This window comes from Henckelia pumila, chromosome 2 (assembly GCF_033568475.1).
Source record: "Henckelia pumila isolate YLH828 chromosome 2, ASM3356847v2, whole genome shotgun sequence".
NCBI classification, from domain to species: Eukaryota; Viridiplantae; Streptophyta; class Magnoliopsida; order Lamiales; family Gesneriaceae; genus Henckelia; species Henckelia pumila.
In genome coordinates, this window is record NC_133121.1 from 3644238 (window position 1) to 3926862 (window position 282625).

Here is a 282625-nt window from a genome sequence, read left to right on the forward strand (position 1 = left end):
TAATGTTAGTGAGCCAACGGCATCCATAATTTATCTGCAATGTAATTAAAGGTCACATCAAAAATATAATTTCCCACAAAATGTTGGTGTATTATATATATGTATATAGACGGAAACTAATTAATTTGATCAGAAGATGCATTTAATTTTGCTCACCTTTTCTTGAACATGGCTCCGATCGATTCACTACTAGCTAGTGTAACATATATATGAAATCAAAGATGATCATGTAAAATGAATACCCAACTATATATATATACAATATTCTCATTTTATCATGCATGAATTACGAAGAAGATATAGCTAGAAAACATATATGGTCACATTAGTTTGTTATAAGGAATTAGTTAGCATCTGCAGAAGTTGGAGAAGTTAAAGGGAACAAGGTAAGCAACTTCGGTTGAGCCGAAACCGTGCTTGCACCATTATCATCCTCAAGATCAAGCCTTGGTTTCGAGCGTGGCGAAGGCTGCAGCAGATAGGATCTCTTCTCCTTTCCATCTTTCTCCTCTACTAATAATTCATGATCTCCAGCAGCTTCCGACACCACTCGTTTGTTCGAGCCGCATGCATGCGAATACGGCGCCGCCGTGTGGCTGCAGCTGCTTATCGGGCTCACCTGCAAAATACTCGGCGGCAGCTGGTGGACTTTGAAGCTTGAGGCCGGTCTCGCGATCTCGATATTGGGTCGAGCATATAGTTTCCTCCTTTCGTGGAGCTCCGTGGTCGGTTTCTTGGGTGCCTTAACTACTGCAGCTACTGGCTGAGCCGTCTCGATTATGGATGGGCCTGTTAGGCGCTGGACGAGGTCTCGGAAACAGGTTGAATCGGCCTGAACGAACGTCGTCGCGCCTTTGTAGCCACCACCTCCAGTAATACCAGATGGGCTTTCAGCACCAGTACTACTCCCGAGTAACAGCTTGGTCATTATATCTGTGACGTCTACATATTAAATAAATTAGCATTCTCAATGGACAAACATTTTGGATATATCGGTTGGATAGAGTTTTTGAAAGTTCGACATTTAATCGGACAATCCTCCGCATTGCACATATATAAAGATATACATAACATTAACGATTCTCATTAAACATTAGAACTTATAATCATCATATATATTGATGCATTTTTTTCATAGCTAATTAAATTGTAACATTCAGATTAGAAATCTGATGATCAATATAATGGCCATATAGAACTATATAAAAAACCTCGGGGTTGAGAAAGAAAGCGGGAGTTTCTGGCGTAAAATTTTTAAAACTCGAGGGAAGATGACTGTGTTTGTTGACCATATCGGAGCTCCGCCATGGACGACGGATCGGACGTCTTGGAATGATGGCGGAGGAAAGAAGGTCGTCGTTCGTCGGAGGTTCAAAATATGAACCAGCCTGGTAAAATGTGTGGATTTTGACGATGGAGGTTTCTATATTTGTGCAATTAATTAGCTTTTGTTTGAGGTAGTATTTGGTCAACCGTGAAATAATATGCATGGAAAGCCATGTAATATTGGATGTAAATCCTCTCGTAATACCCCAATGACCAGGGGTTTAAGGGGTGTCCTAGAATTTTGAGTCAACGGCAAACCAATAACTTTGACTCTTTTGTCTTCCGTCCATTTCCAATTTTTATTTATTTATATATTTGGAAATTAATTAATCCCAAAAATATGAAAGCAATGGAACGACGTAATGATGTCATGGATCACACCACTTATTATAAAATTTAATTTAATTATATGCACGACCGTCGGCGTTTGATAGTGTGACTAGTGTCGGTTTCCCCGGCGTTTGATACTGTATTTAATCTAATCTAATCAAAATAATTATTGACATATTTCTTAAGCTATATGTGGGGGAGGAATTTCCTAATTTCCTATCATACATAACCTTTGCCCATTCGGAGAAAGACGCACATTTAGTTGGCATATTAAGGTAGTGGTTACTTGTGACGCTTAACTTAATTTATGACCCTTTGTTGTTGGTAATTAGTTGTATATTATGATTTATGACGATGAAAGTTTTATTTGGACATTATAAAATATTTTTTTAAAAGTGTTTTTTTAAAAAAAATTATAAAACATTTTAAAAATTGTTTTAAGCATAAATATGTTTGGATAATTATTCTACAAAAATATTTTAACATCTCAAAAGTAATGTTTTTCATATTTGTCTTTTATATTCTATTATAAAAACATTTAAAAACAAGTGTTTTCTAAAGACTATATTTGAAAAACATTTTACAAAATTTTTATCCAAACACCTAATTTAAATTTTTTTCATTTATATAACGCTAAAAACGTTTTAAAGTATATGTCCAAACGAAACCAAAATATTTTAAAATGTTTGTATTATCTACATTCGATTACATACACAATTATACGGAAAGTATGAAGGTATCTCATATATATTAATGGATAGATCTCTTCATGATTAAGAAGTTTTTATAACTTCAAACAACAATTTGTAGCATTTTTTTTCTAAAAAGTATGGTCATTTCAAAATTTTATATAAATAAATATATATATATAGAGTTCTTTTATGGTGCCCAACTCTATATGCCCAACTCTATGCCCACCATGTACAATATGTGATAAGTCAACTCATCAATTGTGTTGGTCAACTCACATATTGTACATGGTGGGCATGGAGTTGGGCATATGAGTTGGGCACCATAAAAGAACTCTATATATATATTTATATATATGTAATTTAAATGTGCGATATTTTATGTAGTAGTCCAAGTCTTCCAAACCCGGCCAACCTTGTGTCCACACTACATATTTATAACGTCAGCGGTGGAAAACAACTCATTCTAGCTAGATCTCTTTCATATTTGATGGCGACGGATGAAGTGGTGTGTTGGTCTACGTTCTTTTCATTTTTCGCATTACAAAAAAATCCAATGATATGGATGCTATTTACATTTTACAAGTTATCTTCTACGCATATAATATCATGATTATCAGTTTATATTTGGATTCATAAATTCGATAATAAAGATTTCAAATCTATTTCAAATAATTCATTTCAATATATTTAAATAGTCAAAAAATATGTATTAAGAAAATTGTTGGAAAAGGTATATTTTATAACACAATTTCTAATTTTACCCTTGTTTACTGAATATTTTCATATGCTGAAAATTTTGTACAAGTTTAGGATATTAATTTAATAGTAAAACTGCTGAAAAGAATAAGGAAAATAATACTAGATATGAAAACTAAACCACATTACCGGGATAGATGAAAAAATTTCTCTCCAAGAGAGTTTTCGAAAATGACTTTTAATTTCTCGAATTTAATATGACAATATATTTACAAGAGACTCTTCGAAAAAATCTTTATCTTATCAGAATGACAGAATTATTATTTTAACAAAATTTAAAATATTTTTTAAAAAATATCGTTAATTTATAAAATTGTTCAATTTATAACCTTAGCAAAAAGTCAAAACTAAAACGACAGGTACGCGCGTACTGTACTAACTACTAGAGGCGGCTCTGCTGGGAACCATAAGGGCCAAGGCCAAGTGTTTTTTATTCAACGCAAGTCAATAAAAATTATAAAACGACAGGTACGCGCGTACTGTACTATCAAAGCAACGCTCATAAGTTTCCCGGCAGTTTCCTCTTATATATACCTGATAAAATGGAAGAGTGAAATTCACACACAACGTACAATTAGCTAGCTTCAACAAGAATAATTAATACCATGGTTCCATTCTGGAGCATGGGGGAGGCGATTTCCCAAGTGGGTTCCGCCGTAGCAGGTCTAATGGTAGCTTATGCCATGTTTCAGAACTATTTCCCCTACGAGTGGCTTGGCCCTATACAGTTCCACGCACAAAAAGTCGTAAACTTTTTCTACCCCTACATCCATGTCACTTTCCCCGAGTACCAGGGGGACGGATTCGAGCGCAGCAAGGCCTTCTCCGCCATCGAGAGATATCTCAACGCCAATTCCACCAAACAAGCCAAGCGGCTCAAGGCCAACGTCACGCGTGACAGCGAATCCATTGTTCTTGCCATGGCGGATCATGAAGAGGTGACGGATGAATATAAAGGCGTCAAACTTTGGTGGGCATCGAGTCTCACGGTGCCGAATCACAAATCCATCTCGTTCTTCCCTAGAGAAGACGAGAAGATGTATTTCAACCTCAAATTCCATAGAAGACACAGAGAACTCATTGCGAAAGAGTATTTGAAGCATGTTCTTGATGAAGGGAAGGCTATATCCGTCAGGGAAAGGCAAAGAAAACTCTACACCAATAGCAGAAGCGAGGGGTGGGATGGGGGCTACGGCCGCAGCGGCTTGTGGAGCCATGTGGCATTTCATCACCCGGCGACATTCGACACGTTAGCCATGGATCCGGAGAAGAAGGAAGAAATTGTTAAGGATCTTACCACGTTTAGCAAAGCTAAAGACTATTACGCGAAGATTGGCAAGGCTTGGAAGCGAGGGTACCTCCTCCACGGGCCTCCCGGAACAGGGAAATCCACCATGATCGCCGCCATGGCGAATTTCTTGAAGTACGATATCTATGATCTTGAATTAACAGCGGTGAAGGACAACACCGAGCTAAGGAAATTGCTGATCGACACTACGAGTAAGTCCATAATCGTGATCGAAGACATCGATTGCTCCCTCGATCTCACGGGACAGAGGGAGAAAAACAGAGATCAGAAAGCAGAGGAGGACACCAAGAAGAAAGAAGACGAAAATAAAGACGACGGCGTAATGGAGAAGATCAAGAAACTGGAGAAGAAGAGCAACAAGACGAGCCAAGTCACGCTGTCGGGGCTACTCAACTTCATCGACGGGCTCTGGTCGGCTTGTGGCGGCGAAAGAATCATCGTTTTCACGACCAACTACGTGGAGAAGCTCGATCCGGCTCTGATTCGACGAGGGAGAATGGACAAGCACATCGAGTTGGCCTATTGTGGATTCGAATCATTCAAGCTTCTGGCCAAGAATTATTTGGACGTGGGCATGGATCATTCGAACGAGCTGTTCGTCAAGATCAGACAGCTGTTGGAGGAAACGAAGATGACTCCGGCGGATGTTGCGGAGAACTTGATGCCGAAATCGAGTGAAGAGGATGCCGAGACTTGTTTGAGCAGATTGATCGAAGCTCTGGAGGTGGCAAAGGAAGAAGCCAGGGTGAAGGCTGAGGAAGAAGAGAAGCTGAAGGCTGAGAAATCAGCCATGAAAGAAGAAGATGAAAAGAAGGAGAAGGAGAAGGAGAAGGAGAAAGAAAACTCGGACAAGGCAGCAAAAGAGAATGGACAATCAAACAAGGAGACGAATGGGACAGTGGAGAATGGGGTTCATATAGAAAATGGAGTCGCCAAAAATTAAATCTCAGTTGAGATTGATTGTTATGCGAGATACATATCTATTACTGATGCGTGTAATTTTTCTATTGATCAAGATAGTGTTTGAGAGCATCTGCTTTGAAATGTTTCTAGTGTTTATGAACGTCAGATTGTGTTTCCACTTATATAAATTTTAACTAAAATCTAGAAATAAGATTGTGATTTTTTTTTTTTTTTACTCTTGATTTTTTATATGATTTTAAAATTACAAGTTGACATTTATATCCTTAAAAACTTTATCATATGACATAATAACTTTTAATTCTTTAAACCTAATATTTTTATAAATATTTGTGGATATTTTTAAAAATATAAAATTTTATTTATATATGTGTTTTTAATAGATTCTAATAAAATATATAAAATTTCAATCATATTTCATCATTATGTTTATTTTAAAATAATATTTTGCATTTTCAGAAATTTTTTTTATACATATATTTTGTACTATACAAATTTTGTCATTTTTTTAATTTTAATTTTATTAATCTTATATATATATATATATATATTCAAATATTCATGTTATAAAATGATAAATTAATTTGATGCAATATTCAAAATATAATAATAATTATATGATGTGAGTATCAAAATTTATATAATTAAAAGAGATCAATTTTATATATTTAAGAATATTGTTGTCATTTAATTAAAATTAAATTTGGAATCACTTATTTTCAAAGCATTCAAACTTAATTTAGTTTATATTAGTTTTAAATTTCTATTTTTAAATATTCTTTATTTTAGCTTGCCACTACGTACCTTCAAAATAATAATAAAAAAAAACTATAAGCTCTCCCAAATATTGCTCAGATCTCGTCGCTAACTCATATACGACTTTGTCTATGTCAGCACATAGGCATTGTCTTTGTCTAATGCACATGTGTTGCATCCAAAAACCCATATTTTTTTATTTTAGATGATCTTATTTAAAATAATATCATATCAAATGATAAAAATAATGGACCTTAGATCTCATTCGCACACTAACAGAACGAAATAGCATCATAGCATAGACAAGACCCTCATACACGCACTCATATGGTGTGTATTGATTTCCGAGTTAATCATGTGGTGGTATACAAAGTTTACAACGAAGTACGTTGAATGCATTTAAAATGTTGGATTCCATGTTGCCACGGCTCGATAAATCTCCTGCAGGCTGCAACCACTCATTTTTTTTATTATTATTATAAAGAATAAACAGAAATAAAGAAGATCATGTTTTTTTTATTCACATTATTATTAATTGATTATTATTAAAATATACTAATACGTGAATAAATTTGAATCATTTGCTCTTCTTCCACACCGACGCTGCTTCCGGAAGCAGCTCACGATGTCAGCATACACGAACACAACAAACGCGCTTGGATTACCAGTACTGCTTGGCCGCGACAACAAATTCTTCACGCTTCAACCAAACGGTTAGTGTGTGTTTGCTCTTCGATTTCGATTTTTTTCGATTCTGATTTTGATTTTTGGTTTCCTGTTTTTGCTTTCAGGAAGCAGGTGTGGGTTGAGTAGGAGAGATTTTGCGTTCAGAGGAATTGTTACGGCTGCTGCTGCTTCCACTATACCTGTCGTGCGACCCCCTTCCTCGATGTCACAAGGTGGAGGTTGCTTAAGTTAATTAGTATGATTGGTTCGTTTTTTAATGTTAACCAACTTTGTTTGTGATACCCGTGCTTGATTTGAGCTAGATTTGGAGAAATTGCTATTTAAACCGGATGGATATAACTATTGGACGTGGCGAGGTCGGAAGATACATTATGTAGTGGAAGGGGAGGGGTTCCCCATTGTTCTTATTCATGGATTTGGGGCTTCTGCATATCACTGGAGGTTACGTTCGATCTCTTTTTCTCCTTTATTTGGTCCTTTTGGGTCGTGAAAACATTAATTTCATGCAATATATCAATTTTTTTTTTCTACTTTATTCAACTGATCGAGCTAGAGAAAAAATGGGAATTTCCTCTGCGTTAGCTAATTTTGTCTTGTGCAACGGTAACTTAGGTACAAAAATTATTCTATAGTTCATGTGTGAGCTAAGATTCTATGTTCTAAAAATGGCAAACTTTTTAGTAATTATAAGGTTCTGATTGCTAACTTTTAATATAGTGCCTTGCCATTTTGATGTTGGTACTCAGTTTTAACAATTGCTTTGATCGAATTTAGAAATTTTGTTTATTTTCTGCTTCATCTTTTACTTTTCTTTAGGTACAACATACCTGAATGGGCAAAAAATTATAAGGTCTATGCACTAGATTTGCTAGGATTCGGGTGGAGCGAGAAGGCAATTGTTGATTACGATGCACTGGTATGGAGAGATCAGGTTGTGGATTTCTTGAAGGAGGTAGTCGGAGAACCTGCTGTATTAGTTGGAAACAGGCAAGTTTTACTCCTTTTCCTTCCTTGCTTTGGGCGTGTGTAGTATGTTGCCACTGCACTTCATGCGGAAGAATCGTTGGGGTGGACCCAATATTATTTAATTCGAGGTCTATGCTGTTTTCTGGCTGATATAGCCCTTGATTTGGTATTTTCTCCTATCCTAGGGATTTGAATATTATTTGTGATGACCTTTTTATCCATTGATTGACTGCATATAAGTAGAGAAGTAGCTGTTCTAACTTTCTCCCAGCATTAAAACTAATGGATTAGGGCATTCTGATTTAGTTTCTGAATTGATTGGTCTATTTTTAAGTCTAATTTTAATTTTTGCACTTCCCTATTTTTAGGGGCAGTTGAACTTGGCCACTGACCTAATTGTTGTCTCAGTCTGGGAGGATTTACAGCCTTGGTATCAGCGGCCTCAATGCAAGATCAAGTTAAGGGGGTTGTGTTGTTAAACACTGCAGGGCAATTTGGCAGTGCCAATGATGCAACCGAAGAATCCGAAGAGACACTCCTGCAAAAGATTGTGTTAAAGCCTATAAAAGAAGCCTTTCAACGTGTCTTCCTTCGATTTTTGTTTTGGCAAGTGAAGAATCCAGCCCGCATTGAGTCTGTTTTGAAAAGCGTATGTCAATTAGGCGCTACTAACCCCAAAAGGATTCAGCATATTTTCTATCATTTCAATTTTACTTCCTTTGCTGCTGAATGCTATAGTGGGCACATCATGCATGTGATTCAGACATTCAGTTTCTATGCATTGAAATCGTGAAAGTATTTTCTAGATATGTTAGGTTGTGATTGGAAAAGTATGAACAATTGGTGGACTAAATTGTTAGGATCCAGGTCTTATATTCCTGGTGAAGCACTGAAGTTGGTGATTGTGCAACTCTTTTCTGTATTGTTAAGCTCGTGGTTTTTTGCTGAGGTAGAATTCTTTCTAAGATCTTTTGCCACTAAAGCATGTCACAATCACAATTGTGCTCCTTTTCTTTTTCTTTTTTCCCCCATATTTTCAGTGTTCAGAAGTCGAAAAGGCTACTTCTATGTTGTCATATCGTCTAGGCTATTTTCTTGTGATCATCCATGTGATTGGAATGTTATTTCTTTATTTCGTTCCAGGTATATGTTAATTCTGCAAACGTGGATGACTACCTCATTAATTCAATTACGAGGCCTGCTGATGACCCAAATGCAGGGGAAGTTTATTACAGGTACGCTATTCGCTGCCGATATCTATTTCACATCTTGTCCTGAAGTCAGGTCATTTAGTAATTTAACGTTCAGTACAAATTCTTTTTCTGCTATTTGTTCCAAAATTCAATAGTACAGTCCCAAAATATCCCCTACAATATTTAATTACATGATTTTCGTGGTATCATGTCACTTTTTATATTAGTTATAATTAAAAAAACCTTATAATAACAACATATTAGTATCTTTAAGCTTCATGGACTTATTTTATATTTTATCTACACATCTTAGCAACAAATTTGTAAATAAAACCTTTATAGCTTATAATTCTTAAAACAGAGTGTATAAGATATTAAAACAATTTATATGGGACTGGGAGGACTCTTCACCCTCAATAATCAAAAGTCAACATTGATAAATAGATGTTTATTTAGTTCTTCTCTACATTTTCAAACTCTATGAATTTAGTAATCTAGCTTATACATTTCCCATTTCCAGATTTCAACTAATAAAGTATATATTTCCAGTAAACGTTCCCATGTTTTCACTCCCAACATTTAACTCTTCTTTGATATGTGTAGACTGATGAGTCGATTCATGTCGAACCAAAGGAAATACACACTTGACAATGTTTTAAGCCAGCTTTCTTGCCCATTGTTACTGGTCTGGGGTGACTTAGATCCTTGGGTAGGCCCTGCTAAAGCTCTACGAATCAAAGAATTCTATCCCAATAGTTCTCTGGTTAATCTTCAGGCTGGACATTGCCCACACGATGAGGTCCCGGAACTAGTCAACAAGGCTTTGTTGGATTGGCTGCCTACCATAAATAGATGACTCCGGCGGATGTTGCGGAGGCCGGAGAATTTGATACCGAAATCAAATTGTTTAAACTATTTTGAGAAGATTGATCAGTGCTTTGGAAGAGTCAAAGGAAGAAGCCAGGGTCAAGGCTGAGGAGGAAGAAAAGCTCGAGGCATCAATATAATAGACCAAGTCACTAGATCTATTTTCTCGACATTTGTCATCATGAGATTTATCCAGAACAAACTTCTTGCCAGTTTAATGTGAATCTATGTATCATAAAATTAATCCCAGATGCCAAAATTTGTGGAGTACAGAGATGTTGGTTTATCAAGTAAACACCATGCACTTATGTTGGTATATAGAGAGTAACGTTACTAATTTATTACAATTTAATGGACTAATATGGATTCACTATTTCATATTACACATCCTAATGTTTTACAAAAAATCTTGCATACTTCAAATATTACTCACCATCAAATGGATTAAAATTGTTATTGTTTGTTGCAACAGCTTATGATTTTTGACCATCTGAAACAAGGCAACTTTTAGCTGAGATATTTGGTATGACATTTCATTGGTCGAAAAGGGGTGAACAACCCGAGGATCCCACACGGCTGCCTCACTTCTATAAAAATAAAACTGCAGGCCTCAAATTTGAAGTAATTTGTCTTTGATCATATCACATGAGATTCCTACATATATACACACATACAACAAATGGTACAGAAGACTGTGTTGAGGGTTGATGTCTCATGTGAAAAATGCAAGAAGAAGATCATTAAGGCTGTTTTAGGCTTACAAGTTATCATTGGTCTTTTTATCGTAATTATGTCCATCACGCTGGCAATAATAACAACAACAACAATAATACAAAATCATCTTGTAGACATTTCAAAATGATAGCTACGATATCGACTCTAGTAATAGAGTGGATTTTATGACTTGCAAGCCGATATTTTTTCAATTCTCGTTTTATCTGTTTACAAATTTGATTGTTTCAGGAGTTGACAAAGTGGAAGTGGATGGAGGAAAGGGAATCTTGAGTGTGATCGGGAATGCGGATCCTTATGACATAATAGTAAGAACAAGAAAAGCCGCTAAGTTTGTTGAAGTGGTCAGTGTTGGGCCTCCTCCGGCCCCGCAGAAGCAAGAGGCCCAGAAGAAGCCTGAAGAGAAAAAGGCCGAAGGAAAGAAAAGGGGTCAGAGCCCGGCCCAATTCCCGTTCCCTCTCCACTACCCCGTTTACGAGGGGATTCGGGTCGTACCCATGACCCGATGGGAAGAACCACCACCTACCTCACAATGCTCCATCTTGTGAAATACAACTATTCAAGTCCCTGTTTTCTCGAAGAACATCATCGAACGATTGATTTTGGTTGAGCGAGGACAAATGGGTTCGGATTAAAGTTGTGTTTTGTCGATGCGATATGTTCAGAAAATCGAAATTGATTGTTAAAATGATATGTTATGATTAAAAAAAAATGTTACGTATGATAAAAATGATTTGAATCGTAGTGATTGATATTATTGAATGATAAATTAATATTATATCATCTAATGTTTGTCTTCCGACGTGTAATTAATCTTCTACCTCTCCCGATTTGGTTTGGGATGTTTTTATAATTAATCATCATCTATATTATATATAAAGTAAGAGCACTTTAGTGGTCTATTGATATGGTCACTTTTATTTTATTTTATTTTTTAAAAAAAAAAACCCCACAAAATTTTTAAATTGGAAAAAAAATAAAATAAATAAATGATCTCTTGGTATGCTCACTTTTATTTTATTTTTTTCACAAAAAAACCTCCACAAAATTATCAAATTGCAAAAAAAAAAAAAAACAAATACTTGAAAAAAATATTATATTATATACACACAGAACATAATATTTGTATATAACATTATACACGTAATGTGTGTGAATTGGAGTTAGTATATAAGAAAGCAACTAACGATGATGATTATTATTGATAATATTTTAGTCGTGACTTCACAATTGTATCACGTACTGATTCGAATTATGATTTGTGGTTGACTTGTTTAGGTTTTTTATTGTGAAATAATCGAATGAAATCTGTATGATTCAAAGGCTAATTAGTTGGGATTCGGATAGTGGATATTTTAAACCAAGGACGTGGTAAAATGAGTGTCACAAAGTCCAACAAATTTTAACTAAATGGGGGTTTTGTTCAACCCATTTTAAATATATTATTTTAACATGTGATCTAATAATCCATACTTTGTCATATTAGTACTATAATAATATTAATTATGCATGTGTTGAGATGTAGACATTCGAATGAATGATTTGAGTAATATCAAATAGTAAGATCTCATTTACCATAAATGAGATATGTTTAAGATTTTTTTTAATACCTATCGTTGTTTAAGTCAACTTTTTGCACCAATCACCCAACTCAGATTGATTTTTAGTCATAGAAACTTGATAAATTATCGTGTGTACTATATACTGATGGTATACACCGAGTGAAATTTGGAATTGTTAAAATCTCATACAAAAAAGAATTATGTGTTTTTAAGTTTTGAGCACATATCATATTGTCTGTGTTCTCAGGGTAAATTTGGCATATTTCATATTATTTGCATGCTATAATTTTTATATTTGATAAAAAGATAAAAGTTTAAATACAAAAAATTTCAGGGGATTGAAACAAATTTCATCACCGGGCATTAGAACTTATAGTGTGTTTGGTAGACAGGATTTGAAAGGGATTTGGTGGGATTTGGATTTGCAAATACTATTTTGTTGTTTGACAAAACGAAATTTTAAAACGGGATTGATATTTGATGGGATTTCATGGGATTTTATTTAACTAAGTGAAATCCTTACAAAATTGATCGGATTTCATGGGATTTCATGTGATTTGAGTTTATAAAAATATTAAAATTATTTCCAATAATAAATTTATAAACTTTAGTTATAAATTTAAGTTTTTCTAACAATTTTTTTTAAAAAAATTTCACTTTTCTAAAATTTATGCTAGTAAATTTCAATATGTATTTTAACTTTTTTTCAAACACCAAAATGGAATAATTCCATGAATTCCAATTTCCAAATCTAAATCTAAATCCAATTCCAAATTCTTTTTTTAGGCATCCAAACATAGAACATAATGTTTTTATGGGACACCAAAATCCCAATTTGTCAATGTCTGTGTTTTCTCGAACTCCTAAGAGGTTGTTCGATACTTCGATGTATTATTTTGCCGGAAGAAGACAGAGGTTCAATAGGTGTGGTGGCTACAAAAATCAGATTGATGCTTGTTTCTCATCACTTTTGTTCGATACAATATATGAGACGATCGACTAACAATGTGGCATATCATTTGGCTCGCAAAACATCGATTTCATCTTCTAGCTTTGATTATACTGATGGTTGTATTCCATAAACGATGATTTAATCTCTTAATATATGTATGTGTTTTATTCTTAAAAAAAAAAAAATCCCAACTTGTTCGAGACCAATGGTAACAACAATCTCATCTTTAACTTATGAATAAAAAAGAAAAAAGAAAAAACCATTGTACACGGTAATTTGCATTTTACTGCCTTTTTCACATACTACCCGTCTATAGATTTATAAATTATTTATTTGCTTGAATTTGTTAGTTGTGCAGGCGAAAGTTCGCGATCTCTATTACCTACTGACCTATAACCACCTTACCCTTTTAGCCATTACATTTACGCAAATTTTTATCAAGATTCATATTGCGACTTGTTGATCAGATTCTCCTGCAGTCGAAGCTTGTCTGTTTGGAATCATAGTGTTGCGATGGAGGTGTTGTGCATTGGAACCGCCGACACGAAGCTAGAAGAACTACAATTCCTCTCTCAGTCCGTTCGATCTCATCTCCAATTATTTACCTCTGATTCTAACTTCAAGGTGTTAGCTTGCTTTTTTTTTTTTTTTTGGGAACTTCATTTTTCATATTTTAGTTATTGGGTTATCATCATCTGGGCAAAGCCAAGTTTTTTTTTTTTTTGTTTCTTGTTAATTTATGTGAAATTACTGGAATTCGAAATGTTTCGTATCGGTGTCATGATTCAATACCTAGCTAATGTAATGTTTAGACCGGCGTATCAATTTCAGTTTGATGAATGCTGATTTGCATCTGGATTCGGATTAACTGTGTTTCTCAGGTGACGGTGACTGTAGTTGATGTGTCCACCAGTTTAAAAGATGTTAAAACCTGTGAGGATTTCAAGTTTGTGTCGAGAAATGATGTCCTCTCCTGCTGTGCGGCAGAAAGGGAAGAGTCCAGTAACCTGCTCCCAGATGATAGAGGTGAAGCTATTGCTATCATGAACAAAGCTCTTGAGGCTTTCCTCAGCAAAGTTCAAAGTGATGGTATTCTTGCTGGAGTTATTGGTCTTGGTGGTAGTGGAGGGACATCTTTAATATCTTCGGGTTTTCGGTCCCTTCCCATTGGAACCCCAAAGGTGATTGTATCAACTGTGGCCAGTGGCCATACCGAACCATATGTCGGAACATCGGATTTGGTGTTATTTCCATCAGTCGTGGATGTTTGTGGCGTTAATAGCGTGAGTAGATTGGTGCTATCTAATGCCACTGCTGCTTTTGCTGGAATGGTGATCGGACGGCTAAAACTTTCCAAAGAATCGACCTCTAATAATGAGAAGCCTACATTGGGTATAACGATGTTTGGGGTTACAACTCCTTGTGTTAATGCTGTCAAAGATAGATTAGCTCAAGAAGGATTCGAAGCCTTAGTTTTTCATGCTACTGGAGTAGGAGGAAGGGCTATGGAAGATCTTGTCAAAGCTGGACTTATACAAGTATCTAGTAATTTGATTTTTTTCCCCATTGGAATTTGGAAGTCTCGCCATATTGACTTGCATTCTTGTGGACTGTGGTGTTAATTTAATTTAAATTTTTAAATAAGGGAACTACATAGAAATTTTGCTGAAAGATCCATCAGATTTTGTGGATCGAGTCACTCCATTATTATTTTTTGGGTTTTTTTTGTCCATTTCAAGCCCGTTAGTGGGAATTTTATGCATCTTCCACAAAAGTAAGGCAAAATGTGTTAAAATATGCGGCATCCACTTTTGTCTGATCTACGAGCTACTTTATTGGCAGCTACTTTGTTTAAATTTATATATGTTTATCTTGTTGATTATGCATCACTGCTATTCGTTCTAATTTTCTCCATGTTTCTAGGGTGTTTTGGATATCACAACTACTGAGGTAGCTGATTACATTGTAGGAGGAAACATGGCATGTGACAGTTCACGTTTCGATGCCATAATAGATAAGAAGATACCCTTGGTTCTAAGTGTTGGTGCGTTAGATATGGTGAACTTTGGACCCAGAGCCACTATACCTTCAGATTTTCAACAGAGAAAGGTTTACGAACACAATGAACAGGTGATAGTTTGCTACAACTTTTATCAGTTTAAGATAATGTAATGCAAAGGATAAAATCTGAACCTTTTATTTGGTACATAAGAGGTATTATTGCTTTCCAAAAGAATTTTGGTTTTTATCAGATCTCTTACCACTAACTTCTGTTTGTGTTGCAACGGTGGCCTCTATGGTCCTTTAGCGATTATGAAAGCTAAATAATGTAAGTGTCACAGTTGGACTATTGTTATTACCTCTAATTTATAGGAGAACTGCAGACTTGTCTTGCTCAGAAGAAACTTCACAAGAATGTTATGTGTTCTGTCACGTTCATTTTTGCTTCTTACTGGTTGTTCCGGCTTCAATAATTCCGACGATGTGTTGTACATGAATTAACTAGCTGTCTTCGTTGCTTCAGGTTACGCTAATGCGAACTACGATTGATGAGAGTATGAAATTTGCAACGTTCATAGCAGAGAAGTTAAACAAGTCATCATCAAAGGTTCGTGTCTGCTTGCCAAAGATGGGAGTTTCTGCCTTAGATGCACCAGGCAAATCATTCTATGATCCAGAGGCTACTGGTGCTCTCATACAGGAAATACAGAGGATAATTGAAACAAATGAAGATCGCCAGGTCTCATCTCTGTCTATCACTTGGACTATTTATGGTTTATCACATTCTCTATTTGATTGACCTCTTATTATCAATATACCATTTTTCATCATCTATATTTATCTTCTGGGGGATTTATTTTCTGTATTTATAGGTTAAAGTTTTTCCCTATCATATTAATGATTTGGAGTTCTCAAATGCGTTAGTGGATTCATTCTTGGAGATCTGTACAAATTTTAAGAGTGTCAGTAGTCAAGCAATTGATGAACCTTTGAAAGGCACTCAAGATAAAACTTCTGCTGCCGAGATAAGTTCCCAGAGCAATGGATCAATATCTCACAGCCTTAGAAGCTTTCCCAATGCCAAACCAGGTCGCCCCACTTCACTTGTCTCACCTCGCATTTTTAACAGTTCTTTATCTTTCTGCTTTTAGCAGTTTTTCCAATTGATAACTATTTTTAATATATACACTTTATGTATTTAGATGTAATATGTGGTATCAGTGTCAAATGATGAAAACTCCTCTGCTGAATGCAAGAGTAAAATCAATGCTCGTGTTTTTATTGCTATGGCTTGTTACCAGTTATACTCCAAATATGCTGATGTTTTTTCCTCCAAACAGAAACGATACAAAAGACACAGATTATACTGCAGAGATTGAAAGCTCAAATAAGTGCGGGAAAACCCATCATTGGTGCTGGTGCAGGGACAGGCATATCTGCTAAATTTGAAGAAGTTGGTGGGGTGGATCTGATTGTGCTCTACAATTCAGGGCGTTTTAGGATGGCTGGAAGGGGGTCCTTAGCCGGTCTTTTGCCATTTGCTGATGCAAATGCGGTAGTACTTGACATGGCAAATGAGGTGTTGCCTGTGAGTGTTTCATTGTCCTGAATACGAATTATTTTCGGAATCATTGATCCTTGTAAAATTGTGATAAATGGGAAGATAAACTTCTTGTTGAAACTGATTAGTCGATGACTGGTTCTTTTTCAATATTTGCATGTCTAGGTGGTGAAAGAAGTACCCGTTCTGGCTGGAGTCTGCGCAACCGACCCATTTCGGAGGATGGATTTCTTCCTGAAGCAATTAGAGTCCATTGGTTTCCCAGGGGTACAGAACTTTCCAACTGTGGGACTATTTGATGGTAATTTTAGACAAAATTTAGAAGAGACTGGAATGGGATATAGGTATCTTATCAAAACTTGGCGACATTTTATCATTATATTATATGTTATTTTTACCTGACTGAATGATATCTTATCATCTCTCATTCTTAGTTTGGAGGTTGAGATGATTGCAAAAGCTCACGAAATGGGACTGTTAACTACCCCATATGCTTTCAACCAAGATGAAGCCATTTCTATGGCAAAAGCTGGTGCTGACATAATAGTGGCTCACATGGGACTCACAACATCTGGTCATATTGGTGCAAAAACGGCTGTCTCAATCGAGGAAAGTGTGATCCTAGTGCAAGCAATTGCTGATGCTGCTCATCGGATCAACCCTTCGGCCATTGTGCTTTGCCATGGAGGTAAAATCTTTTGGCATTCCTTGTGATGAGCAACTGCATATGTGCCACAACAATGAAAACCTGATGATTATACTTCCATGTAATCTAAAAGATCTGTATTGCAACATTATTATGAACCACACCTTTCACTCTTTCAGTACTAGTGCAAATGCTTGGTTTCACAGTTATGAAATCTGGATTTTGATTGGAAATTTTTGAGGCCAAGTTGCTGAAGAATAATCATGTTATTGCAATGATAGGTCCCATATCTGGTCCCAAAGAAGCAGAATATGTATTGAAGCGAACAAATGGAGTACATGGATTCTATGGTGCATCAAGTTTGGAGAGGCTGCCAGTTGAAGAAGCCATCACCGCTACAGTTCAGCAGTACAAATCAATTTCTATTACTTGATTGATACATATGGTGTGTTTTCTTGCGTCTCTTGTTTGTTTTTAAAAATACATAGTTATGCTTAAAGTAACGATGTTCAATGTAAAATAATTATTGTATCGAGTTATGTGAAAGTGAGTTGGTGTATATTTCCACGAGATCGAGAGTTTTAGGCAATATTTTTGGAATAAAAAAATAATAATATTTTCTGGGTCGGTTGAATCAAATATCCTTTTATAAGACATTGAAAGCATCTTATAGGAATTTTTGTGTTATTTTTTTATTTTATTTTTTATTATAGATATGAGAAAAGTGATATGTCTTACATGATATCTTTGATATATATATTTTTGAGTGATGCTACAGCACAACCGAATTGATACACCAAAATCTTACAAGACACAAAAAAATTCAATGTATGAATTTAATTTATAAAAATCTCATGATACATTAGATATAAAATATCAAGATAGAAAAATAAAATCTCACGATATTGTTATTATAAAATCATTATAAATGATATTTGTTATATATTAAGCATTATTATTATTATATATATTTTTAAATCAGCATTATTTTATATATGTATATTTGAAGGGTTGTATAAAATAAAATAATTTGCGAAGCCCACAACCTAAAAGCTCTTTGTCTGATATTCTGTGTCTTCTCGGTCCGACCACATGGACCCACACGTTACGTAATATGCCGCGTCTTGAGTTTGGGTCATAGTCTTTGAATCACCGGGTCCTTCGACCCTACCCCTATGTATTTGGATGGCTCGGATTGGCCAATTTCCATCCGAGCCCCATATTTTTCATGTGGAGCCTGGACGGAAATTGGCTTTTGGCCAATTCGGGCCATCCATTTGCAGAGGGGGTAATACCCCTTCTGCAGGGTCGAATGACCCTGAATCACCAGGTACAGTGTAGGGGTGCAAACGAACTGAATCTGTTCGTGAGCTTTACGAGCCCGTTCGATAAATATTTGAGCTTATCGAATTCGAACATGTTCGAACATTTTTTCGAGCCGAGCTCGAGCCAAAATTATTTTGTTCGATAGTTTGTGAGCCTTAATATTTAATTAATATAATATAATTATATAATAAATATATATACATTTCGAGCTTTTTCGAACATTTCGAGCTTTTTGAACCATAATATCCGAATAGTTCACGAATAAGTTCGAATATTTCGAGCTGAACTCGAACTTCATTTCGAGCCGAGCTCGAGCCAAAATATTTAAAATTATCGAACTTCGAATCGAGCTCGAACTCGAATATGCTCTTATCGAGCCGAATTCAAGCCTTAAAATTTTACCATTATTCGGCTCGATTCGGTTCGTTTGCACCCCTGTGCAGCATAGCAACCTGAATGTATATAAGTTGTCTTATGTATTTTTCGGAGGAGATTGTTATAATCGGATTTTGAATCAAAATTCTCGTATTAATTTAAGATTTTGGTGTCGAACAAATTACAAATTATGTGTTCACGCATATTAAAAAAACATTAGAAAGATAAATATCAAGAAGAAAGTTACAACTTTACGTTGTTTAATAAATGTTTTGAAATATTAAACAAGTCATCACCATTTAATTTTATATTTTCCCTAAAACCTCAATAATCAACACCGTATCACAGAAAAATTAACATTATGAAAATAAAGGTTGTAAACAATTTATGTTGTTAATATTTTTATAATATAATATCTATGACAAAATTTATAGTATATTTTTAAAAGAAATTAACACCATATGATCTGAAATATTCATGATTTATATACTTAATCCAAAAATTAAACTAGTGAAATCAAAATGCGACACTTCTTTCCTAATAAGATTGAATTGTACAAAACATGAATCATCCACTTTATTGACAAAAGTGACCCAAAACACATGGGAGTACGAACACATTATCAAAATCTTCGGCGATAAGAGTTTGAAACAATGAGAATTCTTGAAATAATCGGTTGGATCTTCAAAACTAAATTCTCTAAATTCGGAAACCAAATGATGGAGTGTGATGACATGACAATCAACAAGTGTAATCAATAAACAAATACAAAATCCTAAATTAATTAATCAATAATATTTAATTTCAACTTTTTTAAAATGATAAAAAAAAACATAGACTAAGTATCTTCTAGGACAATCTTAAAACAAAAATTATTGGGCAGAAAAAAAAATAAAAAATTAATCAATATTTTTATAACCAAATCGGTTTACTTTTAAAAAATTAACTAGTCAGTTGATCAGAAAATCGTTTATATAATATAATGAATAATATTTTTTAAATTTAAAAATATAAAAGTTATATATAAGTAGACAAAAAAAAATCTACCATAGTTAGAAAACTAAATAATTATATAAATTTATTCAAAATATCAATCATAGTTATATATTTTTTTCAAAAATAAATAAATTATTTAAAAATATATAGTGTTACTAAAATAATATTTTTAATGAAGTATATATTAGAAATAATCCTTTAATCTATATATATAATATTAAATTTAAGGTTTTAAAAATAAAAAATTATTTTTTTAATAAAAAAATCGGATTCCGGTTCTTGGGGAGATTTTGCTAATTTTAAAACGATTTTTTTAAAAAAACATTTTGAAGTAGGTGAAAAACAAAAGTGAGAAATATTTGAAAATAAAATCGTAAAGCTAATACAAGCAAAAATTTATCTAAATTTTGGAGCTTTCACCATCAATAATATATTTATATAATTGTTATTACATTTTGAATATTTGTGTCAAAATTATTTTACCATATGAATGCTAGCTTGAAATTTATATAAGATTTAATAAAAAAACAAAAAAAAAAACAAACGAATTTTTTTGTATAAATGCACAAAATATTGAAATGCAAATTATCAAAAAACATTCTTTTAATTCCAAAACAGACCTATTCAATATGTACTTTGAAGGGGTGTATAAAAATAAAATAAGGATAATTCGCCAACCCCACAACTTATTAAAAAAAAACCTCTTTGAGAGCTGACACAGTGTGTTTTGCGTGTCATTTTCTCAGCCCGACAACATTGACTCCCCCAAACTTTGGCCAAAAGCGTGGCTTGCAAGCAGAGATAAAATCTCCTACACCCGATTAAATTTACACCCGTAACACCCTAACCATCCAACTTTCTCCAATTCAGCGGACCTATACACCAGCTACACACGATAACTCCTTTTCCCATCCTCTCCAGATTGCTCCCTAAGTTTCCCGTGTATTTAAACACCCCCACCGATTCCCCCAATCGCAAATACCAATTCTTTGATTTACAAATAAATATAAAAATGTTTTCTGCCGCGGAAATGCAATCAATGGCCACCAATATTTTCTCAGCTTACGCATCAATTGCAGCGTCGATGATGCTGTTTCGATCGGTCGCCTTTGATCTGATTCCCGAATCCGTAAAATCAGCTGTCTTTTCGGCGCTCGCCCATTTCTTCAAACATTACCTGGGAAGATTTTTCAATCCACTTCCCACCCAGATAACGATGGTGGTGGACGAACAGAGTGGCATCACTCGCAACCAAATCTACGACGCCGCCGAGTTGTATCTCCGCACAATAGAAAATCCTGACTCCGAAAGATTTAAAGTCAACAAATGTCCCAAACAGAAGAGCATCAGTGTTAGTCTGGAGAAGAATCAGGAAGTCGTCGATCATTTCAAAGGTATTAAACTCAAATGGCAGTTTGTTCTGGTCGAACCCGAGAACCAGAACAACAATTTCCAGTCGGAGAAGAGATTTTTCGAGTTAACATTCGACAAGTCGCATAAAGACGACGTACTCAATGAGTACTTGCCTCAAGTTATGGCCAAAGCAAAAGAAATCAAAGATAACGAGAGGGCGGTGAAGTTGTACAACAGGGACTGTCCCCATGGTTACGACGATGATGATGGTGGCAATGCGTATTGGGGCTGCGTCAATTTGGATCATCCAGTCACCTTCGACAAATTGGCGATGGACCCGTGTTTGAAAAAATGCGTCATCGAAGATTTAGACAGGTTTGTGCGGAGAAGAGATTATTACAAGAAAGTAGGCAAGGCCTGGAAGAGAGGCTATCTCCTCTATGGCCCTCCTGGCACGGGAAAATCGAGCTTGATTGCTGCCATGGCCAACTATCTGAAATTTGATGTGTATGATGTGGAACTTACCAGTCTATATTCCAATTCAGAATTGAGGACAATCTTGTTGTCCACAACAAACAGGTCGATTATAGTAATCGAGGATATTGATTGCAGCGTGAAAATGCATGACAGGGGTGCCGAATCCGAGGGAGATGACAATGAGTCCTCTAACACAAAGGTTAGCAGAGAAAATGTTACACATTATGATGCAAGTTATACATAAATGATGCTTTGATGGACTTGTGATTAATTTTGGTGTTTGATGAAACAGTTGACATTATCTGGACTACTGAACTTCATAGATGGATTGTGGTCAACTTGTGGGGATGAAAGAATTGTTATTTTCACAACGAACCATAAGGAGAAGCTGGATCCTGCCCTGTTGCGCCCTGGTCGAATGGATATGCACATTCATATGGGGTATTGCACACCTGACGGATTCGATGTTTTGGCCTTGAACTACTTGGGAATCACAGATCAGACGAAGGCGCCGTGTCAAGAGATTAGAAGCTTGATTCAGGAAGTAGATATCACCCCTGCTGAAATTGCAGAACACTTGATGAGAAGCGAGGATGTTGATCTTGCACTCCGGGGGGTTCTTGATTTGCTCAAGAGGAAGAAGGACGAAAAAGCTTTGGTACCTGTTGATGAAAAGAAATGTGATGGTGATACTGGAGAAGCCAAAGAGATGATTGAAAGTGATGGTATCGAAGCTCACAAGGATCAGAAGATGAAGTTTGCAAAAATCTTGAAAAGTTTAACAAGAAGGCGATCGAACAGATGTAACAAAATCACGCAAGGGTGACAAACAAAATCTTTGGGATCGTTTTCGGGAATGGCTTGGGATGAATCACCGAATGACAACCATCAAGAAAGCTTACCGGGAAACATCTTGCCTTTGCTAAAGTTGGCACTGCAAAATTCCATTTCTTGCTCCGCAAGATTAAGGAACATGTATTTCGGTGTTTTTATCGTTTGTATCCACTAGATTTTGCGTCTCAAATTATAAGCTCTCGAAGCTATTATATATGTCCAGTGTATTTCTAAATATTTTTGTTTAGAGAATATTTATTTACCCAAAAAAAAAAGATAAATGTGCAGAGCGCGTTTGTGGAGGGGTGGGTCGTTCTGTGGTCTCGATGACTTGCTAGAAATCGACATGTACACAAAAAAATAAAAATAAATAATTAATTAAAATTTTCCATTTCACAAAATTTTTTTTTTAATAAAACTACGTGAATGAAATTCTTAATTATTGATTTGACGACGTGTACATATTATTATATAAAATAATTAATATTAAAAATTTCACAATTTTCTCAAAAAGAATATATATCACCACACACACATCCACAATTCACAATAAAAGATTTTTTTAAAAATTTCCTTCCACATCAACCTATGCCTCCCTGGGCCCGTGGTTGACCCATCTAGGTCCGCTTTTAAAAGAGTTGACAAAATTTCAATCTAACACATTTGAATTGTGTGGTGAGACGGATTGATCCGACTCAAATTAAAGGCTCTAATTTTTTGTCTACAAAAAAAAAAATCCAATTATGTAAATTAATTTATAAGTATTTAATAACTGCACTATTTAATTAAAGTTGAAGCTTTTATTTAAACTGACAAAATTTTGCACATAATTAATTTTTGTTTGAAATATATTGTAATTACTTTGATATCATGGATTACAAATATTAACCATTTTTCCCCTCCTTTTAACCAAAAAAATTATTAGTTAGCGCAAGAGGTCGCTTTAACTCAGTAGTTAGTGCCCATCGCTCGGCTGAATCGAAGAGGTAATAGTTATAATGGAGACGAGAATTTGCTTGGTGTATGTATGAGTGTATCGCCTCCAACATACGTAGGTCTAATACGGTGTCAAGAACTCACTCAAGATATGTGCTTATAGGCTATCTTCAACCCAGAAATGTATTTTAGTGTAAGTACCAAACACAACTTTCATGTCGCCCATTTATTTCAAATCTTATACAAAAATTAATATTATCGGGAAATTTTTTTATTTTACCTATTTTATTTTTATTGTGTTTTTAATATATATTTACAAATTTAATGATTAGTATTAATATGATATAAAAAATATTATATTATGAATAAATATAATTATAATACGAGTAAAAATCATTTTGATACATGAACTATTAAAAATGGGTTCATTGGTACATGATCAAGTTATAAAGTTAATTTTATCATTTGCATATGTTATTTTAAAATCCAATATTTTTCTTAAATTCAAATAGATATACATTTTATTTTTCAAAAAAATTTATTACTATAATTATAAGTATACATTTATATTAATTTAAATTTTATATTATAAAAAGAGATCGTATTTATTGTACGAAAACATTATAAATATCAATCAATACAAATTTACATATACACACATGTATATGACAAACTGATAAGTTATATATTCAAAATAAATTATTTATAAATATATAATAAATGATGTTTTTCTCTCAATCTATCTATATTATATAATAATATTATCATTTATATTAATAAAATTAATTAATATGTTGATATATAGATGTGTGTCTTTTCATTTATGAAATACAAATTTCACGTTTAATATTTTTTTGGAAACATGTTATAAATTTTTTTTTTATAGTACAGTAATTAGTAAATATAAATCTATTTTTGCAATCTAATCAATAAAATAATTTAAAAATAAAATATATATCTAGTTGAATTTAATAACAATTTGAACCTAGAGCAATTTAAATAAAGGAAAAAAAATTGATTTTTGAGTTTGAACATACACCAATGTCAAAATTTGTATAAAATAATTTGCGGACCACACAACAAAAAAGCGATTCCAAACCGTGTCCGTTTTTCACGTCCAACAAAACTCCCGCGAACCTTATATAAAACTGGGAAGACAACACAAACACAAAAGCGTGGCGTCCAAGCAGAGCGCAAATCTCCTACACCCGGTTCAGTTACACCCGCCATTATCTTTACCATCCAACTTTCTCCAATTCAGCGGATCAGAACACCAGCTACACACGATAACAAACCCTTGCCCATCCTTTCCAGCGTGTTGCCTAAGTTTCCCTTTCAATTCCCTGTATGTATTTAAACACAACAAGCGATACCCAATCACAATAACTATTCTTCCGCCTGAAATCAGATATCCAAGTTGTTGATTTTGTGGTGGGAAATAAAAAAAATGTATTCTGCCGCGGAGATGCAATCAATGGCTACCAATATTTTCTCAGCTTATGCATCAATTGCAGCGTCGATGATGCTGTTTCGATCAGTCGTATATGATTTGATTCCCGAGCCTGTAAAATCGGCCGTCTTTTCGGCACTCGCCCATTTCTTCAAACATTACTTGGGAAGATTTTTCAATCCACTTCCCGCCCAGACCATAACAATGGTGGTGGACGAACAATGTGGCATCGCTCGCAACCAAATATACGACGCCGCTGAGGTCTATCTCCGCACGGTAGACAATCCCGACTCCGAAAGATTCAAAGTCAACAAAAGTTCCAAACAGAAGAGCATCAGTATTAGCATGGAGAAGAATCAGGAAGTGGTTGATCACTTCAAAGGTTTTAAACTCAAATGGCAGTTTATTTTGGTTGAACCCGAGAAGCAGAGCAACAATTTCCAGCCGGAGAAGAGATTTTTCGAGTTGACATTCGACAAGTCGCATAAAGACGATGTGCTCAATGAGTACTTGCCTCATGTTATGGCCAAAGCAAAAGAAATCAAAGATAACGAGAGGGCAGTGAAGTTGTACACCAGGGACTGTCCCTATGATTACGAAGATGACGATGGTGGCAATGGAGGCGGGTATTGGGGCTGCATCGATTTGGATCATCCAGCCACCTTCGATAAATTGGCCATGGACCCGTGTTTGAAAAAATCCATCATTGAAGATTTAGACAGGTTTGTGAGGAGAAGAGATTATTACAAGAAAGTAGGCAAGGCCTGGAAGAGAGGCTATCTCCTCTATGGCCCTCCCGGGACAGGAAAATCGAGCTTGATAGCTGCCATGGCCAACTATCTGAAATTTGATGTGTATGATATGGAACTTGCCAGTCTATATTCAAATTCTGATTTGAGGAGGATCTTGCTGTCCACCACAAACAGATCGATTATTGTAATCGAGGATATTGATTGCAGTGTGCAAATGCATGACAGGGGTGCTGAACCCGAGGTCGATGAGTCCTCTAACACAAAGGTCAGCAGAAAAAAATGTTACACATTATGATGTAAGTTATACATGAATGATGCTTTGATTGATTTCTGATTAATTTTGGTGTTTGATGAAACAGTTGACATTATCTGGACTACTGAACTTCATAGATGGGTTGTGGTCAACTTGTGGGGATGAAAGAATTGTTATTTTCACAACGAATCATAAAGAGAAACTGGATCCTGCCCTGTTGCGCCCTGGTCGAATGGATATGCACATTCATATGGGGTATTGCACACCTGAGGGATTTGATGTTTTGGCCTTAAATTACTTGGGAGTGAAAGATCAAACGAAGGAGCCATGTCAAGAGATTAGAAGCTTCATCCAGGAAGTAGAGATCAGCCCTGCTGAAATTGCAGAACACTTAATGAGAAACGAGGATGTTGATCTCGCACTTCAGGGGGTTCTTGATTTGCTCAAGAAAAAGAAGGACGATAAAACTTTGGTACCTGTAGATGAAAAAACATGTGATATTGGAGAAGCAAAAGAAGTCGTTGAAAGTAATGGAGTGATTGACAAGGAACAGAAGATCAAGTTTGCTAAAGTTTTGAAAAAATTAACGAGAAGGCGATCAAATAGAGGCAACAAGATCAAGCAATTGTGATATAGTGAGCAAAGTTTGTAGGAGTGTGTGTAGATGATAAATCTGTGATGATGATGAAAAAAAACAATTACTAGTAGTACTTCTTGGACATGGTTTAGGCCACTGGGGCGTATACATGTCCCCCTTGGATCAAACAATATCTTCACATATATTGTCTTTTATGTCAACAAAAGAAAAACCAATTATAATTATATCTTATTCGCATAAATTTTCACTAGTTAATTGTCCCAACGTCTGCTTGTAAGGAAAATGCAATGTAAAAGAATCCTTTTGGCCATTGGTTAGTTCAAAACAGTAAAATAATACAACAACAATGTACATTCGGAGTGGTAGTGGAAACTTGGAAAGGAAAATAGAAAAATAAATCGATTTATGCCTTAAACCAAACTTGTAAGTAATCCATGCTTGTAAGAAATGCGATGGAAAATAATGTTAGATGAACTCTGATTGCTAGTTTGCACAAAATTTCAATTTTCAAAAGAAGTGGTCCTGCAATACCAATCGTTCCAAATGGAACGTACTCTCACGTTTCTGATTCCACCAAATTAACGCAGATGCCGAACTCTGATCTTCTCAAGGCAAGAATCAATGTGTGCCTTAAGGCTTAAACCAAACACAGAAAAGTTTTCGCAATTATAATTCATTTTCACGCTGAACTAGTATATGAAAAGGCTTTGTAGGTCCCCTTCATTCTACCTGAAGTTTATGAACTTTCGAAATTTTGATGAAAATCAAATTCCTGAGCAGGAGTTGCTGCCAATATTCTGAAACCTGGTTCCAAATTTCTCTTTAAATTCACATGAGAATGTTAGCTCTTGCAATCCAAGGTTTCTTCGACTCCTAATAGAAGCCTGAAAGGGCCACGGGCTTCGGCTTGTCAGGCTGGGAATCTCCACTTCAACTACCAAAAGTTAGAACAGGAACATTTCCCGTCATGGAAGTGATGGAATCTCATGTTATCCCTCACTATAATCTCCCTCCTTGTAATTTGGGACGCTCCACACATGAATGAGTGGCAATCCTCGCATATTCTTAGATTTTTCACGATTCTAATGGCACAGCCATCGTCTATGGTGATTAACCCGTATGCAAAAGCTAGCTTCTCACTGTGATGCATCAAAATCTGCTTTTTCTCATCCTCACCCAGATCATAAAGCACCGAACTACAGTTTGGTACGTATCCAATCAATTTTAGTCTATTAATGATGTCCTGCAGTGTCTCCTTAATCTCTTTAGACCTGGGATGGGTCATTTCACCTGCGCAGAATTCATGGACGACACCCTTTTCCCCTTCAACCTGGCTAAATGCAGGATACTTTTTAAATCCTTTTTTTCTTATTAGTTTCCTCACCTCTAAGACGTCTTTCCACCTTTCCGATTTTGCATAAACCTGGGCAAGTAATATGTAGTTTCCAATATTGTCAGGCTCCATCTTGAAAAGATATCTTGCAGCAACTTCCGCAATGTGAGGATTTGCATACATCCTACAACCCCCAAGAAGAGCACCCCAGATACCAGCACTAGGCTCCATTGTCATGCTTCTAATAAGCTCAAGCGCTTCATCAAGTCGCCCAGTCCTGCTGAAAAGATCCACCATGCAATTATAGTGGTCCACAGATGGTTTTACACCATAAGATTTCTCCATCATTTCAAAGTAACTTTTACCTTGCTCTACCAATCCCGCATGACTACACGCAGCTAGAACCCCGATAAAAGTCACGGTGTTAGGCTTAACATTGGTTTTCACCATCTCCTTGAACAACTCTATTGCAGAATTTGCGCGCCCATGACTTGCAAGACCGACAATCATCGAACTATATGAATAAACATTCAAATTATTCATACTCATGAAAATCACATATGCATCATCAACAGACCCGCACTTTGAGTACATATCAATGAATGCCGAACCCAGTAACACATTGTTGGAGGGGTCAAAGCCAGATCTCTCAGTCACTTCTCTGATCCAATTACCATACTTCAGCATGCCTAACTGTGCACAAGCGTTGATAACACCTACCAATGTCACCTCATCAGTCTCCACGCCTGCATTCTGCATTCTTTCAAAATATTCCATTGCTTCTCTCGGTTTCCCGTTCTGTACAAGACCTGTGACCATGGCAGTCCATGCCACCATATCTTTCACCGGCAACCCAAGAAATAGCTCACTAGCCGAATGGATATCTCCATTCTTTGCATAAGCAACGATGAGGGAAGTCCAAGCGATCAAATCCCGCTCAGGCATTTCATCGAATATCTTCCTCCCATAATCCAACCAGCTACATTTGACGTACATATCGATCAAACCATTTCCAACGAACAAATCTAACTGATCAAAACCACCTAACTTCACGCTCTCCCCGTGAAGCTGCCGACCAAAATGTAAATTAGCTTCACTCCCACATGCCTTCAATAAGGCACTGAATGTGAAAGAGACGGGCTTAATCCCATCCCTCCTCATGGAATTATAAACCAAAACCGATTCTTTAAACAACCCGTCAACCGTAAAACCCCGAATCAAAGCCGTGTAAAGAAAAGCATTGGGGAATTTCACCTGGGAGAACACGGAAACTCCGTAAGATCGCACGGGCTCATTCACTTTCGAGAGCATGCGGATGAGCTTCGCGATAATGTAAGAACTCTGGTTGAGGCCTTTGCGTATTATGTAGGCATGGTTCTGCTTGATTTGCCCGAGGCTCGTCGAATTGTCGAGGGTGGCGATGAGCTGAGATTCTAACAGTCTGATTTCTTGAAGCTTCGAGAAGGGGATGAACGGAAGATGATCTTCCTGAAAAATGGCGGGCTTGGGGATGGCAATGGCGGCTCTGATCGAAGGGGGAAAGAGCTTCAGAGTGGGTGAAACAGAAACCATTACACATCGTTAACTGTAATAACGATCGGCAACGATTCCTTCACGTCTCCTATAAAATGGACTTTGCTAATCCCTAAATTATTAAGTTACAGCAAAATATATAAATTTAACGATTCATTTTCCCTTTTTTTATACTCCATATCTTTTCATGTATTAATATTAATTAATTATAATATGAATAAAACCATATTCTTTATTTTAGATTTTATTTTATAAGAAAAATAGAAAATGAGTGGTTGCAAACAGGACTGAAAACAAATCAAACCGGTTCACAAACGAACTTGATAAATATTTGATTTATATTCGAAGTTATCAAATTCGAGCAGAACTCGAATATATTCGAACTCTTTTCAAGTCAAAATTATTTTGCTCAATAGTTCACGAACCGTGAGCAAACTTTAATATTTTATTATTAGAATAAATTATATCTATACCTATTTATTAAGTGAGAGCCTCTTAGAAAAACCAACTTGATCTCTTGGTATGACCTCAATTTAAATTTCAAATTATTAGAAAAATAATGGTACGAAATAACCAATGTAAATATATAATTCATGCTCTTTTAATTATTTCTCATATACTTACGAATAATATTTAACCAAGAAACATTTATTTTTTCCATAAATTTATTAGATTTTTTTCAAAAATCAACCAAGAAACATTTATTTTTTCCATAAATTTATTAGATTTTTTTCAAAAATTAATTTTAATAAAAAAATCAAATTTTTCGTCAGACACAACAAGTGTGCAAATACACTAATATTTATTATATATGCATTTTGATTTTTCGAAACATATTGTCATAGCACTAGTTCAAATAGTTAACGAATATCTTCGATCATTTCGAGCCGAACTCGAGCAAACAAATCTAAAATTTTCAAAATTTAAATCGAACGTGAACTCAAATATATTTGATTCGATTTGAATCGAACCTTAAAATTTTCACTAATATTCGACTAGATTCAATTGGATTGGTTTATATCCCCATTAACTAGTTGCAGACCTAAAAAATATATATGAAGCGTGGATATTTCTGTTGTGAAAAAGTAAAAATTTACGGTAAAAAGTAAAAACTCAAAAACTCAAAATTTATCAAATTCTACACTTTATAAAATTTTTCTCTCTTCACAATTGTGTTTTTCTACACAAATGGAGAGACCTATTTATAGATCTCAATTGGAGATTAGTCAAAAATTAATACATCATTAATTACATCATCACACACTAATTTTCAATATTTTACAACTCAATTTTCAACTTTCAACCTTCAACATTCAACAATAAATAATAATATATATTTATATATATTTTCAACACTCCCCCTTGTGATGATGATCATGATAGAATGACTATCTCCATTACGTGTTGTATACTGCCTCGTTAAAAACCTTACTAGGAAAAACCCATTGGGACAAAAACCATAGTAAGGAAAAAAGAGTGCAGCCACGTAAACTCCCCCTGATGTCAACATGAATGATTCTTCACATATTTCGTAGATTGCGCATCCCAATATTATAAATGTGTTTTCTGAATATCGCCGTGGGAAGTGCCTTTGTGAAGAGATCGGATGAGTTCTCACTTGATTGAATGTAACAGATATCAATATCTTTATTCTTCTCCAGCTCTTGAGTGTATGCAAAGAATTTAGGAGGAATATGTTTAGTTCTGTCACTTTTGATGTATCCTTCTTTCATTTGGGTAACACATGCGGCATTATCTTCATACAGTGTGATTGGATTCTTGTCCACTGATAATCCGCAAGAAGTTTGGATATGCCGAGTCATTGATTTAAGCCAGACACATTCACGGCTTGCTTCATGTAGTGCAATAATCTCGGCATGATTTGATGAAGTTGTAACAAGTGTTTGTTTCTGTGATCGCCAAGAGATTGCAGTGCCTCCACGAGTAAATACATATCCGGTTTGGGAACGTGCCTTATGTGGATCAGATAAGTATCCAGCATCAACATAACCAATTATTCTCTGATTTGTATCTTTTGGATACAAAAGTCCCAAATCCGTCGTTCCTCGTAAATAACGGAATATATGTTTAATTCCGTTCCAGTGCCTCTTCGTTGGACATGAACTGAATCTTGCCAATAAATTTACTGCAAAAGATATGTCTGATCTAGTGCAATTTGCAAGATACATAAGGGCACCAATGGCACTTAGATATGGTACTTCAGGACCAAGAACAACTTCATCATCTTCACATGGATGAAATGGATCCTTTTCTATATTCAATGATCTGACAACCATTGGAGTACTTAAAGGATTTGATTGATCCATATTGAAACGTTTAAGGACCTTCTCTGTATAATTAGACTGGTGAACAAAAATTCCACATTCTTTTTGTTCAATTTGTAAACCAAGACAATACTTGGTTTTTCCAAGGTCTTTCATTTCAAATTCTTCCTTCAAGTATAACATCACTTCTTGAATTTCTTTATTCGTTCCAATGATGTTTAAATCATCAACATATACAACAATAATCACGCATCCCGATGTTGTTTTCTTGATGAAAACACAAGGGCATATTGGATCATTTACATATCCTTTTTTCATCAAGTGTTCACTTAGCCGATTATACCACATTCGGCCGGATTGCTTTAACCCATACAATGATCTTTGTAATTTCACAGAATAAAATTCTCTGGGTTCTGAACTTTGTGCTTCTAGCATCTTAAATCCTTCAGGGATTTTCATGTATATATCACTATCAAGTGATCCGTATAAATAAGCTGTAACAACATCCATTAGACGCATGTCCAAGTTTTCAGACACTGCTAAACTGATCAAATACCGAAACGTAATTGCATCCATAACAGGAGAATATGTTTCTTCATAATCAATTCCAGGTCTTTGAGAAAAACTTTGTGCAACAAGTCGAGCTTTATATCTCACTATTTCATTTTTCTCATTTCTCTTTCGAATAAAAACCCATTTGTACCCAACAGGTTTAACACCTTTAGGTGTAAGGACTATAGGTCCAAAAACACTACGTTTATTTAGCGAATTTAATTCAACCTGGATGACATCTTTCCATTTTGACCAATCCTTTCGAGTTTTGCATTCACCAAAAGATTTTGGTTCATTATCTTCATTTACGATGTCACATGCCATATTGTACAAAAATATCTCATCAATATCTTTTACATTCTTTCGGTTCCATATTTTTCCAGTATTAATATAATTTATAGAGATTTCATGATTCTCGTCAGTTTGTGGTTCTGACAAAATATTTTCATCATCGTGTGTTTCTTCTGGAACACCATTTTCTATTTTCTGATCATCATTTTTCTCTATGTATTTTCTTTTCCGAGGATTTTTATCCTTTGAACCGATTGGCCTTCCACGCTTCAGGCGTTTTATGACATCATGAATGTCTTCATTTTGTTTCTTTGGAATTTCAACTCGAGCAGGGGCATTTACAGCAGGTATATATGATTTTGTTACCCCTTTTGTGTCTGCAAATGCATCTGGCATTTGATTTGCTATTCTTTGCAAATGCACAATTTGTTGTACATCTTTATCACATTGTTTAGTTCTAGGATCCAAATGTAATAATGATGGTACATACCATGTGATTTTTTTTTTCGATGTGTTTCTTTTCTCCCCCTAACATTGGAAAGTTATTTTCATCAAAATGACAATCAGCAAACCGTGCTGTAAACACATCGCCTGTCTGAGCCTCAAGATATCTAATGATTGATGGACTATCATAGCCGATATAAATACCATTCTTTCTTTGAGGTCCCATTTTTGTTCTTTGAGGTGGTGCAATAGGCACATACACCATACATCCAAAAATTCTCAAATGAGAAATATCTGGTTCTTTGCCAAATACAAGCTGCAATGGGGAGTGTTTATGATATGCACTTGGCCTGATGCGAATCAATGCAGCAGCATGTAAAATTGCATGTCCCCATATAGAAATAGGGAGTTTCGTTCTCATAATCATTGGTCTAGCAATCAACTGCAGACGTTTAATCAATGATTCAGCTAATCCATTTTGTGTATGAACATGAGCTACAGGATGTTCAACAGTAATTCCCATCGACATACAATAGTCGTTAAAAGTCTGGGAAGTAAATTCTCCAGCATTATCAAGTCTTATTTTCTTGATCGTATATTCGGGAAATTGATTCCGCAATTTTATTATTTGAGCCATCAATTTTGCAAATGCCACATTCCGAGTGGACAATAAACATACATGTGACCATCTGCTAGAGGCATCGATCAATACCATAAAGTATCGAAATGGTCCACATGGTGGATGAATTGGCCCACAAATATCACCTTGAATACGTTCAAGAAATATGGGTGATTCCTTTTGGATTTTAGCTGGTGATGGTCTTATAATAAGTTTCCCCAGAGAACATGCTTTACACTGAAACTTATTATTCTGAAAGATCTTCTGGTCTTTCAGTGGATGACCACTTGTATTTTCTATAATCCTTCGCATCATTATTGAATCAGGATGTCCCAATCGATCATGCCAATTTGTTAGTATTGAAGAATTTTCAATAACCATATTTGATTCGATTGGACTTATATGTGTATAATGTAATCCAGTAGGGAGCATTGATAATTTCTCAACTACATATTTCTTTCCTGATTTATATGTAGTAAGACACATATATTTCTCATTTCCTTCGGTTATTGTTTCCGTATCATAACCATGAGAATATATATCATTAAAACTCAACAAATTTCTTTGTGATCGTGGTGAATATAAAGCACTATTTATCAAAAATTTTGTACCATTAGGTAACAAAAATTGTGCTTTGCCACATCCTTCAATCAAGTCTACAGGACCTGATATGGTATTCACCATTGTTTTTGTTGGTTTTATTTTCAAGAAATATCTTTCATCTCGCAGAATAGTGTGCGTTGTACCACTATCTGGTATATAAATTTCCATGGTATTATTTCCATGTTTGCTCATAGCATTTTCCATATCAAACTTCACAAAAATGCAATAAAAAAAATGAAGTACAATGCAAAATATAATATGCTTTATAAGAATGCATGAAAAATATAACATGTTACATACTAGTCCCACCAATATATTAATCATTGTTCTCGAAATCATTTGAAAAATCGGCAGCATTGAAATAAGTTGAACCACATAAATGGTTACTGTTTTCAACAAAATTGGTCTCTTTTCTTTCCCCTTTATTGATACTTTAAAGAGCTTACATAAGTGCTCAGGGGTACATGACCAATGTCTTGGAGTGCCACATTTATAACAAGCACTCTCATATCTGTTTGAGTGATTTTATTTTCACTCATATTTTCATGCTGCCTTTTTGGGTAGTACGTGACGTTCTTTTGAGATTAGTTATTGAAGTAACTATCTCGATTATTTTCATATCCACGGCCGTAACCACGACCACGATCATTTTTACGCCCACGTCCACGCCCACGTCCTCGTCCACGACCTCGACCAAAATCTTGTCTATATCTTTGATTTTGGTTTTCATTTTTACTTACGACATTTGCTTCAGGAAATGCCGTTGAACCAGTAGGTCTGGACTGATGATTTCTCATGAGCAATTCATTATTCTTTTCCGCCACGAGTAAACATGCGATGAGTTCTGAGTATCTTGAAAATCCACGCACTTTATATTGCTGTTGTAGAGTTATATTTGATGCGTGGAATGTGGAAAATGTCTTTTCAGGCATTTCCATCTCAGTAATATTATGCCCACAAAATTTCAGCTGTGAGACAATTCGATACATCGCAGAATTATAATCACTCACCTTTTTAAAATCTTGGAATCTTAAAGTATTCCATTCATCTCGTGCGGTCGGAAGTATAACTTCCCGTATATGCTTAAAACGTTCTTTTAACCCTTTCCACAAAATCATTGGGTCTTTTTCGGTCAAATATTCACATTTCAACCCCTCATCAAGATGTCTGCGTAAAAATATCATCGCTTTTGCTTTATCTTGTGAGGATGATATGTTATTTTCTTTGATAGTTTCGTTAAGACCCAATGACTCGAGATGCATTTCTACATCGAGGGTCCATGGCATATAATTTTTTCCGGTTATATCAAGTGCAATGAATTCGAGTTTCGCCAAGTTCGACATGGTGGTACTAGAAAATAACAATGCATTTTATTAGTTAATTTCCATAAATATGACAATACAAAATAATGGAAGAACGTAAATTACAAGTGCGTATACAAATAGAGAAAAAATATGTGTTGGAAAATCGCTGGTGAGTAAAAGACTCGTGAGCATGATGATCATAGTCGTTATGAAAAATATCCTTATAAATGTCATCATCTCCATCTTCGAAAAAACCGAGGATAAAATATTTTGAGAGAAAGAATGAATTTGGTGTGATTGAAAATGAGTTTGAGTGAACATATTTATAGGGCAAAAACTAGCCGTTTTGTTACCATTTGTGACCGTTGGGGGTAAAGAAAAAATTGAGTATGTGTTGAATAAAAATTCGTGATAATCATGTAATGCATATAATGATAATCATAATTAAATAATTATGTATATCATATCACATTATTATAAGGTCAGTGTCGTAGACAGCCTTTTATATAATGTTGTGAAATCATACCAATATAGTTAGTATAAAGTCAGGTATAGTATATCATATCACATTATTATAAGATCGGTGTCGTAGACAACCTTTTATATAATAACATGAGATTATACAAATATGGTTAGTATATAAATACACAATAATATATATCATATCACGTTATTATAAGGTCAGTGTCATAGACAACCTTTTATATAATAACATGAAATTATATATTAATATAGTTAATATATATACATAATAAATATATATCACGTTATTGTTTAAAAACCTTAGAGGCTTTTATACTTGTCGTATCCCTTACCGGGAGTGTGGGATGTCGTCTTAACATCCTCCCAGGATTTATAACAAGTTTTGAAAAAAACTTATTTTTTCATAACATGATATTATATATTAATATATACACAATAAAAATATATAAACAGTAAAATAAAAATTCTTACTTGTTGAATATTTTTGACTTCTTCTTGTATTTTGGAGCGTCGGAAAATATAGAGAACCTTCGAGCGATCGTGCTGATAACGTGTTGTGAAAAAGTAAAAATTTACGGTAAAAAGTAAAAACTCAAAAACTCAAAATTTATCAAATTCTACACTTTATAAAATTTTTCTCTCTTCACAATTGTGTTTTTCTACACAAATGGAGAGACCTATTTATAGATCTCAATTGGAGATTAGTCAAAAATTAATACATCATTAATTACATCATCACACACTAATTTTCAATATTTTACAACTCAATTTTCAACTTTCAACCTTCAACATTCAACAATAAATAATAATATATATTTATATATATTTTCAACAATTTCTACCCTTCTTTAGTTCTTTAGAGTTTTTTTTTTACCTATTTAAAAAGAAATATTTTCAGTGCGATATAAGTTTTTATATTAAAATCTATTATTGAATACAATGACTTTGTAGGGACTAAACCCAATTTAAATGTGGAATAAAAACTTTAACAATTATCATCTATTTTCGCACAGTTACTATTATTTTTATAGGACTCTTTACGACGTATTATATAATTTGATATTAAGTCATCCATATTTCATTATTGTCACGTGAACTTAATCTTGACACCAAATGCACCCTAGAAAAAAATGATAAAATTACATAAAAACAAAAATAATGGGTTTCAAAATTTAAGATGATCAAAATCATATGACAAGTATATACGAATAAAATTATAAATTTTCACGGTGTTTGAAGAAATGTTCTGAAGAAGCTTCAACAGCACGATGATAGAAGCGTGGAATTCAAGAAGAGCTCAAATCTCTTGCAGGGCGGAGCTACGTTTTGGGCCACCTGGGCTGTAGCCCGGGTGGCCCAATATATTTTAAAAAATTTTATGTATTAAAATTGGGCTAATTTGATTTCAATAAAAAATAAAAAAATTAAAAAGCCCATGTTTTGTGTCGAAGAGTGAGCTGGTCTTATTCTTCCTTCGTCTAGTTGCGGCCTCTGGTGATGAACGCGGAAAGAGGCCATTCTCAGACTCGTTTCTATTACTCTGATTCAAACTCCTTATTCAATCGTATGAGTTTATTTCTCTTTTTCAGTTTTTTTTTTCTATTATATTTTCGTAATACTTGGTATGTTTCGCATAGCAGTTAATTTGTTATAAGAGTAAATGAATTCAGATTTGCATTTGGATTTGTTCTTGGTTAGATATTTTGATCATAATGTGTTTGATCATTGCTTTTTGTGAGAGTTTGCTTGAATTTTTTTATGGCCGTTTCTCGTGATATGTGTGAATCTCAAAGGAGTTGTTGATTTTAATTTGATGGAGTGGGTTGGGGAAGATGAGAGTGGTTATGCTATACATAATTTTTTGGGAGCCAAAGTCATCGGCTTTTATAATCTTTGTAGTTTTTGATCGGAGTTTGGGGTCCTCATTTTGGTTTTTACTCTTCTTTCTTCTTTTTCAACTCAGGTTAACTGAATTTGATCCCGCAGAAGGTTGAATCAACATGTGAAATCTGTAGAATTTTTAAATAAAACTGAAATATAATAAAATCAGATAGTGAAATTGATTTGCTATGAACTATGAAGATGCCTCTTTTATTTATTTTGAGCTCCTCTCGTCGTTTCATAGATATTCATTTTATTTAAACTTCATAGTTTCTTGCATTACGATGAAGATACAAAATATTACATTGCCAAAAGAGTTTTCGAGTTTCTTGAGTTTCATAGAAAAATTATTGACAATCTTGCTAAAGATAAATTTTTTGAGACTACAATGAACATGCATCTTTTAGAGTTATGTATGATTTTGTTTCTCCATAAAAAATTCTAATCCGGGTAGATTTGGAATCCTGACTCCGCCGCCATTCTCAGGCATTTCATCGAATATCTTCCTCCCATAACGAACCAGCCACATCTAACATACGTATCGATCAAACCATTCCCCCGCGAATAAATCCAACTCAAAGCCATTACACATCGTGGTAATGATCCGAGAACAGTTTCACACCTTCTCAACATGTGTTGGTAACATGAATTACCCCTTAATTGTGAATGCTGCAAACATGTTGATGTATTTTGCATACTTGCGAAGATATATATATTTACGCGAAAGTGATGTTATTTATATTAATTGTTGATAATTTTCATTTTATGATAAATATAATTTTGATCCTCATGTAGTTTGTACAACAAACACCAATTTAATAATTCATCCAAATTCAACTAATATTCACATATCCGGCCCATCTCAGAGATTTGAGTTTCCAAAATCAGGATTCATTTCTCTCCTGTCAAAATTTGAAAAAATCTTTTCTTGGTAGCTGGCTGGTTAGTTTGGTTCGAGGGGAAAAGCTTCGCCATTTTGGTCGTCAACCATGTTCGGATTTCTCGAATGACGAGGACGAAGCTTTAACGACTAGTTGCCGGTGATTGATGGCTGCAGACTGGCAGTGGGAGAATGCCGCCGCTGGCGCTGCTGCAGGCCTTGCCACTGTTTCCTTCTCTCACCCACTCGACGTTATACGCACCCGCTTTCAAGGTGTTTGTTGTCATCCATATTAATATACATTTTGTTCGTGATAATCGTTAATTATTGGTTTGATGTTGAGGCAGTGAACGACGGGCGATCATTGAACCTCCCTACCTACAAAAACACTCCTCATGCACTCTTCACTATTGCTCGTACCGAGGTTTGTTCTGCTTGATGAACTCGAGCCTTGCCAACACTTCAATTAATCATTTTTGTCTAGATTCTTTTCCCACATTTATCATTTGCGAGTCTTTTTTATTTAACCCTGTCTGCTGAAAGGATATTGTTATACATATCTTGAAGTGGAATGAAGTTCATTGAACAGATGATCGATCAGTGTTGACTCAAAAAATTGCATCGCACCCACCACCGAAATTGTCCCGGTTAAAATAAATCGCATCTGAGTTGCCTGAGGTTGATCTTTTAAAGTGGAATGATTTTTTTAATCAGTAGTAGAATTTGTTTCTGATATGCTCATTGAATTCATAATCGAAAAGTTACTTGGTCTGAAGGTGGCCAGGTACTTGTTTTAGGTACATTCCAAATGCTAAATAATCAAATCTCTCGAATCTAGGATGCTTATTACCATGATTTTGTTGATGCATTGTTAGAAAAGAACTTGCTGTTTCTGTTTAGTGTGTACTCAGTTATAACATCCTAGATTCGAATTATCATTTTTGCTTCAGGGTTTTAGAGGACTATATGCTGGTTTCTACCCTGCTGTTCTTGGATCTACTGTTTCTTGGGCTTTATATTTCTACTTGTAAGCATCGATATCAGAGTTGTATCCTACTGAATATTGCTTAACCACGCATTCAAAACTTCTGGTTTAAAAACATCTTTTCCTTTGTACTTGGAGTGCCAGAAGTAAATATGGACTGCCTTGTATGCACATATTTATTTTTTTTTGTTGGAGTGGTCATCATCGAATGAGTTCACTGCTCAGCAGCAACTGCTCAAAATTTTACTTATTTTATTTGTTAGTCTTAAATGAAAATTTACCCATGTATCAACGGTGACTAGAATCCAGCACATCAATCACGGGAAACTGTTTCCTTACCACTGGGCTAATTGTTTTAACCACATTTCGGCTCATTACTTCCTTCTTCCTTTGAACTTTATCGTGTAGTCCATCATAAAATATATTCACGCCAGTGACGGATTTGATGAAAATATATTTTGTGTATTTGAGTCTTTTGATTCTCAAATGCATAAAATATATTTTTTGTATTTGAATCCTTTGATTTCTGGCAATGTTAGCGTACTAACCATGCAGAACAGATTGTTTTGATTGTTGGAGTTGTATCACTTATTGTTTTGCTTGTGCTATCAGCTTTGCCTCTAAATTGATTACTAGACATGTAGGATGTATTTATATCCATATGGCTCATCAGCTTTGCCTCTAGACTGATTTACTAAACATGTAGGATGCCTTTATATCCATATGTTTGGAACATAAGTTGATGGCCTTATATTATTTTCAGCTACAGCAAGGCCAAGCAACGATATTTGAGAAGCCGGGATGTGCTCAGCCCAGGTTTTCATCTTGCATCAGCTGCTGAAGCAGGAGGTTTGGTCAGTAAGCTTCCAATGTGTGAAATAGGATGTGTATGCTAATATTTATGTAGTCAGCTTGCCATGTTCCATAACTGCAGGGTTTGCATCGCAACTGCAAGGACATGTAAAAAAAATTAGATTACTTCAATTTGCTTATTGTCACATGGAAAGGGAAATTTTCAAGGACCAGAGTCCACAAAGTTTTGTTTTGAAAGAGAATCAGATGTACTGCCAGTGTTCTATTCTTCACAAACATAATCTTATAAAGTTAAAGTTATTATTCTTATGTATTTTAAATGAAAAGGTTGTAGCATATCAACTCTACTGAACAGTTGGCTAATGTAGGTCAATAAGCCATAATTATTTTTAAAGTGTATCTTTCTCTATAGAGTGATGCGTTTAGGTCTCCATCCTTTGTTTGAAAATTTTAGTTTGGCAACCATCAAACATAAAAAAAAATCTCAGTCCTTTGTTGATTGAAAACTTCTGAGGATAAATATTTATATGGGCTTGTGGAGAAGAATTGGTTTGCAAGTGATTCATTGCAGGTGTCCTTGCTCTTTGGTTTCTGTTAGTTTCATCTACATTCTTCGAAGGAATTTTAGTTTGGACATCTAAAGTCATTTCAGTACTATCTTGCTTATAAAACACATTTGTGGCTTGTTTAGGTCTGTTTCTGCACCAATCCAATTTGGCTGGTGAAAACAAGGTTGCAGCTTCAGACTCCTCTGCAAGCTCGTCCATATTCTGGTTTTCATGGTCCGTTTAATTTCTTATTGGCATTCTGTTAATTTGATTTATTTTATGCCAATGATATACATTACTTACTCGGTTCTATATAGTTGTGATTTGTGATTTTAAGGTAAGGCTATTATTTTCTATTTTCAGGAAATTGATGGTTATGCTTTTCTTTTCCTGAACCATCATAAAAATTAACTTCTTTGTGAATTATATTTGAATTTTGCTTATACTGAAAGTTCGTGATTTTATAAAAACACCTGCCTGTGAATATGGGCAAGATCAACCGGTACTAATGGTTGCCTGGGAATATGGGCAAGATCAACCGGTACTAATGGTTTAATTTTTTACTTAAAGTTTGCGTAACTTCTATTTTTTTTGTTTTTATGATACTAGATTCTAGTGGAGTTTTAGTTTTGCTGTAACAAATGATCTTACGTGACTTTACCCAGTTGAATTTGGTTGGTCCAACAGCGAAAAGCTATAAGTTAAACCAGGTAAACCGGTGAAGAAAAGACTCATGGATTATTTATGGGGAATTGATTTCCATTCTAATGAGCTGTGTGCGGTTCTTTTTAATGCTCGACAACATAGGTTGTCAAAATGAACTGTGTGTAGTTTGTAAAGAAAGGTTAATATCGACACATGTTGGTGTGTTTAGATTTAAATTTATTCAAGCTGTGCAAATATACATTTATGATAGGAATCATCAATGTGCATAGCCGCATAGGGTTCAGTTAGCTGCCTCTCTCTGGCCTGCGGTTCCGGCATACAAGTTTCTGGAATAATTTCGATCGAAAGTCAAGTTGAAGGGTTTGAAGATGATGTTTATGCTCATTTAATCATCAATGTGCCAATGCTATGCCAACTAGATTAAGAAAGTGTGGCATATTATTTTTCTTATGATGTATGTTATTCCTGGTTCGCATGATTATTCTCTTATATTTTTATTTACTCAATGCAATTTTGGGATTTCTTTTGATTCTTTTATCTATGAAATTTTGAAATATATTTGTAAATATAATGCAATTTTGGGATTTCTTTTGATTCTTGTATCTGTGAAATTTTGAAATATATTTGTAAATATAATGCAATTTTGGGATTTCTTTTGATTCTTTTATCTATGGAAATTTGAAATATATTTGTAAATATAATACAATTTTAGGATTTCTTTGATTCTTTTATCTATGATTATAATTTACAAATATATTTCAAAATTTCCTACGTCTTTTGGATTTTAGATGCTTTAAGAACCATACTAAAAGAAGAGGGGTGGAGGGCTCTGTACAGAGGACTCATGCCTGGTCTTTTTCTGGTTTGATCTTCTCATCCATCCTATTTTGTTTCTGTGGTTTCTTCTGACCGCTACATGATAAAAACAAAACCTGTAGGGGCGACAACGTATTTTTTTTCACAGTTATATATTGTTTCTATATCCTGAATAGACCTAAATAAATTGGGTGGAAGATTTTAACACTCCTGTTTAGGATTTTGGAAAAAAGAGAAAAAAGAAAAATCAGCCACATTTGGCCGAATCCCCATTAATTAATCATTTGCCTGGTCTTTTTCTGGTTTGATCTTCTCATCCATCCTATTTTGTTTCTGTGGTTTCTTCTGACCGCTACATGATAAGAACAAAACCTGTAGGGGCGACAACGTATTTTTTTTCACAGTTATATATTGTTTCTATATCCTGAATAGACCTAAATAAATTGGGTGGAAGATTTTAACACTCCTGTTTAGGATTTTGGAAAAAAGAGAAAAAAGAAAAATCAGCCACATTTGGCCGAACCCCCATTAATTAATCATTTGCCTGGTCTTTTTCTGGTTTGATCTTCTCATCCATCCTATTTTGTTTCTGTGGTTTCTTCTGACCGCTACATGATAAAAACAAAACCTGTAGGGGCGACAACGTATTTTTTTTCACAGTTATATATTGTTTCTATATCCTGAATAGACCTAAATAAATTGGGTGGAAGATTTTAACACTCCTGTTAAGGATTTTGGAAAAAAGAGAAAAAAGAAAAATCAGCCACATTTGGCCGAACCCCCATTAATTAATCATCATTAAACTAAAATCAAGGAGGGAAGCACCTTCATTTTTTACACAACTTATTTATAAATGTTCTGGAGATTCAAGTAACTTGGTGGTTTTTTGCCGTTTCAGCAGGTTACACATGGTGCTATTCAATTTACTGCATATGAGGAACTTCGCAAAGTTGTTATCAATATTAGGACTGAAGAAGGTGGAGATAATTTTAATGCTGCTGATGATCATCTATTGGTTAGTCTCTGAACCAGTGTTTTTTCCTTCTCTCTCAAAATAAGTTACATCCATAGAAGTCATGTCTCTGCATTTTATTATTCATATTTTCTGAACAAAGATCAAAAGGAAAATGAGAAATTTTTGGCGTGAAATTGATTTCTAAGCTAGGGATTTTTCTTGCATTTTGGTGTACAGGATTCATTCGACTATGCAGTATTAGGGGCATCATCAAAATTGAGTGCCATTCTTTTGACATATCCATTTCAGGTAAGGCTGAAATGTGAAAACGCTCTTTGTACTTGTAGTAAATTATACCTTTTCATGATACATAAGTGATACATTTGCCTGTCTTCTTTGTTGGATGTGGTTGAATGACATCTTACAGGTTATCCGCTCTAGATTGCAGGTGACAAGCTTTCCCTTCTCATTTTTTTTTCTATGGAAGTGTTTCTTGTCTTAGTGAAAAAAATTGGTTTAAATAAAGCAAACAAACTCGATATGCTAACTAACTTTTTTGGATCTTATTTTCTTTGCATTGGCCAATCATTTTTTTCTGAACTGTAGCAACGCCCAAGCATTGAAGGGATTCCAAGATATATGGATAGCTGGCACGTAGTGAAGGAAACTGCACGGTGAGACTTAACATCATCCTATGTCTCCGTGTATAATCGGAATCTTTGTCCATGTTTTCTGTATACTTTGTTTCAATAATTCGAAACGAAGTTACCTGTGAAGGACTTTAAGTATAATGGTTAATGTATATATATCTACTCAATGTTTGATACAATTTGTGAAAGAAGTCTTTAATGACAAGGAGTCCACGATATTTCGATGTTCATTCATTTTCCTCTTTGGCTCAACCACAGATTCGAGGGTCTACGAGGTTTTTACAAAGGTATCACTGCAAACGTGCTGAAGAATGCTCCTGCTGCTTCGATAACTTTTATCGTGTATGAGAATGTGCTAAATATGCTCAAACTGAGGAAGGAATCATGATTTTTTTGTTTTGACTCTTTTCCCATTCGTTCAATTCTTTCTGTAAAATATCGAGCTCATTTTGATCTTTGTTGTGTTAGTGGATATATTGGAGTCTATATATATGATTAAAATAGACTTTTTTTTTTCCAGCTCTAGACATGACAGACTCGATGTTATGGTAGACGAGTTAAATTCTTTACTAATGAGTTACAAACTTGGTTTGTGTTCGTAAATTTGTATTACTACCGCCGAATTATTTTATATGTTGCATTTATATCCAGCAATTAAAGTTTTATTAAGTTCAAAATATTATTTGATTATAAAAACACTGTTATGTTTTAATTCAAAGGTTTTAATTTTTAAATATTTTTGTAGCAAATAATATGCTAAAACCGAAGAAAAAAAAACAATTCTTATCATTATTTTAAAATTGATGGGCAGAATAAAAGTCATTTTCAACATAGTTACCAAATTATCAATATTCAATCTTAAAACCTGGAGTTACAGCAGATCATCATCAGAAGCAAGAAAGGCCGAATCACACGAACCATTTTGCTTCCCTTGATCGTGAAAATATATCCCAGCTCCATTCAAAAGACGCAGCAACCTCAGAAATTCATCATTACATAGTTTTGAAGGCCTCTTGTCCAAAAACCCGCCTGATTCTAAAATACTGATGATTTTCTCTTTAAACAAGCTCGCGCTAGTGCTCGAACTCAAATTCGAGTCTCCTTCGGTGTGCATCCGGTTATTCTCTCGTTTCAGCCCAACAGCCCTCGACAAGTTCATCAGCTCAATCAACTTCTTCTTTTGCTTAAAAATGGCACCTAAAGTTTTGTTTTTCTTGCCAAAACAAGTTCTTGTAAATGCCCACCATTCGTTGAGGTCCACATTTGGGATATCAGTCTTTGGATAGATTTTAACCACAGAAGAATCAACTTTTGGGCATGGAACAAAGTCCCTTTTGCTCACATCCATTACAAATTCTACATCAGCCAGTAACTTCATGTTCACAGCTAATCTGTTGAACTCCGAGTCGCCATGATTTGCTAGCAGTCTCCTGGCAAACTCTTTCTGAAGTAGCAGCGTAGCACTTCTAAACGGATTTGTGTTTGACCTGAACACTAATTTAGCCAACAGAGGCGAAGATATGCCGTATGGAATATTAGCCACGACGAGATTGAATTCTGGAAACTCAGTCTTCAAAGCATCACCACAGATCAACTGTGCCAGCAAACAACGATTAATTGACAAATGATATACCATAAGACAACCAGTCAAACACTTGATGCGCATATTGAGAACATAAGCAAACTCCCTCAACTCACATTCAGGCGATCATGGAGCCCAGACTGAGCGGCGCGTTGGCCAAGAATGTCGACCATACGCTTGTCGATTTCGATGGCGACAACTTTTTTGGCCACCTGAAGGAGCTTGAGGGTGAGATTTCCAGTACCGGGACCGATTTCCAAAACAGTATCTTCGGGGTTTATGTTGGATGTCGCTACAATGGCATCAAGAACTCGGGAGTTGGTGAGAAGATGCTGGCCCCTGCTCTTGAGCAATTGCACTACATGCCCATTATCCCTTTCTCCTCCATCTTTCTTGAGTTTGATCTTTGGATAACTGGGTTTGGCCCTAAGCCATCGCCGGAATAAATGAAATCTTGAGTTGCTGATAAAGATTTTGGAGATCAACAACATTCGATATTTGTTCAATCAAAACTAACGAGTCAATTTAAGACGGAAGAATGTGTATCGTATGGTATTGTATTGAGTGATATTTGGAATAAGAATGAGCTGATGTTTAATGAAAGTTTTATTAAATATGACATTCTTGTTCGTGGGGTATAAACATCTGAGGTATGCATAAATATTGAATTTGAGATGCTTCTCTTCTCCTTCTTGATTGCGAAGGAAATACTCATTATGATTACAACAAATTTCTTTAAAATTATTTAGATTTGGAATCAAATTCGAGCAGTCATGTGATACAATATGAATCGTCGCCCGATAATCTCACGGGATATGAATATTGCACTGCCCAGTCAATGGAAAGTAACATGTATTGAGCATAAATTTCTTCCCATCAACTCGACGTCCACTCTTCACTCCAGTTCGCGAACATAATCATGCACTCAAAGTAACCTTTTACATGAGAGAGAGCTGAAAGGCCACACTACGTAAGCTGTGAGTTTAACCACCTTCAACTACCAATTTCTCCACTCGGCAGTGTATCATCTAGTGTCGGGTTGCATTCTCCATTAGCAATGGCAACACACAGAGCCTTCCAAATGGGAACTAACATTTTGACGGGAGGATATAATCCCTAGAATCCAAGATCAAGGAGTCATAAACTTTATTCGAAACTATTCTGTTAACTTTGAACCAAACGAAAGAACGGTAGAATTCATTCATTATATAACAAAATTTAAATGGGAAAAACGTAGGATCACTTAAAGGAATGACGATCGCATAAACACATGGGTCATCAGCGCTTCATGTTATTTCTCGAACAAAAAAGCCTTACCTAAAACATCAACTTACCTTGAACACCGGTAAAAGTTCTTCCTCTCCACGTACAATCAGAGATAAACTCCAGTAACAAGAGAACGGTGTGACACATTCAACTAGTACAGGTTTCAAAATCTTGCTGATTGGAACAAAGCGGCGAACTGTTCTCCCGCTGATTTGAACAAAATAAAAACGGACGGGTTTAGGACAGAAAGTATATAGAAACATCCCGATTCCTTACTATCCTTACAGGTGTTAAAAAAAACCACGCCACGGCTTTGTCGTAAATTTAATCTATAGTAATTTATAGAAACGTGAGAAAAACTTGGAAAAGCTACCTGATCCTTCAGAAAAAGGAAAAAAAAAACCCGAGGCCAGATTATAATATACTAGACAATCCATTAACTTCAGATGTCTCAACAGATAGAAGTGACACAAATACTAGCTACCACATTTTTTGAGGGTAGATAGTTTCAGATAAAGAATCACTCTTTCAAAATGCCTTTGAAAAGAAGGCGACGGCAATAATCAACACAAATCCATCTATTCGGGAAAGTGGAAACCTAGTACACTGAGGATTTCCTCATCTCCCCCACCCCACCCCACACCCCCACCCCCACCCCAAAAAAAAAAAAAAGAAAAAGATAAACTTGAAGTTATTAATGAATGGCCATGCTTATAGCAAAAGATGCAGAGTTACACTTTTAGAATAAAAAAGGAATACCTTCTAAACATAGTCTCAAGCTGAACTCCGAAAGCTGCCAAGATTATAACAGACTCTGCTGCATGGAAATTTTAAACCAGAGTTCAAAAAAGATGAAACTAGTCCCGATGATAAGACAAGAAAAACAGAAGAGAAGGATGTTAAGCCAATAAATTTGGAAGCATTTCGAAGAAAAGAACTTCCCAAAGTAAAGCCAAGCTTACATCATAATCTCCACCACAATCTCCCAAACTATATAGTCTTTCAATTTTAAATCTCTCAGTATAATCATTACTTTGTATTAAACTTTATCTCTTACATTCTCCAATACAATCCACCAAAATACAGCTTTTGAAACATTTTCCAGAACACTCAAAAACACTACGATTTCTCAACGAGAGATCGTCCATGTCATGTTGTTTTCTGTAAACAGATTAACAGAATCACTTTTAATAAACACTGAAAAATTTTAGTTGCTACAACCTAACTGATTCCTTTAAGATTCTCAATCCATACGTTCGTATTTTTGTGCTATTCTAGAACCCAGTTTGTCCTGAATATGAAGCATATTCGTTCTTTTTTCTTGAAGCATATTCATTTTAAAACAATCACATAATTATGCTCCGCAAACTCTGGATATGACGACAGATATAGGAGCAAGTAAAATCAGTCGAATACTTGAACTCACAGCAGGTGAGACGACAGAGTTAACAATATTATCGAGGAAACAGATTTAACAATGATTATCCTGACAACAAAAAATAAAATCGCAGATGAAACTAAAGCAAAACTAATGAAAAAGTGTTATAAAGTTGAAGGGAAAAAATATAACCAGTGACAGTCATCTGGCAAGATAGAATTATGAGTATGACTATTGAGAACCGACAAGGACCACTAGAACATCCAGCATTCATAACTGGCTTTGCTAAAAAAATAAAAAAGCAGAAGAACAATCTGTTACTCATCAAATATGAATGTCACAACACAGTTCACCACCTTTCTTGATTTGTCTCCTTAATGACACCCATAAGAGAAAACCAGCAATGATGAAACTCCAAAATGTAACAGCAACTAATGTGCCCTGTGTAAAATAGTTGAAAGACACTTAAATAGCCAGGATGGAAAGTCATTGGAAAGATGTAAAATTGTGTTTGAATCAAAAATCAAATTTCGAAGATCCAATCTAATTTAAACTCATCAGATAATAAACAGCTAGCCATCTTAATACCATTCCAAATGCTCGGGATTCCTAGTTAAAGCACACATTTTTCCAAGCTAAAGGAATGTTAATGAAAGTTCCATCCAACCAAAAGGAACCGACACTACCATTTAAAACCAGACACACACATTAAAAGCAAAGGATACCTGCGGATTATGGAGAGAAAGAAAGCCTGAAATTGCAAGAACCACAGCATACGTGCAGAAATGAGACATCCTGCACCTATTGGGAACAAAAATATTGTGAAAATCGATGGCTTCAGGTGGGCCTCCGTTCACATCATTTACATATGTGAATCTTCCTCCTCTAATAGTAGATTGCCCCATCTCACTTCCACTATACTGTCTGAACTGATGAGGTAACAAAAATGGGGAGAATTCTAACTGTAATATGAACACCAGCTGCTTTGTGCATGTGAAACTTGAGCGCTCAAATTCCCCGTGTCCTTTAAAATCATCCAAGTCCAAATAACGCGGAGCAGCTGAAAAAAACAAATTTTACCTAGAAATCGAGAATTGAATTTAGAATTTTAGAACTGTATTGAAGGGAAAAATCTTTTAAATATTCATTTAGGCATTTTAACTTCCTAAATCTCAATATTTTATTAAAATACCTAAACTCTCGATTTCTAGGCATTTTAGAACTGTTTAGGCATTTTAACTTCCTAAATCTCGATATTTGATTAAAATACCTAAACTCAAATAATTTCTAATTTAATTCATCGCAACAATATTTTTTTAGCTTTAAACGACGCTGAACGAATATTTAAGAGATTTGCCTTTCAATACACTTCTAATTTCAATACACTTCTAAATTTCTCAATTCATCGACATTAGTTTTAAATATTTGACTAAAGCTTCTACAATCATATATTGCATCACTAATTCACGGCAATGCTCAATTATTGAATATACAACTCTAAAATTCACAATATCTAATGTTTTTAACAAACTGAAATTTTCGAGAATTGTACCTCCAAGTAGCCGAATTTTCAGATCCTACAAACATTAACCAGATAAATAATCAATAACAAGCTAATTATCAATCCAAAACTCAGTTCATTCGAAGTAGGTAAATTCTTTACCCGAGACAGGCTACTATACAGACTTTTAAGGCTGAAGATAAACGAATTTTTACTCTCAAAACTCGAAGCAAGGTCGAGCTAGGTGGTTCCCGGCGGCACTGCGACTGAACTCAACCAGAGAAGTCACAAACGGAAACTGGGATTGACGCATTTCTGTCTCCGCTTAAAATAGTCACCCACAACTTGAACTCACTATTTCCAGCTGCAATGATGGCCGTAAGATCACCGGAGAATCGCGAACAAATTTCAATCCCGAACAGGGCTTGGGAATCCAACAAATTTTAAATAAATGGGACAATGAAAGCCCAATAAAGAAATTATGATTTAACCTGGCCCGTTTCCATTAGATTATACCCAGAAATATGGGTTAACTCCACTAAATTTCAAATTGGTGTTGGGCCAGGATCGAGGAATGAATAAGGGAAGCCATATCATGGGGCATTCGTTCTTGGATTATCAATCATTGGTCAAATATCAATTATTGGATCATCAAAACATATGTCAATTTTCATAAAAATATATGGTCACACGACTAACGCAACATTTCGTCTTTTGACTAAAACAACCCTTTTTTTGTTTTCAAATTTTGTTTGGTTAGATGGTCATTGCCCTTCGTGACTTAATTTTTTTTTTTTGAGTACCCTTCGTGACTTATTTTTATAACCATGTTAATTCCTTTTAAAAAAATAATTGTTTGATGTGTAAAGCATTGATTTTTTATTGATTGATTATGATTATGGAACAATATGAGTATAATCAATTAAAAAAGTTTTGGTATTGCAAGATTAATGAATATTTTGTGTTTATAATATTCATTTTCTTCCTCTTTAAAAATCTAATTTTACTTGGTAGAAATACAATAAATTTTTTCCTAAAATATGGAACACAAGAGAAAACAAATAAAAAAATATGTTTTCATTCATGTTTATATATATAAAAAAATAATTAATGACAGTGATAGTCTTTATCTTTATAACCTAAATAGTCCAATTTTAACAATGTATTTTCAATTTCCTTTGACGCTAAATACATAAGATTAAAGAATCACATAATTTAATTGAACTACTTTTAATTTAAGAACTGTTTTGATTGTTAGTGCACGCGTTGCAATTGTGCTATTCCTAGTACTTTTAAATATATATTACACATACATATTATTCAAAAAAAAGTTGACTAAAATTTAGAGAATTTTTTTTTAACTAATTATAAACATAAATAGATTAGAGAATTTTTTTTAACTAATTATAAACATAAATAGATTTTGTGTTTCTTTTAAGCCCCACGGGTTGGATTTATCTTTGTATATACAAATACTTTGAAATCGATATTTGATGTCATAATTAAATATTCGTTTCATCTTCGATCAAAGATAGCCCATCTGCGATTGAAATGACACAAAACAATATGTATAATAATAAATCTAAACATATACGTCGTAACATAATACTAGCATATGGGCACTACCCATCTTCCCAAATCAACGGTCATGAGATGATCTGCAAATCAAATCAATTGATCTGCAGATCAATCTCAGCCGTTGATCTGCCCTTGGGTAACAACCTCTTCCCCAAAGTAAGATCATAAGCAACGACTAAACGGAAACCAATATTTTTATTATTCATTAAAAAAATAAAATTATGGTTGATATTATTATTATTATTATTATTATTATTATTATTATTAATCAACCAAACATTAAAAGGAGTCGATGCTATAAAAAAAGAGACGGATATAATATAATCAGAAATTTGATAACATGTTCTAGAAGTTTTCGATAGCTTGTTAAATCACTGGACTGAAAGAATTTATTTAGAATTGGCGGCAAATTCCTTTCGTAACTACGGAGCTCGTCCATTCAATCTAAGGCAGACCGGATATGCCATGCGACCTCCGAAGGCGAAGCGGAGAATAGCAGAAGAACGGCGGCGAAGAGCAGAATAACGACTAATAACATAGGAATTGCAAAGAGCAGAGGCTCGCGATCAACTCTATCGCATTATCGCGTAACATTTCATTTTTCAAGTTTGTTAATATTTAGGTTATTAGAATGGAACGTTTTTCTGAGAAATATTAAGTTTCCGACGTTGAGTTCATCGCCAATCATTAGGGGTGGTTTGGTACGGTATAACGATTTTTTCGAACAAAATCGTATACCGTACCAAAAATTTCGGTACGAAAAAACACATACCGAGATTCCGGTATACCGAAATTTCGATATGATGTATATTTCATACCGTAATTATCGAAAAATTCGGTATGATATTGATAAATACCGATTATATTGAAATCATTAGAAAAAACCTTTTATAGTTCTATTTTTAACTAACCTAAAGAATTTGTATTTGCTGAAAATTACAACCGAAAATCAAATTTGGATCCAAGAGCTTATGTTGTTACCAAAGATAGATAAAATAGAACAGAGGATTAATCCTCCTTGTGAAAATTAATATTCAATACAACAAACCAGACGACAAAACAAATATTTTACACAAAGGAATCTTGATGTGGGGCATCATAATATGAAGTTGATTATATTATCCAACCTGAGAAAGCAAAGCCGAACATGGCTCCACGATTCCATGGTAAGCTTAAAGTTATAAAAAAAATTAAAAAAGGGGTTATAATATTAGCTGAAGTTAGAAAAGGGGTTACAATATCACCTGAGAAAGCAAAGCCGAACCTGAAGTTACAATTCTAGAATTTCATATCTTTCACATGTATAAGAAACTTCAAAACTAATTTACCTCTGCCAATGGTAGACCTAAATTCTCAAGAATCGCAGATTCCCAGTGCAAAAATACCACCTGTAAATTTATATCACAAGCATTCCAATCCAATTTACTAATTTAAAAGGGGACCATCGACATTCAATATGAGTTAATGTAAGTTTTTACACAAAATTTTCATAACAAAATCAGGGCCACTTGCATAGACTCACATGCAGCTCATTCTCGAAACAAAATTTTTTTTCAGCACCCTATCATTTTCAACTAAAGTCACTGCCTCTAAAGTCTAAACCTAAAGCCAAAATCCAAATATATCCATCATTTTCAAACAGAAAGTTCAACTTCTACAAAACAATACAAATTCATGTCTCAATACAACATTTTTGTTGAAACTCCAACATTTCCAAAAACCTTCAAAAGTTAAAAACTAGATTATGTTACAAATATCAGAGTTGGACTAAATAAACATAAATATAGTCTTACTCTTCAAGTTAGACCAATGTAGAGGTTGAAGATGAAATGTTAGCACGGTCTTGAGTGGTATTTGCAGCTGCAAGCATTACAATTCATGTTGGATTAACAATATCAAATATTACATGACCTTAAATTTAATTTAATAAAAAGCTCACTCTTTTCAATTTCTTCAATTTTTTTTATATAATTCAAGGTCATCCTCTATCGGATCTTTCCAAAAACTGAACTTTTCTGCTCTTAGCTAATCACTAGTGCACACCAATGCCTCTACCATTTTAGGACTCAAACTGCTCCTAAAAGGATCCACGACTCTTTTGCCCAAGCTAAAAGCGGACTCACTAGCAACGGTTGAGCATGAAATTGCAAAAATATCCTTGGCAACAAGTGAAAGGATGGGGTATCTAGTTTCACTTCCTCTCCACCACTCCAAAAGATTGAAAGATTGATTAGATCGCTTTTCAATCTCATCCGCTAAGTACTTATCCACTTCATTAGATATCTCTTGAAGTTGTTCTTCTTCGTTTTGTGCTTCCACATCATTAAACAACTCATCACAAAGACCACCGCCACCACTAGTACCACCATCTCCACCATCACACTCTATTTGCATACTTTGATTCTCAACATTCAAGACATCATGTATTCCCTTGTACTCCATCCACAAAATAACCAAGTTTTGTTTGACCTTATCAATGAAATTTTGGATCTTTGTAGGAGTACCGCCAAATTTTTTTATGCTGACTTTGATCATCTGAAGCTTATTTCTTGGGTCCAAAACATTTCCAATAAATATCAAAGGGTTCATATCATCCAAATTCCCCCCAATACTTGTCAAACTTTAACTTCATTCCACATGCTACCTTTTTAAGAGTTTGATCTGAATCATCACTTCTCTTTCTCTCAATCTCAACTTGTAATTCAATCATTGATTGGTAAATCAATTGGGAGGTAGGACTTTTAGATGCACTTAGCTCTAAAGTAACATCATAAAACTTTTTCAGAAAATGAACAAAAGCCTTTGCATTCTCCCAATCATCAGCAATTGGTGGCTGTTGGAAAACTGGCGTTCAGATCAATCACGATTGATATCCGGTGCAGCGGAAGTTTAAAAATTTTATCATGGAACAATTCCATGGTGTGGGTATCAACCATTCAACGATTAAATTATTGTGTGTGTAAAATTCAAATAACAATTATTAAATTTTACCTTCAATCTCGAAGCGAGATTATTGGACACCAACAGAATTAATCTGCTCTTGTTGTCTCTCCCAGGAACTGATGAACTCCTTCAATCAGGTCCACGAATGAGGTTTAAATCCCTCTGATAGATTGCACTAGAAAATCTATCAGAAGTTTTTCTGCGAAGAGATTAAACGAATCTGATTCGTTATTCCTGACTGCAATTCAAAATCACAGACCGGAATTTCTCGGGCAGAGATAGGGAGTGTTCGGCCGATTGCTTTTGAGAGAGGCTAGGGTTCGAAATTTTCTCTCAAAAATAATGAGCTATTGTGTCTAATTTCTGTACTGCAATAACTTATTTATAATGCAGGCCACTAACACCTTAGGGCCCATTAGTCATAAGTTAGGGCCCGACAAGCAAAGCCCGCACGTTCAGAAATTAATATAAAATTCATCGTGACTCCGATTGATGAACCGATTTCACCAATGTGCACAGAAACCATTTCTGCACATTTTAAAGTCAAAATAAATTTTCCTGAATCCGAATTCAGTGGTTTCCAAAAATGCCCATCCCTATGTCATTTTAGGAAATCCTACTCCCTTACTCTTAATTAAGAAGTCCAACTTCTTTATTCATTAAATTTAACTCTTTAAATTTAACTATCTCAACGGGGATTAAAACTCCATTACACTGTGTGACCCTCAATGGTTCAGGGATACAGCTAGCCGTGGGCTCACAACTCCTTGTGACTCGGAACAACACTTTCCGACTTGCCCAACGAATCATGGTAAAGCGCCTAGCAACATCGCCCCATGATTCCCTAGGTATCACTGATAGTGCCTACAAGAACCAGTAGATTTTGGTTAGCGTACAGTACGGTCCCTTCATCCAAATATCCCGATCGAATCAACAACCATTGGTATATCGAGAGTCGCTCAAGATTCGATAACTATGCAATACATCTTGAAAATCAAATTAGTGACATCGCATGTGCTACTAAGAAACCATTTCTTAAATCACATCAAGTACTCTGACCAGAGATTTGTCACACTAATATCTCCTCAGATCGCATAGGATATCCACACTCGCAAGTATGTGGTGAATCCTTGACAACAATGCATCGACTCCTATATGTGTCGTAGCTGTACCCAATCCCGACACCTGATGACCCCCATAGAGTCGGTAAACGAGTCAAAGCACAGCACTAGCATATAGAGTCTCCATGATGTTTCAAGTCGTAAGGACTAATGGTGTACAACCAAAACCGCGGACTTTATCCACTCGATAAGTGATAACCACTTGGAAAGTCCGGATAGGGTAGTTCGATTATTCATCCTATGAATATCCATTTGCATGCTTCGAACATCTCTATGTTCCCTACCAATGAAACGTGGTACTCCGCATCGCAAATGCTAGTCTCAAACTCGAGCGATCCTTATCCTTATTATCGGACGGCTCAATCGACTAGGAACAGTTTAGAATATACAGTGACTATAAGATATGTTTCATGATAGACATCTCCATGTTCTACCACATCTTACATACACTATGGTATATTCAAGGTCTTTATCAAAACAACAATAGTATATCACAATATAACAATATGAAGTAATATAAAGTCATTGCCATTAATAAAAGTGTAAATTACATTAAACAAAAGATTGTTTTTACAAAGAGTCATCAAAGCCCATAGCCACAAGTTGGCTCACTGGGCACCCACTCTTTCAATCTCCCACTTGCCCTATAGCCAACTAGTCATACTACGTATACCCATTGCTTCGCGATGTTTGTCAAACAATGGTCCTGGCAAGGGCTTAGTAAGCGGATCAGCGATATTGTCTGCAGAGGCCACTCGTTCGACAGTGATGTCTCCTCTTTCCACAATCTCCCGGATGATGTGGTATTTCCTCAGTACGTGTTTGGATCTTTGATGAGACCTTGGTTCCTTTGCTTGAGCAACGGCACCCGTGTTGTCACAGTACACCGGGACTGGACCAACAAATTCAGGAATGACGCCCAACTCTTGGACGAAATTCCTCATCCAAACGGCCTCTTTAGCAGCAGCTGATGCTGCAATGTATTCAGCCTCAGTGGTGGAATCCGCTGTGGTGTCCTGCTTGGAACTCTTCCAAGAGACAGCACCGCCATTGAGCATGAATACAAATCCAGAGGTTGACTTCGAGTCATCCACGTCACTTTGGAAGCTAGAGTCGGTATAGCCTTCCAATTTGAGTTCTCGTCCTCCATAAACCATGAACATATTCTTAGTCCTTCGCAAGTACTTAAGAATGTCCTTCACGGCTTTCCAATGCATTTGACCAGGATTAGACTGATATCTGCTCGTGACAATCAGAGCAAATGCTACATCCGGTCTAGTAGATATCATCCCATACATGATACTACCTATAGCTGACGCATATGGTACATGTGTCATATTCTCTATCTCTGCATCAGTCTTGGGACACATAGACTTGGATAGAGAAACTCCATGACACATGGGTAGATGTCCTCTCTTGGACCCATCCATTGAAAACCGTTTCAATATGGTGTCGATGTAGGTTGATTGAGTGAGTCCTATCATTCTCTTAGATCTATCTCTATAGATCTGTATCCCAAGAATGTAGGATGCCTCACCCAAATCCTTCATCGAGAATCTACCTGATAACCATATCTTTGTTGACTGCAACATCCCTACGTCATTCCTAATGAGTAGGATGTCGTCAACATAAAGTACTAAGAATGTCACCGCATCCTTAACTACTTTCTTGTACACGCAAGGTTCCTCCGGGTTCTTGATGAAACCAAAATCTTTTATTGTTTCATCAAATTTCTGGTTCCAACTTCTTGATGCTTGTTTTAGACCATATATTGATCTCTGAAGCTTGCATACCTTATGCTCGCTTCCCATGGATGTGAACCCTTCAGGCTGCTTCATATAGATTTCCTCCTTAATGTCTCCATTAAGAAAAGCAGTCTTCACATCCATTTGCCATATCTCATAGTCATACCATGCAGCTATGGCAATAAGGATTCTTATGGACTTGAACATAGCAACTGGTGAAAAGGTTTCATCATAGTCAACTCCTTGCCTTTGAGTATAACCTTTCGCCACCAATCGCGCCTTGTAGGTCAATACCTTACCATCAGGCCCAAGCTTTCTTTTGTAGATCCATTTACACCCTATTGGAACAATTCCATCGGGAGGATCTACCAAAGACCAAACTTGGTTTGTATGCATCGAATCCAATTCTGACTGCATAGCTTCAAGCCATAAATTCGAATCCGCATCAGAAATTGCTTCCTTGAAGTTTCTTGGATCACATCCAATGTCGGGTTCATCTTGATCCCCTTCAAGAAGAAGACCATATCGAATAGGAGGTCTAGAAGTCCTCTCGGATCTTCTAGGTTCAGGCGTGTCCAGCAATGGTTCCTGAGGTGTAGGATCGTTATTTTGTATTTCGGGTTCTTCTCGAACCTCTTCGAGTTCCATCATCTCGCCTTTCTTATCCAATAAGAACTCCTTCTCCAAGAAGGTGGCATTCCTAGAAACAAACACCTTTGTTTCAGCAGGATAATAGAAATAATATCCGATTGAATTTTTCGGATACCCCACAAAATAACATAAGCTGGATCGACTATCCAACTTGTCTCCCACTGTCTGCTTCACGTAAGCAGGACATCCCCAAATCCTCAAGTACGAATACTTAGGAGCTTTGCCATTCCATAACTCGTATGGTGTTTTGTCCACTGCTTTAGTGTGGACGTTGTTCAACAACAATACCGCCGTTTCAAGCGCATAGCCCCAAAACGAAGGTGGAAGCTCAGTGAAGCTCATCATAGATCGAACCATGTCCAACAAAGTTCGATTACGACGCTCCGATACACCATTAAGCTGTGGTGTCATAGGAGGAGTCCACTGAGAGAGAATCCCATTCTCTTTCAGATAGTCCAAAAACTCGGTACTCAAGTATTCTCCACCTCGATCCGATCGAAGTGCTTTAATACTTTTACCTAGCTTGTTTTCTACTTCAGCCTTGAATTCTTTGAACTTTTCAAATGCTTCAGACTTATATTTCATTAAATATAAATACCCATACCTTGAATAATCATCAGTAAAGGTAATGAAGTAGGTGTGGCCATGTTGAGTCCCTACTCTAAATGGACCACAAACATCTGTATGGATCAAATCCAACAGATTCTGACTACGCTCAGGTTTCCCTTAAAAGGAGATTTAGTCATTTTTCCTTTTAGGCAGGATTCACAAGTAGGTAGAGAGTTAATATCAGACATATCAAACATGCCCTCTCCCACTAGCTTGTTCATCCTCCTTGAGGAAATATGACCTAGCCTAGCGTGCCAAAGGTTTGCCGGGTTTTGACTATCGATTTTCCTTTTGTTTGTTGTAGCCGGTTTATCAAAATAATTAATTGGAACGTCTTTTAGTTTTAAGTTGTATAGATCGTTTTCAAGTTGTCCATTTCCAATCAAACATTCATTCTTGTAAATATTGCAAATCTCATTCACAAAATTGCAAGAATAACCATCTCTATCTAGCATAGAAACAGAAATAATGTTTTTAATTAAATCCGGAACAAATAAAACATCTCTTAATAATAACTTAAAACCGTTCTGCAAAATTAAACAAACGTCTCCTACGGCTGTAGCTTCAACTCTGGAACCATTCCCGAGCCTCAGCTGGGTCTCACCCATTCTAAGCCTCCGACTTCTTGTCATCACCTGCAAATCATTGCAAATGTGAGATCCACATCCGGTATCCAATACCCAAGAAGTAGTGTTAAGCGAAACGTTAATTTCAATATAGAACATACCCTTTGCAGTTCGCAACTGCTCAAGATATTCCTTGCAGTTACGCTTCCAATGTCCCGGCTTCTTGCAGTAATGGCAAACATCCTTGGATTTTCCATTGTTTGAAGCCTTTGTCTTTTGCTTCTTCTCGGGCTCGATTTTCTTGGGTGGGGCAGAACGTTTCTTGCCCTTCATACTTGGCCCCTTTTTAGCAGAAGATGAGGAGCCCACCAAGAAAACGGGCTTATCCTTCTTAAGTGTGGATTCATATGTAACGAGCATATTGACCATCTCTTCAAGGGTGGCCTCTATCTTGTTCATATTAAAATTTATCACAAATCCATCAAATGAAGAAGGAAGAGACAGAAGCAGTAAATCCACATTGAGTTCATGCTCCAACACCAAATCAAGGGTCGCCAACTTTTGTATGAGCCAAATCATTCGTACCCCATGATCACGGACCGAAGTCCCTTCACGCATGCGGCACGTCATCAACTCCTTAACAGTTGCGAACCTTTCAGCCCTCGACTGAGCCCCAAAAAGTTCCTTGAGTTGCGCGTGAATGTCAGCAGCATTCACCGTGTCCTCAAATCGCCTCTGGAGTTCATCAGACATCGAGGCTTGCATATAGCATTTGGTCTTGATGTCATGGTCCCACCATGCATCAAGCTTGGCCAATTCCTCCGGACTTACATCAGCTGGTGCTTCCTTCGGAGGTGCTTTCTCTAACACGTAGAGCATTTTCTCCGAAGTTAAGACAATCTTCAACTTCCGGAACCATTCCGTATAGTTGGCGCCAGTCAACTTGTTTTGTTCGAGGATCGAGAATAAAGGATTACGCGAATTCATCGTATGAAATACTGAAAAGAAAAACAGACATATATCAATGATTGTTTAAATAATTTACTAAGACATAAAATAGGCGAATTTAATTTTATGAATTTCACTCCCACTATTTTAACGATTTCACCACCCTCTGGTGAAAACGGGAAACTTTTCCCTTAGTGAGAACATGGAGTCCAATTGACAAACTTATGGTCCCGAATAATATCAGCCAACCATAATTCTCAAGAGGTAGAGCCCAATTGCTTCCAAAGCAACCCCCATGTGTTTACCTCATGTCCAATAAGGGCCCAATAATATGACGCCGTTTAAAGTGACATGTCAAGATGACTCATCAATATTAAGTTGTGATGGACGGTCGCCATGTGGATCCCCCAATAATATGAGCCGATCCCATGGGAGTTCCACCCAACTTACAACATTTGTCGATCCAATGTACAGCTTTCCGACGGACGGGCCCCCCCAATAATATGAGCCGGACCGTATCCGCGGGTAGCATCACATACATTGACCGTTGATGGAAGGTAGGAACATTTAAACAAATTTAAATTTCCTTTATTTATCTTGATATCAATTTTAAATCATATTTAAAATGAGGGATTTTTAATTATAAAAATATTTGTCTCATCATATTTTAATTTATTGCATGCTTGCCGGATTCACGCAATTATGTCTAAACATGCATACAATCATAATATCAAATATTATATAGGATGATCGATTCCATTTCTAATTGACCCGTGGTTGCCAATCACGGGTCTTAGTCCAATCCTAGGTAATATGCAGTATGCAATGCAATCCTATTACATGTGCTTCCAATTTACATTTCTTCAGTCTTTATTGTCTGCTGGGCCCACCGTCTTCAAATCTTGATCTCCCACTAAATCTAATGTATTTACAATAAATAACAATGACAAGTAGGGGATACATTTTTAGGGGTGGGAACGGGCTATAAACCAAGCCCACTTTTATTACATATGACATTCATATCGGGCCATAAACCAGGCCCATTAATAAAACCAACAACAATAAAAACAAAATGTAAATTCCTAACATACACCTACAAAATTGGTCATGGCAATCGATCATCCTTATCCAATAACATTTAATTCAAAATTAATTTATTGGATAACATGCAGTGGCAATTCAAATTAAAACAAGATAAAATCATATTTTATATATAAAATCTCATTTTACATATAAAATCATATTTTATCTCTATATCAAATAAAATCATATTTCATCTATAAAATCCAATTTTACAGATAAAATCATATTTTACTTAATATATCATAAGATCATATCTTATCATCAATTGTACCAAAAATAATTGATTTCAAAATTCAATTTAAGGATAAAATATTAAAATTTTCCAAAAAATTCAAATTTATCCAAAAATCAATTTTAAAATTTACGGACTCGAACAATTCGATCCGAAATCTCGTGAACCAATCAAAAACAATTTTTGACCGGACCAAAAATAAAATTTTAACACATTAAAATTAATTTTTAAATAAAAATAAAATTTGTCCCGCGGGCCGCCCGGGACACTCCCGGGCCGGCCCGCACCCGGGGCGCGGGCCGGGGGCAGCCCGGCTGCCCCCTTAGGGCAGCACTCTCGCTGCCCTGGCGGCGCCGTGCGCCATCCTGGGCAGCGCCGAACGCCGCCCCTGGGCGGCGCTGTGCGCCGCCCTGGGCAGCGCCCAGCGCTGCGTTGGGCAGCGCACAGCGCTGCCCTGGGCGGCGCCGTGCGCCGCCCGGGGCAGCAACAATTGCTGCCCCACCGGGCAGCGATCCAATCGCTGCCCGGGTTTTGCCCCCGAAAATTTTTTTTTTTTTATTTAAAAATATTTATTTTGTTTTCCAAAAACCGAGATTCAAAAATTTTGTACAATCGATTAATTTAATCGTTTGATCTGAGCAACCTGGCTCTGATACCACTGTTGGAAAACTGGCGTTCAGATCAATCACGATTGATACCCGGTGCAGCGGAAGTTTAAAAATTTTATCATGGAACAATTCCATGGTGTGGGTATCAACCATTCAACGATTAAATTATTGTGTGTGTAAAATTCAAATAACAATTATTAAATTTTACCTTCAATCTCGAAGCGAGATTATTGGACACCAACAGAATTAATCTGCTCTTGTTGTCTCTCCCAGGAACTGATGAACTCCTTCAATCAGGTCCACGAATGAGGTTTAAATCCCTCTGATAGATTGCACTAGAAAATCTATCAGAAGTTTTTCTGTGAAGAGATTAAACGAATCTGATTCGTTATTCCTGACTGCAATTCAAAATCACAGACCGGAATTTCTCGGGCAGAGATAGGGAGTGTTCGGCCGATTGCTTTTGAGAGAGGCTAGGGTTCAAAATTTTCTCTCAAAAATAATGAGCTATTGTGTCTAATTTCTGTACTGCAATAACTTATTTATAATGCAGGCCACTAACACCTTAGGGCCCATTAGTCATAAGTTAGGGCCCGACAAGCAAAGCCCGCACGTTCAGAAATTAATATAAAATTCATCGTGACTCCGATTGATGAACCGATTTCACCAATGTGCACAGAAACCATTTCTGCACATTTTAAAGTCAAAATAAATTTTCCTGAATCCGAATTCAGTGGTTTCCAAAAATGCCCATCCCTATGTCATTTTAGGAAATCCTACTCCCTTACTCTTAATTAAGAAGTCCAACTTCTTTATTCATTAAATTTAACTCTTTAAATTTAACTATCTCAACGGGGATTAAAACTCCATTACACTGTGTGACCCTCAATGGTTCAGGGATACAGCTAGCCGTGGGCTCACAACTCCTTGTGACTCGGAACAACACTTTCCGACTTGCCCAACGAATCATGGTAAAGCGCCTAGCAACATCGCCCCATGATTCCCTAGGTATCACTGATAGTGCCTACAAGAACCAGTAGATTTTGGTTAGCGTACAGTACGGTCCCTTCATCCAAATATCCCGATCGAATCAACAACCATTGGTATATCGAGAGTCGCTCAAGATTCGATAACTATGCAATACATCTTGAAAATCAAATTAGTGACATCGCATGTGCTACTAAGAAACCATTTCTTAAATCACATCAAGTACTCTGGCCAGAGATTTGTCACACTAATATCTCCTCAGATCGCATAGGATATCCACACTCGCAAGTATGTGGTGAATCCTTGACAACAATGCATCGACTCCTATATGTGTCGTAGCTGTACCCAATCCCGACACCTGATGACCCCCATAGAGTCGGTAAACGAGTCAAAGCACAGCACTAGCATATAGAGTCTCCATGATGTTTCAAGTCGTAAGGACTAATGGTGTACAACCAAAACCGCGGACTTTATCCACTCGATAAGTGATAACCACTTGGAAAGTCCGGATAGGGTAGTTCGATTATTCATCCTATGAATATCCATTTGCATGCTTCGAACATCTCTATGTTTCCTACCAATGAAACGTGGTACTCCGCATCGCAAATGCTAGTCTCAAACTCGAGCGATCCTTATCCTTATTATCGGACGGCTCAATCGACTAGGAACAGTTTAGAATATACAGTGACTATAAGATGTGTTTCATGATAGACATCTCCATGTTCTACCACATCTTACATACACTATGGTATATTCAAGGTCTTTATCAAAACAACAATAGTATATCACAATATAACAATATGAAGTAATATAAAGTCATTGCCATTAATAAAAGTGTAAATTACATTAAACAAAAGATTGTTTTTACAAAGAGTCATCAAAGCCCATAGCCACAAGTTGGCTCACTGGGCACCCACTCTTTCAGTGGCCCCACTCTTTCTTTACTTTTTTCATCTTTTTCACAAAAATAATTCATAAAAGGGAACCATTCTTCAGCCATCCTTTCGAACACTCTTCTATACTTTAATGCAACATCAAACATTTTATAAGTTGCATTCCACCTTGTTTTAACATCCACAGGGACCGTTGACGTACTAGAAAACTTGGCTAGCACGACAAACTCCCTAAATTTACTCAACCTTGATGGGGAAGAATGAATAAAAATAACCGAATTTTTTATGGCTTTAATTGAAGAATTAAGCTCTTTCAAGTCATCCTTGACAATTAAGTTAAGTATATGACACGCACACCTCAAATGCAAATATTTCCCTTCAAACAACAATGAGTTTTCACTTTTCATTCTTTTTTTCAAGTAATCAATTGCAGTGTTATTAGAAGAAGCATTGTCAACTACAATTGAAAAGACCTTTTCTATCCCCCACCCTCTCAGACAAACCTCAACCATTTTTCCAATTTCTTCCCCGACATGACTATTGATTTTTGTGAAGTTAATTATTCTTTTATGTAACTTCCAATCACAGTCCAAAAAATAGCAGTCAATACCATGTAATTTATGTTTTGAATGGATTTCCAAGTATCAGTTGTAATACTTACCCTTTGGTCTCCGATAACACTTTGTATCTTAGCTTTCTCAATTAAGAAAAGATCATAAACCATACTAGCAACTTTCTTTCGAGCAGGGATTCTAAATCTCGGTTGTAATTCATGCAATAATTCTACAAACCCCTTCCCTTCAACGGCCCTAAAAGACACTTAATCAACAATCACATACCTTGCCAATTTCAAATCACATTTTTTCTGATTAAAATTATGAGGAACCAAAGCATTTCCTTGTCCCATAGTCTCATTCGTCAATATAGTTTAACTTTTATCATCTGTACTCGCTACGTAGAGAGGACTCGACTTACACCTCTTTACTAAGTGATTTTTAACCCACTAGTACATCCATTACCTGTTGGGATCTCAAGTCTGCAGTACTTGCATATTCCTATTTGTTGTATGCTCTCATCAGCTAACTTTCTTGTACGTTTTTCACAATGGTCCCAAAATATACTCCTGCTTGTTTAGGAGCTATAGGAGGCTTTGCTTTCGAAGATGATCTTAATCTTTTTCGAGCTGTTGATTGTTGTGTTTTAGGTTCTGACAGTTCTGTTGCTTTTGATGTTTGTGATGGACTTGGAGGCATATTAAACTCCATCCTGAATGGAAAAATAAAACACTTTACTAGATAGATTATTTAAAAACAAACAAGTTAACAGGTAAGCAACTTTTGACCATAACTGCCAACTAAGATAATAATGAATGAGGTCTCTCAAACAATCAAAACATCGGAAAAAAAAGTTGAAATTTAAAGAGTTTACAGTAGTACATCACGTCAATGATCAATTATTTCCCAAAAAAAATCATATGATATTACTTTTTGTTTAATTTTTTAGTTGTTCAATGTAAGGTAGTTTTCTACATTGGAACACGTGAAACATAATTTCATAAGTTATACTGATACAAGAAAAAAACAAAGCATGTAAAGAGAAACGAAAGAAATTAAGCCCACATTTGAAAGTAAAAAAAACAGAGATGAACAAACCTTTTCAGGAAGAGACTGAGGGAGCGGCGTTATGCAATAAAAAGTCGAATTTTTACGCAAGAGAGAGCCACAAATCTGAGCTATTGGAAAAATTGGGGGTTTCTCCTAGAACCTACAAATTTGATAGAGTTAGTCAAATTAAAATAAATGCATTGAGAGATGGAAGTATGAAACTTCAAACAAAAATGATAGAACCCATATTACATTTACATCGTGGAGTTCATAGCCAAATAAATCAAGCAAGAGTCAAAATATAAAGGTTTTTACCTCTCACAATCATCGATTTCTCGTCTCTTTCTGTAGATTTTCCATTTTCTTTGATTCGAAAGTGAGGCTAGGGTTTTTCTTTTCAAAATGAGGTTGAGGGTTTTCTGTCGCGATCGATATGATGAAGTGATGAACTGACGTGAAGAAGAAAGGCTTGGTGGGTTTTCTTGTTGGACTTGTAGTGCGTATTTACTAATTGAGTGTGTGGGTTAAGGCCCATTATTAAAATTTAAAAGCAAGCCCAACAGAATTGAATACACAATCGGCCTAATAATTTTATTACATGAATTTGTTCGGTATTTTGGTATATTAAGGCTCATTATTAAAATTTAAAAGCAAGCCCAACAGAATTAAATACACAATCGGCCCTAATAATTTTATTACATGAATTTGTTCGGTATATACCGAAATACCGAATTTACAAAAAAACTTACCGATACCGATACCGAAAATTTCGATACGGTACAACCGTACCGAAATTTTTGGTATACCTTTAATATCGGCATATTCGGCATATTTCGGTATGGTATGTACGGTATACCAAAATTTTGGTTTTTTTTTCAGCCCTACCAATCATAGTTATTGTGAATTCACCGGGATATTTTAGAATCACAAATACAAACTCAATTATTCCTTGAGTCAATCTTTAAAGAGTACTCTGATCGAACACAATAGAGACACTATCTAACAGATCAATTAAAAAAAGCATAAAGAAATACGAACGAAAGACTTTTACGTGTATTAGAGCTTAGATTAATTTTATTCCTGCTATTAGTTGTGTTAACTGAAGATTAGTTAACGATTGTTAGTTCTAACTATAGATTAGTTGAGCAACTAGTTTGGGCTTTTGTATATAAGCTTTCTCAGTTGACTTTTTGTTTTTGAGATGAACATATTCACATTTATGAATTTTCTTTTCCAGTCGCAAACCAAGCTAGAACACGTTCCCCTTTTGGTGACTTATTATTACTGCATGTTGCACAAGTCAAAGTCAAGCCCAAAGAAAAATAGCTCCCATTGTCCAGAAGGGATGCCCCAAACTTTCTATATAATGAGAAAAAATCAGTTTAACGTTTGTGATTTTTTTTCTACTGCAGAGAAAAGGAAACCGCACAACCAAAAGAGGTACTTCTTCGAATTCATGCCTATATTTATTGCGGCAAAAGTTGGCCTAGGCCAGACTTTAACCTTTTCTTGGTAAGTACTCAAATACATTTTTGTTCTCTCTCCCTTCATTGACTTTGGAAAATTATTGGGACTTTAAATTGGTGTCATTACTATTATGCACACAGGATTCGGTTGACCAAGTCCCATTAATTCTTATCGAAGATTTCCCATACCCATCTCCGCGGGGACCAATTCCTCATCCCCATACGGCCATACCCATCCCCGAAAATATATATATATATATCTATATTATAAAAGAATTTTATTATAATATATATATATATAAATTAGTAAATTTTATTATATAAGAATATAAAAATTATTATTCAATTTTATAATAAAATATCTAAAATATGTTGGGTCAAATTTTTTATTATAATAATATTAAATTTTAAAATTAATAAAAATATTTTAAATTCAAAATATTTCTATAAATCAAAATTATTATTTTAAATAAAATACTATGTATTAAAAATTTATTAAGATTATATATTATTTCTAAATTTATCAAAATAAATAATATGTATAGACTAATATAAATACTTTATATGTGTACGTAACATGAATGAGATTCAAATAATATTTTTATGTTATAAAAAAACTACGCTATCATAAACGGATGTATTATATATAATGTATAAAATACATATATAAACGAAATAATAATAATAATACTTTTAATTTTAATTTTAATTTTTTAATAATATTTTAGATTTAATAAAATTTGATAATTAAAATATTATTATTATTATTATTATTATTATTATTATTATTATTATTATTATTATTATTATTATTATTATTATTATTATTATTATTATTATTATTAGCGGGCGGGTTCGGGGATGGGAATAACATCCTCATACCCGCCCCAATATATTTCGAAGATTTTTAAAAATCCCCAAACCCGAAAATACTCTCCAAACCCGCCCCGTTTCAGGTTTTCCCCGCGAGAAAAATTGTCTTCCCTAATGCTATAGGCTCTGCCTGTTGGACGACAGTAAGTTCTCGAAGGTTCTAGAAGATGCAAAATACAAATCCAACATTCACGTGATAGATGCCGTGTTGGGATTGTATTCGGGATTAGGTATTTACCTTGTTACAAGTTTTGTGCTTTTCACGGCTAATCACCAAAGCTGACATTTGATTTTTTTCATAAATGTTTCTTGGAAGCTCTATGCGGAAATTGGGTTGATAGGCTACTGACAAGTGGAAACGAGCTTCTCCGAGTGATCGTGGAGTGAATGCATCCAAGAAAACCAAGTCATCTCCGTACAGAATGCTTTATACTGGCTCGTCGATTGGCGGTAACCTTTCTTGCAACCTTATGTATTACGACATTTAGCAAATTTAGGATCTGTTTTGAGTAAGGTCATGTCAAGAACCTGTGTTTGACTGGTTGTTGTTGTCTGTTATGCATTCAACACAGGTAAGAAGAGTATGTTGTGTCCAAATGCTGAAGATGAGCTGTGAGCCAATTCTCAAAGCCGTAATCGTGGCAGTCGAGAATTGGAATAAAATATCCCGAAAAAAAAGATAGAGCCGAAGCTCGTGTTGCTAGAGAGGCATCCTATCTGTTGTCTTGTATCGCATCTCAGGCTGGCGATCATCACGATTACCTCTGGGAAGAAGGGCTGGATACAGTGCTTCTCAACATTATCTTGGATGATTATGACACCGTAGTTGGATCAGGCCCCGTCTTGAATTTTAATTCTCTGAAGCTATTAGTTAAAATGGATTTTCATAGAACATCCAAACGCTCCGTGAGATCATATGTATGGGACGCTCTTAGAGCACTTGCGGCAAATTGTGATAAATACTTCAAACGTGAGAGTATCAACGAGAAATTTCAGCTTAAAGTACTCACATTGTGTTTATGGTACGGTAGTTATTTGTGACAGTATTTTTTGTGTTAGAAACTTATTCAATTTTTTGTTTTGATTCATTTCCATTTGACAGTTTCGCTTTCGACAAGGGCAACAGTGAATCAGCAGCTAGGGTTCTAACGTTTGTGGTGAATTCTAAAAGTAGAGATATTGCATCCATGGAAAGGTTCATACTACCTAAAGTATTTACTGAAAGAATTTCGCTTGAAAAGTCACTGGAGACTCTAAAAAACAAAGTGCGTGGAAACAGAGTTCCAGCGACCTTGATACTGTGTTGAGCTTGTTGAATTTGGCTTGTCAATCTTGCTATCAAGAACCCATCATCCAACAAGAAGTTGTTACAACTTTGAAGTCCTTCATATGCTGGTGGCTAAAGATTCCCGTTCGTATTAAAAGGGAAAGCATATCACCCCATTTGCAGTTCTACATTGGGGAGCGTTTCTGTTGCTTGCACAGCACAGAAGAGTGAGAAGGGGAAGACACGTGTTTGGTTTTTAGTTTCTGGACCCTAGCGGAATTGCTGCCCAATACCACCCAGGTAAATTCTTGTGAGGATCCGATAGTGTATGAGCTCCAGGAGGTTTGTGTTGACAGTAAGCTTTGTTCGGGCTCAAGGTGGTACGCCGCCTGCATATTAAGCTATTTTGGGTTTGGATCACCTGACATAATGGGAAGGAGAAAATGCAGAAAATTAGAATACCTGCTGCAATTGGGAAACAAAGGAGTACCAAAATGGGGAACTCCAATGCCAAGATTCGATCTTGCTTTTCTGCCAGCCGAGCTTGATTCGCAGTAAGTGTCTTTTATTTCTCGGACAATATCTATATGTTAAACATACTACTGAATTGGAATGTAATTATTACATACATGAAACATTTGAATTCATTTTGCTATAATATGTGTATCTCCTTCGTATTCCATTATCAGGAAGATTGTCGTGAAATCCAAAAGGACAAAAAGTGGAAGCTGGAATTGCGAGAGCTGCAGCAAATCAATTCCGCATTTGCATGTGCCCAAAGATGTCCTAAAGTTGAGCAGCGATTACTTCGATAATTTTTTTGGATCTTGCATGAAAGACAGGTACTCTTAATTACTTGAGGCACTTAATCTTGAGCAAATATTTCTTAGAGATTCATACCTAATGTTTATCGCAGCTGCCGAAAGACTTCAAAGGCTTCTGTAAGTTGGGAGACATTAGAAAAAATTGGCCCTTGGTTGTATTTGGAACCGTTGTCGGCACCCAACTTAGGATGTTTGTGTGCTAACATGGATCCAGCTGAAAAACTTAAAGAAGTTGGTGTATATTTATAGCTTTATGGCTTGGCTCACTACTGGGGCAGCGAAGATCTCTATGAAGAAAGCCATTGGATAGTTGTCGCTTGTTTGGGATTTTACAGAAATATGCCAGCAGAAATAATTAAAAATCGCGGATGATTTGAACTTAAAGGACTTGGTGCAATTGGCGGCTGATTATTTGGCCCCCAGGTATCATCAGCTGATGAATTCGGGCGAGATTGACGCTCTGGACGCGGATCTTGTTGAGAAGGTTCGTATAGCATCCGAGCATTTAATTCCTGAAGCTATGAATGATCAGTCAAGTTCATCTTCATCATCGGAACGCTCGAGGTATAAAGGCACTATCCAAAAGCCTCGTTAAGGTGTTTCATTCTCCATTCATTCAATGGTTTGGTGATATTTTCATACGCTTGCTTAGAGCACAACTTTTGTTGTGATCGGCTGTAATTGATGGTTCTGTTTCTGCTCCACGTTTATAGACATATGATGTACATCCTTGGAACAAATGTCATTTTATACTGATACAGAGCTACGAATTTTATATTCTTTTTCAATAGTCCAAGTTGGACATATCCACATGATAATATGCATGTATACATATGTGTGATTCATTCATTTTAATAATCATGATGGTTTGCACTGTCTAATTAGAAGAATCCTAATTAATTCCTTCATTATTAATTCAGGCTTTGAAAACTAAAAATATTATTGGATAATGTTGATATAATGACAAATCCAGTCTGATGGTTACAAAATCATTTCCACCAAATCTTACAATTAAAATAATTAGGTTTCATTTCATGATTTGGAGGAACACGATTCTACGGAGACAGTTATACTAAGCATAATAAACTTTTCTTCACTAAAGTCATCCATTCACCGTAACCTTTTACAGGAGCTTACACATTATTAACATCAGCGTATTTTTTATTAAAAATAATTTCCGAAAAAAAAATCTAATAAATTTAAGAAAATAAAAAACCAATATTTTTTCGGTCAAAATATTAACAATGAAAAAATATTAACAATAAAGATTAGTTAAAAGATAATTGATTATTAGTTGGGATTCGAATACTGGTTATTTTAAACCAAGGACGTGGTAAAATTAGTGTCACAAAATCCAAAAAATTGTTGATCAAAAAAAAAAACCTGGATCAGAAAGTAACTCGTCCTCATCTTGGATAAGTTTGATATTAACATCCATGTGAATATTTCGGGATTTGCATTCTAGAAGGCCAGTGTCATCAAGCAATTGTAATGCATAATGTCGTTGACAAAGGTAAATACCTATTGATGATCGAGCCACTTCAAGACCCAAAAAATACTTCAACTCACCCAAGTTTTGAGTTTGAATTGATCATTAAAAAATACCTTGAAAGCCACTGCTTCGGCTTCACCATTAGTGGCAATGACAACATCATCCACATAAACAAGCAATGCCAAGAAAGAACTACCACGAGTTCTGGTAAATAAGGAAGGATCAGCAGCTGATTGAACAAATCCAATGCTAAGAATGGTAGAAGAAAACTTGGAAACCCACTGTCTAGAGGCTTGCTTAAGACCATACAATGATTTTCGAAGTTTACATACAACGTTAGGTGGTAGAAGCTCCCCTTGTCGATGGTAACCTGGGGGAATAGCCATATATACCTCCTCAAGTAAATCCCCATGTAAGAATGCATTATTAACATCCAACTGCATAAGTGACCAACCTCGAATAGCAGCAACAACTAATAGTGTGCGAACAGTCACTAATTTAGCAACTGGAGAAAAAGTCTCGAAAAAATCAATGCCCTCTTGTTGAGTGTAACCTTTGACAACTAAACGTGCCTTGTATCGCTCAAGAGTCCCACCAGCTAAGAAATTTGGCTTTATAAACCCATTTGTAACCCACAACACTTTTACCGGGAGACAAAGATACAATGGACCAAGTACCATTGCGTTCTAAAGCTTGTAACTCATTAGCCATAGCACAACACCATTCAGGGTGAGCAACAGCCTGAGAAAAATTTTGGGGTTCGACTATGGAGGATACACTGTGAACAAAAGCTTTATAAGATGGAGACAACCTTTTATCGTCTAGGACACCATGTAAAGGATGAATAGTAGAGGCAGAACTACCTCCTGAAGCGAGACAATAGTAATCACGCAAATAAGATGGTTTATTGGAAGCTCTATGAGAACGAGTGGTGACAAGAGATATGCTGGAGGAATCAATAGAAGAAAATTGTTTTGGCAAGACACTAGCAAAAAAAAAAAAAATCAAGATCAGGAGACGATGATGAGAGATCCTTAAAATGAAATGACATCTCATGAAACTGAACATCTCTTGAAATGTATATTTCATTTGTATCAAGGTTAAGTAGCTTGTAGGCCTTATAACCCGGAGGATAATCCAAGAAAAAGGATTTGATTGCACGAGGAGAGAACTTGGAACGATAGGTGGATAGAGTGGAACCGTAGCACAAACTCCCAAATGATTTAAGATGTTGATATGCTAGAGATTTTTTATATAAGATTTCAAATGGAGATTTATTCGAAAGAAGAACAGAAGGTGTTCAATTGATTAGATAAATTGACGTAGCAACACAATCAGTCCAATAGACTATCGGAACATGAGACTGAAATAGCAAAGCTCGTGCTACATTAAGAATATGCTGATGTTTTCGTTCCACAACTGAGTTTTGTTGCAGACGCTCAACACAAGAGTGATATGAAATAATGCCTTCAGATTTGAAGAAATCAAAAAAATTCAATTCAGGAGCATTATCAGACCGCACATATTTAATTTTCACTCCAAACTGTGTGGAAATAATCTTGCAGAATGTGGAAAAAATAGTTAACACATCAGACTTAGCTTTCAAAAAATAAATCCAAGTAAATCACGAATGATCATCCACAATCGTAAGGAAATATTTATGTCCTTCAATACTCAATTGATTGAATGGTCCCCAAATATCAATGTGTATTAATTCGAACGAAACATCACAGATTGAATTATGTGATATGAAAGGTAAATGTTTTTGCTTTGCTAAGTGACAAAATGAACAATCTATCAGGCTTGTATGACTCTTGGGATCAAAAGAGACATTACATGTCATTGGAGACAAGTTGGATGCGTGGAGAACATAAAGATTGCCAACCCGCTTACCCGTCCCAATCATCATGGTTCGATTGTGATCCTGAATGTAACATGAATCAGACATGAACAAGACAGAGCAAGAGAGTTGTTTAGTTAAGGAGCTGACTGAAAGTAGATTAAAATGAAACTGAGGTACACACAATACATTTTTTAAAATAAAATTGTGTGATAGAAAAACATAACCAACATGTGTGGAATATGCGACAGATTTATTTGGGAGGGTGACAATAGAAGAGGTAGGCTTGCATGTGTGAAAAGATAAAGTGATGAACAAATATGATGAGTAGCACCAGTGTCTAAGATCCAATCAGTGGATGAAAAAGCACAGGGAGAAAGATGAGAGATACCACTAAAGCAAGACACTAATGGTTCAGGTTGTTGTTGTTTGTCCTGTGGTGTTCCATGCTCAAGCTGGAGTTTAGAGCTCAAGAAGGCAATTAGTTGTTTGCAGTGTGCCGGACTCAAAGATTCACCATAAATCTGTTCAACTGAACCTGAAAGAACAACTTTAGCATGATTCACATGAGCTCGATTATCATTCGGGACACTATTCTGAAAATTTCCCCGATGACTCTGAAAATTGCCTTGATGACACTTATATTTAGGATGTCCCGGAGGATATCCATGCAATTTATAACATTTGTCAATTGTATGTCCTGGAAAGTGACAGTGAGCACAAGGAGGTAGGGGTGGGCAAGCGGATCGGTTATTTCGGGTACCGACCCGACCCAAACCCGATCGAACGCATTTTTGGGTAATTCGTGTTTTAAATCGGGTTCAGGTACTACCCGAACCCGACTAAAATTAATTTGGGTCGGTTTCGGGTAGTGAGATGGTACCCGAAAAACCCAATCGGGTACCCGACTACCCGATTTATTTATTTATTATTTAAAATATATATAAGTTATATGGGCTATTATTGGTTTGAAGTTTGGGATTGGATAATCGAGAAGCCCATTAATGTTTAATGTAAAATATGTTGCAAATTGGTGAGCCCTAGGAAGTGAAACTTGGAGACGGAGCCGCAGTCGTCGCTCTTGTTCTTCAGAATTCCTCAAGGTTGGACACTTGTTCGAGATTGTAAAAGAGTAGAGAACATCGATTCAATCGCAAAATTGGATACTTGTTCGACTGTTCGAGACTTCTAAAGTTTGAGTTCCGTTCTGTATTTCTGCTCAACTTCAATCGGAATTTTCAGATAATTTTTTTATTTTTTATTTTTCTCTTTTAAGTTTTAACCATGTATTGGGTTCGAGTTCCTTTAATCCATTCTACAATTCTGCTCACTTATTTAATTGCCTATGCAAGCTAACGTTTTTTTAACAAAAAAATTGTGGACGTACAGATTAATTAGATTAATTAATTTCCATACACTCTTTTAATAATTTCAGCATACGGCCAAATGTGATTGTGATTTATGACAATGATATTTTTTTATAAATGTTCAGCATACGGCCAAATGTGATTATGATATTTTTATGAAAATGCATTTGGGTTGTTGACTTGCTAATACTCACACGCCTGTTTAAAGAATTGTAGTTCGTATCCATTTCTTCATTTTTTTTAAACAGGTAACCCGAACCCGACCTAGTCGGGTACCCGAACCGAATAACCCGAAACCCAAAAAACCCGACCCACCCCTACAAGGAGGCATGTCACTATTATTCCATTTCCCTGATGAATAATGGCGCACAGCAGCTGCACTAGCAGAGGAAGTGAGTGTGAGAGTTCGATCCTGAAGAGCACTCGAAACTCCATTAGTAATAAAATGTTGTCGTTCTTCTTGTATCACCAGAGAAAATATTTTCGAAATTGGAGGAGTATGATCCATCATGAGAATTTGAGCCCTAATCTGAGAATAGGAATCATTTAAACCCATGAGAAAATGTATCACACATTTCTGATTCTGATAATCAACCCACTCCTTCATCGAACCACACTTGCAAACAGAAATCTGTTGAAAATCTTTCAATTCATCCCATAATATCCTTAATCGTGTGTAGTAAGCACTAATATCCATAGATCTTTGCTGTAGAGCACTCAAAGTCTTTTTAATTTGAAAAATGCGAGGTGCATTACTTTCATGAAAACGATCACATAGATCGATCCATATATCTTTTGCAGTGGAGAGATACATTAGGCTATCGGCAATTTCACGGCTAACCGAGTTGAGAATCCAAGATATTACCATGCTATTGCAGCGAAGCCATGGACCGTAAAGAATATCTTCAATCGGTGGTTGCAAAATCTGTCCATCTATGAATCCAAGCTTATTTTTGGCAGTAAGCGCCATCGACATTGCTCGATTCCATGTGTTGTAATTAGATCCAGTGAGTGAATGAGTAACAAGAGTTAAACCAGTATCCTCAAAAGGCATTCTTCCCTGGAGATTGTTGAAACCTTGCGCAACATTTGAATTCGAAGCAATTGGTGCTTGATTTCCTCTCGCCATTGCAACAGATCGGAGAGAATCAGATATGCAACCACTATATTTTCTCTGAAGCCATATTAGAAGTGAAGATTGAAGAACAACGAAATCATCTCTTTATTAATCTCGCAAAATGAATGTTCTCGAATACAAAAGTAAACGCCTAGAGTATTTATACAAATAAGCAAGAAGCTTAAAAGAGAAATGCGACATAAGAGAAATAGAAGAAAACGTGTTTTCATTTTCTATGTTTTAATAGTCGAAACCAATATTTTTATTAATCATTAAAAAAATAAAATGATGGTTGATATTATTATTATTATTATTATTATTATTATTATTAATTAACCAAACATTAAAAGGAGGAGTAATATAATTTAATCGATGCTATAAAAAAAGATACGAATATAATATAATCGGAAATTTGATAACATGTTCTAGAATTTTTCGATAGCTTGTTAAATCAATGGACTGAAAAATTGATTTAGAATTGGCGGCAAATTCCTTTCGTAACTACGGAGCTCGTCCATTCAATCTAAGGCAGACCGGATATGCCATGCGACCTCCGAAGGCGAAGCGGAGAATAGCAGAAGAACGGCGGCGAAGAGCAGAATAACGACTAATAACAGAGGAATTACAAAGAACAGAGGCTCGCGATCAACTCTACCGCATTATCGCGTAACATTTCATTTTTCAAGTTCGTTAATATTTAGGTTATTAGAATGGAACGTTTTTTTGAGAAATATTAAGTTTCCGACGTTGAGTTCATCGCCAATCATAGTTATTATGAATTCACCGGGATATTTTAGAATCACAAATACAAACTCAATGATTCCTTGAGTCAATCTTTAAAGAGTACTCTGATCGAACACAATAGAGACACTATCTAATAGATCAATTAAAAAAAAGCAGAAAAAAATACGAACGAAAGACTTTTACATGTATTATAGCTTAGATTAATTTTATTCCTACTATTAGTTGTGTTAACTGAAGATTAGTTAACGATTGTTAGTTCTAACTATAGATTAGTTGAGCAGCTAGTTTGGGCTTCTGTATATAAGCTTTCTCAGTTGACTTTTTGTTTTTGAGATGAACATATTCACATTTATGAATTTTCTCTTCCAGCCGCAAACCAAGCCAGAGCACCTTTCCCTTTTGGTGACTTATTACTACTGCATGTTGCACCAGTCAAAGTCAAGCCCAAAGAAAAATAGCTCTCATTGTCCAGAAGGGATGCCCCAAACTTTCTATATAATGAGAAAAAATCAGTTTAACGGTTGTGATTTTTTTTTTCTACTGCAGAGAAAAGGAAACCGCACAACCAGAAGAGGTACTTCTTTGAATTCATGCCTATATTTATTGCGGCAAAAGTTGGCCTAGGCCAGAAATGGACCCAAAATGATCAGAAATGGTCCAGAGGGTCAGGTGGAACGGACGCAACATCCTAGGATCGGACGCAACGTTCGTGCCAGCTAGAATGTGTCATTGCTTACGCACATGATGTGACGTTCGGACGCAACGTTCGTCGAACGGATGCAACGATGGAGGAACAGACGTTCCGTTCGATGTCTATAAATAGAGGTGCCGAGATTCATTTCCAGGCACACCATTCACCTCTCTTCTCTCGATTCCTTAGCCTTCCAGCTTAGATCTAGGGCATTCTAGGCGTCCCGTTGGGAATCCAAAAGTGGCATAGCGGTCCAGACGTCGTAGCGGAGCTGTGGCCTAGTTTTGAGACAATCGACAGCAAATGACTGACGACGAACGAAGGTATAGCTTTTGATTCCTAAAAATATTTAGGAGTATGCAATAGCTTAGTTAAGGATTTTAGAGCACTATAATGATATTAGTATCATTTCGCAGTGTAGTGCGGACTGTAGACGTGGACTTAGAGCTGGTAGAGCTTGCCTAGTACTTGAGGTACGAAAGTACTGTTCGAGATATTCTGACTGAGTATGCATGTATTATGTGACTGCATGATTTATATGACATGATTTTATGCTACATACATTTGCATCTTGAGCTATCTCTTTTGAGATGTCTGTTAGTAGGGTTTTACCATATCCTGTTAGTGGATGGACTTCCATCGAATTGGGTCTGGCGTATCCACTGGTATTTCGGCATGTGAATCACCTCCTGAAGCGACGGCACAGCGTGCTACATATCAGGGCTCGGTCTGTCTTTATTATCTGATTCTTGACCTCTAGTCAGTAGGCGGTACACTTGCATTCATGTTTACTCATACTCTCGTGCTGAGCGTTTTATGCTCACGTCTCGTACTCTGTGTTTCTGGATACCCTATTTCATTGGGGCAGGTTTGCGATTGGATGAGGCGGGTGGATCCAAGAGGGGCTAGACAGTGGTTGGCCAGCTGGAGCTTCGCCTAGGATTTTATTCTGTTGTTATTGGGTTTATACACTCTTCGATTTGGTTGTATAACTATTTGGGTATTTACAGATTCCTTTCCTTTGGATTGTTTATTGATTATTGTTTCCGCAGCTCAATTCTGGTTTACTGTTTGATTAAATTAATTATATGTCTAAGTTCTGTTTAACAGGTGATCTCGATAAGGGTCACTACAGCAAATTTTATGGCACAATCTGATATTTCAGACATATCTTTCATATAAACTCGAAAAGGAGTTATTCTTGATCCCATGAAAAGTCAAGACAAATGACTACAACTTTCATGTTCATCACTTTGCTCAAATTTTAGCGATCACACACAGATTTCCTATATCCGAAGATGTAAGTGATCAAGTTTATATATATATGTGTGTCTGTGTGACACAGTTACGAAAGTTGGATCTTATGGTATACGGTATATTGGAGAAAGGTATACTACCTATAAGTCATCACATTGAAAAGGTTATTTAAATTTTATTTGGTAGGATATGAAATGTAAGTTATAATATGTAACCTTGAATTTAAAAAATAAAAAACAAAATAAAGTTAACAAGTATTACTGTAATATTAATGATTTCAGAATTATTATCTGGCGGTCGAACCCAAGTGCCAACAGCGCAAAATGTAGAATTAAAAATACACCATTGATGTCCCTTAGTGATGCGATGCCACGTTCAAGTTATGCCGCAAGAACTTTTTTTTGCTGGAATTGCTCATTCTCTATTGCTTATCCAACTATGATAGCCTAAATACCTGAAACAAATGCATTGAAGTGTATCGAGATGCTCGCAAAAACGCCCTTTCGACGGCCAAGCCAGGTATATGGGTGTAAAAAAAACATGGTATACGAGAGGGGCGAAGTCTTCGCTTACGAATGAGAATATCAGATCCACATAGGTATGATTCTCGACTCCCTATATCTTCGCATGCGGCATGTATTCTCTTCTCAGCCTAGGCCTATGGTATACTCGGATTCCCCTGTTCCTTTGAGATATTCCCTGCTTTCTTGGAATCATATTCAATAGGTCTTCATAGGCTCAAAACCGTGCAAGCGTGTGTTAAGCGTCAACAGCGACTTATGTTTGTACCAAACTTTGGTCCTCTGCAGAGTCATTGACAATGTAGCCTTGTCCCGCTTAGCGTATGGTTGTATAATGATGATTACCAACAGAGATGTTTAATTTAGTGACTTGGTCATCTGAGATGGCAACAAGTTCAGTACATCAAAGAGCAAGAATGGAGAAGGCATCCTGCGGATTAGTGATACAGCACTCGCTTTGCATGCGAGGGGTACGATTCTCTCCTTGGGGAAAAAGAAAAAAGGAATTGAGAAGGCTTCTGATCAAAATGACCACCAGAATTCCCCAATTGCAAGACGGAAAAAGTCTATAAGCACCAATCGACATGGACAACTTCAAAGAGCACACATATTAAGGAATAAATAAATGCAGTCTTCTTGAATCAACTCACTAAGTATTACATGTTACTGAATAGCGTTACACTGCATGAAAGCATCAATGGGCACAGCTATTACAGCTGGATCAACTTTTTAGAACAGTAGGTACCTATAAGAAACCACCCAACAATGACTAAAAAGAAGATGGCCAAATAAGTGAGGAATGTTGCTCCTCCAAAGACAAGCCCCAGGCCAACGACTAAGAGGAAAGGCAAATAAGTTCTCATGATAGCAGTTTTACTCACCCATTGCCCCTTGAGGAAAATAAGAATAGCCAAGTTTACTATGTTCCAACCGCCAGCCTGAAACTTCAACCTATTCAGACAATTGGCTACAAATGAATGGCAGTTGCAGGTGAAAAGGTTGTAGGAATGATGCTGGTACTCTTGTGTGCTCTTGCGTAGCGCATCGTCCCACACCAGAATGTCACTTCTGCCTCCATTTTCCTTTGCTTCATCTTCACTGTCATGCCCCGAGGAATTGATAAAAGCGAAACACTGTGAACAGATTCAGGACCACAATTACAGCTTTGCATTAATAAGTTATTCCCGGAACTTGGTCATCTGAACAATTCAAGAATCAGGATATATTTTCCCTACATTTATCAATTTTTATTAAATTCAAGTCATCTTAGTTACTACATAAGTGCGAGAAAAACCCAAAAGATTAGTCTATCATGTAAGAACCGTAATCCAAATTAGAATCAAATTTATCCATAATCACATTATCAGTAGCCACTGCCCTTTGCCGTCTCTCTCACCTAATCTATTCACACAGTCAGCACTATAGTTTAAGTTTGGATATAAACCTTCTAGAAAAATTTTAAGCCTAGGAGTTTCAAACATACTAGTCCAAAATTCAAATGATATGTTTTAAAGGATTAGAATGAATGAACTGAAAGAAAGGGTTCTACAATCTATGATCAGATTTATAATAATAAACTCGACCTGCTCTTTGTTGAGCTGAATGTAACGTGTCGGTGATCCAAAGGTAAAATTGTCGACACAAACGAAATTTGGCCCAGCAAAATCCAAAATAACACCATCCTCCCTACATATCCCAATGTGGCCAATGCATGGGAAAAGACAAGACAACACAGGAAGAGGCGACCACACAATGCAGCACGGGTAGCGGCTAATTTTCGGATCGATCTGCATTGAATCGCCAGGGTTTTCTTCAATCATCAAGCTGTGATCGGGTTCCCCATTTGATCTCATCGCATAAACTGCAAAATGCTATAAATTTCCCCTTAAAAGGCGTGAAAAAACATTTCCAATCTAATCGGGAACAGTTAAAAAAAACCTGAAAACCTCAACTTGATAGATGTTCAAGAACGTAAATCAACACAGACAATTCACAAAACAAATCGCGTGGAACACTCTTTTGCTCTACAGATGCAATAGAAGCATCGTACAATATAAACCCTAGACTTGATTGTGATTGAAATCATGGGGGAAAATTTGGGAATTTCCTTAGCGGAGACATGCGTACCTCGGGACGGCGGAAGCTGAATACACGGAGCGATGAAGAAGACGCCGGCTCAGCTGGAACGGGCAGGGTAACGGTCCAATGAATGCGAGAATGTTAAAAGGACGTGCCCAATTCTTAGGGTTGACTCAACCAGATCAGTTGTTTTCCGTTGAGCCAAGCTAGTCCCAAAAAATATTGATAAATTTGATATTGAGCAATACTATATGTACAACCAAATTTATACAATAATTTTTATATCACAAAAAATTCAATACAAAATTTTAATTTATCAAATCTTACGATACATTAAATGCAAAATCTCACGATATTATATCAAAATCTCACGAGATAATAGCAAAATATCACGACATAATTATTATAAATATCGTTGTACGACATATTGGTTGTACCTCTAACATTATTCACAAATATTTATCAAAAGTGTCAGAGCGACTAGGTCATTAATTTTGGTTTGGTACGAATTAGATTGGTTGAATTCAATTATTAGTTTTTTTAAAGAGAAATGAATGACTTGATTATGGTGGATAAAATTAGGCGTATTTGTTTTGGTTATTTGATTTCAATTATTTTGAAAATTGTCTTATTCGGTTTAATATTTTCAATTTTGGACGATCTAGTGATTCTCAGAGCTGTCATAATGGGTTGTCAGGGCGGACCAATCCACAACCCACCAAAATCCATCGATTGACGAGGTGGGGCAAGCTGGGCCGACTCGCCATTTGGGCGAGTTGAAAAATTATCAACCTAACTCGCCATTTGACGGTGCGAGGCGAGTTAACCCGCCAAATTTTAGTTATATTTGGCGGTAGGGATGCGAATGAGTTGATCGTGTTCGATTCGAACTCGACTCGTATTTTTTCTACTCGAGCTCGATCGAGTGAATAATTTTATACTTGAGCTCGAGTCGTGTATATTTCGAGCTAATCGAGCTCGAAAGATAAACATATATATAAATAAATATATATTATATTTATATATTATTTTTATTATATATATATTATATTTATATATTATTTTTATTATATATATATTATATTTATATATTTTTTATATTATTTTTATTATATTTATATTTATATATTATTATTTTTTATAATATAAAAATATATAAATATAATATTATAGTTATATATATTTTTATATTATTTTTATTTATATAATTATATATATCTTATCTAGTAACTCGCGAGCTACTCGAACAGAAATAAATGAAGCATCGATTCAACTGAGCTACTCGAACTTGATTAAACCGAGCTCGAATCGAGCTTTTGACCAAACTACTCACGAATTACTCACGAACGCCATAAAATGTGAAAGTTCTTGATATGTCAATTCAATTGATTTTTTATGAACCACTTGTTTTAAAAAAAAATTCCCCCTGATAAATAATAAAATATCTCGAGAGTTTTCGCTTTTTTGGGAAAGGAACTTTGACCTAAAAATATAGCACACTTGAAATGTCGCTACGTGACTTGTATTTTGTGGGACATGAGACAACCAAATATATTATTTTCATATGTACAACCAAATTCATTGGTGAAATAGTGACCAGGGGATAATTTTTTTAAAAAAATCATCAACACGTAACAATCTGTTAATTTCGTTAATAACAATGGGTTTGGTAATCGGGACTTAGTGATACAAGTCATTCGTGATAAATAATAATAATTATTATAATTCACAATCTTATCAAGTTGAATCTGCTCAAAATGAATATGTCCCAGCGGACACATATATCTCGACTACGCCACTAAAGAATAATACAAGTGTCAATTTCACGTACGAAGCTCGTGATTGTCCATTGGCTTGTCTTTGGGAGACGGCACCTTCTAAAGTTCACACATTCGTACAAATACAATTGACATGGAAATAATGGATTTATCAACGACTTTTGACTACCAAAAGTCTTGCAAGTCTTCTCTCGAAACGAAAGGAGAACAAGTATACGCACACATATATCTTGACTAAAAACCCGAAAAATACATTTAATTGAGTCGATAACTCGCTTTAAATTTGAAATATCTGTTAAATGAATAGAGTCGGTGTCTAACTCATTTTTTGTAAATAAATTAGATAATCTCATACTCGTGATAATATCAATGTTCAATATGAAAAATGCATGATTTCTATCTCCACTTGTCGATAATATCCCAAATTTATCCGTGCCCTAGAAAACGTGCCAAACTAAATTACCTAAATTATAAAATGGAAAAGTGTAATTTGGTCATGTGAAAAGATTGCGTCCCAACTTTTAAGCCTCAGTACAACAAAACCAACCAACTAAATACAAAATCATTTTTAACATAAACAATATATATCTTTTACATAAAAATTACTTATATAATTTTTTCCATAAAAAAGTTTTCTTATACGATTTGTTTTCACATTCAAAATTCAACATAAAATCTCATTTTCGTTGATTGAAATCCAATGAGATCCTTAAAAATCTCCCTCACCCCGGATCACTAGGTGAATGCGTCGAGAAAGTATGGATTATTCTATGCTACACCTGGAGTACTTCTCTCCATGATGTGGTCAAATATCAACCATTGGATCATCAAGACATATGTCAATTTCCATAAAAATATATGGTCTCATGTGATCTAATGATATTGAAATAGGGGGAGAAACACTCCCGGTATAGCATAGACTAACCCAGAAAGTATGAACTTTATGTTCCTAAATATTTGCGCACAAAATAAAAATCTCTTCCATTTATAAACAAAGAAACAATTTTTATTTTCTTTTTTCATTTTTATTATTATTATTATTAAACTTGACTTGCAAGGAAGTAGCAGTGTATAAGTGTGTTTTCCGTCTCGCGGAAGGCCCGAGGAAGTTTTCAAACAATTTCGTTGAACGAGTTTTTGAAAAAATACTCTGTTCTTCCTAGCAATTTAAAAGCCGATTTTCATAATCTCCAACCGGAAAGTGTTCTTGATTTTTGTTCATTCTGTGCGTATTTTCTACGTGTAAGTGATCGCAGTTAGTAACTCCCTATTTTGAAACGGGGGCTTCGATTTTTTATTTTTCGGTTTCTTTTTTATCGTTTGTGTGTATGCGTCAATGTGTTCTCTTTGATCTCTAAATTAGATTTAGAATTTCTTGATCGCTCTGGATCGCTTTTGAAATGTTGGTGTTCCTGTTTTGTTGGTAATTGGCGCTGATGATTCTGATGGTATTTTTTTTTTTTTGGGGGAAAATTGTTCTATTTTTGTTTGTCGATGGAAGAAAACTCATGATCGAGGATTGGTAGACTTTTATTGGGTTTTCTTTTGATTCTACGGAAGTTTATTGTTATCATGCATTATGGTGCTGTAATTCTATTTCTTTTGTTTATATATGCTCTCGCATAATAAATTTTCTGTGTTTGGATTGAATTTATGTTTCATTTTCGCTTGAATTCTGTCCCAATTTTATAATTAACGGGATTATATTCTTGATTCGAAGTTCAGAACACCATTAGTATACGAAATTTCTTAATTGACTGCTCTACCTTGTATTGGCAGGGCAAAATCTAAGCAACTGTGTTCATGAACAGCAATTCAAGAATCATGAATTCACTAAAAGAAACTGAGGAGGGTGTGGACGATATGCTCATTTGGGATGACTGGTACTTTGTTGTATCAGAAGAAGCCGAGCCAGAAGGAAAGTTGGTAGAGGCAAAAGAAGAGGAAGACGAACACGAAGACGAAGAGATGAAAGAGGAGGAGGATGTGGAAGACGAAGAAGAAAACGAGGACGACAAAGATGGGGAAGAGATGGAAGACGAGGAGAACGAAGAAGAAGATTTATTAGAAGAAACCAAAATGGGCTCCTCAAGCATGGATCGAAAACACCCTCACGAGGTTTGTTTCATCTTCCTTTCAACTTTTTAGTAAATTTTGGATGTGATTGAATTATGCTTCTTCTCTCAAATGGATATTCTTCTATTTCTTGAATTTCAAGCATGATCCAAATCTTCAATGTATATATATATATGGACGCCGATCTTTCAGGAGTGATTTGGCTCAAAAGTGGGATGTTTCGAGCTCATCTCTATTTGTTTTTTAAACGTTGGCTAGTTTTGTATAATTGTGATTTTGGATTAACGATGCCCCTACTATTTGAATAGTTGCCAGGCAAATCATGATGAAGCTTTAGTTTCTCTATGGTTTTAAAGACTTGACCGTTTTAACCATGGGTTTTTATACAACAACAATTATTGATCTTAGTATCAGTGCCAATGTCAAGTATTAGATTCCCTAATTTACAAATTTAGCTTTTGGTATATCAGCAAATACGAGCTAATTTGATATATTCGTCAATCTGGATTGCAGTTTAGACGTTTCCTATTTTCTCCACTTCTCAAGAAGAAAGCAAGCAAGGACGACATCAAAATTCTTGTAAAAGACTATGTTCTCCCTTTCCTTCCAGCAAAAAGCCTCGTCAGATTCAGGGCTGTATCAACTGAGTGGAATCAATGGATTCGAAGTCCCTTTTTAGCCCATCAGCAAAGTTACTCATTCCAAGAATTATCCGGTTACTTTTATCAACAGAGGGAAGAAAATATTGAGTTTTTAACCATGAATCGTTGTGCATATGGAGTTCCTAAACCATCCCTCAGTTTCTTGCCTGAATCTGTGACCATTAAAAGCTCCTCTAACGGCTTGCTACTCTGCCAAGATCAAAATGGCAATAACACTTACTACATCTGCAATCCTGTAAACAAAAAGTGGAAAAAACTTCCTCGGCCTCGCTATTATCACATATATGAAACAGCAATTGTGCTTGCCTTTGAACCAGCTGTACTCAACATGGATGCTAGTTATCAGTTGATCTGCCCAGTGACCTTTGTTGATCAACCAATGATATGCTTTGAAGTATACTCCTCTGAAACAAGATCCTGGACTGAATCAACCACAATTTGTCTAGAGTTGGAGGCAAATACGACTCTAAGAGACATCGGATTCTATATTAAAGGAACCGCGTATTGGGAAACATCCTCAAGAAAAGTGCTGGCTTTTAATCCAACAAATGCAATTCACGAGATTATCTCACTACCGAATCGTTGTCCACATGGAGGAATCTTGACAGAGATGAATGAGGAGCTATGCTACATTGGGATTTCTAGTATCAATGGGAATGACTACTTTGTTGAGATCTATGGGGGACTGTATTTGAATTTGAAGTGCAAAATGAAACTGCGTCTTCAAATGGCATTGAATGAATATCGAGTTCTCCCGTGTCTAAACGGAAATATCGTGATGATTCTTAATGGGTGTGCTATACACTCTTATAGCTTGAAGGATGAAAAACTCGAATTGATAGACTGGAGTGCTGGAAGGTCTGCGGGAACGTATCTGCCTTACGTAAATAGTCTAGTTTCTGTGGGTTAGGACTTCTATTTTCTGCTTTCCTTGTATTGTGGCAGGGATCCAATAGAAGCTGAGAACTTGTTATTGTGTGGTGGCATGTACAGTGTCTAAATAATACTGTTCAGTACTTTTGGCTTGTGGTTAGATTTTTTGTATTGGTTTTCTTGGTTTGAGCTAAAACAGGAGATGCGTTTATTACATTGTTGTAATCTTCTAGTCTCTGGAACTCGTATGTGAAAGTTCTTCTTCCCTTCTTTTGTTCGAAATCCAGAACTTTGGTTTCTCTATTTTAATCCTAACTCTGGTTTTAATGCACAACACTGATAATAAATGAATTCTGAGATTTACGAGAGATACTCAACTGCTATTAGAACCAAGTATGATAACGTACCACAAAACAACAAACAATAATCAACGTAGACAAGAAATGACACACAACTCCATGTTATTCTCTCTCGTCGCAACTGAAAACATTGTACACTTACTGTACCATAAATATTTTTTTGTCAATCACGTAGGAAAATTCAACAATAACAAAAGCAAAGCCCCTTTATTTTTCAAACACTGCCAAAATTAGTAAATGAAAATCATCAAAACACGCCCCAAAAAAACAAATGGTCATCAAAATACATCCTTTTAAATTGTGCAAGAGAATTAGTGGGCTGATGGAGAATGCTTACCACACTCCCAACCCCAACAATTGCCCCGGCCCCAACCGCCACCCCATCCTCCACCCCCACCACCGCCTCCTCCACCGCCGCCACCCCATCCATGGCCTCCACCTCCACCTCCGCCCCCGCCACCTCCATTACCCTTGCCTGCCCCGCCACCACCCCCACCATTTCCGCCTCCTCCACCGCCGCCACCTCCATTACCCTTGCCTCCGCCGCCACCACCCCCACCATTCCCGCCTCCGCCTCCGCCTCCACCCCCACCATTTCCGCCTCCTCCACCGCCGCCACCATTCCCACCTCCGCTTCCTCTGCCTCCCCCGCCACCACCACCACCACCATTTCCGCCACCTCCACCGCCGCCGCCATTCCCACCTCCGCCTCCTCCACCACCTCTGCCTCCCCCGCCACCACCCCCGCCATTTCCGCCTCCTCCACCGCCGCCACCGCCCCCGCCGTTTCCACCTCCTCCTCCTCCTCCGCCACCTCCATTACCTCTGCCTACCCACCCTCTGCCCCCACCTGCATGCCTTCTCTTAATCGTTCTTCGTTCTCCCGGAACACTCCCCTATCCCCCCACCCCTCCCCCACCAGCACCACCGCTTCCACCCCCGCCAGGCCCATCCCCACCAGCTCCTCCGCTGTCCTTTCTCACGCCATTATGAGGTGAAATCGTTGTGTTTGCGAGCCCAACATTATCAATTGAACCGTGTCCATGCAACAAGTTTCTAGTCGAAGCAACGCCATGAACGTCATCATCTTGGGCAATGGTCTCAAAAATCAAGAAAGGACTCCACAAAATGAAAATGACAAGATATTGAAACAAACCCATATATTTTTTTTTTGGACAATACCTGTTCATGCATATATATAATATCGAATTGTGCATATATTGAATAACATATAGACGGGCAATACTCCCACCCTAACAGCTCAAAAAAATCACTAACATGCATAGATATATATAGCTGCAAAAATGATGGATTTGATCTCGACAAGAATTGGTAGCTTGAGTGTGAATATTTGTCCCCACTGCACGTTCTAGCTTGTTCTAGTTAATAGATAACCTACGCATGCCCATTGTTTGGTCCGAGACTAATATTTGCAGCCTAAGGAAACTAATATTTGACAAAAATATACCTACGCGTAGATGAGATTAGCGATTGAGCACATACGATATATGTATATTAAATAAAATTATACAAATAAAAAAAATAAAATTATACAAATAAAAAATTGAAGAAGAAAAATAATAGAAAAATATCTGGAGTCAGAAAGAAGTATGAATGAGACAGCATAGAGATTGTAATTTTGCTTTTTACCTTTTAAAGAATGTAAATAAATGTGTATTTTTAAAAGGTTGGTTATATAATTTGACATTGGTATTATGTTGACGGACTAACAGTAATACAGATACTTCAAGTTTTATACATAGTATATGGAATATTAATACGTTTACACGTGATTAAGAGGTGGGAGAGATGTTGGAGTTAAAAAAAAAACACTATAATCTATGAAGCCATCTTATTATTTGATTATAATTAATTTATCCATTTTTTTCCGAGGAGTTAATCAAACTAATTTAATTTAACACATATTTTAAGTAAATTAAGGAAACAGACCGATTAAATTGCCTTAGAGAATGAGCAAGCTAGCTTGATAAAAGTATATATTTAAAATCTTAATTACGTTGAATAACAAATGAAATAAATTTTAACTTTTTTTATGAAAAACATTAATATTTGAAATGTTTAATCCCTCTAGAAATACACACAGATTAATTAACTTATTTATGAAAAAAAAATTAAAAAAAAGAAATTAATTTGTGCGACCTTACCTTGAAAAATAAGTCAAGGATGTATGCGTAAAAATAATTTGTTGCGAAGAAGTGATACTGAGGAAATAAAATCGAGTTTGCTTTCATGAAATTAATTAATTAATTAATAACTAAAATGATAAATAATTTAAAAGGATTACGATCACTCAAGTTTGATTCCCGCTGGATACGGATATATAGTTTTTCTAATTTGTTTAGGTAGATTTAGAAGCTATTCGACGTAAGTAAGCTTCATGTCCACGTTCAAGTCCTGTATTTACTAATTGTATCCGAATATTTTATTAATAATTATCCGATGCATTTATTTTTCTTACCAAACCTTGAAGCATTATAGGCAATATAACCGGAATATTTTAATATTATATGTTTTAGTTGAATATTTATTTTTTATTTAAAAATATAAGTTTCTAAATAACATTTTTTTTATAAAATAATCATTTTTTTTTTGTTTTTAGAACAAAATCTTGAATTTGAAAAAAAAAAATCGGAAATTTTCTCTCCCTATCCGATTAGATTTTGAATGCTTGGGATCCCAAATATTCGAATCTCGATATGTGTCGGGTACGGGATCGCGAGAAAAAAAATTCTCCATTTCTTTTCAGAACAAAAATTGGATAGGGGGTTACATGAAGGATCCCGACCCCATTCCACCTCTAATTGTACTTGTACTTTAAAAAAAAACACGAATAATAAAAAAAAATATTGAAACATCCTTGAAGCAGACACGAAAAATAGTGTCCGATTCAGATTTTAAATTATATGATTATATAAAAGTGCATTAAAGACAGCCATCAACTTTAAAGTAGATAATCAAGTGTGAATATAATATGCTATGTCTTTGTGCAACATCACTTGTGACATGTAATCCATTTAAGTTTATAGATGTATTTATGATAGAACACCAATTATGTATAGGTGCAATAATTTCTCATCACATGCCTATTAGGTATTTGATATTTCTTCCCTTTCCTTTAAGCAATTGAAAGTAAATCTTGTGGAGGAAATAATACACACACGCATCCACAAGACCCAGCTACATCATCAGTGTCCATTATCTACATACATACATATATCACATATTGAATATGATTGAAATGTTTTGAGTACAAAATGACATAATAATTGGTAAACAATAATATATTTATTTTGATTAATTAAAATGGAATAAGATGGTGAATTACAGTTCATTTTTTTTTAAATACATAAGGAATATAAATGAAAACATTTCGACTGTTTTTTTCCTCCTACCAAATACTCAAAGTAAGTAAATGCGCCCAGTTATTTAATGAAGATAAACCATACAATAACAAAATGATGTTGTCTGCTCTCACTGGAAAATCTCGATTTAAAGAGAACACAAAAAGAAATAAAAAAATGGAGAGGAAAACATAATGCTGGCATCAATTATACAATATACCGATCAAGGTTAATTTCCCGCTCCATAATCATTTATTTTTCTTCTGTAAAGCCAGGACCAGCATGTTACTTAGGTCGTCTGCGGTAGGGATAAAACATGTTGTCGAGATTCTGCTTTATTTGGTTCCCTACTTTGCGAGCGTTCTTGACTACACCATTTGCAACGAGGTTCGCATTCCGAGCAAACCTACATAGATAAACATCAGAATATACATAGATCACATTTGATGTACGTTGAATGGAAAACTGTTACTTCATTTTTTAACTTGGCTAGAAAGCATTACAGATAAACGCGTGGGCAATGAGAAAGCCAAAATGTTTAGACCATTTACCCAGCCTAAACATATTGTGTCGTACTATGATGCCAAAAGGGGAACAAAAATGGGGTACCTGTTCAAAAAATCATCCCCAGTTGATTGAGCTGGTTTATGAGATCGACGTTGTGGCAAACTGTTACCATCTGTGGCAAATGATACCAAATTACCTTGAATTTACTCGAGGGGACAAACAGCATTAACCAATCAAAATTAACTGAGAAAAGCCATTGATTTTGGCAGCACACTTGTACATCTTTACATGCCAATTTTGAGAAAATTTCTCTCTGTTCAACAGCGCACAGCTATTACCATTTGCATTTGTAATGAGCAGAGAATGCAAGCCAATATGTGCTAGCATAAAAAGGTTAATAGTAATGCATCATTAGTATTTGAAACTGCAAAATTGCTACTATTCCCAGCATATAAGCTACATGTGGTTTTGAGCAAATATTTAAAGACGTTCACTTTATGCTGGTAAGCAACGCATCAAGACATCAAGTTCAAGGAAAAGCTCAGCTTCCAATCGGTGTTGTTCCCAGAAGTCAGAACTTGAGAATAAAAGTACAATTTCTTCTTGTCTCACTTTATTGGCAAATTCGTTTCTATTTGTAGATAAACCTATATTACTTTCTAGTTTGTTCATGTCAGAGTAGGACAACACCACTTTCTCCATTTAATGCCAAGCTGGAATATTTACAGGTGGAAATGGAACTCCTGGCATATACAAGTCACTAGAATGCTCATACTAACTATTAAGGCCCATACATTGGTTGTAATTTGTAAAAGAACACTTCAGTATAAGCAAGCATATAGAGGATAATCACCTTCTTTAGTATGAGTATGAGTATGATGAGTATGAGCAGATGCAGTCTCGGCCGTATTGACTCTTCGATCAACTAAAACCTGGAAACAAGGTTAATTATGTCAGCATGACTGTATCGGATCAAGAAGAGGCAACAATGGTAAGTTTCAAATGCCATGGCCGAAGTAGTCATAATGATTCAAAATATTACTCATTTTCCCTCGCAATAACAGCCATATCATTAACAGACATAATTGATGGATTATACGTGCTCGTGTTTGGATAAAGTGTATGCATCTGAAAGAGTCCACAGAGTGAATTTTATAATATCTAAATTATCACTAAGATGCTCCAATTTGGTAATTCCAATAGACACGATAAATGACCAAAAAACAAACCACCGAAAAATGCCTTTCCACAAAGCATTGCAAGTAAAAAATATGTAACTTCCCAGTCCTGGGATTCGATAATTTCTCAATCCACTTTAAGCCCATATACAATCAAATGACACTTGTGTTCATTTTTTTAGCAAAAATAATCAAATGTCGTAGAAAAATCACACTTCACTTGTATCTCTTTCTTGCTTGTAAGAATTTCCTGAACAATAAATAAAAATTTCAACCTTTGATTCTCAATCTTAGGTCGATCTACTTGAATTTTCTTCATGCCGGCAAATATATAAACTTTACACTCTATGGACCCAAGAGGTCTAATCAAATTTCTCGAACATTTTATATCATCAACCTGCTCAGCTATCAGTACCATAATTAGTTTAAGGTTGTTAAAATCGATTTATTAAAAACAAGTTCAAATGTCAATGCTATGACCATAGTATTAAACACATTACTGAACCAGTAACATGTTCCACACGACTCAGCAAGTTTAATCAGACACTAAAGTATGCAAACAAATAGTTTAAAGCATCTTGTCAATCCGCACCATAAATTCAACAAGACACATATAAATAGATGAGAAAGTGAGATGTTGACCTCAAGACCAACACAAGCAGGTAATTCTGCTCGAGTCCCCTGACCATTGGAAGCTTTATCTTTTTGGTCCACATAAAGTGAATAACCAACACAACCATATCTAAAATCTGTGATGCTCCTACCCTCTTCGGAAGCTTCCATCTCAGATTGTCCAACCATAAATCGCGGCACTGGTCATCAATGAAAAAGCACCATCAACTAAAAACATCAAGGTAAAGGGTGTTTTTCCCCATTTATCCAAACATGCAATTGGCAGACAAGAAAAGTAGATGAGACATCAGGTTCACAAGGTCGAAACATAGAACTTGGCAAGCAGCAAAATGGGATGTGCATGTACAGTTGAAACACATTTAGTAATTTACTTCAATCCATTTCTTATGACATGATATCTTCTGCCCATAAAGAACGCAGCCCAATTGCTGTAAAACATGCCAAGTCAACCCGATGATTAAAACAAAAAGGAAAAATAAAAAAGAGTCATAATCAAGCAAGTGAAACGGGTAAAAAAAAACATAAAAATATGTAGTGTACCAACAAAACCAAGGAAGGGCATTCAATTGTCATGGTTATTAAACTTTAAGGTAAAATGTATGTCCCACAGATTTGTCACCAATCACGAAAACAATGATAATCCTACAGCCTAAATGATGAGGATATTGAGAAACCAGATCATAGTTCAACTCACAATCATGCATCTACGGCCAAATTCCGAATACACAGTGTGTAAAACATAAGGCATACGCCCAGCAGCTGTCTGATACCTTCGGTAAAAGTGAATCACAATTACTAATTCAGCTTTACCAGTAAGATTAAACAAGTAAAATATCAAGAGTAAATGAACCCATCTTTGATTACCACGGTCGTCTTCCGAACTTTATAGTTTGCAGTCATCAACTATCCAGACGAGTATTTCTCAAACCTATAACTATATTTATTGCTAGATATAATAACACAAGAAAGACGTGAAATATGAACAAAGAAATCAGAAAATAAAGCCATCGAAAGAACCGTGAAAGAACTCCCACAAGACTAAAAAACAAAAAAAAATCACAAATACAATATTAATCCCAGGAAAAATAAAACAATTTTATGGCGATTAGCACAAACCCACAAACCCATTGTAATCCGAAAACACAGAAACACCTGAAATCGAATTAAATAATAATTAGGTTTCACCATTTGGAAGAGAACGGGTGAGACCCACACAAACAGGGTTGCGAGAATTGGCTTTCAAACGGGACGAATAATAAAGGCAGCCCTTGCAAGATTTGGCCTTGTTCCCACTACTGCTGTTTGCCGTATCAGTATTCTTTGATGGCGATGAGTTGCTGCTTCCGTTTTCATTTTGTTTCATTTGATTGCTAACCGCAGAAGCAGCAACGGAAGAATCGATTGATTCATCCACCGATGATGCTCCCAATCGCATCTCTTCTGTGCTCGTTATTGTCTTGTCTACTCCTTCGTTGATTCTCTCTTTCTCCCCACCACCCTCCATTGTGCCGTCCCGCTGTAGCTTTTCGATTAACTATTTGTTTTCTTGCGACTCCTACTTCGATTCGCTTACTACTAATTTCTCTTCGCCCATCCAATTCAATCGGATTAAAAAAGACTTTATTGACCGTCAAAAAAAAAAAAATATTTTATTGCATTTTTGGTCTTGTAATTTGCACATTTTACATTTTTTCCTCTTAAAAGTAAATTTGTAATTTTAGTTCTGTAACTTGCATTTTTTTTCATTTTTGGTCCTATTAACATTGAATTCACATTTTTAATCATGTAACTTTCATGATTTTTTCACTTTAAGCCCTGTTAACATTGAATTTACAATTTTAGTCCGGTAACTTGCATTTCTTTTCATTTTTAGTCTCTTTTACATTGAATTTTTATTTTTTTAATCTTGTAACTACCATATATTTTTATTTGTAGTCATATTATCGATGAATTTATATTTTAAATTTAATAATTTCATATTTTTTATATTTTTATTCATAATATATTGTTATTCACATATTTTAAAACTTTTAGAATTTCAATGAATCAAAAAAATTTAACTAAAAATTATTCAAATTTTTTTACACTAAATATCATCTTATAAAATACATAATATAAATAAAACTATTAAACTAATGTTAATCATGTTTTTTTAGGTTTAGTTTTGATATATAATTTATAAGTGTAAAGTTTTTTTGAATAATTTTAGTTGAATTTTTTATTTAATTCATTTAAATTTTAAAAGTTTTAAAATATGTGAATAATAATATATTATGATTAAAAATATAAAAAATATAAAATTTATTGAAGAAAAAATATAAATTCATCGATAATATGACTAAAAATAAAAATATATGAAAGTTACAAGATTTAAAAAATGAAAATTCAATTTAAAAGAGAATAAAAATGAAAAAAAATGCAAGTTACCGGACTAAACTTGTAAATTCAATATTAACATGACATAAAGTGAAAAAATCATGAAAGTTATAGGACTAAAAATGCGAATTCAATGTTAATAAGACCAAAAATAAAAAAAGAATGCAAGTTACAGGACTAAAATTGGAAATTTATTTTTAACAGAACAAAAAATAGAAAATGTGCAAATTACAAGACCAAAAGTGTATTTTTCCATTGCATTAGCCTCCTCATACTTTATGCATTTTCTATTTTCCGCTCTCGTCAATAAAAAAAAAACAAAAAACTATTGTGAGACGACGTCACGACTCACGTATCAATTTTAAGAGAAAAATCTCATAGATCACTCATAGGAAAAAATTATTTTTTATACTAAAAATATTATTTTTTATTATAAACATAAAACGTTAAACGAATAAAAATCATCTACAAAACTACTCAAAAACAAATATAGAAAGTTGATAATAATTGAGGGAAATGAATGTCAAATTACTAAATATAGGGAAAATATGTAAAAACGACACCTTGTGAATAAAGCTTCTCATTTAATTTTTAATTTAAAAATATGTAGAGATAGTTTTTCGTGCTCTTTGGGATCACGAATTACATTTATTACCCTTAAAATCTTTAAAATTTAAATTGCGTTTTAATTCCTAAAATATCAACTATACACCATTTCTTCTGATAATATCCACTCACACAATCAATGTTATGTGTCTACATATATTATTTGATATTTTAATGTACCTTAATATATTAGGTCTTTATGTAAACTTTATTGATAAAAAAAGTATAGAATCATCATCATTTCCCAAAAAAAAATATTATCATAAGGATTTATCAAACATTTAAATGGGTCGAAATTCCGACCAATTGATATTCAAACCATAGTTTTACAATCAATCCGTACATTGACCAGAGAGTGTTTATGAGATTTTATAAGAATCACTTCTTAGATTTTCGTTGCAAGCATGCATGTAAGTATTTTTTATTATTTGTAAATGTCAGTTTCAACTTCAACCTAAAACGGTTAGTCAAAAGCTAGAAGCAATAGTGTGATGTTAGTATTTTTGATTATTTGTGAATGTCAATTTCAACTTCAACCTATAACTGTTAGTCAAAAACTAGAAGCAATAGTGTGATGTTTTTTCAGGTTGGTGTGGGTTGTGGTCTATAATGAAAATGATCGATTTAATTATATAATCTAATATGATTCATTACATAATTGGATACTGATTCGTTATTTTTTAAAAATAGTTAAAACATACTGGCAGGATTACTGGTTTAGGCAAGAAGATAAAAAGAGTCCGTGGTAATCCAAGACTCGAACTTTTATCCTATCCCATGGAGTAAAAACATTTGCCAAACAGCCACATGGGATAACATATTATTATGTTAATTTTGATTTTTTTTTTAAATTAAAGTATGCAGACAAGCTTCAAAAACCCTTGGTTTCTTCTTTGGGTATTACTTCCTATCCTTTTGCAATGACTTCCGCTTCTCCCATCTCTTTTGCATTTGTTTCATGATGATTATGAATCTTTCTTGCTTCGTATCTTCTCTTCATTGCGGTAATTCAACTCTTTTCTTGTCGATTATCTATTTTTTGTTGTAATTTTCTTCCTTTTATGGTGTTTAACTTTTTGTACTGTGGCTTTATCCAATTTTTTATAGCCGATTCGGGTTGTTAAGTGTTCTATGTTCATTTCTAAGTGGCTATTGCTGTTTTTGATTTTTCTTCGTATATGCTTGTCCATAACGAGGTCTAATAATTTGGGCTCTATTGCCTTTCTTGGCTTTAGCAAGAATGCCTTCATTCGGGATTTTATTTGATTGTTTCATTGTTTTGGTTGAGAATATTTGAGCAGGGCAAAATTTGTATTACTGTTTGGATATGTTGACTTGGATTTTTACATACCTTGTGGAAAACAGTATTACTGAAAGAAAGGAGGAAGAAAGGTGTAGATAGAAATAAACTACATTGTGCAGGAGAACGACCTTTCCGAGCAATTATGGAGAAAATGAAAAAAATAGGAGGAAGAAAATTGGGTGAAATGTCCTTTGATTACCGTGATATTCAAAAGGGGCTCTTGCAAAAAAACTCCCTACCCTACACTGATGTGCCGTGTGCGTATTTAGTGCTTTTGCTGCGTCTGTATGGCCTGTTAACCTTTTTATTCACCTTAAAAAAACTCAAACGACCTCCATTACCAATTAAAACTATAGGTCCATGTTTAAACAGAAAGTAGATCACACAGAGAACAAAAGGATATCTTTTACATTTCAATGGTAAGGCAAAAGAGAAACTATTCAAGTTCCGTTTCTTCTTGTCTTTCTTGTTCCCAAGGTGGAAAAGAAGGATTTGGAGGTCCTGGGTTGGTGTACTTATCGTAGAAATAAGTAAGACCAAGTTAATTTGGTCCCTAGACCCTAAGTGTACTCTGGGTTCGGTTAAAGAATTAAACCGAAACCCTTTCAATACAGCTTTTTTATTATCCACCAAATCCCAAATAAAGTTAATTTGGTCTGTAGCTGTTGTTGGAGATTATTGTTCTGGTTCAATATGATTATCTATTTCCTTATTTTCAATATGTAATACATCCATGTTTTTTAATGCACGTGGTTTATTCCCAGAGTTTTTAATATATCGACAAATTTGTGACTGGCGCTGGCCAATGACCATCGCCATATTCAATAACTATATATCTGTTATATATTAACATGAATTACTTTTGTCGTTGCACTAAAAAATGCTGAGCAATTTTTGTTTTGTTTTGGTGGATATTGCAGCATTTTACGTGTCTCCTAAATTGAAGTGCGACCGACGTTTGTAACAGTTTTTACCTGGTTAATTTTCAAATGGCATCATCTGGTTTTACTTATAGCCCCTTAAGATATAGTCTTTATGGACCTAAAAGTGGTTCAGGACAGCATAATAAGAAAGTTGCCTCTCTTCCTAATATTGGGAGATTCAAGGACCCACTCTGTATGCAGAGGTACAAATTCTAATATACATGTCAAGTTCTTTCAGGCACAAAATTTTATGATTGATGTGTCATCTTGATTTCATTTAGAAATGTTTTGGCCGGTTCAACTTGGAGATATAAACAACGCCATACTTTAGTGAAGTGTGCAATGGATGCTTCCTTTGGTGATCTTACTAATGACTCTAATGGTAATCCCTGTAAATTTACTGGTTGACTATGGCGTTTTTTTTTATGGTTTAACATGTTTGATTTGTATTAACATGTTTTCCTTGCTTACGTTTTTAGCAGGAATTTGAATGTTTATTGTTATTTGCTTTGCATGATCAATTTATTGTAATCGGGAGTGACCTTCAAACTTATGCTTAATTAATTAGGTCCTGTCACCCTGATCTCTGGTTGTCTTGAACTTACAAACGGGGATACTTGACATCATTTATCTACTTCACTTGTGTTTATTTGACTATTATATCTATCAAACTTCTGCTATTTGCATACGCTAATGATTATAATAGGATTATTTATTGCTCAGAGTTTTACATTAACTGTTTAATTTGCTTTGCCGGAGAAGCTGTTGTTTCTGAATTTTTTTAGCTTTTCTTCCTTCTACTTGATACAGCTATATTTCCCAGAATTAATGTGAAGGACCCCTACAAGCGATTGGGAATTAGTAAGGAAGCTTCCGAAGAAGAAATTCAAGCTGCTAGGAATTTTCTAATACAAACATATGGAGGAGACAAAAATAGTGTGGATGCGATAGAATCAGCACATGATAAAATTATTATGCAAAAGTTCTATGAGAGGAAGAACCCTAAGATCAACATCAAGAAAAAGGCAAGAGAAGTAACACAGTCTCGATATGTTCAGGCTGTCACTTCCCGGTTTAGAACTCCAGCCACAAGCTTCATAATCAAAACTTCTGTTGCATTTATAGTGCTTGGTGTGCTCACATTACTCTTTCCTACGGAGGAAGGTCCGACCCTTCAGGTTGCGATTTCTCTGATAGTCACAACATATTTCATTTTTGATCGGCTGAAGAGCAAATTGTGGGCTCTTCTGTATGGGTAAGCTCTACATGTTATTACTGAATTATATATGCCATATTTTGTGTCCGTTGTCAGTACAAAGAAAACATACGAAATCAATTTTGAAACCAACTTTTAAGTTTTGAAAATATTCATCCACGTGTATAGACTGTAGTAATTTAAAGTCCAGAAGACATGCACCTTGAGTCTTTGCTCAGGTTTTTCAGCACCGCATTGCAACACCCAAGATTCTGCTTGCATCTTATTGTGAAGCCCAGTCTTGAGCATTAAAGGCTCAGGGCTGTTTTAAGAGCGCTTAGACATAAAAAATATTGAATTCATGGTGAAATGCAAGACAACATTAATTCTGATTCGCTTGTTAAAAAATATCTTTGTTTTATAGTTCATTCAATAGTTTGTAAGATATATATTAGGGCATGATGATGAATTTTTTTTGGATACTTTGAAGTTTGAATTGACCATGTGACCCCATAGGAGTGCCCTATGCGTTAGCGAGGCACATGTGTAACCTTTCATTAGATCTCTACAATACCCAAGTTAGTAGTGTGCATGGTGCTTCCAATAACAATATATGCAACTAATACTTCCTTCGGGTCATCTGTTTTTGATTTCGTGCTGAACTTGTTACTCGATTGGTTCAGGGTCGGAACTTTCGCTCTTTCATGGCTTATTGGAACGTTTTTGATGGTTTCTGTGATGCCACCAATACTCAAAGGGCCCAGAAGTCTGGAAGTCACGACTTCATTGGTAAGCTACATTTTCCTATGGGTTTCTTCAACTTACCTTAGATGATCATTTTTCTGTAACATACCCTATATCTTGACCCGATAGGCTATTTTTGTTTTATAATATTTCTGAAGTTTCAAGTGCTTTATATGCTTCCAGTAACATTGAGTGAGACATGATTCAGAGATTTGATGTACATCCTAGGTTGGGTTTCCATTCGCAAGTTCCTGATAATTATGTCCAAATCACGTTAAAATAATAATAATAATAATAATAATAATAATAATAATATGGAGTAAATCTTACATAAAGTAAGACGAAAATAATGCCACATGCAAGGCGTGACATTGAAAACCTTGTGTTAAAAGCTTTATTATTAGGTGATCTTCATATTCTTGCCTGATATTAAATATTTCTTCTATACAGTTTTTTTAAATAAAAATAATAATGCGTTCATTTTGTGTAAGATCTTTTATAAATTTTTATGGGCTTTTAAAATAATATTTGGATGAGAGGTGATATCTACAATAATATTATAGTAGAGATTTGAAATTACAATTATATTTTAACTTAATTTTCAAAAAATTATTAGGCAAATTATTCATTTTATACGATTTTTTTCTTTTTTACAAATATGTCACTCATTTTGTAGAATTGATATATCTATTGTGTTTTGTGACTATTTTTTTAAAAAATAAAAATGTTATATTTTTTGTATTTTTTTAAATTTTATAATATAACTTTTTCGTTAAAAAAACGAACTGTACGAGCAAGCAACGTGTGCTGTGGAATAGCATTGGTCATTTAAATTCAGACAGGATTGTTAGTGAATTTAGGATAATTTAGAGTGTTTTTTTTTTTTTTGATATTTAAAATTGATTGAAATAAGATCATAAAAAAGGGTGAATATATATATATATATATTGTTTATTTAGTTTTAAAAAACCTTAACTAACACCTATCATATTCTTTGTTTAAAAAAAAATCTAAAAACCGTATTAATATGTTGAGTAAATTGATTCATTCAGCTTTCGTAAGTGAGTAAGATAATTTGATTGGGTAGAACCTTGAACAACCCAAATCTTGCAAACATCATCTTCCTTGATGTGATCCACAGATCACTGCTGATAGCTACATCGAACATGAAAGATGATTGATGTAATAGAAATGACAAACTAACGTTTTAATTTTAATTTTAATTTTAATTTTAATCGAATTCCAGTCGAGTTTGGAGTAATTGAAAAGCTTTAGTAGGGATGGCGAGCTAGAAAATAAGTTGGTGGGACATTTTACGAATGGTTGGATGTGCTTCTTGAAATTGAATGCGACTCTTATTCATAACGACTCGGAATGTTTCGGCCACAAACTCAATGGGTCGATTGTGGCCCGTGTAATGGTCACTTCAAACCTTAGATACCGCACTACTCCATTCTTGATTCTTGCCCACAACTTTGTCCATTATAAAAAGAAAATAGTGATTTTATATATAATAATAATAATTGGGGGGTTGAAGTAAATTTTCGTGTAAAATGTTTAGATTCCATTGAGATAGGTGCTTATAAATTTTTTTTATAAAATATTTTAAACACTATTTTAATAATAAATATGTGTTTGAACAACAATTCTGTAAAAAAAAAAATTACAATTGAAAAGTAATATTTTTGTTTTTCCATCGAAACTTTCAAATCTAAAAACATAAAAAAAATGCATCTCATTTGTACATTATAAACTATACTCAAAGAACATTTTTTTAAAACATTTTTCAAAATGTTTTCCAAATACATATTTTAAGTTGTTTTTAAATTTTTTTTAAAACATTATAAACTTTTTTTAATGTGACAGACGCTTAGAGCTAATTATATTAAAATTAAAGATTTTTTTGTGAGTTTTTTTTAATATATATTTAACTTTGGACTATGGTAATTGTTTAGGGGTGGTTCGGTACGGTATACCGCATACCATACCGAATATCGCATACCGTACCGAAAATTTCAATACCGAAATTTCCGATATCGATATCTTATCGAAAATTTCGGTATACCGACATGCCGAAAATTCGAAAATCTTATACCGATACCGAAAATTTCGGTACGGTAGCATACCGTATCGAAATTTAAGGTACACCGAAATTTTCGATATTTTTCGGTTTTTTTTGGGTACGATAAAAACAGTATGACAACATTTCGATATTTTTTGCAAGCCCTAGTAAGGATGTTCGATGCTTCGATTCAATTCAGATATTATCGTTATCTTTGAATTAATTATCCGAATATTAAAAACCTTGCCCGAATATAAGCGACGTTGGTAATGATACCACAAATGACTCTCACTAGACTGGATTACTTTGAGAATATAAAATGCAAAAACAAATAACAGCTTCTTTGGCTTCTTCATCCTCTGCTCATTTTGTACTAGAAAACAAGCTTTTTTTTTTCTTTTTTTTTTTTTGGTTATTTCGTCTTGTATCTTAAGAACGATTTTTTGGTTGAATAATATAAACAAGCTTTTTATAAAAATATGTTATATATATATATATATAGGGGGCGGGATGCCCCGTTTTGGATCAGAATTCACTAGACATTTTATTTTATTAATTTTTATATGCACACCTTGTGTGTACTTTACTTCCTTTTTATTTATTTATTTATTTATTTAAGTGCATTTAAAAGCTTTTCCTTTTTTTAATAATAATAATTAAAGAGAACCACCAATATGAAACATTTTTTCCACGCCACGTGCATGCATGGATGGGGATTGATATGAACGATGCTCCCTTTAATTATGGGACACCTCGTCTTTGAGGCACATGGGGTGTAATTCATATGGGTCAACTTTAATATGTCCCACTCCCAACCAATTATCAACAATTTCTCTTTAATTTTATTATTATTTATTCACACATAAATTAATTAATTAAGTATACAAAAATTTTAGTAATTAACAATTAAAGAATAACGTTAATGAATGGGATTAAGGGAATCAATTATATTGACCCATTCAGAAAGCGTAATAACACCATTGACTCCTGTTTGATGTCTTTGTTGAATATGAAACACACCTCAGATGTTAAATTTTTAATTAATTATACTTTCATTTGCATGAATTAAAATTCATAACATGTTGACTGCGTATGAAATATGGAATTTCATTAATTATATAGATTTAAACACTTGTATTTTCAGAATTACACAATCTGACAAATGTAATTAATACCAACAAAAACCAATTTTAGCAATATAGAAATATTTACGATATTAAATTGTGATTATTTATGGATTTGTTGTATCTGGCCAATAATTCCTTATATGATCCAAGGCCAAAAGGGAAACCAGAAAATTTTCCACTCTCATTTACAAATTACGGTAATAAAGTTATCATCCTTTTCATCTTTATCAAAAATCAACGACTAAACAAATCATATCGTGAAAAGAAATATTAATAAAGGAACCAACTTTGATTTCAAATATAAATTTTCGGTCTGAATTCACATCTCTCTGTTTTGCATACAAAATCAAGAAGAGATTTTGCCAAGAAAACAGAGAGATTTTTCTTGCCATTGATGGTTTCCAACATTATATGAAACTTGTCCGCAAGAAGAGATTTCTCAAGTTTTCAGGTCAATTTTTCAATCTGATCCCACATTATTTCAACCCATTATGAAATATTTGACAGACTGTAAATTTATACGGTCCACAGCCCTTAGAAATGGAAAATACAAAATCCCCCATCAATGCATGAGACAAAAGAGTGACCACAGAAATATATGATTGAAACACCAAAAATATGCAGACCCTTTTGTTTGTTCGTTTGTTTTTCCCATTTTTGAAGGGTATTAGCTAATGGATATGATCCCTGCTGCAGTTTTGGTACGAATTATCGCTGTCTGATTTCTTAAAAAGCACGAGTTTTGAGGTGGGAAATGGGAACAATGGAGAGTGGAGACGAGGGAATACAAGGCAACGAGGAGAGAATTTACGTGTCTGTGCGGTTAAGGCCTCTGAATGATAAAGAAATTCTGAGGAATGATGTTTCAGATTGGGAATGCATCAATGATAATACAATTGTTTACAAGAATGCCAATCTTTCTGCGTCGGAGAGGTTAATGTATCCTTCTGTATATGTATTTGGTAAGAAATTCTGGGCTTGCTATTTTTTTGTTGGTAGTATGCTTGTCAATTTTTTTAAAAAGAAACTGGGGTCTTTAAATCTTGACAAATCAGTGTGATCTTGGTGGGTCTTAGTTTAGGACTACATACATCATTAGATTTTGTATTTGGATTCTCTTCCCCGAATTGCCATTTAATCTCCCGTTTTTCTTTTTGTTCAGACAGAGTATTTAGGACTGATTCTGCCACCAGAGATGTATATGACCAAGGAGCCAGGGATGCTGCTTTATCAGTTCTCAGTGGAATGAACTGTGAGTAAATCTCTATCCTTTTTTGCAACTTTGAAGTTGAGTTTGTTCCTTTTTTGTCCCTTTTGGATGTTCGTTTTAAGGATTCTTTAGGCCAAATCATGTAACAAAAAAATTTGTCTGTAGCAAGTGTTTTTGCTTATGGACAAACAAGCAGCGGAAAGACTTTCACTATGAGTGGAATTACGGAGTATGCGATAGAAGATGTATACGAGTATATACAAAAGGTTTATCTCAAAAGCTACATTATGAATTGTAGTATTGCCAGTATATGATCACCGAGCGAATAACATTCTTTGTAATTCTAATGGTTGAGTTGTTTTCAGCATCCCGAGCGAGAATTTGTTTTGAAGTTCTCTGCAATGGAGATCTATAATGAATCTGTTAGAGACCTCCTTAGTTTTGACAGCACTCCACTTCGACTTCTGGATGATCCAGAGGTAAGAATTTCTTTTCTGCGAGTTGTAAATCCGAGGAAGATTTTTTAAATTCATTGATTTCTTACTTTATGTCCATTTTTGTTTTTGATAGAGGGGAACCATAGTGGAGAAACTCACTGAAGAAATTTTGAGGGACTGGAATCATGTGATTCAGCTCCTTTCGGTGTGTGAAGGCAAGGAAACAAACACATTTTTTTCCCACATTTGATGGTCCATGTGTTTTGTTTGAATCTGGGGGAGGGTTCTATTTATTTATACTTCGTATTTTGGGTTCTGTTATTATTCAAAACTGTGGTAGCAATGTTTCAGTTATTAAAAATCTAAAATCCTGGTACAAATCTTGTTAAAGTCCGCCTGTACTGACTGTCCAGAGTTATCGATTTTTAGAGTTCTGTCATCTTTGCAGCTCAAAGACGGATTGGAGAGACGTCCCTTAACGAAACGAGCTCCAGATCTCACCAGATTATTAGACTGGTAATGGAAAGGTTTCATCATATGCCCAGATATTGTGGCAGAAATAAATAGTTATGAAGTTTCATTGATGATCAATGTATTGTTTCAGACAGTTGATAGCATCTATCGGGAGTTTTTAGGCAGGGACAATCCGAGCACTCTTACAGCCACTGTGGTACTTTGTTAATTAAATATCATCATCCTACATCCTATATTTATTTATTTTTATTTTTTTTGAGATGTATATTTATGTTTTTACTAGATGTTGTGTTTGCTTGTTTTTTTTGTTTTTGTTTTTTAAATTGAAATCAGTATCTCGTCTTTGTGTAGAATTTTGTTGATCTGGCTGGGAGCGAGCGTGCGTCCCAATCGTTATCGGCTGGCGCTAGGTTAAAAGAAGGCTGCCACATAAATCGCAGCTTACTGACATTGGGAACTGTAATTCGGAAGCTGAGGTCGGTTAGTTGTATTCACGATTTTCCTTCCAAAACTCGGTTTTTAAAACTTCTGTGGCTGGGTGGAACTGCACATACTGTTTTTTGGTCATTTGTTTTACACCTTATTAACAATGGGATAAGGATCTTTAAGAACTTGATTCTTTAACTAAATTTTCATTTGAATAGATTGAAAAATAAAGCCAAAAACAGAGATGTTCAGTGAACTAATATCTGGAGAGTAATAATTGCCCCCGTTTTAGTTTGTGACTGACTCGTATCCTTACTACAAACCATAACTTATGTTATAGTGCTAGAAGCTTGGTCGTATACAATCTTAGTTATATATAAATATGAAATGCATTGTGACAATAGGAAGATTGAGATATTTTTGTAGTACAGTCGGTGTATGTCATTCATGTTGCTTCATAATTAATGCAGCAAAGGCCGAAATGGGCATATTCCTTATCGAGATTCAAAGTTAACTCGAATACTTCAAATGTCTCTGGGAGGAAATGCTAGAACAGCCATCATCTGTACGATGAGCCCAGCACGAAGTCATGTTGAGCAATCAAGAAACACTCTTCTCTTTGCAAGCTGCGCAAAGGAAGTGAGAACCAATGCCCAAGTTAATGTGGTCATGTCGGACAAAGCATTAGTAAAGCATTTGCAGAGTGAACTAGCAAGATTGGAGAGTCAACTCAGAAGTCCCCAATCTACGTCCCCATCAAATTATTCAGCATTGCTCACTGAGAAAGATTTTCAAATCGAAAAGGTAATGGTACTATATGAAAAATGATGGTTGATGGTGGTTTTTCATATATCTCCCAGGCTGTCAATAGTAGGCCTCGGTGAAACCTGAATCTTTATTGGAGTTTTCTTTGTTGACACAGCTTGAGAAGGAGATTAAAGAACTTATTCTGCAAAGAGATATAGCTCAATCTCAAGTGAGAGATTTGTTACAAATGCTGGGAGATGATGAACGATCAGTGATACGGGTAAACATTCATTGCTTGATCTGTTACTTTCTTTCTGTACTGCTTATTCGTATTTTTAGTCCTCTCTTCATTTTTCTCTAGGTAGGATTGGGAAACTACCCTCATTTGCGAGTTAAAAAATCACCAGAGGGTGAAATTCAGGAACAGGAGAGTTCCATTTTGGCCGATCCTCACTCCTTGGATGTTGATAACAGAACATTTTCTGATGGACTCAGTAGGACCAGTTCGGAAGATCATTTTGCTAAAATTCCTTATTTTAACGAGAACTTCGAGAATAATAATGCTGCTCCAAGAATCTTGATTAGCAGTTCAAACTTTAGTGAAGGTGATTCATGCCATGGTTGGGAGGACATTGAGAAACGAAGTAATTGGGCTTCAGAGGATCTGTGCAGGGAAGTTCGTTGCATCGAGACAGAAAAATCGAGTGGCGTAGGGTCTGTGAAATCCAGTAACTTACATTCAGAAGAAAACAACGGATTCCCTGAAGTAATACTGTCTGTAACTGGAGACAGGGATGAATCAAAATCTCCATCCCCGCATTTGGCTAGAGATCAAGAAATTATGTCTCCTCCATTGAAGGGTGATAATGATTTAAAAGCAGATGAAGGGTTTCGATCTATACCCATGAAGAGGAAACAAGAAAAGATTTCTGCATCATTGAACGACATCCGAGATTCAATACCACCAATGTTCAAGAAAGGGAGTGAAGTCGGATCTATTCATTTTCTTGACATGGCATCTCTTGAAAAGCTATCTTTAACTCGTGAGCTTGCTACAGATTCATCGGTCTCTAGAACCATGAAATTGGTTAGAAGTAGAAGCTGCACAGCAAGCATGGTTACCACTGATTCAAATTCACCTTGGTTCAAGATTGTGGACTACAATGGGAATACACCATCAATGGGATCAGAAAGAGAAAAGGAGAGTTTCGAAATGAAAATGTCTCCAATGAATTTTAATTCCAACATGGAAATGTTGTCAACAAAAGATTCTCATTGTTCTCCAGAAAATACTTTTGATATTGAGATTGATGCACCATATATGGAGTTTTCGACTGCTGAGGATGTCATCTGCTGTTCTGCTGACACAAGTGAAAAGACTGAGCTTCCAACTGTAAAGGAGAGTGTCGCAGATCCAGTGAGTCAACATTTTTGTCAAAAGGATATTCTGACTGATTACATTCTTTTTTGAAGTATATCTTATCAAGCATATGCAGATTTATTTTATCTGCATATACATAACAACGAAAATGAATTAATTACATACACAAAATTTATGGAAACTTGGGTTGGTTTCTCTTTGTAACTCTTATAAATCAGCATCTATATTGCATGCAGGCTGATAGCGAGACGGAACCAAAGGTCAATCAGTCTTCAAAGAAGGATGTCAAGGACGTTGGTTTAGATCCAATGGAAGAAGAATTCAAAGGTCTTTCAAGTTGGCCAACCGAATTCAAAAGGCTCCAAAGAGAAATAATCGAACTTTGGCGTGACTGCAATGTCTCACTTGTACACAGAACTTACTTCTTCTTACTTTTTCAAGGCGACCCTTTAGACGCTATTTACATGGAGGTAGAGATGAGAAGAATGAAATTCTTGAAGGAGAAATTCTCTCGGGGAGAGAAAACCATAGTGAATGGTCGATGTTTAACACTTGCTTCAAGGTAAGATTTTCGAGCCTATGTCAATGGCTAATTACTCACTGAAGTTGGTTATTCTTTTAACTTTTTATGTAATATCAGCTCAAAGGACCTTAGCCAAGAGAGACGTAAGCTGAGCAAGCAGATGGAGAAAAAGCTTTCAGAACAAGAAAGAGAAATGCTCTTCCTCAAGTGGGGAATTGGGATCAATACCAAACTCAGAAAGCTACAGTTAGCTCATCGACTGTGGTGGAGTACCGATATTAATCACATATATGATAGTGCATTGCTTGTTGCTAGGCTGGTTGGTCTTATCGAATCGGGGCACGCTCCCAAGGAGATGTTTGGGCTTAACTTTACACCTCGAAGAACAGAAAGAACGTATACTTTCAAGCGTAGCTTGATCTCTCTCTTCTGATTGTTAAACCGATATGTATGACTGGGTAGATTTTGGCGGTGTCGATTATAGGGTGACATCATATATTTCATGTGACTAGAAGGTTTGTTGCAATGTAAAGTTAGTTTCAAGAAAATTTCTTATACTGTGTATATATTGATTCACATCCTTTGGTGCTGTTATTGTAAGAGTTATTTCTATGTGTAGATATAAGTCAGGTTATCCTTGCAATAAATCTTACTTTTATTGACCAGTGTGTTGCGATGAATCTGAGTCTTTTGATCACTAAAGTTCACATAATTATAATTTATGGTAAAAAAAGATAGGATGCAGAGAGGAGCAAGCAAGTTTTTATTTAATTACTTTAGTAGTGAATTAGGATGCAAATCAAAGTTAATTAGATTATTTTGTAAAAGTTTAATATCATTGTGTTACTTCTGATTTCTGAGTAATTTATTTAATAAATAATGAAATTAATTAATATTTTATGATTTTTTAATTAATCGAAATATGCATGAAAATAAATATTACTTAATACTTATTCTGTCCCGATTATATAGTCCTACTTTTTTCACACAGATTAAAAAAAATCATTGGAAAAATAAATTTTATACAAACTTCCTATTTATCCATATTTAATATATTTAAAAATGATTGCACAATTTTTAAGGTGTAGTTAATAGAAGCATATTAATAAAAGAGTGTAAAAATAAATTACTAAATATGATATATGACTATATATTTGAGACAAATAAAAAAAGAAACATAGACTATATAATTGGGACGGAGGGAGTATCTAAAATATAATAAAAATGATTAAAAAACAAAATATGATCTACTTATAAAAATGGTAATTGCATAAATAATATATTATTGAATTCTTATTAGTTTAAATAAATTAATTATTTATTTTAATCGAATCAATTATATGAAGTTATTGATTATGTATCAATAGTTATGAAGTTATATCAATATTTTATAGAGTAAATAATATATATGTATGTTTACTATTTTTTACTATTTTATTAAGTATGTGCAGTCTATTTTAACGGTTTTTAGTGCCATGCTATGTTTTCTTCAATTTTTTCTTTTCGTAACCCTCCACACACACGGAAAATTCGATCATAGCCAAGGGGTAATACCCCATAAGTGGTGTGAAATTATTTATCGCATGTTTTTTCTCACTTGCTTGCATCATTTATTATTTTATCATATCTCTTTCCATTAATTTAAAATTGAATTTCATTCATAACTAATCTTCTTTTATATTTGAAAATAAATAAATAAACAAGTACTCTAAAAATAACAAATTAATTGGTTTAAAAAAATAACAAATTATTCAATATACAAAACATTATATTTCAATATAATATTTTCCGTACGCCGTCGCTGGTATATATAACCCTTGTTACCCGCTTCAATTAAATAAACAAAGAAAGAAAATTAGAGGGCTCCCCCGCCGCTGTTTCTTCTCGAGCAGCCCAACCAAAAATCTTGCCTTGAAAATCCTGTCGTCTTGCTGACAGTGAACAGGTTCTACGAAGGAAATAGGTTTTGCTTTCTCATGTTCGTTACCTTATACTCTGGATTTGTCAACTGCTTCTAACAAGACTTCTTCTGCTGACGGAAAAATTGGGTACCTTTCTTTCTGTAGTAGCTAGTAGAAACTCGAAAGATATTGGGCAGATGCCCTTTTGTTTTATGATTATGGGGGAGCTGCAGAATCACTTGAAATGGCATAAATCCACGAGAGGCGTAATTACAAGTTAAATATAATTTGAATGAGACGAAACTGTCGTCATTTGCTTGTCATCTGAGTTTCTTTTCGGGGTTATGGGTGAAAGAGACTTCTTTTTATTCCGTTTCTCTTGTTTTCTTTGTGATTTTTGCAATTTGTTTTGAATAAATGGTATAGGAATGTTAGTTGCATTCTTGTGTTAGATAAATTTAATTTTAAGAATTCTTATAAATCCTAAAAAAAAAAGAATTATTATTAAACAAAAAAATAATATTAATAATGCCTTGCTTTTATCGGTGGGATGTTAATTTTGTTGAATGTTGGTGATATCTATGCTTATCCACTTGCATTGCCTAGATGCAAGATGCACTTTTATGAATATTTTAAATCATGCATCATTATGCTACTAAATCTGAATGGTGGAAGTTTTTGATATGATAGCAATGTGCAGATGGCACGTTTTTGGGTTGACAAGAGCCATTCTTGTCCAATGCCCTGAGATCTATTTAATATACCCTACTGGATTTTGGATCTATATGTTGGATTCTTAAGCTATCAAATTTTGGAGCTTACACCAAAATGATTTACCTTCATCTGCATGTTGGTTGATGCGGACATGTGTGATTATCTTACCGTGAACTTAGTATATTACATACATTTGTTTGGTGAAATGTCCCAGTGATGTAGCTCCACTAAGTACCCATGATTAACAGTTAATTGAACTTGTTTTGCAGAATGATTATACGATGTCTGTGTCCTATTATTGTCTTCGTGAATGTATTTGATAATGTTGAGCGCTTACTTAGGTTCTTTACCCGTGTTTGGTTGTAGGTCCTGAGTGAAGTGATAACGGTTTTTTGAATATCTATGGCTGCTGACAAGCCTCGGAGTGGAAGTTTTTCGCGCAATTTTTCTCCGGCATCCAGTGGAATCTCGCACATTCCTGGGATTAAGCATGGTCCCAATGGGACTATGTTTCTCTCGTCTGGCATTTCAGACTTGGACAGTAATTTTCCATGAACTTGTACTCCAGTACTTGTGGCATTTGACGTTATTCTTTTGATACTATGACTATCACAACTTTTTGTTTTTTGTAGAGATTTTGGGAGGTGGGTTTACAGTGGGAAGTCTTGTGATGATTATGGAAGATACAGAGGCACCACATCATATGTTATTGTTGAGAAATTTTATGTCTCAAGGGCTTGTTCATCACCAGCCTCTTATTTATGCTAGCCCCTCAAAAGATCCGAGAGGTTTTCTTGGCACTTTGCCTAGCCCGATGGCTCCCAGGGATGATAAGTCTCATTTCCATGTCACTGACCAGGTACCCATCCCATTCATTTTCTGTACGCTTGAATATGGCTTCATACAAGAAATACGCTATTTTTGCGCAATTCACTCTCAAGTTTTATTTTCACATTCCGACCTGTATTAGGATATTTTATACGCTTTGCACCCTTTTTACCAATTTCCATGGAATTTCAATTCCAACTACCATTGTAAGGAAGTTCCATCAATTTATTACGAAATAGTAGATGCTAGTTTTAATGTCAAACTAGGGGAGTAGATGAATAAAGTGAAATTGCAAAACCTTAAAATTTATAATATGAACCGCTAAAACAAAAAAAAAATCTGAAATTTTCAATCAATTTGTGGGTTTCAAATTCTGATATGTTTAAATGATTGCATACATATTTTGAGGATTAGATTGAACCGAGTTTACTTGCAATTATTCTATTATATGGTTGGATTTTTACCTAATATAAAGAACACTAGACATAAAATCTAAAACTCTGAAAAACATTCCAGTTAAAAGTGAAATCAAATGCAATATACCGTTTGATTTGGTTTGACTACATTTATTTCCAGTTCGCTTTCAATTTGAAAGAATGAAACACCAAATCAACTTCTGTAGAATATTATGCATCAAGGTACTTTCAATGGAAATGCAGATACCAAAATCAACTTCTGTGGAATATTATGCATCGAGATATTTTCGATGAAATTAACAAAATTAGGCATGAGTAAATTGTCATACTCCCCTAAAAGGCGGCAACAATCTGAGATTTTAATTAAAGAATTGCCGTAAATTGGTACATGTATAGAGCATATCCTATTTTAAGGGTGAAATCGTAAGAAAGATAATTTAATGGTGCATTATCCAATGTGCCATATTTTTTGTCTTCAGATTGCCAAAATAAAAAACCCTGAAAGTTGGTGCACTTGCTTTGCTAACGAAGAGTTTGTGATTTCGATCTGAAAATTTGTATGTTATCTGAATACAGGAAAGGGGGTTGAGAATTGCATGGCAATATAAAAAGTATTTTGGAGAACAGAATTCAGAGCCCCAGAGAGGTAAAATAGAAATTCTGAATTCCATTTTTTGGTCGTGGTTTCTTTTCTCCCTCAATTGTGTGATGTTTCCTCTGTCAAAATGTGACGATCTTTGTCATTTTCATCATTAGTTTTTATTTAATACTTTATTTCTCTTATATGATCTCTGCAGTTTGTGATGTGTTTATGATGACCGTTATTTTTGGTTGTAGAAGAGAGATGGAAAGATCATTGCATTCTGAAATTTTACTGATTTATAGCTATAGGAAGAGTTGTCTAATGCACTGAATATAACCAATTAAAAATGTATCTTAGTGAGATAGCGGGCAAGAAAGAGAGAGAGTGAACTGGTAAATCTTAATAAAGAAGCTGCTTATTGTTTTACCTTCATAATATCTATAGGCAGGAGTATAATTGTTCTTTTGTACCTAATAATGTCATATGTGACTTGTGTGCAGATGGAAAGTCTGAGTACTGCAGTGACTTTGATTTGCGGAAGCCCTTAGAGAGACACTTCTTTACTGGGAAACACGTTGATAGTGTTAGCCTTAACAATACTTCTGATCTTGCTGCATTCATCAAACATTGTTCAAGTTTCTTGTCTCGAACTCCTCAGAGGTACTATTTTGCATTACTGTTCTTATGCATTAGACGTTGTTAATATTTATGAACTAATGTGGAGCGTGACTAGATGAATGTCATTTCTTTAGCTTGGTTCTGGCGGAATAAATTGAGAACCTTCCTATTTCTAGTTTTTAACGGGTTTTGGCATCAACGCCAAAACTTTAATTAATTCTGGTTTTGTGTTTTCACTTGGAAACAGTATGGGAGGACGTGTTGCCATTCAGTCATTGTGCTCACCGCAATGTGACTTCTTTAGTAAGGTCAGTGTCTAGCTTGTTTTGAATTAAAGATTACTACAAGTTTGGTTCAACTACGAAGCATTCAACATTTCCATACAACACCTAGATAGCTTATTTACTACAGGTGCTTTATTATATTAAAACCAAAATTTCATATTTTAAGGATTCATGCACTTATCTTTTAGGAATGGGACATGCTTTCTTTTATCAGATCTCTGAAAACTGTGGTACGGTTGTCAAATGCAGTAGCAGTTGTAACCTTTCCGCCCTCTCTTGTTTCATCAACATTCTCAAAAAGGCTCCAGCATTTGGCTGACACGTTAGTTTCAGTCAAGGCAATTCCAGGTGCCTGTTCTTGTTATCTTCTATTCATGCAATAAAGATTTAGCCAAATCACAAGCTAAAAGTGTTTCATATCTGCTGTTGCATCAGACGAGGACAAAGAACTGGCTAAACTTTTGACAGGGTATCAAGATATGGTTGGCCTTCTGAGTGTGCACAAAGTTGCACGTATTAATACTCAGGTATACATGGTTTGCTATGACCTTTTGTTGACGCTGTCTGGCACTTCTTCACTTAATTATCACACCACATTTAAAAGGGAAGATATAATCAACTTTTGTTTGTTTTGGTTCCTTAGAGTTTCCATGTTTATATGGCTTGAATATATCCTTGAGGTTTCTTGCTGCATTATGATTTATGAAAAGGCTGCTGTTAAAATCTTGTCAGTGTGACTTTAGTTATAAATTTGCAATCAAAGTCTCACTTGTGTTAAATATATTATTTAAACACAGGTTCCTGCAAATCTAGAGGCAACCACGTTCTCCATGAAATTGCAGAAGCGAAGATCCTTGGTTTTAGAATGCCTAAATCAAGCTCCTGTAGACGGTTCCAGTGGAACTTCATATGCTTCATCTGGTGGCTGTTCTTCTGTATCTTCTAAGACAGGCGTGCTCGACTTTTAGCCAATATGCTCGAGGGTTTATTTTATGGTCGAGGAATTCAACTTCTTGATTGAGCTCGTGTAAATGGCTTGCTTTGCTTCCATTGTAATCATTTGTCAGCAAAAATACCATGTGGAAGAAAATAAGAGAGGCTGAAAATTTGAAACTAATTAATAGTCGCCGATGCAGTAATTTTTTAAAACAACAGTAGTTACTCTTGAATGAATTACAAATAAATCCTTGTGGTCTTCATCGAGGTTCACCTTCGTAAGGTACTTTTGTCTGGATGCTAAAGAGTCGTTTCTCACTAGTTTGAATCTAATGGGTATCTGATACCATATACACCAATTCGAATCCAAACATGAAAATAAAAAATCCCATTTTAATATTATTAGTTTACATAACTATTGACTTGGTTCATGTAAATTGATTGGAGGAGATTTGATTATAAAGCAACATATAATTTTTTTTTTATGTTCGTCGTTTCTGCAACTGGAGGACATTGAACATTGAACATTTCACATGTCGTGTACGGTGTGTGTCTTCCTCTGCCACTGTCTGCTATGAGATAGTAGACATGTGATTAGTCTATTCTATGATATAGTAGACATGTGATTGGTGTGCCATTGGTACTTTGTATCTATCTATCTATGTAAAATCTTGCCAATTGAAAACTTTATTGAGCAGATAATTTCCCAGTGTTTCTGGAATTTGAAAGAGGGAGTCCCAAGATTAGAACTTGGCATTACACACATGACACACCCCTCTCATCCTCCCCATATGTAAATATTAACAAAATCTTGAATGTCAATGTAGTTTGAGTGCTTCGACAGGCCTTCCAAGAAGCGATAAAACCGTGCCACAAATGTGTTTCGACGAAAGACCAGCTTCTTCGATCTGATCCTGTGGTGCTCCATGATCAATGTATCTATCAGGAAGCACCATTGATCTTAACTGCAATTTGATTAAAAATCGATGATATATCAATAACAGAAACAGAAACAAGGACATAGTTAATGGGAATAGATTGAACTAAATGTGTAACTTTTTGTACCTTAAGGGGTCCATCCAAGAAACCATTCAAGCTCAGGAAATGAGAGACGTGTGATCCAAACCCTCCAATCGAGCCTTCCTCCACCGTGATCATAATTTCGTGTTCTTTTGCCAGTGTTCGTATAAGATCAGCATCCAATGGTTTACAGAATCTTGCATCAGCAACTGTTGCTGATATTTTAAGGGATTCAAGCATTTCTGCAGCTTCCAAACACTGCTGAACTAGTGATCCATATCCAAGAATCGCCACTTTGTTCCCTTCTCTTAGTATTCGCCCTTTTCCAATCTGTCAAATAACGTATATGTGCATTCATCGTTACTTCAGTTATTGCTTAGCACTATCTCTCAACAATTGCTTCGACTGCAACTAAAAAGACTCGAACACGTTATTTTGACTTTAGTACTGATTATAGAATCGAGCATCTATCGTTGTACCAGAAGCTACAACAGATTGTAATAGCATAGTTCAAATATTTGCTGCCAACACATTTGAAATAGAGTAGAGTTTTTGTTTTGTGTTCACCTCGAGTGGTGTTCCTTTGAAATGAGGTGGGAGAACGGCTCCTATACCATTACCCCTCGGAAATCTGAAACAGCTTGGTCTGTCATCTATGGCTGCTGCTGTGGCAACCATGTGCATTAGCTCAGCCTCATCTGATGGAGCCATGACCACCATATTTGGCAGGCAAGCCATATACGTCACATCAAACGCACCGCAATGAGTTGGCCCGTCTGCACCTACTAATCCGGCTCGATCCATTGCAAACCGGACAGGTAACTTTTGAAGATCCACATCATGTACCACCTTTATACATACATGTAGATCTGTTACACTTTGATCTAAAATATGATATGAAGTGGTATTTGAGAGAGTTTATTGAAAGCATTTTTCAGCTTTTTGTTAACAAAATTTCAAATTTTTGTTAACGGAGAAGTGCCGAAATATCATTTCCTTTGAACTAGATTTCTCACCTGGTCGTATCCTCGCTGCAGGAAAGATGAATAGATAGCACAGAATGGCTTAAGACCCTCGGAAGCTAAACCAGCTGCGAATGTGACGGCATGCTGTTCAGCAATGCCAACATCAAAACAACGTTCTGGAAAACGTTTCTGGAAATAATTTAAGCCCGTTCCACCTCCCATTGCAGCATGGATAGCCACAATTTTGCTGTCTACTTCAGCTTCTTTTACAAGAGATTCCGCAAAATACTGAGTGTATGAAAGTGTAGAAGACTTGGACTTCATCTGCTTCCCTGTACTTGGTTCAAACTTGACAACTCCTGAAAGAACATGAAAAAAAATTAATGCCATGTTTCTTTTTTCCACTCTGCAGTAGATAAAACTTGGATAATATTTAGCAAGATTATGTATAACACTCTCAGTATCTCACCATGCATTTTATCGTCTGCTGCCTCGGCTGGAGGGTACCCTTTCCCTTTTTCTGTTACGACATGGATTAAAACCGGCCCTGGTGCCGGCATGGACTTGACTTTCTCCAATATACTGACCAAATCATCGATATTGTGCCCATCAACAGGGCCGATGTAATACAAACCAAGCTCTTCAAAGAAAGTGGAACCCGAACCACTTAACATCCCTCTTGCATATTCATCCACCTTGGCTGCAACTTCATGTGCTTGTGGTCCAATTTGCTTTGTAATGCTCTGGAAAGACCAAAGATACATAAAACTTTACCAGTTTCCTATAATTTTTTCATCGCTTGCACCTAAAGGAAATGGAAATGGAGTTACCTTTGCAGCTTCTCGAAGTTGTCTGAATTTAGGATTGGCCTGAAGCTTGCTCAGCGCGCCACTGAGCGCTCCAACGGGCGAGGCAGGGCCATCTAGTGTGGCAGTCGGTAAAGAAACTTGCTTATTATCGTTTAGTATGATAATAAGATTCGTGTCAAGAAAGCCTGTATTGTTCATGGCCTCGTACGCTTGTCCTGCGGTCATTGCTCCATCTCCAATCACCGAAACAACATTGTTTTCCTTCCCTAGTAAATCTCTGGCCACAGCCATACCTATTATCATTGCAAATTTGTCATCATTTTATATAAAAGTCCATTTTTCAGCACATGTTCAGAAACAATCATGCAAATTTGAAATTACCAAGTCCAGCAGAGATGCTGGTTGAGCTATGCCCAGCGCCGAATGCATCATACACACTCTCTTCTCTTTTAGGAAATCCGGCTAGCCCATCAGTCTTGCGAATCGTGTGCATTTTAGACCGCCTCCCGGTCAGAATCTTATGGCCGTATGCCTGAAAGTATAATCTCCATTTCAGAATACACTCGTGTATTACTCAAGAAACCGAAATAACAACAATTTCCGCCATTACTTCATCAAGAAACGAAACATCTATATCTTGATTCTGTTCCTCAAATGTTCATTATGTATGAAACAAAAAAAAAATGAAATCTTTACCTGATGGCCAACATCCCAAATAATTTTATCTTCAGGGCAATCAAAAACATGGTGCAGAGCCACGGTCAGCTCCACGACGCCTAAGCTTGAGCTTAAATGCCCTCCAGTCTTTGATACAGAATACACAATCTCTGCTCTAACTTCTGCTGCTAATTGTTCGAGATCCTGAGAAAAAAACAATGTATTATGAAGATGGAATAAGCACAACCCATGATCCCTTATCAGCTATCACCCCTTTTCAGAACAATGATCGATCAATACAAGAAAAAAGATTTAAAAAAACAGAAAGAAAGACAAATTTTGGATTTCACTGTTGAATGATGCACCTTTGTGGAGAGATTCTTCATATGAATGGGATAATTGATCGTATCGAGTATCGGTGTAACCGGTTTCTCGCCTGAGAAATCAATCTTCCAGCCATCTTTTTCTTTCTTTATGGCCATATCCCCATCGGAAACACCACTGGCTGCTGATGCTCTAACGGACAACTGAGTTTAAAACCATTTCAAGCAAAACCCAATTAGCATAAGATTCAAAGTAACAATAACTCAAATCAAGAACATAGTAAACATGAAAATTTTAACGTAAGTGCTAATTACCTGTCTTCTTCCTCCACAGTTGAACTTTGGAGCTGCAAAATATGGTGATGTGGTTCTGATGAAATTTCCATGAGAAGCCATTCCTGGAATGAGAATAATGGGTATTTTGGTTGGACTGGAGAAGAAGATCAAAGTGAGTGAAGTGGTACAGTGGTAAAAGTTGGCAACAAAGAGGAAATTTATAGATACCAATATAGAGGAGCTTCCATGAAATGGACAATATTTATAAAGCGATCCGACAAAGTGGACTGGTTTATGAGCGTGACCATTCCTATTCTTTTCTACACAATTTTTTTTTTTGGCAATGCCATATATATACTGAGTATTACACGTTGGGTTACACATTTCACTTGAAATTATATGATTATCCCTGCATTTTATTTGGAAAAAATCTTTCAAAAATTGATGTAGAATAATCATGTAATTTCAAGTGAAATGTGTAACCCAACATGTAACAATCCGTATACATGTAGCATTACTTTTTTTGGGTTGAAAAGTTCGATTGTAAAAATAATAATAATATAATAATATAAATTAGATTGTGGTTGGTAATAAGTTAACATATGGACCATTGTCAAAATATAACCGAGAAAATTGCTTCTTAAATTTTGTATGTTTTTGTTTTTTTTTCCAATTTCGGGTAATATATGTTTTCATATTTTAATTTTATTTATTATTTTTGTTTTTTTTTTGTTTTTTTTGGGAAATTTTAGTTATTTTTTCGATGTAGCGTTGATGTAGTACAAATGCAGTGATACTGTGAAAGTAACGTGTATAGTGTCATGTCAGCATTTTCGACGAAAGAAGACTAAAATTACCAAAAATCAAAACAAATAAGACTAAAATTGAAATCTAAAAACATGAAAAAAATTAAAATTACAAAATGACAAGATTAACGGACCAAATATAACCACATTGTTTGATTGTTTCCAATATCATTAATCGTTTCTGAAAAAAAATAAAAAATGGTTGGCATATTTTCGTACTGTCCCGGCCATTGTCCATCGAATAACATTGCTTTGGATCAATGGGTGAGATAAAGATAAGAATAATTTAACATTTTTTTTTTAGTAATTTCGGTCGTTGTAAAGTTTGAGTCAACCATTTTATCATGTCTTAATATGATTAAAACAAAAATATATATGTATCTGCGAAAATTACTATACAACACAAAGATGGTTATAATATATTCATAAAACTTCAAGCAAATAGTACAATCTAAATTTTTGTTTCTATAAACATGTTTACGTGTATATATGTTACACAATAATTAAGGAGAATAAAATGATGAATATCTTCCTAAAAAAAAAATGTATATCAGTATATATAACTCTACATATTATGAAAATGGTTAGGTACTGCATGCAAATGTCATGTAATAATGACAAAAAAATTAGATGATGGTTGCTATTTTCTATAGATAGCCCACGGCGCCACCCTATCAAGTTCATACATAGGAAGGAAGTGTTTGAAAGTTCCAGGTGTCACGTAGGATTAATCCATAATGGTTACGACTTGTTTTTCTAAATGGGGTATCACCACCTTATAATCAAACCCCGCACCAAGTAATTGTCTGGTTGGATTTGATTGGAGATTAGTGATAGGTTGGCATATAAATCCTGTGGTGCGATGTGACGTGATTGTATCACTAATTGATCACTACCATATCATACGTGGAATCGTCTCGTGTTCAAGTAATTAGTAAAAATAAAAGAATAGTACTTGATTAGTCGTCAACAGTTTGAATTTTTTTAAACCTTTTTACTAACATTTTTTCAGGCGAGCAAGCTCGGCGGATGTGCATTAAATTTTTTTTTATAGTATATAATGGTGGAATCACACAGTTTTTAATTATAATCTCACGATTAGATGCTGTGCTCATTTTTTTGTCATTATACAGCAAAAGGAATCAACAAAGATGTTTCGGTTCTAATTTCTGTTTGATGCCTTGTACAAAAAAAGTATGTGTTTTGTCAATTTGGTAGTAAATATTGGGGGCCCCAATTCATTTTGTTTTTCCTATATATGTGATAGAAAAATGCAATTGAAAAAGCAAATGGTTTGTAGCCATGAACAATTCAACATGGGTTTCTCGTTGGTGCATGGCAACCACACACACGCACGAAGCTTCAACTTTCATGCACCTAACTTTTTTTGGTTTTTGAAGTTTATTACATTATATAATCAAATATATATATATATCAAATAAATGTACAAATAACAAATACCCCCTTTAACATTTTTACAGATCTAACACATGACCCCTTTCACTAAAAATATTAATAAAAAAATTTATAATTCAAAAATCTATACAACATTCCAAGTTTACCCTTTTACAATATTTCTTATACAAATTATAATTTTTATTGTTTTAATTTGATAATTATTTTCTTGAAAAAATTATCGTCATTTTGAGATTAAATTGAAATTTTAGCATTCGACAAATAGTAATTAAAGATTACACATTAGCTATTTTTTAATAGCGGTTTCAATTAAATTGTATATATACTTTTTCACAAAAAATTATATGTATAATCAAATTAAATTATAAAAATTCATTGTATACCTTAAAATAAAAATAAAAAATATTTCTAAAATATAATTGATAAAGATGCAATTAAATTTGATAATTATTATAATTAAAATTTTCAAATATTAAAAAAATTTATTTAATCTAAATAAATATGATTAAATTTTATTTGTAATCAAATTCAAAAAAAAACCTTTTAAAAATGAATAATTATAAATTCATTAAATTTTAAATTTTTTTAAAAAATAATATTATATAAATACTATTAATTAAGATGAATAATTCTCGAAGAAATAATTTTGAAAATTATTAAAAATTAAAATTTGTATAAATAATATTAGGGTAAGTTTAGAATATTGAAGTAATTTTTATATTTTGGATCGGATTTATTTTTATTAATTTTCAAATTTAGGAGTAATATGCATGCATGTAAGATATTAAAAAAAATGTCAAGGGATAGTTGTTTTTCACATTCGGGGACATTTGTAATTATGATATAAATGATTAAATCTCATGAGAGTGAACAACGTAATTAACCTTTTTTAAAAAATACTTTTTACGATTCATAACATATTGCCGAGATTAAAAAGATGATGCGTATTATTAAAAGGGCAAACGATTATGAATAGATAAATCATTTAAAAACATCATTTTTATTCTAATTTAAGTTTTGGAATTTATAAATCTGTTAAAATGAATTTTCAAGGTGTCAAAACCAATAAAATTGTGTCCTTCAAATGAGACATTTTGATGGACGTACATCCTAATCAAGTAATGTTACCAACTTGACAATTTCTTATTTAGTGACTTGTTTTATGTCTTGTTCTCGATTTAACTCTTCGAATTCTAATTTCTCCGTTTGATAATTCCGTTTACTTGAGTGTTAAAACATAGGAAAAATATTCAACAATATATTACCTGTTCAACCCTTCCATATAACATGTTTTTCATACTGATCATATACTTAATTTGTCAAACTGATAAAGATCGGTTGAAGGGGTGGATTAAATTGCTTGATAAACTGATGTCTCGAACTACTGTAGCAGCTGATCTCCAAAATAATACTTAGTTTGGTTCAGTTGGGATTAGTCAACTGAATCATTTTTTTCTCGTGTGTCGATATTAATTGACCAACTGAGTAAGTGCGAAATGAGGTCAACTTACAGATTGAACTGGTACTCAATGGACTGATTATGATAGTGAGTGCGTGACAGTAAGGAACTTAGAGTAAGATGGCACAGAAGTTGTTTATGGATGTTCGGAGATTTAAAATACTTCTATGTCACCCCTTCTTTCATCTTGGAAAGATTCACTCTAGAAGACTGTGACTATTACAAACAAGTTTGCAACATCCCACTCCAAGACTAAAACTTATACTATCTCCTATCTCATAACTCCTAAAAACACTCAAGAACTCAATTCACGACTGATTCTCGTTACAACGAAGTTTGCAGCACCTCAACTGATATATCACAGATACAACCCTTGTGTTTACAACTCGACACTTAGCACTAAAGATATTAATTCAATACTCTAAAGTAGGGATATTTATTGGTCGGTTCGATTTTAATTTGTACAAATTCAGTTCGGTTTTCTGATTTTTTGTTTATGAAAATGTAATCCGAAGTCAAACCGTTTTACTTCGGTTCGGTTTGATTTTGTACTATAATGTACCAGTTTATACGGTTTGGTTTGATCAAATAATACATAAAACAATAAAATATAGAGGTGTTTATCGGCCGGTTCGATTTCGTTTTTGGTTTTTTATTTTGATTTTAGTTTTAAAAATATATAATCCGATATCCGAACCATTTTTTCGATTCGCTTCGTTTTCTACCAAAACGGTTCGATTATTTCGATCGTAATTTCGATTTTGATACGATTATTAAAATAAATAATATAAATATATTGTAAAATATAATATGTAATCTTTTTAAATGATTTTTTAGTAAAAAAAATTAAAACTAAAGTTTAAATAAATTACATAAACAAAAATTAACTAAAAGTTACATTAAACAATAATCAATTAATCAACTATTAATTACAAAAACAACAATGAATTACATAAACACGATCAACTAAGAATTAAACAAAATGATTATTCATTCACTAAATATCATCTCATAACATATATAATATAAATAAAAATATGGATAAAATTATTAATTTAATGAAATTTCGATTTTTTCGATCGGTTCGGTTTTGACATATATAATCCAAATTCGAACGAAATAAATTTTGTTTTTAAGATTTATATCCGAATTACAAAATACGATTTTCGATTCGATTTAGTGTTTGATTTTTTCGATTTGAATTTACGGGTTTTTCGGTTTTATCCAAAATTTGAACATCTCTACTCTGAAGTGTGCTTGTGTTCTTCGACTCTTTGATATAAGCTTCAAGATGCTTTCTGTTGTTTTTCTCGATTGAATTGGTAAACTGAAGGAGTTTAATTTACCTCTGATAACTTGAATATGTATGCGAGAATTCTTAATGAGTCAGATAATTTTTCTGATGCCCTTTGATATCTATTTATATCGAACGGGTAACACGACCTGTTTGAATTCAAATCAATATCGTTAGCTTGTATTTTCCGCAGACATTCACTGTCATTCATAGTACACTGGCGTACTCTGATTATGTGGCGTATTATCTTGTACGGAAAAGTCTATCCATAAGATTTACGTTGATTCAGTCTGGGTCAAGTGTACTCTTGGATGATTTAGTTCAGCGTAGTAAGATTAGTTTACTTCTTGGGGAACTGATTAAGTTTATCGCCACTAAACTAAATGCGGCTTAGCTCATTTACTCGACTGCTTGACACCACTTGATAGCTTAATGCTCTTCAGTTTAGATCTTGGTCAAAGTCAACTCAGTTGATGTCTTCAGTTAAGCTCGTCAGTTTTGTCCAATTTACGTCTTTTGTGCTCGGTTCTGGACAAAATCAGTTGATTTGTGAGGTAGACTAAATTTTGTCCATATCAAAACTCTGTGAGTTCCAACACAAACTTATAATATTTTTTAGGTATATGATAATTACAAATAATTTTCACTAAAACTAGATGTTAATTATTATGCTCATGAATGTTTATTGTTTTGATCCAATCACCTGTTATTTCAATTAATGATGTGACTTAGACTAGGAAGTAGGAAATTAATTAAGACAAACCTAAAAATTTATTTGAGTTGAATAAGAGCCGATAATGTGTTTAGTGAGGAAATTATAGTGAACATGAGCAACACATTTAGAATTGTTCAAACAACGTGTGCCGTTCATTTATTATTTTTTAAAAAAATTAAAAATGACATCATCAAAGGAAAAAAAATGAAATATAGATATTTTTGATAAAATAATTTATACAATATTTGAAAGCTCAAATTTAATACCCATTTTAAAAAAAAAAACTTTATGCTTTTCATCTATTTTATATATACTAGCGACGAAGCACACGCGTTGCGTGTGTAAAATAATAAAGATAATAAAAATATAATTTTCTTAAATAATACATGAATATTTGATTTGTCAAAGATAATATTTAAATTTTTGAACTTTTGAAAGTGGATAAGATGTGGTAATTATGAATAAATTTAGATTTTTTTTAAAGTGAACATGGGTATTTTTGTAAAAAAATATTTGATGTCATCAATTCGAACCATTAAGAACCTCAATTTTTATAATATATATATATATATATATATATATATATATATATATATAAAACATTGTCACAATCACGAATTTTCAAACTTTACCGATGATATTTAAGTCTTAATATGAGTATATGTATGTTTGACATATAGATGGAAGCGTAAAGACGGCAAAACAAATTGTATTAAGTTATTTACTACCGAATGGTAACAAAATCTTATTAAATTAGCAAGTATAGTTTTTCAATAATTGGATGCGTTCGTTGTCAAGAAACGTTGACAATAATTTGGTAGTTTTTTTTAGACGATTTTACGGATATATGGATATTTTGTCTAAGATACATATCAATTTGAATTATATATACATATTAATATATAATTAAAAATTAATATTTTTTTATTCATCGAGTAGAGTATGCATGAGATACATTTAGGGGAAACGAGCCGAGCTACTCGTGTGTAGCTCGTGAGTAGTTCGGTCAAAATACGACTCGAGCTAGATTTGACCGAGCTCGAACTCGAGCTCGAGAACATACAATCGAGCTCGAGCTCGAGCTCGAAATATATGTGTTTGAGTAGCTCGCGAGCTACTCGATAACACATATAATAAATATAAAATATAATATAAATATATATAGAAATATAATGTATATAATATTTTATTTATTTATTTATTCATATAATTATTTATTTATATATATATTTATATATAATTATATATAATTTTCGAGCTCGAGTAGTTCGAGATATAGACGAGCTCGAGCTCAAGTACGAAATTAACTACTCGATCGAGCTCGAGTAGTTAAATATGAGTCGAGCTCGAGCTCGAGTAGTGTGCTACTCGACTCGGCTCGACTCGATTACACCCGTAGATACATCTTACAAAATTATTTGTAAAACAGATTTACAGCAGTTTTTGTGATAATTTATTTAATTGTTGCTAAAAAAATTGTAGGCACGTTTATGGCTCATTAACAAAAACCAAACCACAAGTGGCACGTGGATATCCATTAAATATTATATGAAAATAGAAAATTTATCCTAATATCTAATATGATTTACGTATAAAAATGGACCGAAAATAGAAAGTATGAGTTCATGCAGCCTTAGAGTGCAAAAAGAGTAACTGAATGCTCTCACACATTTCATCAAGCAGTAGTTTTTGATGCAATTGCATTCATATATAAATGTTTATTAATGGCATAATGAATAATTTTATCATCAATTTTTTATTCAATATTTTATTAGAATTAAGTTATTTTATTGTTTGATTAAATTTCTCAGTGCTAATTGAATGACAATTAATGAAAATATAAGTTTGACTGTTCGAGTCTTCTTGTAAATAATAGTTTATGGGGAGTGTTATTTACACTCCAAAAGGTGTTAATAACACTCCACCTTTCTTGCTTAATTAATTTATTACTAGATAATCTTACCCTTATAACATATTTTATTTTATAATTAAATTTTAATTTACCTTAAAAAACTTAAATACAATAATTTTGTAGGTCAAAAATTAAATTTTAATTAAAAAAAGATTTAAAACAATTAAATTTTAATTCAAAAAAGTCAATATTTATAATTAAAAAAATCACTAAATTTTAGTATGTATATGAACTTTTAAATAACAATAAGATTTAATATTATTTATATTTTATTCTAAATTTTAGTATTCATATACAAAATATTTGAAAATTATTTCTACAAGAATATATAAATTATTGGGATGTAAAATTTATTTATTCATATTAAATTTAAGATAAAATACAAATTAAATATCTTAACATTGTTATATCAAAGTAAGATTATTTATTTATTTATATATGGGTGTGTGTCTCTTTATAGCTATTATTAACATGATTTCTACAATATAAAGATATTATTTGAATCTATGTAGATAAAAATTAAATATTAAATTAATTTATGTCTATTTTATTTTTTTTACTTGAATAATGTTAATACACATATATTAACTATAAATTTAATAAATAATATTTTATTTTAAAATAAAAAAATAGGTCAGTTATATTTTTCTTTTATAAGATATTAAGATTAACTAAAAAAAATTAATTTATGCCAAAAACGTAAAAAAATATGCAATTCTTACCCAAAAAAAAAAAAAAAAGATAACACGTAATTAAAAAAATTAAAATAAAGACAAGAAATGTGAATTAAAACAAAAATTAAGATGAAATGAAAGTAATAGTTAATTTTTAACAAATTTTGCGTGTATCTTTCTTTATTCAATGTGATTAACAAATTTAACTATATATATTGTAATTTATTTTAAGAAAGCAGACTATAAATGAATTTGCCAAAATTAAATACAATCAATTCAAGGGTATCAATGTAAATTTTGAGTATAAAATTTAGAGATGGAGATTTAACAATAAGGGGAGTGTTATTATATATGATTAGTGAATAATCTATCATTTATTTTGCACTTACCATATAATTATAAATATTACATTGAAGTTTGAACTGTGAAAATGTCAATATTTCCTTTTGAAAACTTAATAATTAAATTGTGAAATGTCATTTTTATCATTTGATGATAATTGAAAAGAGTAAATAGTTGTGTTTAGGGGTGTTCATTCGGGCGGTTTTGATCGAACCGAACCGAAATTTCGGTTCTCCGAAAAGCCAAACCGAATTGAGCGGTTCGGTTCGGTTTTTAATCGAAATTATTTCGGTTTTTCGGTTAACCGATTTTTTTATAAAAAACAATTTTTTTTCTCTAAAAATCGATTTTTTTGAAAAAAAAAATTTAAACTAAACTTTTTCTTTAAAAAAAACTTAATATTTTTAGTTATTCGAATAATTTTTGGAAAAAAAATTAATGGTTAAATCAAATATTTGTGATTTAATGCTTCGAAAAATATATTTGAAAATAACTCAACTGAGATTCTAAGAACAAAAAAATTGCTAACGTTTTTAATTTAAATAATAATAAATTATAAATTTATAAAAATAATGTAATATATAATGCAAATATGTGTATATATAAAATAATAAAATAATTTCATTAGTTTTTAATTATTTATATGCAGTGGTAAAAAATAATAGAAAAAAAAGATTTTTTATGCATTGAATTACAATGTTTGTTTCAGCTATTATTTGACTTAGATATAATAAAAAAATAATAGAAAAAACGATTTTTTAAACTATTTTTTTTTCTAGTTAACCAGAGAAACCTTGGACAGAATATAAACGAGATATTAAATTTGTTCGAAACGAGTGTCAGAGGCAACACTAATCCAAATGAAATGCATTCATCGGTCCAAGGAAGAAATATACATATTAATTTATTGTAAAGAAATTCAAATTCAAATACCAAAACCGAATCGAACCGAAAAACCGAAAATCCAAAAACCGAACCGAATTATCGGTTCGGTTTTTGGTTCAAACCGAATTTTTGATTTCTGTTTGGATCGGACGGTTATCCAAACCGTGAACACTCCTTGTTGTGTTATTTCACAATCGAAAAAAAATCTGCTCACGTATGCATTTACCCTACCGATATGAACGTAACAATGACATTAACGTGTGAATGTCAATATTGCCATTTGCCGATTTAATAATCAAATAAATCCTGAAATGCCATTTTTACCATTTTATATTTGGAAGGATTAAGCATTTGAAGGGCAATTGTGTTATTTGACAATCATAAAACTTTGTTTCGAGAATATTTTGTTGGATGGTCAGTAAATTTTTGTAATAAAACTACCTCAGTTGGCAATCTGTTGCTTCGAAGTTTATGTTGTCAAACTCAGCCTATCTTTTATTTGCCATTTTCCTTTACTTGGGACAATTTTGCCCGCGTTACTTGTTTCAAAAATTATAAAGGGATCCTAAAAAACTCGAGCTTGAACGCGGTAGGATTATGTCAAAATGAAGCAAATCCATTGTTGTACTTGTGCAGCAGCTCAAGAGCTAAAGCCAATAATGCTTATGATATTAAATCAAATAGCAACCGGAGGCGTCAATATGTTCTACAAACTTGCAGTAGCTGATGGGATGAAAGTTAAGATCTTGGTGGTGTATCGATTGGTTTTGGCCTCGATTTTCTTGGCTCCTATTGCTTTAGTCTTTGAAATGTGAACATTTGCCTAAATCCCTTTCCTGTGCTTGGTCCTGTCTGTTTCTTTTTAGTTTCTAAAACCTTTGAATTTAATTTGTGTTTGCAGGAAGAGTAGGCCAAGATTCTCAAAGATCATAGCTTTGCAAGCTTTTGTGAGTGGATTATTGGGGTAACAATGACAACTTAACGAAATTTTCTGTTAGCAAATATTATTCTAGATATTCTCAATATTTGTAAAGATCTTCCATTATCTTTTTAACTTGTAAATTGCGTTGTAAGTTAGGGAGTTATTTTGTGTATATCTTCACGTCTTTATAGGAACACTATTGTATCTATTTATATGGAGGTTGAGATCAATAATATTATTATCAAGGTTCCATAAACTCTATATGGTATCAGATTCCCCCTAGGCTCACGCCGTACAACCTAGCCGCCGCCGCCTCCACCACACAACCTAGCCGCCGCCAACTCCACCACACAACTGCCGCCCAACCCCACTCTCATGGCCGAAACTACTGTCTCCACCATCCCGCCACCATCTTCTTCACCCTTGATCTCCATAAATTCTACTGCTCAAATTCCCCTCAAACTAACCTCCTCCAACTATCCGGCATGGCACCTCCAATTCCGCTCTCTTCTCATCGGTTATGACCTCATGAGATTTGTTGATGACTCCAAACCCTCTCCACCGCCCACTCTCACAAAAGATGACGTCACCAGCCCCAATCCTGACTACTCACTTTGGGTTCGTCAGGATCAACTTTTACTCAATGCCATCACTGGCTCTCTCACGCCAACTCTTATTCCCTTCATTGCCGCATCTACAACATCGTTTGATGCTTGGTCAACACTGGCCAAGACCTATGCTTCCCCCAGTCGTGGTCGCATCTTACAGCTCAAAAATCAACTTGCCAACCCAGTCAAGGGTTCCAAATCCATCACTGACTTCATGCATGGCATCAAGGCTACTGTTGATGCTCTCGCTCTCATGAATGTCTCATGTGATCCCGAGGATATTACACTTAAAATCCTCAATGGCCTGGACGATTCCTACAAAGAACTCTCCCTTGCCATCCAAGCTCGAGACTCATCGATCTCGTTTGATGAGCTTCATGAGAAGTTGCTCAACTTTGAGGCTCAATTACTGCTTCTGCAATCTGTCGTGTCTGGTCCTGCTGCTGCCTTTCCTGCCTCTCGCTCAACCAGGTCTCCCCATGCTGCTGCGTCCCACGGTCCAGCCCGCCCATCTGGCCCTGCCCGCTCCAGAGAGTCGCGTGCACCCACCCCGTGGACACCACGGCCGCTGTCAGCCTCCACTGGCTCCTCACCGCGGCCATACCTTGGTCGCTGCCAGCTTTGTGGCACTACGGGTCACTCTGCAAAGCGCTGTCCCAACTTTCAATATATGCCCTGGACTCCGCAACCGTCATCGGCTCCTCCTCCACCATATACACCTCCTCATGCTCACACTGCGTCACACTCCTTGTCCCTGCCCTCCTCTACTGAATGGCTCTTTGACTCAGGTGCCTCTCACCATGTCACCACAGATCTGGCCAATATGTCGCTTCACACACCCTATGCTGGGTTCGACTCCATGACCGTTGGAAACGAGCTGGTTTGCTTATTTCTCACACTGGTTCCCTTTTCTTACCTACTTTTACTTCCCCTTTATTAATTACTAATGTTCTGTGTGTACCCTCCATGCAAAAAAAAAAAAAAACCTCCTTTCAGTCGCTCAACTTTGTAGCCATAATAATGTTTCTATCACGTTTTTTTCCTCATTCTTTCAGGTGCAGGATCTTCGCACAGGGGCACTTCTCCTCACGGGACCATGTAGGCAAGGCACGTAGGTTTGGCCGGGCACCATCTCCTCCCTCGCCCCCCCCCCCTCTCGTACTCACTGCCACATCCGCCCCTCTATCCTTGTGGCACTCTCGCTTAGGTCATCCTTCATCTGCCATTATTCGTCACCTAGTTACCTCCAAAGTTTTCCCTTTGTCGTCAAATTTTTTTTCGCATTTTCATTGTAATTCTTGCAATATTAATAAAAGTCACAAATTACCATTCTACGACTCTAGTCTTACATCCTCCCGCCCCCTCGAATTAATTTTTTCCGATGTGTGGTCCACCCCTGTTGTTTCCATGGACGGATATAAATACTATGTCATTTTTGTTGATCACTTCACTAAATATGTTTGGCTTTATCCCCTAGCACGCAAATCTGATTTATCTGTGTTCACAACATTCACTTCCCTCGTCGAAAACAAATTTCAAAGTAAAATTATCACCATTTACACTGATAATGGTGGGGAGTTTCTGGCTCTCCGTCCTTTTCTCTCCACCAAAGGAATTTCTCATCTTACCACTCCACCTCACACCCCGCAGCATAATGGGTATTCTGAGCGTCGACATCGCCACATTGTCGAAACCGGTCTTACTCTCCTTCACCATGCCTCTCTCCCATCCACCTTCTGGCCCTTTGTCTTTGTTGTCGCCACCTATACGATTAATCGCATGCCCAAATCCAATCTCTATATGACCTCCTCCTTCGAAAAATTATTCGGTCAATGTCCAAATTTTCACAAACTTCGTGTCTTTGGGTGCTTGTGTTATCCCTGGTTACGCTCTTATAATAAGCACAAGCTCGAGCCAAAATCTCGTCCCCGTGTCTTTTTAGGTTACTCCCTCACTCAAAGTTCATACTTGTGCTTTGATCATGTGTCTCGTAAAACACTTGTCTCTCGCCATGCCCACTTTGAAGAGTTTGTCTTCCCCTATCCTACCTTCCTCTCCACATATGACTCATGTTGTCCCATAGCCCCTTCCGCACCACCACCTACTATTCTGTCGATCCTACATCCTGTGGTTCCTCCGCCATCCGCCGTGTTCTCGCCTACTGCCCCGCCCCCTCGCTTGGATCCTCCATTGCAGCCGCCGCCCCAGCCCCGGCTGCACCACACACCCCCCGTCGCCCCAAACCCTCCCGCCACCCACCACATGCTCACTCGCTCCAAACACGACATCCGTAAACCCAACCCCAAATACTCCCTTGTCACCACCACTGAACCCCCTGACATTGAACCCACATGTGTTTCTCTGGCTCTCAAGGATCCTCGCTGGCGGTCTGCGATGTCTCTTGAGTTTGATGCTCTACTTCGCAATGGCACATGGGATCTTGTTCCATCTCATTCTAGTCAGAATCTTGTTGGTTGCAAGTGGGTGTTTCGCATCAAACGCAACCCTGATGGATTTGTGGATCGCTTCAAAGCTCGTCTTGTTTCTAAGGGGTTTCATCAACGCCCTGACATTGACTACAGTGACACATTTAGCCCTGTTTTCAAGCCTACCACTGTTTGTCTCATCTTAAGTCTTGCAGTCCAGCATGGGTGGCCCTTGCGACAGCTTGATGTTAACAATGCTTTTCTACAAGGCTCCTTGGATGAGGAGGTTTTTATGGCTCAACCGCCTGGGTTCTATGACAACTTTCCTACTCATGTCTGCAAGCTCAGGAAAGCTATATACGGGCTTAAACAGGTGCCTCGTGCCTGGTATCATGCCTTGCGCACGTTTCTCTTGGGTCTTGGCTTCTTCAATTCCCTGTCTGATGCATCCCTGTTTATTCTTCGCTGTAACTCTGACACACTTTATCTCTTAGTTTATGTTGATGACTTGATTGTTACAGGTAACTCTTCGACACTTGTCGCTGCCACAATCACCAAGTTGGCCGCCCAGTTCTCCCTCAAGGACCTGGGTTCGTTATCTTATTTTTTAGGCGTCGAAGTGCTTCTTACAGCTAGTGGTATCGTCCTTTCTCAGCGACAGTATGTTACCGATCTTCTTGCTCGGTTCCACATGCAGACTGCCAAACCTGTTCAAACGCCCCTGGCTACGGGCACCACTCTCTCTCTCCACGATGGTGCTCCCCCTACTGATGTTTCTCGCTACAGACAAGTGGTTGGCAGCTTGTAGTATCTTCTTCTTACTCGGCCAGATGTCGCTTTTGCCGTGAACCGCCTCTCCCAGTTTATGCACTCTCTTTCAGAACATCATTGGGGTGTTGTCAAGCGATTATTGCGCTATCTCAATGGTACTCTTGACTATGGTCTTCATATCCGGAAGGATACAGTCTTCTCTCTACATGGCTATACTGACGCTGATTGGGCTGGAAATCCTGATGACCGTTGTTCAACAGCTGCTTATGTCATTTTCCTGGGATCCAATCCGATTTCTTGGAGTTCCAAGAAGCAACGATCGGTTGCTCCCTCCAGTACTGAAGCTGAATATCGAGCTATCGCCTCGGGTGCGGCCGAGCTCACATGGATCAGCTCTCTCCTAAATGAGCTTGGCGTTTCTCTTCCTTCCGTCCCTGTGCTTTATAGTGATAACATTGGAGCTACCTACCTCTGTGCTAATCCAGTGTTTCACTCTCGCATGAAACACATTGCACTGGACTACCATTTTGTTCGAGAACTAGTTCAAAGCTCGCAACTGCGGATCTCTCATGTTTCGTCTCAAGATCAGCTGGCCGATGCGCTCACCAAGCCTCTTTCTTCTGCTCGGCTTCGTGACTTAATGTTCAAGATTGGTGTTTTTCATGAATCACCATCTTGAGGGGGCATGTTAGCAAATATTATTCTAGATATTCTCAATATTTGTAAAGATCTCACATTATCTTTTTACCTTGTAAATTGTGTTGTAAGTTAAGGAGTTATTTTGTGTATATCTTTACGTCTTTATAGGAACAGTATTGTATCTATTTATATAGAGGTTGAGATCAATAATATTATCAAGGTTCCATAAACTCTATATTTTCTACATCAAACTCTTGAAGAAAAACATTGACAGAATGAAAATCTTGTGCATTTTAACAAAGTTTATGACATTTTCACCTGCTACAGAGGAGCATTAGGAAGCAATTTGAATGCAGAGAGCCTAGTTTTGACATCCGCGACATTTACTACAGCCATGTATAATCTCATTCCACCTCTAACATTCGTCTTGGCGGTCATTTTCAGGTACTTACAACTGGTGAAGAAACTCTCCCTGTACTTTTGAATCGAAGTTGAAACGAACATTGTTATAATGCGCGTATCCACATTGTGATCGTCTTCTTTTATGCATTCACAACAGGTTGGAGAAGTTAGAAATACGAAAACCAGCAGGAAAAGCGAAGGTTTTTGGATCCACACTGAGCATTGCTGGAGCAATGGTTCTGAGCTTTTGCAAAGGAATAAATGTCACACTTTGGTCCACTCATGTAGATTTGCTTCAGACTGCCTCGGCTGCTACCGATCAGCAGCAGCAAAGTCCTTTACTGGGCTCGTTACTGGCCGTATCCAGCTGCTTCTCTTATGCAGCTTGGTACATAATTCAGGTAATCCCACGCGAACAATACAGAAAATGTGAAATCTTGATCATATGCTGAAAAGGAAATTTCACTATGAACGGACTAAAATGAGCTATAACTACCCCTGCTATTCAAGCACGGTGTTATCGAGTTTCAGCGAAGCGATCCTGGCAGGCATATATGCCTTATGCACAGAAACACACTTCACAGAATGGCAACTCGGGTGGAACATCAGGCTCGTTGCTTCTGCTTATATGGTATGAAATAAATCGAACTTCGTTTATATTAGCTTAGGCAGCTTGGATCACGTTTTCTTGCTAAGCATATGAACTTGTTGTCAGGAGTAATCGGCTCTGGCCTTGTGGTAGCAGTAACGGCATGGGGGGGTCGGGTAAAAGGGCCTTTGTATGTCACCTCTTTTCTGCCAGTGGCTCTCATATTTGTCGCGATTATAGGTTCCATCGCCTTGGGTGAGAAGCTGACACTAGGAAGGTTATTATCTGATCTGGGATTTTCCTTTGTGTTTTGGCAGAAAATTTATGATTTTTTCGTGTTCTCCAGCGTGCTAGGATCAGCGATTATGATCGTCGGCTTATATTTCGTGTTGTGGGGAAAATGGAAGGAGGCGAAAATGAATCAATCTGCTGCTGCTGTTCAAGAAGTATAAGTCGATGCTTTATTCTCTCGAGCTAGTATACGACACACATATTAGAAGCAGCACTGATTGAGTGATTGTTTTCACCTCCAAAAATGGCATTTCATATCATCATATGATAAATAAGCATACTAATATTGTTACACATCAAAAAAATTGTAAAAGGAACATACAAGAAAAGAGCACTGAAACACAAAAAAAAAAAAAAAAAAAAAACGAGTCAAAAGACAACATTTTGTCACACATTGTACATCATAGAACCAACACTCACTCGATCATTCATCACCTTTTATAATAATAATCAATCCTCGATTTTCTTTGTCTCTGGTTTTTTATCAGTTGCAGAGTCCTCATTTCCCACACATTCAACTGCCTTCACAGGCTCAACCATCGTCTTCTCTTCGACGTTTTCGAGGTTCGAGTTCTGAATTGGTTTCCCTTGTGTTTTCTCTGCAGATTCAATGGATTTTAAGGTTTCATTCTCTCGGGTCTCTGCATCTTCTTGATTTAATTCCCCTGAAGCTTTGCAGTCAATCTTAACCAGGACTTCTTCCCCTTCATTCTACAATGTCATTTGTTCAAACATCATTAGATCATATATGTTTCGGCTAAAGAATATGTATGTATCATGATTAATAACATGCAGAGACAAGTATTTTTACCTCCTGGATTAACATTTGACCAAGTGATCTGTGCTTGGCTTCATCGTCATCCGCCGCCACATCCTTCTCCTTCACCTCTTCTTCCACGACGGCGGCGGCCTCCTCCTTCGTAACTGGCGGTGGCTGAGCATCGCCGGAGTCCTTCAAAACCTTAAACGTGCTCGCACATGCACCCATTATGATTATTATTATTATTATTTTCTATGCAAAATGCAGCGTGTAGATATGAAATAATTGAATGGAGAAAAGGAGTGGAGTTTGCATATATAGGACAGAATGGCAATCGACATTTTAGAGGTCCATTAGTGGATCTGTTCCGACATTTACATTACATTACATTACATATAAACATAAATATTTTCTACGAATCTTTAAGATTTCTCAGTTGTCTGTTCGTAACTCTTTCTATGGAACTTTGACCGACAATAGAGTTTTCAACGTTTCCCTTTCCATTGCGGTTAACGACCATTTAGATTTCAAGGTATCTTTCATGTTTCAATTATTATTATTAATTTATTTTATTTTTTTTAAATGTCATACATACTTATCTATCTGACACCACGTCCTAAAATTAAAAACCGGAATTTAAAATCTGACGCTTGATTGTAACAAACTCTTCAAATTTCAAGCGAAAAACGACTCAAGATTTAATCATTTTTATATTTCTAATTTTATTATAATGATACCAAGTTAGTTATTTTATCTATAAAGTTCTTTTATTGTGTCCAACTCTATATGCCCAACTCCATGCCCACCATGTACAATATGTGATAAGTCAACTCATCAATTGTGTTGGTCAACTCACATATTGTACATGGTGGGCATGAAGTTGGACATATGAGTTGGGCACCATAAAAGAACTCTTTATCTATATCCATCCATACATACATTTACTAAAATAAAACAAGATGTTGGTAGTTGAATACCATATATTACATTATTATAATCCTATATATTTATGTGGAGATTAATAATTCCAACAAAAAAGATAAATGTATGAGTTGGCCATGTTATGTATGGTATAATTGTTGGACCCCATGATCCAAGTTTTATGGGAAATATTCAATGCACCTTTTTTCCGGGAATTCATATCATGTATCCGGCACGAAATCTCACTTCACATTTATAGATAGATAGATTTTTAAATTAAGTGTGTGTTTGTATATATGTGTATGTGTGTTCTAAAATGTGTGACGGATCTATGTAAATTTCAACCTAGCATATGGGTAATACCCCAATAATAGATCTAATGTCTCATTATTTGCCACGTCAACAAGATATAATTAATTACGCATATGTATAAAAATATGAACCGTTGGATGCATGGTTTGGGTATTACCCATATCCTACGATCTCATATTCTAATAATTGATTGATTTATGAAAACTTGATATTAATGCAAAAAAAAATATTGTTTTTCATTTTATATAAAGATTTTTACCCTATATATACACCAGATTAACAGTAAAACTGTCTCACAAAACGCGTATCCAATAATTAATTAAGTAGGTGCCAGTAGGTAGTATATATAATGCATGCACGTAGCAAAGTGGCTAAAATGATTATAATTTTGCATCGAATTATCGACTATTATATGGAAATATGAATTGATTGAGCATCACGAATTCAATTCGAGTCGCGGACTCCAGTTCAAAAAGACACGTGGGATTTTTTTTTTATAAACACTAAATAATATATGACACGTATTAAACTAGTTCGAAAACTTTTGAGTACACAAAAAACTTTATAAAAACAGAACTTCAAAATTTTCTGCATAAATTTCTTTGCGCTTTAATATTCGAAAATCCCCACTAAAATATTTGGTTCAAAACTTTGCTTTAGTGATGCCAATTTGTTGAATCTAAACAATAATCGAACTCAGCTCAACTAAAACACGATCAATCTGGACCCACTCTCCGGGATTTTTCCAAGTTCACAGCCCCATACCCGTAGTTGATACTTTTCCGAGCCAATGATCCATATTATACCACTTTATTATTTGATTGGCCAATATGTATAATTAATTTGTGTCGAGTTCGACGATACAAAATGATTGACAACACTATATAAAGAAAAAAATATATATATGCATCAGTAATCAAAACCAAAACCAAAACCACGATTGATAAAGTAAAATCATGTCCCCGACTTTAAATTAAAGGAATGTTACCGTGCAGCACCACTTATGTTCAAATATCAATCGTGGATAATACACTCACACACAAACATAATTAGACAACAAATGGGCCCGACATGGTTTCAAGTGTGCAAGACATAGTGGGCTGAGGTGTTGGGCCATACAGACAGTAAAGTTGAGTGACCCAAACTTTGAGCTGTGAGCTGTCCAATAGTTCCATGCTATTTATTATTTTTTAAAAAAGTGATCCACCATGCGTGCCGAATACTGACGAGCTAACATTTTCATTTTATCAACACTAGAAAAAAAATATTCAGTTTAAATTTTAGAAGTAAATATATTACAACATATTAAAGTAAAAACAATACAATGACAAATAAAAAGTAAAAATAAAAAATCAAGCATCAGCGAATCCATCCGAAGAAAGTATCATGCAGTGGATAGAACTCGAAATCAAGCGACGAAAAACATAAACACAATACACTTTGACATGGGATGCTCGCTGGAATGATTCTGAAACATAAATTTGGGCTCACCACAAGGTCCACAACTAGCATAGACAGCTGACAGCACAATAATGACTAGAGATGTTAAAATAAACTAAGTCCGTCCAAGACCAATTGAAATTGAGACATCACTCTTGTCATTAGGCCATTAGATCATTTGATATTAAATTGTGATTGAAAATAATTAAATGTAATAAAATTTGTATACAAGATGTTTAAATTGAAATGTAATAAATTTTTTATTGAGATAGGTATAGTTTTTAATATAAGATGTTGAAAGTTGAAATATAATATATTTTTTATTGAATAAATGTAATAAATTTTTTATTGAAATATATATAATTTTTAATATAAGAAATGTAATATATTTTTTATTTAACAAATATAATATATTTTTTTTATTGAGATAGACATAGTTTTTAATATAAAATGTTGAAAGTTGAAATGTCATATATTTTTTATTAAATAAATATAATATTAGAAGATGTTAAAAGTTTAAATGTATATATTTTTTTTAATAAATTTATATATTTTTTATTGAGATAATGAAATATTTGATAGAGTTTTTAAAAGTTTAATTGTAAAAAAAATTTTAAAAAAAAATTATTTTTTTTTTTAAAAAGCAAGGGTTGACCCGGACCCGGAACCGGCGGTTAACCGGACCCGGAACCGGCGGTTAACCGGACCCGGACCCGGACCGGAACCGCCGGTTCACCAACCCGGACCGGAACCGGCCAAGGGCGGGCCGGTTAAATACCAACCCGGACCCGGCCCGTGGCCAGGTCTAAGTTGGATTAGCAACTTTCCAACATACCTAAAAAGTAGGCCGAACCCATCCCAACCCGCGTAATAGTGAGTTGTGGTGAGTTGCGGGTTAGTCCACCAAATTACACGTAAATCTATCATGTTGGCCCGCCTCGCCATCTAAAATAGATGTGTTGGGCTAGTGGTTTCCCAACCCCCTAATAATGTGGGTCGACCGCTCTACTAGTCCGTTTTGACAACTCTAATAATGACATAATGTTTTTACAAATTGCACCTTAAATTTTAATTTTTGACAGATTTTATCCAAATCAAGAATCTGATTTTTTTCTCAAAAAGAAAAAAAGAATTTGAATTTTTTTAACATATAATACACCGTTCAAAGTGACATATTAGTAATCTATCGATAACTTATCTTATCCAATCTCATGCTTAGTTTGTCATATTGTTTATTTATGTACTAAATATTTATCTTAAATCAATCAAATCATTCATTATTTATCTAAAATCAATCAAATCATTTAATTTAAATTACTATATTACATTTAATAAATAATATTATTCAAATTTTCTTAATTTTTAAAAAAATGAAGAGTAATCATCATCTTTTTTAAAATTTTATCAATGCAAACAAACTATTATTTATCAATCAAACCAAATATTATCATTTTTTATTTATTTTTATTACGTTATATTATTTATCTATGTATTATTTATCTCATAATATCTATCAAACGGTACCTTAGATTATTTATCTATCTATTATTCTATCTGTAACTTCAAACGGTACTTAAATGTTCAAAACACTATTTCATTAATATATGCGGTATTCCGAGTGGCATGTTTTCTAGAATTAAATCTCAAGCATTATTATAAATCTATAATATGGTAACAACGAGTATATATACATGCAACAACATAATATAAATATGTATGTGTTATCCAAGCTAGGAATTGAATTGCTCGATCTCTAGCTTGTTTCATTAGTTTTCGCTTGTTTATATACAACGCGAAAGCCAGTACTATCCCCCAATTTCAAAAACACGATCATTAAAAAAAAAAAAAAACACACACACACACACACCAAAGACAAATTTTCATTGCTCCCAAAACCAACACCATCTCTCACGTTTTTTTTTTATACAAATATGTCACCTTTTTTTTCTTTTATTTATAAAAAAAATGTCACTTTTCAAATAAAATGAAATGTGCAGATACCAAGAAACATCGCACTTCTGTACTGAATGATACAAACAATATGATTGTAGCATGCAAAACACAGCAACGATCTTATTGAACGGCGCCAAGTTGCAAAAAAACCCTTCATAATCATAATCTGAGAATCCAAAAAATCAATCTAAATTGGTGTAACTCGGCTACTTAAACTTAAACCCCATGATCGATACGGTGGTTTTATTTTTTATTTATTACTAAGCATTTCCAATTCATGAATAAAGTCGTTGAACAAACCAATTAAATATTAAAATGGAAAAAAAATATTTATTCTCATCTCCATAGGCATACTAAAAAATGCAGAAACTACACGGGTAATATTTCTGAAAAAACTTTTAATTTGCTGAAGCATATTCTCTTGAAGTGATATGTGCACAAGCGACCAGATTGGAGCAAGCAAATGGCCAATACACAGAATGTTCGGAACACAACAGATGGGGCAAATTATAAAGGGTGCATGCATTGCCAAGTACCACCCTGAGGTCACCTTTGAGGTATTTTCTTCTTCTTGAGGATGATATAGATTTTCGATCGTAAATTTCTACATGTTGCCCCCTAAATCTGATTATATCTGTCCTACCCTCGCTACAAGGTTTTGTAAAGTTCGAGTTGTTGACATACCGTACCAGACTTGAGAATTAAAACCCCAAACGATGTTGACATTACAATCTAGCAAAGATAATTTCACCCATAACAATGTTGCGTAGTCATACAACAGATTATTCATAAAAACACAAACACTGAAACAAAACAACTAGGCAAAACTCAAAATAACATTTAAAATAAGGAAGCAGGCCAGCAGATACAAAAGGCATATTTGTGTACCTACTATATGTGTCTCAACTGAAGCGAACATCCAACTCAGCGGCCCCTCTCAAATTTGATTCGAGACCTACCTGACCCTTCAAAACCATCTCGCATGGATCCAGCACTGGCCTTTAAGGTACCTCCGCTTCCAACTTTGTCCATCGCTTTCTTGCCAGTCTTGACCTCCGTCAAAAATTGATCCAAGCCAAAGGGATCTTCCTCGGGCTGCTGCTCCTTGTCAAACTCAACAGGTCTATCTCTAGGGCCAGACCTCTCGGAAGTACCTGCAAATGCCTTGTCAGGCTTGAAGCGCTCCGTTTTCATCAACTTATCTAGCTGCTCATCTTCACCTCCATACATCTCATCATCTACATCTTTCTTAGGTTTGTATAGAGTATTCATAGTTGATTGAGCAGTAAACAGGCCCTTGTCATAGATGTTGTAGGCGTCATCCGTGGCAAAACCAGAATCCATTCCTTTCTCCTGGTTAAACAACCTCTGATCGTACATAACTTCACCTCCCTTTCCTCCAGTGGAGGCCATTCCAAGAGCAACTTTCTCACTGATATCACGGTCTCTATCCCTCGTAATTTTGCTCTTCTTCCCCATAGCAGCATCTTTTGCCTCCAGTCTCCTCTCCCTCTCCCTTTCTCTACGTCGCTCCTCGCGAATTTTCTCCCGATTCGATCTATCCTCTCTCTCTTCCTTGGTTTCCTTTGGAGCATCTCTTACACGCTCAAAATCCATCCTTATGTCACCGTCATTGGCTGCAACCCTCTCAGAAGGCATTGGCACAGCAGCAGCTGGAGCAACACCAGTTCTCTCGGATCGTGCCTTTCGCGCCAACTCTCGTAGTTCCATTTCCTTCTTCTCCTTTTCTTTCATCATCATCTCCTTCTGAACCTTAGATCGCACTGCAACAGCCTCTCTTGCTTTCTGTTCAGCAACATACAACGCCTCAGATAACTTGGCAAAATTATCATTAATCTGCACATCCTGAAGACCCCGCCCATCTGCAGCCAGACGCTTGTCCAGTGGTATGGTGTACCCTTTGGCATTTTTCCAATTAGAAATACAAGGTGGGATTTTCCAGTCCTGCTGGTCCTTCACAGTCACAGGACGGGGCGGAGAATGCATAACTGGCACCGGCGGAGAACCAGAAGCCTTTGGAACCCTCTTGTGCTTAAACTTGGGAGGCTCCAAAGGATCTACTGGCATCTCTACCATCCGAATGATTCTCTCCTTGGCCCCTGAGTTAAAAGCTGCAGACTGCTGTGACGGTTTGTACTTAATAAACTTAGAATCCGAGGACTGAGTGGGAACATTTTTTGGCTGCGCGGCACTCAACCTCACGTTAACAATCTTCTCAAGAGCAGCCTTGGTGTCTTGTGTAATCTCATCTATCTCTTTCTGCTTCTCATCCACATCCATCTCCTCCTTTTCATCATTATCCTTCACAACCATTGGAACCAAATCTGAATGCTGTGAATATACAATCTTCTTTGCGTTCTCATTCTGCCTCACGATAGAATCGTATCTCAAGTTCCCGCTCTCATCCACAGTGAGGGGTAAAGTCTTACCGGAAGGTTTCTGACCAGTACTCCGGCCCATGCCAAGTGGGTATTGTGCATAGTGAATTTCAGGGAATGCCCCTCCGTCGCCGAAGTCCTCAGGTTTCGAGGGCTTAAACCCAGCCCGTTTCAAGTATGGGGGCACTGGCTTGGCCTTGAAGGTCTCTACATTGTCAGCCTCGGATAAAGTGTACCTACTTTTAAACCATGGATCATTGGAGTGATCATAATTTGTATTTACAGATGACTTTGCCTTTGGAAGAATGTCTTTTAATACCACCATTCTTCGAACTTCTCTATCCAAACAAGTAAAGATATACTACTGCAAAGACCCTGCCAAAAACAAAAAAGATCATAAACCAACCTAAGCAACATATTAAAAGGAAGATCTATAGCATGTTAATCTGCCAAACATCAGATAACTCTGATGCTATATTTCCATAATCAAAACAGTAACATTATAATTGAATAATAAGCCCAGGATTTTACTCTTTTAGAAGATTTTCAAGCAATACCATTTTTAAGTTTTATACCAGTTTAATTATTAAATCAAATTTCAAAAAGAAGACAAGTAATACATAGAGATTGACCAAGTCTATTTTTTACTAAAATTTAATTTCTGAATTCAGCTTATGCAAGTTTAATTATTAAAGCAGCCGCCACGCCAGCAGCGCCGAGTTTGAGTCGAGAAACAAACAAATAGTTTATGGGCAAATGGAAAGCTGTTCCAACAAAGGAATTCAAAATCAAAGGATGGGTGGTGATACCTTGAGCCCGAAGGTAAAACCTTATGGGGTGAAGAAAGGAATTTGTGACAAGATCAGGGATGGAAAAAAAAAAGATAAGTCTGGGCCAATAAGGTGATGCTGGGGTCTTGGTGCAGATATAAAAAAACATTAGAGAAATTTAGCCAAAGAAAAGAGATTGGCACCGAACAAACAAGAAGAAATATCACAGACCTCTGCAGTTCCCTTTTCTGCTCTACTCGTAATTCTTTTCCATTCGAAGAACACAAAAACCAAAATGATAACTTTTGAAGCAGTAAAACCCAGAAGATATGAACACAAAAAAATTGTAAAAGAACAGTAAAATATAAGTGAATTCTAAAGATTTATAGACAGACCAGTAAAAAAGGTAGGAGCAGAAAAGCTCGAATATAATGTTACCCCTTGCAAATGGTGTCAAATTGATCCCCTCTCGTACAGCAAATGGTGTCAAAATAATTCAGCGAACAGAGCGCGATTTGGGCAGAAACAACCATCAAAACCAGCGATCCATCCTATCTACAGATGAAGAAGAAAATCCCTGAAACGGATCGAAGCTTCGACAGCGAGATATATGAGCCAAATACCGCAGCACGCGGAGGCAGACGGTAGTGACGGGTTTGGGATTGGGGATAGGGTTTTCTCTTCTTATTTCTTTCCTTCAATTCGTACGGGTATTTGCGTGTTATTCTAAAATAAATAGTTTTAGCTCACTTTATTGTAAAAATTAACGTGGGTGTGCATTCAATGTTGGAAATTTAATTATTTTTAATGATTTTTTTTTTAAATTTTGAAAATTTAGAGGTATTAAAAAAAAAATTAGAATAGGTCTTTTGTGAGAGGTTCTCACGAATAAATATTAATATTAGTGGTAAACTATACCCATATTTAAATAATAAGTAATATTTTTGACATAAAAAGTAATATTTTTTATGAGTAACCCAAATAAAAAACTAATCTCACAAAAATGACTCGTGATACCGTCTTATATGAGTTTTGTCTTAATATTGACTTTTGTAGACTCTACAAAAGTTTAGTCGTATCCAAATTAGATTTTTATAGAGTTGTCTACAAGTATCTAAATTTTCCATAGATTTCCATGATTCTTGTAGATTTCTTTATGTACAAAACTTAAGGAAATAGTAACAGCAATCATAAAAAACAACATGGACAAAAACTCTTATGAGATGGTCTCAAGGGTCGTTTTTTTTAGACGAGTCTCTTATATGAGTTATCCATTAAAAAATATTATATTTTATACCAAAAATATTACTTATTATTATAAATATGAGTATGGTTAACCTGTCTCACGAATGAGACCGTCTCACGGAATTATGTTACTCAAAAATATGTATTCTATTATATTTCGAAATTTATTAATAATATTTTTACTACACAATACTTCATTTTAATGGACTCGGGAATGTCAAAATGTTTTTGAAAAAATTAATAACATATTAAACCCTATATTTTAGAAAAATTAACATACAAATTCCTATAAGAATGTATAAATGTGTTCGAGTTTGTATAACATAGAAATGAAATATGCTACATTTTAGAAAACTGAAGGCTGGATTAGCCTATTAATTTTTCTTATGGGTTTTTGTGACTTTAGACTTTTCACAAAAACGATTAATGCAATTAGACCCACAATTATATTATCTAACTTGATTATTTTAATTAAGCACATAAAAATAATTATCAATAAAATTTGTCGAATAATCGGATAATTAGCATCAGTCCTTACAAAGATCTTGAATAGGAGAAGAAAGAATTGAGATGAATATTTCTATAAATCTTATGTATGATAATATAAAAAATTTTAGTTCTATATTTGATTGGATGTAATCAGTATTTTTCTATGTATTACAATTATAATATACTAATTTTCATATTAAGATTGAAATTTTGCTATGATGTTATCACAATTTTATAATTTCAAATAAATTTTGGGTGTGCATATATATGTGAAAATTTTCACGAATAATATATACAATAATGTTTATTTTTAAAATTTCAATTAATTTTTCTTGTCCACATATATATATGTGCAAATTTCATAAAATTTATATTTTATAATGTAAAAATTTTCGGTTCAAAATCTACAATTTGATCAGATGTTATGAATAATTTTAAATTTTAATTAAATTTTTTTTCATATATATCTAAATATTTTCATAACTGTTATACATGATAATGTACCAATTTTTATTCATAATTTGAAATTTAATCCGATGATATCAATATTTTTTTCGTGTTCATATATATGTATATATGTTAAAATCTTCATAAATGCTATTAATAACTCACCAATTTTTATTTAAAAAAATTGAAATTTGATCGAATTTTATAGCTATTTTTTAATTTGAGTTATTTTTTTGTATTCACGTATATGAAAAAAAAAATTATGCATTACATATATATATATATATAACAATTCTCAGATAAAATTTTGAAATTTGATCGGATATTGTCATCTTTTAAAAAAAAATCAGTTATTTATTTGTTTATATACATATATATATTACAATTTTCATAAATTATATATACTAGTCGCGCCTGCACACGCGATGCATGTGTGATTAAAATATGAATATTATTTATTGTATATATATTATATGTTTGTTTCAAAATAATTTTAAATTTGAAAATAAAATGAGTTGCATGTGATTAAAATATAAATATTATTTATTATATATGTATTAATTTTTGTTTCAAATCAATTTAAATTTAAAAATAAAATGAAAGCACAAAAATGAAGATTATAATGAACAGATAATGTTTAAAATAAAAATAGAGATTTTGTTTTTTTTTTTAAGGGTATTTTAGATATTTCGTCTTTAACTTCACCAAATTAATTTTAATTCGGTTACTAAATAATGCCCTTCTTTAATAAGATAGTAAGATGATAATATAGTAATTTTCGATTTAAATTTAAAATTTAATCGAATATTATGATTGATCCTAATTTCATAAAAAAATAATTAAAATTTTACTCAAATGTATTCAACGACAACGACAAAAAATTTGATATTATTCTTTAGATATCTATTTATCTTTCTACTAGTAACAATTACACACTATTATACATATTTATGTGTTATCTAAAATAATATAAATATTTTTTAAATTAATATTTCAAAATTTAATAAATTTATTATATCATATCAATAATTTTAGATAAAATTTTAAATACAGATTTTTCGTCCCGTTTGCTTTCAGTAGATTTTTTAAAAAATAAGTGTTTTTTAAGTTGGTTTTTAAAAGCACTTTTTAAAGTAATAGCTGAAATAATTTTGTGTTTGGATAAATATGTTGAAAGCACTTTTTAAAGTTGAGTTTTAAAAAAAGCATTTGAAAAACTATAAATATGGACTTTTAAAAAAGCTTTTATTTTGGCTTAAATAAGTGCTTTTAAAAGCACTTAAAATTTATCCAAACACATTTGAGTTAATAAAAATACTTTTTTTTAAAAAAAAATTAATAATTGTCTATTGAAACCAAACGGACTCTAATTGACATTTAAAAAAAAAGTTTTGTTTTTAAGTTTTTAATTAAAATCAAATTTGTATTCACTCCCTTCCAATTATTTAATACACATTTCTTTTTTTGTTTATAATAAATATATAATTATATATCATATTTAATAATATTTTTTCATGATTGTTACCGATAAAAACAAATATATCAATTTACATACGTAGATACATACAACGTGTCCCAAAACCCATTCACGCGATCCCTTTTTCCCCAAACCCTGGCAGCCCTTCAATGCCATCGATTCGCCGCCTTAGCCCCCGGAAAGCTACCGATTGATGCTAGAAACCTGTTCGGGACTAGAGCTGCGCGGGTTCTTGTTCTTCGCGATTTTTGAGCTATTTCTGGTCGTTTATTGGTTTCCAGCTTGGGTTAGAAGCTTAAAGTCGTATTTGTGGTCAGCCAAGTCCTAAACTCGCACCATTTCAGACGTGATTTGGATTTCATCATTATCCTTCACAACCGTTGGAACCAAATCCGAATGCTGTGAATTTACAATCTTCTTTGCGTTCTCATTCTGCCTCACGATATCATCCACGGTGAGGGGCTTACCAGAAGGCTTCTGACCAGTACTCCGGCCCATGCCAAGTGGGTATTGCGCATAGTGAATTTCAGGAATGCCCCTCCCGTCGCCGAAGTTCTCAGGTTTTGAGGGCTTAAAGTGAAACCCAGCCTGTTTCAAGTATGGGGGCACTGGCTTGGCCTTGAAGGTCTCTACATTGTCAGCCTCAGATAAACTGTACCTACTTTTAAACCATGGATCATTGGAGTGATCATCATTTGTATTTACAGATGACTTTGCCTTTGGAAGAATGTCTTTTAATACCACCATTAATCTTCGAACTTCTCTATATAAACAAGTAAAGATATACTACTGCAAAGACCCTGCCAAAAACAAAAAGATCATAAACCAACCTAAGCAACTTATTAAAAGGAAGATCTATAGCATGTTAATCAGCCAAACATCGGATAACTCTGATGCTATATTTCTATAATAAAAAAACAGTAACATTATAATTGAAAACTCTTAAATTTAGGGATAACAACGGGACGGGTCCAAAGGGAGGCGGGGTGAGTCTCAGGTTTAGCCAAACCCGCCTCGTTGTCATCCCTAATTTTAAGAGTTTTCAAAAGCACCCATTTACTTTCCAATGAAAAGTCATAACACAAATTTAATAGAATACATTTATTAAATTCTATAACAAATTTCACTTAATAATAAATTCCTAACAATATGATTATCTCTGAAATTCAAATACCAAGAATATCTTGTTTGAATTTAACCTCATTATTTTGTCATGTATTCAGTTGAAGTTAGTTTTGTGACATTGATTTAACTTTAAAATTTTATAATGTAAATAATTCCAAAAACTACGATTGCTACATTATATATACAATATACAATTAAATCGCACAGTACATACAAAGTCCAATAATAAAAGTAGCCCGTCAAAAGTTTTGGCTTGAGGCCCATTAACGGCGACGGATAATCTTTTTTCAGCTGCTGGAGAACATAATCGGTAATTTGAAGCCGAATGAGCGCCGAGGAATTGCCGAGGACGGAGGCGTACGTGCTCCGAGGGCACGAGGGTGCGGTGTTGGCGGCCAGGTTCAACGGGAACGGCGAGTACTTCCTCAGCTGCGGCAAAGATCGCACGATACGGCTATGGAATCCTCACCGTGGATTGCATATCAAGACCTACAAGTCTCATGGCCGTGAAGTTCGCGATGTCCATGTCACCTCGTAAGAATTGCTTAAAAAACCTAGGAAATTCAAAAAAATGATATTTCAATGGATGATGATATGCTTCTATTGGCTGTTGAAAATTAAAATGCCTGTCTTTTATTCTTTACTTTTGTTACTCGTCCGTTAACTGTTTTGGTAGGGACAATTCGAAGCTTTGTTCATGTGGGGGTGATAGGCAAGTCTTCTACTGGGATGTGGCTACTGGTCGTGTTATTCGGAAATTTCGAGGCCATGATAGCGAGGTTAGTGCAAATTGGCTTTTTCGTTTTGTTATAGTGATTTATGGATTAGTGTATTTAGTTGATGGCGTGATTTGAATGTGCAATTCTGACTTTTCAAGTACATGCAAGATTGTATTTTGAAGTCGTTCTCACTTGATGGTAGGTGAATGCTGTGAAGTTTAACGAGTATTCATCGATGGTAATTTCAGCTGGCTATGATCGTTCTGTGCGTGCTTGGGATTGCAGATCTCATAGCACCGAACCCATTCAGGTTAATTCTTTTATTTTCCTCTTGCCAAAAGTTATACATGGGGTGATTCTTCGGCAAGAAGGATTTATTTTTGTCAAGATACAAATGCTAAAATTGATGAGTTGCTTTATAGGGGATGGTCAAATGAAAAACTATTATATTAAAGAAAAGATTGTGTGACAGCTAGTGAGAATAAGATGAGAAATAGACATTTAAGGTGATTTGGATATGTTTACCTTCGGTAAAGAAAGACGTTATAGAGTGGTTGAAATTAACCTCTCAAAAGGTTTTTGGGTATTGATTCAAGTGACTTGAGCATAATTATTGAGATACATGTATTTGACTGCAACTAGTCTGAGATGAAGCATGTAGGGTGATAATCACCCCTTCGACGACTAGCGAAAGTTTACAGGTTGAAAAACAGCAAAGTTGTTTTATGTGCTATGTTCATTTTATCTAAATTAAAATGGTGTCTCAACCTGATAATTTACTACTGTTTGATGCTAAAATACTCCATATCAAAGTTCTAAATCGAAATCCTTCCTTCTTGATCTAGGTTCTTGGTTATATTTTTGGGTTTGGAACTGATCATTTCTTATGAAATATTTTAAAAAAGTTCTTAACTCCTACCTTAATGTAGAATATATCCCAGTGACAAATTCTATTTGATTGGACACCACCACTATGCATTATCCAAGTGAAACACCTTGTTCTACACACTAGATTCTGTGTTGTTTCATCTGTTGACCTGCCATTTTTTCTGGTGATTTGAATATGATGATGTTGAGGAAATTGACATTTTTACTCGTTTATGTTTCAGATAATTGACACGTTTTCTGATAGTGTGATGTCCATTTGTCTAACAAAAACTGAGATAATTGCCGGAAGTGTTGATGGAACTGTGCGAACTTTTGATATTCGAATTGGTAGGTAAGTTGTCTTATATAGAAATTACTGGATTGCATTAGGTCACTTCTTTGTTCTCGTGAGGCATAGAGACTCTAATCTCTAAAATATTGATGGTTCTGAATAGGGAAATATCTGATGACCTGGGACAGCCCGTCAACTGTATTTCTCTCTCAAATGATGGTAATTGTGTATTAGCCGGTTGTCTGGATTCTACTCTGCGTCTGTTAGACAGGTAAAAGCAGCAGTTTACTAGTGTCTGTGCATTCAACATAGCTATATTCTTTCTTGATTCCATACTTGTGGCAGAACTACTGGCGAACTTTTACAAGAATACAGAGGTCATACCAGCAAGGTTAGTGCTGATCCATATTATTAGGACTTGCAAAGATACATTTTTACCTTCTAAGATAGTTAAACGCACGGTAAATATTTGTTACAGCTGTTCATTGGTGACCGTTGCATGGTTTCCACCTTTTTTCCAATGTTTGCTTGCCTGATTACTTTGATATATTTCTTCAGCCTCTTGATGATTTTTCCTTCTCCAATACATCTGCAATTTCGTAGCATTGATTTTTTCTCGGGGTCAATTTCTAATTCGATTATTATCTTCGTATGTACCAGTCTTTTAAGATGGACTGCTGCCTTACGAACACAGATGCCCATGTGACTGGTGGTTCAGAAGATGGTTTTATTTATTTTTGGGATCTTGTGGATGCATCCATTGTGTCTAGTTTTCGAGCTCATTCGTCAGTGGTAAAGCTCTTTATCTCTTCTTCAATATATTTCCATGTGTCCTTGCACTGAATTTTTTATGCTTGTCAACGCATAAAATAGGCAGCCTTTTTTTTTTTGAAAAAAAAAACGTGTTAAGATGCCAGTTAGCTTTTGCAATTGAAATGGATTCTTATATGCTCTTTATGGCATCATATATTGAATGTGAATTATAAGCAGTGCTCTTGTTTTTCAATATTTTATCAGGATCCCAAAGAAATTTGTGTAGAATTCTTCTTAAGTTGAGGCATCCTTGAGTAAGTTGCTAATAGAAAACGCATCTACTATGCCAACATTTTTTGTTGAGTGCCGAGGACCGTGGTCCTCGCCAAAGTTTTAATTGTAGTTCTGTGAAAACTTTCACTACACTTGTTCCTTTTCTTCATTTGCTGTCTCCGGCACTTTGGTGACAGGTGTCTAGTGTAAGTTATCACCCCAAGGACAGTTGTATGATTTCTGCTTCGGTTGATGGATCGATCCGCGTCTGGAAAGCCTGAAAAATTAAGAGCTTTAGGTATTTCACTTTCATGTTGTCTCATCCTTCTGGTTCTAAAGACGACCGTCCCCTCAATTTGAAGTTGTTCAATGCTAATGCTGTATCTCTGAGTGGAGTGGCCTCAACTGTATACGTAAAACAGTTGCCAGGTATTAAACTTGAGCTGAGTCATGCCATCCAACTCTTGTCATTCTAAGGGAGATGCTGATGTAAGATGGCAACAGCCCAGGTACTGAATTATATCTATTCATATATATTTCTCTGGGTGAACAAACCATTGAAAATGTTTAGCCTCGTCTTGAACTGCATACTTAATCGTGCCTTTATTTACTTTCAAGGAAATGTTGTTCAGAGTTCGAATTTTGGATTTCTGTGAAAATGGTTAACATAATCGCGATGTTCTTTATAAGGTCTTCTCTAAAAAGTTAACCTCGCATTTCATCCCGACAATAAAACTGTCTTAACATTTTCACCACATGAATGAATCCAAACAAAACCACATGGAATAGGCTGGCTAAAAGTATAGGTAAGATTTCATGTTGGTTCCACGAGAACTCGAGAACTTGTGTTTGTGTAGATAGAATTTCCTTTGGAGAACAACTCCATTTCATCTTTCAACTGCAAACCTAAGCTATCCAATGTTTCAAATATTTGACACCTTTCAGAATGGTACCTATCTTCCACTGTAAAGGAGTAGCACTTTCCGTATATTTGTATCACACTCTGACCTGGAGATTTTATCACTTGCTTGCTCTTCATTTCTCTTCGCATAGCAGCAAACCCCTCCCACTCTTTTTCCAATGCGTAAATATTAGCCATTTCAACATATGGAGCCGCATCCAGTGGTTCAAGTTCAAAAAGGCGATGTGCTGCATATTCGGCGATCCCCAAATTTCGATGAATCTTGCAGGCACAAAGCAAAGCTCCCCACACCCCTGCATCTGCTTTAATGGGCATGCGTAGAATGAACTTCAATGCTTCTTTAAGCTTTCCTTGACGTCCAATGAGGTCAGCCATACACGCATAATGATCTAAACCAGGATTCAATCCATAAATTTTAGTCATCTTCTCGAAGAATCCCCACCCTTCCTCCAGGAAACCAGCATGGGTACAAGCCTGAAGAACAGCAAGAAATGTTGCGTCATTCGGCTCTAAACCCAACTTCAACATCTGATCCACAAGATACAAAGATTCTTTAAACTTTCCATTTAGTCCGTATCCTGCTATCATAGTTGTCCAAGAAACTACTGTCTTCCCATCCATGGCATGAAAGATTTCCTCAGCATTTTGTATGCTACCACATTTCGCATACATATCCAACAAGGCATTGCACGCCATTACATTTCCTTTTAGCCCCTTAGAAACCACGAAATCATCGATCCATTTTCCGACCTCCAGGGCTCCAACTTTGGCGCACACCGATATCAAATGGACAACAGTAACCAAGTCAGGTTCCTCACCAGCAACCTCCATAGCATGAAACAAGGATAAAGCTTCAGCAAGATCACCTTTCTTTGAATACCCACCAATCATAGCAGTCCACGTCACACGAGACTTCACCTTCATATCGTCAAATATATATCTTGCTGAATCAATGTCTCCACACTTGCAATGCATAGAAACAAGAGTATTAAGCAAGGTGACATCTTCACAACAACCTATCTTCACTCCATGAGCATGAATCAACATGCCATGACTCAGAGATTCGGGCTGAGAAAACGAAGAAAGCAAGTTAACAATGGTGCTTAAATCAGGCCTGTGTCCAATACAAAGCATCTGTTTGTAAATCCCAATGGATTTCACGGAGTCCTCTAGATAAGAACATCCTGCAATCATTGCATTCCATGAAACGGTAGTTAATGAACCCAAATTGACACCATGAAACACCATTTCAGCAGAGCTCAAATCCCCACATTTGGCATAGCCAGATATCCAAGTGTTGGCGACCGACACATCATCTTCAAAACCAGATTTAATACCAAAACAATGAACACTACTCAGCAGATTCCGGTCCTTGTTTCCAGATACCATTTGTGTCAACCCCATGATCGTAACCGCATCGGGAATCAAATCCTCGTTCCTCATTCGATGAAACAAAGACGAAACGCTATCGACGAAACCCACTTGCGCAAAACCCATGATAATCGCATTCCAAGAAGCTACGTCTCTGTCAGACATCTCGTCAAACATTTCATACGCGCATTCCAAATCATTGCATTTCACATACATATCCACCAAAGCCGTCTGTACATATATATCTGTACTGTACGGCGTTTTCGCAACATGGGCATGGATGATCCGGGAGAATCCGAGGTTGCATAATTTCGCGCATGCTTTTGCAATGAATGGAAAAGTTAAGTTGTTGGGTCGTGCAGAAGATTGCTGCTTCATTTGGCGAAACAGGAGAAGAGCTGTCTGAGCGTGGCCTTGATTCACTGCTTGTCGTATGTTGGAGTTCCATGCGGCGACTGTAAACCGCTCGAAAACTGGAAAAACCTGGGACGATATCATGTCTCATTGTGTTTCAAGTACAGTTCTTTGTGCATTCAACAGCTGAGGAACCAACATTTTCTTATATGTTTTGGTTGGTTGCGAGGATGTAAAATCTTTTTTTTTTTCTTTTTATGTGATGTCCATATTTGAAAATTGAATTTTTTTTATTTTTCAGTTTGAATCGATGCTCGAATTTGGATTGAACTTAAAAATATTCAAGCATGTCCGCGAACTATTTAAGAATAGAAACTCGAAATATATAAATATTATATTGATCAAATAGACAAATAGTAAGGCATGTGACATGCATAGCCTAATGTTGGAATTTGATAATTTCAAATACGAATAAAATATTTTTTCATATTGTGATATTTAATATAAAATAAATTATGTGATGAACGTTATATCACATTTCTGCAGCATTTTATGTACAACTTTGAACGTCTGTGTACATATGAGTTGTGTTATTATATATGTATTTCTACACTTTATTTCGAGTAATATGTATTACATTTTATCAACTAATTTACCTATGCAGTATAAATATAGTATCTTCACTCTATATATACATTACAAAAGGAAAGGGAAATAAATGTAATTAGCCCATATATTATATACATACACGATCGATCAGCAAGATTACATTCGTATCTCTCCTTTAATTTCTAGTTATGAATCGGTGTTTTCTTTCGTGGAGGAGTGTAATCTATCGTTGCTAAATCTTGATCAGTGTCCCCAATAATTTCTTCTTTCGTCGCGACCATTTCCTCTGCATGTTGTTGATCATGAACAATACTCTCTTCCATCCGTAAATTCCTCGCTAAATCCGCAAAAAAATAATAAAAATTAATGGAGATCAACAGCTAGAGACGACAATATAGATCGAGTTTAATTCTAGAGAGAATATTTAAATGTATATATATATGTTAGGAATAACATTAATTAATAAGAATGAAACTTGATATTGAAATATATCATCTGTTTAATTAATTAGCTTTTGAACCCTTCGATAAGTAATTTGTCCATATCAAGCTAGCTAGGAATTGCATACCTTGAGTAGAAGTTGATGAGAAGATCAAGCAAATTAGCAAGATGAAAAGGGTAGCAAGAAAAAAGCGTTTGGTGTGCAAAACAGCCGCCATCTCTCAAGAATTAACTTGCTAGTATAACAAATATTGTGTCGTATTTATATACAATTCCTTCGATTTGGAGTTACACATGACACATGTATATATATCATGCAATTTGCATATTATTTGTGGAAATAATATGTATATTTATAAGTAAGTCCCCCGGCCGTCGGAGGGAATTGGAGTCTCCATGATATAGATGATGATGTCTCTTTTTTGCATGAAAAAAGGTTGATAAAGTATGGTGTATTGGAGTTCTTGTATGATCTTGGTGTTCGCCCATTACAACACATAAAGAAGTGAAGGAGATTTAAGGTTAAAGGGCAATGCATGTTGTAAATGTGGCGCCACACTATCAAGACAAATGCACATGCTTGGTCTTGTGTAGTAGTGAATCCACTTGGTAATTAGGTTTTGGCATTCATGATAGCTAAGTTGAATGCATTCTAAAACAAAATGTGTTCTTTGAATTAATATATATATATATATATATATATATATATATATATATATATATATATATATATATATATATTCAGATAGAAACTTGAGTTTAATTAACTTATTTGTGATGAGTTTAATTTAACTCAAACTCGAATATAATTAATTTATATATAGATATATATTAATCTAGCTTTATGTATACACTTATTGTTTTATTGATTGGACTAGGGTCTAACTTAATGAGCTTGTTAACTACTCATCATCTCTAAATCTTTAATTTGAAACATTTCGACTCGGATATGAAAAGGTAAGTGTGTTTTGAATTTTGATTGGTGTTTGATTTTTTTATTTTTTATTTATGATTTCGAGATAACATAGCAAATTATCATAATCTAAATGTTTAGACTTTTAATGTTTAGTAAAATGAGAAGAGACTCACGCAAGGTCGTGAAATTATAATTACTCGTTTATTTTTCAAAAATAATTAGTTCAATTAGTGTGGCATTATCAATATTTGAAGGAAAAAAAATCAATACTCAATTCTATGATAATTTTATTATGAATTATATATTCAATTATTTATCTTATCGAATTCAGAATACATCGCTAAAAATCAAGTTGAACTCAAAATATGCCTCGAGGAAACCACATGGACGGAACAATTGGGATTTGGGACCCGAAGACATGACAATGGAGATACAATGTGTCATCATATCAGAAGGTCAACGATTATGAAAATGAGAAATATATATATATATAATACCAATAGAATGAAATCTTGCGAATTCATTAGAGAAATGCAATGTAAACTTATGTGAAATGGTAATTATAATGGTATTTAAATTCCATTTAAAAAAATATACGAAGTGAAAAAACATACACAAACAGAACTGATGAGTGATGAAAACTACAATCATCATTTCGATAATAATTGTGATGTTTGAAATTAAATAAACTATGAGATCATTAATCGCTTCATCTATTTTGTTCCGGCCATTTCTTTCCTTGGATCCGCTAGAAGCATAGGAGGAGGACAGCAAGGGCCGGGACCTAATCGAGATAAGGTGCTGTTTGGGAAAAGGAAAGGGAAAAATGAAATCACGTGGCTTCATCTCTTGGGTGGGGGCTAGCCTGTCTCACACCACCAAACATCTTGTTCCACTTAACTTCATCCTCTTGCTACATCATGTGATTTCAATTCGAGAGATTTTTTTTTCTTCTATCTTTCTTCCTGACTCTTTTTTTATTATTATTATTTGTTGAGGTTTGACCGACCATTTTTCGCTCAATAAAAATTCATATATCATTTAATAACATGAAGAATCAATAGATATGTTGAAATATTATCCCACGTCAGTAAGATAGAGTTCCTGAGAGCCCTTAATATAGACAAAAACAATCTTCACCTCTTGAGCTAGCCTTTCGTGTGTGTTGGACCGTTCGTAATTGGGTTGCCTATAGTTAAACCACCGGTGTTAATATCTCCACATCCTCACCTCTTGAGCCATCTTTTGAAGTGAGTTAGGTCCAAATAAATGTTACTAAATATTTTTAAGATATTTATTTATTATTAATATTAATATAAATATGGAGGGATTCAATCTTAGATACGGATTACAGAGATTGTCAATTTGCGATGGGCACATCAAGAAAGCTTATTGCTTGGACCTTAATTCAACATTATGGGCCAGTTTAAATTGTGGACATATTCATTCTAATATATTTTGGACACAAACTTGAGAATCATTTAGAAAGTCCAGCTTGTCAAGCCCACTCTAACAATACTTTTGAGTTTTGCCCATAATAGAAGGTTATATATTTAAAAAAAAAATAGTAAACTTCATACCGCAGATTGAAAAATGATTAATTTTCATTCAATTAAATAGATTTTTTATTCAATAATTTATGATTCGAACTCGTTCGCTTCGACTACATGCAGTGGAAATGGAGACCATGCATGTTTATTAACCCAATGTGAATTAATTATTCATTTTTTGTGTTTTTTTTCAAAAAAACAACAAAAAAAGAAAGAAAGAAAGAAAGGTACACAAAATTTTTGTTGCTGTCAAAATCCAAAAGGACCACAAAATTAATGGAGAAAATAACCCTATTTAAAAGCGGTGCATTGTAGTCCACTACAATTCCGTGTATTGAAAGCCCATTGGACCCTCGTAGGCCCATAAATATTTGTGACCTAATCTTCATTGGACCCACAGCAAATATCTACATTAGCAATAGAGTGGACTAAAACCTACCCATGGTGGCTCACCCACTCACTTTCACATTCAACATCCTTATTATTATTATGTAGACTCGATCCTATAATAGCAACGCTAATCGTAATTATAATTATAATTATAAGAACAAAAGTAATTTTCAATCTTGTTTTAAGGTTATACAAGATATAGTTTGTAGATATGTTATTATATTTTTTTTGTTAGACAAGATAAATATGTAACAAGCATATTATCGTATTATCATATTAACAAGCATATTATATCATATTAACGACATGGAAACACAAGATAAATTATGTTTAGTATGTGGAAAAATTGTAATTTTGGTTATGTATGTTTGCCACTTTGCGATTTCGGTCATCTATGTATTCGGATTTCAATTTTAGTCTCGCATGTTCCGATTTTTTGTAATTTTAATCATTTTTCTTCGAAAATACTTTTGTGGTACTGTACATATCAGCTCCACGGAAAAAAAAACTAAAGTTATCAAGAAAACAAAGATAGCGGACTAAAACTGAAATTTGAAAGCATGGAGAATCGAAATCGCAAAGTGACAAACACAAAACCAAAAAAACATGTTTTCATTGTTATATAATTTATTTCAATTTTATACCATTGTTATTATCATCGTTATTGTTATTATATAATTCTATATATATTTTTCTTACGACAAGATTCACATCCTAATATAGCTAGAACCATAAAATAATATAAGCTAGAACCAAAATACTCCTGAATTTTTTCGCTAGCATACAGTTTTATCAAGCCACAAAAAAAGTACTGATAAAAAAAAAAAAAAAAAAATTTTGAAAGGTACTGATAAAAGTTTGTTACTCTCATAGATGATTGACTTTTTAAAAAAAAAAATTAAGAAACCAAACTCCATAAAATCAAAAATAAATTCAAATACGTTGGACATACACGGATTAAGTGCCCAAATAAATATAAACGATTTAGAGAAGTAAATCATAAACTTCATATACATCTCTTATATGTTTATATAATATTTTATTTCAATTAGGATGAATTTTAAATTCACCCAATAATATTTTCACTTGAAATATATTCTAATTCATATAACATATAAATAAGTAAAATTTTGATTTAACATTTTATCTATTATTTCATTGTTAATAATAAAATAGAAATCCTTTTATTTAAAATCGTTTCGGACAAACGCAACCTTATATCTTATTGGTCATTATATCAATGCATGGTACCGAATTTTCAAGTGGTTAATCATTGCTATGCATCCAAATGGCATTCACTATAACAAGACATGTAAAGAACGCGTGACTTCTGTTCACATAAAAATACCTTTCTCGAACAATTATATAAAAGATAGTATTTAATGTAATCGTTGAGTATCTAATATCAGCCCAAACCGAAGATTATTTCATTCACTCGTAAATATTATACGTGTGTTAACCAAAAGGTATATATATGTTGCTCATGAAATCATCTTATTTTTCATAATTTCTCCTGTAACGACCAACAAGTAGTGAAATTTTAATTCATTAATCTTCATTAATTCATATATGCTATCTACATTAATTCCCATTAAGGGACAGCCGTATCTTGACAAAAAATCTTCCATCTTCAAATCAAAGTCACGCTCATGCCCCGTGCAATTTTGCACTATGTGTAGTAGTTAAATACATATGGTCCCTATTGCATTTCCCTTGTATAAAATGCATCGAATTGTGCTTCTTCTTACTTATTCTTCTCGTGGAGGCTGGATCTAGCTAGCTTTGAGCATCATGGAGAAGAGTAAATCCTTTCCTTACTACTCGCCCTCGTACGCGGAAGCACGATTCGTCTATGAAGATCGTGTTAAAACATACAGCTTCAATGGTCCGGTGGACAATCCAGAGGTCAAGAGGAGGAGGAGGGTGGCGGAATACAACATGTATGGTGTTGAAGGTAAACTCAAATCATCGTTGAAAAGTAGTTTTAAGTGGATCAAGAATAAATTTACGGACAATTACTACGATTATTGATGTAAAAGGCCAAGTATCGACCATATGTCGAAGGTTTTCCACTGTCTTATCAAATGTAATGTCCAAGTCTTCGTGTCTCTTTTATTTTGCTTAAGTAGATTGAATCAGCTGGTGAATTATACATCATTATGTTCGTTAATTTGCTTTCATATATATATATATATACCAGTGTCGTTAACGACGGTAGGCGATGGCGGGTTAGTTCCTACTTGCCGACTCGAGTCGATTTTTTTAAAACTAATTTTTATAGATTATTGTATATAAACATGTCATATATGCACAAATTAAATATCAAATTAAACAATATTTATGTATAAATATGTTTACTTAACCGGCATAGGCAGAAGCAGTGTAGGCGAGAGCCGCCTACCGCCTAGGCGGTCATTTAGAATGAACTTCAAGCACGACCCTATATCGATGGTGCCTCGGGAGCAAAAATATATGGCTTTTTAATGATTTTGAAGATTTACATACCAACCTTGTATTCAAGAACATCAAATAAATTTCGAACAATTTCATAATGACAGCACATTAATTAATATAAATCTTGGCTGGTGGCATATCCACCACATAATATTACTAAATTGTCTTTTGCTATTGATACCTCAAGGACCACCGGTCCTATGGAACTTGTAAAATGGATGCCGCAGCATAGTCACATGTACATGCGTGCACCTGTGTAATTGAAGATTGAAAAGAAAAAAACATACTATACATAAACATCAAGAATAAATTATCAATCAAGCAGCATACAGAGTAAATTTTCTTACATGGACAATAATACTGACTAACGAGAAACAATAAACTTATAAATGACAGACGATTAATATAGGATATTAATATGGGGAAAAAAAAAAAAAAAACACCATGACCAAGTATATTCCACAATTCATTCAGGCCAAAACCTGTAAGGCAATCTTCATTTTTTTAAAGATTTGCACCGGTGATTCTCACCCAATAATGGAGATGGGATTTCATCATTTCAGTAATGAGAATCATGGCCAGGGCTATCAGCATGCATATCCATTGAAGAGTCGTTGGAACACTGGGGATGGGGATTTGGATCTCTGGATTGGTTGCAGCCAATCTCATTGTTCCGTATAGCAGCATTATTCGCATTGTGACCACCATGTGTGAAGTGATATTGCTGGAGATTCCTGTGAGCGGGACTAGATAGCGCATTTGAGAAGATGGTGTTCTTGCTTTGGTCGGAGTTCCCTAAACGCATACCTTGCCCAGCTGTTGCAGTCGCAAGTGCATTAGAAGATACAGGGAATCCATGGTGAGCTGAGTGAATTGCAGAAGTTTGGGATGGTTGTTGGTGCTGCAATGTCAGCCTTGGGGATGGTGGTGGTTCCTCTGTCCCATAATCCAACTCGTTCTTCAAATTTATAAAATCCAGAATTTAAAAAGAAGCGGGGGGTTGAAAATACAAAGACATGAATACAATGTTACTATGAATGCACTTTAAAAACAGTACACTGTATCCAATATTTCCTTTCCAGAAAGGTGTTTTACTACATAAAATAAGTACACTTCCATAACATGATATAGATCGAAAAGAAAATTAATGCTTTGCCCATCTCCTTAAATGGTGTCTAAGTAAATCACATGCATTCATCTCTTTCAACATATTGACAATTTAACAGAAGAAAATCCATATTCAGGAATTGGAGACAAGAGGTTTCTCTCGGATGTACTTCACACGCGCGTGCGCGCGCACACATATACATAGAAGTAGTATTGCAACGGGATTCACTAAATATCAAATAGCACAAAGGGATCATCCTTAAATGAGTTTGTGGCACTAAAAAAATACAACAGAACAAGATTTTGCAACAGAAAAGGACATAGCCAAAACTCCTTGTGGACAAACCCTTATCCACTACCCTTTAAACTGATACTGCTGGTATTTGAACAAACAACACAAGGTGTACAAGAATGAGAGAGGAACAAAATGGTTCGAGCAGGAACGAAAAAGAACGAGAAAATACAGTCACTACATTCAAAGATAGTAAAGTGAAATAAAGGCATACTGCCAGAATACATACAAACTGGTTCCTCAAATGGTTTTACTCATGTTGTTGGCCACAAAGTTCATCAAAGTTTTGAGGACGAAACAAACAAGCATACATAAAAGTGATCTATTTATTAAATCACGGCTTTAAAAAACCAGAGAAGCTGCAGTGTCACAGTTCTAGCAAAAATTTTCTTAATTCCTACGAAACCTACGCCCACAAACCCACAGTGACCTTTTTCTCCTTATAAGATTATAAAAAATTCAAAAAACTTTAGTGCACCAGATGTCCAGACCTCACATCATTGATTGAGAGAAATTCAGCCAAGCCGACTGAAGACTGGAGTAAAAATACAAAAACAAAAGATATACATCTATACTATTAATAAAGGGAGAGACCCTTTTAATAACTGCTTTTGGTGAAACTTTTTTTTGTTCCAAAAATACCCTTAGCACTCCACTTTCAACTTTTTAAACCAGTCATTACTTTGCTTATAAGTTTTATGCAGTTACCTATTTCATTTTCTTAAATTGATAAACTTGATTTTTATCTTCTCAAGAAAAAAATTTCATTCTCCATTTTTTTCAGGAGCAACGGTTTTTTATGCACACACATCGTGTGTGCCATTATCGCTAGTGTCAAATGAATCATGCTGATTTACATTATCAAGAATTTTGGTTTCGCAAAATTTAACATGTATGGGAAACTACAGCAGCTGGAACATTGTCAAGTTGAACATCAACGATCATCAAGTGGACTATCTCATCAATGTTTGGGACGCATTAAAGGGAGGGAAAAAAACTTTGACATAATGCCAAAAGCATAGAGAACTCATTCAATTTTGCATCCCACAAGAATTCTTCACTCCAAATTAACTGAATGATAGATCGTTGGAATATTCGACAACATCAACACTCAGTTGTAGGAAGTTTCAAACAGTTGGCGAAAACTTAAAACAATAACAGCTGGTCATTAAAGCCTAGGTTTGAGTTTTTGACAAATCAAAGACAAAAGTTGAAATTACAGACATTAAGACATCCATGAAAGTGATATCAGAGTTCAAACTTTGCTGTAGGATGTGCTCTGAAATCCTAATGAACAACAAATTTTCCTCAAACAAACTACTCCTATTATTAATATATAATAAATGGTAATCAGATAACATGGTTTAGTTGATGCAAAGACCAATGGTCAGAGTTGACAATGATTTCACGAAGGAAATAGAATGAAGCAACGATGTGAAACTTCACAAATTGATAAACTGTAGTTATCTGTGGACAAAACAAAGTCCTCAGGCATCTGACATGAATTGTTGGAGCAGAAATAAATACGCTTATAACTGCAGGCAGTCTAGGAAAAAGTTTCCGAATCACATTACCTGTCATATCAATGAACCAAAAAGAGGACTATAATAGAGAAGTCGATGGCTCCAGCAGGGTTTTTATTTTCACAAACAGAAACACACAATGACTTTTTAAAAACGCGACAAAAACCAACATAAACGATGTGAAGTCTAGAAAACTGCAAAAAGAATGAAATTAATAGTGTAAACCAATAAAGACGAGAAATACCTGCATATATGCAAGTATGTCACCAGTCATCACCCTCACCCCATCTTGTTGCTGTCTCAAAATCCAATCATAAAGCTTTTCCTACAATCAAAAGAATACAATGTGTGGCAACACGTCAATAATCATTTATTTGCTTGAAAATCCCTGAATCCTTAAACCACTAGATTCATCAGCCTCAGGACATTATTCCCATATCACGCAACAACATAAAAAGAATACTTCAAATTTTCATTGAATGAAAGCATTTAAATAGTCTTCTGGGGTTCAATGTTTTGAACCTCCATTAACCCTATAATGTGATCATTATAAATTAATAATCTTTACAACCACGGGCATTCATCGACATCATCAGCAAACGAAAACAAATTAAGGAAAACGAAAACACCAATTTTCAATTTCATGCGCACAGTATTTCCTCACTTATCTCTATCCACACCCAATCGCTAGAGACAAAGATAATAAGCAATTTGCAAACCGACTATGAACAAAAAGAATTACTCAATTAAACAAAATCCCCTTCAGATAAAGGGAAGCCGATCAACAATCGATAGCTATCAAACTTAAAAGACTAAAAAGAAGGGGGCAATCAGCATCATACCAGCGCGTGACGTTCACCGGCCTGGAACGACAGTCGCTGTTGGTGCATAGCCTGGGTATACAGCTGCGAAAGAAAGCTAGCAGAGCTACAAAAGGTGGAGTACATGCTCCGATCCACTTCATCTAGCCTCGTCGCATCGGATTTCCTCTTCTTTGCCATTTGTAATTTAATAAATAAATAAAAAAACCTACGGAACCCTAATTATCCCCCTGTTTTCCCCGGATTTTTCACAAAAACCTAGATTGTTACGCCGTCTGTACAATCCGCGTGTTATGTGTGTTGTATATATACATACATATATATCAATTGTCCATGGAAACTACGTGAAGAATTGATCTTCTTGGGTGCTGGGGAAAAAGCAAACGAGAGGATTTATCCAATGGGAGAGAAGAAAACTGAAATGGGAGGATTGTTTTAGGGTTGCGCTTTTAGACCACCACGTGGCATTATCGGTGGGAACATGTTCTTTTTCACTCGCCTCGGAGAAAGGCTCAATGGCCTTGTTTCATTTAGCCCGTCTCCTATCAAACTTTTAGGAACAAAAATCAATATTCTTGTTGAGTAGGTTTAGGCTAGATGATTTCAAGAACATAAATTTGTGACGCGATCTTTTTTATTAATATTTTTGATATACAAAATAAGATTTTTCATTGATCTAGTTAATAATAAAATTGGTCTTATAAATTTGTCATATGAAAACGTGTCACACAAGTTTTTGTGAGTTTTTATAAGTTGAATTGAGTTGGAGGTTCGCCTATCAAAATTGATATATTAAATTGTCTCGTGAGAATTTTTATATATGAATAATAATAAGACTACATGCTATTCAAGATTAGTTTGTAAATTTTTTGATATGGCGTAATAATATTACCTTATTTATTAAAGAAAAAAAACTCGTGTACGTCGATTTTTATATAACACTATTGATTTAAATTTAAAATTATTTGAATATATATATATATACATATATATATGTATGTATCTTATATGATTTGATAACAAAATACGTAGATTGAAGACTTTTTATTAACAGTTGAAACATGGACGATGGTATTAAAAAGTCTTCAATCTACGTATTCTTCGTGGTATTTGTTATCTAAATTTATTTGTTATCAAATTGCCGGTTTCAGTGTATGTGTATAAGTTTTTACTGAAATTTGATTAATTAACTAAAAGACTAAAATCGTGACTAGGGGATTTACAAGATCAATATGATTTTTCATTTCAATAATAAAGAGTTCAGTGGAACATAGATTTGTTCTTTAACCAAAAAAAAAAAGGTCAAATTAAATATGGTGTATCTATATATACACATATAGTACACACTCACGTATATATATAAAAAGAAAACATAGCATAACTTCAACTCTTAAAATATGCACACGGTTCGATTTAACCAATTAATTACGTGCGTATCAGAAGGTTCAAATCGTATTTCTCTTAGAAACTATATTGTTTTTATTAACTAATGAAATCATAATATTTTATTCATTTCGAGTGACATAAAAAATCTAATATATATTTTCCCTTTGATTTAAAGTTAGCTAGTTATGAATTGGAGGTTTGTTTCGAGGAGGAATGTAATCTATTGTGGACAAATCTTCATTGCCCCACATTTCTTCTTTTGTTGCGACCATTTCCTTTGCAAGTTTCATGGGCTTTTGATGAAGAATATTCTCTTCTACGCGTAAATTTCGTGCTACAATATCAAACAAAAAAAAAATTATATAAGGAGGTCAATGATCAAAATATAAATAGCATATTTTCAAGCCTCAACAACAAAATCAAGGATAAATAAGTTCAAATTTCCATTTTAATTTATTTTAAAAATACATTTTTTTCCCATCTCTCGATATTTATAATTTTATACTACGTGTATATGTATACGAGAAATGTGAGTCATAAAATAAGATTAGTGTAGGAAAAATGTATTTTATATATATATACACGCTGGCTTTTGTGATATATTCGGTCCGAGACATTTGCTTCTTTTATTTTGATATCATATATTGTCAAATTTAATCTAATTAGTTTAAATTTTTAGTGATTTTAATTAGCTTTTTCAGCGAGAATATATACTAGTGTGACACTGCATAAATCAGTATCATGTCGAAAATATGGTAGCACTTCGTTGATGTCACATCGATCTACACAATTAATTCAAAATAATAATAATAATAATAATAATAATAATAATAATAAAGATAACATACTAGTCTATTAGACTGAAATTTTACGACATTGAATACCAATGTTGCCAAAAAAAAAAACAAATATATAAGGCCAATGTCATACCTTGAGTAGTTGTTAAGAAGAAGCATATTAGCAAGATCGAAAGGGTTACAGCAAGAATCAGGCGTTTGGCAGCCAAAACAGCCATCTCAAGAATATGTGGTACTCAAGTAAGTGCGTATACAAATCAAAGTTTATATTTTACGTCTTATTTATAGGCAGACAAATACAAGTACTTCAACCGAAAGCCATGCGTAGTGTTCAAATATTTTTGCAGATCTCATATAAGTCAAATAGTAATAATTATTTTAAGGGGATTGGAGTCCCAATGAATATAGGTCAAAGTAGAATTTTTCTTTTTGATTTGCTGGGTGCATGTACTGTATAGTGGAGTGATTGTATCATCTTTGCGTCTGCCCATTATGCATGAAAAAGTATATGGAATTGAAGATTTACAAGGACATTGCATATGCCACATGATCCAGGCCACTGATCACATGTTTGGTTTTGTGTGTACTGAATCTATTCACTAAGTTTTGGCATCGTGAAAGCCTAGGTTAAATGTTTTTAATTATTATTTCTTGAATTATATGTATCCATACAATTTGATGGTGTATCTTTTGTTACGTAGATTGAATTAATATTTTTTATTAGTAGTTGAAACATATATATACGATGTTTATACAAAAATCGAGATATATACGAGTTATAGAGATTTCGCGACAGTAGTTGTATTTGGAGAGAAGTAGAAAATGAGGTATATATTTAAGTTTAATTAATTGGATAAAAAGTTAAAGCAGCTGTGATGATAATTTAATTACATAAGATAAATTTTAAAGGAACTATATCAGTGTATATTCGTAATGTTTTTCATAATATATATCAGTTTTATGACGTGAGTATGTTCTTTTCTATTTTATTGGTTGTTCTCTTAGGCACCGCTGATTCAGATAATAAAACATTTATTGATTACTCATCTTTGTTTTGTCCGATGCTTGATTCAAGTTCTCTAATGATTAGTATCATGTATGCACAAATATTTTATCTTAAGTACGTTGATTTATTATCGTTATATTATATTATATATCTTTCATTGTCTCGTTTACGGAAAAAAGTGTATCTCGTGTACTCTTTGTTAGTTTAGTTATATTGTTACAATTCAAACTCTACAAAAATGTTGTTTACTTCGATGGATGTGGCTGTTCTAGTCGTGTGCGTGTGTTGACTCCACAGCCGGTATCCCATCAGGGAGAAAAGGTGAAAAACTATTCTTCCTCATTTTATTTATTTTGTTTTAATGAAACATTTCAATTTCTCAACTAATTTGAATTATTGTAATTGTTAGGATTAATGGGTTATGAAAAATATCAGATCCAGATGTTGTCACTAGATAATGACAACATCGAAACATGCAGCGAAAATATTAAAAAATCTGAATAAAACAACAACAAATAAATAAACACACACAAATGATTAAAAAGAGTCAAACAATTTGTTACCATCAAAATATCGTTCCTATGCCAAGTTCCGTACTTTTGTTAAAATAAAATTATCATACTGTTTGATCCATAAATTAATTTGTATCATTAATTTATCATTTAATCCATTAAGAACTTTAATATATAAGAAGGCTACAGAAACTGCAAAGAATTAGTCAACAACTTCCAAGACCCACAATGCAAGTAGTGGGATAAGTGGAGTTGGGAACTCGGAGAACCGACTCGAATCTCGAGGAACCAAGCAGAGAAAGTAGAGAAGACCAGGTCAAAATAGTTACAAATAGTGGGATGGTGGAGTTGGGCACTCGAAGAACCGGCGCGACTCTAGAGGACCAAGCAGAAAGAGTGAGAGGAAGACCAAGTCAAAACCGCTAAAATTTAGTAGGGCTGTTAGTACTGCAAGTAGTGGGCTAATGAAAGTGAGCAGTTGAGAAATTGACTCGGGAACCAGCATGTAAAAGGGGCATTCATGCAGAACACAAATAATCATCAACAATCAATCAATCCAAATCAAGCTCCAAAAGCCCTCGATTTTTACAGCACATTTTTTGCATAATTTTTCAATCTTTCATTTTTATTTTTTCATGTTTTCAGAATTTCAGTATATATTTTCAGCATGTATTTTTTTAGTTTCTCCACGTTTTCAGTAATATATTTTTGTGTTTTTTATGACAAACATTTATCATTTTCAAATTTTAGTAGCAACGTTAAGGTTTTCGATTGCTATTAAGAATTGTATTTTGTTATTTCTTATGCTTTGTAGCATTAAACCGGAGAAATCGAGACCGACGGTGAAACCAGGACTCGTAATCATTTTTAGTAGAAGTTAGAATTTTCTTTTCTTTTCTTTTTTTTTTCTTTTTTCTTTTCTTTTCACTTTTGGCACGATTCGTATATGGCACGCCCGCACGAAAAAAAAAATCTCAACCAAACACATACATTGAATACTAGTACTGTAGTTATATCAAGAAAATATTTATTTATTTCATCTTTAAAAAATGTAACACGATCGTATCAATTTCCTCTATTTCAATCCAATTAAATTACCAATTAATTTAATTATGTGATTTTTTAAACGAATATTCAACACTTTTATAATCAAGTTAAACTTTACCGTTTTTTATCCAAAACATTTTCAAAAAATTATTTTTTTACCAAAAGTTAAGTTCCTTTAAAATAATGTTTTTAATTTGTTTTGTGTAAAATTGTGATATACTTGAGGGAACTGGTCTTGATAAGAAAATTATTTAAATGGGATTTTGGATTAAAATAATAAACGTGAATTTTATTTTTTTTAATTATTTTTAGCATTGAAACTTCTTAAAATATGAGAATATATACGATGGAAATATATTTTTTTCGCAATTTTCCTTTTGTTTTTTCCCCTAATATAAGAGACTCTACACGTGCAAAAACATGCACATGTGATCCAACTTGCAAGTTGCAAGCACACAAATAGACAAGAGAACCAACTCTAATTCGTTCTCCGGTCTACGTCTCTGCATCCTGGCACACCCGATTTTTTTTCTTTCTTTTTCTAATTGTTGTTAATAAAATAAAAAAAAATCACCCAGCTTAAAAAATAAATAAAATTGATATATGACCATTGCACATGCCAAATGGGCCATCATACATTTTATCTAGTAATTTTTTACACCACTAATAGCAAAACATACACGTTTTAACTTCAAAACAAAAAAATAGCAAAACATACACGTTTAGTGTGTAAACAAAAACCATAAATTTATTGAGAAACAAAGATAAGTAATCAAATATATATCACATATTTTCATATTTTATCGACGAATATATCATTTATTCCTCATAATTCATATTGAATAATGTGCATAGTGAATCCCAAATTTCCTCCAATATAATATAATTATCGTTATATATTTATCATCATCAATATATATTATGAGAAGTGCTATGAATGCACATGCTACACTCCTAGCAAATCATAAATTCCGACCCATAATTTAACTCTTTTGGTTAGAACAAGTCACACACACGCAGATACTACTCATTCACGTGCCCTGATATATATATGAAAATGTTTACTTTTCTAGGAAATATAATTAATTATGATTTATGCCTACAAATCACAATCTAACGAGAATCAATTATACACGCAGAACATTTTATGTTATAAATAATATACTAATATTTCGTTATATGCTATTTTATGAAATATTTGTTTCCTCTAAAAATAAATAAATATTAATAAAACATTTTAAATTTTAATTATAATTATTTTAACATATGCATTATATATGTGTCGGATAAATGTTTTTGGAGAAATTATTTATTTTTTCCAATAAGGGTTAACAAATATTTTTCCACAAGCGATAAATTATTCTTCTAGGTTTTTTTGGAAAATCTCCTGGGTTTCCATTTTAGACTTTTGTTTAAAAGACGAAGAAACTCGTTCCTTTTACTATTAATCCAAATAGAAAGTTGTTTCTGCTTTTAGAATAAAAACACTTATTGTGGTTAAATTATATGATTTGGAAAAATTAGCATTTTGGTCTTGTATGTTGGTCTGTTTTTTGTTTTGGTCCTGTATATTTTCATGTTTTGGAAAAGATACAATAATTTGAATATTTTTTTTGTTTTGGTCCTATATGTTGTCATGTTTTGGAAAATGTACAATAACTTTGATATTTTTTTTGTTTTGGTCCTATATGTTGTCATGTTTTGAAAAATGTTCAATAATTTGATTTTTTTTTTTGGTCTTGTATGTTGTCATGACTCGAGAGAGATATCATGTTTTGCTTAGTTAACATAATATTTTGTTTACATGACACTTATTGATTATTATGTGGCTTAAATTAGATTCCACATAAACAGAATTAACTAAAAAAACAAAAAAAAAACCTAAAATATATATTAAAAATACGTGAATCATTTATCTCAAAAAAACCTTCACATAAACAAAAACCTAATTGAAGTGGCCGAGTCCAAATCGTATTCTACCCCTCTTAAATAATAAAATCCAATCAATTTTGGTTAAGTTTTTTTTTAATAAAATTACCTTCGAGGTAAATAGCGGCAGTGTATCCATATGCAAGTCATGTGATAGAAAATTTAGCCATTTAAATCCCTTTTATTGAGATAAAGGGGGCCGACCCTTTAATTAGATTTTTGTTTGTGTGAAATTTTGTTTGAGGTAAATAATTCACGTATTATATATATATATATATTAATTTATTTATAATTAATTTTGCTCATATTGAACCCAAATTATACCACATTAAAATTAATAGGTGCCAAATTGGCGAAATCTTATGTCAACTAAGCAAAATCCGACAGCTCTCGAAAGTTATGGTAACATAGGATGAAATCCAAAAACATATCAAATTTATTGTATCTTTTCCAAAACATTAAACATACATGATCAAAACCAAAAAAAATATCCAATTTATTTCACTTTTTTCAAAACATGACAATATACAGGATCAAAACAAAAAACATATTCAAGTAGTTGTATTTTTTTCAAAACATGACAATATACAGGACCAAAACCAAAAACAGACCAACATACAAGACCATATTGCTAATTTTCACGATTTGATTTAGAATGAATGTTTTTTTTTTCAAGGACGTCATTTCAAATCCATTACAATTATCATTCAATTCATTTAAATTAGCAAGCGTATTTGATATTCACCTCAGATACTCAGAATGGAAATCATTTTAATCTAAACATTCAAATTTTCTACTCCATCCATCTCTTCAAATCAAAATATCGAATCATTTTTATCGAAGCACAACTTTAAAGAATGGAGCTTAATAGAATGATTTTTTTTGTTATTTGAAAAGAAAAGAAAGAAAACCTTGTTTTACTAATTAATTTAACTGGCAACAATTTAAATTTTAAAGTAATAAAACTAGTATAAACATAAAAAAAATAAGAAGAAGAAGTAGGCATAATCCATAATGCGTGTGTAAAAAATTATATCTTTTAAAGTTGTATCTTTTTGTTATAAAGTTGTATAATAATTTGTAATAAGATCTGTAGACAATTAGATTTGTCAACCTTCAAATATGGCAAGTACAAAATAATTAAATATCAATAAAATAATTAGCAATTTTTGGAAAGATTAAATTCCTAAAAAATAAATAGTTAATTAATTGATATTTTAATATATTTTGTGATCAAATCAAGATTTTTAAATCAAGATTGCATCTTGCACAAATTGGAAGATAATACTGATATTTTTAGTATTTAAGATCAAATCTTGCATCAAATAGAAGAAAATACTAATATTTTTAGTATTTAAAATCAAATCTTGTGATTAATGGAAGATAATCACCAAATAAATCAGAGGAGCCAATCAAATTGCGGCACCTCATCAAATCGAAATGGTAAGAATCTGCATCCTTCAGCTATAAATAGGGGCAGATGACCAAGACGAAAACACAACACAGAAGACAAAGAAGCAGAGGAATAAAAGAATTCAAGACATTTCTCTCAAGTCAAATTCAAGAAATTCAAAGAAATCAAGAGAAGTTCAAGGCGTTCTTCTTCAAGTCCATCAAATTCGAGAAGATCAAGGCGTTATTCTTCAAACAAATCAAATTCAAGAAGATCGTGTTCTTCATCAAATTCAAGAAGTTCGTGTTCTTCATCAAACAAATCAAATTCAAGAAGATCGTGTTCTTCATCAAATTCAAGAAGTTCGTGTTCTTCATTAAACAAATCAAATTCAAGAAGCTCGCATTCTTCATCAAACAAAATCAAATTCAATAAGATCGTGTTCTTCATCAAATTCAAGAAGTTCGTGTTCTTCATCAAACAAATCAAATTCAAGAAGATCGTGTTCTTCATCAAATTCAAGAAGTCCGTGTTCTTCATCAAACAAATCAAATTCAAGAAGATCGTGTTATTCATCAAATTCAAGAAGTTCGTGTTCTTCATCAAACAAATCAAATTCAAGAAGATCGTGTTCTTTATCAAATTCAAGATAACAAATCTCAAGGCGCGATTCAAGAAGTTCATCGCGTTCTTCAAAAATTTTGAAGTTTAATTCGATATCAAGGTGTTAACCAATCGAATTAACTTTATCAAGACATCAAATCAAATCTCAAGAAATCAAATCGTCTTCAAAGAATATCAAATACTCAAGAAATTCAAATTCAACAAGAAATTGTCATTGAAGAGGAAAATCAAGGGATTATCTAGAGATTGTATTCAATAATCTTTATTTAATTTCTCAAATTCAATTTGTACCATTTTCTATTTCTTAATTTTAAAAAATAAAGAATTTTGAGCTACAAGATCAATTTGCATTCATATAGCAAGCTAGAATTTATAAAACATGTTTTTAAACTAATTATTTGTAATAAAATCATGATCATAAACAATGAGTGGGCACACGAAAGTAACTTCAATTTATTTCTAATATTATTAGTTAATACCATTAGTTAGCTCTTAATATACATTAATAAAAAAGATAACTAAGGATTTTAATAGATGACACATCAAGAGATTATTGCTTCATATTGATTAATAATATTTGTTAAGAAATGAGACCTATCAATTGATGTGAGGTACAATTAACATGAAACGATTGAAGCGTGGAGACATTAATGAGGGCTCCAACTATTGAACGGGTGGTCCAGTTATGGGCAGTCCAACATATACAGCATACCCTGATGTCATATTTAGAAATGAGACTTGAACCTAACTCAAACCCAAAAGCTAGCTCAAGTGAGAATGTTTGTCTTTGTCTATATATTAAGCTCTCAAATTATTTATCCAATCGATATGAGACACAATTAACATACCAACAATATTCCGTCACCAAGATTAACCGTAAGATGACAAACATTTAAAATACTATTACTTCTACTAATCTCATTTATAAACAATACCCACCCATAAACAAATTTAAAAAAATATTAGAGTCACTTATAATCCTACATATATAAAAGAAATTATTTTGGATGCAGTCAACTTTCAAAATTAGCCCTCATTAAATAGAAAAATTAGGTAAATGGCTAATTGTAGTTTCATTTTTCTTCCTACTAGCTTTATATAACTTCCCCATTATAGTTGACATTAATATGAATTTTGCATAGATTTTATAAAAAATATTATTACATAAAAAAACAAAAAAAAATTATTAAAAAAAATAATGTATGAGTTGTATTATACGATTGTTTATTTTTTGTTTTTGAATTTGGCATATGCACAAGCCATAGGTAATAATATAAAAGATGGCGAGTCGCCCTTGCATCAAACAAGGTACACTTTGTTCCAAATGGCAACACGTTTTCAAAAACGGAAACTGGAAACCAGCGCGTTTCATTGAAGATATATATATATTCAACAGTTGTTTTTGTTTTTGTTTTGTGCAACACTCAAAGGTCACATTCGTCCAGATTTGTCCTCGAACAACACACAATCCGCCTGTTAAATTCCGAGGCTTGCAGTTGCAACAAAGTAGTTAATCTCTCTTTCCTCTCAATTCAGTCTCCTCTTGCACTCAATTGCGCGGTGCGGAGAATAGAGCAGAACACTTGCGGCAGAGCTGTGGATCAGGTTATTACAGTTCTGAATTTGCTGTTTCTTTTGCATTCGAGGATTTTCGGTTCTTCTTTTATTATCATTATTTTTGCTGAATTTTAGAATCGATTCTGGTTTGGCTGATTTGCTGTTTGATTTAGCTGTTTGATTGATTTTGATTATGTGTGCGATGGAGCCGCTGCTTGATTATTTTGTTGTTATTTATTATTTGATTCTCCTTTTGTGATATTTGTTTATGATTTTCAAATGCGGCGATGTTTGAGTTGCTTGTTTGAGAAAATTGTTCTGTTTAGTTCAAGCGGTGATCATTGGAATGAACTCGTGAGGAGATTTCTTGATAGTAATGGTTGTACCTGAATCTAGAGTTGAATTTGGTGACGTGCTTGAATCATGTGAAAATATGTGTCTACTAATTGAATGGTTCCCGTTGAATAACGGATGTTTTTTTACAAAAAGGTTTTGATTGAATCAGATTGGTTTTCTTGATTATAATCCTCAGTGCCCGAAGAGTAAGTGTCCGTATGGCAATTGAACTAATACTGCTCACGATTGTCGAGTTTGAATGTGACAAAGTGGAATCATAGCTCGATATGATTTTAACTTTGTATCCTTTTTTAAAAAATCAAGATGTATTTTACCTTACACTTCGCATATTTGCTGGTCAATACTCAATTGTGTTTCACACTTTATATTCAACTTCTACTCATTTTCTTAGTATACTTGACCTTCTGTTATTATTAGTTCTTTAAATCAACACCTATAGGCTTTGTTTTGCAGGGATGTGTATGTAAAATTTAGGTATGAGCAAGAAGTATTTCCTTCACTGGAGCTGACATATTTAGAATAATATGGACATTTTGAAGCAATTGAAGAGAATGTCTTCTGGAAGCAAGGATGACCGCAAAGTGGCTCTCGATGGAGCTGCATGGATGTTCAACATAGTTACTTCTGTTGGAATTATAATGGTCAATAAAGCTTTGATGGCTACATATGGTTTTACTTTTGGTATGATGGTAGTGCCTATCCATGGATGGATCCTCAATGGCCAACTATGTTATTACTTCGTTGATTAGTCTATCCCTTACCCATCCATTACATCTTACATTTCACATGGCGTTTGGCACGGAGATTTAAAAGTTGTTTTTTCTTTTTTTGGAAAAAAAAAGCTGTTAGATATGATAATTATGCATGTGGCATGCATCTGAACTAATGTAAAAGGACACTTAGCAAAGACTTCAAATTTCGCTGGAACCTTATGCTGAAACTTGCAGCCCACCACTAAAACATAATGGATTGATATAGTTTCTTTGTTTGATTTTTTTTTTCAGCTACAACTTTAACTGGCCTACATTTTGCTGCGACTACCTTGATGACTCTTTTACTTAAGAGGCTTGGCTATATTGGGAGTTCTTCTCTTCCGGTGTCTGATCTTCTGAAATTTGTTTTATGTGCAAATTTCTCTATTGTTGGAATGAATGTGAGTTTGATGTGGAATTCAGTCGGATTCTATCAGGTTAGTGCTGCAGTTCATTCATATTTTACTGCCTGTGCAATTGTTCATGACTACAAAATGTTCTGCTCCAATTCTTGATTTGCCAGATTGCAAAACTCAGCATGATCCCTGTGTCATGTTTTCTGGAAGTTGTGTTGGACAATGTGCGGTATTCAAGGGACACCAAGCTAAGCATTTTAGTCGTTCTATTGGGTGTTTCCATATGCACTGTTACTGATGTTAGTGTGAATGCCAAGGGGTTTATTGCTGCATTCATTGCTGTTTGGAGCACTTCATTGCAGCAGTATGTAAGTCTTCTCTCCATCTATGACTCCATCAAATGATATTGATCAAGGAACCTTGTAGCTTACCGCTATTGGGGTGATCTGTGACTTAAATTGCAGTTGAGTTCAGGTGGTTGGGTATAAACATGGTTGGTCCAAGGAGGAAAATTTTGACTGGGAAGATATAACTCTTATATTTCAGTGTGGGTGTCTATCTTCGTTTCAGTCCAACTGCTTATGTGTAAATTGGATGGATGGTTTGGGAGTGATTAGTAAATATCTGTGTATTACTGGCTTGTCTATGTTAAGCACGGCCTTTAAGCGTGAATTTTCCGCTGTCTTCGATAGCTAATCACAGGATATAATGCTGAACTGTTGAATTGACTTTTAGTCTTACTGATTCAGTGCTTGATTCGGTTCTTTCATTTTTTTTCATACATCTGCAGTATGTCCATTTTCTACAAAGGAAGCATGAAATTGGTTCTTTCGATTTATTAGGGCATACTGCTCCACCTCAGGCAGCTTCATTGCTTTTAGTAGGGCCCTTGATGGATTACTGGTTGACAAACCTAAGGATCGATGCCTATCACTATACCTTAACATCAACGGTAACTATTATAAGGACAATATGATTGCCGATTATGCTGACAAAAATGCCTATATATTGCGTGTGGTTTTCTCACCAAGTCTTTGCATCTTTGCAGATGTTTATAACATTGTCCTGTGCCATAGCAATAGGAACCAATCTGAGCCAATTCATCTGCATTGGAAGATTCACTGCTGTGACATTTCAAGTTTTGGGCCATATGAAGACCATTCTTGTACTGATCTTAGGATTCATTTTCTTTGGAAAAGAGGGACTTAATCTACATGTGGTTGTGGGGATGATGGTTGCTGTCGTGGGAATGATTTGGTATGGTCGTGCTTCGTCTCAACCTGGAGGCAAAGAACGGAACCAATCTCCGGCTGTTGATACATCCGAAGAAGAAATCGGGCTCGTAAAATCTAGCGAGGTTGAAGAGAAGATCTAGTAACAAACCCAAAAACAATGCCGGGAGGTTCTGTAGCTGTCGGGTAAAATCTCCTAATACAGAAGTATTGAGTAATTTTACTTACAGCACCACAATATTAGTGTTTCATAAGACCATAAACAGTTGCAAGTACCCCGAGAATTTGCCTATCAATATAGTTGCATAGATCATTTCAGCCATTTGGCAGGTAAAACTTTCCCTTCTTCAAGGGCCTCATAAAACTTTCCAGCGGCCATGATCTTGAAACTATGGTGTCGGTGATATTCTAAAAGTTTCGATTAAAGTTTTTTAAGAACACAACATCGGAGGTCCTGGAAACCTATATATCCTTTTTATCAATCACATGCAAAAGCGGTTCTATAAGATTATAATTTGTAGTACAAAATACTATCTAAGCTAGCTAAGCAGAAGAAGTAAAACATACAGAAATTCAGTATGTATACACACAGACTCCTGCTATTTACGCTTTAGTTGTAAAATATTCAGTGCTAAGTTCAGAAGGCCACATTTTAATGCTTTCAAAACACTCACTTTATATGCTTATCTACGTTGTAATAGATTATATTTTTGTAAAAGTGATTAAATTTATAGATTGTAAAAAAGTGAGTAGAAATCAAAAGTTGGTAGTGTTTGAAAACAAAAGTGAAAAGCTAAAAATCAAAGTTGGCTAGTGTTTGGTAAATAAGTGATTATAGTTATTTTATAACTAACATTTTTATTAGAACCTCTTTTGGAGAATTATAATTACCATATGACTAGATTTTGGATTTCAATTAAATTAAAACATAAACTAACACATGAGCTAGATATAAAAAACACACAAAATTGATTTTTTTAAATCAAAATCTAACAATCATTTTTTTTAGTGATTGCAAACACATCATATAGCTCATGACGTCAAAGTTCAGGTTTGATATACATTATCCCATTGTTGAAAAACCCACAAGATGAACGGGGAAAAACCTCACTTATTCATCCAAATTAGTTTGTAGGCTATTACGTTAATCCGAGAGTTTACTCAAAGCGCACTGAAAGGTAGCGGCAGCGGGTTCCCACGCCAAAAAAAAAATAAAATTTAGTTAGTACAAGAAATACGCAACTTTTTTTTTTTTTTTTTAAAAAAAAAAAAACCCAAAAGGGCTTTTTCTTGAGATGTTCGGCTTTATTTGAGCGACGACATTATGGTTTGGGTAATTTTTTAGCATTATTTGCCCATGGGCCGCGATCGCATTTTGGTACCAAATTGTTTTAATAATGTTTTTTAGATTATTATTACCAATTAATCTTTGACTTTCTCAATCATTTGATTTTCCCAAAAAATCAGAAAGTGGAAATTCGTTTGTGTACCACGCGATACATACATCAGAGATGGCTTAATTTTCTATATTATAGAGAAAACGTAATAATGGCAAGATAAGATTTGTTTTTTCTATTCAAGATATCATTCTATTCATTATTTAATCCTCGAATCATACGAGTTGAAATTTAATATGTTTTCCATTATTTATAAAAAAAATACTACATTATTTTGTTGAAAATCTCTTTCCATTAATTGCGCAATGAAATTTTATATTTCATTATACTAATTTTAACTAAAAATATAAAGTTCATGAGAAATACATTTGTATCATTTATTTTTTAGGAGAGTTGTATCATGGTGGTGTGTACTGTGTACTTGTGCATACTTTTATTTATTTTTTTAATAAAAAAAACATTACTCGATAATAAATAAATTAATGCACATAATGAGTTTTAGATTGGTTAGTATTTATGCATTGCTTAAAAATCATTACTCAACTACCCTACTCTATATATGCACGTTAAAGACGACAATAAATTGAGAATTTGGAACTTTAATATTGTAAAACGTAGATGAGCCAGATTTCAATAGTAATGGTAAAATAAAGAAAAATCTTATTGGCATTAAATTATGTGCATGATCGTGTGAAGACAATCAATTAATTATTCAATGAAATATTGACATTCATTAAAAGTAGATAGTGATTGAGCCATCCATGCATCTCCGTACTTTTTAGCTCTTTCCTACACTAATTAGTAGTACATTTGCTTATACATTTTACTCTTCCTTTTTATCATATTGATTTGTATAACAATATATTATTTATTCATTTTAAATCTAAATTTATATAATTAATAAATTATTTAACTTGAATATAAAAGCATGAGATCATAGTAAAGTCGAATTTAATTAGATTATGGATAACGTGGAGAGGAAAAGATGATTTATTTATTTTGGAATAGATCATGTCAGCTCAAATAAATAAATAAACTTACGTTGTATATGAATTTATGGATTTGAAGTGAACAATTTCAAATTCATAATAATGAATTCATTTATTTGTTTTGAGTAAATAAATCGAACTAGAAATAAAAAAAACTTGAGTAAATAATTAACACAAGTTTTGAGTAACCGAGCATGAAATTAGAGTTTCCCTCTTTGACTGACAAATTTGAGTGATTTATTTCAAGTCGAGCTACAAATTTTTTACTTTTAAATTTTTATCGAATTGCAAGTATGACTCGCGCTCGACTAGAACGTACACCCTTATTTGGACGACTCGTATGTCACGGATTAATGTACACATAATATTATTGTTAGATTACATACATGTTCCATGATTTTTGTGATTTCATTACGGAAATCTGATTATAGGTGCGAGTAATCTGACATTTTAAATGAAATGTAAGATATTTTATATTTTGCGCAGAGATAGAAATTTGCGTCACATGGCATGTGATCAAAACAGCTGTGTCCACCCCCCAATTCAACACACCCCCTGCCGCCAACTCCTTCCCCAAATAATTCAACAAGAACACACATATATTTATATTTGTATTATAGTATAGTATAAATTTATATGTGTATCTGTGTACACACACGTATATGTATATGTATATATAAATTATACAAGTAATTATTTTTAATTATTATTTATAATTAATTTACTCCATCTCTTCACTTGCCAGTCCCATTTTAGTTTTGGATCGATTCCTCCTCCTCTCTCTGCTTTGTGTGTGTGTTCAATATCTGCTCTCTGAAATGGAAGCAAAAGCCAACAACATAATTTCTACAAACTACGTTAAATTTTGAACATGGAAGACCACAGAAACCTCATCAGCGCCAATTTTTTCTTCTTCTTATGTCATCACCACAGTCTGCAGCAGCAAATCTTGATGAGTGTCTTCTTTTTCTCAATCTTTCTCCCTTCTGCACTGGTTTTTTCAGCTTCGAATGACCTCTTCAGGGACTCTCACCAGCTAATTTCCTTCAAGAATTCACTCCTCAACCCGGCCCAACTTCAATCCTGGCAGCCAACCATTTCCCCCTGCAGTTTCAGTGGCGTTTCTTGTAAAGATTCGAGGGTTTCGTCCGTAGACCTTTCTAATTATCACCTCAGTGTTGATTTCTCCTCGGTTGCGAGTTTTTTGTTAAGTATTCAGAATTTGGAGTCTCTTGTTCTGAAGAATGCTGGTGTTTATGGTTCAATCTCTTCTGTTTCGAGCTTCTCATGTGGGAGCTTCTTGAGTTCGCTGGATCTAGCTGAGAATTCTATTTCCGGGAGTTTAACTAATATTTCCATTCTTGGGTCTTGCCTTGGATTGGTTTTTCTTAATCTTTCCAAGAATTCTTTGGACCCCCCTCTTGTGAAGGATGTTGCTCAAAAAGGCACTCCCTTTACGGGGCTTTCCTCGTTGCAAGCTCTTGATGTTTCTTACAATAATATTTCTGGGCAAAATGTGGTTCCTTGGCTTTTATCGAGTGGTTTTTCTGAGCTGCAGCGCCTGTCTTTGAAGGGTAACAAATTGGCAGGAGATTTACCTGTGTTGAACTCCAAGAATTTGGTTTATTTGGATCTTTCCACCAACAATTTGTCCTCCTATTTCCCCTCATTCAGTGACTGCTCCAACTTGCAACACCTTGACTTGTCTTCCAATAAATTCCATGGTGTTGTTGAGAATTCGCTTTTAAAATGTGGGAAGCTGAGTTTTCTTAACCTCAGCAATAACCAATTCGCAGGCTCGGTTCCAGAGCTGCCTAGTGGGAGCATACAGTTTCTGTATCTCCGAGAAAATGATTTCCTGGGTGCTTTTCCTCCAGGTTTATCCGATTTATGCACAACCCTCGTGGAGTTGGATCTGTCCTTTAATAATTTTACAGGTAATCTACCTGAAAGCCTTGGTGCCTGCTCTGCCACCTTGGAGCTTCTTGATATCTCCGGGAATGATTTATCTGGTGAGTTGCCCATTGACACGCTCTTGGAGCTGAGCAATTTGAGGACTTTGAGGATGTCTTTCAATTACTTTTCGGGGCCTCTGCCCGATTCTTTTTCGAAGATGGTGAATTTGGAGACTTTAGATGTGAGTTCAAATATAATCTCTGGTTTGATTCCTTCTGGTCTTTGCCAAGATCCTAGGACCAGTTTGAAATGGTTGTATTTGCAGAATAATATGCTCACTGGTTCGATACCTCAGAGTTTAACTAACTGCTCACAGTTGGTTTCTCTTGATCTTAGTTTAAACTATTTAAATGGAACCATCCCACCGAGCTTGGGGACGTTGCCGAATCTCAAGGACGTGATCTTGTGGTTGAATCAACTCAATGGTGAAATCCCAGAAGATTTCATGTACTTGCGGAGTTTAGAGAACTTGATTCTTGATTTCAATGACTTGTCTGGATCCATACCAGACAGTCTTAGCAACTGTACCAGGTTGAATTGGATTTCGTTGTCTAACAATCAATTGAGCGGGGAAATACCAGCTTCTTTGGGGCTTCTAGGCAATCTAGCGATTCTGAAACTTGGAAACAATTCGCTAAGTGGAAATATTCCAGCTGAGTTAGGGGATTGTCGCAGCTTGATTTGGTTGGACCTCAACACTAATTTATTGAACGGGATGATCCCTCCAGAGTTGGCCAAGCAATCTGGTAAAATTGCTGCAGGGCTCACAGGGAAGCAGTTTGTGTATATCAAGAATGATGGGAGCAAACAATGCCATGGAGCTGGGAATTTACTCGAGTTTGGAGGCATTAGGCAGGAACAATTGAGCAGGATTTCGACGAGGCATCCCTGCAGTTTCAACAGAGTTTACAGTGGCACCCTTCAGCCAAATTTCAATCACAATGGCTCGATGATATTTCTTGACCTTTCTTACAATAATCTGGAGGGAAATATTCCGAAAGAGCTGGGTTCCATGTACTACCTGTTTATACTCAACCTGGGACACAATGATCTTTCTGGTCCGATTCCTCCGGAGCTCTCCGGCTTAAAGACTTGTGCTATCCTGGACTTTTCCTACAATAGGCTCAACGGTTCCATTCCACAGTCATTGACAAGCCTCCCGTTGGGGGAAATCGATCTGTCAAATAACAATCTATCAGGATCGATTCCTGAATCAGCACCATTCGATACATTTCCTGATTCCCGGTTTGCGAATAATTCAGGACTCTGTGGATACCCTCTTCCCCGTTGTTCGGCTGGTTTTGGTTTAGGAAATGGCCAGCATGAAAACTCTCGCCATAAACGTGCATCCATTGCGGGAAGTGTTGCAATAGGATTGTTGTTTTCCCTCTTCTGCATTCTCGGATTGACACTTGTTGCTATAGAATCAAAGAAGAGGACAAGGAAGAGGAAGGAGGCAGCAATCGAGGCCTACGTGGAGAATCACTCGAACTCGGTCACAGCCAACAGCATATGGAAAATCAGTGCTCGTGATGCATTAAGCATCACCCTCTCAACCTTCGAAAAGCCTCTCAAGAATCTCACTTTGGCGGATCTTCTTGAAGCCACAAACGGCTTCCATGACGACTGCCTGGTAGGCTCCGGTGGATTCGGGGATGTTTACCGAGCCCAGCTGAAGGATGGAACTGTCGTGGCTATCAAGAAACTGATACATATCAGCGGCCAAGGTGATCGGGAATTCACTGCCGAAATGGAAACAATCGGGAAGGTCAAGCACAGGAACCTTGTTTCCCTTTTAGGCTACTGCAAGGTTGGAGAAGAACGCCTCTTGGTCTACGAGTACATGAAATACGGGAGCCTGGAGGACGTGTTACACGACCGGAAAAAGATTGGGATCAAGCTAAATTGGGCTGGAAGGCGAAAACTCATCATTGGATCAGCTAGAGGATTGGCTTTCCTCCATCACAACTGCATTCCACACATCATTCATAGAGATATGAAATCAAGCAATGTTTTAGTCGATGAGAATTTTGAGGCCAGGGTCTCGGATTTCGGAATGGCAAGGCACGTAAATGTAATGGACACTCACTTGAGTGTCAGCACATTGGCTGGAACGCCAGGTTATGTACCTCCCGAGTACTACCAAAGCTTTAGATGCTCGACCAAAGGGGACGTCTATAGCTACGGTGTGGTTCTACTCGAGCTGCTTACCGGTAGGCAGCCGACAGAGTCTGTCGACTTTGGGGACAACAATCTCGTGGGATGGATGAAGCAGCAAGCTAAAGTGAAAGTACGTGATGTTCTTGATCCCAAGTTGTTGAAAGAAGATCCGAGTTTAGAAATGGAGCTTTTGCAATACTTAAAAGTGGCGTGCTCATGCTTAGAGGATCGGCCCTGGAAACGTCCCACAATGATCCAAGTTATGGCTATGTTCAAGGAAATTCAGGCTGGATCCGCAATGGATTCATCTTCCGTAGTTGCAGTAGGTGATGGTAGTTTTACTGCAGTTGAAGGTGTAGAAATGAGCATACGAGAAGGGAATGTATCGAGTAAGCCATCGTGAAACCGGAGCAAAGTTAGCTAGAGGATTCTTTGATAAAGGTCAAGAAGTATGTGATGCACTTGGATTTGTACTTGGAAAAATTCTTGCATTTGCAAATAGTAATAGTAGTAGTTTCTTGAAAAGATAAAATCTTGTTATTAGTTATATATACCTAAAAAGGATATTTAACTTTTGTAACACTTTTTTGTACATATACGTACAGTTTGAATCTGAAATGGTGCTTCCTCTTAGTTTTCATGGATTTTTTTTAGAAACTCAGCAAAAATATGAGAAAAAGGGCTCTTAGATTCTGTGACCTCACTATGACAGTGACCAAGTGGACGATTTTTCTTTTATATAAATATATTTATATTTATATAAACTCAACAATTGTCATTTGTTAGCTAGTTGGCTCAAGTCCCTTTTTGGCATAATGGCTTTAAATTCAAGAATGCATCATATTTTCTTATCATCTCATTTTCTGCCATTAATTACTACTTCCAACTTTTACCTTGTTTTGTTCTCTGTTAATTGTTCAAAAAATGTCTCTACATGCATGCAAGTTACATCAAAATGCTTGGGGATTTAATTATGTTTGTAGGCCACACCCCCTTCATTATTCATGCTTTTGACAACTTTCATGTTCCCACCCCCACTTTTTGTTTTGTTCCTCCCTGTATCTATTCTAAATACATGTATTATCACTCAATTATTGCAAAGGAGTATATTATACTTTATTTCCCAACTTTTTCCTTATAGAAAATGTCTTCTGCTTTTTTTTTTTTTTTAAAAAATAAATGTGTTTTGGATCTGCTTGTTAGTTTCTACTTATTGTGCTGTTTATTTTATATATAATTAAAAAAATTAGTAATCAGATACACGTGTTGCGTGCTTGTATAGTTTTTTTTTTTTAATGAAAACAAAAAAAAAGTTAAATAAAAAAAATACAAAAATAACGTTTTCGTAATTAAATATTCAACAAAAAACAAAAAATTAAACGTTGTACTTTCATAATTAAATAGCTATCAAATGATAAAATATGTATAAAATGTCTTTTAAATCTAATATTCCACTTTCTAATCAAAATTTAGTGATAGATATAATGTACATGAATCACCAAGTGGTCCTTGAAATCTATTGGTTTTTCTGCGGGCGTGTGCACGTGCACGTGTAGCAAGTGCGTTAAAAATGGTCACATCTTACCTTAAAAGTTTAAAAGTAATAAAATAATTGTGTTTCATATAAAATATAATAACAATGTTTATTCATAAATTTGTGATAGGAAAACTGATGAATTATTTGGATTCAAATATATATTTCTAATAAAATTTCAATTTTCAAGATTTGTCTTCATAATGAAACGAGTGGCATACATTATTAGTTTATTATCAAATTTGGTGCATGCGAGCCCATTGTTATTATGATTTTATATCATTTTCAAACACTTGAATTCAAGAAGGATCCAGCTTGGTAAACAAAGAAAGGCTAACTACTCTAATATTTTTAAAATAATCACTTAATATATATTATTGTCTCGATTATATAATACATTATATTTAGATCCATAACGTCCAAACAGTAATATAATGTTCCAAATTAGTTCTCAGTGAGACAGCTTGCACTTGTCCTCATTAATTTTTTTTTTTGTTTGCTATAGTACATCTCGTTATTCTTGATTATATATGTGACATGTCTATGGATAAAACTTAATGTTGATGATATTATTATTTTGAATTATTTATCTTATCTTGGTTGGTGAAAATTTAATTAATTATTTTATTTTATATTTTAGGGAGAACGTTTATAAGTGCGTGTGATTGAGTACTTGTTATGAGAAAAGACTCTGTGTGTTTAGCCTTTTTTCAATTTGGTTTCATATGTTTCAACATTCTCGGTTGAAATAATGTCGATTTCAACATTTACAAATTTTTATCCATTTTAGGAGCATAACTAACATATATTATGTTTACCGTTGGAAGAACCATTTCAATCAAAATTTGTAAATATTTAGGACTTAATCAAGTACAACAAATATTTAGAATTAAACAAAGAAAGGGATCAAACACTTCATTATATATCAATTAATTAGGCGAGAGTTAAAGTGAGTGACGACACGCGCGGGTGGGCAGCATCTGGGCCATGATACACAATCTCAAATTAAATCCAATCTTGTTCATATAATAACAATTATTATAACAAAAATATTTGTATAATTTCATGAAAATTGGTCATGGTCATGAAAATTATATCCCTCCACCCATCCACCCAACTTTACCTCCCGCAAACACTAGGGGTCCCCTTCTCCAAGCATTTTCATTGTCATCACCAACATCCACCTTCATTGAAAATGAGAAAAGATTCTACTCATTTTGTGATCTATATAATTTTACTTCTCATCATAATTTTTTGTAATTTACTATTTTTACATCACATATACGCGTATATGTATATTACACTTCGCAGAATATACTAATACGACCGATTGAGACATTGTCAAGTGTTTGGGTACCATCAAGTGTCATGAAACTGCTCACTTTGTTGTATCTGTACGTTTTTAGTTGGTTTGAAAGACTTGGCAACAACAACTTATAAGTAGATGCATCCTAGAAAATAAAGAGACATGATTCTTCAAGTATAATCTACATAAAATTTGCAAATTCTTGCGATTATATGAAACGACATGTGGCCCTGAGATTTGGAAAATTTAGACAAAATTTGGGGTTCATGGATTAGATATACTTTTAGAAGCATTATAAGTTTTGTCCCCTCCCATTTTAATGTAAGCCTCACAAAAATCTTTGCCAGCCAATCTTGTCTCCTTCCCTCTGCCACATATTCTCACCCTCCAATCGGATTCTTGCAAGAGATATAATTTTTATTTTTAGAGGCCACATCATATCGTGTGTGTCGTGTAGATATTTTACATGATAATAATTGGAAACATTTTCTAGTTATTTTATTTTGATGTGCTACTGTTTTTATCTTAAAAGCTGGTCGTTGGGGTTGCCAAACGGGGTGAAATTATGCAACAATGAAAAATGCTAACGCCTCATCAAAATTTCAAGTATGGAATAAAATTTCGAGTTCAATATTTAATTATAATAATCTATCTTCCAATTTCAAAAAAAAATCTCAAGTCTTGATCAGATATCAACTTAATTATATTCATAATATCTCTACACAACAATATTTAACAACACTTTTTACACCCAATATCAATATTATTTGGGAAGATTCCACTCGAACTACCATTGAAAACGGAGACAATCACCTATCAAGATTTAAAATTTTATAATTAATTACATCCATATTTCTTTTTTCAAGAAACATCTATTTTGGTGGGGGCTCGGGTGGAGCCCGCATGTCTATAATTCTAACAAGAATCGAGTGTTGTAGATTCATGCCACGTAAGCAATGGATCCAAAAATTACCAAATAAGAATTCTTTGTGCCCCACTAGAAGGACAAAAGGACAAGCGATTTAGGTCTCGAGCCATTTTTCCCCGAGACTTGAAAAGTTTTGTTAAAATTAACGTAGTCCTATTATTGTTTAACTTGATATCTATATAGGCTATAGCTTATTATATAGTTTGCACATACACATGAATGTCAAAGTTTCTTTGCATTAACATTGTTACCGTATATATAATCGGAGTCATTAGAGGATGCCAAATAATTAATTAGAAACTAAAACTTGAAATGCAATTACAAACAATTGAAAATGGGGGATGTCAAAGACAAGAAGTGGGGATACATATTCATTTTCCCGATGGAATAGAATTCCGCACAAGACAACCATATTTCGTTATCAATAAGGTATTTGTTGGGAATGTGTTTTTGCATATATTGAGACCACATTGAATGTGATTGGATCAACGTGAGCACAAACCTAGTTGCATGTAATGTTCACGACTTGTCTTTTTGGTTCGATTTTAGTATTTTTTTTTTTTTAAAAAAACATGATTTAAGAAAGAATGTGTATGAAAAGATAATAGTAAGTACTTTCCGAAGCATATTTTGTAAAGGGATCGAGCGGGGCACTTTTCAAAACATTATCGCAAAACATATATGGCCTCGCCTTAACGTTTCTTGAAATTTTAATGCACAAAAATACTTTATTGTCGAAGTCTTGTTATATTATTATTATTTATCATACAAAACATATAGTTTTCATAATTAATTTACGCGAATTATAGGATTGATCTAAAATAATGCATGTTTTTTTGTAAAAACTCGACGAATAACAAATTAAACGTTGTCAAATAGCGACTCGAGGATGTCGTAATCGAAGATCCAGTGAAAAATTTATCAAAAAAAAAAAATCAAATTCAGATAAAGTTTTTAGAGTAAATTGCTAGCTAGCCAGGCTGAGCTAGAAACTCTTCCTCGTCAAAAGACTCAAAACCAATATTTTCTTGGGGTGAAATGCAAGAACGGGAAAAATGTGGAGGGTGAAATTGTAATTAAAGTGTCAAGGACACGTGTCAATGTCGAGGACAATAAGCGTGGTTCACGGGCAGCGGGTAGGGCAAATGGGGCAGCTGAAATCATTGTAACTTTGAGCTGGGCTGAGAAGCTGGAGCTGCCCACGTGAGATTGCCAGATGTGGGCCCTGGTTTACTAAATCCGGCCCACTTATTGGATATGAAGGGACAATCCACTCCACAAACAAACACAACTTAAGATAATGACACTATCATTGCTCCTACCATCTCAATTTCAAAGATAATATTTATTTCTTAGATCAGTGGTCGTCATTGACATAATTATCTTTTTTTCTTTTAAAAAACAACTATCTGATATTAAGTTAATGTTTGTAATCTTTAAAAATAGATGATTATGAATATTCTCTTAACAAATTTGTTAAAAAAAATATTCATAATCACCTTTTTTAGAGATTCAAACATTATCTAACAATTGAACACAAATTTCTTTTTAAATCGCTCATTCCAGAAATAACTGTGTTTTCGACCATTCATGTATTATGAAATTATAATTGCATATGGAGTGTCCTTAAAAGTAGATTTATTATATATGATATGATTATACATAGACATAGAGTAGGTTTTTCGTGAGACTGTCTCACGAATTTTTTTGTTATGAGACAAGTTAATACTATTCATATTTATAAAATAAAAAATAATATTTTTATCATAAAAATAATATTTTTTGCCCTTCAAACAAAATTTTTAGTTTTGGTGACTTGTATAAGTTAGTGAGATGAAATAATAATTTAGCATATTTCATAGATAATATGATTGGAGAATAAAAGGACCGGGCCACATCCCAGTATAGGTGCGCAAAGAGCTGGGCCAACCCAGAACAATTTAAACCAAGTATCTACAGCCTTTTAAGGCCCGGCTAAACCCTGACTTGGTAGCCCATGGGGCCTGGTCCAATTGCCCATCAACGTGGCCACCAATTAATTTCAAAGTTGACCAGCTTTTTTGACTATTTCTGAGAGTATATATATATAATTTATTTTCAGACATTTCACAAATCGATTAAATATTGTGTATTGAGACCTGACTTTGTATTACATACAAACTACTTATAATAATCAATGCAGTGAAAAGAAGTAATATTATTGCAAATGAATTAATAATATTGGAGTTAATGGTTTACTCTGAAAATATTTTGAGTAATTAATTAAAGGGTGAATTGGTGTTTAGTCCCTAAATCAAAAAGCAAATTAAGAATCATTCATTTGTCAGAAAAAATTTGTTTGCACTCCCTGGCCTACATTATTTTTTTCGGATAAAATTAAGTACAAAACATTGAAAATATGGTACAAATATAAGATATTTGAGCACTAATTATTCAAAATCGAGTACAAAAAATACAATTTTGAGTATAAAATCTAAACATCTTTATTCATTTGAATTTGCAACATGCGTTTGAGTACTCAAAAATCATATATTTATACCAGATCTAACACATTGGGTACTCAAAAATCACATATGCGTACTATATTTTCAATGTTTTGTACCGATTTTCATCCAAATAAGATAAATGTGTTATTAATATCAATATTTTTTAGTACTCGAAAATCATATATTTATACTAGATTTAACACATTTAATACTCAAATATCATGTATTTGTATCATATTTTTCATGTTTTGTACCAAATTTCATCCGAAACAAAATATGTGAGCCCAAAAAATTTAAACAAAGTTTTTTTATGACAGAAATTGATTACCGATTTAAGTTTAGATATAGGGAAACACGTGTATTTACCCAAGAAACTGAACCTCTCCTCTCTCGCCATCTCAAAACACAGAGAAAGTTCAAAGTATACATATTTCATTTTCAAAAAGAAAAAGAAAAAAGAAAGAAAGTATACATATTTTCCTTAAAAAGAGTAGAAAAGTGCAATAAAAGTTGAACCATTTTGCTGCTGTCAGATGGAGGACCGCAAGGAGGTAAAATTAAAAGGGTCTTTTTTGTTTTGTTTTGTTTTGTTTTGTAGGACTCTGTTTCTGTTAATGGATGGATCACTGTTGATGTGATACTTCAAATCCCAGAAGGGTTCGAGGCATTTTTTGAAAATTTTGTGTCATTACAACTTTCTTGAAGCTAAATATGATGTACAAGTTTTGTGCTTTGGATCTGTTGTCCAGTTTGTTTTTTGGGTTATATAGACGAAATTATTGTTGTTATTATTTTTTCTTTTTTGTTTTTTGATAAGGTGATGTTTGAAAATCAATTGGACTGTGGATATATTTGGACGTGCTTAATTAGTTTTCTTTCTTTGAGGAGAAAGAAAATTTTGGACTTCCTCTCATGTGAGAAGTATCCAACTGCCAAATTCATGGAAAAAATCTCAACTTTATCATTATTCATTCCCATGCTTAAATTTGTAGTTTTCATCTTCGTTGGTTAGAAGAATTTCATGTTTGTTAAAATCCAGATGTGTTATAAGATGAAATCAAGATCTTACAGGAATTTCAAGGGAGCCTTTTTTGTTTTTTATTTATTGTAATTAAACCTTTGAAGTTTATTCATTTGATTTCAAGTGTCATTAGCTGAAATGTTTTATACCTTTCACAGAAGAATTCACCATGGCTATCTGTGCCACAATTTGGGGACTGGGATCAAAAGGGGCCGGTGCCCGACTACTCTATGGATTTCTCGAAAATCCGAGAAATGAGGAAGCAGAACAAGAGGGATCCATCAAGAGCCAGTGTTGGAAATGAGGAACACCTCGTCTCTCTAAACACGAAAGATTTGAACAAACCCCACGACGAAGATCATCAGAACCATTCTCCAACAGCATGATCCTTTTCCCCATCTTTATGTATGACCACATTTTAGCACATCAAAATAATGTGTGTTTTTAGTTTAGAGAACAAGCAGTTGATACTTACAATTTTTCTCCAAACGCGGATAGAACTATTACATAATGGAATGATGTAGGTGGGAAAGTTGCCATTTTTGGATCGATATTCTGATTATTCAGCCGACAATCTTAGAGATAATTGTTTTCCTTACATTAGAGAGTTTACTTCTTGCTCAGGATGAATGCTTACCACCATCACATTCACATCAAATAGGTAAACAAGCCCTTCAACTATGAATCTTCTGGAGACTTTGATTCTTGCAGGATCAAACATTAAGTCAAACAACCAGCCTATAGAATTATAACTTAGAATTGCTTAATCTTCCACTATCTCAAATGGCTTCTTAATCTTCATGCAAACACCCTTTTGCTTTGGCTCAATCTGGTTGAAAGATAGCTATGATTTTTCATTGAGATGTGCTCTTGGTGTTGTCATGAACCACTCATTTGTCATCATTTTTAGTGCATGTGAGCTTAGATTGTGTACCATAGCACACAAAATATTGAAATAACATGCAGCAGATGGGTGTGTGCTTAATGAAGAAAGCAACCTTTGGTACTTTGTAAAGTTGAAAAGTATCCCTATTACATATGGACCACCTTAAAGCACACGTGGTTTCACATGGTATGTATGTTATCAGGAGCATAAAATATTGAAGTAAATGAAGCTCATTTCGGGGTGTCTCTTTAATCTTTATACCCATAGAAGGTATCTCTTTTCATGAGGCTTATTGTCACCTCACCTGATAATGGTTCTTAGTTTCACTGTTTATTTATATCATGATTCTTTAAATAAATTTGCAAGTTGATTGATGTTAAAAAGAAAAATATTGGGATGATTTGGAAAACGTTTCAAATCCGATGACTTAATTTTATATCCAATACCAACTGGATCCCATTCAATTAAGATTGGGGAATCTATGCAGCCAATAACATTTGATTTACAACTGGTTGAGTTTATGTTACACGAAGTAAAATATACATGATGTAGCATGAATTATTAGACGATGGGAGACACGTCACACGTACAAGTCAATGACCAATTATATTACATGTGGTGTATTTCGCTCGCAGCACAGATCGGTCCAACTGAGAAGTGTGTTGCGCTACTCCAATTTTGTCCAATTTCTATTGACAAATTTTTGAACTTTTGATTTTGATTTTGATTTTTTTTTTGAGAGAAACTTTTGATTTCATGTGTCCTTTTATTTGTTATTATTATTTATTATTTTTGCCTCATTGGTCTATTTTTTAAATTTTATGTTTTTTATATCTGCTACAGGCAAGGAGCAACATTTTCGACTATTTCAAATGTTGTGTCTTCAAGGCCTGACAAAATCGATAGAGAGCTTGCTGAACTTTTCATCTCCCATGGCTTCTCCATTATTATTATCGTTATTCTGGTTGAAGGTGGTTTTGTTTTTCTCTTCTCTCTCGCGCAACTGATATCATAAAAAAAAAAAAACAATACTTCCCCTAATTGCTATCCTTAAAGCAAAATTTGTATTATTACTTAATTCAATGGTATATGCCGTATTAAGAGAATTTAATTATATCTATTATCTATTTCTATTATATTATATTATATTGTATTATATTATATTTATATTTATATTTATATTTATACTACTAAAAAATATGAATGATGGGCAAATTTTTTGCATTGTGTATTTAACACATTGCCCAAAAACTATGAATTATATGTATTAATTGCATGGACATTGTGTGGAAAAATGGTGTAAAAATTCGGGTCAAATTTGTGATATTCAATTTGTGAATAATCAATGTGTTGCTTATTCATTAAATTAGCTCATTTATTTTTTGAATTATTCAATACAACATTTTAATTGATTTTCGTCATAGTCTCATAAATTGATTTTCATCATTTTCTCATAAAACATGAGAAAAAAATTATATATAAAAAATATTTTTATCATCTATTTTTTATATTTATAAATTATTTAATTTGTGCATTTATATTTTGACTCATTGAATACAATATTTTTAATTTATTTTCATCATATTTCTAAAGTTATTCAAAATAAAATATGAGAAAAAAATTATAGATATAAAATATTTTTACAATATATTTTTTTATAAATCATTTAAGTTGTTTATTTGTTTTTTAACTTATTAAATGTTTCAGCATTTTAATTGATTTTCATCATATTTTTAAAGTCATTCTAAACGAAACACGAGAAGAGAATTATAAATATAAAATATTTTTACCATCTATTTTTATAAAAATCATTTACGCTGTGTATTTATTTTTTGACTCATTAAATATTTCAGAATTTTAATTTATTTTCATCATACTCCTAAAGTCATTCTAAAGAAAACATGAAACAAAAATTATAGATTTAAAATATTTCTATCATCTATCTTTTTATAAATCATTTAATTTGTGAAACATCCTAGACTTATAAATTTCTAAAAATGCGGAAATTTAAAAAAAATTTCTCTTTTTTTTTTCTTTTTCTTTTAATTTTAAAATAAATACTAAGTAAAATATTTATATATATATATATACATATATGCCCATACATATATGTACAACCATAAAAGAGATTTAAAAATTTAATAAATAATCATGCAACATAAAAATAATTACTAAAGCGTCTGAATCATGCAATACTTTAAATAATTCAAAACAATTTAATCAACAGTGCATACCCTAAAAAGTTGCATAAAAATAATACTTAAATCTCAACACTGGAATAAAATCTTCAAATAAAATAGTGTTTAAAATATTCATGCATAGACCACTAGCACGATGCAGACTACGGTCACAGGGCCACTGCAGCTCCGCTCATACGTCCTCACCACCAGTAGGGGTAACCTGCTCCTCTACGTACTCACCTGCACCATATCAGTGTAGTGAGCCTAGAGGCCCAACATGCATACTAACAAGGGTTTAAAATAATTTAATACACTTTCATACATAATACTTAACCTATAAATGCATGAGCATGCCTCCAAAAATAATAACATAATTGTTGCTTAAAGAAATCACTGAATTATACGTAACATACATAATATCATACATACTTGAGTTGTTGAGCACTTATTTTCTTAACATCGAATGGTCCTATCCGTAAGTGTGACCCATACTTATAGTGCGACTGATCAGTCTAAGAAACCATCGTACGAGGCTGGTGGCGAACCACCCATACATAAATGGCAGAAACTGCCCATACATAAATGGCCACACTACTTCAATTTCCACCTAAAATATTTTATTTGCTCAACCATAGAACTTCAATCATAGCATAAAAATTGATTTCATGAATGCATGTACTTTAAATAAATTGTGTGTCCTTCATATATATTTAATTTAAAGTTCTTACTAACATATAAATATTAAATTACTTCAATGCATAAAAAATAATTAAATATATATTCAGGACACATGCAATTTTCTCATGGATGGTCTTGGACTGCTGGCCCTAACACTCAAGCCCATTTACTTAAATCTGGCCCATTAACACTGAAACTGGCCCAATAACATACTTAAGCCCAATAAAATTTATTCTAAGCCCAATTAAATAATTAAAGCCCATTAAAACACTCTAGGCCCAATAACAACTTAAATTGGCCCAATGGGCCCAAAAAGCCCAAAGACTGGCCCAATAACTTTCATGGGTCCTAAAGCCCATAAAGATTAGTGGGCCCACTTAATTAAATTAATTAAGCCCACATAAAATTAAACATAACCCAAAATAATATTTAAAAGTGGCCCATACATTAATTAAATCTAGTAGTCCACATAAAAACCCATTAACTTATTAATTCATTTAAAATTAAAATACCCGAGCCCGGCCCACCGAACCCGGACCCGGACCACCTGACCCGACCCTAGACCTACCAGACCCGACCCTGACCCCAAGCCCCGACCCAGCACCCCAGCCCAACCCAAAACCCGAACCCCCCCCCCCCTAGCCCTTCTACCCGCTGCGCGAGCAGCAGCCCTTTAAGGGCTGCTGCCGCCTTGCTCCGGCCATGGCCGGCCGGAGCGCCGCCGGCAGGACCTTCCCAGGGTCCTGCCGGTCCTAACCCAGGTCACACCACGCTGGTCCATGGCCCTGCGTGGACCAGCCGAGCCCTCTTCCTCATAACCCTAATCTGCAACCACCTAGGACCAACACATGAACCCCTTCGAACCTAGCCCATTCCAGCCTGAACCGTCTGACCCCAACCGACCCTAAGGCACCCTAGGACACCTCTGGACCGAGCCATCAGCCTTAGACCAGTCCATATCCAAAAAAAAACGTGAACATGAAACAAACATAGAAAAATTCGAACCCTTCAAACCATTTTCTGAAAAAATTTGAAAGTTTTAATGCATACACAAATCACACAATTATAAAACTGATAGGCACGAAAAAGTTGAAAGAAATTCATGCCTTTCACCGAAAATGGAGAGAAAAACGGGCGTGAGACGACTCCGGGACGACGGGACGATGAACGACCAAGTTTGAAGCTTGAAGAACCGCGGCTATGGCTTCCTAAGGGTTTCTGTCAATGGAGTAGAGGAAGAGAGGTTGAGGTAGACGCTCGGTTGAGAGAAAAGGGGAATGAGGCGTGGAAAGGGGGTTTGGGCGCTTAGTTTGGTAGATTAGGATTATAATTTAGGTAGATAATATGTTAATAACTAATTAGGAGATATTAACAACCTAAAAAAGATCTCCTAACTAATTTAAATACTAGCTAACTTAATAAAATATTTAAATCCCGAAATAAAGAATTAAGGGAATTTTAAAGATAATAAAAAGTCATTAAAATGGCTTAATTTGGATAAAAATGGACTCCTAAAATTATATAAAATTAAATACTTAAAATTTTGAGATAATAAAACTCAAAATAATATTTTAGGGCTCTAAAAAGGCTCATGAAATAAATTGGATAGAAAGTTGTCATCTCGTCCGTCCCTGGTCCCGTCTACGCGATCAAATAATTAAAATATTGAAAATCATAAAAATTACTAATTATGGGTTAAATGCTTAAAAATAAATTAAATCATGCACAAATAATTCACATAATTATTTAACCCATAAATCTAAAATTTAAATAATTAAATATCCTAATTATGCATGCGGATTTACGTATTTAAAATACCGGGTGTTACAATTCTCCCCCCCTTAAATTGAATTTCGTCCTCGAAATTAAAGTACTACCCGAACAACTCCGGGTAGCGAGTCCTCATGTCTGCTTCGGTCTCCCAAGTAGCTTCCTCCTCTGAATGATTCAGCCACTGGACTCTGACCATCGGTATGACCCGCGTCCTAAGCCTCCGCTCCTCCCTAGCCAAGATCCGCACTGGCCTCTCCTCATACACTAGATCTGGTGGCAACCGTAAGGGCTCGAAGTCCAACACATGCGACGGGTTGGAGACATATCTCCGAAGCATGGATACATGAAAAACGTTGTGCACTGCCGCTAGCCCTGGAGGTAGCGCTAAACGGTAGGCCAACGTGCCAACTCTCTCCAAGATCTCGAATGGCCCTATATATCTCGGATTAAGCTTGCCTCTCCGTCCAAAATGCACTACTCCCTTCATCGGTGACACCTTCAGGAATACGTGATCCCCTACAGCAAACTCCAAATCTCGTCGTCTGGCATCTGCATAACTCTTCTGCCGACTCTGAGCAGTCCTCATCCGATCTCGAATCTGAGTCACTATGTCAGCTGTCTGCTGCACAATCTCAGGACCCAGCAAAATCCGCTCACCAACCTCATCCCAATGCACAGGAGATCTGCATCTCCTCCCATACAATGCTGCATAAGGAGCCATACCTATAGACGACTGAAAACTGTTGTTATAGGTAAACTCCACTAATGACAGTCTAGTCTCCCAAGAGCCCCGAAAATCAATGACACAAGCTCTCAGAAGATCCTCGAGAACCTGGATCACTCTCTCAGACTGACCATCTGTTTGGGGATGAAATGTTGTACTGAACAGAAGCCTAGTCCCCATAGCCGTGTGCAGACTCTTCCAAAACGCAGATGTGAATCTCGGATCTCTGTCTGACACAATAGACACTGGTATGCCATGCAGTCTAACAATCTCTCTAATGTAAAGCTCTGCATACTGTGTCAAAGTATAGTTAGTCCTCACCGGCAAGAAATGAGCTGACTTGGTGAGTCTATCCACAATCACCCAAATCGCTGTGCAACCTCTGGCACTCCTCGGCAAGCCAACCACAAAGTCCATCGTAATATTCTTCCATTTCCATTCCGGAATGGGAAGAGGTCTAAGGAGTCCTGCTGGACGCTGATGCTCTGCCTTGACTTGCTGACAAGTCAAGCACTCTGACACCACTCTCCCGATGTCACTCTTCATCCCGGGCCACCAATACAATAGCTGCAAGTCTTTGTACATCTTCGTACTTCCGGGGTGAATGGAGTACGGAGATGTGTGAGCCTCTGCCAAAATCTTAGCTCTCAACTGATCGACGTTCGGTACCCACATCCTACCACGGTACTGAACGATACCATCCTCCACTGTATACAAGAGATTACCTCTAGTCTCATCTCTCTGTCTCCATCGCTGTAACTCCTCGTCAGTAGACTGTCCCTCCCTAATCCGATCTCGCAGAATCGGCTGCACTGTCAATACTGACAACCTCGGAGCCTGACCACTCGAATACACCTCCAAATCAAATCTCTGAATCTCACTCTGCAGTGGTAACTGTACTGTCAAACTGGGTAATACGGAGGACTTCCGACTCAAAGCGTCGGCCACTACATTAGCCTTACCCGGATGGTAGCTAATGTCACAATCATAATCCTTAACAAGCTCAAGTCATCTGCGCTGCCTCATGTTCAACTCCTTCTGGGTGAAGAAGTACTTGAGGCTCTTGTGATCGGTGAAAATCTTGCACTTCTCGCCGTAAAGATAGTGCCTCCAGATTTTCAACGCAAATACCACTGCTGCAAGCTCCAAATCATGCGTCGGATAGTTCTGCTCATGAATCTTCAACTGTCGCGACGCATATGCGATAACTCTGCCACTCTGCATAAGTACTGCGCCCAAACCAAGCTTGGACGCGTCGGTGTACACCACTAACTCCTCATGTGGCACTGTCATAGCTAACACAGGTGCTGAAGTAAGTGCATCCTTCAGCTGATCAAAGCTCCTCTGACAATCTGGACTCCAAATATACTTCGCGTTCTTCTTGGTTAAGGAAGTCAAGGGTACTGCAATAGAGGAAAAACCCTTGATGAACTTCCTATAGTATCCTGCTAAACCCAAGAAGCTGCGAATCTCCGAAGCATTCTTTGGAATCCCCCAATCCCTCACTGCCTGCACCTTGGACTGATCCACTGCAATCCCATCCCTAGAAATAATGTGGCCTAGAAACGCCACCTGCTCCAACCAAAACTCACACTTACTGAACTTTGCAAACAGTCGATGCTCCCTCAAAGTCTGCAAGGCTGTATGCAAATGTTGTGTATGCTCCTCAATGCTCCTCGAGTAGATCAATATGTCATCAATGAATACAATGACAAACTGATCTAGATACGGCTGGAAGACACGATGCATGAGATCCATAAAAACTGCTGGAGCATTGGTCAACCCAAAGGGCATCACCAAGAACTCATAGTGCCCGTATCGTGTCCTAAAGGCAGTCTTAGACACGTATGAATCTCTGACTCTCAGCTGATGGTAACCAGATCGCAGATCGATCTTGGAGAATACCGAAGCTCCCTGCAACTGATCGAATAAATCCTTTATCCTCGGTAGTGGATACTTATTCTTCACTGTGACTCTGTTGAGCTCTCGGTAGTCGATGCACAATCTCATGCTGCCGTCCTTCTTCTTCACAAACAACACTGGAGCTCCCCAAGGAGAAAAGCTAGGACGAACAAAGCCCTTCTCCAACAGCTCCTGAATCTGCTCCTTCAACTCTCTCATCTCTGTAGGAGCAAGTCGATACGGTGCCTTAGAGATAGGCACAGTATCCAGCAACAACTCAATACTGAACTCCACCTCTCTCACTGGTGGAACTCCTGCAACATCGTCAGGAAAAACATCTGGATAGTCACGTACCACCTCTATATCTGATAAAGATCTGCTAGAAACGTCTGAGGTAGTGACCACACTAGCAAGAAAGCCCTGACATCCATGGCGCAATAATTTCCTCGCACGAACAAGTGATATCATATGAGGAATACTGCTAGACTGAGATGCAAAGAAAGTAAACATCTCACCTCCTGCTGGCTTCACTGACACTGTCCTCCGTCGGAAATCAATCGAAGCTCCATTAACTGATAGCCAGTCCATACCCAAAATCAAGTCAAACCCGGTCAATGGAAGAACCACTAGATCTGCTCGAATGGAGTGTCCCTGCAACTCCAATTCCAGATCCCTGATGACACTAGTGGTAGTGATAGTCTGTCCGGATGGCATGGTAACATCGTAACCACAGTCGACAACCTCCGGTGTAATGCCTATTCGTCTGATAAAATCTCGGGAGATAAACGAATGCGTGGCTCCTGAATCTAGCAACGCAAACGTGGAGTTGCCTCCAACTAGAATTCTCCCTGCACGCAGAAGATTCCCAACAATTCATACCACTACGCTCCCAAGGTTAAAACACTACAATCCTTAATTCTAATCACAAAGAAACAAAATTCTTATTCTAGCATGCTGATAGTTAAACTCAAGTAACAGGCATTCAGATATAACCGCAATAAACAAAAGCAAAGAATTGAAAAAGTTTTAGGGGTTAGGTATACCGGTGATCAAGGAGGTATCTGGGTCAGCCTCCTCTGCCTGCATCACATATACTCGCCCACTGACGTTCTGCCTCTGCGGGCAGTTGGCAATCTGATGCCCCGGCTCTTTGCAACGATAGCAGACTCCTGCTCCAATAAGACACTGCCCGGAATGCATCTTCTGACACTTCGGACATACTGGATATCTCCCTGGAGTAGGGGCCCCGCCCCTAGTCTGCTGCTGTGGCTTCCCCTGAGGCCTCTGCTGATTCGGGCCCTTAGATGGCCCTGTAAACTGCTTCTTCGCAGGAGGCTGCGAAGATGGTCGCTGATAACCCGTCTGCTGAAACTGCCTCTTACCCTGCTGCTCTCTCTGGATCTCTCTCCGACCCTCCTCGGAACGCAAGGCCCTACTGACTGCAGACTCATAAGTAAGTACGTCTGCCATGCGAACATCATGCTTGATATCCGCCTTCAAACCTTCCACAAACTGCCTTAACTTCTCTGGTGGACTATCAGAAATCATAGGCACAAAGCGACAGCCCCTCTCGAACTGTCTCACATACTCGACCACTGTCTTGTCCCCCTGACGGAGACTCATAAACTCCCGGATCATGCGACTGCGCACATCCTCAGTGAAGTACTTGGCGTAGAAGATACGCCTGAACTCGGTCCACGTCAATGTAGGTAGATGGACTCCTCTAACTGCACCCTCCCACCAAAGGGCTGCATCTCCTCTCATCATGTACGTCGCACAGCTCACCCTGTCAGTGTCTGTGATCCCCATATAATCAAAGATGGACTCAAGAGAGCGAATCCATCCCTCAGCCACCAAAGGATCGGTGGTACCAACAAACTCCTTGGGCCCCTTCTTCTGGAACCTCTCAGCAACGTCCTCCTCATGGGACAGTCTGGGACGTGCAGCCTGCTGCTCCAACAGAGCAGTAATACCCGCCATCATATTAGCATTGGCCTGCTCCAATGCTGATAAAGGATTCTGCGGAGGTGGCGGTGGAGGCGGAGGTGGAGGTGGAGGTCCCCCACGTCGGTTCACTGGTCTGGGAGGCATTCTGCACCACCACATGTTACTTTACGTAAATCGCCATGCATAACTAAGTGGTTTAAAAGTAATGCTAACTTAAATTAAATCATGCTATAAACACTTAAAACTTACAGACCGGTAGCGTGGATTTCTGAGCTAGCATAGCAGTAATGACCCCTCCAAGGACCGTGCTTTGATACCAACTGAAACATCCTAGACTTATAAATTTCTAAAAATGCGGAAATTTAAAAAAAATTTCTCTTTTTTTTTTCTTTTTCTTTTAATTTTAAAATAAATACTAAGTAAAATATTTATATATATATATATATATATACATATATGCCCATACATATATGTACAACCATAAAAGAGATTTAAAAATTTAATAAATAATCATGCAACATAAAAATAATTACTAAAGCGTCTGAATCATGCAATACTTTAAATAATTCAAAACAATTTAATCAACAGTGCATACCCTAAAAAGTTGCATAAAAATAATACTTAAATCTCAACACTGGAATAAAATCTTCAAATAAAATAGTGTTTAAAATATTCATGCATAGACCACTAGCACGATGCAGACTACGGTCACAGGGCCACTGCAGCTCCGCTCATACGTCCTCACCACCAGTAGGGGTAACCTGCTCCTCTACGTACTCACCTGCACCATATCAGTGTAGTGAGCCTAGAGGCCCAACATGCATACTAACAAGGGTTTAAAATAATTTAATACACTTTCATACATAATACTTAACCTATAAATGCATGAGCATGCCTCCAAAAATAATAACATAATTGTTGCTTAAAGAAATCACTGAATTATACGTAACATACATAATATCATACATACTTGAGTTGTTGAGCACTTATTTTCTTAACATCGAATGGTCCTATCCGTAAGTGTGACCCATACTTATAGTGCGACTGATCAGTCTAAGAAACCATCGTACGAGGCTGGTGGCGAACCACCCATACATAAATGGCAGAAACTGCCCATACATAAATGGCCACACTACTTCAATTTCCACCTAAAATATTTTATTTGCTCAACCATAGAACTTCAATCATAGCATAAAAATTGATTTCATGAATGCATGTACTTTAAATAAATTGTGTGTCCTTCATATATATTTAATTTAAAGTTCTTACTAACATATAAATATTAAATTACTTCAATGCATAAAAAATAATTAAATATATATTCAGGACACATGCAATTTTCTCATGGATGGTCTTGGACTGCTGGCCCTAACACTCAAGCCCATTTACTTAAATCTGGCCCATTAACACTGAAACTGGCCCAATAACATACTTAAGCCCAATAAAATTTATTCTAAGCCCAATTAAATAATTAAAGCCCATTAAAACACTCTAGGCCCAATAACAACTTAAATTGGCCCAATGGGCCCAAAAAGCCCAAAGACTGGCCCAATAACTTTCATGGGTCCTAAAGCCCATAAAGATTAGTGGGCCCACTTAATTAAATTAATTAAGCCCACATAAAATTAAACATAACCCAAAATAATATTTAAAAGTGGCCCATACATTAATTAAATCTAGTAGTCCACATAAAAACCCATTAACTTATTAATTCATTTAAAATTAAAATACCCGAGCCCGGCCCACCGAACCCGGACCCGGACCACCTGACCCGACCCTAGACCTACCAGACCCGACCCTGACCCCAAGCCCCGACCCAGCACCCCAGCCCAACCCAAAACCCGAACCCCTCCCTAGCCCTTCTACCCGCTGCGCGAGCAGCAGCCCTTTAAGGGCTGCTGCCGCCTTGCTCCGGCCATGGCCGGTCGGAGCGCCACCGGCAGGACCTTCCCAGGGTCCTGCCGGTCCTAACCCAGGTCACACCCCGCTGGTCCATGGCCCTGCGTGGACCAGCCGAGCCCTCTTCCCCATAACCCTAATCTGCAACCACCTAGGACCAACACATGAACCCCTTCGAACCTAGCCCATTCCAGCCTGAACCGTCTGACCCCAACCGACCCTAAGGCACCCTAGGACACCTCTGGACCGAGCCATCAGCCTTAGACCAGTCCATATCCAAAAAAAACGTGAACATGAAACAAACATGGAAAAATTCGAACCCTTCAAACCATTTTCTGAAAAAAATTTGAAAGTTTTAATGCATACACAAATCACACAATTATAAAACTGATAGGCACGAAAAAGTTGAAAGAAATTCATGCCTTTCACCGAAAATGGAGAGAAAAACGGGCGTGAGACGACTCCGGGACGACGGGACGATGAACGACCAAGTTTGAAGCTTGAAGAACCGCGGCTATGGCTTCCTAAGGGTTTCTGTCAATGGAGTAGAGGAAGAGAGGTTGAGGTAGACGCTCGGTTGAGAGAAAAGGGGAATGAGGCGTGGAAAGGGGGTTTGGGCGCTTAGTTTGGTAGATTAGGATTATAATTTAGGTAGATAATATGTTAATAACTAATTAGGAGATATTAACAACCTAAAAAAGATCTCCTAACTAATTTAAATACTAGCTAACTTAATAAAATATTTAAATTCCGAAATAAAGAATTAAGGGAATTTTAAAGATAATAAAAAGTCATTAAAATGACTTAATTTGGATAAAAATGGACTCCTAAAATTATATAAAATTAAATACTTAAAATTTTGAGATAATAAAACTCAAAATAATATTTTAGGGCTCTAAAAAGGCTCATGAAATAAATTGGATAGAAAGTTGTCATCTCGTCCGTCCCTGGTCCCGTCTACGCGATCAAATAATTAAAATATTGAAAATCATAAAAATTACTAATTATGGGTTAAATGCTTAAAAATAAATTAAATCATGCACAAATAATTCACATAATTATTTAACCCATAAATCTAAAATTTAAATAATTAAATATCCTAATTATGCATGCGGATTTACGTATTTAAAATACCGAGTGTTACAATTTGTGTATTTATTTTTTGACTCATTAAATATTGCATCATTTTAATTGATTTTCATCTGATTTTTAAAGTCATTCTAAGGAATACACTAGAAGAAAATTATAGATATAAAATATTTATACACCCATTTTTTTAAAATTAGTGTTGAATTTCCTAAATGAATTATTCTTATTTTAATAATTACTAAGTGATGTGCACACAGAGGTTGTGTGCAAGATATAAATTAATATCATGTAGTAATGTCATTAAATTATAATATAATTAACTAGTTATCACAATGTCAAATTTTTTATTAGAATATTTATTAGATTTCTAGCTGAAACTAAAAAAATTAAATTAAATTGAGCACAACTTTTTATCTCTACTATAAAAAATGATGGATTTAAGAAAAGGGTTGTGGTTAAAATAATGGGTTGAAAACTACCTCGACGTGCACACACATGTGTGTGAAATATAATAAATTAATATCATGTAGTAATGTTTTGAAATTGCAGTATAATTAGTTAGTTTTCACAATAAAATATTTTTCGTATTTTTATTAGAATATTTTTTATAATCCAAAACTAAAAATAAAATAAAATTGAACACAAAATTTTACCCTTACCATAAAAAGGGTGGATTGAAGAAGATGGTTGCATTTAAAAAGAATGGGTTGAGTCTGCCTCAATAATTAAGATAAAAGAATGAGTGAAATTATAGTATAATTTGTTAGTTTTCCTTTCTCTTTCATTATTTTAAAGATATATGTATTTCTGAAATTTCATATAGTAATACCAAAAATATTTTTATACACTTATCTTGTTTTATTAAATAGTTTAGGCGATTATTATCGGTGATATTCTTTATCTAGAAATAACTAGAAGTATGAGGTAAATTAATAGGCAAAAATAATTCCTGTGATTATGTTTTTTGTTTTATATACATCATATTACATATATAAAAATTAAACATATATAATATTGTAGCATAAGTGTAATCAATGAATAAACTATTTTAATATATTTTATTTATTATTAATGAACTTATTAACATTATTTCGCACTATCACGATAAAAATAACTTATCATTTAATTTTTTTTAACAATATTTACACTTTCACAAAAGTTTTATTCAATATAATATATGGATAAAAAAACATATGTTATTAAAAATAAGTTTCATAATTTAATATCTTAATAAAAACATATTTATTAGGAAAAAAATAAATATGTTATTTTTTTAACTAATTAAAGATAAAATTTTATTTGGTTTTTAAAACATCATGTTACATCGTAAAGTTAACCCCATATACTATTGTTACATCGTAAAGTTAACCCCTAAAAGGCATTATTTGGTTTGATGTATTATTAATCTATGTATAATTTATCCCAATCAATTTCGTCTTATTTTCGTCATATTATTTATCTATTTATTAATTAATAATTTTACATTAATTAAATCAAATAAATTATAATCTATCCATCAAATCAAATAATGTATTAACTATTTTTTCTTATTTATTTTTAATTTACATTTTATTACTTATCCATGGATTACTTATCCAATCACTCAAACCAAACGGTGCCTTAGTGTATTAGACTAATTTACTTTCATTGAGTTGATGGATTTAGCCTATTTCCTATGAATTTAAGACAACAGAATAAAAACTGTGAAAAGTAAAGTAGTTAGAAAATAACATATGATTACAATATAATTATAAAAAAATTGAAAACAATGATACGTCAAAACTAAATAGATATTTGATAATAAAAAAATATTAAAGCATTTTGTTGAAATATAATTCTTAAAAATCTAAAAATAATAAGCAGAAAAATTAATTATATGTTTTATAATAAAAATATATTTTACTAATTAAAATCGTTAAAAGAGAATATATATATATATATATATATATATATATATATATATATATATATTACTTCAAAAAATATATATTTAATTCATTATTTTAAAAAGTGTGAATAAAATGACAAAAATTAAAATTGAATAAAATAACAAACATTTGCGTTGTGGATTTTGTACTTTGTTCTTAAATTGTATATAATTTTGATTAATTCTATGAACACCGTCTTTATAATTCTTAGAAAATTTTTAAAAAAATTATATATAAAAGTGTATAAATGTTTGACAAGCAAAAAAATCTTTTTTTTTTGAAATTATGAAAAAAAAAATGTGTATTCAATTGATTCTATCTATAAAAATGTGGATATAATTAAAAAAAAATGTATTAGGAAAATAATATTTAAGAGTTAAACATAAGACATTTAACAAGTATTATAAACAATTAATACATTTAATCTAAAAAAATAAGACAAATAGATTATTTGAAATTTTAATTATTGCTAATTTTATTTTTATTATAAATGCGAATAAAATTAAATTTATTTTATATTATATTTAAAAAACTAATATGTTGTTCACGTGCGTGGCACGTGCGTTTTTACTAGCATGAATATAAAAGGCAAAGTTTCCATTTCACCCGGCTAGAGAGTATTAAAAAGGTTTGATAATCAGAGAACCACTCCTAATATAAAAAGAAAGCTTAAAAAGTTTCATCAGGACATTATAGTTGCAGCAAGAAACAAACACAAATAGACGATTTAAAATTCCAGCATTTCTATGATTTTCAATTCAACTCGCCAAGCAACTCTTCATATACTCGTACATAGGAAAAAGCTCCATAGATTTTACTGCTGGAAGTCTGGCGGCACCACACGCCTCAGGTGATATAGCTCGAGTCACCGACACTCAAACTCTTCACAATTTTTTAATTATTTGAACTACGTCTTCATCTTCCAATTCGTGCTCCTGGTGAAGAAAATGGCCAAGTATCAAGCAGCAGAAATATTACAACGATTACTATGTAGCATGATCCTGAATTGAAAATCCTGAGAGAATGTCACCTTGCCTACCCTCTGGGGCTTGTGCTTTACACTTGAACCCCAAACCAGTGCACTGCATAATTAAACAAAGAAAGTTCAGGTAGCAATCAAAGGTTTGGAAGATGAATAAAGTTTCCAGATAACTAAGTAGAGGATACTTGTAACTCTGCTCTATAAAAATTTAACGTAGATAATTCCATTGCACGAGGTGCAAAGAGGATCATGTCATTCCATGGTGAAAACCTTACCCATGTCATTCCATGGTGAAAACCTTACCTCAACAAAATACAGGTGTTAGACATTTCTTGCCATCCTCTTTATCTTCAATCAGAAACTTCACATAAACCCATGGTTGATAGAACTATTGGCCTTAATGAATAATGAATACTTTACGTTTCGATGTTACAAACACTATTTTGAACCGACTAATTGATGCTTTATCAGTTTTTTTCCTCTTAAAGCTACAGTATGAAGTTTCGAAAACTCAGATATGCTCAGTTTGGGGTAGAGTATAGGGATATGCAACTATAATTAGCTGGGTTTTACTTTTGATAGAATAATCCTATCCTCGGTATTGACACAAAATTAATCAACAGTAAAGAGCTTAAAAATCAAGAAACTCAAGGAACTTACTATTTGAATTGTTTAAGCATATCCTTGTGGATTCTGTTACAGAAATCCTCAACAGTCCTTTTCTTCGTTGACAGTATAACAGGGTCTTCATAGTCCGGATTCATCCCTTTGGGCTTCGTGTATATGCGAGTTAAGCTAAGATACTCCCATACTTTATCTAGGAGACCATCAAGGTTCCATTCCAAATGAGCACTGGAAACGCAAGTTATAAAATAAAGCAAATAATTTGTATAATATCAGAGGCAAAACAGAAGACGTAAACAAACTAGAATATATAGTATTATGCACATCAGCTAATAATGCCGAAGAGGCAAGCTCATTATAAATAAAAATAGTTCAAGTAGTTGAGCTTTGAGAACATGCAAAAACACTGATAACCTTGAGGGAAACAATTTTATCTCAGCAATCTTGGAACAGTTCTACAATTCATATTCTGGATTGCATAGATGAGATAATGTGCTGTATACATTCATGCTAAACCAGAGAATTGTCCAAGCAGAAAATAAGATCATAAAGTTGCTAATTATTTCCTATAGCAATAATGCAAGGTTACCTCACGGGGCAATAGTGTGGAAGTTTGTCGAGAATCTCCAGTTCTTCAAGTGTAATCTGATCAATCTTGTTGACAGCATAAATGCAAGGCATATATACCCTACTTCCCTCAATGACATCTATAAGATCATCAGCTGTCGCATCATACCTAAGATTGATATCAGCATTGTGTATTCTGTATTCACTGCATATTGCCTTCACAGTTTCAAGGTCCAAATGCGTGTTAGTAACAGTAGACGTAAGATTGATTCCACCCTTATCTTTCCTGCGGAATGTCAAATTCGGTGGTTCCTTGTTTAACCTAAAAGAGTAATATATTGTTTCAACTTGATGTAATTAGGATAATCACGAGAAGCAAAACATAAAAAAGCTGTAATTGCTTTTGCATAAAATGAAATAGAAAACACACGAAGAAAGCAAATGCAATGTCAAGCTTTTTTCCTATGTTGATTTTCAAGCTCCATATAATTAAGAATTACCAATTAGTTCACATTCAGTTTCTTTAACATCAACTGCGCAGAGAAATCTGGCAATATTTTCCCTTGCCGCACTATTTAACTAGTAAACATGCACGTGCATTCTCATTAAACAGGAGGCATCAAACTCACACATCATCAGCACACAAAATTCCACAAGTCACGCACAATCAGTACAGACAAAATGAGCTATGAATAAGTACAAAAGTTACTGACTTCCTGCAAATAGAAACTGGCAAAATGATGCAGGTATAAGGGGATCAAACTGTCATGAAAGCTCTAGCTTAATGACAAATAAAAAGATAAACAGAATGTCACGAAATATATCACATGACCATGCAAAATACCTTATACCAAATCCCTCAAGCTCTTTCTCTATTAGTCGTTTATGAGTAATTGGCTTTATTGCATCCAGAACAATCAGGATACAGTTACACGTCCTAGCAGTACTGATGACCTGAATTTATAACACATTCAAAACCACTGTTTGAAAAATGAAAATATAAGCATAAAACATGAAATCGGAGCATATAATCTAAACGATAATGAATTCATGGTATTCACATAAAAAATGCATCCAGTAATCAACCACTGTCACAATTTCTGTAAAGGTGGGATAGATTATAGCAAATAACCACGAAGTAACGAAAGATCGTCGTCGATTTCTAAACATCACCCTAGCAAACCTCGCCACCGGTCCCCTTATTTTTAGATTCTCTGTCCCAACAGTCAAAGAGGGGTCCACTCAACCATATTTGATATCATTGTTATTTGAATTTTTTTTTTTTCATAATCATATAGAAGCAATTTAGGCAGAAAAGGCAAATACTACAGGTTGTATTCACGGATTAGGGGTTGAGGCAGTTGTTGTCTCATCAATTAGAGTATCCTCCTCTTCCCCTTGGTATAGGTGTTCATGGCTTTGTAATTGTCATTTCAATCATGCTTTTTCCTATATTACACAATCTCTTCCAGGGGAGAAAATTCCTGAACTTCTTTTTCCTTTTCTTTTCAGGAGAGAGGATGTTTACATAGCATGTGTAAAGACATGGTAACAGAAAAAGACTCTGGAAAGGATGCTTGCAGGGTTCTGTTCGGTGTTCACCACGTTCTTTAAATCGAGCTCTTGGCTTATTCAGGATGAAAATTAAATAAGTTTTAAAGTAATTACAAAAGTTGGTGAGTTTGAATTATCTTCTGTTTTAAGCTTACACCCAAAGAATTTTTTAGATTGGAGTTGTGGCATAACTGCATTAGTTTTATTATTTATTTACCAGTGACCCATTGGTTGCGACTCGCGCAACAATTATTTTGGAGGTTCTGGAATGTCTTGGGAAGGGAAAAGTCACACACACTCTTGATATAAAGGTGAAATTACTGAGTTAGTAGATTGTATGCAGAAGTTTCTCAACAAGACTTTATCTATTCAAACCAGAAACCCAGGGCCACAGGAATATAGGAAGTATGTGCCAAGAGAATAATTTCAATCGGCAATAATCATGTGCCAGATGTACAATACACACAAACTTTTAAGCCCATAAGAAAACTTCAGTATAGTCAAACAAAAACAGATTGAGGTGAGGGAGAGAATGGTGAGAAGAACCACCAGTTAAAACAAAATGATATGGCAAAGAAACATTAAATATTACCTGCCTACCTCTCCCCTTGCCATCTTTAGCACCCTCGATGATACCAGGAAGATCCAATAACTAAAAAATGCAGGAAAAAACAAAAAGATAAGTATTTCAAACAAGAAAAGTACAGATAACGCAGGGAACCAATTTCGAAATGAGATTTTTGAGGCCATTATTTCTGGCTGATTATCGTCCAAGATTCACACAATTTTGATATTGCCAAACTTCTTGCACGAAGCAAAGATACATTTTAGAAAAATAAAACGTGAATATGCATAAATAATTAAAGTCCTGATGGGTTGCTCCCACAAGAATGCATTGTTTTTAAAAGAGGAAAAGAAAGTCGAAGACACACCACGACTGTGAGATTTTTAGGCCCTGTTAGTAAAACAACGAAATGCAATTATGAATTTCTCACCCACTCGCTCATTCCTATATTATTGGAGAGCGATGACAGAAAGGTAATGCACTAATTATGTTGCTATTCACACCCATGAACCAATAGATTTGTTGATGCATACTTTTAATGGCCCTTATCATAAAATAGATTGCAACCTCCCCGCAGCCTTCCAATGTCCGTATAATATTCCACTCTCATTTCTGACAATATTTAAAGTTAAAAATTTAAATGGGAATCTGTACCATATTTATTTGAAAACTCAGATAGGAAATATCTATATCTTGAGCTCGCAACAACACAAATAAAGTAAGTACGTCAAAGTAGTTTGTCACTAGAGATACTGGAAGGTTACAAAAGCAAAGTTAAAGGGGAAAAAACTGGAAAAGGGAACACTGTGCGAAGACATGCATGGTCACATAGAATGCAAGTAATTTTAAGATTTTGAAAAATATCCAATTGTGAAAAGAACCAACTGAATATTACTATGTAGTAGATTATGCAGGATAGCATTTGAAATCAGTACTCGCTTCAACAGAGCAAAAGCAGCATTCGGGCAGGATTACAACTTTATTTGGGGAAATAATTCTATGGAAATGCAAGTGTTCTAACAATTGAAACAAACAGGTTGCCAATGGAAAAGATAGTACCTGAATTTTGGCTCCACGATACACGATGACACCAGGAATGCAGGTTAAAGTGGTAAACTCATATGAAGCAACCTGAAATTGATTTAAAGAAAGGGAACACTCTTTTGAGGCTTCAGAAACTTGTGCAGAAATATGTAACGTATCAATAAGAAGAGAATCAGGATATCCAACAGCAGTTCTATCAGTAGCATGAAGCGCAACGATTTCACCTTAGATTGGACTATTGGAGGCTTTCTTTTACCCATAATTTACATTTATTTCAGACAAAAGGATTGATATGAATCTCGGAAAAAAACAGAGAAATCATTGCCCAAAATCCACAACAAACTTAGTTAGACCTTTGATCAAGAACTAACTAATCGTCTACAGATGCACAGTAGATGAACCATAAACTGAGAGTAGATGTTTATTTTACAGTTTAGATATCTTATGCATTTTAGGGTGACGATTCTATACACTGGTCATTATTTCGTTAAAATTTCAGGATATGTCCTGATAACCCGCATCTCTTAGCCCTTATACTCCCAAATACATAAATTGTTTATCCCATTTTAAAAACAGCCTTCTTACAAAGTCCGTCAGGATGTTATTAACTCAGCACAGCACTAAAGATTCAGGAAAACAAGCAAGCATCCAAAACAAATGCATAAAACATATGTTTTCGAGAGAGTTGGTACACTTAAAAAGCTAAAATAAAGTAAGCATGCACTAATCACATATAGATTGGATGCTATGGCGCATTATCCATACAAGGCCCGTGCAACATATCAAAAATTACAAACCTCTGAAAAAGTGCCCGTTAGTTTGTTTAAAAGTGTGGACTTCCCAACTGAAGGGAAACCCACAAGTCCAACTCTAGCATCACCACTTTTTGTAACATCAAAACCTTCTCCAGCACCACCACCTCCTTTTGATGAAGGCGTAATTAGTTCCCTCCGAAGTTTTGCAAGTTTTGCCTAGGAGATTAAAAAGCCAGAGCATAGTAAAAAGGTAGCTAGTGAGCTTCTGGTATCTTGGGAGAAAGAAAAAGGTCGCTAAGAATGGCTGGTGAAACAGAAAGTTTCACAAAAATAATAGCCAATTAAACCGGTATTACAAGCTTATACACGGACATGTATACAAGCATTAATATGCATGTACATGGGGCTACGGCTACATCTTCTACAACATATATTTGAAATTACTTCAATCCAAAACATGTTAAATATGTCATATCATAGATGTTAAAAGCGCGCACATTGCACAGGGGTATGACACAAGGCCTGGTGATAGTGCCCTCATACCTCTAAGAACCATGTGAATTGACCAAATATAAAAGAGCAATACTTCAAATTCACGGACACATTGTACCGTACACAGCACAAGAAGTGGACAAGAGCTGACAATATACTATTCTAATTCACAGAAAATCAGTGAGTTGATAAAAAATTTCAAGGGAGTTCTACAGCACAAGGTTTTTTTTTTTTTGAAAGGTCTACAGCACAAGTTAATGAGGAGGGAGACAAATTTGATGACGAACTTCTTGCAACTCAAAAGACAAACATGCATCCCCCCGATTGGTATCCTTAACTATGTCCAACATAAATATTAAAAGATGATGTTGACAAGCATGATATGATGTACCTTCAGTAAGCCCAGGTGATGGGCGGTTGCTTTGTTCTTCTGAGTCCTTGCCATCTGAAACGGGGAGAGGAAATACATTTTTCCAGTTCTTAAAACGCCATGAATATTATAATAAAATTGGCCCAAATCAAAACATACGAAAACAACAAGTCAAATATTTAACTTTCCAACCCTGAGTAGTCCAATACACATAAAAATAGCTATCTAATGAAGAAAAATTTCTGAGTGAACACCACTCAGTAACAGTTGGATAAGAGTACATAATTGTGAGTCTATCGCAGAATATAGCATTATCAGCAGCAACACAGAGAAATTCAGTTAAACTGGTGTTCATCTTTCATCAAGAGGATTGATAAACATTATGTGAATGCTAAATAATACCAGAATATCTCGCGGCCATGGCTGGGAAAAAGCGAAACTAAAATATCTGAGAAAAATCAGCCTTACATTGAACAATTACAAAGTCGCACCGATTTTTCAGCCTCACTTCGCTAATCACACAAAAATCTACGAATTTCCTTCTCACATATTGCAAATAAAATCAGCTAAAAGACCAAGAAAAAAACGAAACCACTTTCTTAAGTAAAAAGACGCAAACATCGACTGAAAAATGATTTAAAAAAAAAAAAAAAACTCGATCATTTGCTTCTTAATAAACATTTCAATTACCTCATCTTCGACGTCTTTGATCTTCTGCATGATAGTGGCCATTGTTTCCGCGACGATAGGAAACGAGGAGCTGCAAACGACGACGTACAGGCTCTGGGCGGTGCGAATAAGCCTTCAGGTCGGAGCTGATACCTTGTGCTTTGCCGGAGTTGGGGAAAGCAAAAAAAAACCCAAATTCTTCTCATCTTGGGCTGGGCTGGGAGACTCGATTGGGGCCTGTTATTTATTGGGCTCTACTTTATGGGCCTATGCCTACCTTTTGGGACGAACGATTTCCATTTAAAAAACACGCAGATCTGTGTTATATTGACTTAACAGTGACACATATGATTGAACGGTTGGATCCTTATAATAAATGAAAGAAAATCATTTCTTTCCAAAAAAAATAAAATAAAACTAAAAAAATATGGAATATTAGTGGGATAGTTGAAAATATATTTATAAATAATTGAAAAAATTTATCAAAAGTTTATTGTTAGGAGTTTAACTTTTAATCAATAAAATATTTATAATAAATTATGCTGTAAAATGGGACAATTTGTCGGTGGCCACCTAACGCTTGGAATTGGATGATATTGTGTAAGATTTGAGATTGGATTTGAGACAGATTGGAGAACACAACTATGTATTATAAAATTAAAAAATGATTCCAATTGATAAGGTTGGTGAAATTCAACATAGAGATTTAAATTTCATGATTAAATCAGATGGATTAAAAATAAATAAATTATTAACATAGTTTTTGTGCTTAATATGTATTTTCTTGAAGTACGGTTATGTTGAGTTGATTAAATTGACTCAACCTCAACCCCATTTTAAGAGGAATTTCTCTAAAACAACAATAATAATTTAAAAAAACTTTTGTGGATATCAAAATTAAATAATCAATAAGGGTATAGTTGTCATTTAGTTAAAAATTAAGTTTGAAAATAATTATTCTCAAAACATTAAACTTTAACTTTTATTAGCTTTCAACTTTTATTTTCAAACACCGCCTACTTTAGGTTCTCACCAACTTCAAAATAATTTCTACTAAAATCGCTTTTAAATAAGAAAAAATCTCCAAAACACCCCTAAATGTGGTTTAAATGACAAAAATTTATCTCAACTTCTGCTTGACTAATCAATTCGGTTTAGATAGAGAGTTACTTTTAATAAAAATAATCTTAAAAAATGTGAAACAACAAATTGAATTTTTTTAAAAAGTTTCCAATTTTCGTTAATACATACGCATCTTGTTGTATTTTCAACAGAGTAAAAATTATTTTGGTACATGAACTATTGATAAAATGTCAAATTGATATATGAACTATTGAAAATATTTAATTGGTATATGGCTAAACTCAAAAGTCAATTTTGTCCTTTACTTAAATTATTTTTAAGTTGAATATTATTATTAAATTAATTAATTGAACTATATGCATATTTTTATATTTTAAATTTAAATTATTGTATTAATTATAATTGTAAATATAAATTTATATTTACTTATTAATATGCTATAAAAAGAAAATTATATATCATGTATACAAACGATTGCTTGATTTCTTCTGTGTTAATGTCGTGATTTTTTTTCCTTTCAATTATTGTCGTCGTTGATGGAAGAAATCGATGGACTCAATGAGTAGGATAATGATATGATAATATTCAATCAATATAAAAATACAAGGGATTTATGGATTTATGTTTTGTATTAGGGATTTATGAACAATTTACCGTTTAATGAATCACACATTATTTTCATTAATCTTCAATCACAAATTTCAAGATTCCATCTTTCTCATCCCTCACACACACAATAATCCACCCTCCATGACAGGTCAATCCCCCGGCGGAGCAGGCACCTCGGCAGCCGCATCACCTCCGTGTCCTTCATCACAACTCATCCCGAATCTCCCAGACGATATCTCCGTCCAAATACTGGCCAGAGTTCCCCGTTCCCATCATCCTCACCTCTCTCTAGTCTCAAAATCATGGCTTTTCACCATAAATTCCGCTGAGCTATTCCGCACGCGATCCCTCCTCCGCGCCTCCGAATGCTCCCTATACCTCAATCTCCGCTTCGATTCTTCCTTCCACTGGTACTGTGAACAAACCCTTCAATCCAAACGTTCGCTGGTACCCCTCCCACCAATTCCCCAGAGCCGAATCGGGCCCTCGACTTCAGTGCTCGGCCCCAAAATTTACATGATTGGCGGTTCTATCAATGACATCCCAACGAATGATATTTGGGTATTTGATTGTAGGTTTAATAAGTGGGAAACCGGGCCGAAAATGCGGGTGCACCGGGAGTTTTCCGCCGCGGAAAATTGGGGCGGAAAAATCTATGTTATAGGTGGGTGCGTGGTGGATAACTGGGCTCGTTCCATCAACTGGGCCGAGGTTTTTGACCCGGAAACCGGTTCTTGGGCAGCGGTTCCGAGTGCCATTGAGGTGAGGGACAAGTGGATGCACGCTAGTGCCATGATAGGGAGTAAGCTTTATGCAATGGCCGATAGAGGAGGCGTGGTTTTCGACGCGGGCTGTGGGGAATGGGGCAATGTGCCTAAAAGGTTGGATTTGGGGTGGAGGGGTCGGGCTGCGGTGGTTGGTAATGTGTTGTATTGTTATGATTACTTGGGGAAGATTCGGGGATATGATGTGGAGATGGATGTTTGGAAGGATTTGAGAGGTGTAGAGAAAGGATTGCCGAATTTCTTGTGTAACTCGACGATGGTGAATTTGGATGGTAAGTTGTGTGTGGTGTGGGAAGGGAAGGGAAGTGGGAAGGAGATGGATATTATGTGTGCTGAGATCGAAGTCAAGAAAGACGTTGATGGAGGTTTGAGTGGGAAGATTTTGAGGTTGGAGGTGATTCTTGTGGTTCCGAAAGGGGCTTCGATTGCTCATTGCTTGGAGGTTGAATTTTGATGAAGTTCTTGGCGGGTGTTGAGCCATGGCAGGATGAAGGGGTACGTATTTGCTATTTGTTGAGCTTTATTTTGCAGTTTACCGTGGCATTTAAGTTCATCCAGTTTAAAGATTGTGATAGACTTGAGTTCATGTTTGTCTGACGATGAGTTAAAATGCATCATTTATGTTGTACATTCTCAGACCTGAAATCTGGGATAAGTGAGTGCAGGATGAGTGTGTGGGTTGCTTTAGTGAACATGTTTAGTCCAGGCACGGGTTGTAAGTTTATCTGAGGTATTGAAGTCATGCATTTGTGTAACATGATCATATGATCTGCGTTTCGGAGTGTAGTTGAATAGCCCGCACATTTCCAGTCGTGCAATGCAAATGTTGTAGCATGAAAACTGTTGGTTTAGAAGACACTCTTCTTACCTATCTTTAGCAGCAACATTTCCTTGGCGAATATCATTTTGGAATAGTCGTTGGTTCTAGTCGAATACCATGTAGAAGCTAATCTTTTATCTTCTTTTTTTTTGCTGTGTATAAATATTTCTTCTCCAAAATTTTTCAAGATGCAGTTTTGGCCCTAAGCCGATTTGCAATATCGAGTTGCAGTGTGCTGAACGTAATCCGATTACCACAGTGAGTTAAAATTAAGGTTCGCGACGTTGCAACTGCAGAATCGGATTAAAGATCACTGGTCTTGCCGAGATACAACATATATCCACCATTATATATGAGTTCAGTCACTCGTAGAAAGCTGGCCCGGAACTAACATACGGGATGTGCTGCATAAATGTGTTTGATCGCTCTTAAAGGGGTGCGTGTGTGTGTTTGTATTAAGGATTGGATTGTATTTATTTTCAATGATGGATTTCTTTAAAATTTTGATTGGAGTCGGTTTTGCAACCTTTTGAGTTGCATTTTGTGATCCATATTTCCAAGTATACGATGCTTTTTGTACGGTATCCTCTCCTGAAGTTTTACCATGTGCCACATTCTAATTATTCATTTATTTACTCTTAATAAGTATAAAAGAAATAAATTAAATGTATGTGATTGATATCGCTAGGTTTAATATTTTATTAATACTAAAAAAATATATGTGAGTTGCATGTATTTATAATTTTATTTGATTAATACTTAAGTTATCAAAATTTAAAATGTTTATTTTTATTAAAATCATGTGTTATATTTTTTTTGGCAGGTTTAAACTTCAGTTACTATGATTCAATATTTAATTAACATGTGAAGCATGAATATTACGTCTTTAACTTTTTTTATATATATATTTTCGGTTTTTGATCAACATTTTTTTGTAGTGATGTTATATGTTTATATCTTGAGTTTAATTTATTTTTTAAACTGACAACTTTAAATCATTAACATATGTTGTATATTTATTGAAAAACGTAATATATATATATATATATATATATATATGAGAGTGTTATTTACACTCCAAAAAATGTTAATAACACTCCACTTTATTTATATAATTCTCTAATAGACAAGATTACCCCTAATTAATTATTTTCTCATATAATAAAATCTCTATTTACCTAAAAAAAACTCAAATTCAATCATTCTATTAACTAACTAGTAAGATTTTGATATCTACAAAATATGTCATTGTTTTCCTCGTATGCAAATAAAGTGCAAAATAACAAAAAAATATCTTTCTTAGTCTTAAATCTCAATTTATTCATATAATAAGTCAATATTTTGTAGGATATATATACAATGTTATTCAATTTTTTTATAAAATGCATAAAACTGGTGGGTTACAGAATTTTTATTTACCAATATTATGTTAAAGTGTTTGGGATAAAATGTAAATTTACATATATTAAAAATTAAGATTAAAAATAGGAATATATTTTATTATTTTAGAATAATTTTTGAAAACACATAATACTTTAGTGATTAAGAGCATAGTACTGTAAAGATATTGTGAGCTCTAGTAATTTTATATAAATTAACACTAAATTTAAAATAAACTTACTATTAAATATTTTATTTTATTTTTGTTTAGGATAATGTTTCTTATAAAAATATATTAAAAATTCAAAATTTCATAAGATATTGTGATTAAATTAAAGTTTGAATTTTAAAATTACAATAAAAATTATTATGAAATAAATTATGAAAAACATAAGAATAAAATATAATTTTTTTCGAAAATTATAAATATAACATAACAATAACTGTTGTTTTAATCAATAAGTTTTTGAAAATTTGTTTGCATTCCGTATTTAAAAATATTGACATATATATAACTATAATATATTGAGTTTTTAAAGTTTACAAAACTCACTTTAGGAATTAATGAGACTATTAAAGAATTTACTAAAATTGATTAAAGGGTAATATAGTCAACATGTACTAAAAAGTAATAAATGGAGTGTGGTTAACAAAAAAATAGAGTGTAAACAACACTTCCTATATATATATATGTAATAAACTGTAGAATCAAGTGATTTGTGTATTATTAAAAGTTGTAGTTAATGATAACTGTGCAACTCAAATATTTTAAATTGTACAACAGTACAAACAAATACATGTTTCAATTGTTCAATTCAGGAGGACAATTATTACACTCAAACAATCATCTTATTCATTATTGTGTTTTCAATCAATGTGAATATAAACCATGACATTGACTTCGATATTAATTGTATGACCGAACGCTTCTCGTTTTAACAAAATTTATAGTTAATGGTAACAATACTATTCAATTAATATTTTAAACAATACGTACAAAATCTCTAGCGTCATGAATAATTTATGTTAAATTATATTTTTATTAATATTGATTTTAAGTAAAAAAATATTAATTTATTTCAGATAAATGATTTTCTTGATTCATTAACTTGTCCAAATTTGAGTTTTAGTCCATTGAGTTGTCAAATTTGATTTTGGTGCACTAACATTTAATTTTTTACTATTGTTAGTCCAATTGTTGACGCGATATTTAATAATTCAACAATTTTCGATCTCAACATTTTTTCGTCATGTCAGTAGTTTTTTTATATTACAAATCAGTATTTTCCAGTGTCACGTTACCAATTAGACCAATAATTTATGAGAATTAAAATTTAGCGTACCAAAAACAAATTTTAAAAACTTAGTGGAACATATCCTAAAAGTAAATAAGTTAGAACTTAGTGGATTTCTATGGTAAACCCCGATAATCATAAGATAATTGTTATAGCTTGACTTGCTTTGATTTTCAATTATCTTGGTCATACATAATAATATATATTCAAAATTTTCTTACGTATATTTTTCTATTTTATTGAAAAAATATATTTTTTTGCCTTCGATAATCTGTTTTAAATATACATTAGACAATAATTTAGTATAAAAAATAATCAATATTCTAACAAAAAATATAGAAATAAAAATAATATTTTTATAATAAAAACTATGTGTTATAGTATATAGAAATATATACTAAGAGTATTTAATTCATTTATACAAATAATTATTTCATTAATGATATATATATACATATTTTTTTATAAGTTTATCAAACTCTTGTTTTAAAAAATCTAACATATTAATATGTGGTAAATATTTTTTTCAAAAATCAAATTCATATAATGTGCAACGGTCAATCCAAACTTTTCTTTATAATTTTATTTGTTCAAATGTTGTAATATTTTGTTTTAAAACTCTTATAGAGTATTAATTTTAGTGGTACTGATAACATTATTTTAAATTATCTTTTTTTTTAATTCCTATTCGAGATTATAAGTATAGAAATAAATTATTTTTAATTTTTCTATTGTTATCGCTAATAACATATTACTAATATTTTTTGAACCTCTAATCAAGTATATGAATATAATAATTTTATGTCATCTAATCTCATTCCCTCTAGTTTTTCAACAATTGTTTTATACGACAATGTCTTGATAAAATATTAATAAGTTTTCTGTTTAATTTCTTAAATAGTAATCCAATCGAGTTGTTTTAAATTTGATATACATATAAAGTACATGTTATTTTATATGGCATAAACAATATTTATATATGGAGTGTAATAATTAATTTATAATTTCTAAGAGTAGTATGTTAAATATATTATTTGAAAAAAAAAAACATGAGCAGATAAAAAAATGTGAAGAAAATATTTTTTTAGAAGATGAACAATTATATTTTAAACAAGTTAAATTTTTTATACTCAATATTTCAAGGATTTTTTTAGTAACTTTGATATAAGAATAAACTGTCTGACATAAAAATTGATTTGAGTGTAGTGTTTTTTTTAAAACTTTTTATCACGTAAATTTTTACGATTTCGTAATTATTAACATTAATTTATTATATTAGCCAAATATTTTATATTGTTGTACAAATATCAACATGGCTTAGTTATAATCATACTTTCTATATTTCGCTTATTTAAATTGCATTTATTTTTTTTTATCTTTCTCAATTATATAGTATAGTTTTCATATTACGCACTACTCTTTTACCAATTTATTTCTACTAAATTTATAAAATGTATAATTTTATTTTATTAAAATTTCGCTAAATTAGGGCAAAATGAGAAATTTATTTTTGCAAATACTTTTTTAATATAGATGTGAAAAAACACACAAGCCTAAATTAGTGTGACGAAATGAGCATTTTTTTTTTACCTTGGACAAGAAAATATCGATGTTGATTACATTTGTAGTCCCTAAAATTTCAAAAATATTACACAATTAGTCGTCACCATTTGTTTTATAAATCTCTTCCTAAAACTGAAATATCAAAAAGTCTAGTTAGATTATCAAATATCAAAAAAATAAGTGAATGATGGAATAAAGGATATGAGTACATTTTCTATATAAATGAAATCGTAACATGATTTCACTTGTCTTGAACATAATGGTGAAATTTAATGGTTTGATTTAATTTTTGTACTTTTCTTAATTAAAATTTTAATAATCAAAATATTACGTTAAAAAATATAGTAAATTAAAAACGTAACTATGACGATAAAGTTGAAATAAGTCCAAAAATTTAATTTTTTTTTAAATTTATAGAGAAAAAATTAAGGTAGCTCTCAATAATTACTTTTTGTTTCCATGTGTGTCACAATATAAATTTAGGACTTGAATTAAATATTAATAATTAATTTACCTTCAATAAATAAATGAACACACAAAATGATATGAATTAAATATTAACAGTTAATCTAACTCGAATAAATAAATTGACTATTAATCTATAAAATGACATGAAAAACCTTAAAAATTCTTGAAAATGACGAAAATATTAATTACTAAATGAAATAATGAGGAAAAAATTGTAAATTCATTACCAAAAATGTCAAAATATAGATTTAGGACATGAATTAAATATTAACAATTAATTTACCTTAGATAAATAAATGGAGACAAAAAATGATATGAATTAAATATTAAAAATTAATTGAATAAATAAATTGGCTAATGTATAAAATTAATGCAAGACCTTAAAAAACCTTGAAAATGACAAAAATATTAAAGATTAAAAAATTATAAATTTACAATTAAAACCAAATAATTAATAAAATAATTATGATATTGAAGAAAATTCACAATTAAAACTTGTATATTTATATAGGTAATAGATATACTTTCTTCGTACATAGTCTTACTTTGTTTTTAACACAGATTAACGAAAAATTATCAAAAAAGTAAATTTTATATTAAAAAAAACGAGTATATTAGTAAAAGAGCAGGCCCGGCTCCACGGGGAGGCACCCTAGGCGTGTGACTAGGGCCTCCCTTTTGGTGGGGCCTCTAAATATTTTTTTTTATTTTTTATTGGTTTTTTATTTTAAAATCTTAGAAAAAGCCTCTTAATTATGTTGTTGAAAATTTGCACCGATTTTTTATTTTGTATTTTTGCTTCTCCTTTCTTTGCTAAAAAAAAAACCATTTCTTCCTAAAAAAACTCTCCTTTCGATAAGTTGCTCTAATCATGTGAATTAGATTGCTCAAATTGGTGCAACTATGATTTCGTTTTTTTTTATTGAATTTGTAATTTTTTTTGTTTGTTTGTTAGTTGTGGTTGATATTTTTATTTTTAATTGATCTGGTTTTTGGACTTTGGTCTCCGAAATTTTAAAATATTTTTGTAACTCGCTTATTCATCGGTTCTTATACTCATTTAGTTTATATATGTCATTTCTTATAATTTATTAAATTTACTTATTATATTAGTTTATTAAATTAGATATAGATAATAATTATGTGAATTTATTTATAAGCTCGTATGTAATATTTTTATATTTAATAGAAAAATTTATATAAGACTTTTCCTTAAAAATTAGTCTAGGGTCTCCAAATTTCTGGAGACGGCACTGTAAAAGAGTGTAAAAAAATTACTAAATATGATATATAACTATATATTTGGAACAAAAAAAAAAAGAAACGTGAATTATATAATTGGAACTGAGTGAATAACATAACGGCAAATGATAAATAAATCTCTATCATCAAACTTATATTTGTCCTCAGTCTCCATGTCAGCAAATATTTGTTCTCACTCCCTGACAAAGTTCTGACATTTGTTTCAACTTTCTATTTGAGCACAAAATACAAAAATGCCCTCACTTTCTTTTGAAACCCAATAATACTGTAACACCCGATATTTTTAAATACGTAAATCCGCCTGCATAATTAGGATATTTAATTATTTAAATTTATGATTTATGGGTTAAATAATTATGTGAAATATTTATGCATGATTTAATTTATTTTTAAGCATTTAACCCATAATTAGTAATTTTTATGATTTTTAGTATTTTTATTATTTGATCGCGTAGACGGGGCCGTGGACGGACGAGATGACGACTTTCCACCCAAATTATTTTATGAGCCTTTTTGGAGCCTTAAAATATTATTTTGAGCTTTATTATCTCAAAATTTTAAGTATTTAATTTTATTTAATTTTAGGGGTCATTTTTATCCAAAATTAGTCAAAATATTGACTTTTTAATATTTTTAAAATTCCCCTAAACTAATATTTCGAGATTTATTTTATGTTTCAGATTTTTAAAGATTTCTTTTAGAGTTTTAGTTAAGTTATATTTTATATATATATATTATATCCTTAATTATATATTTAATTACCCTATTTTCTAATAAACTAAAACCTAAACCTATCCCTACCTCCCACGTTTTCTTCCACTCAGCCGACACCCACCTCCATCTTCTTCTTCTCCATCTAGCCGTGACCCAGGGAAGCCATAGCCAAGAGTTTCGAAGCTCCAAAAGCCCGTATTTTCGTCCCGTCGTCCCGGAACCGTCCCACGCTCGTGTTTCCTCGTCATCTACGGTGAAAGGCATGATTTCTTCTCGATTTTTCTTTATCATATCAGTATATATTACGTCGGCTACGTAGACATCGAAATCCTTTCAATATTTTTCAGAAAATCGATTGAATGTTGTTGGTTGTGCTTTGTTCTTCGAATTCATAGCATGCTCACGTTTTCTTTCTCTCTATGCATGTTTCGGCTGATGGCTAGGTCTCCAGGGGTGTGGGTACGTGGTCTGGGCTCGAGTGGCTCGAGGGGTTCGAGCCAAACGAGCCCAGGTGGTCACCTTTTCAACCAAGTGCACGGCCGAGACAGTCTAGGGTTTGGAGATGTAGGGCTTCGGCTCGACGGTTGGACGTGCATGGGGTCGGACCTCCGAGCAGGTTAGGTCCGGCAGGACCTTGGGAGGGTCCTGCAGGCGGTGGTCCGGCCAGTGGTGGCCGGACTGGCGCGGCAGCAGCCCTCGAAGGGCTGCTGCACGCAGCCGAGGGAAATTGGGAGAGGGGGGCCATCGGGTTGGGCTGGGTTTAGGGGCCTGGGTCGGGTCTGGGTGTCCGGGTTGGGTCGGATAGGTCTAGGATCGGGTCAGGTGGTTCGGGTCCGGGTTTGGTGGGCCGGGCTCGAGTCTTTTTATTTTTAAAATATTTTAAGAATTATTGGGTTTTTGAGTCAATTTAATTGAAATAAAATTATTTGGACTCCCAAATAATTTTATTTGAACTTTTAAAATTTTAATTAAGTTAGCCCATTAATTTTATGGGCTTTTGGGCCCATAAAAGTTAATGGGCCAGTCTTTGGGTTTTTGGGCCCATTGGGCCAGTTTAAGTGTTATTGGGCTTAGTGTAATTTTAATGGGCTTAATTGATTTAATTGGGCTTAGATTAATTAATTGGGCTTAAAGTTTAAGATATTGGGCTTAAGTATGTTAATGGGCCAGATTTAAGTTAATGGGCTTGCATGTCTAGGGCCAGCAGTCGAATCAAACCATGAGAAATTGCATGTGTCCTGAGTTTATATTTAATTATTTTATGGATGAAAAGTTATTTGAATATTTATATGATATTAGAAAATAAATTAAATATAAATGAAGGACACACAATTTATTTAAGTACATGCATTCACGAAATCAATTTTTATGCTATGATTGAAATTTTATGGTTGAGCAAATAAAATATTTTAGGTGGAAATTGAAGTAGTGTGGCCATTTATGGGCAGTTTTCTGCCATTTATGTATGGGCAGTTTCTGCCATTTATGTATGGGTGGTTCGCCACCAGCCTCGTACGATGGTTTCTTAGACTGATCAGTCGCACTATAAGTATGGGTCACACTTACGGATAGGACCATTCGATGTTAAGAAAATAAGTGCTCAACAACTCAGGTATGTATGATACTATGTATGTTATGTATTATGTTTATTTAAGTAAGTTATGTTATGTAATTTTAAGCATGCTCATTCATGTATATGTATGTATTAGTATTAAATGGATTTAAATTATTTTAAACCCTTGTTAGTATGCATGTTGGGCCTCTAGGCTCACTACACTGATATGGTGCAGGTGAGTACGTAGAGGAGCAGGTTACTCCTACCGGTGGTGAGGATGTATGAGCAGCGCTGCAGTAGCCCCGTGACCGTGACAGCTTCTGAGTCACCATGCTTGAGTCTTTTGATACATTTTATTATTTTTAAGGGTTGAGGTGTTTGGAATATTTTATTAAATATTTTAGTGCATGCACACTTTTTATTTATTTTATTTATGCAGTATATTTTTAATTCTTAGGGTTGACTCAGATGTTTAATTATTTTTAAATCATGCATTTTCTTAAGTATTTAATTGTTTATTTATTTAGTCATGTATTTATTTTAAATATTTTATTCTGTGCATATATGTATGGGCATATATGTACATATATTTATTTAGTAGTATATTAAAAAAAAAAAAATTTCCGCATATTTATTTATTATAGAGTTAGGGTCGTTTCAGTTGGTATCAGAGCACGGTCCTCGGAGGGGTCCTCACTGCTATGCGAGCTCAGAAATCCACGCTACCGGTCTGTAAGTTTTAAATGTTTATAGTATGATTTAATTTCTAGAATTTAAGTTAGCCTTAATTTCAAACACTTAGTTATGCATGGCGATTTACGTAAAGAAATATGGGGTGATGCAATATGCCTCGGAGACGAGTAGTCCTTAGGTGTGAAATTGGGTAAATTAAGATTTTGGTGCAGCTACTTGGAAATATTTTCTGCATGCAGGGAGAATTCTAGTTGGAGGCAACTCCACGTTTGCGTTGCTAGATTCAGGAGCCACGCATTCGTTTATCTCCCGAGATTTTATCAGACGGATAGGCATTTCACCGGAGGTTGTAGACAGTGGTTACGATGTTACCATGCCATCCGGACAGATTATCACTACCACTAGTGTCATCAGGGATCTGGCATTGGAGTTGCAGGGACACTCCATTCGAGCAGATCTAGTGGTTCTTCCATTGACTGGGTTTGACTTGATTTTGGGTATGGACTGGCTATCAGTTAATGGAGCTTCGATTGATTTCCGATGTAGGACAGTGTCAGTGAAGCCAGCAGGGGGTGAGATGTTTACTTTCTTTGCATCTCAGTCTAGCAGTATTCCTCAGATGATATCACATGTTCGTGCGAGGAAACTGTTGCGCAATGGATGTCAGGGTTTTCTTGCTAGTATGGTCACTACCTCAGATGTTTCTAGCAGATCTTTATCAGATATAGAGGTGGTACGTGACTATCCAGATGTTTTTCCTGACGATGTTGCAGGAGTTCCACCAGTGAGAGAGGTGGAGTTCGGTATTGAGTTGTTGCCGGATACTGTGCCTATCTCTAAGGCACCGTATCGACTTGCTCCTACAGAGATGAGAGAGTTGAAGGAGCAGATTCAGGAGCTGTTGGAGAAGGGCTTTGTTCGTCCTAGTTTTTCTCCATGGGGAGCTCCAGTGTTGTTTGTGAAGAAGAAGGACGGCAGCATGAGATTGTGCATCGACTACCGAGAGCTCAACAGAGGCACAGTGAAGAATAAGTATCCACTACCGAGGATAGAGGATTTATTCGATCAGTTGCAGGGAGCTTCGGTATTCTCCAAGATCGATCTGCGATCTGGTTACCATCAGCTGAGAGTCAGAGAGTCAGACGTGTCTAAGACTGCCTTTAGGACACAGTATGGGCACTATGAGTTCTTGGTGATGCCCTTTGGGTTAACCAATGCTCCAGCAGTTTTTATGGATCTCATGCATCGTGTTTTCCAGCCGTATCTAGATCAGTTTGTCATTGTATTCATTGATGACATATTGATCTACTCGAGGAGTATTGAAGAGCATACACAGCATTTGCATACAGCCTTGCAGACTTTAAGGGAGCATCGACTGTTTGCAAAGTTCAGTAAGTGTGAGTTTTGGTTGGAGCAGGTGGCGTTTCTAGGCCACATTATTTCTAGAGATGGGATTGCAGTGGATCAGTCCAAGGTGCAGGCAGTGAGAGATTGGGGGATTCCAAAGAATGCTTCGGAGATTCGTAGCTTCTTGGGTTTAGCAGGATACTATAGGAAGTTCATCAAGGGTTTTTCCTCTATTGCAGTACCCTTGACTTCCTTGACCAAGAAGAACGCGAAGTATAGTTGGAGTCCAGATTGTCAGAGGAGCTTTGATCAGCTGAAGGATGCACTTACTTCAGCACCTGTGTTAGCTATGACAGTGCCACATGAGGAGTTAGTGGTGTACACCGACGCGTCCAAGCTTGGTTTGGGCGCAGTACTTATGCAGAGTGGCAGAGTTATAGCATATGCGTCGCGACAGTTGAAGATTCATGAGCAGAACTATCCGACGCATGATTTGGAGCTTGCAGCAGTGGTATTTGCGTTGAAAATCTGGAGGCACTATCTTTACGGCGAGAAGTGCAAGATTTTCACCGACCACAAGAGCCTCAAGTACTTCTTCACCCAGAAGGAGTTGAACATGAGGCAGCGCAGATGGCTTGAGCTTGTTAAGGACTATGACTGTGACATTAGCTACCATCCGGGTAAGGCTAATGTAGTGGCAGATGCTTTGAGTCGAAAGTCGTCAGTGGTATCATGTTTGACTGCACAGTTACCACTACAGACCGAGATTCAGAGGTTTGGGTTGGAGTGCTATCCGAGCGGCCATGCACCGAGCTTGTCAGTGTTGACGGTGCAGCCGGTTTTGAGAGATCGGATTAGAGAGGGACAGTCCACTGATGAGGAGCTACAGTGATGGAGACAGAGAGATGAGGCCAGAGGTAGTCTCTTGTATACAGTGGAGGATGGCATCGTTCAGTACCGTGGGAGGATGTGGGTACCGAACGTTGATCAGTTGAGAGCCGAGATTCTAGCAGAGGCTCATGCATCTCCGTATTCCATTCACCCCGGAAGTACGAAGATGTACCGAGACTTACAGTTATTGTATTGGTGGCTTGGGATGAAGAGTGACATCGGGAGAGTGGTGTCAGAGTGCTTGACTTGTCAACAAGTCAAAGCAGAGCATCAGCGTCCAGCAGGACTTCTTAGACCTCTCCCTATTCCGGAATGGAAGTGGGAGAATATTACGATGGACTTTGTAGTTGGCTTACCGAGGAGTATCCGAGGGTGTACAGCGATTTGGGTGATTGTGGATAGACTCACCAAGTCAGCTCATTTCTTGCCGGTAAGGACTACTTACACTTTGACACAGTATGCAGAGCTTTACATCAGAGAGATTGTTAGACTGCATGGCATACCAGTGTCTATCGTATCAGACAGAGATCCGAGGTTCACTTCAGCGTTTTGGAAGAGTCTGCACACAGCTTTGGGGACTAGACTCTTGTTCAGTACAGCTTTTCACCCCCAGACAGATGGTCAGTCCGAGAGAGTGATCCAGGTTCTCGAGGATCTTCTGAGAGCTTGTGTCATCGATTTTCGAGGATCTTGGGAGACTAGACTGCCATTAGTGGAGTTTACCTATAACAACAGCTTTCAGTCGTCTATAGGTATGGCTCCATATGCAGCACTTTATGGGAGGAGATGCAGATCTCCGGTGCATTGGGATGAGGTTGGTGAGCGGATTTTGTTGGGTCCAGAGATTGTGCAGCAGACAGCTGACATCGTGACGCAGATTCGAGATAGGATGAGGACTGCGCAGAGTCGGTAGAAGAGTTATGCAGATGCCAGACGACGCGATTTGGAGTTCGCAGTAGGTGATCACGTATTCTTGAAGGTGTCACCTATGAAGGGAGTAGCGCGTTTCGGACGGAGAGGCAAGCTTAATCCGAGATATATAGGGTCATTCGAGATCTTGGAGCGAGTTGGCACGTTGGCCTATCGTTTAGCTCTACCTCCAGGGCTAGCGGCAGTGCACAACGTTTTCCATGTGTCCATGCTTCGGAGATATGTCTCCAATCCGTCGCATGTGTTGGATTTCGAGCCCTTACAGTTGCCACCAGATCTTGTGTACGAGGAGAGACCAGTGCGGATCTTGGCTAGAGAGGAGCGGAGGCTTAGGACGCGGGTCATACCGATGGTCAGAGTCCAGTGGCTGAATCACTCGGAGGAGGAAGCTACTTGGGAGACCGAGGAGGATATGAGAACTCGCTACCCGGAGTTGTTCGGGTAAGTACTTTAATTTCGAGGACGAAATTCAATTTAAGGGGGGGAGAATTGTAACACCCGGTATTTTTAAATACGTAAATCCGCCTGCATAATTAGGATATTTAATTATTTAAATTTATGATTTATGGGTTAAATAATTATGTGAAATATTTATGCATGATTTAATTTATTTTTAAGCATTTAACCCATAATTAGTAATTTTTATGATTTTTAGTATTTTTATTATTTGATCGCGTAGACGGGGCCGTGGACGGACGAGATGACGACTTTCCACCCAAATTATTTTATGAGCCTTTTTGGAGCCTTAAAATATTATTTTGAGCTTTATTATCTCAAAATTTTAAGTATTTAATTTTATTTAATTTTAGGGGTCATTTTTATCCAAAATTAGTCAAAATATTGACTTTTTAATATTTTTAAAATTCCCCTAAACTAATATTTCGAGATTTATTTTATGTTTCAGATTTTTAAAGATTTCTTTTAGAGTTTTAGTTAAGTTATATTTTATATATATATTATATCCTTAATTATATATTTAATTACCCTATTTTCTAATAAACTAAAACCTAAACCTATCCCTACCTCCCACGTTTTCTTCCACTCAGCCGACACCCACCTCCATCTTCTTCTTCTCCATCTAGCCGTGACCCAGGGAAGCCATAGCCAAGAGTTTCGAAGCTCCAAAAGCCCGTATTTTCGTCCCGTCGTCCCGGAACCGTCCCACGCTCGTGTTTCCTCGTCATCTACGGTGAAAGGCATGATTTCTTCTCGATTTTTCTTTATCATATCAGTATATATTACGTCGGCTACGTAGACATCGAAATCCTTTCAATATTTTTCAGAAAATCGATTGAATGTTGTTGGTTGTGCTTTGTTCTTCGAATTCATAGCATGCTCACGTTTTCTTTCTCTCTATGCATGTTTCGGCTGATGGCTAGGTCTCCAGGGGTGTGGGTACGTGGTCTGGGCTCGAGTGGCTCGAGGGGTTCGAGCCAAACGAGCCCAGGTGATCACCTTTTCAACCAAGTGCACGGCCGAGACAGTCTAGGGTTTGGAGATGTAGGGCTTCGGCTCGACGGTTGGACGTGCATGGGGTCGGACCTCCGAGCAGGTTAGGTCCGGCAGGACCTTGGGAGGGTCCTGCCGGCGGTGGTCCGGCCAGTGGTGGCCGGACTGGCGCGGCAGCAGCCCTCGAAGGGCTGCTGCACGCAGCCGAGGGAAATTGGGAGAGGGGGGCCATCGGGTTGGGCTGGGTTTAGGGGCCTGGGTCGGGTCTGGGTGTCCGGGTTGGGTCGGATAGGTCTAGGGTCGGGTCAGGTGGTTCGGGTCCGGGTTTGGTGGGCCGGGCTCGAGTCTTTTTATTTTTAAAATATTTTAAGAATTATTGGGTTTTTGAGTCAATTTAATTGAAATAAAATTATTTGGACTCCCAAATAATTTTATTTGAACTTTTAAAATTTTAATTAAGTTAGCCCATTAATTTTATGGGCTTTTGGGCCCATAAAAGTTAATGGGCCAGTCTTTGGGTTTTTGGGCCCATTGGGCCAGTTTAAGTGTTATTGGGCTTAGTGTAATTTTAATGGGCTTAATTGATTTAATTGGGCTTAGATTAATTAATTGGGCTTAAAGTTTAAGATATTGGGCTTAAGTATGTTAATGGGCCAGATTTAAGTTAATGGGCTTGCATGTCTAGGGCCAGCAGTCGAATCAAACCATGAGAAATTGCATGTGTCCTGAGTTTATATTTAATTATTTTATGCATGAAAAGTTATTTGAATATTTATATGATATTAGAAAATAAATTAAATATAAATGAAGGACACATAATTTATTTAAGTACATGCATTCACGAAATCAATTTTTATGCTATGATTGAAATTTTATGGTTGAGCAAATAAAATATTTTAGGTGGAAATTGAAGTAGTGTGGCCATTTATGGGCAGTTTTCTGCCATTTATGTATGGGCAGTTTCTGCCATTTATGTATGGGTGGTTCGCCACCAGCCTCATACGATGGTTTCTTAGACTGATCAGTCGCACTATAAGTATGGGTCACACTTACGGATAGGACCATTCGATGTTAAGAAAATAAGTGCTCAACAACTCAGGTATGTATGATACTATGTATGTTATGTATTATGTTTATTTAAGTAAGTTATGTTATGTAATTTTAAGCATGCTCATTCATGTATATGTATGTATTAGTATTAAATGGATTTAAATTATTTTAAACCCTTGTTAGTATGCATGTTGGGCCTCTAGGCTCACTACACTGATATGGTGCAGGTGAGTACGTAGAGGAGCAGGTTACTCCTACCGGTGGTGAGGATGTATGAGCAGCGCTGCAGTAGCCCCGTGACCGTGACAGCTTCTGAGTCACCATGCTTGAGTCTTTTGATACATTTTATTATTTTTAAGGGTTGAGGTGTTTGGAATATTTTATTAAATATTTTAGTGCATGCACACTTTTTATTTATTTTATTTATGCAGTATATTTTTAATTCTTAGGGTTGACTCAGATGTTTAATTATTTTTAAATCATGCATTTTCTTAAGTATTTAATTGTTTATTTATTTAGTCATGTATTTATTTTAAATATTTTATTCTGTGCATATATGTATGGGCATATATGTACATATATTTATTTAGTAGTATATTAAAAAAAAAAAAAAATTCCGCATATTTATTTATTATAGAGTTAGGGTCGTTTCAAATACCCCTCACTCTTTAAAAAAAAATAAAAATTACTTATAAGGAAGACAACGTACAATTTCTTTCCCTAATTCTTGTTGAAATTCTCCACAAATTTATCCATCAATCGTAAACGACTAATCCACCGATCGCAATATTGCAGATCTGCTTCGAATCGGATTGAAGAAAGTTGCTAATCGTTGTAAATTGTTTCTGGACCATGAAAATCTTTTTGAAGAACATTATTTCAAAGATTTTAAGGTAATATTTTAGGTTTTTAAAAATTTGCAGCCAAGAAATTGCATTATAGTGTTTGATGTAGTGTAATTATTTTTATATATCCTTTTTAATTGAACGATTTTTGAGATTTGTTATGATTTTAGTGATTCTATTAAATTTTTGTGTCATCGTGTGAATTGTAGATATTTTTTTTTATCAATCTCTGGTTTTTCCGTATATGGGTGGGAATGAATCTCATTTATTGGAATTTCGAGATAGAGTAACTGAAATTCCTTGTTGTTCTCGAATATAACGATTTAATTCCGAATCATAATGATTTTAGTGCTTCATTATGACCTAGATATTGATAATTTTTTATCATTAAAATAAAAATGGGTTGCTTGATTTTTTTATTGTGCACTGTTTTTTTGTATGTCATGTGTTATACGAATGAATATATGATTTTCAATTTAGATATTATTGTATTGAATGTAGTTTTTTTTAATAGTTTGATAATGAAATCTAGAAGTGATTCTTGTGATTTTTTTTTTTTGGTTATTACAAGTAAAATAAACAGATTTTTGTGATTTAAATCTTCATTGGATGTAGCTTGATGGATATTTTTGTGAGTCTAAGAACAATGTGACGAATTTGTTTGAACTCCCCAATTGAGGTGAAATTATGAAATTACCCTGACATAATATGAAGACTCACTAATACAGTAATATCCATTGACCAATAAATATTTATTTAATAGCTCTTCTACTCTCTTTTGAATCCAACGTTTTCCCAATTTGTCTTCTACTTGAATCCTTCATTGACGGCTAAATCAACGACGATCAATATATTTGTGTCGATATTTCGTGTGACAACTGAGGCGAAAAGAGTTTAAAGCTAAGAATCGTTAGATTTTGAAAATCTTTTCGAAGAACCAACATCGAAACAACAAGTTGAAGGGAGATTTTTTTTTTGAAAATTTAAGAAATTTTTAGATGCAATTCCATCTGGATGATTGAGTTTTTTTTTTCTTTTCTAATTGAGTGATTCTTTGAGTGTTTTGTATGTTGTGTTGTGGTTATGTTGAAGTTTCGTACATAGCGTGAATTATACAAATTTGATGGACAACTTTTAAATTTTACATATATAAGTGGGTTTGTGATTCATCTCAACCAACTGTGTATTGATTATCTAAAATTTGTCATTATTCTCGATTATATTGATTTCATTGTCAATTTTCATCGTTTAGTACTGGATTATAAATATTATGTGGATATTCCTTGTAATATCCAAATCAGCTGCCTAAAAGTTTAATCTTGTTATTATTTTTGTTGTTGTGGAATGTGTTATGAATAAAGCCCCGATCTTTATTTTTTAGTTTTATTGTATTGAATGTTATGCTTGTTATTGATTGGGTTGAGAATGAAATCTATAAATGGTCGTAGGTGAAGACGGATGTGAAACCGATAAAAAGTTTGGAGGTTTTTTAAAAAAAATATGTTTTCATCTTGGAAATCGATTAAATATCATTTTTCCACAAATATTTGAAGGTTTCTGCGTTTTGGTGTTGATTTTTGGTGTATTTTTTTTTTTTTTTTTGTAATTCTCGATTGTGTCATTTTGTCCCAAATTTGTAGTGTTCTAGTATTGATTGTGGTCACTCTCTTGTTTAAATTATTTATTTGTTTCCTTTGATTAATTGTTCAAAATTGTTGAATGATTATGCAGAAGTTCGTAAATTTTGTTTTAAATGCTTGACTTTGATTTTGTTATCAAAAATTGCGAGTGTTTATTATTTAGTTTGATAAAAACATACTCATTTATTTATTTTGTTGTCACAGTGAATTTTTTACTCTAAATCCTTCAATTGTATTTTAAGGTTCATAAATTATTTTTTAGTTATTTATTTTCATGTGTTTATCTCTATTTTTATGTTTTTGTTCTTGAATTTGTTATATGATTTCTGTTTATATTTTTGGTTGCTTCATTGGAATAATTATTAATTTGAAATGATTAAGTGATTATGGTAAATCCAATTTAATTTTCTTAAACTTTATTTTGGTTCTTCAATTTTTTTGAATCTGTTTGTTAATGTATTTTGTGATTTCATTAGAGTAGCCCGCAAAAGAAATGAGGACAAATAAAAAGACGGTGAAGATGCACACTAATCGAACTTGTGTTGCTGCGAGTATGTTATATGAAGAAATGACTATATTATCTGTTGAACATGGATCGCTGAAAAATAATTTTGAGTTATTTTTATTATATGGTTATGTTTTTGAGGTTGATGTAATTATGACAATAATTAATTAGTAGAAAGACATGTTATAAACTCAAGGTGATTCAATATGTTATATAAGCTTCAGTGAAATCAATTTTTAAGTGTGTTCTGTATTTCTGGTACAAAAATTAAAGATAACAGTACATAATTTATATAATTTGGCATAGTTATTCGTCTTTCTAGGTTGATAAATTGTTTTACTAAGATTGAATATGTCAACCAAATAAAAATTTTTTATGATCGAATATATATATATATATATATATTATGATGAAATATATAAATATATATTCGAGTAATCTTACTAAGAAGAACATGTCAACCAACAAAAATAAATTAGGTTCGAATAATTCTTCTGAATTTGGAATAAATCAAAATTAATTTGGAACAATCTCGGAATCACCATCCAATTACTTGAGTGTTGGTCATCTTATGTCATGTGTAATATTTTAGAAAATATATAAGAGAATACATCCTTTTCATTATTCGATGAGATCATGTGTAACAATATTATTCATTGCTCAATATTTACAATTACGTGATTAGAAGTAAGTGGACCATTAGAATCACACTCTCTAGTTAAAGTGACTTTGGATCAAAATTTCATGTATTAGCTAGGAACAATCTCAGAATTATGCAGAATATTATTTTTGATTTGCGGAACAAGAAGACATGTTCATGTTAACATGCACCAATATCCTATAATACACTGCATGACACAAGTGAGGATGAGTTTTCAATCCCTAGAGATTGATAGAACCATCACTCAAGTATTTGTCTAGTAATGTGTCTTGCCCTACTCTTGTCTAAGTTGTAGGATAAAGACATTGATCATGACCCAATGAGAGCACCATTTGTGGATGTCCATTGCCATCCAATGTAAACAATAGGAGTATATTTTCAAAAATTCAAACTCTTAACTTGTTTAATATGATGTTTTCTCATTTATAGGGACTATCATTTACTCTAATTCCACTCATATTTGAGAACACGTGAGTGCGAGATCGAGCACAACTAGTACGCATAGATGAGATAAATATTATTGAATCGCGAACAATGTGTTCCGATTTTAGGACAAACATTGTGGGTCATGAGGATCATACTCTCCTAGTTAAAAAGGCTTTGGATCAAAATGTCATGTATTAGGAACAATCTCAGACTTATGCAGAATAATATTTTTGATTTGCGGAACAAGAAGACATGTCCATGTTAACATGCATCAATATCCTATAATACACTGCATGACACAAGTGGATAGGAGTTTTCAATCCCTAGAGATTGGTAGAACCATCACCCAAATGTAATGGTGTTCATATTTTGGATAAAACAAAAAAAACCGGAAATCCAAACCGAAAAAGTCAAAGAACGAATCGAAAACCGAATTTTGTAATTCGGATATAAATATCAAAACCAAAGTTTATTTGGTTCGGTTTTGGATTATATATGTAACGACCAACTGTATCAAGACGGGTCTTTCCAGCATGCTTATGTTCTCACTCACACGCACCCTGAGAAACTTCCCAGGGGGTCACCCATCCTATAATTGCCCCAATTCAAGCACGCTTAACTTTGGAGTTCTTATGTGATGAGCTCCCGAAAAGAAGATACACCTTCTTGATATGAATAGTACATATGAAATCTTTTAAGCTCTCCTCAACCATGTAGTCTCATACCTACATAGTCTCAGAATCCCTCTCATTCCGGCACGGGATCGGTTCATTCATGTCTTCCTCCGCCTAGAAGCCTACCAGAAGCTGCTCAGACCAAAAAAATCGAAATTAAATTAAATTAATAATTTTATTTATATTTTTTATTTATATTATATATGTTATGAGATGATATTTAGTGAATGAATAATCATTTTGAATAATTTTTAGTTGATTGTTATTTATTTAATTCATTCTTGTTGTTTATGTAATTTTGAGTTGATTCTTGTTTATGTAAGTTATTTAAACTTTATTTTTAAAGTTTTTACTAAGAAATCATGTAAAAAAACATATTATATTTTACAATAAAGTTATATTATTAATTTAAACGTATCAAAATTTTTTTTGCTTTTTTGAAAATATTATAACATTATGGTTGGATATTTATCTTTGTATTGTTTGATGTTTTTTTATTTCTTCACTGTATGACTATAATTTTAAGTTGTGTATTGGGGTATTTAAATTACATGTTGGATGAAATTTATTTTTCTTTTATTGTGTTATGTATTATTAATGATAAAACCGATAAAACCGAACCGTATAAACCGGTCCGTTATAGTATAAAAACCAAACCGAACCGAAGTAAAACGGTTTGACTTCGGATTGTATTTTTCATAAACCAAAAATCGGAAAATCGAACCGAAATTAGACAAATTCAAACCGAATCGACCGATGAACACCCCTACCCAAATGTTTGTCTAGTAATGTGTCTTGCCCCACTCTTGTCTAAGGTGTATGAGGAAGACATTGATCATGACCCAATAAGAGCACCATTTGTGGATGTCCATTGCCATCCAATGTATACAATAGAGGTATATTTTCCAAAATCCAAACTCTTAACTTGTTTAATATGATGTTTTCTCATCTTTGAGGACTATCATTTACTCTAATTCCACTCATCTTTCAGAATATGTGAGTGCGAGATCGAGAACAACTAGTACGCATAGATGGAATAAATATTATTGAATCAAAAACAATGTGTTTCGATTGTAGGACAAACATTGTGGGTCATGACTCATGAGGATCAAACTATCCAAGTTAAAGTGGCTTTGGATCAAAATGTCATGTATTAGGAACAATCTCAGACTTATGCAGAATAATATTTTTGATTTGCGGAACAAGAAGACATGACCATGTTAATATGCACCAATATCCTATAATACACTGCATGACACAAGTGGAGAGAAGTTTTCAATCTCTAGAGATTGGTAGAACCATCACCCAAGTGTTTGTCTAGTAATGTGTCTTGTCCCACTCTTGTCTAAGGTGTATGAGGAAGACATTGATCATGACCCAATGAGAGCAACATTTGTGGATGTCCATTGCCACCCAATGTATACAATAGGGGTATATTTTCCAAAATCCAAACTCTTATTTTGTTTAATATAATTTTTTCTGATCATCTTTGAGGACTATCATTTACTCTAATTCCACTCATATTTTCAGAACATGTGAGTGCGAGATCGAGCACAACTAGTACGCATAGATGAAATAAATATTATTGAATCGAGAACAATGTGTTACGATTGTAGGACAAACATTATGGGTCATGAGAATCATACTCTCCTAATTAAAGTGGATTTGGATCAAAATATCATGTATTAGGAACAATCTCAGATTTATGCAGAATAATATTTTTGATTTGAGGAACAAGAAGACATGTCCATGTTAACATGCACCAATATCCTATAATACACTGCATGACACAAGTGGAGCAGAGTTTCCAGTCCCTAAAGATTGGTAGAACCATCACCCAAGTGTTTGTCTAGTAATGTGTCTTGCCCCACTCTTGTCTAAGGTGTAGGAGGAAGACATTGATCATGACCCAATAAGAGCACCATTTTTGGATGTCCATTGTCACCCAATGTATATAATAGGGGTATATTTTTCAAAATACAAACTCTTAACTTGTTTAATATGATGTTTTCTCATCTTTGAGGACTATCATTTACTCTAATTTTACTCATCTTTCAGAACATGTGAGTGCGAGATCGAGCACAACTAGTACGCAGAGATGAGATAAATATTATTGAATCGAGAAAAATGTTTTCCGCTTGTAGGACAAACATTGTAGGTTATGAGGATCACACTCTCCTAGTAGACATTGACCAATCAAAGAGTACAAATATGTCTCAATTGAGCACACAACGTTTACCTCTTTGGATAAATTTTGGGCCACTATGATCGACGTTCCCAAGATATTAAATTAGTTTCAATTGCCTTGATTCGGGATAATTTCAAATATATTTGAAACAGTCTCGGATATTTGCGGGATAAGCAGACAAAAAATTTGGAATGTGAGATATTCATTCTTTGCAAATGCACAAACTTTGTCAAATATATGAGACGCATGCATTGTCTTTGATTTGGGATAATTTCAAATATATTTGAAATAATTTCAGACTTTTTTGGAATAAACAAATAGACAATTGAGAATGAAATATTCAATTTTTAGGCAATATGATGCACTTTTATGACTCGTTCATTTGAGGCATTATGAAACTCACTTTTTTGGTAATGTATGATTCAAATTCCCGAATTTAATTGAGTTAATTGAATATGTTGATTTTTTTATGTTGTAACGTGTAAAGTTCTAGGATATAAAGACAGAGATCAGTCGCACAAATGTTAATATGTAGTACTCATGGTACGTACATAAAATACAAAATGACTATCTGATTTATGATCATAAAATTATATTTTACCCTCACAATAAAACAAAAAGTAATATCATTATGACCTGCCCTGCTCACTACATAAAAAATATGTCTTAATCATAAATCAAACATTGATTGCGCCTCAAATCATAAATCAAACATTGAAATTTAAATAAAAACTAAATTAAACAAAGAACATATTTAATAAATTAACACTGAAAGTACTCATCATTCAAATGTCTATCATCATCTTTAAACACAAAAATAAGTTCCGACCAAACAACTTTTAAATAAACTATGACTTACAAACCAACTTCACACGATACGACAACACAAGAGAACCCAATACATAAGAGTACACTACAATCAGAAGTCAAATTAATATAAAACAATAGTGTGTTCCAGAGAATCATCAAATCAAGCGTAAACCAACAATGCTTCCACTGGAACAAGCATATCTCCTCGAAGGTCCGTGCTCGAGCCAACTTTCATAACCGCTTTCTCCTATGTAAGTGTAAAGATGGAGCATACGTTGCTTTCTTGATTATGGAAGCCCAATATTTTTTGTTATGTAGACGGTAACTTCTCAACACCTAAATAAAAACAAAATAATTTACATTTAGCTTAAAAAGATAAAATCGTGTATGAAAATTTTAATAAAAGTAGAGAATAATAAATAATTTAGTATTATTAGCTTCACAAAATTATCTACTAAATGTTGCAAACAATAAGCATGATGAGTCCCCATAAATATTCGTTTAGCTGCCTTGATAATCTCAAGATGTCTATCCGAGAAAAAAATGAACTCGTCGAATAGAGTGCATTGATATGAAAGTAGAATACTTCTCAAACTGTAGTGGAGATACATATAAAAAAATCATGGTTTCTAATGAAATTTCAGCACATTGTTCTCAGGATCACAAAAATATTCATCAAGCTACATCCAATGAAGATTGAAATCACAAAAATCTGTATTTTTACTTGTAGCAACCAAAAAAGAAGATATTACAAGAATCGCTTCTAGATTTCATTATCAAACTGTTAAAAAAACTACATTCAATATAATAAGATCTAAATTGAAAATCATATATTCATTCGTATAACACATGCCATACAAAAAAACAGTACACAATAACAAATTCAAGTAGCCCATTTTTATTTTAATGATAAAAAAATCATCAATATCTAAGTCATAATGCAGCACTAAAACATTATGGTTCGGAATTATATCGTTATAATCGAGAACAACAATAAATTTCAGTTACTCTATCTCAAAATTCCAATAAATGAGATTCATTCTCACCCACAGACGGGAAAACTAGATATTGATAAAAAAAACTCTGTACAATTCACACGATAACACAAAAATTTAATACAATCACTAAAACCATAACAAATCTCAAAGAATCGTTCAATTAAAAAGGATATATAAAAATAATTACACTACATCAAACACAGTAATGCAATTTTTTGGCTGCAAATTTTTAAAAACCTAAAATATTACCTTAAAATCTTTGAAATAATGGTTCTTCAAAAAGATTTTCATGGTCCAGAAACAATTCACAACGATTAGCAATTTTCTTTAATCTGATTCGAAGCAGATCTGCAATATTGCGATCGATGGATTAGTCGTTTACGATTGATGGATAAATTTGTGGAGAATTTCAACAAGAATGAGGGAAATAAACTGTACGTTGTCTTCCTTATAAGTAATTTTTATTTTATTTTTAAAGAGTGAGAGGTATTATTGGATTTCAAAAGAAAGTAAGGGAATTTTCGTATTTTGTGCTCAAATAGGGAGTTGAAACAAATGCCAGAACTTTTTCAGGGAGTGAGAACAAATATTTGCTGACATGGGGACTGGGGGCAAAAATAAGTTTGCTCATGGGGATTTATTGATCATTTTCCCATAACATAATTATATATTAAATAAATATACTTACGAAATTTGCACACATTTATTTTGGGTAAGTTAGTAAGGATGTTCAAATTTTTCGGATGAAGTCGAACTCAAAGGAAGTTGAGCCAAAAGTGCTAGAATTTTTTTTTTATCTTCGAATTCGAATGGAAATCAGGCTCGAATAAGAATCCGGACCTTGAAATTTTTATGACATTCAGCTTGATTTTCGTGTGTATACATACATATTAAATTAAAAATGCTTCTACGGTGTTGGATTATGTCAATATTTTTAAAAAAATAATTTCTCCTTTAGAAACATTTTGTTCGTTTCTTGTCAATGGTTTTCCGGTTTTTTTTTTTAAAGCACATGTACACTCTTGATTTAGATTACAAAGATATAAAGTAATTATTCGCACTACAGACGGAACTTGAGCATGAACTCGAGAAATACTTATCTCGTGCGTGCAAAAAAATTACAAATAAAATTTTTAAACATACTTAAATAAATTTTAAAAATTATCCACAACAAGCAGAAATCGATCCTAAATCCGGTTAAGTCGATGCCACCCACAAGGTAGTGCCATGTGGGTGGCGTGACGAATTTTGATTGGTTAAAATCAATGGGTTCCATGTGAGACCCACTGATTTTAACCAATTATGGAGTTACACGCCGCCCGCAGGGTACCCTGCGGGCGGCATGAACAAAACCTCTAAATCCAATTGGTTTCATGACCTTAACATGAACTATTAGACTAAGTCCTTGTCGGCGATGATGTCAATATTTTTTGGACCTGTTAGGACATTAATATATCAAGAACATGCAACTTGAGTTGAGGCCATCGAAGGAGGACAATTCAGGTAATCGGGGCTTAGATCTCATGCAGTGTCTGTGACTATTGATGTATTATTATTTCATGTTCGTTGACCTATATTATCCACTACGTCCCAAATATAAAAACTACGTTTTTTAAATATTATTATATATATATATATATTTCAATTTCTATGTTTAGTATTATTTTTCAATTATTTAGCAATATAACATCATTATTTAATTCTAAAAAAAAATTGTATTCATGCACAGTCACCATCTTTATTAAATAAAAAAAACACAAAACAAAAAACAGAGAGATAAAATTACAGTAGCAGCAGTACTGTTATGCCAATTTGACTCGTATTTTTGGTGGATTTAACAACACAACACGAGTGTTTTAATGATGCTCCAAACCAACCAACTGATGTAAATGTCATAAATGCATTAATGCCGGTACATTATTACACCCCTTATTTAGTCCACACATAACAGATGCTGCCACAAACATAATTTGATTGCCGAAGCCCTATCCATCCACCAACATGGTTCGCAAGCGTTAAGCGTTGCGGAGGCTGCCGTTCCAGTTCCATTGATATTTCACGGAACGGTTGTGGTTATCGTTGCGGAGTATTTTAATAATAAAAATATAAATAATTATATAATTTGGAATATTTTTAATTCAAAAAAATTGAAAAAATTACATAAAAAAATCGCCGTTTCGTTCCGCGACGTCCGCGAAATCGCTGATATTTAAAAAAAAAACAACGTTATATTAATCAATCGTTTTCACCCGAAACTTTGTCGTGGCAGCTGCCGTTCCGCAACCGTTTTTGCGAACCATGTCCACCAATAAATTAACAACTTATTCGAAAACAATTTGTTCTCGTCATTTTCGGCACTTCTTCCCTTTCTATCAAATTTTTTTCATAAAAGCGACCTTTCGAGAGAGTAAACTTGTAAGGTTCTGTTGAGGTCGACAATGGTTCTAACTTCTAAGACGTTAGATTTCAAGTTCATCGATTTGTTTGCATGAACAAAATTAAAGTGGATTTCAAATTTATTTCATATTGAAGTATACAATTTTAATAATAATAATTGTGATGAATTTCAAATCAGGTTGAAATCAAATTCTATCAATTAAAGTTGCTACCTAAATATTTTTAGTTGGTAAACCAAATATTAATACGACACTAGGCATAATTAAATGCATGCATGCACCAAAAAAAGTGGACGATCGATGGCTATTGACTATTTTATCTGCAGAGATAATCTAATTTCGTTTGGGTATATATTTTAAAAACATTTTTAGTGTTTTATAAGTGAAAAAAAATTAAAGTATGTGTTTAGATAAAAGTTTTGTAAAATGTTTTTAAAACTATTTTTTAAAAAGTGTTATCCAAGTATAATTTTTAAAAACACTTGAGAAAGTAGTTTTTAACATGGAACTGTGAAAGACAAAGATGAACAACATGACTTTTGAAATGTTAAAATGTTTTTATAAAATAGTTGTCCAAACACATATTTATTCTTAAAACAACTTTAAAAATATATTATAAGAATTTTTTTTTCTGACTCTCAAAGAGTCAGAAAAAAAGTCACAATGCAGTTTTGTCAGGTACGGCTACAGCGGTGTATTGGGTCGTGAGGATTAATGGTGCACAATTGTAACTATAAATTCTCTACTCGACCAGTGGTAACCACTTAAAAAATTTTGGGCAAGGGTAGTTCGGTGTACTTATCCAATAAACACCTATTCGAGCATGTGGATGTTCCCCACATACATGCTAATGAAACGTAGCATCGACATAAATAAATAAAAACCCATAGTTACAAGTTGGTTTGTTGGACATCTACTCTAATATAAATGATATATTTCGCTTGAATCGGGAACCAAAAACAAAAGCATATATCTCCCTTAAATCAAAACCAAAACCAAAACCAAAATCAAACAAAACTGGGGTTAATTAGACTTGATTAGCATATATACGTATTAATTAATAATATTTATAGTACAATCTTTAATTTTTTTTTTCCCAAACAAAATTGCCCCCGTACGTCAAGTGCAGAGCCTAATTATCAATTGGTATATAGTATATACTATCCAGCTGCATTTTTTTTTAAAAAAAAAATCGCCGTCCACTGTACTTTGATTTACCCGACATAAACTTTCGAACCACCGTACACAAAAAAATTACAAATCAGGTAAACTACTTAAATCACGACCACGTGTACATATGTGTCACACGAGATGTGTTCTCAAGTAGTCTTATCAGCGGGCAGGTGATTAAAGTTAAAAAAAAATATTTTCATCAACATGCAGTTCAATAAATCAAAGTAAAATTACGTTTTTGGTCTTGTATATTTTTCATTTTGCGATTTTAGTTTTTTATATTTTTAGATTTCAGTTTTAATCCACTATATTTATTTTTTTGGCAATTTTTGTCCAATTTCCGACGTGGCGCTGACGTTGCACCAATTCAGTGTTGATGTGGAGCTAACGTGTACAGTGCCACGTAAGCATTTTTGAATAAAAAAGATCGAAATTGCCAAAAATAAGAACATGCAGGGCTAAAACTGAAATGTGAAAACATAAAGGACCAAAATCGCAAAATGACAAACATACATGACCAAATTTGTAATTTTTTTCATAAATTAAAGCTAGCGACTCACCCTCCAACCATCTATCTACCTATATATTTAACACAATATATGATCCCCAATTAAGCATACGAATTTCGACATTCCTCCTATTAAAAAGAAAAAAGACGATGAATGCGAAGAAGTTAGTGGAAAGCATATGGAAGCATCCAGCGGGGCCAAGAACCATCCACTTCTGGGCACCAACGTTCAAGTGGGCCATCAGCGCCACCAACATTTTCAACTTCTCCATGCCGCCGGACTCCATCTCGTACCCGCAGCAGTCGGCGTTCGTCGTCGCGGGCTTCATCGGCGCCCGTTACTGTACGGTCATCACCCCAAGGAATTGGAATCTTTTCAGCAATAATTTCGCCTTGGGTTGCACCGGTATTTATCAGCTGGCCAGAAAAGCCAGCCATGACCACTCCTCATGATCCATCCTGGGTATTGTTTGTAACCTATAAAATTAACAAAAGGATTGCAAACGCTAGATCGATAATTAATATAGTAAAACCAGGTTTTTGGTTTTGTTAATTGATTCTCCCAACATGGGATGGATTTGGAATGGAGTGTAATTCCACCTAGTTAATTAATTTCTTGAATAATTAATCGATCTGAATGAATGCGTATGTGAAGGATTTATATATTTAGCGATTTAATGTCGTCTTTGGCAACCTGTATTAGCTAGAGGCGATATCTACAAGAAAAGAGATGGAGAAAATACAAGATATAATTTGCGTTTAACTTCGCTTACATTTTGTGTATGGTTTGTGAGAATCACCTCCGATAAAGTATGGAGGAAACTAGTGATCATACAACCAACCCGCGAAATATATGTTAAATATTGATTAAAATACGCGTTTAGCTAGCAGGGGGCGATTGAATGAGGTCGACTGTGCGGCTTGCATGTCGGGGATTAATATATATAATTAGTTAATTACGAGGAGTAGTAGAAAATTTGAAAAAGAACATAAAAAAATTGTAACTTTGTCAAAAAAATTTGCCCACATAAAAGATCCACCCTTGCATATGTCAATAAGTTTTAAACTTGTATCATAATTATTAATTCTGTGGATTTGGAGTAATTAGGAACCACCAAAAAATAAATGCAATAATTAACAAATCAAGCAGCTTTTACTATTGATTTGGTTTGTGACGTTAGACTAAAACTATATAACGAAAACGTCAAACTCAATATACTAGTTCAAATTTTAGCGGAAAATCCCTCACTCATTATGAAAAATATATGTTCAAATATAATTAATTATATATATTATTCTTGTAGTTGTATCAGTTTAGGCACCGTTCTGTTCATCATATTATTAATATATATATAACTCATTTCATCTCATCTCACGTTATTCTCATCATATTATTAATATATATATAACTCATTTCATCTCATCTCATCATCTCACGTTATTTTCATCATATTATTTATCAATATATTAACTATTTATTTTATATCAATCAAATCATTAATTATTTATCTAACATCAATCAAATCATTGAATTTAAATTATTATATTAATCCTTATAAATAATATAATTTTTATTTTATTTATTTTTAAAAGACAAAATAGTCATTTAACATTTTTATATAAAATTTAATCAATCAAATCAAATAAACTATAATCTAGTAATCAAATTCAATACCATTTTAAATATTTATATCTGTTATAATATTTTATGACAAGAATCAATTAATGAATGATGGCTCCTTAAGTACGTAGCTGGATTAAATGCATCCATGTGGTACTGTCAATGACTCAATGTATATGAAATGCTTTGCAGAAATTTAGCTTTATTGCTTTAATATTGGCCCTTTATGGTTGAAGTGCTCAGAATTCTTGGAGGAATTAAATAGGTGTCTCCTATTTTACGAGGGACCTAACATATATTGGAGATCGAATCAGATCTACCTCTATTAATGTCACAAAGGCCATGTATCGTACACAAAGGCCTTCGATGTTTTTCCTTTCCAAGATGATTTAACAAAGCTTTATCAGGCATGTTGTACAAGATTTATCTGACACAATTTTATCTTATTAACGTGGTTTGTTGGCTGCTACGTTTAGCTAATCAAGAGTTTATCCGATGCATGCGTAGTGATGTTCTAAAAGCTCGCTTAAGCGATGCTTAATGTTGTTTAAATTTTAATACGTTTAAAGCAACTGCTTTTTAAAACGGAAGATTTTATTTATTTTTTAAATGAAAACATTTTTATAAATATGCATATTTATAGTTTAGAACTTGAATTATCTATTAAATTATATATTTATAGTTAATCTAACATTTATTTAATGTTTGTCTTAAAATAATAAAAATTAAAAATATTTTTTCACGTTTCCTCCATGTTCGACGAGCTTCACACTTTATAACCTTGATACGTAGTATAGTGGTTGCATCGCCATCTATAGATAAAAAAAATAACTTTGCCTCCAAAAAACTGTCCAAGTTGGTGGAGTAGGTGAACTCTTGGCCAGAGGTCAAGAGTTCGATTTTTCCTGTCAACAATTTTTTGGACTAGCCTGTCACATAGGATTTGCCCAGTGTCCAAAACGCGGTTTGCCAAGTGTCCCTGTCACATAGGGTTTGACCAGTGTCCAGAACGCTAGTCTGTCACATAGGGTTTGCCCAGTCTTCAAAACGCGGTTTGCCCAGTGTCCAAAACGCTAGCCTGTCACATAGGGTTTGCCCAGTGTCCATCCAGAACGCGGTTTACCCATTGTTCCTGTCACATAGGGTTTGCCCAGTTTACAGAACGCTAGGGTTTGCCCAATGTCCAAAACGCTAGGGTTTGCCCAGTGTCCAGAACGCTAGCCTGTCATATAAAGTTTGCCCTGTGTCCAAAACATTATACTAAAAAATAACAGCTGCGGGTTGCCACATGAAAGAAACGGACTTCGAGCTTTTATTTATTTTAGCCTTGTAACTTTGAGCTAAATCCCAAGTGAGAAGTGGTGGACATTAAGCCAACGGTATTGGGCTTATCAAATAAATGTGTTGGCAAAGGAAAACACCATCAACAGAACAGATATGTCAGTTTCCATATCATCTCTCTTCATCCACCTCCATAAATCCTCTGCATCAAATTCAATTTTCCTGACAAGACCTACCAAATGGTGGATCCAAGCTTCGTCATCAGCTGCCCCGGGAATTGATATCTCCAATCTCGATTCCGCCATAGCCAAGGTTGGTGGGTGGCCAGTTCTGTCATTTTGCTTCCTTTTGATTTAGTTGCGTAAAAACAAACCCAATGGCCACACACGCTGCAGTGGATTTATTGCGTCTTATGCATGAAATGTTGACTACCTTTATCGAAGTACGAGAAAATTTTGTTGGGGAATTGATGTGTTTTATATCGTGAATAATGCTGAATGACGTTGGGGATGAACTTGTATCTATCTAGTGGACTGTTAAAGAAAGATTCGAGGGTTGGGGTTTTGACTAGAAGAATGCTATTTAATTACTCTCAATTGGGTTGTAGAAATAGTCATGCTTTGGACTCCAGGTTCTTGAATCCTTCTAATTGTAATTGTGTCCTATTGTTCGCTTCAGAAAGATAGTGATGAAGTTAAAAAGGCACTCGATCAGTTGACTGAAATTGGTTGGGCCAAAAAGTGGAGCTCTCAACCTTATGTATCACGCCGTACGGTCAGTCTCTGGTACCAACTTGAGTTTCTGACCTCTAGTTGAACATTCCTTTCATGTAAATTATTAGCTGTAGGATTTAACTTGGTTTTTATATCTGAATTTCTATGTCATAGACGTCTCTTCGGGAATTGACATCTCTAGGAATAAAGAATGCAGAGAACCTTGCCATTCCCAGCGTCCGAAATGATGTAAGTTCTCCGAAGCTTAATCTCATTCCATTCCTTGAAGTTATTCAAATCATTGGAAGCTCTTTAACAATGTTGGTTCGGTTGCGCACTATGTGAATATCCATAGAACAGTAGTCCAGAGGTTTTAGGCCATTGTTCGGCACATGGAGTCATAAATTTTTTATGCAGAAGCAATCCTCTGGGTGAATAACATTTAGCTGTGTGTCGTACATGCATGGAATGATGGAACATAGAAATAGATTGCAATTGTCATTTGTATAGTGATCAACACGATCGATAATTCCTAGAATAGAGTTGGATGGCAACTGCAATTATATTTTAGATTTTGGAAGGAACTTTTGTACACTTTCTGAGTTGATTTTCTTCAGTGATGCAGGCAGCTTTTCTCTTTACCGTGGTCGGAACAACAGGGTTTTTGGGTATCCTTGCTGGTCAGATTCTTCCTGGGGTATCATTCAAGGCCTTCCTATTTGAAATTATTTACATACATTTACAGTTTTGTGATAGCAATCAATCTCTAATTTCATCTGAAGAAGTAGCTTTGTATAGCATTTGAAGGACGACAACCAATAATATGACTTAGTTTCCTTATTCCTATGAACTTGCTTGGTTTTTATGATTATTTTTATGGACTAGATTTCACTATGCCAATCTCAAGGATTTTAAGATCAACCATTGAGTAGCTTATCTGGAAAAAAACTGAACTGTTGACAAAGTACCACTCTTACTAACAACTCTACAAAGTTGAGTTTTTTTTTTGTTTTCCCATGAAACTTAGATTTTTATTTCATCAGATGTGGAAATTGCCCAACACATGTTCTGCTGATACACTGAACAATCAGCTAAACTGGAATCGGGGTTTCACTACTAAATACTAATATTTAAATTCTAAGGTCCCTTTCTTTAATCTGTCTTACTTTGTCATTACTCTTATTGGGAACCTCACACATTTACTGTAGATTCAAATAACCATATAAGATAAATCTATATTAACAAATTGCCATTATGGTGTGAAAGCAGTGCCAAAGAAAGAATCTCAAAGATCCTTCCATGAGTCTAGTTTTCTGTTCTATGTACGTGCCAAAAGAATCACTCGAAATAAAATTAAATGTGTTTGCTTGTGTTCTCATAGAGAAGAAGGCAGGTCCTGATAAGCATTTATGCAAAAACCTTATGACAATGAGTATAGAGGTCTCATGGCCAAATACTTATTTCATCAGACTCTAAACTGTCTGCTTTGACTGTTTTTCTGGCTTTCCAGTTCTGGCTAGTGTACCATACTAAACTTTCTAAATTTATTATAGATTTTTTTATGCAATTTCTCAGTCGTTTAATACCATCATACTAAAAAGGACCTGGATCCTCTGCTGTCCAAAAAAAACAGTACCCCGTGCTGTGCATTGAAACGACGTCGTTTTGTTGCAATCTTTATTTTATTTTTATTTTTTTCAATTGAAATGTTCGCGTGGACACATCTCAATTCAAAACAAAAAAAACAAGACAGCACGAGGTGCTGTTTTCCTTTGACAGCAGAAGATCCAAGTCCCATACTAAATCAGATTGGTTGTATGCTGTTGTTGGTAACTTCTCTTCTGCATGCCAAACATTCATTCAGAATTGGGCTCTTGTTTTGGTAGCGATGCTGCTGCATGCATGTCAAGTGACTAGTTTGACCAAAACATATGAAGCCATTTGCATTATTGGTTCACGAATTTCTGATTTTATAGGATTGGGGCTTCTTTGTGCCATACTTGATTGGAAGCATCTCGTTGGTTGTCCTTGCTATAGGGAGTATCTCCCCGGGGTATGGTTTGAACTATTTGTTTCACCTCCTAAATTAGTGACTGAAGCTGAACTTATGATAAACTAATTTTATCCATTTGGGACTTTGAAACATGAGTAGTGGAAAGGTCACAAAATTGTTGGGCAACATGTTTCGGTGGATTCCCACACACACTGTGAAGGGACGAATGTCATACAAAACCTCGTAAATATGAAACATAGGTGGAATTGTTTAAATTATCTGTGTTGCAGGTTACTTCAGGCTGCTATCGGTAGCTTTTCTTCATTTTTTCCAGATTACCAAGAGAGGATTGCTAGACACGAAGCAGCTCACTTCTTAGGTATTATGTTAATGTGATTCTTTAAGCCAAACAAACTGATGGTGATTTAGCAGATCAATCGAGAAATTCCTTAAACTTTATACTAGGTAGTAGGGATTTAATCTCACTCTAAACTTGTTTTGATGAGAATTATATGATCGATTAAAGCTACTTCAACATTCACCATTTTCACTGAAGACTGATACTTTTGAGTGTGTATATTTCCTGGTTGAAAGAGACCATTAAATATGGTTCTTGTTAAGTTAAAAATGTGAGGTGTAAATCTCCCTCCACAAGTTTTGGCATGTAACGAAATAATTTATCGTTTATTCTTTAGATATTTCTATCTTTAATTGCAAGAATTACTCTTTTTTTTTTTGGTAAAAAAATTACTCCCTATTTGAACCGACCTCTTACATGGATTTTTCTCAGTTGTGGGTCGTCTGTTCTAAAAAACTGTCTTATTGCTTGCCTTCTGACTAAATTTCGGCTCGCCTCTTTTTTTGTAGTTGCCTACTTACTTGGCCTCCCTATCCTTGGATATTCTTTGGACATTGGGAAAGAGCATGTAAATCTCATTGATGAAAGGCTAGAAAAGATTATATATAGTGGGCAGCTTGATGCTAAGGAATTGGACAGGTATCAAGCTCAAAGCAGTTGTAACTAAAAACTTCCATAGGCTTGCGATCATGATTGTGTGGGTGCATGTTTAATCTGTTAAATTCATTGAAATGCTCGAGGATAAAATGTTTTCAAACACTTCATGTCTTGACGATACAAATTTTTTTTCATTTCATAATCCGTTGCTCCGGTCCACATTTTGTGATTTAAAAATCTGGCTAAAAATGCAGAAACAATTGAGAAGGGATAAATATTTACTGTTGAAATTCTCAGGTTGGCAGTCGTAGCAATGGCTGGACTAGCAGCTGAAGGTCTTCAATACGATAAAGTAATTGGTCAGTCAGCCGATCTTTTCACTCTTCAGGTAATTAGCTCAGTCCACCGAAAAAAAGAACATATTCATACTGTGCACAGGTTATCTAAATCTAGTTCACTATATTCTGTCCTTTCAGAGATTTATAAACAGGAGCAAGCCTCAGCTCAGCAAAGATCAGCAGCAAAACCTTACCCGATGGGCTGTAAGCTCTTGATTTTGGCTGGTTTTGTGCATTCAAACAATTCATCACTCCCTGATGCTAAATTTCCTCTAAACCGATCCAACCCGTGCCATATACAATTACCTCCTACCCTAATTGATGAATTACCTCTCGCTTTTTCTTTGACAATCAATTTCATCTTTATGGTATCACTCGAATCCATGATCTAAGTCGTAGGGACTAACTGATGGCTGATTGTTTATTAACTTTATGCTGATGGAAAATTTCATTAAATGACAATGTACAATGGGATTATTTTGCAGGTATTATTTGCTGCTTCCCTAATTAAAAATAACAGGGTGCTGCATGACGCTCTAATGTCAGCAATGTCAAAGAAGGCAACAGTCCTTGAATGCATTGAAGCAATTGAGAAAGCTGAGTAGATTCATTATATTTTGATGGAAAACAAAATTTTTAGAAAAACATAAAATTCATGGTTTGAAGATATATTTATTGTTATTTTTATTCTTGTGGTTTTTATTTTATTTTAATAATTATTTAGTTAAGCTGCAAAACCATTAAAATAAAAATGTTTTCGCACCTCTTTCTTTTTTTTTTTTTTGAAACGCAAACAGACTTTCATTTCTCAAGATAATATAGTTACATCGTGAAGCAGTTTATCATGAAGAAATTAGAGTTGCTCATGCCAAATAGAGGGATTTGATTGTAAACAAGATGTTCTAGTTAGAATGTGAGCTAACTCATTTTCCTGTCTTCGAACCGCCATAATAGAAAACTGACTCTCCTAACTTACGAGCTCTTTGCATCTTCGCACTATATCTCCAAATTTTGAATAGTCATCTTCGCACCTCTTTGTATGAATAATTTGGTTAAGATTTTTTTTAACTTGTACTGAATTTGGAATTATAGTGACTGATGGCATTTCATGACTGTATATGCAGAAACATTTTTGAAAAGCTATTGAATTGTAAGTCAGCCACAAAAAACATAGAAACATTTTTGAAGAAACAATAACAAAATTGACAAGTATATTTATTTACATTAAAAAAAGTACATATCCATTTCAAAAAAAAAAAAAAAAAAAACACATCAATTAATAAATAACAATACTAATTTATTTACTGAATTATACTTGGTTTTTATTAGATTTTTAATATCTAAATGTTCTAAATTTTCAAAAATATATATTAAAAAGATCTATACTAATATGCGTGTATAATTTTTCGAAAAATCATTATTGCTTGCAAAAATTAACATTATATTAGCTCGAAGTTATAAGTAGTCAATAAAACTTAGGTGTAAGTTGTATTATTCACAAATATTTTATCGTAGCGTTAGCAAAAAATTAGTGATTATAAATATTTTTACAATTTTTTTTAGAGTTTATAAACATTATCTTATAAATTTCTCATCATACTTGACGTTGCCAAGAATAATTTGAGAAATTAATATAGATTTTGAGCTATTGGGTTTATTTAGCATTAAAAAAAAATTATAAAACGAGTGACCAAGATATAAACTTTTTTAGTATTCAAAAAAAAAAAAGATATAAACTTTTTTTGTTGGGTTTTATAGGGTTTGTCGAGTATGAAATATTTTCTAAATAAGTTTTGTAAGGTACTTAATTGAATAAAAAGGAAAAGAAAGTGGAAATTAAGATTTGGAGTCGTGAAATTAGGCGATTGCTTCTCATAAAACCAAACCCTCCCCCTCCTCTGTGAGAGCCGCCGACGGCTTGGTTACAAAGTTACAAAGCCAGGTTATATACTTTGCCTTCAACTCCCTCACTCTTTGTAACCCTTGTGTATGTATTTATTTGTGCATGTATGCATATATTGCGAGGATACAGTTCAAAATCCTACCATCTGGGTCTGTTTTTCATCTGTTGCTGCTTATATGGCCTGACCTTCATATTCGGTTAATATACGGCGTTTCTGTATCGGGTTTTAGTGGAATTTTAATGTTGTAATTGTCCTACTATGTGGGCTAAGTTCGACTTAACTCGGGGAAAAAAAGATTTAATCTTTTGTTGGTATCTGTTAAATTATCATCTTATTAATGTTGGCGTGGGTGTTATTAGGTAGTTCTTGAATGGGCTCTCTCGTGTGATGATTGAAACCTTACGTCTTTTGTTGTTCACTAAGTGGTAGTTTGAAATTCTGATTTGTCACTCGTCCTTCTCTGTTCTTTCCTAATGTTCATTTCTGTATTCCGAATCTTGACTTTTTATATTGTCATATTGTTTTTGGGGTGCATTGCTATGTTTTGAGTTGTAATAGTTACATTTTACTAAAATTGTCGTGTAAGTTTTATTCCTGTTACCGAAAAGCTCCTAAAACCTATTCTCCTTCTGTTTCGTTGGCACATAGCTCTCCTTCACTTTTCTCAAGTGAAGTTGTGCTTGTCTCTGTGATTACCTGTTTCTTTGACACGTAACTCTCCTTCGTTTTCTAAGTGAATTTGTGCTTATCTTTGCAATTTCATTTCTTATAATATCTCTATCATGATCTTGTTTGCTAATAGAGGTAGAAAATTGTTAAATATGTCGAGTTGTAAAAGCACATGACGAGTTCTGTGTTTCATTGTGGGTGGAAGTGGACCATTGTCGATGAGTTACATTTTGGCATGTTTCTTTGATTTTATTTATTTGTATTCCGAGTGTCATCGTCCAATGATGTTAAATATGATGCTAAATATCCAGTCCCTTTGAAATGGATGGTTGAAAATGGAATATCATTATAAATGTAGGTAGTTTCTGTAAGATTGGATTGCATACACCTGATACCAATCTGGAAGAATATCTGAAGTTGATCTTGATACATCTGTAACAAGTGATGATCGATTATGTTAGTGATGATTGATTATGTTAATATAATATGTTGGAGATGTTGCTTAAATTACAAGCACATTTTACAGCATGGATCTAATCATACTTTGCTTTTTGACATCCAAGACCAACTTGTGTTCTTAAACTAGTGGAATTTTTGACATTTCATTTTCTTATTCTTTCTTTTTTGTTACTTTCTGTTTTGTGTTACCCTTGAAGTTTTGATTGATATAAATCACTCCCAATATTGATCGAACAACTTGATTTCGGGATAGGTAAATGGCAGATACAACTCCAGTGGAAGACACGATGTCCGAGGGGGTTTCAGAAAATGCAGTTCCAGAGAAGCGAGAAACTCTTGAAGAGATGCTTTCTAGACACAGGTAAATCTACACATGTTCGTGCATGCATATTCCTTTTTAAGTGGTTTTTTCTGACCTTGTTTTTTTATTAAAGAATGAATAGTGCTGTAGCGATAAATGCAAGAATTCTACTTCCATAATCTCATCCATAAAGATGATAAATCTTTCATCTGTATAATCAACAATGAATTTCCTCTCCATGATCTTGAATGAGATCAATATCCTGAATAACAATATATGATTTATTAAATCAACTTTCAGTTGAGACTTGAATAATATGACAAAGGAAGGTTTATTATTCTTACCAAATCTAAATTTGGATTTCTGAACCAATTAATAAAAAATTTATTGTATTTGTTACCCGTTTCCTGGTCTTTTTTCCTATAACTTACCTTGCTTCTTTCTTGGATAATACTTTGCTGAAGTATTGCCGGATTACCTTTCCATTTGGATTACTCACAGTCATAGACCTAAACAAACAATAAATGCGAAATGGAAGACAATTGATCGTTTTTGATTTGGGAATGAAACTATGTTCCCAAACACCCTTTCTGTAGAAGGGTGAAATGAATTGGTGTAGTATTGGATATGTGATCCATCAGGAGTGAAGGCTGGTATGTTTCAGATACAGATTTGGTTGCGATCTTTTCTTGCTCGGGTTGTAGTGCTTTGTATTAAATTGCGGAAACTTTGAAATTAGATGCTTGTTACAGTTGTTGACCATCAAAGAGCTCTTTGATTACCTTTTTTTTTTTTTTTTTGGTATGGACATTGAAATTGGTTATGAGGTCAAGTGGAATTTGTTGAATTGCAGAAAAGAGACTACTGATCTACAGAGCAAAGAAGTTGCATTGAAAAAGGCCGCGGCAAAAGGTAGCAAGGCGGAACAGAAAGCCAAGAAGAAACAAGTTGATGAAGAGATAGCTAGACTTTCAACAAAGCTTAAAGAAGCACAAGCTAAGGAATTGGCTTTGTTAGGCTACAATGACAGTACAGATAAGCAAAAGGGAGATTTTGACAATCTTGTGAAGGCAATTGCTGGGGTTTCAGTCACGAATCAAGCGGAGAAGTCATCAAAACCAAATAAGCATGCAAAGAGACGTGAAAAAAGAGCCCAAGATGAAGCAGCCAGGGACCGTAGGATTCAAGAAGAGCAGAGCCAGATTATAAGCGATCGAATCATTGAAGACAAGAAGTTAGAACGAAAACTAGAACCCCTTGGATTTACAATCAATGAAATAAAAGCCGATGGCCATTGTCTCTACCGAGCTGTTGAGGACCAATTAGCCCTCCATTCTGGAGGCTCCTCTCCTTGTACTTACCAAGAACTCCGGGAAATGGTGGCTAATTATATGCGGAAAAATGCATCAAATTTTCTACCGTTTTTTCTTTCCGAGAATGCTGCAGAAGGAGAATCTGCAGATTCCATTACTGAGAGGTTTGAAAAATATTGCCGGGACATCGAGTCTACTGCAGCATGGGGAGGGCAACTAGAGCTCGGTGCCCTAACCCATTGTTTAAAGAAACCTATCCTGATATATTCAGGATCTTTTCCTGATGTAGAAATGGGGAAGGAATACAAGCAAAGCAATGGAACCGGCTCATCATCAAAGTCAAGTATTCTGCTGTCGTTTCACAGACATGCTTTTGGGCTTGGTGAGCACTATAATTCCGTTGTTCCTGCTGTGATCCAATAGTTGCTATTTAGCCATGCTTGAGTTGATGTTAACCTACTGTTGTCTTGTTTCTTAAACCATTATTTTTTCTTATTATTATTGCAGACTTTGTTACACAACCTACTGTTTTTTTATGGTTATGTTTACTTGGTAATGTATTTTATGATAGAAAAGTAAAGAAATTTGTTGAACATAGCACAAACGAATTGCTAGGTGAAAATATGGAGAGTAGACGATTTTTCCTTAGTTACATGGGGCAGGCCTGAATAGTGTATAAACAAGACCATAGGAGTTGCTGATCTCTTGACCCATTTAGTAGTGTTTGTGATAACTTTTTGAAAATACTTATCAGTTGAAATTTAACAAAATTTTGAAATTTTGTCGAGGAAAATATTGAGAAGTTTTTCCTAGACGACACTACCTCAGTAGACTTTGGCCATTGTGGTTGCATAGCCATGACGTCGCACCGCGGCGAATTCAATCCCCAGAAAGTTCCTCCTAAGGTGCCATGTTGCGCCACGATCTCCTGGAGCCCAAATGCTCCTCTGATTCTATCTGGCCGCACAAAGACATGGGCTTCTTAGAGCCACGTTGACACCTCCGCATGGGTCTAGCCCGGGGGGCTCATGGAACATCAACTTGGCTCATGCCAGTTTTCTTTTTATTTAAAATTTCACTGGCTAGCCAACTGGTTTACTCATTACTGTGTGTCCAATTGGCACATTCGGTATGTTTTCAACCAAACAACATATTTACTACCGACAAACAAAATTATTTCTCTTTATATTTAGGCCTTTAATTTTTCTTTTTTTTTTAAAAAAAAAAATACCTTCTTTGGTGTATTGAAATATACTTAAAAAGATCTTTTAAAAATTGAAAAGTTGACCCAGATTAGATACCCAAATATTCCGGTGCGATGAACCCGATAAGCAAAACATGAACGATATATAATAAAAATATCATTATTCGGATTCACACAATCACACACTTTAGATAACACAATAAGAAATTGGCTCCCATGATTTGTCACATATTATCATCAACAATCTAGCACATTTTTATGAGAATATACGGAAAGTTCTTTCCTTCAACACTTGTTCATAAGATAAAATTTTGATTATATACAATAAAAATATAATTGATATAATGGCATACTTACTTAATTGATATTGATTATCACCTTCCTTAAATAAAAAGTTACTTAGGTTACCTCTTTATTATCTAAAAGTCTCCGAGTCGCAGCTGACCAAATTTGGAAGTAATGTCAAAAATTTTCGTGAGATAAAACTAAATGCATAAAACCTATTATGATAATTATTTTTTAAAATTAATGTTTCCAACTCTTTATGATGATGATGATAATAATAATAATAATAATAATAACCTCATATGGACATCATGTATATATTATATTCGAAAGACGATTTTCGGTATTTTAGTACATGTCTCTATAGTGAATGAAGAAGAGGAAAATGTTGCATTGTCGCTAAATGTGCCATTTGGCATTCATATAAACAACATCTTAGATTCATATATATAGTTATTGACTTTTGAACGATCAAAATTATTCAAAGCCATCGAGGGCATTTCAAACCCAATACGTATGCAAACATTAAAAAGTTCTTGTTTGTCCGATGGATGAATGACATTGAGCCGCTTTGAAATATTTATATCAAAATTATATTTATTAAGTTCTACTTTATAATATTTCTTCTCCATAGATAAATTGACACATCATTGCATGCATCGAAATAAAATTGAATTCCAATCATTTCTTAATTAATTTTTAGAGGTTGTAAGTGTGTTTACAACTTTACAATATATACCAAAAACACGTTATGATTGATGATAAATATATAATCCAAATCTTTTAAACAATACGATCGGCTAAAATATCATAGTTCTGTTACCGATCTTCCATGCTAATTTTTACAAAAAGCTAAAACTATAATGACGTGAGCAGGCTAATTTGTCAACTCCATTGTGTTAGTCTATTACCTATAAATCTTACTTTATTCGATAAAAAACATTCAAATTATAATTTTTAAACACATTCAACCAACCGATTAGCAAATTTTTTGTTTATAACTTCAGGAGTCATCATCTGAACCGCCTTTCCACTCTTTTGTACTGCTAGCTAGCTTCATATTTGTTTATATTATTATTATTATTATTTTAAATCTTTTGGCTCTTCCTTTCATTTGTATATGTAAATCATATCTTATATAAACCCTAAAACTCATCTCCAATTTTCCAACCTTGATTATTTCTATTATTTTTTGAGGACTTTTCATCTCCATCCTCCTCCATGACAGGTAAAAAAAGAACACAAAAGAATACCATAATTAGCAACAATGCAATGACACTTGCAGACACCAAAGAACAAGATGGCTTCCTCCCCATTGCCAATGTAAGCAGAATCATGAAGAAATCACTCCCGCCAAACGCCAAGATTTCCAAAGAAGCAAAGCAAACCGTGCAAGAATGTGTCTCTGAATTCATCAACTTCATCACGGGTACGTACCCACTGATATATCCATCTTTTTTGGATGAAAATTTGATTATCTGTTTGTGTTGTTTGATGGGATATATATATATCGTCGAATTCTTTTACAGGCGAAGCGTCGGATAAATGCCAAAGGGAGAAGAGAAAGACCATAAACGGCGACGATCTCTTGTGGGCTATGACAACACTTGGATTTGAGAACTATGTTGGATCCTTGAAAGATTACCTCAACAAGTATAGGGAAAGTAGTGAGGCAGAAAAGAACACTGTGGCTACACAAGAAGACGCAGCGAATGGCGAAAAGATAGAAGATAACACTGTCTGTAATGATAGTTCGATTGTATCCATGGGGTTTGCAATAGCTGCCAGACCTGATGATCATCATCATGGTTTGTGGGAGTTTAAAACATACAATACTAATTATCTTGGCATTGGTTTACCAGATGATCCCAAAAGAAGTCGTCGTCGTCGGGTCGATTATGGTGAACAGATGAATGTGGCAAGTGATATTGGTGATGATTTTGAAAAATGGCAAGAGCTATAGATTTTATGAGAATTCCAAGAGGGTCATGGAAAGTGTTGGGGAGCATGGGGTTGAGTGGTAGATTGTTTTGAAATAGGAGATATATATAAATCTATTAATATAATAAACTCTATCAATTTCTATCTTCTATTGTTATGTATTTTTATGAAATGGTGATAATATTCACTTCATACCAATTATATAGTACACATTTCTTTTTTTGTTTATCCCAAATATATAGTCATATACCATATTTAATAATATTTTTTTTACAAATTATTTTTGAATAAATTAAATATGAATAAAATAACAAGTTTGTATAAAATTTGTTTTTCCAATAATTTTTCTTAATTTGTGTGAAAAAAATAGAATTATATAATCAAAATGGAGGAAGTATAAGTCACTTTTCATTCGTAGTTCTCTTTTTTTTTAATCGTATATACATGCATTATTCATATAACTCGTGGATTTTTTTAATTGTATGTTTTCACTTGTACCACTTCATCGCAATTTTATACACTAATTGGTGCAAAGCTATATTGTGACATTAAATTTGCTACAACTATGTAGCCAACGCCATACTAGTGATTTTTTTTTTGGTTTTCTTTAATTATTATACTTATAGTTAATTTTAATTTTAAGTTTAGTTATTTATTAATTTAATTTAATCAAAATATCGTGTAAACTTGTGGGCTCCAAGAGTTAATTTTACCTCAATTTTATTTTTCCTCCGCCTAAAAGGAACTGCGTGTATTTCAAGGTGAAACTTTGCTCGGTCGCTGTGGCGAAGGTGTGCCTCCAGATTTCATTACCAGATGCTTTTATTTTTGTCTGTTTCTTTATTTCTTCGTTATAAATCTTCGGTTGAGTTCTTGAGTTTGGCGAAGTAAGCTCAAGCTGCTGCATTTTTGCCTATTGATCCATCTATTGAAAATTTTTTGGGCTTATTTGTTTATCCCCTGATTATTCTAATCCGTGTTTCTTCGTGTAAAATTGTGGATTTTGGCGGTTGATGGTGATTCTAGGCAATGGTTCCGATACTTGTTCTGATTATTTGAATGTTAATAATATATAAATATGGAGTATATCTGTACAATTCAGAATTTCCGAGCACTCTTACGTTATAATCTTGGTGTTTTTGCGTTCTGCACTCTCATTTCCCGTTCATTTGAGTTTACCCGTGATCCTGTTTTAAGAAAATGTGATTAAACCACTCTGTACTGGTAACTCTGTCTTGAAAAATTAATTAGAATTCTGTGCCTACTGGACCGGATTTTTTGGAAAGGGAATATCACTTGTTTAGGATTGACTCTAGGAAACGCTTTTGCGTTTTTCCGTTAAAAAAGCAATCCCAAACACTACTTTATTGTTCTTGAGGAACCGGAGTCGAGATGTCTACCACTCGGACTACACGTCTTTTTCAACACCATCTTTGGGTTTTGTTAAGTTCTTCAACGAATAGGATTGCGCGCTTCGGTTGTAGCGTTAAACTACAGCTTTGAGGCTGGTTCCTTGCCGTATTCTGGTTCTACAATTAGAATGCTGACTACTGACTGAGGATTTTAAAATTGGCCACGCTGCTTGGGTATTGGTTCTAGAGGAAAGCTCGCTCTAGCACTGAGCTCATTTACCAATTCCTTTCATTAGTTTAATATTTTATTCCAGTCATGATTTGTAATCTTTATAATTTTGTATAAACTACATCCAATTGTTTCAATGTTTATATAGTCCTTGTAGACCTAGTGATTTTGGTGATGGGAGAAATTTTGTGTGAGATAGATATAGTCTTCCTACTTTCAATCTGGACAAACTGGAATGTGGATACTTCTGCTTTTCTATGTAATATTAGTATAATTAGTTGCGGTCAGAGTCAGAGTAGCAAATGTACCGGAAATCAAGTATCTAATAAAGTTAGGTTGTTGATTATACAAATCCAGGTGTTTGGTTCAAAGGTTTCGTCTTTTGGTGTTATTTCCTACTCTCTACTCATGGTTTGTTCCATATATGACAATTGAACTTGGATTAGTTGGATTTTGGTGAATTCTTTGATGTTATAACTGATTATAGCTTTTTCTTAATTTTGATTGTTCAGGTGGCAACAGGTATCAGTGTATCACACATCTGTTGAGAGTTGAGTCCATCTTGAATTTTTATTTCATTTTCTTATCTAATTTAGCGCTGCTTATGTCTTGCTTTCCATGACCTCGAAATAAGAAATGCTTTGATTCAGCTTTCAATTTGCTGAGCTTAGAAATGTTTATGAATTATGATAGCTGTGCCAGTGTCAATAACCGTTCATTACCTGTTTAAATATAAATCCTCTAGCTCCTTGAAAGTTTGAAATAAATCCAGAGATCATGTCCACTCTCCGCCGCCAGTCACTTTTATCTTCCTATTCTCGCAATTTCCACTCAAACCCCTCTGACCCGCTTTTCTCATTGATTAAAATTTTATTTTCTCGCTCTTTCAATCACACCTACACTTCAATCCCATGCTCAAAATCATCAGAAAACCATGCTCTGTTTAAATTTTTTGTTGACTCTTTGAAGGGTTGCAAACAGAGAGCTCATACCATTGCTAACCGCTTTTCACATGTCATATCCTATAAAAAACCTCAAGTAGCAGTTGATTTTCTCAAAACGCATGGCTTTTCAGACACCCAAATCAGATCATTGCTTTCTATTTATCCTAAGCTTCATCAATTTGATGTGGAAAAGAATCTTAAACCAAAGTTCATATACTTTCAAGAACTTGGTGTCACTAGACCTCATCTGGCTATGTTCATTTCCAAGAACCCGATGCTTCTCAGTTGCAGTTTGGATAAAAAGCTGAAGCCTGGTGTCGAGGTCATCAAAAATGTTCTTGAGCTTAACCAACCTGAGAGCAATAAATTTAATATTAGAGATGACCTAATTCGTATCCTTTCGAGGTACTCTTGGGTGATTGGGAATGAATCAAAGTTGTTATCTAGCATCAAATATCTGGAGAGTTTTGGTATTGTTGGATCTCAATTGGTCGTCCTTTTGAAGAATGAGCCACGACTCTTTTTTGTGGGTGAAAGCAAACTCAAATCTCTCATTTCAAGAGTTACCGAACTTGGATTTGCCAAGGGTTCGAGAATGTTGGTTCACGGTCTTCGTGCTTGTTATGGTAATCGCACTGAGACTCTCCATAAGAAGTACGAATTGCTTCAGAGCTTCGGTTTTTCTGAATTGGAATGTGCTACAATGATTATCAAGTCACCCATTCTCTTCAAATCTTCAGAAACACGAATAAGGCGTGGAATTGAGTTCTTCTTGAGCAATCTTATGCTCAACAAATCCGTGATCGTTGCTTCACCATATATTTTGATGTATAGCATGGAGAAAAGAATATTACCTCGCCATAGAGTTTTGCAAATGGTGAAATCGAGGAGGCTTGAAAGAAGATTACCGAGTATTTCAACCATGTTATGCTTGTCAGATGAGAGTTTTATGGAGAGGTATATTTTGAAGTTTAAGGATGATGCTAAAGAATTGATGTTAGTGTACAAGGGGCCCCTTTCTGAACCTTCAAAAGTATAGATACTGTATGCAAGTTTTGCGACCTTCAACTGCGAATACATTGAGCTGGTTGCTGAACTATACTCATATTATTTTAGCACCTGGGAGTTAGCTTTTTCGGTACCCATACGGATGTTTATTTTCCGGTTGTGATGTTGGTCACACAATGTGGAAGTCAATTCTTGTGTGCAATGTTGGCAAATTTGGAGCTGATACTAGCGCGTGCCAGCTTTGTTTTTGTTACATATATGTGCTCCTGTTTCTTTTTCTTGCATTCCCAATTTATTTCCCTTTGTTTGACGGTGTCTTTTGTGTGAGAGATGTGATTAATTTATTGACGACTATTTGACAGAACTTGTTATTTTAATAGCTTATCATTGGCCAAAAAAAAAATTTCATTTCAATTTTTGTATGCATTAGTTGGTTGTTCTTTGTATATTATATTATTAATATAAACGTGCAACTTGATTTGAATTTCTAATAGTTAATGTCAACTTTGAAATAAACATTTTTCTACCTCAATTCTCAAAATTGATTTTATGGTCATTTATGAAATCCATCGTTCTAAATAAGAAAACAAAAATAAATATATAGAAATTTATACCATTTGTAAAAACTTCAAGCCTCAACCATTTTTCCCCCTTTTTTTAATGTTAAAAAAAAAGTCTCACCCTTTTTCAAAATCTTCTTATAATGTAACATAAATAATTACATGTATTTATCAAGTATTTAAATTCATCTCACTTTTTTGCGGATTTTCAAAATCCACTTGCTTGAATCTTCTATTTACAATTCGTAACTTATTTTTCAGATATGATAAATCCTTGTATTGAAATGTTCCAAATTCCAAAATACGAATTCTCTGATCCTGTGGGTTCCAGTTGTAATTTTCAGAAGGAACTGCGATGAGACTTTACTCGGTTGCGAAGCCAAGGTTTATTTCTGTTCTGCTTCATTATAAATCTTCTGTTGAGTTCTTGAATTTGGCGAAGTCACACTCTTGCATTTTGACTATTAATCCGTCTATTGAAGATTTCTGGGCTTTTTCTTTGTTATTCTTTGGGTGAATTAGTTATTTTGGGGATTTTTGTGACTACTCGAATATTCCACCACGATTAATTTTGAAAATGCTTAGCTCCAAGCATAACCTCCGTGTTTTCTCATTCTGCACTCTCAGTTCTGTTTCAGTTAATTTGAAATGCGATAACTTTTTCAGGTACTGAATTTGTTGAGCTGAACATAGTTATTCGTGATTAATTGCTATTGATTTTTACCGTGTAGATGAAAATTCATTTGAGTTTCAAAGCACCCGTGGTACTGTTTTAAGAAAACTGTGATTCAATTCACACTGTACTGGTAACTCTGTCTTGCAAAATTAAATCATAATTTTGTGTCTACTGAACTGGATTTTGGAAACACAAGTTCAAGTCTTCTTCTTGATAAACTGGGCTCAAGATATCTAGCACTTGGAGTACACATTATTGTCACTACCACCTCTGGTTTTTGTCAAGTTCTTCATGGAAATAGGAATCGGCACCTCAGCTTTACTCGTAAGCTTACAGTTTCGGGGCTGATTTCTTTCTGTTTTTCTACGAGCACCAAGTTTATTTACCATTTTGCGTATTCTATTTCAATTATGATTAGTAATCTTAGTAATTTTGTATAAATTAAATCCAATAGATTCAATGTTTATGCAGTCCCCGTGGAATTAGTAATTTTGCCAATGGCAGAAATTTTGTGTGATCAAGATAGAGTCTTCCTGCTTTCAATCTAGACAAACTGGAACGTGGAAACTTCTGGTTTTCTAATGTTGCATATTTATGATTAGTAGTGGTCAAAGTATGCTAATGCTGAAATTCAGATCCCTATTCCCTCCCACTTTAAGTTCATTCTTAAGATAATCGTAATTACGTAGCTAAAAGGTTGTCATTTTGTTGATTAAACAAAACCTGAGGTTTGGTGAAAAGGTTTGATCTTTTGGTGTTGTATCCTACACTTTACACAAGGTTTGTTCATGTATGACAGCTGAGCTTGGATTTGTTGGATTTTGGTGAATTCTTGGGCTTCGAACTCATCAATATCATACTGCACATTTGTTGAGAGTTGAGTCCAGCTTGATCGCTCTATTTCAATTTCGGGCCTAATTTACTGCTTCCATGACCTTGAAATAAGAAATGCCAAGATTCGTTTTTGATGTGCCCTGCCTGGAATCTGGATATATCTATTACAGTCATGTCCCATTTCAATAGCAGTTTGTTACCTGTTAAATCTAAATCCTCTCATCTCTTGGAAACTTCAAAATAAATTTCATAGATCATGTCCACTATGCGCTCTCGCTCACTTTTATGTTTCCGTTTTTGTAATTTCCACTTGAACCCATCTGATCTATATTCTCCATGCATTACTTTTTCTTCCCCTTCCTCTCTAAGCTGCACTTACACGTCAACCCCACACTCAGATTTAGAAAGCCATGTTATGTTTAAGTTTTTGATCGACTCTTTGAAGTGTCGCAAGCAAAAAGCTCTGACCAGTACTAATCACTTAACACATGTCAAATCCACTAAAAAACCTCAAGCAGCTGTTCATTTCCTCAGATCTCATGGTTTTTCAGACACCCAAATCAGATCATTGCTTTATATCCATCCCAAGCTGCTTCTATTTGATGTTGAAAGGATTCTTAAACCAAAGCTTGTGTATTTTCAAGAACTTGGTGTCCCTAGTCCTCATCTGGCTAAGTTCATTTCCAGAAACCCGCTGCTTCTTGCTAGCAGTTTGGATAAAAAGTTGAAGCCTGGTATCGAGCTCATCAAGAAAATTCTTGAGCTCAACCGACCGGACAACAGTAAATGTAATATTAATGACGAGCTGTTTCATATCCTCTCGCGGTACTCTTTTGCGATTTGGGACAAATCAACATTGCTATCCAACATCAAGTACCTGGAAAGTTGTGGTATCGTCGGATCTCAGTTGATCTCTCTTCTAAAGAATGACCCAAGGCTCTTTTCTGTGTCCGAAACCAAACTCAAAGCACTCATCTCAAGGGTTACCGAACTAGGATTTGCCATGGGTTCGAGAATGTTGGTTTATGGTGTTTTGGCTTGTTATGGTAACACGACTGAGACTCTCAATAAAAAGTACAACTTGTTTCAGAGCTTCGGATTCACTGAATGTGAATGCAAAGAAATGCTTGTCAAATCACCCATTCTCTTCAAATCATCAGAAGCACGGTTAAGGCGGGGAATGGAGTTCTTCTTGAATACTCTTAAGCTGGACAAGTCCGTGATTTTTGGATCTCCATATTTTTTGATGTGTAGCATGGAGAAGAGAATATTACCTCGATATAGAGTTGTGCAGGTGGCGAAATCGAAGAGGCTTGTAGAAAGATTACCGAGCATAACAAGTATATTACGCTGGACAGACAAGAAGTTTATGGAGAAATTTGTTTTGAGGTTTGAGGATGATGCTAAAGAATTGATGTTAGCTTTCGAAGGCCATCTTTCTGAAACTTGAAAAAATAGATTATGGATGCACAATTAATTTGCCTTTGGTCCGACATTACCGTCATTCAAATGATTTATTTAGTGCCAAAAATTGAAATATGGTTTAGAAAGAATTTACTCAAGTTATTTGTTTCATAAACAATTGTTATATTATAAAAACTGAAAGTTTTATTATATTTCTTATATGATATTGCATCAACGTTTAAACTTTAGAGTAATAACCATTTTGGTGGTTTTTGTATATATTATAAAAATATCCCTTTCATTCAATAAAAATGGTTATTAAAATATGTTTTAGTAAACTCTAAATATAATCAAATAATTTTTTAATCCTTAAATAGGTTGCATTTTTTTAAAAAAAATTGAAATAATTTCAGTGATAAGTTTTAATATTATTTACACATTATATATACGGACACATAAAATAAAACATGTTTCAAAAATAAATGTAATAATAATTTACATAAGAGGAGTTTCTACACGATTTCACGAATTTTTATTCCTGAGATGAATTAATTTTACTCATATTTACAATAAAAAGATTATTCCTAGTATCAAAAGTAGTACATTATCACAAATGTTCCAACTAAAAGATTTGTACACAAAATTTACTCGCGGTCTCAGGAGAGATTTTGTGTAAGAGTGCATATTTATTTATGAAACATGTAAGAATAAACATAATTTCTTGAATTTTTTTAAATTATTTTATGATTAGTAAAATAGTAAAAGAAAAATATGAATATATAATAGATGATTAATAAAAAGGTTTTTTAAATAATTATTATAAATTTTAAAAAAAATTAAACAAATATAACAAATATATATTTATTAAATAAATATAATAAAGCGGGGTCTCAAATCCCACTTTATGTGAGAAGTCGGGGTTTGAGACCCCTACTCTTCAGTCTTCAGATTGTGTTAGTAAAAGACACGACCAAATAAGTTGAATGTATGTTTTATTATCAAGTAATAATTTTTTACGAAGGTTATATAATTCAAACAAAAAATATATAATGATATTGATTAAAAAATTAATTAATTAATTAAATAAAATAAAGTTAGATTGTAGTAATAATGCTTAAAATTTAAAATAAAAAATTAATAATTAATAACCCCCGACAAACGCTCGATCTTATAATTGGGTTAAAAATTTGGATGATGAAAATATAACTTCTTTTACAATGAAAAATGGATGATAAAGAAAAAAATCGTGAAAAAAAATTCAAAATATAAAAGAAAAAATATTTTGCCCAATAATTTAATTTTAGTTTTAAAATACATTATCTATATTAATATATTTTTATTTTCATAAATTATCAACAGTGGTAAAATAAGTGGTCAACACTATGAATTATACTCTTTTTTCTCTTAAATTTATATTAATAACTCTATTATGATATAAACTCTATATTATATTTTTCCCAATATCTACTTTATACAGAATTATAACATTGATTACAAATATGTTTTCCTTATAATTATAAATTAATTTAGATTTGTAACATATAAATTTTTTGAACAAATATATATCATTTGCATATATTTTATAATACATGCAGAACAAATTATATTACATGAATTTATTATTCACTAAAATACACGAAAAATATTAATTTGATGCTAGTTAATCTTATCTCAACTTATTATTTCACAACTCTTTATTGACAATATAATTAAGTGTGTTATCACATACGTCTCTTGTATTTTTTCCTAATAAAATTAAAATTTTAAATTCCGAACAAGTGAAAAAATTATCTAAAAAATATATTTGTACAAAAAAATTGAAATCTTATGAGACGTGAGGTTTTCGCTATAATTCTCATAAATAATTGTTGACATATGTATTTCACATCTAAAGTACTACAAAATGGGTCTTGATTTGGGTTTTATTATTATGAATTCATTTAAATTTTTTATTCGGTAACCAAAATTTTCGAACAATATTCATGAACTTGTTTTTATTAATTTATTAGTTTTTTCATTTTAAAATTTAAACATTATTACTAATATTTAAATTTATTTAATTTATATGTTTAATTACTTTTTTTCAATATCGTTATACATTTTTTAAAATCAATATCATTATATTTTTTTAATTTGAATTGTGCAACTTTCGTGAAAAACTACTACTTAAAAATAAAACCTCCATTTGATTAAAAACAAAAACCTCCATTTAATTGGAAAAAAATCTCCATTAAACTTATTTGGCCGTCTTTTTATTTTTATTTTTTTTGATTGACAATTTGGCCGTATCTTTTAATGACACAATTTGAAGAGTCGGGGTCTTCATAAAGCGGGGTTGGAGACCCGCATTATTATATTTCTTTAATAAATATATATTTGTTATATTTCCAACAAATCTCGAAGAAAAGAATTTTGGGGTTTATGGGTAGGGCAAAAGGAGCTGCAAAAAATTCGAAGTGAAACTTGAACATGCGGCTGCGGGCGCGGCCCACGTTTGCTTTCGCCACTGTTCAATCGTTTTCAGGTACGTATTTTGTTCTTTATAAATTCAAAAGTCCTTTTTGTATTTCTCATTTCGGTATTGATTCATTGTAAATCTTCATCTTTGTATGGAGGGCTGCATTTTGTCTTGGAATATGTCTGTTGAAAAATATTATTGCCTTCTTGTGATTCCTCGTTCTAGGATTTCTTGGGTTTCTGGCGTAATTTATGTTGGGAGGCTCCAGAGGGTTTCTAAAATGTTTTTGAGAAAATTCTGGAGTTTGGATGAATAATCCTGGATTGGTGGTTGTTCTAATTGACGTTTTCGATGCATGTTCTGATCATATGAACGTTGCCGCAGAAGTTATAAACTTTGTAATCAGTGCTTGTTTCAATGTTTATGTAGTCTCGGTAGGTCTGTTTTTTTGCTCAAGTGGGAAACTTTGTGATGAAGATATGAGTTTGCTATTCTATCTGGACAAATGGGAAATGTGGAAACTTTTAGTTTTTTCATGCTATGAAGTTCTATTAGTAGTGGTCAAAGTAAGCGAATGCACCTGAGATTAAGATCCTACCACTTTTAGATAAATCATATGGGTCAGTACTAATAACTAGCTGAAAGTAGTAATGTCGTGGATTATACAAACTCAGGCGTCGGTTCCGATTTTCGAAATTTCATCTATGGTGTTGTTTCTAATTCTTTACACGTGGTTTGACGTATTTGTGACATTACAACTGCCCAGCTTGGTTTAAGTGGATTTTGGTTTGGACATTTTTGAACTTAGTTGTAGCCTTTTCTTTTGGTTGTTCAGGTGATTAACGGATATTGTGCTTCTGGCGAGAGTCGAGTCTATCTTGATCTGTCGTTTCAACTTCCTATCTTGTTTACCACTTTCCACGACCTTGAAATAAGTATGGCTTAGCTTTGTCTTTTCTTGTGCCGAGCTTAGATTTATATTATAGTTGTATTCAGATATACCAGTTGTTAGAATCTAATTCCTCTAGCTCTTGGAAACTTTGAAGTAAATTTGAGAGTTCATGTCAACTCTTCGTTCTTACTCACTTCTGTCTTACCATTTTCGCAACTTCTGCTTGAACCCCACCAACCCATTTTTCCCTTGCATTGACTTTTTATCCTCTTTTGCTCTGAGCCGTACCTACACATCAACTACGAACTCAAACTTAGAAAACCATATTTTACTCAAATTTTTGGTCGACTCTTTGAAATGTCCCAAAGAGAGAGCTCTCACCATTACTAGCCACTTGTCACATGTCAAATCACTTGAAAAACCTCAAGCAGCTGTTCATTTCTTTAAAATTCATGGTTTTTCAGATACACAAATCAGGTTGATGCTCAATAGCCGACCCCAGATTCTTCTACTTGATGTCGAAAAAATTTTTAAGCCAAAGTTCATGTATTTTCAAAAACTCGGTATCCCAATACCTCATTTGGCTATGTTCATTTCCAAGAACCCAATGCTTCTTACTTGCAGTTTGGATAAAAAGCTGAAGCCTTGTATCGAGCTCATCAAGAAAGTTCTTGAGCTCATCCAACCTGATACCAATAAATCTAATATTGATGATGACATGTTTCATATCCTTTCGAGGTACGCTTGGGTGGTTGGCAAGGATTCCAGATTGCTATCAAGCATCAAATATCTGGAAAGTTGTGGAATTGTAGGATCTCAATTGGTCATGATTCTTAAGAACGAGCCGCGGCTCGTTTATATGTCTGAGACCAAACTCAAATCTCTTGTTTCAAGAGCCACCGAACATGGATTTGTTATGGGTTCAAGAATGTTGGTTTATGGTGTTTTTGCTTGTTATAGTAATAGTGCTGAGACTCTCAGTAGGAAATACGAAGTGCTTCAGAGTTTTGGTTTCTCCAAATGCCAATGCACAAAAATGCTTCTCAAGTCACCCAATCTCTTCAAATCGTCAGAAGTGCGATTAAGACGTGGAATTGAGTTCTTCTTGAACACTGTTATGCTCGACAAATCCATGATTGTTGATTGGCCACAATATTTGGTTTTCAGCATGGATAAGAGAGTATTACCTCGATATAGAGTTTTCAAGATCTTGAAATCAAGGGGGCTTGTAGAAAAGTTACCGAGTATATCAACTTTGTTATGCTGTACAGAACAGAAGTTCATGGAGAAATATGTTATGAGGTTCCAGGAAGATGCTAAAGAATTGATGTTAGCCTACGAGGGGCGCCTTTCAGGATCTCGAAAAGTATAGATATCGAATGCGAATTTTCATTACATCCAAAACTGATATCGATGTGTTTTAGGTAGTGTTTGAAAGAGTTTCTAGAAAGCACTTTTAAGCTTTTACTTTAATGTCGTTATGTGGTAGATCATGGAATGCGGAATTCATTTTTGGCATGCGATGGAGCAAATAGCAGGGCAAGCTTATGACGAAACTTATGCCTCGCGCATTATTTATTGTCTTTGGTTGCAGATTATAAATCAATTTTATATTGAACTGTTGAATGTTGTAGATTTTATAATAATAATAATATATCTTCATATATATATTGTAATTTATTATTTACAAATGCTACTTGTTCTTTGCCCACAAGTTAGACTTAGTTTCTTGAATCAGATAGAAGCAAAATAAATTATGAATATGCCCAACGTTTCTGTTTGAATGCAAAACTTTGATTTGGACTGAGAGAGATTGGGATCAGAAAAATATTTTGAAATTTTGAATAATTTTATGTTGTGTGCATCTGAATTATATTTGTTATGCAATAGTGGGGTTTTTTTAAAAAAAATATAACAAAGTATTGGAAAATCAAAATTTTTAAAGAATAATATAAAGCGGGGTTCAAGCTTTAAAATTCAAACCCTGCTTTCTCAAAGAAATAAGGGGCTGGATTTGAAACCCGCTTTAAATAAATCTTTTAATTTTTTGTTGTTCTTTAAATGATTTTATTTAAAAATGCCAGCAATAGCTTATATATGTCTCAGAAGAATGAATTCGAAATCTCTCCTAGTTATAGACTATAGAGTATATAAATACTTATAAACATCAATTGAGGATTCACAGAAGTGAATTATAAAATATAAATATAAAATCATAATTATATATTTTAATCCAAACGCAAATCATTAAACCAAATCGACCATTGTTTGTATCTAGCTAGGTTCACTTTTTTTATGAGAAGTTTTTTTTAAAAAAAATTAGGTAACAGTAGTCAACACCAAAAAATAGTAGTATTTTATTTTTACAAAACAATAAGTCAAATTCTTCTTATTTTAAAAATATTCATGTGTAAACTGCTGAAATTAATAATTGAGAAATAAATAAAACAAACTTATGCACCTCTAATCCACACCTAATCACCGGGCAGCTTTTGCTCCAGGATATTTTCCCCAATCTCGCTTGTTTTTAACGCTGCCCGAACTGCCCGATTCCCCTCTGAGGAGATTACGGTCAGCTCACCCAGAATCACCACACCACCGAGCTTCTTTTCCTGCAGATACAATAATATATTTACATCTTCCTGTCTCTATAGTTTTCTCTGCTTGATCGGACGGTCCAGAATGAAAGCTGCCTCTGATCTCCGCTTCTCCGCCTTTTAGTTTTCTAAACCCTTAGATCTCCTCAACCAAACCTCAGATCTGCGCACTCCAGGTAAGATTTATCCATAAACCCTAAATTTAACTCTTAATATTTCCATTATTACTTTCATTTCGTCTCGATATACTCAGATCTCTGTATATTTTCTCACGATTTCTCTATATTTCAGCTCCGTCGGTGAGATTTCAGGTGAAATCTCTTCTATGAAATTATTTAAAGTTTTCGCACTAATTTTACTGACTCTAAGTTTTTCACGTTCCATGAAATCAACAAACTTGTGTTTTTCCACTAAAAAATTATCATTAGAAAGGGGTGCTCTGTCTTCTTCTCCGATCGCCTATTTTTTAATTATTATTATAAATAAATATATTTTTCTTTAATTAATGAATTAATACAGTGATCTGGTTACCGATCTTTGTAGATCTAACGGTCAGTATTTCGCAGGTGTGTTTTGTTTTGTTATGGAGAAGATGAACTGCGGTAAAGTGGCCGAGATAACTATGGTTAAGCAGAGCGTGCTAATGTGCGCCGGTGGTGAAGCGTGGTTGGTGGCTTTGCTAGTTTCAGCCCTGGTCAAGGCTCAGCTTTTAGGGCTTAGTCAGGTACCAGATCTCACTTAAATTTTGTCTTATTTTATTTAATTATTTATATATTTTATCTCTCAAGAAATTTTTTTAAAACAAAAAAAAATTGCCCCTGTTTAAGCAGAAATTTTTAATTTTAGAATGGTTTTTTTTCCTTTTTCCCTTAAAATCTGTCCAAATATTTTGTTTATTTATTTTTATTCGAGTTTCTGTGTCAAATTTTGTAGAAATGAGCACAAAGATTTACTTTTCTCTTTTTTAAAAAACAAATATGAGAAGGGTTTCGAGATTTAGATATATTATATTATTTTTAAAATTTCATATCTATATTATTCTATTAATTTTTTTTTTCCGATCTTTTTTTCTCTTGCACATGTAATTTATTTATTTCTTTTCATAATTTCTATAGTACAAGTGATTTTATAAAATATTTAACACGAATTCGATTAAACGGTTAAACTACTTTAGTTATTCGAAATAGCCGGTTCAATCGAAGGCAGATCTAGATAATTGCATTATTTTTTTATTCGGTTTATTTCAGTTGGCCTTTAAATAAAGTTTCTTCTCGCAGCTGTACGATAGTATCAAATTTTACTGGTCATGATATAAATCTTTAGAATATTCCACACTAAGATTCTTTTATGCCAACATTATTTTAATATAATAATTTAGTAAAAGATTAGCTGGGCTAAATGTATATTACAATTCTTGATATTTTAGGATAATGCTTTTTTTTTCTAGAAGAATTAGTTCAGCATGGGACACGTCACCCACTTTGGGTGTTAGTTGGATGGATAATAATAATTGAAAATATATTGAATGAATTGTTCAATGTCTTAGGCCCGAATTAGGAGGACCCAACTCAAATGGATTTTTTAATATAGATTTTGGGGCCCACTTAGCTCGAAACTTGGAAAATTAATCATTTTGGGCTTAGGATTGACTTAAGTTCGAACTCGATTTATTTGGACTAGGTTTGGGCTCAAGCTTATGGGCTTGTATAATTTTTAAGTTTGAATTTGGATATATGTACGATCTTGGCTCTGGTTTATAATTTCAAATATGAGTTTGATAATGATTGAATCGATTTTAAAATTTTGCGAGACAACTTGATTCTTTTTATAACTTAAATAACTTGTTTTATCACTTTATGGCATCCTAACCTTATGATTTAGTTGTTCTTTTAGCTTCGTTTAAGTTCCTATTTTCAATGCACAACCATGTTTGGGGAACCTGTAATATTTTATTTTGTCAAATATTTGTTATTAAAAATAATAATAAATGGAAAGGAGCAAATGGGATGACCTCGTAAAGTCTTAATCGAATGAATTATATTCACATAGTAATTTATGTTTTTTACATCTGCCTTGTATGATAATTGTCTTAAATATTAAGACATGCTACACATGTAATCATTCTTTTAAAACTCTGATAACTTGTTTGATTTTCGGGATTGTTTTTTCTAAATTCAAGGAATGGATGAAGCTATTGAAAAGCCAACCTAAGATGAGAGGAGACCATCATGGCTGTCTCCTTCCGGATGAGGTAGCTGATGCTGGTGACAATGACACTGATGAAGAGGAAGATGGGGAAGGTGACGAGGATGATGAAGAAGAGGAAGACGATGACAGAAACCCTAACCCTAACGGCAACAAAAGCGGCCCCACAAAGGGTCGCGGAGGACCACCAACTGGAGGAGCTCAGGAGAATGGTGAAGATGACGACGATGAACCGGGGGATGGAGAGGATCCTGACGAGGAGGACGATGATGACGACGATGATGACGATGATGATGATGAAGACGGGGACGACGGTGGCGACGAGGAAGGGGTCGTTGAGGGAGAAGATGACAAAGAGGACGAGGAGGAAGAGGAAGACGAAGACGAGGAAGAGGAAGACCTGCAACCACCTAAGAAGAGGAAGAAGTGAATTAACCATATAACAACAATAATAAGATAACCTAGACAAACTCTGTGCCTTTGTGGAGGTGGATTTAGGATTTTATGTTTTCGTTTGAATCATGTCTCGAGCATGTTAAAGACTGGTGTATGGGAATTGGGAAGTGATCCCTGATATTCATTAGGGTTAAAAGTGCAATTGGGAACCAGCCTTCGGGAGATATTTAATTTTCTTAGATCTTATCTTACTTTCCAAGCCCATTTGGTAAATGTTACAGATACATAGTATCTCCTTTGAATTTTCCCATCTTGCTTTAACAAACCCGTCCAATTAATGGTACACGTCTTTTTCTTGATTGCACTTTTACAAAATCCACATAGGTATCATACAAGAGAAATTCAAAAAAAAATAAAATTAAATTAATTTATGTGCCTAACAATGCTATATAAAAAATTAATTAACTTATTTAATGGAGTTGAATATTGCTGATTGTGTGCTTATATATGTTACATTTAACAATCCGGTTTAATTAACTTTCGCTTGTTCTTATCCATCTGTCCCTTCTCTTTTTCATTTAAAAATACTTTATAATTAATAAAATTTAAAATTCATGGACGGCCTGTTAATTAAAAATGAAAAATATGGAAAAAGAAAAAAGAAAAAAAGAAGAATGTCGGCATATGGACAGGCACACAAAATTAATTAGGAGGCGTGACTTTAATTGTACTTTAAACGCGTGTCATTAAATCAAACCTTGGGATTAAGGAAGACATAAATACCACTCGACTCGACCTAATGCTGGAACTTTCTACCCCCCTGGAGTTTTCGAGAGAAAAATATTTTTAAAAATACAATTTGTATAATATGAATCTATGATTATATATATGTAAATTAAGCTGTTTAAAAATATGAGATACCATGAGATAAATTCATTTAAAAACAACCCAAATACCAACTCTTATTATTATTTTCATTATTGGTTTCGAAAAAAAATTATTATTTTCATTATTATTATTAGGGAAAATTGCAAATTTAGTCCTGTATGTTTGTCACTTTGCGATTTTGGTCTTTTATGTTTTCACATTTCAGTTTTAGTCCTGTATGTTTCGATTTTTGGCAATTTCGGTCATTTTTCTTCGAAAATGCTGACGTGGCACTGTACACGTCAGCTCCACATCAGCATTGAATTGGTGCCACGTCAGCGCCACATCGGAAAAAGGACTAAAATTGCCAAAAAAATAAAGATAGCGGACTAAAACTGCAATCTGTAAATATAAAGGACCAAAATCGCAAAGTGACAAACATACAGGACCAAAAAAGCAATTTTCCCTTATTATTAATTTATTATTATTTGGGTAGTGATTGTTACAATTCCCTCGAGTTTGTAATTTTAGTGAATAAATTACAAAGTTATACGAAATATGGATATTTCAATATTTATAATATAATACTCTCAATAATAACTAGATCAAGAAAACGGAGAGTCGTCCTTATAAATCTACAACCCGAAAATCCATCTAAGTAAAAATAATATTTTTATCTAGCTTATTTATTCTCTTTTTTAAAAAAAATAAAATAAAACATGATATATAGAATCAAACTAGGTCAGAAACAATTACATCATAAATAAAAGAAGGCGAAGGGACGACCCGTCCTTCTGGACCAGACAAATAAACAGCTCCCCTAGCTAAATCAGCATGATTCGCTGATCTTTTAACAAAAACAAAAGATAAAGATTGAATCTCCAAAGCGATGAGATTGCAATCTTCAACAACTAAGTCAACTATTGATAAGTCTTAGACTACAGATTTTATAAATTCAATAATCACCAATACACCTGATTAAGTGATTATGTTCGTGAGATTCAACTCCATTATCCAACTTAGAGCTTCCCGGATTCCTACTCCTTCAGCTATCAATGGATCGCAAATCTCTGAAGATTGTTGTGTACAACTGTTGTAACTTCTCTAAGATCATTTCGGATAATACACCCATAGCCTGCTCTACCAATGTCCTTGAAGATCGCTGCATCTACATTGCATTTCAGAAAGTTTGCTGGAGGCAGTGGCGGAGCTACATGGTCCCGAAAGGGTGCGACCGCCTCCCTCAAATTATAAAAAAAATTAGTACTATATACATGATATATCTTTTAAATATAAATTTATTTGTGCGAAACTCCTTTTTTTTAAAAAAACTTAGTAATATATATATAATATATTTTAGAATGTTGATTTAATTTTATATTGATTAGGATGATCTTTGATGAATAAGATAAGAATAAATTTATTTTAGACTATAATAGATTTGACAATATGTTTTTTATTGGCTCATATTTATTTTTGGAAAACGAAATGTCTTTTATGCTTGAATGTGACATGGGAAATTTGATTCAGTTTACTCATTATCCATCTGATTTCTTCTTAATGGATTTAATGCATCTTGAGTATCAACTTCATAACTTTATTTTTGACATACAAAGTAACAATCAGTTATCTAAGGCTGCGGGGATTAGCGAGCATGCTAAAATGATGTTCCAATCTAATAAAGATCGATTATATTATTTGGTATATTTATTTTAAAGTTAACAGTATTATTACTTGTTGCAACTACTAACGTAGAGAGTGTTTTCAACAATAAAAATAATCAAAATATCACTTTGTAAACAGTTAAGAGATGATGTGTTAGATGATTGTTTGATAAAGTTTATATTGAAACTATTATTCAATATTTTCAAACTATGAAATTTCGGAGTGTGTTATTGTAAAAACATATTAAGTTAATATATGACTTTTTATTATACAATTTGTGTTGTAATAATTTTTTTTTAATTTATTGAATTCGCCCCTCCTGATTGAAAATTCTGGGTACGCCATTGGCTGGAGGAGTACACCATCGAGTGGGATAAGGCTGCTTGTGGGAAGTGTTATTATTCAAGGATAGAGTATGAGCTTCTTGCCACTGAGACAAAATGTCCATCGCAGAACGACGAATCATGGTTGCGGGTTTACTTCTCGCATTCCTTACCACATCATTTCGGTGCTGTCATAAACTCCAAAGAACTACTGCGACAATCTCAATCTCGGTTTGTGCATTAGTTGTGACCAGTTTGTTCCACCACCCCACAAAGGTTCTCTCCTAGCCAAAGTAACTGTTAGTAAAGGTAAGACACCACACGCTTTGAGCAAAAGGGTAAAAAATTAGTACATGAAAATCCTCCTCTGATTCATTATGGCACATAGGGCACCATTCGGGTACTTCTACTCTGCGGCGTTGTAAGGCCTTCATAGTGGGCAAGCAACAACCAATGGTCTCTCAAAGAAATCAGTACATGAAAGTCCTCCTGTGTTTATTTATGTAACAAAAAAAACATGTAAAATTTATAATGAAAAACTGCAATTTTGGTCATGTATGTTTGTCACTTTGTGATTTCGGTGTTGATCTATGTTTTTATATTTCAGTTTTAGTCTTGCATATTTCGATTTTTGGCAATTTAAGTAATTTTTTTTTTCGAAAATGTTTACGTGACATTATACACGTCAGCTCCACATCAGCGTCACAAAGAAAAAATACAAAAATTGTTAAAAAAATAAAAATAACAAACTAAAACTAAAATATAAAAAATCAAAATCGTAAAATGACAAACATATAAAATCAATAATGATATTTTCTCAATTTAGAATTGCATTATTTGTTTCGAAAACTAGTCAACAGATGACAAAGTCAGCATAACTAATAGTCCGTACGCTTCCGGCCCGTTGTATTTGAGAGTTGGCGAAAAAAAATATATTAAAAAAAACATGCGTCGGTGTGTGGCAGGTGTATATATACTTTTTAATAATATCCACTGAAGGACTATAATTATTTTATAATGAAAAAAAATAATCATCCAATTATCATGACCCACCTGGCAACCTTATCCATAAATCTCCCCCCACCATGTAGAAATATATAAAGCCATCATCTGAATTAAGTACCCAAAACTCAAGAATAATAAACTACTCCATACTAAATATAAAATTCTTAGAAGAAGAAGTAGAAGAAATGGCAGACATCGCAATTTTGGTTGCAGAAGAGTATGAGAGGAGGGTCAAAATCTCAAGAAAAAGTGGCCAAGATGTTGAGTTCTTGTCTTGTTTGAGAGTGTTGGGGAAGAGCTTCAAAGGGTATTCGTCTTCTTTAATCAGAGAGGGTGAGAATTTAGCCAAGATTTTGGTCCTCCAAGAACCCAAATCACCCATGACTCTTGCTGCTACTTATGGCTTCTTTTCTGCTTGATTGTTTTTTGTATAAGCTATATATTTGTATAGTTTTTTCTTTTTTCTTTTTCTGTTGGAGAATTGTATAATGTAATAATGTATACATGTTTATCTTTTATTTGGATGTGAAACTTTGAGAAAAAAAAATCGATTTTGTGTACCTTTCGTGGATGTGATATTGGTTTAATACAATCACAAATATTAGATTATGTTTCAAACTATATTTAAACCGGCGTTCAGAAGAATTTTTAGAAAATATTTTCGGTTTTTTTTAACAAAATTTTAAAATTTTGTGAATTTTTGTTATTGAATAGCCGTCAAATTTTTTTTATTTGGAAGATATTTTATTAATAAAATATCTTCCAAACACCATTTTAATCTAATATGGATATTTAACGATAGATGTTAATGGATCCACTTATAATTGTCAATGGTTTAATAAATTTAATTAGGATACTAATGTAAGATAGCATCTCATTCTGATTACATGAAAACTAGCTACCAACAATACATAATAATCTTGTTGCCCAAAACCAAATAAGATGAAGGAACCTATTATTTTTTTTTGAAGGTTAACTTGAAATCAGTGGAATCCACATTATTTAAACCAATCAGTGGTTGTCATCTAACTCATGAGATAATACCCATAAAATAATACCCATGGGGTAGGATCGAAGCTACCCTTGCAGAGTAAACATATAAAAGACTAAAGAGAGATTGATGAATTATGTAATACCTTCGGATGAGTCGATGATATAATCAATTACATAGCAGGAAAGAGAAAAATGCACGGGCCCAAACGCAAGGCCCAATTTAACGTTATGATGTCTTAGATTTTGACTGATTAATATTGAGTCCAACTCAACTCAAAGCCGTTTAAAATAGAAGGTTGTTCAAGTTCATATTTATAACTTGAAACAGACACAGAACATTTAACAATGTTCAAGGGGTTAAAGAAAATTATTCGAGGTTTAATTACATATATATTAAATAGGGATCCAATAGCTTTAAAACTCATAATATACATATACGATCTTCCAAAAAGTTTGAAATTTTGGAAATAATAATTGATAGATAAAAATGATAATGATAATAATATTACGCAGTTGGTATAGGACCCTTTCCGGCTTGAGTCAGTGCGTATTGTTTATAATCTTTTCTTATATATAAAAAATCTTCTCCTTAGACATCATATTTTAATTTTTCGAAATTGCCTTTATGTGATATAAATATTACACTTTTATTTTTATTTGTTTTTTTTTAAAAAAAAATTCGATATTTCAAATTTCCATATTTTTCTCAACTAAACATTATAGATAAGATAAAATGATAAATAAATTTTAAATTTATTATTATATTATTTTATAAATGAAAAAAAATAAATTTAAATATTATCGAAAAAATAATATTTATACATAACATACAATATTAAATATATTATATGATTTTATACACACGTAATGCGTGTGTGCGATTATGCTAGTTTCAATTAAAGAAAGATATAATAGACGCCGATGAGGCCTGAGCCTACTGGCTGAGGCTGAGGCCCTGAGCTATTTGGTCTCAGTTTCGATTTCCGTCGCTTGTGGGTAGATTTCCTAATTTATTTAGGTAGTTCCGTTGCTTGCGGGTAGATTTTTTAATTTATTTAGGTAGATTTAGTAGTTTATTTGTAATTTCTTTATTCGAGATAAGCAAGTCTCGAGTCTATATTCAAGTCTCATCGGTTGTGCGGGCAGCTTCCTTATATTGTTGTACTCTAATTTTTTTATTGTAATTGTACTCTAAAAAAAAAAGAAAGATATAATAGACTTAATTGGTTTGAAATAGGTTAGCTAATAATGGAAATATATATAATGCATCCACATCTTGAGTTTCTTGAAAGTTTATAGGTTTAGTTTAAACATAGAGCCTTTGGTTTTATTAATGGACAAATCATTCCCTTTAACATTACAATATAATATATTTGTTCACTTGTTTGTTCTGATCCAGTAAACTTGGATATAATTAATACTAAAAAAATTTGGGAAAATTAAAGGAGATGATTCCATGCATGCATTTTATAGTTTACTTGTTATTCTATTTGTAATTCTTGCAAATAAAATTTTAGTAAAAATATAGAGCTTTTTGATCAGCAGATAACTCGTTACTTTCACTTCAGTACTATTCCAAACTTATAAATGGAGATGCATGCGCCACAGTATCCAAACAAATTAAGCCTACTTTACAATTATGTTACTCCATAATCAAAAGAGAAAAAAGGGTGAAAAAAAAATTATATATGTTTCCCTGATTCTCGTGAAGCACATGATGCTTATTGAATGATGTGAAAGGGATTTCAACGTATACAATTAATTTCATAGAATCTGCCAATGCAAGGATAAGTTATAACAGATATAGGCTGTCCCAATCTTCAATTCGCAGGTGTTCTCACACCACAAGGTTTTGAAATGGGAATTAGTTTAGTGTAAAAAGGATATAATTTACAATTTATTTGACATTTTTGGAAAAATTCACATTTTAGCATGTATTTTATTGATTACGGAAACTACGTACACATACATAACATGTATGATGAGTTATGATTCAATTGATATTTGATTAATTATATATATTGAGATCCTTTATTAAGGTCCTTAAACAAATGGCCCCAAACCCCCAACTTTCTTCAAAAAACATAAATAAGGAACACCTTGGCGAGGTAAGTAGTTCTTATTTAATTCTTATTCTTTGTGATTTGTTTTCAATAATTACTGATTTGAGCGTTTGAGTGTTCTCGTCTGGTATCTCCATTGCGTTTCTTAACACAGGTAATAACCCATAAAGTTAGCTATCTGGATTTACTCGGAGTATTTGCTAATTATTTGAATGGATTAGTTATTAGGTTTTTTCTCGAGTCGGATAATATTTTTTATTGGTGGCATCTATATATGTGTGTAATACCGATGTGCTCTCGGTAAGTTTGGATCGGAGATGACCATTTCTGTTGGTGGTGACAGGAATATATTCCATGTTTGCCTGTTGTGCACAAAATGTGGTGTGTGTATCACATCGTTCCTTATGACTCATATACTTGAAAAAGTTGGAGTCCAATGGAAGATGTCAGGGTACATATCTAGCATTATATTATCACTCAAATGAAACATTAAAAACTAAAAAGCTTAACACCCTCAAGTAAAATTTAAATTTTTTTTTCTTTCAAAACACTATATTATATGTTTTAAAAATGACACATTTTTATCTCATTTGCAAAGGGTTTTACTCCATATTAATCTTCCAAAAAGAAACCACACACAACCGACATTAATTTTATACAAGGAATTATATGTTTGTTTTGATTTCCATTGATCTATACGATATTTGACCAAGAAACGTTGATGATTTAATTAATATATGAATTTATGGGATGGAGTTTTAATACAAGTCTAATTTTTATTTACTGGGAGAAGAATATATTCGTTTTTGCCTCATTGTGCACAAATTGTAGCGTCTTCATCACAATGTTCCTTGTGTTGTGAAGACAGGTTGGCAGCTATACATGCATAACTACTTGAACTTTAAATATTAATTCATGTGAAAAAAATATATAAAATGGGCTTTTCAATCTTTTGTTAGCGAATTGTTTGACGGAATTTTTAATAAAAAGGACTATATACATACACACAATATAAACATGCACTCTGCAATATGAAATTAGATGCATAAAAAAATTGACATGAGATCATTTTATGGTTTAGTTTTATGATACCGATCTCCGGCCTTATTTAACTCATGAAAAATGTTGCATTTTATGTTAAAAATATTATTTTAAATTTAAATATGAATTGAATCAACCTATCTCACTAACATAAATCCGTGAGATTATCTCACAAAAAACTACTCTAAATATATAACCTCCCTATTTCCATTTTATACTAATTAAAGTTGCAATTGTCATTTCCAAAAAATTATAATACCAATACTAGATTTTAAATAAAACAAACAAATTAAGTTAGACATATACATCCCATTATTCATATTATAAGTACCAAACATCACCTATATTTTTGTTAGTACGGGAATTGGTCTTATCAGGTATTGGTACCTTAGATTATCATTTTATGTAAAGGATCTATCATATCATCTCTATATTATATTAATATATATATTATATATAATAGAGGCAACCCTTTCGCATAATTTAGTGTTGTTCATAAATTGCTCTCTAATCGCAACGATAGTTTGTTCATTGGAAAATTTTAATTT

The 282625-nt window shown here is 34.3% G+C and overlaps 38 protein-coding genes across 60 annotated transcripts; 25 read left to right on the forward strand and 13 right to left on the reverse strand.

The window, feature by feature from the left end:
* Positions 1-343: 343 nt before the first annotated feature.
* LOC140884138 (VQ motif-containing protein 31-like) lies at positions 344-928 on the reverse strand. The gene has a single exon (XM_073290811.1). The coding sequence runs from the start codon at positions 926-928 to the stop codon at positions 344-346; it is 585 nt and encodes a 194-aa protein (XP_073146912.1).
* A 2713-nt stretch (positions 929-3641) lies between these two features.
* LOC140879827 (AAA-ATPase ASD, mitochondrial-like) lies at positions 3642-5550 on the forward strand. The gene has a single exon (XM_073283747.1). The coding sequence runs from the start codon at positions 3710-3712 to the stop codon at positions 5354-5356; it is 1647 nt and encodes a 548-aa protein (XP_073139848.1). The 5' UTR covers positions 3642-3709; the 3' UTR covers positions 5357-5550.
* Positions 5551-6648: 1098 nt separating this feature from the next.
* LOC140881943 (pheophytinase, chloroplastic) lies at positions 6649-10144 on the forward strand. 4 transcript variants are annotated; one of them, XR_012150089.1, is made up of 7 exons: positions 6649-6803; positions 6882-6989; positions 7080-7218; positions 7594-7764; positions 8152-8692; positions 8887-8978; positions 9712-9730. XR_012150089.1 is itself a non-coding variant. In XM_073287626.1 (7 exons), the coding sequence occupies exons 1-7, from the start codon at positions 6716-6718 to the stop codon at positions 9790-9792; spliced, it is 1092 nt and encodes a 363-aa protein (XP_073143727.1). In that variant the 5' UTR covers positions 6649-6715; the 3' UTR covers positions 9793-10144. The 4 variants fall into 4 exon arrangements, 2 of the variants coding, with proteins under 2 accessions (XP_073143727.1, XP_073143728.1); XR_012150088.1 differs by lacking the exon at positions 9712-9730 and adding an exon at positions 9540-9585; XM_073287626.1 differs by having other exon boundaries at positions 8152-8392; positions 9540-10144.
* A 338-nt stretch (positions 10145-10482) lies between these two features.
* On the forward strand, positions 10483-11117 carry LOC140879960 (heavy metal-associated isoprenylated plant protein 2-like). Its single transcript, XM_073283956.1, has 2 exons — positions 10483-10564; positions 10764-11117. Exons 1-2 carry the CDS (start codon positions 10483-10485, stop codon positions 11081-11083), a joined length of 402 nt encoding a protein of 133 aa, XP_073140057.1. The 3' UTR covers positions 11084-11117.
* A 2296-nt stretch (positions 11118-13413) lies between these two features.
* LOC140879959 (toMV susceptible protein tm-1(GCR26)) lies at positions 13414-17818 on the forward strand. The gene is made up of 9 exons (XM_073283955.1): positions 13414-13673; positions 13931-14587; positions 14973-15179; positions 15574-15789; positions 15923-16139; positions 16391-16638; positions 16777-16955; positions 17046-17299; positions 17539-17818. Exons 1-9 carry the CDS (start codon positions 13563-13565, stop codon positions 17688-17690), a joined length of 2241 nt encoding a protein of 746 aa, XP_073140056.1. The 5' UTR covers positions 13414-13562; the 3' UTR covers positions 17691-17818.
* A 3106-nt stretch (positions 17819-20924) lies between these two features.
* On the forward strand, positions 20925-22834 carry LOC140880554 (AAA-ATPase At2g18193-like). Its single transcript, XM_073285112.1, has 2 exons — positions 20925-21983; positions 22077-22834. The coding sequence occupies exons 1-2, from the start codon at positions 20967-20969 to the stop codon at positions 22608-22610; spliced, it is 1551 nt and encodes a 516-aa protein (XP_073141213.1). The 5' UTR covers positions 20925-20966; the 3' UTR covers positions 22611-22834.
* A 1930-nt stretch (positions 22835-24764) lies between these two features.
* LOC140881970 (AAA-ATPase At2g18193-like) lies at positions 24765-26833 on the forward strand. The gene is made up of 2 exons (XM_073287665.1): positions 24765-26021; positions 26116-26833. Exons 1-2 carry the CDS (start codon positions 25002-25004, stop codon positions 26638-26640), a joined length of 1545 nt encoding a protein of 514 aa, XP_073143766.1. The 5' UTR covers positions 24765-25001; the 3' UTR covers positions 26641-26833.
* Positions 26834-27065: 232 nt separating this feature from the next.
* Positions 27066-29568, reverse strand: LOC140883372 (pentatricopeptide repeat-containing protein At5g44230-like). Its single transcript, XM_073289809.1, has one exon. The coding sequence runs from the start codon at positions 29510-29512 to the stop codon at positions 27542-27544; it is 1971 nt and encodes a 656-aa protein (XP_073145910.1). The 5' UTR covers positions 29513-29568; the 3' UTR covers positions 27066-27541.
* A 7954-nt stretch (positions 29569-37522) lies between these two features.
* LOC140880735 (folate transporter 1, chloroplastic) lies at positions 37523-44842 on the forward strand. Of its 4 annotated transcripts, none has more exons than XM_073285428.1 (12): positions 37523-37618; positions 38871-39088; positions 39163-39239; positions 39766-39842; positions 40564-40654; positions 41305-41395; positions 42616-42689; positions 43542-43658; positions 43836-43907; positions 44026-44046; positions 44205-44272; positions 44507-44842. In XM_073285428.1, exons 2-12 carry the CDS (start codon positions 38983-38985, stop codon positions 44634-44636), a joined length of 924 nt encoding a protein of 307 aa, XP_073141529.1. In that variant the 5' UTR covers positions 37523-37618; positions 38871-38982; the 3' UTR covers positions 44637-44842. The 4 variants fall into 4 exon arrangements, with proteins under 4 accessions (XP_073141529.1, XP_073141531.1, XP_073141530.1 ...); XM_073285430.1 differs by having other exon boundaries at positions 37534-37618; positions 38824-39088; XM_073285429.1 differs by having other exon boundaries at positions 37561-37618; positions 38802-39088.
* Positions 44843-45066: 224 nt separating this feature from the next.
* Positions 45067-46429, reverse strand: LOC140881266 (ribosomal RNA small subunit methyltransferase, mitochondrial). Its single transcript, XM_073286436.1, has 2 exons — positions 45947-46429; positions 45067-45842 (listed from the first exon to the last, which is right to left on the reverse strand). Exons 1-2 carry the CDS (start codon positions 46319-46321, stop codon positions 45120-45122), a joined length of 1098 nt encoding a protein of 365 aa, XP_073142537.1. The 5' UTR covers positions 46322-46429; the 3' UTR covers positions 45067-45119.
* A 55-nt stretch (positions 46430-46484) lies between these two features.
* LOC140881267 (uncharacterized) lies at positions 46485-50403 on the reverse strand. Of its 3 annotated transcripts, none has more exons than XM_073286438.1 (7): positions 50138-50403; positions 50027-50051; positions 49200-49534; positions 48831-48915; positions 47856-47913; positions 47165-47303; positions 46485-46946 (listed from the first exon to the last, which is right to left on the reverse strand). In XM_073286438.1, exons 3-7 carry the CDS (start codon positions 49377-49379, stop codon positions 46824-46826), a joined length of 585 nt encoding a protein of 194 aa, XP_073142539.1. In that variant the 5' UTR covers positions 49380-49534; positions 50027-50051; positions 50138-50403; the 3' UTR covers positions 46485-46823. The 3 variants fall into 3 exon arrangements, with proteins under 3 accessions (XP_073142539.1, XP_073142540.1, XP_073142538.1); XM_073286439.1 differs by having other exon boundaries at positions 47856-47910; positions 49200-49554; XM_073286437.1 differs by having other exon boundaries at positions 49200-49554.
* Positions 50404-68758: 18355 nt separating this feature from the next.
* Positions 68759-70761, forward strand: LOC140884152 (uncharacterized). The gene is made up of 4 exons (XM_073290821.1): positions 68759-68904; positions 68985-69182; positions 69288-69396; positions 70329-70761. The coding sequence occupies exons 1-4, from the start codon at positions 68759-68761 to the stop codon at positions 70566-70568; spliced, it is 693 nt and encodes a 230-aa protein (XP_073146922.1). The 3' UTR covers positions 70569-70761.
* On the forward strand, positions 69224-70329 carry LOC140885068 (BTB/POZ domain-containing protein At1g04390-like). Its single transcript, XM_073291984.1, has 3 exons — positions 69224-69703; positions 69839-69991; positions 70066-70329. Exons 1-3 carry the CDS (start codon positions 69579-69581, stop codon positions 70220-70222), a joined length of 435 nt encoding a protein of 144 aa, XP_073148085.1. The 5' UTR covers positions 69224-69578; the 3' UTR covers positions 70223-70329.
* Positions 70762-79612: 8851 nt separating the features above from the next.
* Positions 79613-81282, reverse strand: LOC140883711 (protein RTE1-HOMOLOG). Of its 2 annotated transcripts, none has more exons than XM_073290280.1 (3): positions 81130-81282; positions 80586-80863; positions 79613-80135 (listed from the first exon to the last, which is right to left on the reverse strand). In XM_073290280.1, exons 2-3 carry the CDS (start codon positions 80853-80855, stop codon positions 79713-79715), a joined length of 693 nt encoding a protein of 230 aa, XP_073146381.1. In that variant the 5' UTR covers positions 80856-80863; positions 81130-81282; the 3' UTR covers positions 79613-79712. The 2 variants fall into 2 exon arrangements, with proteins under 2 accessions (XP_073146381.1, XP_073146382.1); XM_073290281.1 differs by having other exon boundaries at positions 80586-80873; positions 81130-81280.
* Positions 81283-83946: 2664 nt separating this feature from the next.
* LOC140881832 (F-box protein At5g07610-like) lies at positions 83947-86752 on the forward strand. Its single transcript, XM_073287438.1, has 3 exons — positions 83947-84101; positions 84639-84977; positions 85449-86752. Exons 2-3 carry the CDS (start codon positions 84663-84665, stop codon positions 86505-86507), a joined length of 1374 nt encoding a protein of 457 aa, XP_073143539.1. The 5' UTR covers positions 83947-84101; positions 84639-84662; the 3' UTR covers positions 86508-86752.
* A 3497-nt stretch (positions 86753-90249) lies between these two features.
* LOC140882120 (uncharacterized) lies at positions 90250-94107 on the reverse strand. Its single transcript, XM_073287893.1, has 5 exons — positions 93695-94107; positions 92519-92688; positions 91552-91630; positions 90801-90870; positions 90250-90597 (listed from the first exon to the last, which is right to left on the reverse strand). The coding sequence occupies exons 1-5, from the start codon at positions 94011-94013 to the stop codon at positions 90477-90479; spliced, it is 759 nt and encodes a 252-aa protein (XP_073143994.1). The 5' UTR covers positions 94014-94107; the 3' UTR covers positions 90250-90476.
* Positions 94108-96356: 2249 nt separating this feature from the next.
* LOC140881756 (protein CHAPERONE-LIKE PROTEIN OF POR1, chloroplastic) lies at positions 96357-100932 on the forward strand. Of its 2 annotated transcripts, XM_073287310.1 has the most exons (6): positions 96357-96495; positions 97715-97920; positions 97999-98099; positions 98528-98972; positions 99596-99701; positions 100903-100932. In XM_073287310.1, the coding sequence occupies exons 2-6, from the start codon at positions 97784-97786 to the stop codon at positions 100915-100917; spliced, it is 804 nt and encodes a 267-aa protein (XP_073143411.1). In that variant the 5' UTR covers positions 96357-96495; positions 97715-97783; the 3' UTR covers positions 100918-100932. The 2 variants fall into 2 exon arrangements, with proteins under 2 accessions (XP_073143411.1, XP_073143410.1); XM_073287309.1 differs by lacking the exon at positions 100903-100932 and having other exon boundaries at positions 99596-99894.
* A 2213-nt stretch (positions 100933-103145) lies between these two features.
* Positions 103146-108705, forward strand: LOC140881754 (kinesin-like protein KIN-7E). The gene is made up of 14 exons (XM_073287307.1): positions 103146-103296; positions 103542-103807; positions 104008-104097; positions 104221-104321; positions 104421-104534; positions 104626-104707; positions 104941-105008; positions 105097-105162; positions 105318-105442; positions 105863-106196; positions 106315-106419; positions 106501-107556; positions 107757-108082; positions 108161-108705. Exons 2-14 carry the CDS (start codon positions 103600-103602, stop codon positions 108474-108476), a joined length of 2991 nt encoding a protein of 996 aa, XP_073143408.1. The 5' UTR covers positions 103146-103296; positions 103542-103599; the 3' UTR covers positions 108477-108705.
* A 1194-nt stretch (positions 108706-109899) lies between these two features.
* Positions 109900-114586, forward strand: LOC140883704 (elongator complex protein 4). Its single transcript, XM_073290273.1, has 9 exons — positions 109900-110091; positions 111025-111199; positions 111291-111517; positions 112479-112548; positions 112986-113145; positions 113351-113411; positions 113576-113735; positions 113823-113914; positions 114185-114586. The coding sequence occupies exons 2-9, from the start codon at positions 111061-111063 to the stop codon at positions 114353-114355; spliced, it is 1080 nt and encodes a 359-aa protein (XP_073146374.1). The 5' UTR covers positions 109900-110091; positions 111025-111060; the 3' UTR covers positions 114356-114586.
* A 408-nt stretch (positions 114587-114994) lies between these two features.
* Positions 114995-118600, reverse strand: LOC140881755 (1-deoxy-D-xylulose-5-phosphate synthase 2, chloroplastic-like). The gene is made up of 10 exons (XM_073287308.1): positions 118413-118600; positions 118140-118301; positions 117814-117978; positions 117499-117649; positions 117139-117410; positions 116778-117051; positions 116360-116667; positions 115911-116192; positions 115389-115673; positions 114995-115288 (listed from the first exon to the last, which is right to left on the reverse strand). Exons 1-10 carry the CDS (start codon positions 118491-118493, stop codon positions 115142-115144), a joined length of 2127 nt encoding a protein of 708 aa, XP_073143409.1. The 5' UTR covers positions 118494-118600; the 3' UTR covers positions 114995-115141.
* A 16169-nt stretch (positions 118601-134769) lies between these two features.
* On the reverse strand, positions 134770-135630 carry LOC140885456 (uncharacterized). Its single transcript, XM_073292431.1, has 2 exons — positions 135336-135630; positions 134770-135235 (listed from the first exon to the last, which is right to left on the reverse strand). Exons 1-2 carry the CDS (start codon positions 135510-135512, stop codon positions 134975-134977), a joined length of 438 nt encoding a protein of 145 aa, XP_073148532.1. The 5' UTR covers positions 135513-135630; the 3' UTR covers positions 134770-134974.
* A 4999-nt stretch (positions 135631-140629) lies between these two features.
* LOC140880324 (SNW/SKI-interacting protein A-like) lies at positions 140630-143780 on the reverse strand. Of its 2 annotated transcripts, none has more exons than XM_073284665.1 (2): positions 143518-143780; positions 140630-142684 (listed from the first exon to the last, which is right to left on the reverse strand). In XM_073284665.1, exon 2 carries the CDS (start codon positions 142632-142634, stop codon positions 140835-140837), a length of 1800 nt encoding a protein of 599 aa, XP_073140766.1. In that variant the 5' UTR covers positions 142635-142684; positions 143518-143780; the 3' UTR covers positions 140630-140834. The 2 variants fall into 2 exon arrangements, with proteins under 2 accessions (XP_073140766.1, XP_073140767.1); XM_073284666.1 differs by having other exon boundaries at positions 143475-143780.
* A 3281-nt stretch (positions 143781-147061) lies between these two features.
* Positions 147062-147484, reverse strand: LOC140884194 (SNW/SKI-interacting protein A-like). The gene has a single exon (XM_073290871.1). The coding sequence runs from the start codon at positions 147482-147484 to the stop codon at positions 147062-147064; it is 423 nt and encodes a 140-aa protein (XP_073146972.1).
* A 617-nt stretch (positions 147485-148101) lies between these two features.
* Positions 148102-151383, forward strand: LOC140881375 (uncharacterized). 2 transcript variants are annotated; one of them, XR_012149928.1, is made up of 9 exons: positions 148102-148396; positions 148539-148641; positions 148784-148891; positions 149691-149800; positions 149904-150011; positions 150086-150131; positions 150219-150262; positions 150401-150532; positions 150964-151383. XR_012149928.1 is itself a non-coding variant. In XM_073286636.1 (8 exons), the coding sequence occupies exons 1-8, from the start codon at positions 148188-148190 to the stop codon at positions 151045-151047; spliced, it is 900 nt and encodes a 299-aa protein (XP_073142737.1). In that variant the 5' UTR covers positions 148103-148187; the 3' UTR covers positions 151048-151379. The 2 variants fall into 2 exon arrangements, 1 of the variants encoding a protein (XP_073142737.1); XM_073286636.1 differs by lacking the exon at positions 150219-150262 and having other exon boundaries at positions 148103-148396; positions 150964-151379.
* A 119-nt stretch (positions 151384-151502) lies between these two features.
* LOC140881374 (pentatricopeptide repeat-containing protein At4g19191, mitochondrial) lies at positions 151503-153676 on the reverse strand. The gene has a single exon (XM_073286635.1). It carries the CDS (start codon positions 153555-153557, stop codon positions 151581-151583), a length of 1977 nt encoding a protein of 658 aa, XP_073142736.1. The 5' UTR covers positions 153558-153676; the 3' UTR covers positions 151503-151580.
* Positions 153677-159863: 6187 nt separating this feature from the next.
* On the reverse strand, positions 159864-164003 carry LOC140880419 (uncharacterized). Its single transcript, XM_073284842.1, has 3 exons — positions 163538-164003; positions 162940-163020; positions 159864-160731 (listed from the first exon to the last, which is right to left on the reverse strand). The coding sequence occupies exons 1-3, from the start codon at positions 163694-163696 to the stop codon at positions 160333-160335; spliced, it is 639 nt and encodes a 212-aa protein (XP_073140943.1). The 5' UTR covers positions 163697-164003; the 3' UTR covers positions 159864-160332.
* Positions 164004-173614: 9611 nt separating this feature from the next.
* On the forward strand, positions 173615-176782 carry LOC140880612 (UDP-rhamnose/UDP-galactose transporter 6-like). Of its 4 annotated transcripts, XM_073285201.1 has the most exons (7): positions 173615-173815; positions 174257-174309; positions 174578-174805; positions 175129-175313; positions 175400-175600; positions 176023-176184; positions 176281-176782. In XM_073285201.1, the coding sequence occupies exons 3-7, from the start codon at positions 174649-174651 to the stop codon at positions 176605-176607; spliced, it is 1032 nt and encodes a 343-aa protein (XP_073141302.1). In that variant the 5' UTR covers positions 173615-173815; positions 174257-174309; positions 174578-174648; the 3' UTR covers positions 176608-176782. The 4 variants fall into 4 exon arrangements, with proteins under 4 accessions (XP_073141302.1, XP_073141301.1, XP_073141300.1 ...); XM_073285200.1 differs by lacking the exon at positions 174257-174309 and having other exon boundaries at positions 174564-174805; XM_073285199.1 differs by lacking the exon at positions 174257-174309.
* A 2794-nt stretch (positions 176783-179576) lies between these two features.
* Positions 179577-183622, forward strand: LOC140880367 (brassinosteroid LRR receptor kinase-like). The gene has a single exon (XM_073284735.1). It carries the CDS (start codon positions 179722-179724, stop codon positions 183367-183369), a length of 3648 nt encoding a protein of 1215 aa, XP_073140836.1. The 5' UTR covers positions 179577-179721; the 3' UTR covers positions 183370-183622.
* A 6019-nt stretch (positions 183623-189641) lies between these two features.
* On the forward strand, positions 189642-192215 carry LOC140885211 (uncharacterized). Its single transcript, XM_073292157.1, has 3 exons — positions 189642-189771; positions 190400-190621; positions 191971-192215. The coding sequence occupies exons 1-3, from the start codon at positions 189754-189756 to the stop codon at positions 192019-192021; spliced, it is 291 nt and encodes a 96-aa protein (XP_073148258.1). The 5' UTR covers positions 189642-189753; the 3' UTR covers positions 192022-192215.
* A 13614-nt stretch (positions 192216-205829) lies between these two features.
* LOC140877801 (developmentally-regulated G-protein 3) lies at positions 205830-213050 on the reverse strand. Its single transcript, XM_073281382.1, has 10 exons — positions 212891-213050; positions 212222-212275; positions 211381-211554; positions 210599-210670; positions 209567-209626; positions 208265-208374; positions 207443-207742; positions 206890-207081; positions 206278-206329; positions 205830-206182 (listed from the first exon to the last, which is right to left on the reverse strand). Exons 1-10 carry the CDS (start codon positions 212930-212932, stop codon positions 206132-206134), a joined length of 1107 nt encoding a protein of 368 aa, XP_073137483.1. The 5' UTR covers positions 212933-213050; the 3' UTR covers positions 205830-206131.
* A 1525-nt stretch (positions 213051-214575) lies between these two features.
* Positions 214576-216793, forward strand: LOC140877800 (F-box/kelch-repeat protein SKIP6). Of its 3 annotated transcripts, none has more exons than XM_073281381.1 (2): positions 214576-215841; positions 216398-216793. In XM_073281381.1, exon 1 carries the CDS (start codon positions 214613-214615, stop codon positions 215798-215800), a length of 1188 nt encoding a protein of 395 aa, XP_073137482.1. In that variant the 5' UTR covers positions 214576-214612; the 3' UTR covers positions 215801-215841; positions 216398-216793. The 3 variants fall into 3 exon arrangements, with proteins under 3 accessions (XP_073137482.1, XP_073137480.1, XP_073137481.1); XM_073281379.1 differs by having other exon boundaries at positions 214577-215841; positions 216355-216793; XM_073281380.1 differs by having other exon boundaries at positions 214577-215841; positions 216361-216793.
* A 26919-nt stretch (positions 216794-243712) lies between these two features.
* Positions 243713-244234, forward strand: LOC140884955 (mitochondrial pyruvate carrier 4-like). The gene has a single exon (XM_073291864.1). The coding sequence runs from the start codon at positions 243739-243741 to the stop codon at positions 244039-244041; it is 303 nt and encodes a 100-aa protein (XP_073147965.1). The 5' UTR covers positions 243713-243738; the 3' UTR covers positions 244042-244234.
* A 2359-nt stretch (positions 244235-246593) lies between these two features.
* On the forward strand, positions 246594-251240 carry LOC140883051 (uncharacterized). Its single transcript, XM_073289350.1, has 10 exons — positions 246594-246802; positions 247169-247264; positions 247378-247452; positions 247829-247900; positions 249180-249256; positions 249487-249575; positions 250064-250193; positions 250449-250539; positions 250628-250693; positions 250975-251240. The coding sequence occupies exons 1-10, from the start codon at positions 246647-246649 to the stop codon at positions 251092-251094; spliced, it is 972 nt and encodes a 323-aa protein (XP_073145451.1). The 5' UTR covers positions 246594-246646; the 3' UTR covers positions 251095-251240.
* Positions 251241-252301: 1061 nt separating this feature from the next.
* Positions 252302-255656, forward strand: LOC140883016 (OVARIAN TUMOR DOMAIN-containing deubiquitinating enzyme 5). Of its 2 annotated transcripts, none has more exons than XM_073289306.1 (3): positions 252302-252431; positions 253775-253882; positions 254676-255656. In XM_073289306.1, the coding sequence occupies exons 2-3, from the start codon at positions 253779-253781 to the stop codon at positions 255556-255558; spliced, it is 987 nt and encodes a 328-aa protein (XP_073145407.1). In that variant the 5' UTR covers positions 252302-252431; positions 253775-253778; the 3' UTR covers positions 255559-255656. The 2 variants fall into 2 exon arrangements, with proteins under 2 accessions (XP_073145407.1, XP_073145408.1); XM_073289307.1 differs by lacking the exon at positions 252302-252431 and adding an exon at positions 252508-252541.
* Positions 255657-256867: 1211 nt separating this feature from the next.
* LOC140884209 (uncharacterized) lies at positions 256868-258587 on the forward strand. Its single transcript, XM_073290890.1, has 3 exons — positions 256868-256920; positions 257884-258053; positions 258154-258587. Exons 1-3 carry the CDS (start codon positions 256868-256870, stop codon positions 258585-258587), a joined length of 657 nt encoding a protein of 218 aa, XP_073146991.1.
* A 680-nt stretch (positions 258588-259267) lies between these two features.
* LOC140881837 (transcription termination factor MTERF8, chloroplastic-like) lies at positions 259268-262351 on the forward strand. 3 transcript variants are annotated; one of them, XM_073287447.1, is made up of 2 exons: positions 259268-259356; positions 260659-262351. In XM_073287447.1, the coding sequence occupies exon 2, from the start codon at positions 260924-260926 to the stop codon at positions 262127-262129; it is 1206 nt and encodes a 401-aa protein (XP_073143548.1). In that variant the 5' UTR covers positions 259268-259356; positions 260659-260923; the 3' UTR covers positions 262130-262351. The 3 variants fall into 3 exon arrangements, with proteins under 3 accessions (XP_073143548.1, XP_073143549.1, XP_073143550.1); XM_073287448.1 differs by having other exon boundaries at positions 259312-259358; positions 260669-262351; XM_073287449.1 differs by lacking the exon at positions 259268-259356 and adding an exon at positions 259365-259452.
* A 299-nt stretch (positions 262352-262650) lies between these two features.
* On the forward strand, positions 262651-265768 carry LOC140881838 (transcription termination factor MTERF8, chloroplastic-like). 2 transcript variants are annotated; one of them, XM_073287450.1, is made up of 2 exons: positions 262651-263042; positions 264134-265768. In XM_073287450.1, exon 2 carries the CDS (start codon positions 264425-264427, stop codon positions 265616-265618), a length of 1194 nt encoding a protein of 397 aa, XP_073143551.1. In that variant the 5' UTR covers positions 262651-263042; positions 264134-264424; the 3' UTR covers positions 265619-265768. The 2 variants fall into 2 exon arrangements, with proteins under 2 accessions (XP_073143551.1, XP_073143552.1); XM_073287451.1 differs by lacking the exon at positions 262651-263042 and adding an exon at positions 263049-263324.
* Positions 265769-271426: 5658 nt separating this feature from the next.
* On the forward strand, positions 271427-274384 carry LOC140881278 (uncharacterized). 2 transcript variants are annotated; one of them, XM_073286464.1, is made up of 4 exons: positions 271427-271695; positions 271811-271830; positions 272086-272243; positions 273699-274384. In XM_073286464.1, exons 3-4 carry the CDS (start codon positions 272103-272105, stop codon positions 274152-274154), a joined length of 597 nt encoding a protein of 198 aa, XP_073142565.1. In that variant the 5' UTR covers positions 271427-271695; positions 271811-271830; positions 272086-272102; the 3' UTR covers positions 274155-274384. The 2 variants fall into 2 exon arrangements, with proteins under 2 accessions (XP_073142565.1, XP_073142564.1); XM_073286463.1 differs by lacking the exon at positions 271811-271830 and having other exon boundaries at positions 271429-271695.
* Positions 274385-282625: the final 8241 nt, after the last annotated feature.

Excerpts from the sequence above, each read along its gene's own strand:
- LOC140884138 (XM_073290811.1), bottom strand. The coding sequence starts at position 928 with ATGACCAAGCTGTTACTCGGGAGTAGTACTGGTGCTGAAAGCCCATCT.
- LOC140879827 (XM_073283747.1), top strand. The coding sequence starts at position 3,710 with ATGGTTCCATTCTGGAGCATGGGGGAGGCGATTTCCCAAGTGGGTTCC.
- LOC140881943 (XM_073287626.1), top strand. The coding sequence starts at position 6,716 with ATGTCAGCATACACGAACACAACAAACGCGCTTGGATTACCAGTACTG. Across the intron at positions 6,990-7,079 it reads CCCTTCCTCGATGTCACAAG|ATTTGGAGAAATTGCTATTT; the intron begins GTGGAGGTTGCT and ends GATTTGAGCTAG. Across the intron at positions 8,979-9,539 it reads GCAGGGGAAGTTTATTACAG|ACTGATGAGTCGATTCATGT; the intron begins GTACGCTATTCG and ends TGATATGTGTAG.
- LOC140879960 (XM_073283956.1), top strand. The coding sequence starts at position 10,483 with ATGGTACAGAAGACTGTGTTGAGGGTTGATGTCTCATGTGAAAAATGC. Across the intron at positions 10,565-10,763 it reads TAAGGCTGTTTTAGGCTTAC|CAGGAGTTGACAAAGTGGAA; the intron begins AAGTTATCATTG and ends ATTTGATTGTTT.
- LOC140879959 (XM_073283955.1), top strand. The coding sequence starts at position 13,563 with ATGGAGGTGTTGTGCATTGGAACCGCCGACACGAAGCTAGAAGAACTA. Across the intron at positions 15,790-15,922 it reads AAACAAATGAAGATCGCCAG|GTTAAAGTTTTTCCCTATCA; the intron begins GTCTCATCTCTG and ends CTGTATTTATAG. Across the intron at positions 16,639-16,776 it reads TGGCAAATGAGGTGTTGCCT|GTGGTGAAAGAAGTACCCGT; the intron begins GTGAGTGTTTCA and ends TTGCATGTCTAG.
- LOC140880554 (XM_073285112.1), top strand. The coding sequence starts at position 20,967 with ATGTTTTCTGCCGCGGAAATGCAATCAATGGCCACCAATATTTTCTCA. Across the intron at positions 21,984-22,076 it reads ATGAGTCCTCTAACACAAAG|TTGACATTATCTGGACTACT; the intron begins GTTAGCAGAGAA and ends TTGATGAAACAG.
- LOC140881970 (XM_073287665.1), top strand. The coding sequence starts at position 25,002 with ATGTATTCTGCCGCGGAGATGCAATCAATGGCTACCAATATTTTCTCA. Across the intron at positions 26,022-26,115 it reads ATGAGTCCTCTAACACAAAG|TTGACATTATCTGGACTACT; the intron begins GTCAGCAGAAAA and ends TTGATGAAACAG.
- LOC140883372 (XM_073289809.1), bottom strand. The coding sequence starts at position 29,512 with ATGGTTTCTGTTTCACCCACTCTGAAGCTCTTTCCCCCTTCGATCAGA.
- LOC140880735 (XM_073285428.1), top strand. The coding sequence starts at position 38,983 with ATGGCTGCAGACTGGCAGTGGGAGAATGCCGCCGCTGGCGCTGCTGCA. Across the intron at positions 39,240-39,765 it reads TCACTATTGCTCGTACCGAG|GGTTTTAGAGGACTATATGC; the intron begins GTTTGTTCTGCT and ends TTTTTGCTTCAG. Across the intron at positions 43,908-44,025 it reads TTTTGACATATCCATTTCAG|GTTATCCGCTCTAGATTGCA; the intron begins GTAAGGCTGAAA and ends GACATCTTACAG.
- LOC140881266 (XM_073286436.1), bottom strand. The coding sequence starts at position 46,321 with ATGTTGTTGATCTCCAAAATCTTTATCAGCAACTCAAGATTTCATTTA. Across the intron at positions 45,843-45,946 it reads GGCTCCATGATCGCCTGAAT|TTGATCTGTGGTGATGCTTT; the intron begins GTGAGTTGAGGG and ends TTGCTGGCACAG.
- LOC140881267 (XM_073286438.1), bottom strand. The coding sequence starts at position 49,379 with ATGGGGCAATCTACTATTAGAGGAGGAAGATTCACATATGTAAATGAT. Across the intron at positions 48,916-49,199 it reads TTTCTCTCCATAATCCGCAG|GGCACATTAGTTGCTGTTAC; the intron begins GTATCCTTTGCT and ends TATTTTACACAG. Across the intron at positions 46,947-47,164 it reads AACTTTTACCGGTGTTCAAG|GGATTATATCCTCCCGTCAA; the intron begins GTAAGTTGATGT and ends CTTGGATTCTAG.
- LOC140884152 (XM_073290821.1), top strand. The coding sequence starts at position 68,759 with ATGGATTTTCATAGAACATCCAAACGCTCCGTGAGATCATATGTATGG. Across the intron at positions 68,905-68,984 it reads GTACTCACATTGTGTTTATG|TTTCGCTTTCGACAAGGGCA; the intron begins GTACGGTAGTTA and ends TCCATTTGACAG. Across the intron at positions 69,397-70,328 it reads GTGAGAAGGGGAAGACACGT|TTAAAAATCGCGGATGATTT; the intron begins GTTTGGTTTTTA and ends CAGCAGAAATAA.
- LOC140885068 (XM_073291984.1), top strand. The coding sequence starts at position 69,579 with ATGGGAAGGAGAAAATGCAGAAAATTAGAATACCTGCTGCAATTGGGA. Across the intron at positions 69,704-69,838 it reads CCAGCCGAGCTTGATTCGCA|GAAGATTGTCGTGAAATCCA; the intron begins GTAAGTGTCTTT and ends TTCCATTATCAG. Across the intron at positions 69,992-70,065 it reads GGATCTTGCATGAAAGACAG|CTGCCGAAAGACTTCAAAGG; the intron begins GTACTCTTAATT and ends TGTTTATCGCAG.
- LOC140883711 (XM_073290280.1), bottom strand. The coding sequence starts at position 80,855 with ATGAGATCAAATGGGGAACCCGATCACAGCTTGATGATTGAAGAAAAC. Across the intron at positions 80,136-80,585 it reads TTCAGCTCAACAAAGAGCAG|TGTTTCGCTTTTATCAATTC; the intron begins GTCGAGTTTATT and ends ATCTGTTCACAG.
- LOC140881832 (XM_073287438.1), top strand. The coding sequence starts at position 84,663 with ATGAACAGCAATTCAAGAATCATGAATTCACTAAAAGAAACTGAGGAG. Across the intron at positions 84,978-85,448 it reads ATCGAAAACACCCTCACGAG|TTTAGACGTTTCCTATTTTC; the intron begins GTTTGTTTCATC and ends TCTGGATTGCAG.
- LOC140882120 (XM_073287893.1), bottom strand. The coding sequence starts at position 94,013 with ATGGAGGGTGGTGGGGAGAAAGAGAGAATCAACGAAGGAGTAGACAAG. Across the intron at positions 91,631-92,518 it reads CTGCTTGTGTTGGTCTTGAG|GTTTTAGTTGATCGAAGAGT; the intron begins GTCAACATCTCA and ends CCTTGTTTCCAG. Across the intron at positions 90,871-91,551 it reads TCATACTCATACTAAAGAAG|ATGGTAACAGTTTGCCACAA; the intron begins GTGATTATCCTC and ends CATTTGCCACAG.
- LOC140881756 (XM_073287309.1), top strand. The coding sequence starts at position 97,784 with ATGGCATCATCTGGTTTTACTTATAGCCCCTTAAGATATAGTCTTTAT. Across the intron at positions 97,921-97,998 it reads GACCCACTCTGTATGCAGAG|AAATGTTTTGGCCGGTTCAA; the intron begins GTACAAATTCTA and ends GATTTCATTTAG. Across the intron at positions 98,100-98,527 it reads TCTTACTAATGACTCTAATG|CTATATTTCCCAGAATTAAT; the intron begins GTAATCCCTGTA and ends TACTTGATACAG.
- LOC140881754 (XM_073287307.1), top strand. The coding sequence starts at position 103,600 with ATGGGAACAATGGAGAGTGGAGACGAGGGAATACAAGGCAACGAGGAG. Across the intron at positions 104,322-104,420 it reads TATACGAGTATATACAAAAG|CATCCCGAGCGAGAATTTGT; the intron begins GTTTATCTCAAA and ends AGTTGTTTTCAG. Across the intron at positions 106,197-106,314 it reads AAGATTTTCAAATCGAAAAG|CTTGAGAAGGAGATTAAAGA; the intron begins GTAATGGTACTA and ends TTGTTGACACAG.
- LOC140883704 (XM_073290273.1), top strand. The coding sequence starts at position 111,061 with ATGGCTGCTGACAAGCCTCGGAGTGGAAGTTTTTCGCGCAATTTTTCT. Across the intron at positions 112,549-112,985 it reads GAATTCAGAGCCCCAGAGAG|ATGGAAAGTCTGAGTACTGC; the intron begins GTAAAATAGAAA and ends ACTTGTGTGCAG. Across the intron at positions 113,146-113,350 it reads TTGTCTCGAACTCCTCAGAG|TATGGGAGGACGTGTTGCCA; the intron begins GTACTATTTTGC and ends ACTTGGAAACAG.
- LOC140881755 (XM_073287308.1), bottom strand. The coding sequence starts at position 118,493 with ATGGCTTCTCATGGAAATTTCATCAGAACCACATCACCATATTTTGCA. Across the intron at positions 118,302-118,412 it reads ACTGTGGAGGAAGAAGACAG|TTGTCCGTTAGAGCATCAGC; the intron begins GTAATTAGCACT and ends TTTTAAACTCAG. Across the intron at positions 115,674-115,910 it reads TCAAAGGAACACCACTCGAG|ATTGGAAAAGGGCGAATACT; the intron begins GTGAACACAAAA and ends GTTATTTGACAG.
- LOC140885456 (XM_073292431.1), bottom strand. The coding sequence starts at position 135,512 with ATGGGTGCATGTGCGAGCACGTTTAAGGTTTTGAAGGACTCCGGCGAT. Across the intron at positions 135,236-135,335 it reads GTCAAATGTTAATCCAGGAG|AATGAAGGGGAAGAAGTCCT; the intron begins GTAAAAATACTT and ends ATGACATTGTAG.
- LOC140880324 (XM_073284665.1), bottom strand. The coding sequence starts at position 142,634 with ATGGTGGTATTAAAAGACATTCTTCCAAAGGCAAAGTCATCTGTAAAT.
- LOC140884194 (XM_073290871.1), bottom strand. The coding sequence starts at position 147,484 with ATGGTGGTATTAAAAGACATTCTTCCAAAGGCAAAGTCATCTGTAAAT.
- LOC140881375 (XM_073286636.1), top strand. The coding sequence starts at position 148,188 with ATGAGCGCCGAGGAATTGCCGAGGACGGAGGCGTACGTGCTCCGAGGG. Across the intron at positions 148,642-148,783 it reads TTCGAGGCCATGATAGCGAG|GTGAATGCTGTGAAGTTTAA; the intron begins GTTAGTGCAAAT and ends ACTTGATGGTAG. Across the intron at positions 150,533-150,963 it reads TTCGAGCTCATTCGTCAGTG|GTGTCTAGTGTAAGTTATCA; the intron begins GTAAAGCTCTTT and ends CTTTGGTGACAG.
- LOC140881374 (XM_073286635.1), bottom strand. The coding sequence starts at position 153,557 with ATGATATCGTCCCAGGTTTTTCCAGTTTTCGAGCGGTTTACAGTCGCC.
- LOC140880419 (XM_073284842.1), bottom strand. The coding sequence starts at position 163,696 with ATGGCAAAGAAGAGGAAATCCGATGCGACGAGGCTAGATGAAGTGGAT. Across the intron at positions 163,021-163,537 it reads CCGGTGAACGTCACGCGCTG|GAAAAGCTTTATGATTGGAT; the intron begins GTATGATGCTGA and ends TTTTGATTGTAG. Across the intron at positions 160,732-162,939 it reads ACATACTTGCATATATGCAG|AACGAGTTGGATTATGGGAC; the intron begins GTATTTCTCGTC and ends ATAAATTTGAAG.
- LOC140880612 (XM_073285201.1), top strand. The coding sequence starts at position 174,649 with ATGGACATTTTGAAGCAATTGAAGAGAATGTCTTCTGGAAGCAAGGAT. Across the intron at positions 175,314-175,399 it reads ATTCAGTCGGATTCTATCAG|ATTGCAAAACTCAGCATGAT; the intron begins GTTAGTGCTGCA and ends TTGATTTGCCAG. Across the intron at positions 175,601-176,022 it reads GCACTTCATTGCAGCAGTAT|TATGTCCATTTTCTACAAAG; the intron begins GTAAGTCTTCTC and ends ATACATCTGCAG.
- LOC140880367 (XM_073284735.1), top strand. The coding sequence starts at position 179,722 with ATGGAAGACCACAGAAACCTCATCAGCGCCAATTTTTTCTTCTTCTTA.
- LOC140885211 (XM_073292157.1), top strand. Across the intron at positions 190,622-191,970 it reads ATCAGAACCATTCTCCAACA|GCAAGGAGCAACATTTTCGA; the intron begins GCATGATCCTTT and ends TATCTGCTACAG.
- LOC140877801 (XM_073281382.1), bottom strand. The coding sequence starts at position 212,932 with ATGGCCACTATCATGCAGAAGATCAAAGACGTCGAAGATGAG. Across the intron at positions 208,375-209,566 it reads GCAAGGGGAGAGGTAGGCAG|GTCATCAGTACTGCTAGGAC; the intron begins GTAATATTTAAT and ends TTATAAATTCAG. Across the intron at positions 207,082-207,442 it reads CCACACTATTGCCCCGTGAG|TGCTCATTTGGAATGGAACC; the intron begins GTAACCTTGCAT and ends TTGCGTTTCCAG.
- LOC140877800 (XM_073281381.1), top strand. The coding sequence starts at position 214,613 with ATGAATCACACATTATTTTCATTAATCTTCAATCACAAATTTCAAGAT.
- LOC140884955 (XM_073291864.1), top strand. The coding sequence starts at position 243,739 with ATGAATGCGAAGAAGTTAGTGGAAAGCATATGGAAGCATCCAGCGGGG.
- LOC140883051 (XM_073289350.1), top strand. The coding sequence starts at position 246,647 with ATGTCAGTTTCCATATCATCTCTCTTCATCCACCTCCATAAATCCTCT. Across the intron at positions 247,901-249,179 it reads CTGGTCAGATTCTTCCTGGG|GATTGGGGCTTCTTTGTGCC; the intron begins GTATCATTCAAG and ends CTGATTTTATAG. Across the intron at positions 250,540-250,627 it reads CCGATCTTTTCACTCTTCAG|AGATTTATAAACAGGAGCAA; the intron begins GTAATTAGCTCA and ends CTGTCCTTTCAG.
- LOC140883016 (XM_073289306.1), top strand. The coding sequence starts at position 253,779 with ATGGCAGATACAACTCCAGTGGAAGACACGATGTCCGAGGGGGTTTCA. Across the intron at positions 253,883-254,675 it reads GAGATGCTTTCTAGACACAG|AAAAGAGACTACTGATCTAC; the intron begins GTAAATCTACAC and ends GTTGAATTGCAG.
- LOC140884209 (XM_073290890.1), top strand. The coding sequence starts at position 256,868 with ATGTTTCCAACTCTTTATGATGATGATGATAATAATAATAATAATAAT. Across the intron at positions 256,921-257,883 it reads AATAATAATAATAATAATAA|TAGCAACAATGCAATGACAC; the intron begins CCTCATATGGAC and ends GAATACCATAAT. Across the intron at positions 258,054-258,153 it reads ATTCATCAACTTCATCACGG|GCGAAGCGTCGGATAAATGC; the intron begins GTACGTACCCAC and ends ATTCTTTTACAG.
- LOC140881837 (XM_073287447.1), top strand. The coding sequence starts at position 260,924 with ATGTCCACTCTCCGCCGCCAGTCACTTTTATCTTCCTATTCTCGCAAT.
- LOC140881838 (XM_073287450.1), top strand. The coding sequence starts at position 264,425 with ATGTCCACTATGCGCTCTCGCTCACTTTTATGTTTCCGTTTTTGTAAT.
- LOC140881278 (XM_073286464.1), top strand. The coding sequence starts at position 272,103 with ATGGAGAAGATGAACTGCGGTAAAGTGGCCGAGATAACTATGGTTAAG. Across the intron at positions 272,244-273,698 it reads AGCTTTTAGGGCTTAGTCAG|GAATGGATGAAGCTATTGAA; the intron begins GTACCAGATCTC and ends TCTAAATTCAAG.